General features: G+C 48.1%; 5 protein-coding genes and 1 long non-coding RNA gene across 20 annotated transcripts in view; 3 read left to right on the top strand and 3 right to left on the bottom strand.

Moving 5' to 3' along the window:
• Window positions 1-1,345, top strand: part of FITM2 (fat storage inducing transmembrane protein 2) — a 6,557-nt gene extending 5,212 nt beyond the window's left edge. For both annotated transcript variants that reach the window (XR_012018621.1, XM_072801118.1), the window contains one exon: window positions 1-1,345. This exon is cut by the window's left edge. The gene's annotated coding sequence lies outside the window, so the exon portion shown is untranslated.
• Window positions 1,346-12,587: 11,242 nt separating this feature from the next.
• On the bottom strand, window positions 12,588-38,467 carry GDAP1L1 (ganglioside induced differentiation associated protein 1 like 1). Its single transcript, XM_072801112.1, has 6 exons — window positions 38,162-38,467; window positions 29,754-29,946; window positions 28,584-28,757; window positions 23,524-23,621; window positions 22,652-22,766; window positions 12,588-12,957 (listed from the first exon to the last, which is right to left on the bottom strand). The coding sequence occupies exons 1-6, from the start codon at window positions 38,339-38,341 to the stop codon at window positions 12,614-12,616; spliced, it is 1,104 nt and encodes a 367-aa protein (XP_072657213.1). The 5' UTR covers window positions 38,342-38,467; the 3' UTR covers window positions 12,588-12,613.
• A 10,229-nt stretch (window positions 38,468-48,696) lies between these two features.
• On the bottom strand, window positions 48,697-60,934 carry LOC140618499 (uncharacterized). 4 transcript variants are annotated; one of them, XR_012018623.1, is made up of 6 exons: window positions 60,787-60,932; window positions 60,278-60,371; window positions 51,839-52,020; window positions 51,543-51,672; window positions 51,161-51,297; window positions 48,697-49,901 (listed from the first exon to the last, which is right to left on the bottom strand). It is a non-coding gene; the product is annotated as an uncharacterized lncRNA (long non-coding RNA). The 4 variants fall into 4 exon arrangements; XR_012018625.1 differs by having other exon boundaries at window positions 48,697-49,671; XR_012018624.1 differs by having other exon boundaries at window positions 48,697-51,297; window positions 51,985-52,020; window positions 60,787-60,934.
• A 4-nt stretch (window positions 60,935-60,938) lies between these two features.
• On the top strand, window positions 60,939-74,059 carry OSER1 (oxidative stress responsive serine rich 1). Of its 4 annotated transcripts, none has more exons than XM_072801113.1 (4): window positions 60,939-61,164; window positions 65,132-65,248; window positions 68,599-68,712; window positions 72,826-74,059. In XM_072801113.1, exons 2-4 carry the CDS (start codon window positions 65,172-65,174, stop codon window positions 73,511-73,513), a joined length of 879 nt encoding a protein of 292 aa, XP_072657214.1. In that variant the 5' UTR covers window positions 60,939-61,164; window positions 65,132-65,171; the 3' UTR covers window positions 73,514-74,059. The 4 variants fall into 4 exon arrangements, with proteins under 4 accessions (XP_072657214.1, XP_072657216.1, XP_072657218.1 ...); XM_072801115.1 differs by lacking the exon at window positions 60,939-61,164 and adding an exon at window positions 61,415-63,645; XM_072801117.1 differs by lacking the exon at window positions 60,939-61,164 and adding an exon at window positions 63,900-63,919.
• Window positions 74,060-80,695: 6,636 nt separating this feature from the next.
• JPH2 (junctophilin 2) lies at window positions 80,696-145,417 on the top strand. Of its 2 annotated transcripts, XR_012018619.1 has the most exons (7): window positions 80,696-81,855; window positions 101,202-102,006; window positions 138,605-138,723; window positions 141,050-141,711; window positions 142,430-142,524; window positions 142,641-142,750; window positions 143,722-145,417. XR_012018619.1 is itself a non-coding variant. In XM_072801102.1 (6 exons), the coding sequence occupies exons 1-5, from the start codon at window positions 81,477-81,479 to the stop codon at window positions 142,508-142,510; spliced, it is 2,046 nt and encodes a 681-aa protein (XP_072657203.1). In that variant the 5' UTR covers window positions 80,698-81,476; the 3' UTR covers window positions 142,511-142,524; window positions 143,722-145,417. The 2 variants fall into 2 exon arrangements, 1 of the variants encoding a protein (XP_072657203.1); XM_072801102.1 differs by lacking the exon at window positions 142,641-142,750 and having other exon boundaries at window positions 80,698-81,855.
• A 7,748-nt stretch (window positions 145,418-153,165) lies between these two features.
• Window positions 153,166-285,791, bottom strand: TOX2 (TOX high mobility group box family member 2). 7 transcript variants are annotated; one of them, XM_072801103.1, is made up of 10 exons: window positions 257,573-257,794; window positions 257,300-257,416; window positions 233,940-234,005; window positions 202,136-202,381; window positions 161,645-161,884; window positions 159,215-159,442; window positions 158,698-158,778; window positions 157,653-158,048; window positions 156,820-156,950; window positions 153,166-154,167 (listed from the first exon to the last, which is right to left on the bottom strand). In XM_072801103.1, exons 1-10 carry the CDS (start codon window positions 257,777-257,779, stop codon window positions 154,131-154,133), a joined length of 1,749 nt encoding a protein of 582 aa, XP_072657204.1. In that variant the 5' UTR covers window positions 257,780-257,794; the 3' UTR covers window positions 153,166-154,130. The 7 variants fall into 7 exon arrangements, with proteins under 7 accessions (XP_072657204.1, XP_072657206.1, XP_072657211.1 ...); XM_072801105.1 differs by lacking the exons at window positions 257,300-257,416; window positions 257,573-257,794 and adding an exon at window positions 285,642-285,791; XM_072801110.1 differs by lacking the exons at window positions 257,300-257,416; window positions 257,573-257,794 and adding an exon at window positions 284,003-284,145.
• Between the last annotated feature and the right edge of the window lie 1,330 nt (window positions 285,792-287,121).

The raw sequence follows: 287,121 nt of genomic DNA, 5'->3' as shown, positions 1-287,121 counted from the left end.
CTTGCACTTTGGGTAATCATCCTGGAAGCTTCCTTGATGTTCCTCCTCTCCCCACACCAAGTTAAGCCTGATAATAGCATTAACTGACAAGCACTATACTTGACTGCCTTAACTCAAGCTTAGATTGTTAGGAGCTTGAGGCCTGGAAAATCTTCAGGGTAAATTGTATTTCATACAAAGATGTATTTAAAATATGTAGTTGGTATTCCATCAGGTTGCATGTTAATTCATATCCATCAAAACGTGAGCTGGGATACATTGTACCCAAAAGTGGCAGAAATTCTGGCACTGAGATTTCAGAGGTGTCACCAGAGTGCTTTGGGAGCATTGGCCAGATGTCATGGGCCCCCTGAAAATCTTTTTGCCCTCTAGAATTTCTGTGTGTAAACAGGGAATGAAAGCGGGGGTGAAGTAGGTGGCAGGGGCTGGTTGAAGGGGTTGAGGGCTCTCCTGAGTTTCATGTTCAGCACCAACAGGCAACAGGCACAAGATGACTGCACACGTTCATTTGTCGCAGCTAAATCCCCAGCCATTTCTCTCTGGCAGATCTGGTTCAGGCTCAGCATTGAGTTAACTCTGTGACAAGTGTCTGTGACTGACCTCCGTGTGTTGAGTGGTCTTCCACCATTTCCTGTTCAGTGTTAGCACCCTTGCCTTTCTCCTGGGAACATGCTCTGTACCCCTGTGTAAGATGGCATGCTGAAGCTGAAAGAGTTTGGGCTTAGGTAAACCCAAGATGTGGGTTCCAGTGTTGGTACCAGCACTGAGGGTCGTCTGACCATGGGCAAGCTTCGTGTCCACATCTGGACAATGGAGACGATACCATTAGGATTAAGGGTAATGATGTATGTAAACTGCCCAGCACCTGTGCTCAGCAGACGCTAATCTCCTGTCTCCTTTTTCTCGACAAGCCTTTAGAACTTCTTGGCTCCTTAGGAAGGCAGGGAAACAAGCCTCTACTTTCTAGCACTCAGCTAGAAGTCGGGCTACCTGGCTTTGAGCTGGATCCTGCTGCTCCGTGTTTCGAGCACCATTTGGGGTTTGGGTCTTCCATTGAAAGAGCATTGCATCATCTTCTGGAAAGTGTCTGTTGTCCCAGGTGCTAAACAAGAAGCTTTTTTTTTTTTTTTGAACAAGAAGCTTTTAAGGGCATCTGTGGTCCCAGAATGCTATGCTTGTTTTGCCTCTCCATGCTGAGGTTCAGTGACGCCTCATTCTCATGTGCATCTGTCATAGTCTGAGTACCAGATTGTATTTAGAGAATGGCTCTTGCCGCTGTTATGCACACAGAGATAGTGTGTGTAAACAAGCAAATTTAGTAAACTGGAGATAATGAAATCCCACATTCCATGTCTCATGTGGTCTTTTCTAAAATCCTTGAGAAAGCCCGGAACCTGGAAAGCTCAGCCTACTTGATGACAATGATGAAGCTCTTACTTGAGCTACTTGCTACATAGGGTGTTTCATGACTGTACTCACTCTTTCTGTGTCCTCCTAAATCCTACAAACTAAGTACATGCTTGGTCATACATCCCTTAGCTTGATTGACTTCTTCCCTCATATCCATATCTGAGGGTCCTGAGGTTTGGGTCAACGGGATTTGAGAGTTTTCCTGGCAGAAGGAGAAGAGTTGAGTTTCATGGAAGTAACACTGAAGAGGAGTTACAAAGTTTGTTCGCATGAGGTCGGCTGTGAAAGTGCCCTGTGCCCTGGAGGCCTAGACACATGTGACGGCTTTCTCTGCCTTTTAGTGCCCACTCATTTGTCAGCCTGACCTGCTTGGCACCGCGAGGTAGTGTCTGTTGAAAACTCCATGGCTCCAGGATTAGAAAAGCTCCTTACACTGCACAACTTCCCCATGCGGATTCCTTCAGTGGCGCCAAACTTCTGAGTTCATATATGAGCCGGGGGCTGATAGGGTAGGATACACCCCCTCTCTGCTGCAGTTTGTGGTCCAAAGTCCATGCCACAGGAGCTTCAGGTGTGTGCCAGGGTTTCAGAGGAGAATTTGACACATCTGTGCAGTTGAGGAATTTCCAGGCTTATGGAGAAGACACAGCAGGAGCCAGCAACCACCATCAAGTGTTCTGAGTGCTGGGGCAAGGTCAGGGCCTGGGACCATAGAGCAGGGAACAACCAGCTGCCCTGGGGAATCGGAATATTTTCACGGAACGTAACTGCTCTTGTGGGTCTTGAAGGATGGGGAGGAGTTCAGGCACTTAGGCAGAGAAGGGAATTCCAGGAAGTGAGAATAGGATGCACAAAGGCACGAAGATAGACATACTGTGGTGATTTTTACCCAGACAACACTTCTCAAGAAAACTGATAGTCCCCTCATTTTCAAGAGCAAGAGAACACATAGAAAGGACAGTCAGTGGAGGTGATGGATGGGCCCTGCTGTGATCTGAAGAGCACTCAGCTAGAAGTTGGGCTACCTGGCTTTGAGCTGGATCCTGCTACTCCTTGTTTTGAACTTTCCTGTGTAACTGGGAATTCATCACTCCCCATCTCTGGCTCTCAGTTTCCTTATCTGATAAACAGCAGAAGTAGACTGAGTAATCTCACAACTCTTCTGGTCTATTCTGTTTCTCTATTCTGTTTGGCAAAGCTTCTTAAGCTGGTTATGACTCCTATTTCAGGAAACAACATGAAAAGAAACTCAGAGCTGAGGTGGCAGCTGGTTTTCCAATGAGTGATGGAGGAGCCTACCTCTGGTTACTCTTTATCCCCGCCCCCCGCAACAGTCTGCTTCCATAGACTAACACAGCTCAGACCTGATTGCATGTGTTCATCTGGACTTACTGGACACTGGGGGGCTCAGCTTCATTCCCAGAGGGATGAACTGCAGAAGCCTTAAAAAAAAAAAAAAAAAAAAAAAAAAAAGCCTCTATACTCAAGCCATGTTTGACAGCCATAGGGGGAAGGGAGATTCTGTTAGGAGAAATCCTGTGCATTGTGGTCACCTTCTGAACTTGTCCCAGAAACCCCTCATCCAGTCTCTTGACAAGTTTTAAAATTGAACACACACAGCACAGAAAACAGGTGCTCTCATTCCCCGGGGAGAACAGGAGATGGCAAATTGGGACCACGTGTTTAGAAGGTAACATAGTCGTGTCCAAACTTAGAATGTCCAGCAATCTCCGTCTAGGGCTGGAGGACTGTGGAAATGCTTGTGGAAGTGGGCAAACAGAAGTCAAAAGACTTCATCACAGCTCTTTGTGATAGTGAAAAGATGTCAATGTTTGTTTAACTGATGCCAATCAGTCTAAACGAATTATGGTAACTGTATTAGGAACGTAATGCACTCCCTACAAAGAATCAAGGCTGTTGTATTTCTTGTGGAATCTGGAGGCAGGAAGACTTGGATCCCCACGAACTATAACTTACAGCCATGCGCCCTCAATCACATCAGTGTGTCTGAACCTCTGTTCCTGAAGCGTAAGGTGGGGATGCTGCTGCTTCATCTTCAACATTCTCGGCTTCGGTATTCCAGGAACGACGAGGGAACCAGGCACCATGGGAGGCGCAATGGTCATTCACAGAGACATGGTGCCTTCGGGGGGTTCATCCAGCTGGGTGCAGGCGATGACCTGAGCAAGTCCAAACTGTGCTGGACATCTCAAGCAGGGTGTGCCCCCAACCTGCCCTGACCTGCCACCGCTCAAGCAGAGGTGGTCTGCATAAAGCACTTAGAAGAGCAAAGGAGGAGGGTGATTAACAGGGACTGCAGCCAGACTGCCTAGGTTCAAATCCTGGCTTGGCCACACACACACATTGGCGTTGTGACTTTGAACAAGTTCCTTAACATTTGGCCTCAATTTCCTCACCTGTAAAATGGGGATAATAAAAGTACCCACCTCGTAGGGTTGCTGGGAGGATGACATGAATTGATCCTTGTGAAGTGCTTAGAATGGGACCTACTATGTGGGAAGTACGTACAGATGTCTTCAAGTGCACAGTGAGTCTCTCATGCGCCATCAACACTGTGACATATTAAAATCAGGAGAAAGAAACACCGTACACATCAGTGTCTTAATTTTGATCAACTCAGAAGTAATGAAAATGTACAGTTAATGAATGTAGAAGGCTGTGTCCCAGTGACCTGGTGTGGGAATGGAGTCCTGGAGAGTCTGCAGTCTGCTCTCAAGGCTAACTCGGGGTTGAAGGACAGAGAGAGGTGTTACCCAGGAGAGCTGAGGGAAAGGGCCATCTATTTATCTATGGGGTTTTGGGGCGCAAGGTGAAGTAGGTCTCCCCATTTGAGGAGATGTCCACTCACAGGCAAGCTCAAGACTGACTGGCTAGGGTCTCCAGGCTGCTTATTTTGGGGACCTGGGCTAGGTGCCTTATCACTGGAGCTCTGCCACTTCCCTGGTCTTCTCTGCCAGGGTGTGGCTGTCTGGGTATGTGTCTGGGGTGTCTGAGCGCTTAGGAGGTAAGTGGGTGGAGAAGCCTGGGAGCCACCCCTGATTAGCACTTAACTTCTGGAGCAAAGTTGTTCGGGCTCTGCCCAAACAGGCTGCTATTGTCCATGCCCGCTGCCCCCTCATCCCATCCTTCTGGACTTCTGCTTGTATTTCCTGAGTGTTCTGTGTCTGCCAGTTACCCCCATGCTCCTGGGGACTAATGCAGGGGCGAATGGGTGACTCTCATATGGAGGTATTAGAAGCTGCCTGTCCACACCTCAGCTTGTGATCTTAGGCAAGTCACTTAGCCCCTCTGGGCTTCTTACTCATTTATGAAATGGTGATAATATGTTTTTTTCTACCTCACTAGTCTTTGGCTTAATGAAATCATGGATGGGAAAATATTTTGTAAGTTTTTTTTAAAGATTTTATTTATTTATTCATGAGAGACATAGAGAGAGAGAGAGAGAGAGGCAGAGATACAGGCAGAGGGAGAAGCAGGCTCCATGCAGGGAGCCCGACGTGGGATTTGATCCCGGGTCTCCAGGATCCCACCGGGGTAAACCTGAGCCACCAGGGCTGCCCCATATTTTGTAAATTTTAAAATGTCAGTCACCTATGAAGGCTGCTTATTACTGAAAAGAGTTGCCTTTGCCTAGTGAATGTCTCTCTCAGAAGCCTGGGCACTGTAACCCCTTTATGTCCCCAATAACCCTGAAACGACTTGTGTCATCAATGTGCTCTTTAAAAGGCAACACTGAGTAAAATTAATAACAACTAGCATTTGTTCTGAATCTTTTAATCTGGTGCCTGACTTTTTTTTTTTTAAGATTTTATTTATTTATTCATGAGAGACACAGAAAGAGAGGCAGAGACAAGAGACTTAGGCAGAGGGATACAATACTCTATCCCAGGACCCAGGGCCCATGCCTTGAGCTGAAGGCAGACACTCAACCACTGAGCCACCCAGGTGTTCCCAGTGCCTTATATTTTTGTGATATTATCTCAACTGTAATTGCTAACAACCTAGGCCATAGAGAAAACAGAAAGATTTCTGGCTTCTCACACATTTGGCTTTATATCCCAGCTCTGCTACTATATTAGTCAGCTGTTGCCGCAATAATGCTTTATAACAAACCTCCTCCTACATGGTGGCTTATGACCACAGATGCTCACAGCTCACTGCAACTTACTGACCTGGACTGGCCTTAACTAGTAGGTTCTGCTCCAGGCCACATTCTGGAGTCCAGGCTAAAATGACAGCAAGTACCTGTGATGTGTTCTTCTTGTGACAATCACTGGGGCATGAAAGCCTAATACAAACTGAACAGCATGTTAAAGCCTCTGCTTATATCCCGTCCTTCCACTCACCTTCCACTGGCCCGAGGTGGCCACATGGGCAAGCCTGGCATTCACAGGACAGGAAACAAATTCCACCCATACTGGGACATGCTACAAACTTGCTTGGAAAAAGATCATCCTGTTAGGGAACCCAGGAGCCCCATCTACCCCTTGTGTCTTGGGCCCTTAACTCTCTGAGCCTCTCTTTCTTTATTGGTGAAACATAAATATTGATGTTTTGCAGAGTTAGAAATGATTTATGTGAGTTTCCTAGGGCATAGTGTTCACTGGATGGCAGCTATCAGTATTGTCAGCTCCATTCTATTTTATTTTATTTTTTTAAGATTTTATTTATTTGTTTGGGAGAGAGAGAATGCAAGTGGGGAGGGGCAGAGGGAGAGGGAGACAGAGAATCTGAAATACACTCCACACTGAACACAAAGCCAGACATGGGGTGAGATTGTGACCTGAGCCGAAACCAAGAGTCAGATGTCCAACAGCCTGAGCACCTATCAGTTCCATTTTATAAATGAGAAAACTGAGGCCTTGAGCCAACGTGGGAACAGGTCTCTGGGGATATGTCAGAGTGACCTGGACAAGTGATTCTGTGACTTTGGTAATGAAGAGGCTGTGTGCTGAGGAAAATACGACCTTACAGTCCTCCCCACCACAGAGCTTTCTGTGAACAGTGGAGAGACCTTTCATGATAGTGGAAACTTTGGGGGTGCCCATTACCACAGTCCAGGTGGTGGTAGTAGCAACCTAACTCTGACAGCCACACATCCCCTTCATCTCTGCATCCCTCCACGGCCCCTCATAGAAGGCCCAGCAGCTGGTGGATTCTGAGCAAATGTTTGTGTATTGACTCTTCTCATCCTCCACCCTAGGTTCTTTCTCTTCATCACATTCCCTGAGACAGACTGGGTCCAGGGAAAGGACTCTTGGCTCTAGCTCACTCATAGTAGGATCCTGACCAAACCAGACACCGCCCACCTAGGGACTCAGTTTCCCTCTTCCCCACCCGAAGCAGGTGGGTAGAGCTTCACAGTGTCTTCCAACCTGGACTTTGAGCCTGTGATTTTTTTCCAGCCATCTGCCTGGGGCTCTTCTTATTTGGTCATTCCTTGTGTTAGAGGCTGCGAGCTGTCCACCAAGATCTGTTCTCTCCTTCCTTAGCAACAGGCTGCCCAACCAGATGACATTGCCTGGTCCCTTTGCAGCTGGCAAGGCCCAACCATTGCATTCTTACCCATGGAATGTGAGTGGAAATGACGTGACTCTCTTCCAAGTGTAGGCCTTAAAATGCTGGACACATGCTCTTCCATCCTCTCTTTCCCTCCTCACCACCTGACACCTGGGCCTCACATGCCCTGCGGATGAGGACAGTGTGCTGGAGGAAGGGTGGGGCAACAGCATGGCAGGAGCCCGAGTCCCTGAGCGAAGGCAGGAAACAGATTCCAGGCCAGTCTCTACCACTTACCTCGTGAATGGGAGAACACTGAACGTCCACTCTCCTACGTCCTTGTCCTTGATGTGTTCCCCCCCTTGTTGAATACCATGTGGCAGGCACCGTAGCGATTCTGCATTCCCTGCCTGCTGTACTCCGTCTTGTCTCCTTTATTCCCACGTCTCCAGGCCTGACTTCCTTGCTCTCCAGGCAGATGCCCTGGGAAACGCGGGAGTGTGTTAGGCGTTTGGTGGAGACAAAGTCCGGCAGGGTGTCAGTCTCTGCAGGTTCTAAGAGTTGCCAGTTCTTCTAATACCTGAAGACCCTCCCAGTCACCGAACTGAGGTCGGGGCTTCTCTGTCTTTGCCATGGGCAAAGACCTCAGAGTCTCAGCAGGATCGACAGATTTCCATCTCTTCCTGCTGGTCAGCCACCCTCTTCTACCGTCCCCAGTGACCCAGGCCAAGCCTCCATTATCACTTGGGCCAAAGTTATGTGTTAAGCCCATCCCCATATTTCTGTCGTCCTATTTAGGTAGAAGGGCTATCTGGGTAGAGGAGGGGAAGCTCCTGGAACTCGCCACCACCCCCACACACTAGACTAGTTTCAACGCTGTACAATGGAGGGGTTTTGGAGAATGTTTTATTGTGAACTCTACCGGGTGGTGACCCCAACTGCTGTTTTTCCAGATGTGGTTTCTTTGCTAAAGCAAATCAACACAGTGTCTGGCACTTTGAATTCAGTCTCTGGTCCAGAAAATGTTCTCGGGCAGCCCAGGTGGCTTAGCGGTTTAGCACCGCCTTTGGCCCAGGGTGTGATCCTGGAGACCAGGGATTGAGTCCCACGTCGGGCTCCCTGCATGGAGCCTGCTTCTCCCTCTGCCTGTGTCTCTGTCTCTCTGTCTCTGAAGAATAAATAAAATCTTAAAAAAAAAAAAAAAAGAAAATGTTGTTCTCTGTATCATTTAGTAAGGACCACCAAAAGCCATTTCCCTTTACTTGGCAGGGCAGCAGTACATCTTTGCTTTCTTAACGTCAGGCAATGTCAGCTTTTTTGTTCTCTGTCGCAATCTGGAGAGAACTTGATTATCCTGATGTCCCCATAACAAAACATTGATCCACTACATTGATGACATCAGACTGAACCCAGTGAACAGGAAATAGCAAGTACACCAGATGCCTTAGTAAGACCTACGCCTGCCTGCCAGAGGGTGGTATCTTAACCCCGAGAACATTCAGGGGCCTGTAACCTTGGTGAAATTTCTAGGGACTGAGGAGTTAAGAAATGTCAGGCAATCCCCTCCAAATGAAAGACAAGTTGCTACGCCTATGCTGAGATAAAAAAGCATTGCAGTTGGCCCTCTCTGGATGTGAGAAGCAATGTACACCCATTTTTGTGTGCTGCTTCAAGTCATTTACTGAGTAATCCATAAGACTGCTGGTTTTGGATGGATCCCAAAGCAGAGTCAGGCTGCAGTGCAAGGTGCTCTACCAGCCAAGCCTTATGTTCCAGAAGATCCAATGGTGCTTAAATTGACTATGATTTAGACATGTTGTGTGGAGCCTCTAGCCAGCCCTAATAGGAAAATCTCAGTGCACATCCCTAACAGTTGGAACAAAGTCATGTCTTCTTCTGCAAATAACAATTGTCCTTTTGAAAATTAGTTTCTGGCCTGCTACTGAGCCCTGGTAGAGACTGAACACCTAACCATGAGACCGCAACCTGAGCTGCCTGTCCTGAACCAAATGTCATCCAATCCATCAAGCCATAAAGCTAAATATGTAAAGCAGCATTCTCCCAAGTGGAACTGAAACAGCTCAGACTATGTCAACTATTCCTGACACATTGCCACCTCTTCCTCACCCAACACCTAAGGCCTTGTGATGAACTCCCTATGATCAAATGATGGAAGAAGAAAAACCTCAGTTGGTACCACCTGGAAGTGGATGGTCACAGCACCATGGGAATGCCCTCAAAGACATAGGAGAAGGAAAATCCTTTCAGCAAACAGCACTTCAAGCAGTACCTGTGGCTGTCCACTGTATCTAGGTGGAGACAGAAGTCCAGAAATGTGGATCTACAGATATTCAGGGAGATGGGTCGTTTGGATGATCAAGAACAGGAATGGAAGATTGGTAACAGGGAGATCGGTAAGAGAAAGACTGTGGATGGACCTATAACAAGGGGCACAGAAAGAGAGGATATTTGTATTCTATGTGATATCCCCCACCCAGAAGTACTCACCACAGAGGAGACTTTCAACAAATAGATGGACAGCATGACTTGTTCTTTAGCTGGCATTCCCTTCCCCCAGCCACCTTAGTGCTTGCTCAATAGGCTCATATACAAAATGGCCATGGTAATGGACCTAGAGATTCTAGGTGGACACTTCAACATGGACTTCCTCTCAGCAAGACTGATTTAGCTAATACCAGTATCAAGTCCCCAGCTTGCACAGAATTCCTGATATGGGACCATTCCCCATAGGAACTAGTACACTGACCCCTTCCATCATGGAGGGAGCAGCAATTCGTATATTCCATTTATGAATTTGCATTCTTTGACCACAATGCCCATGGACACCTTGGTTCCAGTCTTGGTATTCCATACAACATTGCCTCTAACCAAGGAGTTGATATCACAGTAAGAGAAATGCAGCAGTGTAATTGTACTTATGGAACTTTCTGGTCTTACCAAGTGCTCTATTATCTAGAAGCAGCTAGGCTTATAGAACATTGAAATGGCCCATTGAAGACTCCATTATAGCACCAGCCAGGAGATACTGCTATGTTGGGGTGATGTCCTACAGGATGCAATATATACTTTGTATGAACCACAGTGCTACTTCTCCCACATCCAGAAAACAGATCCAGCTGTGCTGAGGTGGAAATGGGAGACTAGCTCTCACTATTGCACATAATAACCCATTCATGAAGATATTGTTTCCCATTCCTGAATCTTTGGACTTTGATGGTTTAGAGGTCTATAGTTCCCAAGGAAGGAATGCTTCTGTTGGGGAATACATCAATGGTAAAACTGAATGAGCAGAAGTTGGGATTGCCATCTGGCCTTTTTGATTTCCTCATACCATTGAAACTAGAAGCAAAAAGTGCACTCTACAGACTACAATGATTAATGCCGATCACTGAGGGTAAATGGGCTTCCTGCTGCAATGGTGGCGTGGGACACTGTAATAAGAAGTAGAGGATTCTCTGGGGTGCTCCATAGCATTTCCATGGCTAATAGTAAAAGATTAATGGAAGACCACAGCAGCCCAAGGACCACCAAAGTCTGAGTTCTTTCACAGGGTAAAATATCCCAACTGTGAGGTGCTGGTTGAGGAAAAAGAGAATATAGAATAGCTAGTAGGAAAAAGAGAAATTATAAATATCAACAATGGCCTTGGGATCGGTTACAGAAATGAGGACTCCGGCAGCTATGTGGATTTCCCTCCTTGCTTGTTATGTGTGTGTATACATTGCACAAAAAGAATGCCAGTGATGTAAGTTAAACTGACATTTTACTGTAAATTACAGCATATTGAGGAGTGCCTGTGACCTCTAGAAGTAGAGGAATGAGAAGAAAATCTGACATCATCCAGAGTGATGTTACTGATGAAGCTTTGTGAGAGAGGGAGTGAGGGTGAGAGCAGGAGACCAGTCAACCCCACCGGGATGAAGCATGATGTTATTGTTCTTGAATGGAGTTTAATTATGAGTGGAGAGTCAGTGTGGATGTTTGAGTAGCCTAAGGAGGGAACAGTGCCAGATAGTGACTCTGCTCTCTTATGTTTCATGCTTGCCCTGTCTGGGCCCTAGTTATATTTTTTCTTTTCATCTTGATGAACAAAAACAAAAAAAAATGGGCAAATTATTATACATTTTTGCAAAATCAGTAAACTATGCTTTATATTCTATGAGTTATATCCTTGGTTTAATGTTCTTTAGACTTTTACCCATTTTTCCCTCTGGGAGACTATGGGGCATGTTCCCTGGGTATACCCCAAAAGGCCACATCCAGGTTAGCATGAGTAGATGGTTGTGAGCAAGCTCCTTAAACTGGGAAGCCCTGTGTCCAAGTGAGGTGGGTTTAGGCATCACAGGTCAGATGGATCACAAAGGTCAGAGCATCCCAAAGTCCATGCAGAATCCATCCCCACAACCAGCAACCCAAGACCTGGACTCAACTCTTGCTTGCTCTTGCAAAGCACTGAATCTGAAATTTATGTCTTTGTATCTCTGGCCCCAAACTTTGGAAATGAGAGATGGATGGACAACATAGTTTTAGAAATGAAAAGCAACTGTTCCTCCTGAATGTTTTATTGGGGACTTTCAGTGGTTTCTAAGCATGAGCGGCAGTGACACCCAGACCCTCTCCCAACATGCAAAAGGCACAGGAAGAGTGAGACACAACCAGGGGAGGCAGCAGGGATGCAGGTACCACCCGCCCCCTCCATGTGGCGTGATGGGGCACAGGGGCAGCCCCATGAGTGATGGGCAAGGTGGGAATTAAAGGAGGTGGCTTTGGCATTAGGCAGAGAGAAAGACCCTAGTCCATCCACCTCCAGACCCACCCCTGCACTCAGGCCAGGACTGACCTTCTGAGAGAAGGCCAACATAGATCTTACTAGAAGTCGCCCTCCCATAGTGGGAAAAGTCACCCCCAGGTGGGAAGAGGATGATGGCTGCTGCCTCCAGGGGCTTCTGGGAAAGTGTCAAATAAAATACACTGGCCAAATCGGGGCGGGGGAGGGGGGAACAAGAGGGTGTGCTCATGCTGTCAGTCCCAGGCATGACCTGGTGGTTGGCCGCCACTGCCTTGGCTTGAGCCAGTGCTATCTCCATCCATGTGCAGGAGAAGAGTGGGGCCCCTTGGGGTCTTCAGGGCACCCCCACCCCCCCAAGGTCTGTGGTCCCCAGCCCCACCCAGAGGCACCACTTAGAAGAGTCAGTGTTGATGTTGGCTTTGTCCTGTGGAAGAGTTCCCTGGGCAAGAGGGAAGGTGAGGCGAGGGGTCAGGCCCTCCGAGCCCCCAGCACCTCCCAGCATCTGGGCCCTGGTGGATGAAACAGCCTGGGACTCACCTCAGATCCTAACAAGTCCCCACAGTTCCATCTTGAGACCTTGAATCAAAAGAAAAGGCATTCGTGTTTTGTTTCTGTTCTCTCTCTCTCCCTCTCTCTCTTTCTCTCTCTCTCTCACACTCACTCTTTCTCTCCTTTAGTAGAGCCGTGGCCTCAACTCACGGCATTGGCAACGTCTACTTCTAAACTATGGAATGTTTTCACATTGACGACAGAATTACTCCAAACGGGGCGGGGAGTGGCTGTCCAAGTGTTCATGAGACAGTGCATTACTGAGAGCTTGCTGGGAGTCACACAGTACAGACACACCGACAGGCAACAAGCCCGGGCCTGGCTCTAGATGTATTTTTTCTTGAGGTACCAGTAGGCAAAGTAGCCCATCCCACCCAGGGAGCCCATGAGGAAGGACGCCCCAAAGAAAGATGGGGGTTTCCGCTTGACCAGCCGGAACGCATTGGGGATGACAGCCGACAGCAGGGTGGTGTGGATGTCGCCGAGGACTTTCCGGAAGGCCAAGCGCCTCTGGACCCTCTCGAAGAAGGACTGCAGGTTGGGCCGGCTGCCATCTTCCCAATACTTCTTGGACAGTCCCAGGAACTTGAGGCGGTGCAGGGTGGCTCCCAGGAGGACGTCGGCGAGGGTGAAGGCACAGCCGCAGAGCCACAGCTCACACTTCTGCCCTGGAGCGGAAGGGAGAAGAGATGGGAGTGGAGGGGCCAGCCTCTGCTCCCTGACTCGCTTCTCTGCCACTGACCCCTCGGGCTTTGGCCTACCTACACGCCCACCTGCCACCGCACTGCTGCTGGGGCTCCTCACTCTTTACAGCTTTAATCACTTTTGCTCTAGGCTTATACCACTTCTGTTGGTATTTTTTCTTCAAATCAGCTGACTTTTTTAAAAAAATTGTTTTATCAGCTGACTTTTAAGTGTAAATACATGTATCTGAACTCCAGACACTTACGTCTAACTGCCCTTTTGACAGTTCCACTTGGCTGTTCACCATGCATTTCAAACTTGGTATGTCCAAAATCGAATTCCTGATTGTCACCCCCAAACCCACCACTCTCATCCGCACGTCAGCGACCGCATGCCCACTCTTTCAGTTTGCTCGGGTGAAAACTCCATGCTGCATCGAGTCCTCTTTCTTTCATTCCCCATGTATAGTGTGTCAGCAATTCCCATCAACTTCTCTTCAAAATATATAGAGTATGCGGCTACCTCCGTTGTTACCAGTCCCGTCCAAACAACCATCCTCTCCTACCTGAATGTCAGAATGTCCTCTTGATAGATCTCGCTGCCTCTCCCCTTGACTTCCTTTTTTTTTTTTTTTATTTATTTATGATAGTTACAGAGAGAGAGAGAGAGGCAGAGACACAGGCAGAGGGAGAAGCAGGCTCCATGCACCGGGAGCCCGATGTGGGATTCGATCCCGGGTCTCCAGGATCGCGCCCTGGGCCAAAGGCAGGCGCCAAACTGCTGCGCCACCCAGGGATCCCTCCCCTTGACTTCCTAGAGTCTGTTCTCAACACAGCAGCCAGAGGGACTGGAAATGGGTATGGCTTGCCTGGGAGGCCCAGTGAACAGGGAGTGGTTCACAAGAAGTCAAGATTAGAGAAGTAGATGGAAGATAAACTAATGAAAAAGCTTAGAAGCCCCACAAAGGAGTTTGGATATGAACACGGTCAGTGGGGAGAATTGCAGGGTTTTGAGCAAAGACGTGATTTAAGAGACCAAAGGAGCTCCGTGTCCACCTCCATGTCCACCTTGGCCCCTGCTGGGCTTCATGCCTGGAATGCTTTCCCCTCTGCCTCCACTTCCTACAAGGTCTGCTGTCTTGGGAAGCTCATTTCTGCATCTTTGAGCAGATGTTCCTTTCAGCTCAGAAATGTCCTGAATCTGATGCCTTCCCCCATCAAAGCCTGAGCCCCTCCATCCCTCCCACTCTGTGTCTTCTTGTTCCTCCATTTATTCATTCACCCAATGAATGTTTATCTAGTAGTATGTGTTGGGCATAAAGACCTGACATGACATGACACATAACAAGACACCATGTCCTGAGAGGCTCGTGGTTTCACAAGAGGAGGAGGTAAAGTGTAATGAAGGCTCTAATCCAAAGTTTGTCCTTGTTACATAACCTTCAAGATGTCTGTTGGATATCCAAGGGGAGATGATGAATCAGCGTTAGAGGTATGCGTACCTAGTATAAGTGTGCATCATCAGCATGGAGGTGGGAGGACATTGGCAAGGTAGTGACTGTAGACAGATCTGAGAATAGGGCCAAGGACTGAGCTTTGGGGCTTCAAGATTCAGAAGCAAGATGAAAATCAGCGGAGGAGCATGAGCAGGGGCACTTGTGAGGTGAGAGATGAACCAGGAGAGGGTGTTATCCTGGAAGCCAAGATATGAAAGTGTTCCAAGGAGAAGGGGGGTGTTCAAACCCCGCAGAGAGGTCAAATAGGAGGCCGAGACTGGTGACTTTGACAAGAGCAGTAGGAGAGGATGCTGACACTGAAAGCCTGGTTGGAGGGAGTCCAAGAGAGAAAGGGAGGAGAGGAACTGGAGACCGTGCGCAAGGATCACTCTCTCTAGAGTTTTGCTATAATGGGAAAGACATGCCAATAATGCGAGACAGGTCAAGAGTGTCTTTGCAAGCGGGGAGGGAATACCCAGCATGTTGATGGGAATGTTGGAGCAGAGAGGCAGAAATGATGCTACAGAAGACAGTGGAAGGGATTACCAGCGTGAACGCGGGAGCAGATGGACATCAAGATGCAAGGGGAGGGGTCGCTAGTTCAAGGACAGCTCAGTCCAGGTAATTGGAGGGAGTGCGTGGTGCTATATCTCATCAAATTTAAGTTGCTATGGAATGTAAGACAGCCACCCCGGAGAGAACAAGTGGTGCCAATTAAACTTTGTGAGAAATTTCAGAGATGTTAAGATGCGATGCCACAAACGTGCCTCTTAAGGCTGATAAAAACGCGGTGATGTATGAGCACTGCTGCTGGCAGCAGAGTAGCCGTGTGGGTCTCTTCCTAAGACTTCTGTTTTCTCAGTGGAGGCAGGGGCTGCAAGGTCGAGGAAGACAGAGAAGGTATTAAGCAGTCACCTGAAGAGGGGACGGGGGGAGGCCTAGGGCAGCCGGAGAGCCATCAAAGGCTCATGGTCATGAATTCAAAGTGAGACCAGCCGGCACAGGTGTGTTTCTCCAGCCACACTTGGCCGCAGGTGCTGACCAGGTAGAGACTTGGGTGTAACCATCTGAGGTTTTGCAAAGCATGATAAAGCCAGAAGAGGGCAAGGAAGCTGATGGTGCAGGCAAAGGAGGGTTCTTGCTGGTGGCCAAGGGAGTTACTGCCAGGTACGGAGCGTGGTGAGATCAGGATGGGGGTGAGGGGCAGTGGAAGGAGGCAGGGCCAGGGGCCCGCAGTCCCCAGTGACAGACCAGAGGAGACCGATTTGAGAACAGGACCAAGGACTGACCCCGGGGCACTCCAAGATTTAGGGAATGGACAAGGAGAAACCAGCAAGGGTGCATGAGAAGGAACGGCCTATGAAGTGGGAGATGCACCAGAGAATGCAGTGTCACCTCCCCAAGCCTCACAGCAACCCATCTGATAGGTCCTATTATTATCCCCACTTTACACTTGAGGACACTGAGGCACAGAGAGGTCAAGTAACTTGGCCAACGCCACACAGCGATGACATGGAAGAGCAGAGCCTGGATTTGAACTCAGGCCGTGTGGTTCTAGAGTCTGTGCTTGGAACCACCGCAGAACACTGCCTCTTTCCATGTGCAGATGAGCACGCGCAGAGGCTTGCGTCTCTACATGCCCCTTTCAATAGGTGCGCTCCTTGTTGGGTCTGTGTGCAGATCTGTGTGTCCGGGTCATGCGTGGTGTGTCTATCCGTCCATGTGTGCACCTGCTCCAGTCCATGCAGCCGACTGTGTTTATACATGTGGGTATCTGCACACGTGGGCATCTGCGTCCATGCGGTGTGGAACCCCCACACGTGTAAGTGAAGTGATGCCCACGTCCATTTGGCTGTTTGCCTGCACACAGATGTATGTGTGTGTCATTATCGAAGTGTGTCCATGACTGTGTTTATGTGTATGGGCAAATGCTGAGAGCCACCACCACCATGTAGGTGGACATGTGTCCCTACCTGGCATGTCACCCTTCGGTTTGCCCCCTCCTCTAGCTGTGCATCCCTTCAAAAAGCCCCCAGCCCTGGATAAATCCTATCCTGAGCCTGCCAGCTGAGTGTGCTAGAGACTGTTACACTGATCAGATCTGCTTCAAATTCATGAGCACAAAGCCCAAGAGAGAGGGCACTTGGCCGTGCTGGGACCTCTGCTAGCTCTGGAGTAGACTGGCTTCCCCACGCCCTGCGGAGACAGCCATACAGCTTCCTTCTCTCCTCACACCCTGTCCCTAGTCCTCACTCAGCCCATGATGTCACCACATGCTGCATTCAGAAAAGAGGAACCTTCATCCAGGAAAGCCCTCACACCAACCATGAACCCTACAAAGCCAGGCACGTGCACACTGCCTTCGGCCACCCCCTCTTAAGGCCAGGCCCTCTGGGTTCTCTGCACCCATCTGAGGCTGCACATCCTCCCTTTGCCTTCCAGATCCGCCCTCCTCCCTTCTCCATGTTGCTCTGTGCCCCAGGAGGACGACTTGACGGATACCCCAGTGGGGCTCCATGCCCTCTGGCTCCAGTCAGGTTCAGCTACTGGGAAGCAGAAGCAGGAAGTAGGAGGGTGGGTGAGAGTGAGGTGGGAGCCACAGACTGAAAGGTATAGCTCCTATCAGACAGTCCCCCTCTCCACACAGCCTCTTTGTCCAGGGCCCTGAAGCTACTCCCACCCCTCACAACCTCAGGCCCTGGGCACCCCATTTTTCCTTGTGCTCTGCCTGTATCCTGCCCACATATTTGTAAACAGTCCCTTGATGAAATTCTCTTCAACTTACCCAATTGAAGGTGCCTTGCTTCCCACAGGGCCTCTGTCTGACGCACGCCCCTCGTGTCCTTTCCTGGACTTGGTGCCATCCATCCTACAGCACTGATTTCTCCTTTCCATGGGTTCTTTTCTACCGGCCTGAAAACACGCTCTTATATCTCCTCTCTTCACCCCACTTCCTTCTTCAGGCACCATTCCATCTCTCTAGTCCCTTCCACTGCTAAATGTCTCAAAACAGGTGCCGACATCTGCTGTCTTCATTCCTCACCTTGCATTCACTCTTCGGCCTTCAACCCTCATAGTCCAATGAAATCCGCCCTTGTCAAGGTCACCACCAACAGCCATGAGACAAAATCCAGGGGATGCTTTCCCACACTTGCTTCACTTAGACTCCCAGCAGCATTTGACACTATTCTCTCCTTAAAACACAATCCCTTCTGGGTTCTATTGACATAAGGCTCATCCTGCCTCGCTGGCTACTCTCTCAGTCAGCTTTGCTGGCTTCTCTGCCTCTACCTCTCCCCTGATGCGGGGAGACCTCAGGGCAGGTGTGGTAGTTTTAAAATGCGCTCGCAAGCCACTCAGTACTTCTCTGGTGGAGCCCAATCTCCTTCCCCTTGAATATGGACAGTATTTTGTCGCTTGCCTCTAGAGAATAGAATGTGGCAGAAGAGACAATGACTCCCAACGATAGGTCATATGGCCACCCCTCTCTCTCTGCACTCACCCATTCCAGGCACAGCCAGCAGCCATGTTGTGAGGACACTCAAGTGGCCCCATTGAGGAGGGCAGGTATTGAGGAACCGGGGAACTGAGATGTCTAGATGGGAACCATGTGAATGAGCCATCTTGGCTATGGATTCTCTAGCTCAAAGGACTGCAGCTCCAGCCAACATCTTGAGTGCAACCTGCATCATGCAGCCCTAAATTACAACCACCCAGCCACCCTGCTCCAAAACTCATGAGCCACAGGAAGTGTGTGATGTAATAAATGTGGTTTTTGTCGCTGCTTCAGCCTCTAATTCACGGGCAATTTACTGTGGAGCAAAAGGACACATCAGCCCTGACTCTTCTGTTTTGTCTCTCTCCGCTCTCTCCCTAGATAAATCACCCAGTTCTGCGGCTTAAATACCACATACATGCTGGAGACTCACAAATCTCTCTCCAAATTCTGACCTCTCCTTTACAAGGCAGACCAGAATACCGAATGGACCGTGACAGCCCCTCCTGGGTGTCGGAAGGCCTCTTGAACTCACTGTGTTCCAAATCGAGCACTCGGCTCCCCTTACCTATATCAGGAAACAGCAGCACTCGGTAGCTCAGACCAAAACCCAGCAGTCATCTTGGATTATTTTCCCTTACTCTCCCCTCCTCACTTGACCACTCAGCAAATTCCAATCCATTCTGTCTCCAAAATGCCTCTCGAGTCCATCCACGCCTCCCCATCTCCCTTGTCTTCTCCTTGGTCCAAGCCAACATCATCCCTCCTGGGCTGCTACAACAGCCTCCATTCTGTCTCCCTTGAAATCCACTCTCATAGTAACCAGAATGCTCTTTAAAATCAGAACATCTCACCCTGGGTGGATTTCGAAAATGGCCACCATTTCCTCCCATTCCTGTATGCATGTGGCTTTGCTGCCACTAATCCATTCTTGCTTTACCTAATGAGACTCTAGTAAATTCCACATAAATAGAAGCTTGACAAGTGTTTATACACTGAATCTTTGCTCCCTTGCTGCTGAGTAAGACTGGGTTAGCCTGCTGGGTGATGAGCAATGTGTGGCCCACTGGCCCTGCTGACAGCGAGTCAGCCACTAGCCATGCCAGGGAGGTCACTGACTGCTAGCTGACTACAAATACGTGAGTGATGCCACCACCAGCATGCGGGACAGAGATAAGCATCCCAGCCGAGCCCAGCCCAAATTGCCAAGCCACAAATCATGAACAAATAAAAGGTTTTTTTAAGTGACTCAGATTTAGTGTTTATTCCTTATGCAGCAAAAGTTAGCTAATACAATCCCCTTCTCAAAGCCTTCCAAGGATTTGCCATCAGATGTGTACAATCGTACATAGTACAAAAATCGAAATTCTAAATATAGACTAAGTTCTAAATATAAATTAAATATAAATATGAGTATATTCTAAATTCAAATACAGCCCCATGATCTTGCATCTCTCTGACTCTGCCCAGCCTCACTTATGCCACTCTCCCCAATACTTACCACACAGTAGCCAGTTACTGGGGAGTTCCCAGCTATCCCCACCCTCCTCCATGGTGTCCCCTCAGTCTGGGACACACCTGTCCTGGTTCTTCACTAGGCTGGCTCCTCCATAACCTTCAGGTCTCATTTGAAACACCTTCTCTTCAGAGAAGCTTCATCAAATTTGCCTGGCTCTTTTTACTATCAATCTTAACACTTCTCCACAAGATTGTAAACTCCATGAGAGCAAGAGCGACATCTTGTTTTTTACTTGCAATTTTATCATCAGGACCTGGCACATAGTCGGTGTCTAAGAAATATTTCAATAAATGAATGAAAAAGAATGGTAATAGTAATTATTTTTGAGATTCTATTTCTAGAACATTTTACCTTTAGCCAGGTACTGTGGAGAATGATCAACACCTGTTATCTTTATGAACCCTCACAACCTTCCTGTAACCTAGATCTTATTATTACCAACATTTCATAGATGAGCTAAGAGAGGTGAAGTGACTTCTGTAAGGCCACAGAACTAGGAGGTAGCTGATCCAGAATCCATATCAGAGTCATCTGGCTCCATGCCAGGGGTCTTAACTGTGACATCATAACACTTCCCAATCCTGCTCTCTGCCCCACAAGGGGACAAGTGGAGGGCATAAGCATTATCCCCAGGGAATTTTGGGGGGTACTACAGTGAGTGAATGAGACTATGTGGGCCCAACCACCACCCACACCTCTGCTGCCTCCCCTAGCTATGGAGGGACACCAAGTCTGTCCAACATCTCCATCTGGAACAACCCCAGTCATCTTGCCATGGGGCAGTACAATGCTGCCTCCTCTTGGAAGAGCTCAGGACCAAAACAAAGACTGAGGTCAGAAGCTCCCAACCTAGGAATCACACGAGGAATGAGCTCCCACAGCTATTCTCCAGGACCATCAACTCTGCCCTCCATCTAGGTCATACTCCATGTCTCCCTTGATCGATCATTTCATTTTATGTTCTTGGAGAACAGAAGAAGCAGCAGAGCTAGTGCTTAAAAACTCAAGACTCTGGGAGCCAGGGTTTGAATCTAGGCTCCACCATTTCTATCTGTGTGACATTGGGAAGGTTACTGAACCTCTCTGTGTCTTAGTTTCCTCATCTGTTAAATAGGGTTGCTCATATTACTTACCTTCTAGAGTTCCTATGGGCCTTAAATGCGTTGAACTATGTGAAACACTTAGCAGTGTCTGGCTCACAGTAAGTGATGTTAAAGATACATTGTATGGGCTGAATTGTGTCCTTTCAAAATTCGTATGTGGAAGCCCTAATCCCCAGTCTCTCAGAATGTGACTATATTTAGAGAAAGGGCTTTTAAAGAGTTAAGTATGTTGAAATGTGGTCATCAGGGTGGGCCCTAATTAATCTGACTGGTGTCCTTATAAGGAAAGAACATGTTGCCACACAGACACCAGGGGCACGTACCCGGAGCAAAGCCCACGTGAAGACACAGCAAGAATGTAGCCTCTGCAAGCCCAAGAGAGGCCTCAGAAGAACCAAACCTCCCAATACCTTGACCTTAGACTCCAGACTCCAGAGCTGTGAGAAAGTAAATCTCTGCAGGTTAAGCCATCTAGTCTGTGGTATTTTGTTATTAGGGCACCCGAGCAAATTAACCCTTAAATATGTAAGACGTGCCTGAGAATGAAGGTCAATCAATGAGAGAAGGGTAGAGCTGGGACTCTGAGCCCAGAGACAGTCTTGGAAACACCACGCCTTCTGGCCTCTGAGCACTCTTCTGTGGTGGCTTCCCCTAAGAACCTTCTCTGACAGAAGGAGAAAGTTCCTGCCTGAGGTGTGTACTATTTTAATTACTAAGCCTTGCCATGCTTTTTTTCTACAGAGGACTTAGGGCCCTGGCTTTAGATCTCATGACAATGTCCTATTCAGGACTTTAGCTATCTATGCGTACCTTATGCTTGCCTCTGCTGTGAGATGCTGGAAGAGCACTGCACCTGTCAGGAAGGAATCTGTTCTTGCCCTGACCATGCCACTAATGAGCTGCACAACCTTGAGTAAGTCCCTGTATCTCTCTGACCCTCTGTTTTCTCAAATAGAGAATATGCATGACTTTAGTTATCGTATGTTTAAACTAGCATGTTCTAGGCAATGTTCAGAGTGCTTTTACTTTTCATAAGAGTCCAACAAGATGGTATTAAGTTGTATTATTACCAGCCCATTCTACAGATGAAGAAACTGAGGTTCCAATAGCAAAGCAACTTATTCAAGTCACAGTACAGACAGCAAAGCCAGAACTCTAACTCAAACCTTTCTGATTCTAAAACCATCTTTTTAAAAAAGATTTTAAGTAATCTCTACACCCCAGCATGGGGCTTGAACTTACAATCCCAAGATCAAGAGCTGCATGCACTACCAACTGAGCCACCCAGGTGCCCCAAAACCAATCTTTTTGAACACTGCTCCACAGCTTTCCCATACAGATGGTGTGTGCATGTGTGAAGCTGTGAGGGCAGCAGTGCATGTCACATAGCTTTGTAAATTAGCATAACTGAGGAGACAAGACTAATAGGCCACCAGAGCAAGATGAGAAGGTCCAGAATCTAACTTGAAGAGGAGTGGTGGCAAAGACAGCACATAGAAGGAAAAAGGAGCAGAGGGGCATGAAGAGGGTACTCCCAGCTGGAATTGCTACAAGAACAAAAGGAGTGGAGATGGGAACTTGGCAGGGTCAGGGTTCAGAGAGTCACTCAAGAACAGAAAGAATCAAGGTCAGAAAGAACCGTAATACATACTTGAGTGGGGGAAAGGTGAGATGATGTGGTGGGTCCTGGTCATCACCACCACCACCTTCATCATCTTCACCAACCTTTATTAAATATCTACTGGATGCTAAGCACTGACCTAATACCTACATGTATTATTTCATACAACATCTCAACACCTTTCTGGGATAGTCTTATTATTATTATTCCTATTTTATAGATGAGAAACTGAGTTCCAGGAAGGTGAAGCACTTGACCCATGGTCACTTAACTAATAAGTGGTCAAGCTAGGACTTAAACCTAAGTCTGTCTGCCTCCATGGCCCATGACCCTAACCACCTGGGAGGTCCTCTGAGATCTTCAGGATAAAGGGGGTTGGAATTGGGCAGGGGTGGGTGGGCTGAAGAGGCTCCAGCACCCACCTACCCCAGAGCTGGCACCCACCCTCATTCTCCAGCTTCCTCTTCTCCAGCTCCGCCTCGATCTGGTCCAGCACCATGGCCAACTCCCCAAGGATCTTCTTTAGGTAGCTCACATCATCGTGCTCCAGGATCTTGGCCTGGGGACAAGATAGGCAGGAACCAGGGGAGTTGAGTTGGCTTCCACTGAGCCTGGATAACCAGAGATGGAAGGAGCTGGACCCCAACCCCCTTTGGCAAACCCAGCCTCCAAATACCCCGTCAGTGTAGAGGGTGTCCCACTGTGAGCTTGGCTGTCCTGACCAGACCTGGCACTTTCATACACCAGCTGCTGTGAGGATCAGTTGATAGCAGCTCATTGCTGCCCCTTCTCAAGAGAATTGCTCTCAGGCAACAAGTCTGCCTGGAAATATTTGGGAGGTTATCTCCCACCCCTTATAACCCCACCAGACAATCTGTAGCCAATGACTGACTAACACAGGAGTATAAAAGGCTTGCCCTTTGCCTCAATGTGGATTGAGTTTGTGGTGACACTTATGCTGCAGAGCTTCCTGTGGGATCAGGAGAACTTGGCGCCCACTTCTTTCCTATCCCCCCCACCCCTACTGGGTTCTCCTCAGAACACTCCTTCAATGCCACTCTTACCCAAGAACCTCTGTCCAGTGTTCTGCTCTTAGGGTCACAACCTAAGATGTGAGGAGACCCACCAGGGCCAGTGGCTCACCCAAGTTCAAATAGCCAATAAATGACAGAGGAGACAGGATTGGAAAAGCAAGCCATGTTGTTTCCATTTCATGTCATCAGCTGATCCTCCATTTAGAACCAGCTTCTTCCATTTGTTCTGTTCCATGAGAGAGATGGTCGGGAAGGGAACTGGGCAAGTCTGGAAGCACTTACCATGAGCTTCTTCTGTTTGGAAAGGTAGGGCTCAGAGAGCTGGGGTTCCTCTTCATGGTCCAATTTCATGAGGTCTGTGGTGGCGTTGGCTAAGTGTCCTGGGGAGAGAATAAGGAAGTCTCCATCTTTCTGATACCCAGGGCTACCCATAACCCTTCTTCCACAAGTTTGCCAGTAGGTCCCACTCAAACATTGGCCTGGGAAATAACAATATCAACAACCAACACCTAGGAAGCACAACAGGCTGCAAGGTAGGGATGGATGGTATGCCATCCTGCCCTAGGCTTGGGCTAGTGGGAGAGACAGACACATAAATCTTTCTGATACAGCATGATCAATCTGTAATGAAGAGTGAACAGAATGCTGTGGGACACACAGGGCCACCAGCCTGGGCCACCAGGCAAGAAACCTCACTGAGGGAGGAGACTACTAGGGGATGAAGAGGAATTTGCCAGAAATGGATAGGTTATAAACCTGGACAAACACGTATTTCAGAGCATGTCTCCCCCCACCCTTTCCTGTGGTAAGGAAACAGGTTCAGAGAGGCTAAATAATAGCCCACACTAGTAAATGATAAACAGGTTTCAAGCTTGGGTCCATCTGCTAATTCGTCTAGTGCTCACTCACTATAGATCACAAGGAAAAACTTGTTTAATGTGAGAAAAACCATAAAAGACTTTTGGTGTTGAAACTTCTTCTGGTGAGGCAATTTTCCTGAAGATTTGGGGATATGCTAACCCCATACTTCCTGGAAAAACTGGCCTTTTAAGAAGCCAAAAAGGGAAGTGTGATGGAACAGTGGGTCAGTGATGGAACTCAAACCATAACCCTGAGAATTATTCTTTTTTTTTTTTTAAGAGTTATTTATTATTTGAGAGAGAGCAAGAGTGAGAGAGAGCACAGGAGCAGGAGGGAGGGGCAGCGGGAGAAGGAGAAGTAGACTTCCTGCTGAGCCGGGATCCTTTTTTTTTGGGGGGGGGGATCTTTTTTTTTTAATTTTTATTTATTTATGATAGTCACACACAGAGAGAGAGGCAGAGACACAGGCAGAGACACAGGCAGAGGGAGAAGCAGGCTCCATGCACCGGGAGCCCGACGTGGGATTCGATCCCGGGTCTCCAGGATCGCGCCCTGGGCCAAAGGCAGGCGCTAAACCACTGCGCCACCCAGGGATCCCTGGGGATCCTTTTTTTAAAAAAGATTTTTATTTATTTACTCATGAGACACACACACAGAGAGAGAGAGAGGGAGAGGGAGAGAGAGAGGCAGAGACACAGGCAGAGGGAGAAGCAGGCTCCATGCAGGGAGCCTGACGGGTCTCCAGGATCACACCCTGGGCTGAAGAGTCCAGGGCACTAAACTGAGCCACCGGGGCTGCCCTGAGCCAGGAGCCTAATTAGGGATGGAGGGTCTTGATCCCAGGACCCCGAGATTATGACCTGAGCTGAAGGCAGACACTTAACCGACCGAGTCACCCAGAAGTCCGAAAACTATTCTTAATGAGAGAGAAGTGCCCTATAATCTAACTTTGAGAATCTAACTGTAAACTCTGGAGACTTATAAGAGGAGGTGAAAGCATCACGCAGGATAAGATCCTGGAGTTTGTTCCATGATCGGGGTGGAGTCTCTCCAAAATTCTTGGCCAGTAAGTTTAGGATGTGGCAGGTCAGGTGGACAGTGGTGCCCCAATCCTGCCCTCCCCTTTCCCTTGTGTCCCAACTCCACTTAGAGATCACTTAGGTGCCCTGAACTCATCCTGGCCCACCCGGCCTCATCATCTTCCCTGCTTCACCTGCTCCTCACCTGCAGTCTCCCCCAACTGCAGCACCCTTGCCCCACACTGAGCCAAGCCAGGTGCCTGGGGGGTGCCTTCAATCCTCCTTCACCTCATCCCTGCACCAAATCAGTCCCAGGTCCTGTTGATTCCTCTTTCTTATTCTTTCTCATACTTAACTTCTCCCTGTCAATCCTGACTCCCTTAGTTCAGATCCCCTCACTGATGTCTCTGGATGATGCTGACCCAGCCAGAGGCACCAGCACTCTCTCCATTCTGTGCCCTTCTCCCCACTTACATCAAAGAGGTCTTCCTCAAACACACACTTGACCATGCCACTCCCTACTTAAAACCCATCCCTGGCTCCTCGCTGCCCTCATATAACATCCAAGTTCTTCAATTTGCCTTTAAAAAACAGCAGGATCCATCTCCTCTCTTCTTACCAACTCCATCTTTCATTGACTTGTCCCACCTGTCCCTGTCCCCAGACTCCAAATGCTTGGCATTCCCTGAATGTACCAGGCCATTCCAAACCTCTGGGCCTCTACTCACTCTACTTCTACCTCCTGGGATAGCTTTCTCTGTGTTCCTCCCAAAAATCCGCTTCTAGCCCTAATTCAAGATCACCTCCTCCACGAGGTCTGTCCTGAATCTGACCACTCAATGCCTTTGTCCTCCAGATTTCTGCCAGAAAGTGCAAATACAGTAATCAGAGCCGCCATTGCACAAATCCATTCACATTGCAATCTATGTGAAAAGTGCCCCCTGGACTTGTGCAGTGCACAACCTGTACAACTAAACATGGAGATTTTGTTGTACTTATTTCTGGATGTATGTGTCTTCTACTAGAATTTGAGTTTCTGGAAACCAGTGGCTCTATCATACTTGTCTCTGTTTCCTTAAAACCCAGCACAGACCTGGCACAGAACAAGAGCTTAGTGAGAGTTAAATGAATGAATGAATGAATGAATGAATGAATGAATGAATAGGATGAGTGAATGAATGACTGCAGGTATTCAGCTTCCGCCTTCTGATATCTCACCATCTACCACCCCATCTCCTGGACTGATACAAAACCCAGTTAAACACACTTCCAGACCTTTTAGCTTTCAGGCTATATTAAGTCTCATCGATATTTTATGAACGTGAAGGTCAAGTATGGCATTTTCTTTCTTGCCAGTCACCCAGGGCTGCACATGTGGCTGTCTTTAGACTCCAGGAGGGCAAATCAGCAAAGTCCAGGAAAGACCTTAGGCTGATTGGAGGGGTCACTGCAGGATGATTTCTGTATCCTCTGAGATCCCCTTCCCTCCCCCAGTGGGGCTGGAGCCCTGAGATCTTTCTCCTCAAAAGAGGAACAGGCTGGACCCCTCACTGCCTCCTAGACTTCTTCAAATGACTCATGGCAGAATGAAGAAGGGCCTCCAGCCCCCAGAAGCATTTAGGGACTGTCTTTGCCTCGTCCAGGTCACCACCACTGCTCACCTAGATGACAGCCAGGACCTCCTAACTGCCCACCCATTCTTTTCTCGGTTGAGGGAACTTTGTAAAACGCACATCGGATCATGTCACTTCCCATCCCTGTTTCTCCACTGCTCTTTGGACAAAATTCCCATTCTGCCAGACTTACTCCCCAGGCTCGCACCACAGCCACTCCTACTTCCCTTGGGCTACACTTCATCCACATTGAACTTCCTTCAGTTCCCCAAACATACCACAGTCTCTCCTACCCCTGACACTGAAAGGATTCTCTAGCTCTCCTTCCCCTGTGCCTCCTGGTCACCCTTGGATGCTGCTGCATTTCAGAAGCTCTGCATGCTCCCAAGGCTGAGATGGTGACCTTCCCTGGTCCCGTAGCCTTCCTGCTTCCTTATCATAACACTGAGAGGCTCTAGGGTGACATATCTTTAATCAACTAGTGTTTGAACAGGTTATATGTACACACTTGTTTAAAAATCCAAACAATATTCAATAATGTACAGTGAAAAGTAAATCTCTCTCCTCTGAATCTGTGGTCTCTTAGTTGTGCTCCCCAAAAGCAAACACCTTCTCATATATCCCCCAGGAATCCTCTGTGTTTGCAAGCACCTGTGTGTCCATTTAACCCCCTTTTAAATATGTTAATGATACCACACTAGGTGCATTTTTTGCCCTTCATTCCTACTTACTAATATATCTTAGTAAGTATCCCATATGCTTTTTTTAAAAATTTTTTTTATTTATTTATGATAGTTACAGAGAGAGAGAGAGGCAGAGACACAGGCAGAGGGAGAAGCAGGCTCCATGCACCGGGAGCCCGATGTGGGATTCGATCCCGGGTCTCCAGGATCGCGCCCTGGGCCAAAGGCAGGCGCCAAACCGCTGCGCCATCCAGGGATCCCCCATATGCTTATTTTTTAAAGATATTTAAATTCAAGTTAGTTAACATATAGTGTATTATTAGTTTCAGTGGTATAATTTAGTGATTCATCAGTTGCATGTAACACCCAGTGTCATATGCTTATTTTTTTTTTTTTAATAGCTGTACGGTGTTCCATCATATGGGAAGACTAGAAGTGTTCCAGTGTACGGGAAGACTAGAATTTATTTACCCAGTTCCCAACTCATGCACAGCTGGGTTGTTTCCAGCTTCTTGCTGTTACCATCTATGCTGCAATGAATGCCCTTGTACATGATTCGTGGTGCACAAAGCCAGGTATAATTGCAGGATCATCTCCAAGGTGTGGGTCTTTCTGTGTTCCATCTAGAGTGCCAGACTGCCCTCCCGAGAGGTTGTTCAAACATATTTAGTCCCACGCTGCAATCACCTGGTCACTTGTCAGGATGGAACTGTGACCCCGGGATGGTAGAGGCTGTGGCTGTCCCCATCTGTCCCCAGCCCCCTGCCCAGGGCCTGGGCCATAGTAGACCACATAAATGTTGTTGACTGAATGGAGATAGGATGATACTGCTAAATTCCGAGTCTTGTTTGAGGGTAGTACTCCAAAGGGACGGGATCAAGTTCCACAACCTGCCCCTTCCCACTTTTAAACATTGGCGTCAAGAGGAAGAAAGTGACCATTTACTGACACCTAGTATCTACTTAGAACACCCAGAGGGATGCCAGAGAGATTAATAGAGACAGAGAGAGCAGGGTGGAGAGAGAGGCAGAGAGGGATGGGGGCGATCAGGAGGGAGAGGAGGAAGACAGCTGGTAAGAGACACACAGTGGGAGGAAGAGGTGGAGGAGGAGAACTCCTGTTGAAAGCAGAAAGGTGGGCAAACAAGGGTAACCCGTGGCACTCACTGCGGATCTCGGCCGTGGCGTACTTGGGGATCATGGAGTCAGTGGTGAGCTCGGGGTGCAGGATGCAGCCGTGTGTGTAGGCGTCCATGGGCAGCGCGTCCAGCAGCTCACGGTACTGCAGCACCCTCGCGTGCTGTGGGCTGCCCGCCTCAGGCATCAGGGTCACCACGTGATCTGCGGGGCGCAGCCAGGGTTGGGCTGGGGTTAGCGGGGCCTGCCCTGGCCACCTACCCCATCCCTTAATCCCAGCACCCTGGAACCCTGAAATGTCGAGGCCCACAGGGTCTACCCCTTTCCCCAGGCTGACACGGGATCCTAGCGGTCCTGCCTGCCCACCGGGAGTCCTGCCAGCCTGTCTCCTGGGGGGCAGCTCCTCGTCACTCCAGGCTTGTTGACTGGTGGGGGTCTAGGCCCAGTGTTGCCAGGCTTCAAGAGAAGCCAGAAACCTGGATGTTTAAAACTGAACTTTCTTTGATTTTTAATTGCTGGCAACTAATTTTTCTCTACAGTTTATGTCTGGGCCCTGCCCCTCGCTCAGCTGTGGTTTGCGGCATCTGCCGTAGGCAGGGGGCTTTTGAATCCGAAGAGGGCTGGAGGAAGAGAGGGAGACATAGGGTCCTGTGGGTTTCTGTGGTGTCTGGGCCCTCCTCACATCTGCAATGTTCTAGGGTACTTGGGTCCCATATCTATGGGGTTCCCGGGGCTCCATGGCCCTGACTATGCTTATAGGGATTCAGTGGGCTGGGCCCTGTCCATGCCCTGGAGTGGCTGGAAGATCTGGGTCCTGCCTGTGGTGACTAGGAGGGCCTGGGTCCTGCTCCTGCCTGGGGGTTCTGAGGACCTGTGGCCATGCCTCTGACTCCAGGGCTCCTGGGGAAGGAGGCTGTAGCCCCAGTGCTCCTAGGGGCGTGTCTGGGCTAGCCCTCTTCCTGGAGTATCCGGGAAAGGGTTTGTGGCATCCCAAGCATCGTGGCCATGCCTGTAGCTCTGTGATTCCTGCAGGGCATCCAAGCCCTGTTTGCAGTCCCATTATTCCTTTTTCGGGAAGACTAGGCCATGTCCACTGCCCCAGTGGGCTTCCTCAGGCTCCCCAAGGTTCTGGGAGCCCGTCTGAGCCTGTGGGGTCCCCGGGGTCTGTGGCTGAGCCCCTGGTGGGTACGGCAGCCGTACCTCCTGTGAAGGTTCGCTCCACGTAGTCGATGATCTGGTCATAGTCGCTGATGATATTGTCTCGGTGGATAATGACGGGCACCTCCTCCCCCAGGTTGAGCCGCATGAACCAGGGCTCCTTGTGCTCACTCTGTGGCAGGCTCACGTCCCGCTCCTCACACGCCAGGCCCTTCTCGGCGATCACCAGCCGCACCTGCAGGCGCCAGGGTCAGAGCGGGGAAGGTGGGCAGACACAAGGGGACACTCTGCCCAGGCGGGGCGGGGCATGCAGGGAGGGAGGTCAGAGGTCACACACAGGAGGTGACACTGTTGCTTCCAGCTCATTCTTGGGCTCCTGGAGGTAGGGAGTGGTTTGGGGGGGGGGGAACTCTCCCACGGGCCCAGAGCCTCTTGGTGGGAGGGACACAGCCCTACTCTGGGGCAAAGAGGCAGTGCTCCCTGATGGTTATAGGACTGGGTTTCACAGCGGGACATACCTGGGGTAGGATTCTGGGCTCTGCTATGTGTGCTTGGGCAGATTTCTTAAATTTTCTGAGCCTCAGTTTTCTTATTTGGAAGTATTAATAGTACCACCCCAGGGTCTGGTACATGGCATTCAACTCATGATTTCATTACTCACGATTAGACACTCAGCCTGGCTCCTAGGGGTAGATCAGGCCAGGAAATTCATAGAAATTCTTATCAGCATAATCAATAGCTAAATTTCTCAAATTATTTGGGAAATAAAACAAGGTGCAAAATAATTTGCCAACACCAACTGAGTCTTTTGGTGCCCCCACACACTTCCCATCTGTTGTTGGATGCTCACAAAAGCCTCTCAGAAGAGAGTAGAATAGGAACTATCCCCTTTGTCTTTTTTTTTTTTTTTGTAGTATCCCCTTTGTCTTGATGAGAAAACCAAAGCCCAGAGACAGCAAGTAATTTCCCCAAAGGCACACAGCAAGTTAGCAGCAGACCTGAAACTGGAAGCAATGGGTCCTGACTCCTAGACCAGTATTCAAATGCCCTGTGGGCACCTTCAAGGAGTCTTGGGCCTGTCCCTCCTTCATCTTTCCTATGTCTTTAAGGGGTCCCAGACAAACATTTGAGCTACTAGAAGCTAATGGAGAGCCTTGAGGCTGGGGTCTGCTCCTGACCCAGCCCAACATTTCTGAGCCGGAAGATAATCAGAAGTCACCTGGTCCAGCTGCCCCCTGCCAGTGGACTGAGGCTCAGAAAGAAGACGACTCGTCCAAGGTCCCCCAGAAGAAAGATGGCAAGTGACTCCACCCCTCCCCACTAATGGCTCCAGTCCAGGGGGAAGGGAAGCAGTTGCCACTGGAGACTGGAGACTGAGGCCAGCAAAAGTGGTTCTCCTGGAGTGTACATGTCCCCACACAGCCAGTTGGTAGCTCTTGGAACTAGGCATCCCCAGTCTCCCTCCCAGGTGCCAGGAGTTATGCACAGAGGGGCAGCATGGTATCCTGGGTCAGACCTTGGACTGGGTGCCAGACTGTCAGTTCAAATCCCAGCTCTAGCACCTTAAATCTTAAATCTTCTGGCTTTACATCTGTGTACCTCAGTTTCCTCACCTGTCCAATGAGAGTCCCACTAGCAATTTCCAAAGAGGGCTGCTGTGGGGACGAGATACTCCAGTCCCTGTGAACAGTGCCTGGCACACTGTAGGCATAATGTGTCTTAGCCACTTGTATGAGATCAGGTCTTGGAAGGAGACAGATTTGGATTTGAAGCCTTGCTCTGCTGCTTATTTGCTTTGTGATCTTGGACAAGTCACTTGACTTCTCTCATGATAGGTTCTATGAAATGAGGAATGTAATCCACTCTTTCAAGCATGGCAGGAGGTTTGGATGGGATGACATGGATAATGTCCCAGCACAGGAGACAGGAGGTTAATACATGGGTTCTATCATCACACACACACACACACACACACACACACACACACTACCTCACACTCATGGTTGATGTCATAAAGTAGTACTTCATGCCGCCCTCATGGCTAACACAAACACTCTTTTCCTTGTGGGGAGGGAGAGGTAATTAGTCCCTGAACCCCCAACACTCATTCACAGATTCATTTGCTCCATTAGCCAAAAGCAGGTCCTGCAGATGGGGCTGGGAGGTCCTCACCCTGGCTCTGCCACAACGATGTTATGTGACCTTAGAGCTATCATGCCCTTTTGTGAGCCTCCTTTTAATCATTAGTAGATTGAGGGCTGGACTCCGTGTTAAAGGAGCGTCCTGCAGCCTTGCTGCAAGCTGACACTACATTCGGACCTTGCAGGAGACAGTGGGAGGGTACTGCTGGTTCTAAGAGAGGAACTGTGGCAAAGAATGAGCCCTGGGGTGGCATCTATTTGGTCTGGTATGTGAGTGTATGAGTGCAAGAGCCTGAACAGGAGTCGCAACTGCGTGAATGAGCAAATGCGTGTAGATGCGTGTCTGCATGAGTGGATGTGTATGGATGAGTGTGTGCATATCTGTGCACGAGTATGGGTCTGGATGGATGAGTGTCTGCGTAACTGTATTACAGTACTGTGTGAGTCTGTGTACATCAGTGTGGATATGAGTGTGCATATGCACATGTGTGTCTTTGTGTGTATGTATAAGGGAGTGTGCATGAGCAAGAGAGTACGTGGATGTGTATACTTGAGCTCCTGGGTGGTGCTGGTGCCCTGGAGATGCCCCAGAACAATCAAGGCTGGAGTTTGGCTGGAGCAGAACTGCCCACTCCCTACCTCCTGCCCATCCTGGCATCCTCCACCCTGGGCAGTCAGGCTCCACCCAGCCATTCAGCCTCCAGGCCAAGCTGGGACCGCGGAATGGATGGAGACGGAAACCGAACCAGGCCTCTGCCCTTGGCAGGTCCAGACATGTGGCCTTGCCTCCTGGCAGGGCACTTGCCCCTAGGGATCACTCCCAGGCCCTGCCCTGGGACTCTAGTAAGGGCACTAGGTGCAACTAAGTGCCTGGTGAGGGGACTATCTTTAGAGATGTAACAGTTTTGCTTGGAGCGGCCTCAGGGTCATGCCGGCAGGCGGCCAAGGAGACTTTCTCCTTTAGCTGAGCTGTAGGCCAGAGCCATGTGCCATCCTGCAGGGGAGGGGAGTGTGGGAGGAAGCCAGGCCCAGGGGAAGGGCATGCAGTCACCAAGGCCATCTGCCATCTCTTTATCCTGGAGACTGGACCAGACTTGGGTGGTCACCACTCTGTGTGACTGAACATCAACCACCCCTGGGCAAACTATCTTCCCTGGGGGGGGATGGAATTAGCTCACTGGTGCTTCATTATCATAGATGGGCACTGTCCCTCCTCACCCAGGCCCTTGTTTATTAGGCAACTGCAATGTGCTGGGTTGGCATCTCTGCTCAAACACTTAGTTGCTGTGCGACTTTGTAAAAGACACTTAGAGTCTCTGAACCTTAGTGTATTTATCTCAAATATTTTCTTTTTTTAAAATTAATAAAGGTGAGGGAGTGGCCCATACAGGGATCTGAGGAAAAGAGTTCCAGGCAGAGGGAATAGCCAGCACAAAAGCTCTGAGGCAGAAGCATGGCTGGTGTGTTTGAAACACAGCGAGGAGGCCAGTGTGGCTGGAACAGGGTGGACAGGGAGACAAGAGGAGAGGAGGTCATGCACAGGGCCTTTTTTTTTTTAATAGTGGGTTTAAAAAATTTTTTTATTCATTTGTTTATGAGAGACACACAGAGAGAAGCAGAGACAAGGCAGAGGGAGAAGCAGACTCCTTGTGGGGAGCCCAATGCAGGACTTGAGCCCAGGACCCCAGGATCATGACCTGAGCCAAAAGCAGACGCTCAGCCACTGAGCCACCCAGGTATCCCTGCACAGGGCCTTTTATTTTATTTTTTATTTTTTTAATTATTTATTTATTTATTTATTTATTTATTTATTTATGATAGTCACAGAGAGAGGGAGAGAAAGAGAGACAGGCAGAGGGAGAAGCAGGCTCCATGCCGGGAGCCCGATGTGGGATTCGATCCCGGGTCTCCAGGATCGCGCCCTGGGCCAAAGGCAGGCGCCAAACCGCTGCGCCACCCAGGGATCCCTGCACAGGGCCTTTTAAATGAGATTCCCAGATTCAGGGGTCCATGAATCAATCCAGGGACTCCTTGATCTAGGATGGGAAAATTAGATGTTTATTTTCAGTAATCTCAGCCTGACAGCATTTTCTGCAATTATGTGTGTAGGCGACAAAGCATGGTAGTGTTAGCAGTGGCTGATACATTGTCACCACAAGAAATCAGATACTTTCATCACTGCACATTCCTACAGTTACACTCATCATGACTTTGACATTACAGTGATCAGTCCTGTCACTAGGTCAGGTTATATAACAGGTTCATACAGAAACACATACTATTATACAATGAATTTGTTTTAAAAATATGTCAATAGCTATACTTTGATTGGCTTCCCTTCTAGTAATGCTGTGTATTTTGCTTTATCCATTAAAAGGCATTATTGTGAGAAAGATCCACAGGCTTCCCCCCATTGATGAGGGGTCCATGACCCAGGCAAAGTTAGCATCCTGTAGTAGAGCCTAAGGCCATTATGAGGATGGCCTGTCTCTTTCTTGGAAGGACCCGGTGAGCAACTACAGGCTTCTGAGAAGAGTAGTGAGATCTGCAGCTGTCACCTGTGAGCTTCTGGGGGTGGAGGAAATGGTCAAGGGCAGCGTGGACAGCGCTGGGGGCCAGTGCCCAAGAGCATGAAAGGCAAGGCCAGGGTGGGAGGGAGAGATCACCTTGGTGTCTTGGGTGTTGGGACTATCTTCTGACAGGACTCAGATCTGGGCCTCCTACTCTTGGGGACAGAAGGCTCCACCCACAGGTACATCCAAGACAAAGGCAGACCCTGAGAGGATGGGATGAGGGGATCTTGAACAGGCTTGTTGCAGGAAGCCAAGGATGGCTCTCAGAGACTCACCTTGGTGGAAATCACAGGAAGAATAGCTAACCCTCAAATAGCACTTTCTCTGTGCCAGGAACTGCTCTAAGACATTTATACGTGTTACAAAAACCTAATGAGGTAGGTACTAGTATCATGAACCTTTTGCAAAAGAGGAAATAGGCACAGAGACAACACTAAGTTGGCAAAAGTTACACAGCCAGTAAATAGCAATCTTAGTTTGTTTTTGTTTTTTTTTTTTAAACTGGCCAGCATGAGGACAGAAGAATGCTCAAAAGGCTGGGAACACACAGAAACAGAGCGATTCTTCCTGCTTGGGGAGGGAGGGATGCAGGTTGTGTCAAACATCTAGTCCATTTTCATGCTGAAAAGCTGAGGACCACAGAGGGTCAGGACCTACCTGAGGTCACAAGCTAGTGAGTTGGAATGCCAGCAATCAGAATGCTGGTGTCTTGACTGTCTGCGTGTTTGCCCCTCCTAGCCTCACCCCTTGGCCCTCACCTCCGGCCAAGGAGAAGCAGGCTGGGGGCAGAACAGCCTCAGAAACAAACTAATATCTACATTTTGCATTTAGAACCTCCTCTGAACCCTGTGGCCCCAGATGATCACTTATGATGGTGCATGAAAGTTCACTGTTAGCATGCAATCTTTAAGGCATTGTGCTAAGTGTGTGGCCACGCATGATATCATTCAATCCTCACAACTCTCTGAGATAGGTTACTGTTCCTCCTGCACAGAGGAGGAAGCAGAGACTTACAAAAGTGAAGACACGTGCACAAAGGCATACAGAGGGAAGTGGCACAGTCAGGATTTGATCTCCTGTCTGGTAAATATAAGTGAGCTTACTTGGCACTTTCTATATGCTAGGTGCTGCTCTAGGTGATTTAATGGATACATTTGCTGAATCTTCACAACGACCTTATCCTGGAGGTGCTGTTATTATTCTTACTTTATAGCCGTGATGTGTGAGGCATGAGAGGCTAAGCAACCTGCCCAGAATTACCCAGCTGGTCAGTGGCAGAGTTAAGATTGAATCCTGGGCACTCTGGCCTCAGAGATGGAGCTCGGGACCCCCCTCACTGTCTTGCTGCCCTCTGGCTCTGGGATAGTCCTCAGATGTCCCATGAAGCCACCACCACTCTTGAGGGTAGGCTATTTTCTGCTATTCATGTACCATTTAAGACAGGCTTCTCAGATGCTAAAAAAGGGGAATTGCTCCCTGAATGCAGGCAGGGCCCTTAAGGACTGAAAAGAAGGAAGCTTACCTGCTAAATTCCTACTATGTGCCAGACACTTAACATATGTCCATGCCCTTTTAATCCCCCTGGAATTCTGCAGGGTTGGATGCAAAAGTCTCGTTGAGGAAATTGAGGCATGGAGAGGTTGACTTGTCCAAGGTCACACATCCAGTAAGCATTTAAGATGAGAATGGAATCCAAGACCATCTGACTACAGAGCCCATGCCCTTTCCACCAGGCTACACTGCCCCTAGAACCTACCATGGGCACCCAGACAAGGGGAAGGCCCTGAAAGGGAGGCAAGAGGATGCCCAGGCTGGCCTGGTCACAAATGGGGTTGTAGTGGAGAGTTCCATCCCAAAATAAAGGGCCACCTCAGCTCTGAGTGCAGATTGAATAGGATATATTCCTTGGGGGCACGGGGAAGAGCAGGAAGCTCCCTTGGGGAATGGTGATGGCAGGTGCCATCCCTCTGCCACCTGTCCAGTCCCAATCACTGGGACCTGGCTCCTGAGGTTCTGGGAAAGAAGGGATTCTAAAGTCTGGAGGTCAGTCTGATTCATCTTCAAACCCCCAGCAACTTGCATAGAGCTTGGCATGCAGTAGGTGCTCAGCGTGCACGTGTAGAATTTATGGATGAGTCCCAGAGTGGCTCTGGTTAAGCAGACCCCTCCTTCACCCAGCACTTTAGTGATATCATAACACCTATAATTATCAGAGCCTTGACCCTTTGCCAGGCACTGCTATCAGCATTTTTTGTGTATCACCTCATTTCACCCTCAAAATAACCCTTTGAGAAAGGTACTGCCATTAGCTCCATTTTACAGATTATAAAACCTTGGAGAGGCAAGGTGACCTGTCCAAAGCTTTACGGTGAATTATTGGGGAAGATGATTCTTCTACTGGGGACTGTCTGGCCTCAGGGTCTATACTCTAAACTGGAGCTGCTCAAAAAAGGATCAGTGGACCAGCTTTATCAGCATCACTGGTAGCTAGTTGGAAATGCAGCCTCTTGAGCCCCACTCCAGACCTGCTGAATCAGAATATCTGGGGTGGGACCCAGCAGTCTGTGTTTAAACCAGGATCATGCAGTGACTAATGTATGCTCAAGTTTGAGAAGCGCCAGTCTAGAACACTAAGTTATACCGCCTCTTCAACAACCCTCTCAGCAACTCTGAGAAGGGGTGGGAATTACAAGTAGGTATTACTATTATTATTATTTTCATCATCATCTAGTTTTCCAGATGATGAACTGAGCCTGGACCAAGACTCAAATCTAAGTCTTTTGGTTCCAAGGCCCTTTCTCTTTAGGAATCTGTTTCTCCATCTGAAAAAATGAGTGAATGTAACAAAAGGATCTCCCAGGAAGAAGAGGAATTCCAAGGTCTGACTACCGGAATCCCTTAGAAACCATCAACGCTCGCTGTTGGGCCCTGGCCGTGGTGCTGAATTCGTGCCCCACTGACGGACAGCCGCCCGGGGTGGGAGATTGCGCCCCTAGAGGCGCCCCTGTCTCACAGGCGCAGTGCTTGGCCCTCACCCCCCGGAAGCGGGAACCCCGAAAACTCAGCACCAGGCTGGATTCCTAGCTGCCCTCCCAGCTCGTCTGGGTCTGAGAAGGGGCAGAGGGGCTGTCTGTGTCTTTAAGAGCAAAACATAGATTTTAGGGGCCGAACCCAAGCTAGTCTAAGGAGATGGGTTAACTCCTTCCTTCTCAAGGTCCAGGTAAGTGTGGATGCGGGAGAGGGCTGGGGACAGACCCTCCAAGCCCCAGCCAGAGGAGGGCTCCCAGCCAGGCAGGAGCTGCGACCTGGAGGGCCTGTAGTATCCAGGACAGCAGCGCGGAGGGAGGCCCACCACCGACTACTGGGGCTGGAGGCTGGATCCCAGAAAGCACTCCTCCTTCCTCCCCGCAGTAGCCGCCCCCTCCAACAGGCCGCCTTCCCAGCAGTGCCCATTCCTTTCCCCTTGCCTTTGTCTCTCTTCTCAGCCCTCCAACAGACCAGGTCTTTCTGGGAGGGAAAGAGGCATAATAGATGTTCCCACAATTGGGAACGGTGCTCTTGGGGCCCAAGACAGGGCCAGTCACCTCCCGGCATCCTCCACCCTCCAGCCCCGAAATCCCACATTCCACCCTCCAGCCTCTCCCCCGTCCTCGGACCCCCTGGGCCCTCCTGGATCCCCTCCCCCAAGCCTCCTCGCCAGCGGGTGCATCCTGCTCCCCAGCTCCCTGGGCTCTACCTTCTGTGAGCTGAAAGACTGGGTCCAGTGGTACAGAACCAGGCTCTCCTTGGGCCAATGGGCGGGGCTGGCCGCCTCGGGAGCGTCGGGGGCCTCCACGGGCTTGGCCACATCGCTCTCCAGCGCCGAGATGGGCCACCAGCTGCAGTTGGTGGGGGTCAGGTTGTTGGGGGTCGCCATGACAGCCCGGAATCAGAGGGAGGAAAGAAGGAGGCTCCGCGGCAGCGGCTCTCTCTCGCCCAGCATCACATGGCCTCGCCGAGCCTGCCCCTCTTTCGCTCCCTCCCTCCCCTCTCCGTGAATGTCATTACTCGCTGGGCGCTGGGGGAGGGGCGAGGGGATCCCGGGAGCTCCTTCCCTCCTCCTCCCCTTGGCACGCCCCTGGCCCCTGCCAGGAACCACCCGTCCTCTAGGTCAGGCTCCCTGGAAGGGCTCGAGGAGCCACAGGGGAGTGGGCCTTGCCCCCCAAATGGCTCATATCTGGCCAGGCTTCTGCCAAGACTCCACCATTGTTAACGGGTTCCGACTCTCTATCTTCCAAGAAGCAAATACCTTTTAGGACAATTGTGTTATAGAGACCCATTCCTCTTATAAATCAGTCTCTGGAAATAGCTTGTCTCTCTTTGGAGCTGTCATTTTCTAGCATTTCTCATCAAGGACCTCTAAGGGCAGAAGGGCACAGACTATGAAGTACAGAGCAAATGCTTACATAGCACTTGCCACCTGCCCAGGCTTTACAACCATCAGCTCACTGAGCCTTCCACAATAACCGCATGAGCCTCATTTTACAGAGGAGGAAAATGAGGCACAGAGAGGTTAAGTGACCTTGGCCAAGGTCCCCTAGCTAGTAAGTGCTGGAGCAGAGATTCGAACCCAATCTGTCTGGCTCCAGACTCTATCCTCTTAGTGATGTAGACATGATGATGATATAGACAACAGCACAGCAAGCGGTTATCAACCCAAGCACTTTACATGCATCATCTCATTTATCTGCACAATAATCATTTTTACTAGAGGAGGAAGGTGAGTCTTGGAGATGTCAAGTCCTTGATCCAAGGTCACATCTTCACCCAGGAGACTGAGGCACAATCAGAGGAGCTCAAGAAAGCCTATAATGCCCTGCTATCACTTAGTTTATCCTAAATATTCATGGGAGCTTTACATAAAATTCCTTAATATGCCCTTGCTTCCATTGCTATAAATATTGTTTTAATTTTAAAAAAATTTAAAGATTTTTATTTATTCATGAGAGACACACACACACACACACACACACACAGAGGCAGAGACATAGGCAGAGGGGAGCCTGATACGGGACTCGATCCCAGGACCCTGGGATCACGACCTGAGCCAAATGCAGCCACTCATCCCATGAACTACCCCAGTGTCCCAAATACTGTTTTAATTTATTTACCATTGAGCAAACAGATGCACCAGGAAGATAAGCTTCTGTATTTGTCCTTCCTCCCCCATGTGATGCTATCAAGGACTCCTGAGCACATCACCCTTTCAGATAGATAAGCCTGGCTCTTGAGGAATCAGTGTCCTTTCTTCTACCAGATAATAAAAGTTCTGTGGCCCAGGGGCTTCCCTTTTGGCTTTTGGAACTATGTTTTCTACCAAGTCTCAGTTGCCATATTAGCCTCCCTGATCACCCTTCCATGAATTCATTTTAAAAAGATTTTATCTATGTATTTGACAAAGAATGAGAGAGAGAGCGAGCACAAGCAAGCAAAATGGCAGGCAGAGGGAGAGGGAGAAGCAGGCTGCCTGCTGAGCAGAGACCCCAACTTGGGACTCAATCCCAGGATTAGGCCTGAGCGGAAGGCAGACACTTAACTGACTGAGCCAACCAGGCACTTTGAAATTTTTTTTTTTAAGATTTTATTCATTCATTTGAGAGACAGAGAGAAAGAGGGAGGGAAGGACAAAGGGAGAGAGGAAGAGAGGGAGATGGAGAGAGGGAGAGAGGGAGAGAGAGAATCTGAGTTGGGGAGGAGGGGCAAAGGGAGAGGGAGAAACAGACTCCCCATTGAACAGGGAACTCGACTCTGGGGGAGGCTGAATCCCAGGACCCCGATATCACGACTTGAGCCAAAGGCAGATGCTTAACTGACTGAACCACCCAGGCACCCCTCCATGAAATTTTTATTCCTTCTTTTTCCTCAAAGTGTGTTCTTGTTCACTATTTTTTACAAAAATCAAAGCAGGATATGATGTGTCTTCAGGGAAAACTCAAATGTCTGAATTCAGGGAAGTAAGGCCTTAGAAATTTGATCAAGAAATTTGGAAAATCTTGTCCCTGTAGAGGCTGCTTTTAGGCAACAGGCTTGAGCAACAGAAACTTGAGCAAGGCAAAATGGCCCACAGTGACCACTGACCTGACAAAAACAGGCTCATTAACAGACCCAACTTGAAGTAGTCACCATCCCTAACTGACCAATTACAACCAAGCACAGTTCCTAAGATTACTCCCCAAAAAGTACAATTTTGTCCATCCCCATACTCCACCCTATAACTATAGCTACTCACCATTGTCTTGTGGCAGATAATTTCTCCTTATGGCAGCCCTGTCACTGCTCTCTTACAATGTATTCAATAAATTTCTATCAACTTTTTCTGCCTTGGGTGAATTCTTTCACCCCAGGCACTGGCACTGTCAGCCCCCACCCATTTGGATGCCCCATAGGCCCTCTCTGTGTCTTCAACCTAAATGCATCTCAGAAGCCCATGTCACAGCAGTTGCACTCAAACGTGTATTCATTTTCTCAACAAATATTAATTGTGCACCCACAGTGTGTTAGGCACTTTAAGTGGCATCAGAAATACAGTGATAAATAAGATAGACATTGGCCTGCTCTTTGCATTTTCCACCTAACAATACATCTGGGAAAGAGTTTCCTATCAACGCAGGTCTAACCCGTACTGTTTAACAGTCTACATTGTATGAATGTGCTGTAATAAGTTTAACTCCTATTAACAAATATGCCGTTTCTAATATTTTGTTATAAAAACAATGCTGCAGGGATCCCTGGGTGGCGCAGTGGTTTGGCGCCTGCCTTTGGCCCAGGGCGCGATCCTGGAGACCCGGGATCGAATCCCACATCGGGCTCCCGGTGCATGGAGCCTGCTTCTCCCTCTGCCTGTGTCTCTGCCTCTCTCTCTCTCTCTGTGACTATCATAAATAAATAAAAATTAAAAAAAATAAAAAAAAAATAAAAACAATGCTGCAGCAAAAATCCTTATTCATACAGATTTGTGCATGTTTGAGTATAGTATGTATGATAAATTCCTAGAAGTGGAATTGCTAGATCAAAGACTATGTCTCTGACCAAGTTCCCTCAGAAGAAACTGTTCCAATTTACACTCCTCACTAACGATCTACAAAAGGGCCCATTTCCCTATACCCTTGCCAACTCAGCATATTTTTAAACATTTTTTTTTCCTTTTTGAATCTTTGGGTGAAAAATGATATATTGTAGTTTTTATTTGCTTCTCTCTTTTGAGTTATTATAAAAAATTTTTTCAAACATATGATATAGCAAAAAAATAGCTCAATCAACACCCATCTATCCATCACTTAAATACAATCATTGGTTAAAACTTGCCATGTTTAATTTGGGAAGGAAATTGAAGGGGCTTGAAGTATTTTGTAACAAATTATAGGCATCATGATATTTCATCCATGAAATACTTCAGTATTAGATACTTTAGACCTAACATAAATCATTTTCTTACATAAACAATACACTCTTCAGATTTAAAAATTAAATTTCTTTGTAAATCTTTTCTCCCACAATGTCAACTCATGGAGACACTGGGCCAGTTGTCTTGTACAATGTTCCACTTGGGGAGTCTGCTTGGTCATTGTGGCACCTCTTACCTTGTCGTACTCTCCTCTGTTTCCTATAAATTAGTACTTAGGTCCAAAGGATAGACTAGATTCAGATGAACTATTTGGGGGCAAAATGTAACTAATCCTTCATGGGTGATGCTACCTACTTAGTTTCGTCTTGCATCCAGAAATCCACAATATCTTGATGTCCCACTACTAATGATGCCATGTTTAAGTGGTGACCACCACTCTCCATGTTAAATGCCCATTTTTCCTCTTCCCACCAGACCCTTATGGGTATCTGGTTTCTCATTCACTGATGGTCCTTGGGTGAACCAAGTTATCAGGTGCTGTCAAATGATTTTCTAATTCTGTCCTTTTGTATGCCTTTATCAGCTGGCATTCTTTGAGTTTCATCTTTTCAAATGTTTCAAGTCCATTTTAATTTCTTTCCCAGTGAATTGTCTGTTTCTGTGGGGACCTGGGCAATTATACCACAATGTGATGAGTGCTGTGCCAGGGTAAGAGCCTGGAAGGGGCACCACCTGGGCGCTGGACATGCCAGGAAAGGCTCTCAGGAGCTGGTGGCTCTCAGGAGCTGGTATAGTTTCCTCTGAAGCAGATCCTGAGGCAAGAATTCAAAGACAAGCAGTTAATTTGGGAGAAGGAAATTCTGGGAAGCAAGTGGGGGAAAAATACAGACAAGAAAGGCAGCAAAAAAAAAAAAAAAAAAAAAAAAAAAAAAAAAACAAGAAAGGCAGCAAGGGGGGATGGGATCCCTGGGTGGCGCAGCAGTTTAGTGCCTGCCTTTGGCCCAGGGCGCGATCCTGGAGACGCAGGATCGAATCCCACGTTGGGCTCCCGGTGCATGGAGCCTGCTTCTCCCTCTGCCTGTGTCTCTGCCCCCCTCTCTCTCTCTGTGTGACTATCATAAATAAATAAAAATTAAAAAAAAAAAAAAAGAAAAGAAAGACAGCAAGGAAGGTGTATTGTCAAGCAAGTTAGCACCATGGGTATCTGGAGCTTAATCCCTCAGGGAAATTCTGAGGCTGGTGTAAAGTGCCTCCGGAGGAGGAAGAAAGCCAGGGTATTTACACACCAACTCCTGTCAGTCATTGTTGGAAGGCTGCTCCTTGCAGGGAGCAGGCAGTGTTAATTTCCCAGCACTTCAGGCCTGCCCTGAGGTTGGCAGAGCTGCTTCCAGTGGTTACAAAAAAGCCCTCAGGCCATAAATGCGGGTGCTGCCAACTGGGGGTCAGCGATGGGCACAGAAATGGTAAAAGTAGGGGACACAGGGAGGGCATTACCAGCATCTGCTCAGGGACCTCTAAGCAGAGACTTTAAGAATGAGAAGGAATTAGCCAGATGGAGAGATGGAGAAAGGGACACATGCTCCAGGCAGAGGGCAGGTGTAAAGGCCAGAGGTGACAGTGAGGGTGGAGAGTTTCAGGGACCCATGGATTTTTATCTAGCTGGAGACAGAGGTGAGAGATGAGGCTTGGTGGTCATACCAGGCCTGCTAAACCACCTTTAGGAGTTATCACATCATGCTGAGGGTACCGGAGAGTCACTGGAGGGTTTTAATCAAGGAAATAGCGTCCAGTTTGTGTGCTAGAAATTTCAAAACGCCTGAAATACATATACTGAAATTCCAATGTGTTAATTCACACTGGAGTCTAGCTGTTCCTTGCCAGTGATGGGATTACTCCTGCCCTTCCTTCCATAAGAACTAGGGATAGACTCAGCCACCAAGAGGTTGCCTTGAATGTGAACTCCGTGCACAGTGAGATGGGGAGCCTCTTAGGGAACTTCTCACTTGGGCCTACTACTGCTAGATTATAATACACGTTATAACAACATCTATGAGGGTTTCGCATGTGCCAAACACTGTGCTCAGCATTTTTTATTTTTTTTAAAGATTTTATTTATTCATGAGAGACACACAGAGAGAGGCAGAGACGTAGGCAGAGGGAGAAGCAAGCTCCCCGTGAGGAGCCTGATGAGGGACTCGATCCCAGGACCCCGGAATCAGGACCTGAGCCAAAGGCAGATGCTCAACCACTGAGCCACCCAGGCATCCCTGCTCAGCACTTTTTAGTCATTAACTCAGTTGAACTGATACTGTTACTATCCTGATACTGCCAATGGGGAAACTGATGCTCAGGTGAATGAGGTTGTTAGCCCCAAATCAAGTGCTAACATCCAAGTCCATAGAAAATGGAGTTGTTTTTTTTAAAGATCTTATTTATTTATTCATCACACACACACACACACACACACACACACACACACACACAGAAGCAGAGGGAGAAGCAGGCTCCATACAGGGAGCCCGATGTGGGACTCGATCCCAGAACCCCGGGATCTCACTCTGAGCCAAAGGCAGATGCTCAACCACTGAGCAACCCAGGTATCCCAGAAAAGGGAGTTCTAAGAGCCACACAATAGGGGATTAGATAAAATACATCGTTATCATAGAATAATTTATATCCACTAAATGTGTAAGGGTATAATGTAAAGGTAACAATTATATGAGCTACTCTAAAACTTCTACTTAGCGAGGATACTATAATATTTAAAATATAAACATTAAAAAATACAGGTTACCAAAAAAGTATGTACCATTCAATTTTTAAAATATAAAAGTTATAGAAGAATAGTCAGTAAAAGTGGTTACATGGTAGGGTGCCTAGGTGGCTCAGTCAGTTAAGCACCTGACTCTTGATTTCAGCTCAGGTCATGATCTCGGGGTCATGAGATTAGGCCCTGCATCAGGCTCTGCACAGAGTCTCCTTGAGATTCTCTTTTTCCTTTTCCCTCAGCCCCTCCCTCAGCCCCTGCTCGAGTGCTCACTCTCTCTCTAATAAATAAATAAAATATTTTTAAAAAGTGGTTATGTGGTTATATTACGCTGAGTGGACACAGATAAGGGGGGATCACAAATGCCTTTTTCTCTCTCAGTTGGATTTTCCAGTTTTCCTTCTATTATGGACTGAATTGTGTCCCCACAAAATTCCTCTGTCAAAGCCCTAAATCCCAATGTGACTGTATTTGGAGATAAAGGAGGTCACAAGGGTGGGGTCCTAATCCTTTTTAAGAAGACAGTCTCCTCAAGCAAGCACCAAGGGAAAGCCATGTGAGGACATGGTGGGAAGGCAGCCGTCTACAAGCCAGAAGAGAGGCAGAAACCAACCCTTCTGGGACCTTGATCTTAGACTTCCAGCTTTCAGAACCATGAGAAAGTACAATTCTGCTAAGCCAGCCCAATTTGTGGCAGCCTGAGCAGATGAATACACCTACAATGGAACTACATGATTTACATCTTTTAAAAAGGATCCGAGCTTGGTTTTATGTTTTTTTTTGGTTTTAAAAAGATACTGCTTGACTTCTTGTTCCCCACTGGGGGCAAGCCAGGCCTGGGAAAGGAGAAGGAATGAACAGGGTCTAAGTGTCCTTTAGCATACTGCTTTACAGAAATCCTGCGACAAGTGTCCTAATGTCCACACTGACAGATGGGAACATGGAGGCTCAGGAAACATGAACTGTCTGACCCGCAATCACCAGCAGGGAAGCAGCAGAGCTGGGGTTGGGATCAAGGTATATCTGATCCCCAGATACACCTGAGCCCTTTTCTCTGCAGACGACTGCCTCCATATAGAGCAGATGCTGAACGGGGTACAGCCATGGGTAGGCTGGGGTGGGAGTGGAGGACATCCTTCAGTTTGTAAGGATCACTCAGGAGATTCTGTTTCCAAGTTTTGGGCAGGATGAATGGTTCTCCCAGAAGTTAGAAGTCACCTTAAGAAATTCACTGTGAAAACTCCTAACAGTGAATGCATCTAATGTCTACATCCATTACAACAGGGCCTACTGGCTTAGGAAGCTACAGGGACCCCCAAAATGCCATAAGGGTGTGGTGGAGACCACGGCAGATTGGTAGAGCATGTGTACCACCTAACATACAGTTGCCTGCTCCTTGTTCCGGCCAATTACTCCTGGAATGGATTGCAAGCATGGCCACCACTATTCCAGGTTTTAAAGAACCTGGAGATCCAGATGTTCACATGAAATCTATTTTAAAATATGTTAAGAAAAAAAAAAACTGGCTGGTACAGAAATAACAAAACATATTTGTGGGTTGGATCTAAGCCCTCATATTGTCAGTCTGCAGCCTCTACATGAGATAATTTTTGCCAGTCCTAGGGGCAATATGTTAGTTAGCATAGCAGTAGCTACTGTAAGAGATAAACCACCAAATCACAGTGTCTTTACACAGTTTTTCACTCACATAGTCTAATTAGCAGGTGGGGGGGTAGGGCAGGGAGTTCTCTGCCAACTTTATTATGTGGCTTCCAAGATCACCCAGGCATTGCTATCCAATGGGCATTGCCATCCAAGCAGAGGACCTCATGGGAGGTTTTTATGGGTAGCAGTCCTCCTTACTTATGCCCTCGTTTCATTGGCCAGAATTTAGTCCTGTGGCCACTTCACCAAAATGCAAAAGGGAGCTGGGAAATGTAATCTCTGGCCAGTTCCAACAAAAACTGTCCTATAGATTGGCTGTCCAGACCTGTGGGGCAGTTATCTATCTCTGCCCCATGCAGTTACCGTCCTCTCCATTTTACAGATGAAGAAATGAATCTCAGAGACGCTAAGTGACCTGTGGGAAGTCTTGCAGCCAGGAGCACTGTCTTTCTGACTCCAATCCAGGGACCTTTCCTCTACCTCAGTGTTTTCCCAAACTTTCCATTTCGTAAGAATCACCCATGGCACTTGTTAAACATACAAGTTCCTGAATATTCAGGGGAGAGTGTGGTATCCTGTAGTTTCATCAAAAATCCCAGATGATTCCTCTATCAGACTCTGCACCCAGGGCTGCACCTCAGAATCATCTGGGAAGCTTTGTGAAATGTTAATCTCTTGGCCCTAACCTCTAGAAATTCTGATTCAGTGGGTCTGCAGGGAGGGGCCCTGACAGTGACATTTTATAATATTCCCAGGTGACAGTGATGTACAATTTGGGCTGGGAACCTCTGCTCCCATACCAAATTAGGCTGGTAAGTTTTTCAAACTAAAGCAACAAGAGAGAAAGAGAGAGAGAGAGATTATTGAGCCAGCATCTTAGGAACTCTTTAAATGATTCTAATATGTTGTCTAGGTTGAGACCTTCTCAATAAATGGATCAAAAGCCTGAATCAGTAGCTTTGGGGTAAGCCAAACTTTGTATTTCTAAAGCTCTTCCAGGGTATTACGATACCACTGCTCTAGGGCTCTGCTCCTCAAAGTATCCTCTGAAGTATCAGCATATCTCTGCAAGCTTGTACGCAGAATCTTGGGTTCTACACCAGACCTGATGAATGAAAATCCCCAGGAAATAAGCACATGCTCTAGGCACATCGGCTCTTTTTTTTTGGGAAGACAGCATATTAGGGCCTCCAATCAGGGCTGGCTCATTTTCTCTCCATCCCCATACACCCTCCTGAAGCTGCAAGAGGTTTTCTAGTGTCACTAGCATAGTCTGTCCTCAAAGGTCTGGGCCTTGATGCCCCGGTGCCACGGCCATCTGTTCATGGATACTTTGTTTGGTCTGGGCATGCGCATGCTTTGATCAATCAACAGGGGACTTGCAGGACCTTTCTGCCAGGGAAGGACATCACAGGTGCTGGGTACTGTCTTGGGGACAGACTGTGGGATTGGGTGCTTCACCTGAAGACCTAAAGCTCTTTAGATCTGCAGGTTGGAGAAGAAGGAAGACTTGTTTTGTGAGGTTCTGGGACCAATCAGAGGAAGTTACAGGGAGGGAGGTTGAAGTTCAACATAGGGAAAAGTTGCAAACAAGCAGGGGCAAAACTGATGGTAGTAAGCTTCCTGTTCCCCAAAGAGGACAAGCAAAAGTTGAGTGGCTTTCATGCAGGGGCACTCAGAGGCAACATCTGGACAGCATGCAAGCTGGAAAGAGAACTCCCTTCAAGGCTAAGACATGTAGACCCCTCAGAGGCTGTGAGGCTGGGGCAAGGAGAACTCGGGGAATGAGATGATTCCAGGTTCTAATGTGCCAATCATGTGTAAAGGAAGTTTGCTTAAACACAAACATGACTGCTTGTGCATGAAACAATTTCTGTGCTGGTCTCCACTAGTTTGATAGCTGCGAGGTCAGTGGTTGGGCTGCCTGCGGAGTCCACAGCATCTGACACAGATACAACAGCATCTGTCCAGTAAATATTTGTTAACTTAAATGCAAGTGGCTGAACATGATCGTTAATCTGTCTTTCAGTGGTAATTTTTGTATGCTGTGGGACAATTTGGCATCCTTTTGTGCCCTTTAAAGCATCTTTGTCAGGTATTCAAATTGTCCATTTTTCTGCTTGCTTTCTTAATAAGTGCTAATTCTTTTTCACCCAGTTCGTATCTGCATGGCATTCTTTGTCATGGCAAAACAACTCAAAACATTCTAAGCCGCCCATGAAGAGGGGTTGTTAAATCATTCAGGGGCTCTCCTCCACAAAGCCCACCCACCAATCCAAGTCAAGGACCTCTTTTCTGCAAGGATCCCAACAAGATGCCAAAAGCATGGTTTCTGGTGAGTGTTCTCTATGAACTACTTTGTACTTGGTTGTATCTTGTTTTTATTTGTTTTTTTTTTTCCTGTTCTGAACATCTATTGCTTTTGAATAAGAAAAAGTAACCAGCAGGAACTAGACAGGTTTTAAACTCTATTTTAGATCTCTAATTTATTTTAGCCAGTTTTATCTAGTTAGCAATGTTATTATTTGAGAAAATTGCACACTGAAAAACAGAGCAAATGCTTCTAATAACTACTTAACAAGGAAGCTGAGGCCCAGAGAAATAAAGTGATTTATCTGTCCCAGGACACATGAGGCAAGAGCAGAACTCAGGCCCTGACTTGCAGACAGGTGTTCTTTCTTATACATCATTTTCTTCCCTTCCCACTGTGAACCTCTTACTGTTTTCCCTCACTAAATCAGCAAGGCAGGGGTGCCTCGGGCATTTACCTCCTCACAGGTTCGATATTTCATTTCACTGACTGGATTTGTGTAGATTTCAGAGCCAAGAGAGCCATCAGACAAGGCAGCCTCCACATATGCCTTTGCTTACTGGAAAACCACAACAGGCTACAGATCCAATGCAAAGAACTTCTGGAAGAAGCCCTGTTCTTGGCACCAGGACCAGGAGCTGTCTCCCCATTTTGAAGTCTGCTATTGGGCGATCTGCGAAGGCTGCGGGCAAGTCTGTGCCATTTCTGCCACATGGGATATTTTCTTGGGAGTTTCCAGGATTACTGAGAAGTTCTCCATGGACGTGTCCTCCAGTCTGGCCCTGGCTTCTCTGAGCCAAGTGAAAGGTGCACAGAACTTTTCCAGGAGTCTTGCCATGATGAGCAGGGCTTAGGACAGGGCTCCATAGCTTTTCCATTTGATAAGGATTCAGCTGAGAGAATGTGAAAAGCATTCATGCTGCACCAGAACCTATGCCAGCAGATTCAGGCTCTGCAGGAGCACCAGGGGCTTGGTTCAGCTGTGACAGGCTGGAAAATTCACAGGGTGAATGGATCTCAGGTTTCACAGCTGAGAAATGAGCATAAGTTTTTGTTTTTTTTTTCTTGGCATCTGGGCAGATGAGTCCATGGTGGATGTTCTGGGTGTCCTAAGGTTAGCTGCAGAATACATTTTATTTTGGTGTCCTGGTCTGTGATAAAGAGTATCTCTGGGCTAAGATGATTCTCCGAGGTGGAGAATCTAGGTCTAGAATTCTAGGTCTGGGTGTCCACTAGGAAAAGGTGCTTTTGAAGTGCAGTAGAGAAATTCTGAAGGCCAGAGGATGAGAGACTTGAACCTGAAGCACTGACAGGTTCTCAAGGCCCACACTAAAGAATTCTTTTTACTCCTTATCAAGAAAAGACAAACAGGCACTTACATGACTAAATTTTAAGAAAAGATTGCATAGTAATAATCAAAGAGGTATGGATTAAAAAAAAATCTGTGGCTTTTCAAGAAAATTATAAAAATAACACATATTCATCATAACAATTTCAAATAATACATAATCTAAGAAGTAACTATAACTCCATTCTCCTGGAGAGGTACAACATAAAATAAGGTATCGTTTTTCAAACTATCAGATAAGCAAGCTTAAAAAAATGGTAATCTAAATTGAACACCAATAAAAAATAAATTAATAAATAAAAAATAAATTTAAAAAATGGTAATCTCCAGCATCAGCAAGGGTGGAAGCCAGGGTTTTTTGACCTCAGCACTACTGACATAATTTTTTGTGGTGGGGGCTCTCCTGTTTATCATAGGATTCTCAGCAGCACCCCAGGCCTCTACCCGCTAGGTACCAGTAGCATCTCCAGCACTAGCTCCCAGGCTACGACAACCAAGAATGTCTCCAAATACTGTCAAATGTTCCCGGTGGGTGGGGTGCAAAATGACCCCCTGCTAAGAGCCCTTGTAGGCAAATGGACAACTCAAACACCTTTGGTGGGAGGGGTATCTGGCAGTATAACATACTTAACAGATACTAAAATTTGTGTCCTGGGGCACCTGGGTGGCTCAGTTGGTTATGCATCTGCCTCCAGCTCAGGTCATGATCTCAGGGTCGTGGGTTGAGCCCCACGTGGGTAGAGCCTCATGTTGTCCATGTTCTGCTCCCTGCTCAGCAGGGAGTCTGCTTCTCCCTCTTCCTCTTCCCTCCCCCTACTTGTTTTCTCTCATTCTCTCTCTTTTCTCAAATAGATAAATCTTTTTTATTTTTATTTTTTTAAAAGATTTTATTTATTTATTCATGAGAGAGAGAGAGAGAAAGGCAGAGACACAGGCAGAGGGAGAAACATGCTCCATGCAGGAAGCCCAACGTGGGACTTGATCCCGGGTCTCCAGGATCAGGCCCCGGGTTGAAGGCAGCACTAAACTGCTGAGCCACCCGGGCTGCCCAAATAAATCTTTTTAAAAAAATCTTGTGTCATAAAGAACTTCAGTTCAAAATACACTTACAGGGGTACAGACTTGTTGGACAAGCACTAATGACAATAATGGTTAATGGTGCTAGTGGTTAATGCAGCATTATTGGTAACAGTCTAAAAACTGGTAATGATCTAAATAACATTGGCAGGAAATTGGTCAAATATCTGTCTACCTACTTACCTATCTATCTGCAAAACACCCAGACGTAAAACTGAATTAGGCAGCTTTGACATAAAGATGTCTTCAGGGCAGCCCGGGTGGCTCAGTGGTATATATATATACACACACACATATCAAAGTCTGTATGTTTCTAAACTCTGGAAGAAAAAAAAAAAAAAACTCTGGAAGAAAGTGCACTAAACCACAAACTGTGGCTATCTTTCTGTAGAGTAGGATGGAAGGGTACAGGGGGAACATCTGGGATTTTCCATCTCTATATTTCAGAATCATATCATTTTACAACAAGGACACTGCAAAATAATAAAGATAAAGATGAGAAGTAGAAAAGAAAAAAAAAAGAGAAAAAGAAAGGAACACTGGTTGGAGTCCTGACTGCTCTTACCTGAAGTAAGAAAACCTGGCTTAAATGCTTGCCCTGCACTTCAAAGGTCCCAGGCAGCATCAGAGGCACCCCGGCACCAGATCTTCAAAGCAATTCTTCTAATTGGCAGAGCGGGGTAATTATTTCCATCCTGCAAATGGGGAAACTGAGACTTAGGGGGTGCCAGGATTCACCCAAGGGCCTATCTCTCCAGAGTTCCAGGGACTACCCCCACAAAGTCACAGGAGCAGGTCCAGCCACAGGCTCCCATAAGCATGGATCTAAGAAGCCTGCCCTGTTCAAGTGCTCCTACTTACGGCCTCTACTTCTTCGACTCTTACTCCTTCAAGCAAAGCTGGTATTATTCCTCCCCCAAGATTATGTTCCTCCTTCTGGCTCTCCTTCACTGAAGGCATCATTCTTTAGGAAGAGGAGGGATTCGAGATCTTACTCTGGCACTCACCAGCTCAACTAGTGGCTTCTCCTCTCTGGGCCTCACCTGTAAAATGGAGACAAATGTACCTAACTCCCAGAGTTGTTTTTAGGCTCAAAGGAATCATGTTTGTGAATGCATTTTGTAAAACAGAAGGCACTTGAAAATATTACTTTTATTTTAGCAAAAGAAAACTCTAGCTCTCTTCCTATGGGGGTATTTCAAACCTGAAATATTGTACAAAGATTTGCAATACATTGCAGTATGTTGAGAGGGTCACAGAGAGTTCTGAAAATGGGTCAGTCCATCTAAGCTAGTACCTTACCTGAGCCAGGTTCCCCTAGGACCTTTTACTGGGCTTGGGGACCTGTGCTGTCACCAGAGAGAGGTGCCAAAATGCTAAACATCTTAGGGCAGAGGAGCAGGGAAATAAGAAAACCCAATGGAGTGTATTGTCAGTACCATGGAGTAGATTTCTACTCACAGGAAAACGGACTGGGCGAGAAGCAAGTTAGTATGTCTGTCTAGGGCTTATGGGAGTGCTCAGTTAATTTATTACCATTATGAAGAGTAATGTATACAGAAGCACCTGGGGCAAGGTTTCATCTCCTCCTACCCCAGTGAATTGTGGTAAAATTGACCTTGTCAAGAACAGCAGCAACAGTGGGCAGACTTAAAACAAGCTCATCTCACAGCTGGAGACGGTGTAGTGAGGTGGGCCCTGGGAGTATGTGATTGATAACCTTGCCTTTATGCAATTTCTCAGGACATTACTGGAGACTTTAAACAGCTCATCCCTTCTTTAGGCGTAAAATTCTATTCTATGAAAATAATCAGACTCATAGTCAGATGTAGATACAGACACACAGAGACACTTTTATTTTTTTATTTTTTTTTTAATATTTTTTTCTTTATTTATTTATGATAGTCACACAGAGAGAGAGAGAGAGGCAGAGACACAGGCAGAGGGAGAAGCAGGCTCCATGCACCGGGAGCCCGACGTGGGATTCGATCCCGGGTCTCCAGGATCGCGCCCTGGGCCAAAGGCAGGCGCCAAACCACTGCGCCACCCAGGGATCCCCCAGAGACACTTTTATATGTACATATACACATAAACATTTTCAGCTCAGAGTTATTAGAGCAAACATACATACCCCAACTGCCCAAAAATAGAGGAATAGTCAACTACAGAAGAAATTATGAATATATTTAAATGACAAACTATTACACAGTCATTAAGATCATGTTTTTGAGGACTACTTTGTGACTTGGAAAATGCTTACAATAATTAATGAAAAATAGTAGAATATTAAACTGTATACGCTGTTTATTAGCAATTAACACACATACATTTATAATAACATTAGCAGCAAGGATGTACTGGATGCTATAAGCCAGGCAGTGTCCTATCCCATTATTCACACAGCCCTCTCCAAGTCCTCTGAGGCGGGTACTATCATTACCCCCATTTCTCAGAGAATACATGAAGGCACAGGGGCTTGGGCAGCACGTCCAGGGTCACACAGAGGAGTGGGGATGGTGGGGCCAGACTGTTAACAGAGCCAGTATGGCTCTTAGGCACTCTGTGGCACTGCAACAAAACGCTCACAGCGGTCATCCCCAAGTGCTGGGGCTGAAGAATGCATACTTTTCTTCTTTGTATTTCCCACATTTTCTATAGAGGTATTTTCTTTCATTAAAATTAGCTTTTACTTAAAAAATAATATATTAACACATTAAAAATATTTCCGAAGTACAAGGGGTATGAAATCGGGGATCCCTGGGTGGCGCAGCGGTTTAGCGCCTGCCTTTGGCCCAGGGCGCGATCCTGGAGATCCGGGATCGAGTCCCACGTCGGGCTCCCGGGGCATGGAGCCTGCTTCTCCCTCTGCCTATGTCTCTGCCTCTCTCTCTCTCTCTGTGTGACTATCATAAATAAATAAAAAAAATTAAAAACAAAACAAAAAAAAAAACAAGGGGTATGAAATCACCTAGGAGCCAGATAGATGGGAGGTGGTGAATCAGATCCGATTTGATCCAATACAATAGGATGGGAAAGGCCTGAAGACTAGATTGAGGGGCAAAGATACCCATTGATTTCTGAACACATCTCATTTTTCCAGGTGTTGTGGGACATCCATGGAGACAGCAAGCAGGACATGAGACACAGGTGTGGTGACAGGGGCAGAGGCATGAGCACCTGATGGTCAAGATGGTCATTTTGACATGAAGATGATTGTGAGCTGAAGGCCACTAAGACTCTGCGGGCTCAAAAGAAACTTCTGCCCCTCCCTTAACCATGCAGAAGAATCTAGACTGGGGCTTTCCCAGAATGAAAGTTACCAGCAGAGATCAACTTTATGTGAGTGACCCATCTGTATGGCAGGACAAACATCTAATTACCAACATTTGTTTTTCTTGTCACCATGAAGTACACTCCTTTCCTCTGAAGTTCCAGGTTCCTGTCCCCTTCTCTTTAGTTCAGGATGACATTTGCCTGTATAGATTTCCTGCAATGTACACTATTAAATTTGACTTTTTCCTCTTAATATGTCCCAGGTCAATTTGATCTGTCCCAGGTCAATCTTAGTCCAGCTAGAAGGACTCTTGAAGGGGATAGGAATTCTTGCTCCCTGACAGGGGACATACGGGCTGAAGATCTAGATGTGGTGTCAACAGCACGCAGATATATCACCAAAGCTGTGGAAGACATTTACTGTTTCTGCCTGCCTGTTCCCTCTATCCCTTTCTTTGGGTAATAGCGACCTATCTTTTCCTTTGGAGAAACACCCTACCAGACCTCTGTAGTCTTGGTGAGAAGGGCAAAATGCCTGGCTCTCCAAGAGGTGGGCACATCCATCAGGCTAAAGAACATTTCTTGAGGTCAAGAACCTATACTGCTGTTGCAGGTAATTCATGATGCCTAGTAAGCCTGCAGTGCCCCAGCCATTTAGCAAATGGCCTTTGCTGCTTGGGAGCCATTGCTCAGCTCTGAATCTGAAATTCAGAAGCTGCCTGGGAATTCCTGGCAATTGGTAGAGGCTCTGGTCTCCAGTCTGAGAAGGTCTGGTTGTTCAGCGTTGCTGTCTGTTGAGGGATCTTTCTGATATCCTTTCCAAGAGAAGCACAGATTTCTCTCATGTCAGACACAGCATCATCCTGGAAGAGCATGTAAGACAAGAGGAGTGGGAGAGGTGAGGTCCTTGAGGACCAGCAACTGGGCAGAGGAGGAGCAGCTGAGATCATGACCCTGGGTGCAGGGCTACAGAAGCCAGAAGGGGACTGGAGTTAAGGAGGTCATGTCCAGTGTCAGACAGTGCTCAGAACTCAAGCAACAGAAGACTGAGAAAGAAGTCACTGGATTCAGCAACAAAGAAGTTACTTGTGACCTTGGCAAGAAGTGTTTCAGTGGGGATGGAAGTCAGACTGTGGTGGGCTGAAGAGAGAGAGAATTGAAGTAGTAGAGATACCATGGTTCTAACGGGGAGGAAAGGACAGGAGCTTTAGAGGGGATCTGGGGAGAAGAGGGCTTTTTGGGTTTGGGTTTTTTTCCCATTGCTTTTATTTTCTAAAAGATGTGAAAAGATATAGTATGTGTCTGCATGTATGGAAAAATGGAGTGAGTACGAGAACAAGGGCAAGATGAGAACCAAAGTGTTATCAGAGTAAGGACTGGTCTCAGAGAGAAGGGGCAGGAATGGCTGTGGAGATGGGCCAAGAGTAAAGGACCCGTAATAAGACCTTATTTCCAAAGCCTTCCAGGAACACTGGTGTACCTTTCTCGTGAAACCTTTACTTTTTCCCTCAGGCAGAATCAGACACTCATGAATGTGTAAGCAGAGAATGAAGAAATACTTTAACAAATTAGAGCTAAATGTCAACGCTCAAGAGGGAAGATGGGTTAAGAGACCATGCAGGGCAAGGAAAGAATTCTTGGAGTTAGGCTGAGCCAGGAAACTATAATACAACACTTCCAATGTAGAATAAGTTGAAGATTTATCAAGACTTAACACAAATTTAAAAACTCAAAGCAGGCATTGTGAACTGGCAGATAAAGTATGAATGCCTGAGGCTTACCTCCACAGCCTTGGAGCAGGGCCTCTTTACATTTCTGGTCGTTGTTTTACATGGGTAATACACTATAGATTTCAATGGGCAGAACAGGAGGTCCAGGCTGCCCCCACCGAACCCCGCAGATACCCCAATGGGGCTGCCCCACAGATCTCTCATTTAGAGGAACCTCCCTGCAGGCAGGCAGTGAGAGCAGCCTTCAGCTGCACTGCCTTGGTCCAAATTCCGGTTGCACCAGTTACTAGCTGTGTGACCTCAGGCAAGTTACTGTGCTTGTCAGTTTTCTCATCTGGAAAATGAAGATGATAATGGTATGCTCAGGAGACCATAGAGAGGATTAGACGGAGTTTGTTGACACACAGTAAGGGCTATAAAAGTATGAGCTTCTATTATTATCCTCCATTTAAATGTTCTCCATTTGTTCCCTGCCAACTGGATTCAGTGGGGTGACATTAGAAATAGGCAATAATACCTAATCAGTGACTCAAATCAGAAAGCAGATTTTCACTGTCCACTTTCACTCACTGCTCATCCTGTTCGCATTTAATCTTTCCTTGAAGCCTGATGTCTTCCACTTTCAGTCTGCTACCTTGCTCTCCAGTCCTACGGGCCACTTGCTCTTTAGATCACTGCCTACTCAGGCTGGGATCACTGTGCTATCCAGGTTCTAACCCAGATAATTGTTCTCTAAAATAAAATGGTCATTTCTCTTCTCCTCCATAGTCCCCACGATTCTGAAAATACTACCGCCCCCCTCCTCCAGCCTCTAGGATGAAGACCCTTCATGATGGGATTCCTGCTATCACCTGCACTTCAAGCTCCTTATGCCCAAAACTAAACTCCCCCCATTCCCCAAACTTACTGGCTTCCTGGGTTTCCCTCCCTAGTGAATGGTGCCACCTACTGGCCACTCACTCATTCAGGCCAGGCAGCTCTCTGACTAGCAAGCTCAGTCGAATCCCGCTGAACTGAGATGCTGTGGATGCCTTAGATGCCTCTCTCCACTTCAGCCACTGTTTCAGTTCCAGCCTTCATTTACATTCATTCAAATGTCTTCAAACTAGACTCTCTTACATTCTCCTCCCTCCTCATCTACTTTCTAAGGGGCTGCCAGAGTGGTATAAATGGTCTCCTGGCACATTACTATTTTGCTTAAGAACAAAATGCAAGCTATTTAACAAGATTCTCTCCTTGATTTCCCTTGGATTCTTTCCAGTCTCATCCTCGTCCCTTCCCACTTCCCACGTCAATGTCTGACTTTCAAAACCCAGTTTAGACAGAACCTCCTCCAGGAAGCCTTGTCTGAGACATCCCCCTGAGCCTCCAGACCAGACTAGGCAACACTTCTGGGTGCCCACATGACATCCTGTGCCTCTGCTTATACATAGCACTGGGAAATTCGCTAAATTTCTGTGGAAGGAAGAGTGGGGGTTGAGGACAAGCAAGGCAACCTGACACACTGCAGTCCCACAGCACAGGTCAGGATGCAGCTCTTTTCCCTATCCCAGATCTCTACAAGGACACCATGCATTTTCTCCCCACTACTGCACTGTAGGTATAATCAAGACAAAAAAAAAATGCTACTAGGACACAGCTGTCAATTATAAGACACAATGATTTTCTCACGGTGCTAAACTGTGGGAAATACTATCTAGGAGTCAATGAGAAAAGTAGTGATAAACAAAAGGGACAGTCTCTGCTCTCCTGTCACTTCTATCCTAGTGAAGGGCGTGGCAACGGAAAGATATTGTCAGGTAGTGGTAAGTGCTATAATGAAAAAGCCAGTTCAAGGGACACAGATGAAGAGGGCTTTTGGGGTAGCCAGAAAAGGCCCTGGTGGGGAACCAATATGAGCAGAGACATGAATGAAGAGAGTTGTGCATAAACAACGTTCCCAGCAGAGGGAACATCACATACAAAAGACCAAAGAGTCAAATCTGCCTGATAAGTTCAAGAACAGGCAAGTGCAGAACACAGTCCCACACCGTAGGCAGCAAATTTCCTCAAGCCCAGTGTATTTCCCAGGCGAAAGCAAGTATGCCTGATTTAGTTAGGGTGTGAAAAGGGAAGACAGGGATCCCTGGGTGGCTCAGCAGTTTAGTGCTTGCCTTCAGCCCAGGGCGTAATCCTGGGGTCCTGGGATGGAGCCTACCCCTCTCTCTCTCACTCTGTCTCTCTCATGAATAAATAAATAAAATCTTAAAAAAAAAAAAAAAAAAAGGGAAGACAAGTTGAGGCTGAGAGAAGTGGCCTAACTCAGTGACCAGGAAGGTGGGTGTGGAGTCAGATGGCCTAGATTTGAATCCCAATTCTGCCACTTACAAGCTGTGTAACCTTGGGTGAGTTATCTAACTTCTGATCCTTAGTTTACTAAGCTATAAAATGGACAAAATAAAAGCAACTGCTTTGCAAGTTGGTTACAAAAATTCAATGAGTCGGTCCTTGTAAATCAAGATACAAATGATCATTATCATCACCATCTTTTACTCCAGTCATTTTTATACTTGTAATCAAGGTAAGGAATAACATATTTGAGACCTAGGAACATTTAAGACTACTATTCCAGATTACCAGCTGGTAGGATGGCAGCCACATTATTGGGAAAATAAAATTTTTTTTTAAGGTTTTGAACTTGCCTTCTCCAAAGTTATTTTTGAAAATTTATTTATTTGAGAAAGAGGGAGAGGGAGAAGCAGACTCCTCACTGAGGGGCTTGATTCCAGGACCCTGGGAACATGACCTGAGCCAAAGGCAGATGCTTAACTGAATGAGCCACCAAGGCGCCCCCAAAGTTATTTTTTTAAATAAGTTATCTTCCTATGTATATTGTGTTTGTAGTATAATTTTATGAAATTAAGTCTCCTCTATTCAGTTATGATACATGAAATAGGAAGTACTGAAGGAATTTTGTATACAGCTACCATAGCTGATTAAATATTACAACATGCAGTAAATTAATACCAAGTTAATTTCCTAAATATACAAATTCTGCATATAAGCTCGGGGCTTTTTTCCATGGTTGGAAAGACCCCATGTTGCTAATACAGGAGGCATATCTAGCTTTTTATTCCCTCAGATGAAATGTTTTGCAGCTTTTCTATCTCATTCTGTCACGAGGTATCACACAATGAGCCAGGCCTGTGTGTAATGACTTGAAATTTCAGGCCACAGCAAGTGGTATGAGTTAACAGACTTGGTAGGTATTCCCCAGAGGTTCTCACTTTCCAAATACTCCCTGAGTAATGAGCCATTCTCAGAAAGCAGCTGACTTTATGATGGAGATGTGCTTACTTGAAGCACTTAAAATTTTTTTGGTTAGTATTTAATGCCTTAATGGATGGAAATAAGATAGAATGAAGAATTCACCAAAACTGTGTTTAGTACCTACTAACCTCCAGGAACTGTTAGGATTTGGGGATTCGTTACTGATCTAGATATAGGCCTTGCCGTCAAGTATGTGGGAGTCTTATCTGAAGGCGTATTTTTTTTTTGAAGGAGTATTTTCACATGACAGCTTAAATACACATATTTAGTCATGATGCAACACACTTTGCAACTTCTGAGAAAAATAAAAGCACCATATTTTCCTCTTTTTTATTCTTTTCTAAAAGATGTTGGGAAATGGGCAGCAGTAGATGGACAGGCTTTTGAGACAGATTAAATCCTGACTCAGTCACTTACTAGCATTGAGTGACAGGCCAGGGACAAGGAAGCTAGAACAAGTGATCTGGAATCCCAGGCTTCCTCATTTGTAAAATGTATGAAGTCACAGGAATATCAGGCTGCCCTACCTGCTTTATTTTTAACAAGCTTATACTAGGACATGTAGATTCCATTCCCAGGGATGGGTCAGGTATCCCAAGGTCTGGCTATAATTAAGTTAGATTAAACTATTCCCAGCAGCCTATCCAGTTAGATGACTACACCTGAGTATCAAGGAGTGGGAGTGGGAAGACCCAGTTTTGGCTCAGGTAACAACCCTCACCCTACCTAGTGTTGGGCCAGAACCAACTCTAGCCAATTCTATCGAAGGAAGCTATCTTCCTTTTGATGTCCTTCCCTGGCAGAAAGGTCCTGCAAGTCCCCTGCTGATTGATCAAACCATGCGCATGTGTCTTATCTCTCTTTCTCAAATAAATAAATAACCAGTCCCGGGGACGGAGGGAGGCTGCAACTGTGGCACCCATCACCCCTTCTCTCTCATCTGAACAACTGAGTCCTACAAATGCAAAGATCCCTTAAAATAACCTACTTAGGTGAACGGCTCTATAAACCTTGTTGCAAGATTTAGTGCGCACGTGCATTTCTCTGTCGAGTTCTCACTAGATTTTCCAAGGAGTCCATGCCTGAAAAAAAAAACAAAAACAGATTCGCTGATGAAGTCCAAGTTCCTCACTTAACAGTCGCAGAAACCGTGGCCCAGACAGGTGAAGAGCAGTCGTCTCGGATCAAACAGGGGCATTACAGCCGTTCCGATTCCGGCCTCACGGTGATGGCCCTGGCCGTGTCTCCTACCTCTCCGCTCCTCTGCAAGGCCAGGACACGAGGGCCTGCGCCCGAGCCGGTCGCCGGTCGCCCGGTTCCTTGGCACCAAGGAGGGTCGGGCCACGAGCTCAGCGGGGCTGCAGCCTCGCCGAGGTCCTCCCACTCCGGCCGCGGAATTTCCGTTGCCATAGCGACTCCAGGACCAGCACCAGGCCCCGGAGACCCTGGGAAGCGCGGCGGCTGGACCACGGCGAAGAACAGCGCCTACTCACTCACCTGACACAGAGGAAGCGGGCACGCCCCAAACCCCGGTCCCGAGCGAACCCACGGAGGACCGAAGACCCAGCGAGGAGAATAACAGGAAATGACGTGAGCGCACGTGCTTCCGAGAGGGGCGGGCACAAGGCGTCGGAGAGGCACGGCCGGCGCCCCGCGCCTGCGCAGCCACCGCCTGCCGCGCTGCCGAGTCACGGGGGGGGAGGAGCGTGAGCGGGGGGCGGGGCGCGTGCTGAGTGACGCAGGCGCAGTGCGACCCCGGAGGCGCGCGCTGGCCCCCTCCGCGGGTTTGGATCCGGGTCAGTCAGGCGCCGCGATCCGGGAGAGACGATCTGAGCCGACGGGACTGGATCCCCGGGGCGCCCCAGCAGCGAGGAGGTGAGTGCCTTGACGTTACGGGGAGGGGTTCCGGCCTGGCGGCGGCGGCTTCCCGTGCTCCCGCCCGCCTCTCGTCGCGTAGTCCCGCGGCGCTGACTGCCTGGGCCGGGCCGGGCCGGGCCTGGGCCTCTCCGCACCCCCTGGGCAGCCGCGGCCCGGCTCGGCTCGGCCCGGCCCGGGCTCGGCTCTGTCTCCCCTTCCCGCGGCCCGCCCCTCCGCCCGCTCCCGCCCGCTCCCGCCCGCCTGTAGCTTCCCCTTTTCGCCTTCCTTGGCCGCCCTTTGCCCCTTCCCGCCCTTTCCCGCTGTTGCCGAGCCCCAGCCTCGTTGGCTGCCTCTTGGGCTCCGCTCCCGCCTCCTCCTGCATCCAGCCTCTCCTCCCGGCGGAGGGAGCATCCAGCAGGGGCACCTTTCCAGTCGGAGACCCCGGGCTAGGAGAGCTGGAGCCTTAGCTCTCCACTCCCCGACCCGCCCCCGACCCCCCAGATCCTGACCTTTCCCCCCTCATCTCGTTGAATCGCGACCGCTCCAGATTCTGGGTTGGGCGGGGCCGGGGGGGGGCACGGAATTAACATTGCGCTTTAGCTATGCCCGGGAGAGGGTGGGGGGGGGAGAGAGTGTGCAGAGAGACAGGAGTGTGTTTTTGTCCTGCGGGGGGGCCGATAGTTTTCACCTTAGACTTGTTTGTGCCTTGGCGGGTGGGGGTGTGTTGCAGGACAGGGTTTTCTTTCCCGCACTCCGCGCTTCCTGCGAGGCCGGGAAAGTTTCTAGAGCTTTAACGTTGCGATGACACGCTTACCGCGGGGATCCTTTACTGATCGATCTCACGTCTTTTCGGGTTCCTGGAAATTTAGCCTTAGATTTGAGGTTAAAAGAGGTCGTGATTAAAACTACCGAGATATGTGTATGAGGTTGTGACGCATTGCTATTCGCTGAAAGTCCGAGAAAACCAGGAATTTGCCCTTTTTGATGGAGGAACTTAGAATTTTACTTGTCATTTTTGAAAGGTTAGGAAAATCTTTGCAAAGTTAAAATTGCCCCCTTGTGATTTAACTTTTTTTTTTAAAAAAGTATCTTACAGTAGGCCTTTAAACTTCGATCTCTTTGGGGACTGCTCCATTTTCAAGAAGTTAGTGCAGTGAAATGGCAAGAGATGTCTCCACTAATTTAGTATTAATGAAAAAGACAAACCACTTGTATGTTCCCGGAGTTAGTTATACAGCTCTCGATTTGAGTGAATGGGAAGGTAGGAATACGGAGGAGCATAATAATAATAAGCCTTTTATAATTACAGACATGCTCTGATTTAGCTCTTAAGGTTACACCTGAGACTTGCCTTTGCTCTGGGTTATTATAACAGGGAAAAGGTGAATATTGGAAGTCTGAAAATAGTTTAGACAGAACTTCATTCCTGAAGTTTTAATCTGTAGCCAGTTTTTATTTTGATCTTTTTTTTTTTTAAGATTTTATTTATTTATTCATGAGAGAGAGAGAGAGAGGCAGAGACAGGCAGAAGGAGAAGCAGGCTCCATGCAGGGAGCCCGATGTGGGACTCGATCCTGGGACTCCAGGATCATGCTCTGGGTTGAAGGCAGTGCTAAACCGCTGAGCCACCCAGGCTGCCCTGGTCTATTTTGGTTTTCAAATAATAGATCTTTTAGTATGTCAACAAGAATGCTAAGTTTGTATTAACATCTAGAGGTCACCTGCAGTGCAATTAAGTTAGCACTATATAATTAAAAATTACATATCTGGGTGCAAAGCTTTTTTAGCTCAATGTTAGGGCAGGAATGAGATTCTAATCCTTACAGGAATAGGGTTCACAGCTCTGGACTCTGTCAGGTTTATCCTTCTATCCCTAACATCCAGTCTAGTGCTAAAGCACATGGTAGGAATTCTGTAAATATTTGTGGATTGAATAAATTTCTGCCGATAGAATTCAGCACTGTATATTTAGATGTGATGTGTACTGATTTCCAGAGTCCTGGAAGAGGGTTTGTTTGGGGTCTTCAGGGATGGGAAGACTGTCTTCAGATTGTTTAACTCTGTAAAGGCCAATAGTTTGAGTATTTGACTGACTGGTCATAAAGTAATTGAGGAAAACTGTAAGCCAAACTTTAATTTAGTTCTACCAGCGGGAAGAATTTGTTTACAATCTCCAGTAGTGCTCTTTTAGTACTGTGGAGCTTCAAAAATATTAGGATATGTCATTTTTGCCCACCTCTCTCCCCAGATACATAGAACATGAATGTGTATCTGGGGGAGAATCCTCCTCTAAATCCAAAAGAATTAGAAACCAGTGAAATATGGCATTGATAATGTTTCCTCAAGTTCATGTACTGATTAAATAAACCAGCAAAATATATGTGGGGAATGTGTTCAAATTTTTTGATTTAAGAAGTTGCAGTAAAAGCTAGCTGAATTCTTTGGAGACTGTTTTCAATCTTCACCAGAGAGATCTGCGTAAAATACCTACTTCTATATGTAAGTAAATAAATGAATGAAACAGTCTTTTAATTCCTTGCTGCTTTATTCTGCCATTGGTACTATATGATTATATCAAACATATTATGACACCCTGACCTTTGGAATATTAGAGGTCTCACAATAACCTCAGACTCTCTCCTGAGAAATGAGCAGGTGAGGAATCAGAAGTTACAAGGGTCCACCCAGAGGCACTGCTCCTTCTGAGAGTGCCTTTGGTGGGGGGTGGGGGGAGGGGGTTGCATGGGGTTAGCAAGTTAGAAATAAGGAAGAGGTAAAGTTAATAATCCTTTACTTCACAAATCCATCAACCTCTATTTTTTGTTTTACCTTTTTTCTTTCTGATTCCCTGTGGTATGTTCATAGATACTAATTTGTTTATTTTTTGTTCAGATTTGATGTTAATTAATTTATTACCTTAGTGAAAAAAATCAGGAAACTAGATTTCAAAGGATTAATTAACATATTTTTCTGTTGTGTCTTTTATTGCTTTGATTGGCTCCGTTCCCCTTTTGTTTAAATGTAAAAATCAAGGTGGAAGAATGGAGAACTTTTCATTAAACTGGTTGACTAAGTGGAGATCATTTAAAGGTGCATCTACAGAAAAATAATTTATATATATTTTTTACTTTCCACCTTTTTCTTTTGGCAAAGTTCTGTATATCTTTTTCAGCTGCAAGCATAGTTCATTTATTTTCTATCTTTCTTATGTAATAATTAAAATAATTCAAAGCTTAAAAAATGAAGGTATTAATCTTATTGGTAAAAGTGTGGAATAAACTAATCATTGAAACATATTTGTAATCCTGCTCTAACAATGATAACATTGATATTTGAGTATGAATATTTATGTAAATATGAATATTGAGATCTAGGTCAGAATTGCTTTGGAGAAATGCTACCCTGTGTCATAAAGTTATACTTAACGGGACTTGTTAGGGTTAGACCAATAGTTAGTATCATTTTAAAGGATCAGAGTGCTGTAGGTTGAGCTTTTTCTTTTATTTCTGGTGCACAGATCATTTGTCTGTAGATTTCTAGACCTCTGCAACTGGACATTTTTACCCCTGTGTTAAAAAGTATACTTAAACATGGATTTCAGGTGATCTCGTTTTTAAAGTTGTGTAAAGGATATTGGCATTAAATATTTGGACAGTTTAAATTCTATCATAATTGAGTAAGATGCAGAATTGTTGAATCATTATGTTGTACATTTGAAACTAATATAACATGTCAACTCTACTTCAATAAAAAAAAATCTGTTATAATAAATACATGTTTCTGTATCATTTCATTTGTCTTTTCTTAAGAAGTAAAATCTACAGTTCCCAACTGTCAACACTGAAACTTCCTTTTAGAAATAGAAACTTACTTTTTCCGGCCTAATAAGTAGTACTAGTATCAGGAATATAGATTTTAACAAAAGGAATACTTTTGAACCTACCTGTTTTCACTTTGCTCATTTTATTTTTATTTTATTTTTTAGTATTAACGGCAACATCCATAGTAGTGTAAAAACTTTCATAATGAAATCCGAAGCCAAGGATGGAGAGGAGGAGAGTCTACAAACTGCTTTCAAGAAATTAAGAGTGGATGCATCAGGGTAATTAAATATGTAATATATTATTTGCAAATTGTTTAGTAGACCTAAATAGCCATTTCATTGAGGAAAGTCTCATTTTCTTCTAAGATTTCTCATTATTTGTGGAAGATAAAAATGTTAGTAGTGTGACATTCTACCAAATTTTGCACAGCATTATTTTATTTATAAAAGAAACTCTTAATTGTAAATTTTGAAAAGTAGCAGCTCCTTTGTACTTTAAGTTGGGTGTTTTGGTTTCCCTTGGTTTTGAGGAGGGTTCCCCACCTAGCTCTTCAATCAAAATTATCAAGCAGTGTCCCATCAGGAATTTCCTCATACATCTCTAGGGAATCACAGTGTTTTTTCCTAAAAGTGAATTGGCTCCACAGAAATCAGCAGACATTCTCGATTTCATATGCTCTGATTGCTGAGTCTATCACTATGGAAACCTCTATTCATTAGGGTTCTGTCACTGAGATCAATAATCTTGAACCCTTTAGCCAAACTAATTAGAGCACCTGCAGACCAGCTGCTGTCTGAATGTTAATATTTTGCCCTTTGCAAAATGTTCTGTGCAGGACTCTTTTCATTCCCATTCTTCACCCCAGGACAGAAGAAATCTCAAATCTTTGTAGATATAGGAATATTTCTTTTCATGAATGGAAACTAAACCCTAGAAGCTCAGAGTAGAACACTTCACAGCAACTTATAATCACTGAGGTTTATTATTCACTTACTATGCCCTAAACACTGGCTTAAGTACCTGTACACATTATTTAATCCTCACTACCAACTGGGAAGATAGATACTATTGTTATTGTGGTTTATAGATGAGCTACACATGAATTAAGTCATTTGCTAAGGGTCACATTGGTGAGAAGTGGTAGAGTCAGTATTTGAACCTGGACAATTTTTCTCCAGAACTTGTGCTCTTAACCATTCCTTTATATGATAACTTGATGACAACATCAGTTGTACACAGTACCTGGCACATAGTAAAAATTAAATAGTTGTTATAGCAGTTTGCTTATTGCTAGTACTATTTTAATTTTTTTGGCCTACCAGATGAGAAGATTTATACTAATGGATTTGCATAAGAACTGTTAATGGTGCGGGCAGCCCTGGTGGCGCAGCGGTTTAGCACCACGTGCAGCCAGGGGTGTGATTCTGGAGACCCCCGGATCAAGTCCCACATCGGGCTCACGGCATGGAGCCTGCTTCTCCCTCTGCCTGTGTCTCTGCCTCTCTCTCTCTCTCTCTCTCTCTCTCTCTCTCTCTCTCTCTCTCTCTCTCCCCCCCCCCCCCGTGTCTCAATACATAAATAAAATCTTAAAAAAAAAAAAAACTGTTAATGGTGCTCACATTTGCTTCCATGATTTCAAATAAGTATCTTTCTCCTCCCAGTGGCTTCTGTTATGGTCATCTTGCCATTTAAATTGATTATTACTTTTTAAGGCATTTTAGGAAATAAAAACAAAGAAGAAAAATAGATAGTTCTAGATTATGGTCATGTTCCATTTTGAGTTCTAGTAGAGAAATGATTTTCTTTTTTTAATCAGGAAAATGCTAGGAATGTGTATACATACACACATATACATTTAAATCTCTTAATATATAAATTCACATGAGTAACTCTTCATACACAGATTTCTTTCCTGGTGTTTTAAGAAGTTGGAACATAAAATTAAGCTAGCTATTCCGGTACCTCTAAAAAGTACCTGGAACATTAAAAACAACAACCAATCCCTCTCCCCCCTTTTTTTTAAAAGATTTTTATTTGATTGAGAGAGAGAACAAGTGGGAGGAGGGGCAGAGGGAGAAGCCAGCTCCCTGAAGAGCAGGGAGCCCCATGTGGGACTGGATCCCAGGACCCTGGGATCGTGACCTGAGCTGAAGGCAGCCTTTTAACTGACTGAGCCACCCAGGCACCACCACCCCCCCCAAAAAACAAACAAACAAACCTCTGAAGATACTTGTACAACCTATGATCAGATATTGCATTTTTGTAGTATGTGATCTGCCTAGAGTAAAATTATAGAAAGGAAAGGAACAGTGGAGAACATTTGAGAAAACCAAATACTAGTAGAAGTGAGTCATTACCATGACTAAGCAGAATTAAGACTTGTGTAATGTATCATATGTTTCTAGTTGTTGCATATTGTTGCTGATTTACAAAGGGACATCTGAGGTACTGACTCATAAACTAACTAAGCCTTGCCAGGAATTTAGCATGATCCTGTTCAACAGGTTTTGATTCCCAGTGGTATTTGTCTTATCAGGATAAATTTCTATGTATTTATTAGAAAACAATATAATCCTTTTTATCTGATTATAAAATAATAATGCTTCTTAAAGAAAAATTCACAGAAAAAAGAAGTAAAAAATCACAATTTACCATAACTGCTGTTAACATCTAGACCATCTGTACATAACACCATACAATTTTTTTTTTACATGGTTGAGATCATGATATATATATGGTTGTTATATATCTCCTACTGTTTTAATGTTATATGCATTCTCTCTTGTGTCAACAAAGTTCTTTATATACTTAATTAAAAAAAAATTCCTAGTATTCCATTGAACAGATGTGTCATTTATATAATGTAGTATTTTCTATTTTCTACTGGGCATTTAGGTTATTCTTATTACTTTTTATTTTAAATTATATTTCAGTGAGCATCTTTTTACTTCATAGATTGTTTCTGTCTAAAGGATTGTTAATACCGCAGCATGTGTAGTATAAGAGGAACCCAGTGTGTGTGTGTGTATATGTGTGTATATTGAAAAGGTCTGGAAGGATTTATACCAAAATGTTACTGTTGTAAATCTCTGGGTTGTGAGACTATATTCTTTTTTCTCAATTATTTTCTTCTTCTTTACTGGGAACCCATATTACTTCTGTAATTTTAAATTGCAAAGATTTAACTCTCACTAATATTTTCAGTTTATTGTCAAAAATACTTATTTTCAAGAAGTTAGAGTGAATCTCCTGAAGTTTTTGCTCCTCAACTTAATTCTCATTGCTCTGATTTGCCCACATAAAATATACTTATTTTATAAGTGTCATTAGTGTTCTCTGTGGGCATAAGACCTTATCTGCCCTAGATAAACAGCCTAAAAGTCTATTTATATCCTGCTGCTGGTCATACTTAAGAATTACTCTTTGGCTTATGATTCTGCAACCATGGGCTTTTAGGGATTCCCCTAAATTTGGTTTCAGAGGAAAATATAGTCTAAAAGGTGAGAAATTTTTTGAGAAACCCAAACAACAAAGAAAGGCATTAATACAAGTTGTATTTGAGTTGGTGAGAGCAGTAAGTCCTCCTCCTTTCAGTTTTCTTTAAGCAGTACGCTGTTGTTTTCTTCAGGTCCATAGCATCTCTGTCTGTTGGAGAAGGCACAAATGTCAGAGCATCAGTCAGAACGGCAGCAGATGATACCAAACCGAAAACCACATGTGCATCTAAAGACAGTTGGCATGGGTAAGAGCTTTCTTACTGCGGGTGGTTTTTATCCCAATACTCTATAAATTACTATTGGACTTTCCTGAGTATCCAGAAAAGAGTTTGTTAGGTATGGAACCCAAAATCCAGTGATTAGAGATGAACCATTCTTCTCAATTGAGAATTAGCCGAGACTTGCTATATGGCTTGGTTTGTAGTCAATTTTTATAAATATCCTAGGTGTGTTTGAGAAGCATGGTCTTCTGTAATCATTCTTGGGTTTCTTTCATGTCCATTAAATCAAACTTTTAAAAGTATTATTTAAATCTTTTTTCAATCTATCAATAATTGAGAGATGTATGTTGAAATCTTCCCCATGGTAGTGAATTTGTTTTCCCCTTAAGTTCTGTATTTTTGTTTTATGTATTTGAACCCATTTTGTTAGGTTTATACAATCTAGGTTCATACCAGTTTAGAACATTTTCTTCCTGATGAATGGAGATTTTTAATGACATAAGTGACATTCTTAATTCCTCATAAAATAGCTGTTGTCTGAAAGTCTTATTTTTTCCAGAATTAATATAGTTAATCCAGTCATCTTTGGGTTGGTATTTGCCTGTTATATCATTTTTTGTCTTTTATTTTCAACCATTGTGTGTGTTTTAAAATTTTAGATGTCTCATAAATATATATGGCTTATTTTGTTTTATTCATTCCGATAACCTTTTTTTAAAAAAAAAAAAAGGTTCAGTGCATTTCAGTGCTGAAATTCATGTTCAGTGCTGAGTTCAGTGCATTTACATTTATTTTGATTATTGGTTGATATATTTAGACTTGTTTCTGCCATTTTACTTTATGCTGTTTGTCCTGCTTCTTTGTTTTTTATTCTTTGACCTTCCCTCTTCTCTCCTCCTTGTAAAAACTTGTTTGAGATGGGTGTGTTTTTTTCCCCTTACCTCTTCCTTCTTCTGGTTTGGAAATAATATGCTGTGTTTCTATTCTTTTAGTAGTTAGCCTTGAAATTCCACGGTACATGCTTATTAACAAAGACAAAAGTTATTGCAGTGGCCCTTGAACAACAGAATGGTTAGGGGTGTCAGTGTCTGTGTAGGTCAAAAATCCATGTATAACTTTTTACTTCTCAAATTTTACCACTAGCAGCCCACTTTTGACCAGAAGTCTTACAGATAACATAAAGAGTCAACACATATTTTGTATGTTTTATGTATCATACAGTGTATTCTTACAATAAGATAGAGAAGAGAAAATTTTGTTAAGAAAATTATGAGGAAGAAAAAATACATTTACAGGGATACCTGGGTGGCTCAGCGGTTGAGTGTCTGCCTTTGGCTTAGGGTGTGATCCCAAGGTTCTGGGATCAAGTCCCGCGTCGGGCTCCCTGCACGGAGCCTGCTTGCTTCTCCCTTTGCCTGTGTCTCTGCCTCTCTTTCTCTGTGTCTCTCATGATAAAATAAAATCTTTAAAAGAAAAAAAGAAAAAAAATACATTTACAAATACTATAGAAAATCCACTTGTAAGCAGACCCACATAGTTCAAAACTGTTTTGTTCAAGCATCAGCTATATTTTAACCATCCTCCTTATAGTCTTTTTAACTCTGACCTAACTTTCATGTGTAGCTGCATCTCAGATCTTCCATATAGAATGCCTTGCCTCAAAAAAAAAAAAAAAAAAAAAAAAGAATGCCTTGCCTCTCTTTCTAAAGTGCTTTCTTCAGAAATTCCTTTAGCAAAGATCTGTTGTTAGTAAATAGGGCCTCCTGTTAGATGCCTCATGGAATAAATTTAAACGTTGCCCCTTTCTTGTATAACATCATGTTCTATTGGTAAATATTCTTTAATTTATCTGAAAATGTCTTTGTTTCATCCTTGTTCTTGAAAGATTTGATATGCCTGAAGTCATAGTTCTAGATTGGGTTATTTTCTCATAGGCCTGGAAGCTTTTCGTTGTCTTCTGGCTTCATTATCAATGTTGAAAAGTCCACCTTCAACATTACTGTTCTTGTTCTTGGGAATAATCTGTCGGTCTCTGGCTGCTTCTGGATGTTCCAGTTTGGGAGAATCTACAGTTTTGCTACAATGGGTCTAGATGTGGATTGCTCTTTATTTGTTCTGTTTCAGAGTGCTGCCTATATCTGTGGATCACTTTCATCAATTCAGAAAATTTCTCAGCCATTATCTCTTCAAAAATCACCTGTTTTCATGCTCTACAGTCTCTATATTCTTTCCTTTGGGAACTCCAGATTTCTTATTGTCTTACATCTCTCTTTAACTTCTTTTATATTTTTCCAGTTCTCCTCCAAGTTTTCTGTACTACCTTTTAGGTCAGGGATAGGCAAACTTTTTTTTGTCAAGGGCCAGATAGTAAATTTATTTTATTTTATTTTATTTTATTTTATTTTATTTTATTTTATTTATTTTATTTTTTTAAAGATTTTATTTATTTATTCATGAGAGAGAGAGGCAGAGACACAGGCAGAGGGAGAAGCAGGCTCCATGCAGGGAGCCCCATGTGGGACTTGATCCCTGGGCGGAAGGCAGGAGCTAAACCGCTGAGCCACCCAGGGATCCCCTAAATATTTTAGGCTCTGGAGGCCAAGAGGTGAGATTCAAGGATATTATATAGTTATGTATGTATGTAAGTGAGAAAGTTCCTGCCCTGCCCCATTTCCTGATGCATATCACCTGGCTGCTGGATACACTCTGTGTTCAATTGCTTAGTTTCAGGATGAAATGAGTAGCCTGGTGGGATGTGGGGAAGGGTGCTAGTACCAGAATTGGTTTTACCCTGTGCCCCAGTGGCACCCAGATTCTAGCATGCCCTTCTTTCTTCAGAGAGCCCAGCACAAGCCAGACTCTTGAACTGAGATTCCACTTCTCAGGTGCCAGCAGTTGCTGACAGCGAACCCCAATATGTAGATAGTAGCCAGCGTGGGACCTTGGCAGTGGTGTGACCCATGTGCTGGCCAGAAAAAAGGCAGGTGCAGGAAGTAGGGAACAGGGTAAAGGGAGATACCCCACCTGGTCTCTGGCTCACAGTGCCAGCCCACAGGAGCAGAGTCTGCAGGCTGTATAAAAAAAACAGCTAGGGGGCCAGTTTAGACCCACGGACTACAGTTGGCTGAACTTTATTGCAAATAATTCAGATTTATTTTCCAGTTCAGTAGTCTGTGTATTGTGCTGCTTGGCCCATCCATTTAATTTAAGTTCAAATACAGTTTTTTTATTTTTTATTTTTTTTATTTTTATTATTTATTTATTTATTTATTTATTTTTTAAGATTTTATTTATTTATTCATGATAGTCACACAGAGAGAGACAGAGAGGCAGAGACACAGGCAGAGGGAGAAGCAGGCTCCATGCACCGGGAGCCCGACGTGGGATTCGATCCCGGGTCTCCAGGATCGCGCCCCAGGCCAAAGGCAGGCGCCAAACCGCTGCGCCACCCAGGGATCCCAGTTTTTTTATTTTTTAAAGTTCTTTTGGGTTCTGTTTTCAGTTTTGCTTGGCAGTTTTGATTCTCTATTGTTTTTCCTTTGCTCCACTCTTTTATTTATTTAAATATTTCATTAAAAGTTATGTAGAATGTCTGGTAACTCCCAGTATCTGAAAACTTGAGGGAGTTGAAATCTATTCGTCAACTGCAACCAGTGATAGAAATGAATCCTAAATCTGTTGCTCTGTGTGGTAATCATGATATAGTGGCCATTCGCATCATCAGCCTCACACAATGGTATGGAAGCTGCTATGTTCAGAGGGTAGAGCACAACAGTTGGGTTTTACAGCGTCAAGTGCTTTGTGGCGGGTGGCGGGAGTGGGGGTGGTTTCCAGACTCAGTGGCCAAAGGTTCCCAGGCCAAGGTTTGCAGAAGTGTTCTGCACACATGTTTGGCCCGAGAAATGCAATTAAAAACAACCCTTTACCTCTCCCATTCTTTAGCTTGCTAATAAGGAGATGTTGAAGTTTTTGAGAAGTAGATTTAGGCAGCTTGAAAACAGAGGTAGGCACATCTCTTTGGGGGAAACTTACTTAGGACCTCAGACTTGAGAGGAAGTAAATCTCCAGCTATCATAAAGAATCTGTTTAGGAGACCTGCGTGTCCCAACATCTTTTTGTGCACTGTTTTCCTTTTAGGTCTACAAGGAAGTCTTCACGAGGAGCAGCGAGAACCCAGCGTCGTCGACGTTCTAAGTCTCCTGTCCTTCATCCTCCAAAGTTTATACATTGCAGTACAATAGCTGCTTCTTCCAGCAGCCAGCTCAAGCACAAAAGCCAGACTGACTCCCCTGATGGCAGCAGTGGGCTGGGAATTTCCACCCCTAAAGAGTTCAATTCAGGAGAATGCTCTACTTCTCTCGATACTAATCACACAGGGGCAGTTGTTGAGCCTTTGAGAACTTCGGTTCCCAGGCTCCCATCAGAGAGTAAGAAGGAAGACTCCTCTGTTGCTACTCAAGTCTCCCAAGCAAGTCTCAAGGCCAATGATCTCTCTGACTTTCAAGCGGTTTCCAGGCTAAACCAGGGCAAGCCATGTGCATGCATAGGCAAGGAGTGCCAGTGTAAGAGATGGCATGATATGGAAGTGTATTCCTTTTCAGGCCTGCAGAGTGTCCCTCCCTTGGCCCCAGAACGAAGATCCATGCTTGAGGACTACTCTCAGTCACTGCACACCAGAACTCTCTCTGGCTCCCCCCGCTCCTGTTCTGAGCAAGCTCGAGTCTATGTGGATGATGTGACCATTGAGGACCTGTCAGGCTACATGGAATATTACTTGTATATTCCCAAGAAAATGTCCCACATGGCAGAAATGATGTACACCTGATAGTAAGAAGCTAATTAATATGCTTTAAACCAATGAAAGGTTGTCAGAGAGATTTAGTTAATGGCAGACCTTGCGGCCACGTTGTGTGAGAAGACATCTCCTTCTGCTCACTGTGCTTGCAATAAAAACTTTTCTTGGCATCTCCGTTCATCTTCTTCCTTTAAACTTACTCCCTGCTCTTACTCCCTGTTCTTACATACGCACCAAGGCGAGCAGATCAAAGGAAAATCCCTATCATTTAGAAAAGTTTCTGGGAGATGAAGAAACCATAATAACTTGACTGGTAGCAGTGGGTTATATGGTAAAAGCCTTTGTAACGCAGTGCATTTTTCACATCTGTTTAAGAATTTGTTGGCCAAGGAAAAGGAAACGTTTTGTAACTGGACTGAACACTTGTCATGCTGTAGTTGCCGGCCCAGGATCTTAGAAGTTATAGGACTGATTTAACACAACTTTATTGTGTCTTTCAGGGTTTCTTATGTTATTGTTAAGCCAGAGATCTAAGGTTTAGATTCAATATGAATAAACTAGCTGGCCTGCCCTCTATTGTTTGAGAGAATCATTAATTATCCCCAAATAAACCCCTGCTGGGGCTTGGTATGTGAAGGCGTGTTACATGAAGTTTCTCAGGTAAGAAGCAGCTTGGAGCAGACTGCTTCAGTTGGAAGGAGGGGTGTAATATTTGAAACAAGCACGCATCTTCTCCATCTCCAGTATTATATGTGGTATGTTTCAGTTAGTTGTAGATCTTGTATCTCCGTTTCCAATGTTCCTTATGGATGTTATCTCCTTGCACTCCCCTCCTGCCCCGGGAAACCCAGAACAGAATTTTATACCTGCTATATCCTGTATTTCTAGTTGGCCATCCCAAAATTCCCTCCAAAGTTTGGTTAAAAAAAAAGAAAAACAACTCAGTTTCAACTAGAGGATGAATCCCTGTCTTCTTTTAGGTGGCTCCAAAGTGATTTTTACATATACCACATAATGTTTTATTTCAGACCATCCTATCAAATCCAGTGAAAATTTGTCCAGCCATTTTAACACCATGTTAACAGAAAGTTTATTTAACTTAGATTACAAAATAAGTTTTATTCTTTACTAAAACATCCACTAACTGGAGTTGGTTCATGACAGTGGGGTCTGGGCTTCACACCTAACGTGATTTGTACTTGGGAGAGGTGGGGAGGGTATTCTCTGGAAAAGCCCTAAACCTCTGCATGTTACTAGTTTAGAATGGCTTTAGTGACATGTGAAGGCTGTGGTTTGAGCAAGGGAGCATAATCCTTGCCATCACAGCACTGGAAGTTGAGAGATTTCTTGATGCTAACAGAAGGAATGCTATTGCATATACCTAAGGCAACAATTGTGAAACCTTTTGGTCTCATGACACATTTACAAATTAAGGGTGCCAAAGAGCTTTTGTTTTTTGTGGGTTATACTTATATTTACCATATCAGAAATTAAAACAAAGAAATTTAAAAAATATGTATTGATTTAAAAATAATGGTCTTCTTACATGTGAACATTTCTAATTGAAAAATTAACAAAAAAGATTTGGTGAAAAGAGTGGCTTGTCTTACATTTTTGCAAATTTAATGTGTGGCTTAATAGAAGACAAATAGGTCTCATATCTGCCTCTGCATTCAGCCTCTTGTGAATATGGGGTGTCGTGTGACCGCTAGAAAACTACACTTGTGGGGGGGTGAGCATGAAAAAGGCAGCTAATGTGTTAATATCACGAAGGTAGTTTCAACCTCACAGATCTCCTGAAACAGTAGACTTCCAGACTACACTTTAAGAACCACTAATTAGGGGGCAGCTGGGGTGGCTCAGCGGTTTAGCGCCACTTTGGCCCAGGTTGTGATCCTGGAGATCCGGGATCAAGTCCCACATCGGGCTCCCTGCATGGAGCCTGCTTCTTCCTCTGCCTGTGTCTGCCTCTCTCTCTCTCTCTCTCTGTGTCTTTCATGAATAAATAAAATCTTAAAAAAAAAGAACCACTAATTAGGCCATTAGAGTTTCTACTGTAAAGGCACCTACCACCCACACCCACTCCTCCACAACTAGTATCTTGCTTCACCTTTTATACTGGTGAGAGTGGAGCAGTTGGGCTTTAGTGTGTTACCTAAAGTTCCTCAATCTTTAAAGTCCTTTTTAGCTTTTCAGTCCAGTGGTCTGGTTATTTACTTAATTCTGTATGCTAACAGAACAGTCTCCAGAGAATGAAGAAAGATACGCCTTCCTTTCAAACAAAATTATTTTAAGGAGAGGTGTTGGGACAAAGTTGAGAAGAACAGAGTTCCAGTGACTGAGTAACCTGTTGAAGAAATCCAAACTTGGATGAAAGCTAAGCATTCCAGATTCATGGGAATAAGTTTTAAGTATTTACATTTCAGTCAAAATCTCAAAACATGAATCTTGAAGCTAAAAATTACTCTGCTCAGACCAAGTTGGGCCAACTTTTATGTGTGTGTCCCTCACTCAAACATGTGACCTTTTGTGTGATTTATTGAACCAATCTCTTGAATGCACCATGGGAGATGGATTCAGATTATGGATTGAGAAATTTTACTCTGATGTTTTGAAAAGTAGCATCCTGACATGTGCCTTTATCACCTATTCATGAAACATTTATTCATCCATTTACTCAGCAAATAACTCCTGGAGTGCCCACACCACCAGGCAGAGCATACTAGGTGCTAGGAAAAGAGCAGCAAGCAGAAAGCAGAATGACATCCTTGTACTCAGTGGAGAGAGGAGGATTCCAAGATCCTACGGGCTGGGGCTGGGGGCAGAGAAGTTTCTGTGATGAGGTCAGTGACATTTGAGCTGAGACCCGAAGAAAGTGAGGGAGTGAGCCTGGTGGCTACTGGGGGGAAGAGCATTCCTGACAGATGGAATAGCACAGATGTCAACGAGGCTTGAAGCAGGTGAGCTCAGAGAAGCATGGGGCAAGGGCAAGGGCAGATCATGGAGGGCTTCTCAGGCCATTTTAAAGGCTGTGACTCCTGAATAAGGTAAGGGGCATTTAGGTATTTGGGGGAGAGGCAAGACATATCAGAATGACCTTTATAAAAAAGCACTGGCTGCTCTGTGTGGATTGAGGAGAGCAGGAGAAGGGGAGGTAAGGAGGCAGTAAGTCAGGCAGTGGGTTCCCGGGGCTTGGACACTTAGCAGTGCAGAGAAAAAGTATTCTCGAATGATTTTGGAAGTACAGCTGAGGGGAGTTGCTGATGGATTAGATACAGAGTGTGAGAGAAAAACTGCAATTAAGGACTCCAAAGGTTTTCAGAAGCTGCGAATTGGCTGGAGGAGCAGACATGGGAGGAGAATCCCGGAGTCTGGTTTTGCTTTTGGCAAGTCTGAGGTGCTTCTGAGACCCCTGTGGTGACATTGAGTTGGTGGTAGACCTGTACTGAAGATCAGTAGGGAGGTATGGGTTGGAGACACAAATGAAGGAGCCGTCAGTATATGGATGATGTTTAAAGGTCAGACTGGAGGAGACCACCTGGGAAGTGAATGTAGGTAAAGACCCAGACAGAGGATCAAGCTCTGGAACATTCCCACAGTAAAAAGGTCCCCGGAATGAAGACCAACCAGCCAAAGCCTAGGTAGGAGCAGCCAGTGAGGCAGGAGCAGAATCAAGATAGCAGTCCTGTCAAGGTAAAAAGCATTTAATTAAGAAAGGAGCTGTAAGCTGCCAAATGGTGCAGAGAAGGAAAGGTGAACACCCACTATGTGCACACACTGGGCATACAAGGGGGAGTGGGGCGCGCCAGGCACTTAGACTGCATTTATGCGTATTTTTTAGAATGACGATAATCCTTGCTTCAAACAACTCAGTTCGGAGGAAGAGCTGGCATGTGGGAAGGCACCTAACTCAGGAAACTTGTCCGAAGGAGGTGGGGCTTCTTCAGCTGCGTCTTCAGTGGCGGAAAAGTTGACTCAAGTGGGTTTCTGTGTGCAGGCCTTCTCTCTTGTTCTGTTTTGGATTTTGTTTTTTTTTTTAAGATTTTACTTATTTGCCACAGAGAGGGAGAGATCGTGCCCGAGAGAGAGCACAAGCAGGGGGAGCAGCAGGCAGAAGGAGAAACAGGCTCCATGCAGGGCTCAATCCCAGGACCCTGGGATCATGACCTAAGCCAAAGGCAGATGCTCAACCACTGAGCCATCCAGATGCCCCTCTGTTCTGGATTTTTCAGGTCCCTCCCTTCCAGGCTCCCTAGGAAATGATCACACTTGAGCAATGAGAAACAGAGGAAGCAAATGACTTCCTTCTCTGATCAAATAACAGAACCACAGACGAAGAAAAGACCTGGGAAAGAGCAAGAATGGAATAGCTAGCTAACTTTAAAAGTGATTTAGAATTAATTCCAAGTTTATTAAATTCCCTCTGTCTGAGGGAGTGGGTTTTCCTAAGGAAAAGCTGCTGTAATGCCCAAATGGCCTCAAGAGGACTCCCTTTCCCGGGAATTGGTTTAACGGGAGAGGCAAAAAAGTGAGCTCCTCTAAAATCTCGGCACTGGTCGCCTACAGCCAGTACCAAATTTGGCAAAAAATTTACTTAAACTAAATTTTGATTTTAAGAAATCAAAGTGTCCGTTTACCAATAACAGAGTCTGTCAATTTAAAAAGTGATAAAACCACAGGGCAATGTTGAGTAACCATGTATTGTGAAGAGAAAGACTGCTTCCGTGTCAAGGTATTTAGCATTTGGGAGGTGATTCTGACTTAACTCTTTGGTAACTATCTTATTATGCGTTCTAGTTTGAAGAGCAACTTATCATGTGAGGATAATATTAATAATAGTTAATATTTATTAGGTGTTTAGTGTGTTCTAAGCCTTTGTACAGTATTAAGTTACCCAACCATATAAGGAAGATAATTTATCCTGAATACTAATAATCCTTTGAGGTAAGTACTTTCAGTTGAGGAAATTGTGGCTCATGGAAATTAAGTATTGGCCCAAGGTCATACCTTGGATGTGAACACATAGCTAACTCCACAACTACCTATCCTACATAGCCTATGGTAAATAGATTCATGAACATGTAAATGTTATTATGAAATAGTTTTGGCTTTTTTAAAGATTTTATTTTTTCATGAGAGAGAGAGAGAGAGGCAGAGACATAGGCAGAGGGAGAAGCAGGCCCCCTGCAGGGATCCCGCCCGATGTGGGACTTGATCCCAGGATCCCGGGATCACGCCCTGAGCCAAAGGCAGACGCTCAACCACTGAGTCACCCAGGTGCCCCCAAGAAACAGTTTCTTATTTTGAAAACATATAGGGGGTCCTTAACCAGGAATGAGATTCATCTGAGGAGCTTTTAAAAAGAATACAACTGTCTAAGCCGTTTCAGGGAACACTCTTAGTCATTGGCTGGGGGCAGAGTGCTCTGGAATCTGGAATCTGTTTATGTTTTTAAGTTCAACAGGTGTTGAATTTAAATCTTAAGAGCACCCACCCTTGGTAAAGAACCACCGTAGGGAGCTGCACAGATAAACAGTGGCTAAAATTATCAGGTGGAACAGCTCAGGAAGACACAGCAGCCACCCAGCCCTAGAATAGGATTATGGTGATTTACCCAACATTTAATGGCAAAGAGTATAGAACTTGGGTAATTCAAACCCCTCTTAACTTCCATTTAGAGATGTTCTTTCCTTCCCCCTTGAGAGCAGAGCTGGAAAGAAACATGTGATTCTCCAGAGGCCTTGGTGAGAAAGTGGCAAACCCAGAGCTCTCTGGGGTCGGCAGCCAAGCATTCCTAGAAGTGAATTTGTGTAAGCAGTTCAGTCCGCTTGGCTAGATGGTGAACCAAAACCTAGACGATGCAGTCTTCATCCGCTGCTACTTGCTGCCTGTCCACTCGGCAAACAGCCAGTGACAGTGAGCTCAGAGGCTGGGTGTTTCTGCCTGGGAGTGAAGCAAGGACCCAGGAGGGGTGCCTTGACGACGAAGGAACCAGTAAGAACTGGGAGTCCACTGGGATGAAGGGAGAGAACATTTTCTGTCCATTTCTGAAACAAGAACAAATCTGCAGTGACTTCAAGGAGCCTGAGTCATTGTGGGATTTGGAGTATGTCAGATGAAGTCTGAAGTCGAATAACACAGCCCAATAGTCCTCAAGTGCCTTCCGTGCTTGCTTTTTTAGTGATTTCTATCTTATCCTCCCCCTCCAAAGTATCCCTCCGTCTCTGCCCCCCCCAGCCCCAGCAGCTTCCTGTTCTTTTTTTTTTTTTTTAAGATTTTATTTATTTGAGAGAGAAAGAAAGTGCAAGCAGGGGGAGCAATGGGGGAGGGGAGAAGCAGGCTCCCCACTGAGCAGAGAGCCCGATGTGGGGCTCAATGTGGGGCTCGATTCCAGCACCCCGGGATCACTACCCAAGCCAAAGGCAGACACTCAACTGACTGAGCCACTCAGGCGCCCCAACAGCTTCCTGTTCTTGCTGGCTCCTACCTTTCCCAGAATTACTCTATGCTACTATTAACCCTGGGCTCAGCTGGGATTTCCAATCCTTAGTCCTGGCCACAGCCTCAAGTCACAGAGATTTATTTGTCCCTTTCACTGAAGTTTGGTGGGAACCTGAGTGCTGGGAATCCACCCAGGGCCTTCACTCCTGATCCTGCCCCAAGAGCTTTCTCAAGTCTGGTCTCACAGGCTCCGAGGACACCAGAGAAAAAGAGAAACTTGGAAAAGGGATATTTTTTAAAAATCATGATCCTTGAGTATGGCTGAGACAGCCTCATTCCAAATAACCAGCAACCCTGTGTCTCAGAGGAGAGCAAGGGAGCCATCAGTGCCTTCTGTGGGATCTTTCCAGGGTTTTCGCAGGGGTGTGGAGAGGGATCAGGGGTTGTGCTTGAGCGATGGACTCAGGTTCACTCTATCTTCCAGACTCTGTTTCCAGAACCTGACTTCTCTTCCTGAGTTCCTCCTCTACTTTCAAAAGCATATGTGAAAGCATGCCCGTTCCTTTCTTTTTAGGTCACCGGATTCCTTTATGGGGCTGGCAGCGGGTATAGCCCCAGGTCCTGTTAGGGCATGTGAGTGGTGGTGGGGCTGAGATTTGCCAACCTCTACACTCTGGGGGATTTTGAGTGTTCCAGGACTGGGTGTTCCGCTAGTCCTCCTCCCCACTCCCTTCCCTGGCCCCTCTGCCCCTTCTCCTCCTGCAGACTCAGGACACCCTGAACGTGGAAGGGAGCTCCTACCCAGGGGAAGAAAAGCCACCCAATTGCCCCGGCTACCTCCACTTAGTTCTCAGCTGCCCTCCTTCGCCCCTCCGGCTGCTCCCTGGGTCTGAAGCACCAGCCCAATTTGAAACACCCCTCCCGCTTTGAAGGAGGCTGGGCTGGCTGGGGGGTTATTTTGGGAGCAGCTTCTGAGATCCAATGGCCTTGTTAGGGCAACACTGACCTTTCCGTCCCAGGAGGAGGGCAGGATTGAGAGGGGCGGGGCAGCAGCCCGGAGACCGACAGCCCTGCACACCCACTGGGTGGAGAAGGGGGCCAGCCGGCTGCAGGAATTCAGCCTTAGGCTGGGGGCTGTCACCAAGGAGGAATTTCCCCTCTTTGAAACAGGCTGGGGACCCCTCCACCCCACCCCTTCCACTGTGCTTCTTAAAGGGATCACACCGTGTTTTCCTTTGACTCCGGGGAAGCCAGACTTGGGACGCTCTATGGAGACTTTGAATCTTTCCCTCCTGCTTCCTTCCCAACTGGCAGCCTTCCTCTGGCTGGTTGAGTGGGGGCCTCCTGGGCATGGCACTGACCAGCCGACCCAGTGCTGACTTGGCTCCCGGGCTCATTCAGCCTCTGGGGGCATCTTGCTTTCTCCCTCCCGGGGCACAGTGGTGAGTCAGGGGCGCCCAGCCCTGAGTGTGCGTGGAGTGTCGCTGGCAGCCCCCATCGCCCTCTCTCCCCCAAGCTGGAGGACGGTGAGGCTGTCAGGGGCTACGATGAGATGAGTGGGGGCCGCTTTGACTTTGATGATGGTGGGGCATACTGCGGGGGCTGGGAAGGGGGGAAGGCCCACGGACATGGGCTGTGCACGGGCCCGAAGGGCCAGGGTGAGTACTCCGGCTCCTGGAACTTTGGCTTTGAAGTGGCGGGCGTCTACACCTGGCCCAGTGGGAACACCTTCGAGGGATACTGGAGCCAGGGCAAACGGCATGGGCTGGGCATAGAGACCAAGGGACGCTGGCTCTACAAGGGCGAGTGGACACACGGCTTCAAGGGACGCTACGGAACCCGGCAGAGCAGCAGCAGCGGTGCCAAGTATGAGGGCACTTGGAACAATGGCCTGCAGGACGGCTATGGCACCGAGACCTATGCAGATGGAGGTGAGCCCAGCCCGGGGCCCGCAGAGCTAGTAGGAGCCAGATGAGTGAGGAAGACTGGTGGAGGGTGGGAAGAGGGAGGGGCAATGTGACACAGAATCAGAAGAGCCAGGATGTTCCTTGCTGTGTGGCATTGGGCTAGCTGCCCTACGTCTCTCAGCATCTATTTCCTTGTTAGTAAAGGTGGGGCCCATAACAGGGCCATTAAGCAATGTTTAGGACAAGACCTGCTATATAAATACACATTCAACACACATTCAGTAAAACCTAACTACTACTGTTTGCATGCTAGGATTACAACCAGCCATGGAATATACTCTGGCTTGTGCTCTAGAGGAGCTTGGGTCTAATCTCAATTTGACCATGAAAATTATTTTCAAGCAATAGATCATGAAGTATTCGTTCATTCACCCATCCATCTACCCTCTCATCTACCAATTCACCCATGCACCTACCCTTCCATCCACCCACTCATCCATCCACCCACCTATCCATCCATCCATCCATCATTTTGGATGTACCATCGTTCCGTGGTACCTCCTATTTACCAGGTATTATAAAAGAGTTAGATATAAAGAAGAATAAGGTACAGCCCAGTGCTTCAAAGATAGGCCTGTAGACAATTATACATGAGTCGGTACAGAGAGCTGTGGCAGAGAAGTTAGATTTGAGGAGGTCAGGGACTGCTTTAGAAGAGGTAACATCTAGCTGGATCTTTTGGGGAAAATTGCTTCGGAGAGGAATGAGTAAGAAGCTCAAAAGCATGAGTGTGCCTGGTGGGTTAAGGAGATGGAAAGGAATTTTCTGTGGTGAAACAGGCATGGGAAGTGACAGAGAAAATATTGTCACCTCATCCACTGGGCACAACTTTGCACATATCACTTAGTCAGGCCTCAGTTTCCTCATCCACAGAATGGGTTTTAGAATGTTAGTGCTGTGCAAAATATAGTCACTAGACAGGCGGTATCAACACCACCTGCCCACCAGTTAAAAATGCAAATTCAGGGGCCCCAACTAGACCTGAATCTGAATTAGAATCTCTAAGAGTAGACTTAGGTATTTGTTTTAAACAAGTCCCCCTGGAAATTTTTATATACATAAAGTTTAAGAAGCATTGCTTTAAATCAGGCACTTGCAAAGTATTGATAGCCTGCTAAACTGGCCTGCTGCCTATTTTTGTACAGCTTGTGAGCTGAGAGTGGTTTTGCATTTTGAAACATTTGAAAAAGACCAAAAGTAGAACTTGACTTTGTGACATGTGGAAATTATATGAAAATCCCCACATAACATCCTTTTGGCCCACAAAGCCTATAATATTTGCTATTCAGCTATTTACAGGAAAGTTGGCTGACTCCTGCGTTAAATGGTCATTCGGTTTCCTTCCAGCTCAGGATAATTCTGTGAAGTCTCCTTAACATGCCCCATTGGGAAGAGGAGCTGACACAGATATCAAAATGATAGCTACTTAAAAAATATTTTAGCATCTGTCAGAAGGCATTCATAGTTTATTATTTGTCACTAGTCTCCCCTTTTTCTGACAGAGGGCAGGAAGTGGGCAGTCTGGGAGTGGGTTTGGGATGGAGCAGGAAGGAGCACGAGCCAGCCTAGGGTGGAAATTGTGCTCAAGCTGAGGCCCCTGGGCATATACAGAGAGGCCTCTGATGTAGGACGGGCTCCTGCCTGGGCTGCCTGTTGGTGCGTGTCTGGTGCGGGCCCACCCTCAGATGTGTCTGGATGTTAATGAGGCTGTGTCCCTGGAGTTTCTATGGGTACAGTGGCAGCTACACAGCACTGGCTACAATTGGACAGCGCTGAGGACAAATTCTGGCTGCATGCTTCCTAATTCGGTGTAATTCCATTCACTGGATGTTTATGTAGGACACTGCGCTGATATTGGTGATGAGTAGGGAGCAGGCCCTGGTTTCTCTGGCTATAACATGGAGATGATCCTCGAATGCTTGTTGGGTGTCAGTTACCTACCTACCTACTGGTACACAGTATGCAAATGTTCCTTCCTTCCCTCTTTCCTCTCTCCAAATCAAGAGGTGTGTGTTGGGGGCCTGGGTGCGAGTCCTAGAGAAACACATTTCTGGGAAACTATGGACTGATTTCCCACATGTCTTAAAGGGGGAAAACCTATTCATTCACTCATTCATTCATGCAACCAATATTATGGAGTACCAACTATGTGTCAGGTACCATCCTACAGCAAGTTCCAGTAGCCAGGGCCATGAGCAAGCAAAGGTATAAAAAAAATGGAGAAGGAAGAGGTTGGTGGTTTTTTTTTTTTAATTTTATTTATTTATTCATGAGACACACACACACACACACACACACACACAGAGAGAGAGAGAGAGAGAGAGAGGCACAGACACAGGCAGAGGGAGAAGCAGGCTCCATTCCATGCAGGGAGCCTGACGTGGGACTTGATCCCGGGTCTCTAGGACCACACCCCGGACTGAAGGTGGCACTAAGCCACTGAGCCACCTGGGCTGCCCGAGGTTGATGTTTTGGATAGCATGGTCTACGAAGCAGGATGGGAAGAGTCAGGAGGGAGTGATGATTTCCAGGCAGAGGGAATGGCAGTCATAAAGGTCCTGAGGCAGAACTGGACATGGCATGTTTGAGGAGCAGCAGGAATCCCAAGGTGGCAGGAATAGAGTGGATGAAGGGAAGAGGAAGGGGCTGACAATGGAGCTGTGGGTGTGAGCCAGATCACGTAGGTTTTGTAGAGCTCTGGGTTTGATTCTGGGTGCGTGCAGGAGTTCTTCAGGCCAGGTAACTGAAAGACCTGCTCCTCTGGTTTGTCAGAGGCCCAGACTCTTCTTCCGAATGAGACAGTCCCACATCCAGGGGCCCTGGAAACCTCACAGATCTCTCCCAAGCCACATATGAGATGCAACTCTCCAAAATTAGATGTGGCCACTGCTTCGGAAAATATCTTTAATCAACCTGTCATCAGTTCCCTGAGGGTTTGTTAAGGACCTGCCCTTTGCCCCATCCTGAGTAGTGCTGAAGAGAATGTAGACAAATAAGATCCTGTGATTAGAGACGGCTGGGAGTCTGGTAGCCCTGGGTTATTACCTTGGCCTATCCTATTATTTAATATCACGGAGCCTTAGTTTCCTCACCAATAAAATGGACTTCTGCTAATCTCTCCTAAGATTTCTCATGGGAAAAACGGGTACTCAGTAAGTGATAGTGGCTATCATTACTATTAACTTTCATTAATTTGCTCAATAAATATGTACTAAGTGATTATTATGAAGCCAGTAGTATAGCACTGGGCGGGAAGAGCGTAGAAATGAACAGAATGGAAAAGATCCCTACCTTCCATAGACTCTAACAAGAAATCATACTCTAGAGTGTTGGGTGCTAGGCAGGAAAGTCCTGGGGACTGAGGAAGGAAGAGGCAGGCAACTAACCAGACTTGGGCATTCAGGGAGGCTTCATGGAGAAAGTGGCAAGCCCAGCTCTGAAGTATGGAGCGAGCCAGGTGACAAGGGTAGAGGATGCGTGCTCCAGGTTGAGAGAATGGAGTGCACAAAAGCCAGGAGGTCTTGAACTTGCTGCCAGCCAAGAGATAAAGCTGAAACTTGCATCTTAGCCCCAGTTTAAGGAAGTACTGACTAAAGGGACAATATGTCCCATTTCCTCCACGCCCCACCTCACCTTGCAGCCAAATGTCCCAGGTGATGGCCTCCTCTAAACCAAAGGAAACAGCAGTTTTCTAAACTGGAGGACTTGTCCCATTAATAGGTGGTAAAATCAGTTCAGTGGGTCGTGACCTGCATTTTTAAAAATGAAAGAACAGAATAGGAAAATCAGAGTGTTTCACAGAGCATAAGAAAATATTGCTTCCTGAAACTTTCATTCAGCTGAAGATGTAGGTACATGTGAAATGTGTGTGCATATCAAAACTCCTGTGTTTACATACACTGTGTATTTCTTACACAATGTGTGCATAAATGTATTTCTTACTGCAGTTCGTGATCAAAAAAGTTTGAAAATCACTGTTCTAAAGTGACTTGATGTGACATCTTCATCAAAGCTGTGGCCACCCCCACCTCCACAAACTCTCCCTCTCCTCCACGCCTGTCACTTCGCCTGTCACTTCGGCGGCGGGAGGTTCATTAAACTCTCCAGCTCTCTTCTAGGGCCTGGGGAGGAGAGGAAGGTATTGAGACAAGGAGCTCTGGCTCCCAAACCCTGCTATAAGTCTCCTGGTACCCCTTCCCCCTCCCCACCCTGTAGCCCTCTTCCTCCCTGGCCATATATAGCAAAACTAAAAATAGCTGCTGGCTTAAAGTGCCAAAGCAAGCATATACCCCAGCCTTAAGCAGTAATGCTCCTTTGGCTGCCTAGCTATTCCCACCCCAGAGACCCACAGACTCCAGGAAGGGCCACGAGCAATCTTTGCTTTCCGAGGTCCTTGACCTGCACCACCACCCCCTTGGCCTCAGAGGCCCATCAGCACGCAGGCAATATGTGTGCATATGTACATGGACTGTCTGTGTTTTTCCTCAGATAACCATCAGATTCTCAAAGTAATCTGGTGCTAAGTTCCAGAAGCACTCTTCTAGTCAGTAATTCCTTCCCTCAAATCTGCAATGGAAAAACCAGGCCCAGGGGGTGCTTGGGTGGCTCAGTCGTTTAAGCGTCTGACTCTTGATTTCAGCTCAGGTCATGATCCTGGGATGGTGAGACCAAGACACGAGTCAGGTTCCGTGCTGGGAATTAGCCTGCTTAAGATTCTCTCTCTCTCCCTCTGCCCACCCCCTGCTCTCTTATTCTCTCTCAAAACAAAAACAAAAACAAAAACAAAAACAAAAACAAAAACAAAACAACACCTCCCAAAAAAAAACCACAACCACAAAACCAGGCCCAAAGTTAACTTTGTTCATAAAGTTGATAATAATAATAATAGTTAATTTTTCATGTATATACTATGTGCCAGGTGCTGCTCTTGACATGGAACATGTTGTATTATTTAAACCTTCACAATAAGCTTATGAGGAAATACTGTTATTACTCCTATTTTTATAGACAAGGCAAAGGAGTCAGATGATTTATATGCTGTATTCTTTCTCACAGTCCTCTGACTAGTAAGAGGCAGAGACAGAATTTGATGGTAATAAATGATAATTAAATAGTTCATAGTATATAGGGTGCCTGGGTGGCTCAGTTGGTTAAACATCTGACTCTTGGTTTCAGCTCAGGTCATGATCTCACAATTGTGGGATCAAGCTTTGCATTGGGCTCTGTGCTCAGTGTGGAGTTGGCTTTAGATTCTCTCTCCCTCTCCCTCTCATCCACTCTGTCCCTCTCTCTCAAATAAATAAATAAAAATATTAAAAAAATAGTTCATAGTGTAATATTTTAATAAGTAATAAACATCTATACAAAATACGACTGGCTACATAATTTGTGAAACTCAGTACAAAATGAAGATGTAGGACCCCCTCTTCCAAATCATTAAGAATTTCAAGTTAATGACAGCAGAGCATTAAATCAAGTGCAGAGCCCTGAGCAATGACACAGGTTGATGCTCATGAGGCAGACCTTGACAATGGTCACAACTGCCTCTACCACTCATCATGTCTTTACACCAGGCTTTGTGCTAAGAATCTTACATGCATTACATTCAGGCTTCTTACTTGTGGCGTTCAAATCTTTGTGGTTGCAACCCGCTGTAAATTAGATATTTCACATTGTAATTCTGTACATACACACAGAAATGTAAAAGTGAAATAAATTATCACAAAATAATATTTTCTTTCTAAATGTGCGGTACTTACTATTTTTCTTTTATTCTATATTGTTGAGAGAATTAAATGATGCCCTGATACAGTAAAGCACTTAGAACAAAATTTAACATGTGGTTAGTGCTATTATTATTATTACATGCTGAAAAGATGGCATTTTTATCTTTATGACAATTGAGTCAAAAACCCAAACTTCTCCTCTTTGGATCCAATTTTCTCTTACCCAAAGTTGATAACTTAAGCTCATTTTAGCCCAACAGATCTGAACATGGGAGCAAAATGAATTTGCCACCCAGGGGCCTGGGCAATACCTAGTGTCACATTATCTGACCCTGGGACATGTATTCCTTGAAGCAACTTTATTCATTCTTGCATTCATTCATTTGTTAACTCATTCATTCGTTCTCCAAAGGAATATCTTTTCTATTGATCTGTTTGCCCACCTTTATGCTAATATCACACTGCATTTGTCATTAGAGCTTTATAGTAAATTTTAAAATCAGAGAAAGTCCTCCAACTTTGCTCTTCTTGTTTAAGACTGGGTTCTTTTGGTCATTTCCATTTCCATATACATTATAAAATCAGCTTATTGATTTCTACTAAAATGCCTGATGGGAATTTGATTAATAATGTATTAGACCCATTTATCAATTTTCAGAGAATGGACAACTTAATAACAATGAACCTTCCAGTCCATGGACATGGTATATATATATATATCCCTATTTTAGGTTCTTTAATTTCACTTAGAAATGCTTTGGAGTTTTCAGTATTTTGCACATTTTTTGTTGAATAAAATTCACAAGTTTTTAAAATGATACTGTAAATGGAATTTTAAATTTCATTTTTCCAATTGTTCATTGCTAGGTTATAGAAATGCAATTATTTTGTACATTGATTTTGGATCTTTTTACACTGCTAAATTAATTTCTTAGTTCTAGTGGGATTTTTCTGGTTCTCTTTTGGATTTAAAAGGAACATCTTTTAATTTAAAATTTCTTAATTGCTATTAAAAATCAAGTGTGGAAATCCTAAAAGAGTCTCACAGTATGAAAAGAGGCACGTGGTACTTAGCACTTACGGCTTACAGCAGCCAGATCTGGGTTCAAATTCCAGCTGTGCCACTTCTTAATTCTATGAATGTGGGTACACATGTAACCCCTCTGAGCTCCTGTTTCCTTTTTTCCATTAGAGATGTCAAAATCTCCTTCAAAATATGGTTGATGCAATGAAATGAGATAATACATAAAAAGCACTCAGCATAATGCCTGGCACATAGAAAGTGCTGAAGCGGTTCTCCTTTCTGCATTTCCTTCACAGTCAGAGGGTGAACTAATTCAGGATGGCCTGAAACAAAGCTGTTTTGGGGAGACCATTTCAGCACAGAAACTACCTTTTGACTTTGGAGCAGTTAATAAGCTAAGACTTTGATTTGATTAGTCCTGCCTTGAGTCCTGCCAGTGTAGATGGAACTCACGCCAGGCACGATTCCCTTTCGAATGTAGAATCAGCATAATTTAACCTCATCTTGAAAATCTCATGTCCTAGTTCACAGCCAGGGGGCCAGCATGACAGCCAGCTGAGTTGCTGTCATGGCAGCTTCCTGACTTTATCTGGGACCCCAGGGGAGCAGAGCAGACCCTCAGCAAGACAGGGAAGTGGACACAGTCTTCCTTCTCTGCAGCCTTGCTTTTTGTGATACATGTGTCCAGTTGGCCAAATCTCTGCACACATGCTCCTGTCCAAGGCCAGGCACTTGGGATTCATCAAGCTTGCTTATTTCCAGAGACTGCTAATTCTGTGTCCCCAGCAGCTGTTCCCTGGATCAGCCCTTGCTGCCACACCCTTGTGAGGAATGTTAAGCCTCATTTTCTGAGGGCTCTGGTTGAAGCTGGGGTGCAGGCTGAGCAGGACGATGTTGCTTCTTGCCATAGACCAGAGGGCTGTCCTTGTTCTCACCTATCTCTTCTGAAGCCAGAGCCACAGAGTAGGTAGACAGTAAGGTCTGGTCACAAGTGAAGCATCCAGGACCCCTACTCATTCCTCTGTAACTGAGAGTTGACAGGCCCAGACCCACCTGGCAAAATTCATAGAATGATCCAGGGGCTGTAGGAACTCCAGAACCCCCTTCCCTCTAGGCAAGTAGAGGGGATCCCTGGGTGGCGCAGCGGTTTGGCGCCTGCCTTTGGCCCAGGGCGCGATCCTGGAGACCCGGGATCGAATCCCACATCGGGCTCCCGGTGCATGGAGCCTGCTTCTCCCTCTGCCTGTGTCTCTGCCTCTCTCTCTCTCTCTCTGTGTGTGTGTGTGTGTGACTATCATAAATAAATAAAAAATTAAAAAAAATAAATAACCCTCTAGGCAAGTAGAGAGCACCTGTGTGTGGAAGCATTCAAGCACATGCTGCCGACCGTCATATGGACAGTGTAAAGTGGGAGCCATACCAAGGCTTATGGGCTGCATACAGCCTGCAGGAAATGCTCTGTTTGGCATGTACAATGTTTTTATTACTTTTATTTTTTAAAAGATTTATCTATTTATTTTAGAGAGAGAAAGTGAGCAAGCAGGAGCAGGGGGAGGGGCAGAGGGAGAGGAAGAACCCTCATGCAGACTCCCTGCTGAGTGCAGAGCCTGACATGGGGCTCAGTCCCAGGACCCCAAGATCATGACCTGAGCCAAAGTCAAGAGTCAGATGCTCAACTGACTGAGCAACTAGGTGCTCCTCTGACTTTTTATTTTATTATTGTATTTTTTAAAAAATATTTATTTATTTATTTCAGAGAGAGGCAGGAGGGGCAGAAGGGAAGGGAGAGAGTCCCAAGCAGATCTACGCTGAGCACCATAGCCTGATGCAGGGCTAGAACTCACAACCCTGAGATCACGACCTGAGCTGAAACCAAGAGTCGGATTCTCAACCAACTGAGCTACCCAAATGTCCCTGTGATTTTTTTTAATTTAAATTTGAATCCTTTATGGCTACCATCTTAACAAGGTGATCAAATTTCATATTGTTGATGACAGGACAACCTTACAATACAGGCGCTTGATAGAGACATGCAGAGAAGGGCACAATATCACCTATACTCTGTTCCTACCAGGAAGGTGTGAAGAGCAGGCAGTTGATGCAGGTTCTTGTATATCATTTTAAGACTCTGGCTTTTATTCCGAAAAGAGTAAGGCCTATCAGAGTGACGTGATCTGACCTTGATAAAAGGGATTCCTTTTGCAACTGTGTTGAGAGACTGTTGGGGAGAGAAGAGGTGGTAGAGAAAGAGTAGAAGCAGGGAAACAAATTAGTGAGTTTATTGCAATGTTATGGGTGAGAATATAGGCTTGGGCCACCATCTTGTAGCAGAGGGTGGAGAGAAGTAATTAAATCCTGGATCTATTTTGAAGGGTAGAGTCATTAGATTTTGCTGATAGATTGGATAGGGAGAGAGAAATAAAGAGGAATCAAGGTTTTGGCCTAAGCCACAGAAGGATGGTATTGTCCTGACCTGAGATGGGCCAAGCATTCAAAGAGGGAAAGTCAGGAGCTTGGTGTTGGACATTGTGGGTGAGAGACGCCTGTTGCACATGCCACGTGGGCATGAGGGTTGTGGGGAGGCCTGAGCATAGAAAGGGGGCCCGGATGACCAAGGTGGGGCCTCCTTTGAACCCAGACTCTCCCCTTGATTTCTTTTGCCTTCTCTACACCCAATTATTTGTGGTTTCCGGGGCCCTCAGGGTTACTGAGCTGACTCAGAGCCTGGCAAAGGGACTTTCACCCAGGCCACAGGTCCCCAGGGCTGGCAGCAACCAGGGTGATGTTGCTTGGCTAATCCTCTGCTTCTTGTGTGAGCTATGGGGTGTCATTTGGGGTAGCAGCCTCTGAATGTGGGGAAGGTGGAGCGCTGCAGGCTTTGGGGACTTGTCATACACCTGCTGTAACCCGACCCTGCTCCTAGGAGCTGGTCATAAACATGCTGCTAGCTCCTCTGCTTTGGGTTGCCTCTCAGCGATCCTGGGAAACCAGGGACAGTGGAGTTTTGGTAGGTGGTAGCATTCGGGAGCTCTGGGAAGGGACTTTGGTGCTATCTTTCAGGCAAGCCAGAGAGCAAGGCTTTAGGATTCAGCATCATGATTGATTGGCAATGTCTGTTGTGGACACAGGGTGGGTAAGAGAGGGCCCGTATGACAGATTACTTGTTGCTTTGAACTAGATGGTCTTGGAGGGCCATTCCACCTGTGACCTCCTTGGGATTGAGATAGTCTCACTTACCCTCACCCAAGTTGAGGTTGTCTAGGAACGTGTTACACGTTTGCAGATATCCAGAATGAATACGACAGTCTGTATTACATGTGGGGTGCTGGCACCAGCTGCTACCATCTCATGAGAGCCCATGGCTAAATTTTCAGGAATTTTTTAAGCTGGCTATTTGACTGTGGCCTGTCTAACCATTTATATGATGAAAATTGTCTAGCACTACCAATTAGGGTTTGTTTATTTTTCCAAAGAACTATTCTACCAACATACCACTGAACACTGTGCTAATACGAAATGTTCATTTTTCTTTCTCGTCCAGATTGAGGGTAACCACCATCCTGTTTTGCCTGGGGAACTGTCCTGGTTTTAGTAGTGAAAGTCCTATGTCTTGGGAAGCCCCTCAGTCTGAGGCAAACTGGGATGACTGGTCATCTGGCAATCTTTCCCCATGAAGTGAAGGGAGCCAACATTTGCTGAGAGTCTGAGATCTCTGCTAGAGAACCCACGTAAACCCTCCAGGCACTCTGCAAAGTAAACTTGCTATGCTTACTTTATTGACCAGAGATAGACTCAAAGGGAACTTGCCCAAGGCCATGAACTTGTTCACTCATCTGACATACCTGATGAAAGCCTTCTATGTGGCCGTCATTGCCTTGAGTGCTGGAGATGCTGTGGTGATTAAAGCAGCCTTGATCCCTGCCCTCAGGAGTTTGTGTTCTAACAGCAGAGACCAGCATTGGACAGCTAGTTAATTACAAGTGGGATAAGCAATTTGAAGGGAAAGTAGAAGAGTGTATGGGGTAATGGGAACCTGACCTGGTCTGGTAATCATGGAAGTGGTGTCTAGGCTAAGATCTGAAGGATGAACAAGGGTTAGTTGGGTAACAGGAGTCACGCTGTGCCAGGGAAAAGGAACGAGTACAAAGGCTTGGAGGTGGACACAAGAAAAGCCTGTTGTGTTCAAGAAAAGGCAGGAGTACAGAGATTGAGAAAGAGTGGAGTTGTGAGGCTGGAGGGTTGGCATGGGCCCAGATCATGAGGACTTTGTGGGTCACAGTGCAGAGTTTGACTTCATCCTTATGGATGCTGCCAGACACCCTCAGATACTGCTCGGGAGCAGGGTTTCTCCACCCCCTGCCTACCGCTGCCAGGGGCTCCAGTTGCTGATGGCTTGTCAAAAGGAGTTGCCTGACTCTGTGGGGTAGCTAATGACTGTTTGATACAGGAATTCAAAGACCCAGCCTCCTTGGACAACTCTGAAGGGCTGCACCAGCTCCAGAGACCCCCATAGGATCAGTGGAAGCCTCGGATACAACAGTTGAACAATTTCTACTGTTGAATCCTACTTCCTTCCTTAGAGATGTTCATCCCAAGAGCATCCCTCCCCCCCAGTATCTCACATACAATGTTGGCTTCCTAGGGACCCAAGACAATCTGCAAGGTACTTGGAAGCCACGGCAAGGTTTTAGGTGGGGTCACCTGGTCAGATCTACATCTAATTAAGGAGATGACTCTGGCAGCAGTGAAAGGTGGACTGAAGTACTAGGGGAGGTGAGAGACCAGGGAAGATGCTGTTGTAGTAAACTAGAGAGAACTGGTACACACTAGACCAGATGGATGGGGTGGGGATCTGAGAAGTGGGGAAAATTATAGCAGTATTCAGAGTCAGGTCTGTTTCCAAAGCCCAAACAATTTCCATTACTCTGCTGTCCCCAAAGATGTGTCAGGTTTGACTCGCTTTCTCAGGGACACTGGGTCCATGCTCTTTATCAAGGTGGGTTAGAGCCAAGGTGGGATACATCCCCTATACTCAGGAGCATCTGTACAGTTATCTGTGGCATATGGCCATTCACCACGTGCGTTGGTTTATCTGGTCCAGTTCTGATGTGCCTGGACAAGAGCCACTGACCCTGGACTCTCTGTGCTCAGTCTCCTACCTGCCATTCTCCATCTTAAACCCTGTGTGAAATCTGCCGATGACACTTCGATGGTCCCATCCAAAGATCTTGTGCTAACATCTAACGCTACATGACAGGACTTAGAGAAGGACTGGGGATGCCTCTTAGCCCAAATAGAAGAGATAGAGACAAGATAGCTGTCATAGGAGGTAAGAAGTGACAAACATCTCAAGCAATGAGAGTATGGAGGAAGGAAGATAGCCTGGGAAGTTTTCCTGTAGGAGGTGGCTTTGAAGCTGGGCTTTGGGTGGACTTGGAAAGACAAAACCAGGAGGGTGAATTGGGACCAGGTCATGAAAACACTGACTGTCAGGTCAGGATTTCCATAGGCAGCAGGGATCCTGGAAAGGAGCTAGCCATGATTCTTTCCTCTCCATCTCTATTCAGTCCTCCAGGGACACCGATGTTCAGATCTCAAGAGAGTCTCCTAGAAATAGGCAGGTGTCACCGGCCAGAGGGGGTGGTGTTTTCAATGTCCCTTATGTATTTGGAGGCAGAATTTCTGCCTGTATTTGGAGGCAGAATTTCTGCCAGAATTTCATGTTCTGGCCCACATGTCTCTTCTCTGTTTCAAAATGGACTCTGGATCTCCTAGACTTCCTGTGGGTTTCTGAAATGGTGGGCATCCTTCAAAGCTGAGGTTTGGGTAAGGGCTTTCAAAGGGATGTGCTTGTAAGGAATGTGCTCAGATTTCTAGGGGTGCAAAGGAGAAAGCACTGGTCAGGACACTTGGTTGTGACCACCGACAGCTACTATACTTGCGTGATCTTGAGCAAGTCATTTAAATTCTTAGTTTCAATTGTTCCAACTATGAAATCAGAATGATGATACCTATACTTTTTAGGATATATTTTTTTATCTGCAGGTAATAGAAAACCCTACCTCCAAGTGAATTAAATGAGCACTTTCTATATAAATATAATGTGGGCTACATATACAATCTAAAATTTGCTAGTAGCCACATTTAAACAGATGAAATTAATTTTAATAATATATTTTATTAATTTATATTTTATTATCCAAAATATTATCTTTCCAGTTAATCTCCTCTGGGCCACCTTTTCTGAGCAAAGATTCTGGCCTGGCAAAAAGCTAGTTTTTATTGAGCGCTTACTGTGTGCTAGTGTCCTCACGTATGATTCACTTAGTTTTTGATCAACCAATTCTCTCCCACCACCCAAGGCACTCTGACCACTTGCTATGGCTGCCTCACATTTATTTCTGGTGGTTGATTAAATCTAGTCTATTTGGCACTCGATTCCAAGCCCCTTGAGGGCAAAGATCATGCCTGTTTATTTACCACTGTGTCCCCAGCATCTAACACCAAGCATGCAGGATCTACAGCAAATGCTTATTGAATTTGTAAATGAATGAACAATAATCTGAAGTAGGTATTACTACCTCCATTATAAGAAGAACAAACGGAAGCTTAGCAAGCTTAAATAGTTCATGCGTATTCTAGAACTATTTGGTGTCAGAGTGAAGGTTAAAACCCAGGTTATTCTATACTAAACCAGAAGGGCAACTGCAGGGAGAAGGTGATATTCAGGTTTCATAAAATTCAGGAGCCTGGTCTGAGGGACAGAACTGTATTTACCATGGTTATGGCTTTCACTAGCCTTTTACACATACCCTGATAATTTCCAGGGTTTGGGCTGCTAAATCTAGACACGAACACGTTGACAGCCATTGCCAGTCCCTACTGAGCACTTACCACGTGCTGAATCATGAGGGATGAAAGAGAATGTGGTTCCTGCTCCTGGAAGAACAGAAGGGTATCACTGAGGAGAAGATACAGATTCATCAGATGTATATGTGGGCTTCCTTGGGCCTGGGAACTGTGCTAGATGCTGGGATCACAGCAGGAATAAGCTGGACATGGCTCTCTCCCTCTTGGAAGCCAAAGTCCAGTGGGAAAGGCTTATAGTGAACAAATGATCTTAGTAATTATTTAACTACAACTGGGAGAAGTGCCAAGAAGAAATTTGGGGCAACATGACATCATGTAGCAGTACTCAGGGAGTAGCACTCAAGGAATCCTCAAGGACTCCTCCCGGATGAAGTCACATTTAAGCTGAAGATTGGAATACCAATAGAAATTTGCTAGGGGAAAAGAGGAGAAGATGCTGAGAAGGAGTGGGCGTGGAGGAGCATGTGCAAAGGTCCTGAGGTAGAAAGGCAAGTATGCCTGGAGAGTTGTTCAAAATAAATCAGGAGAGGTGGTCAGGGGCAGCCACCCCAGGCCTTGTATTCTGTGGAGAATCTTGCCCCTTATCCCAAGGGCAGCGGGAAGTCCTGCAGAGTCTATTGGGCCAAGTGAGGGGGCCAGCCTGAAGGTTATCAGGAGGCACTTCCTTCCACAGAAAGCTCCTCTCAGCCAGATGGCTGTGGGTGGGGTCCTCCTCCCCCCTTCTCTTCCGATGCAGATGCATTCTTCCAGTCCCCAGGGAGAGCTGCCCTGTCTTAGAGAGAGTCAGGCTGGGGATGGCCCCAGCACTTGGCTTTTCCCCCTTCCCAGGGCCCCATCACTCCCAACCTCCCTTGGGTGTCTGTGCCTCTTGCCACTTGCTTGTAAGTTTCCTAATATAGCCTGGCCGTTTCCTCCCCAACTGGTGGCCAAGAACCCTCTCCTGTCGCAATCTCAGTTTTTCTTGGGCTTAAAGGGACCACGTCAGCCCATCTCATGCCAACTTTAAGCTAAAGGTAGATTGGCTGATTTAATTTCACAAACTCATCCAACCCAGAGATTAGATGTCATCTGTCTTTCTCCCAGTTTTCCATCTTCTCTGCTCTATTCTTGTTCACTTTCCACTTTCATATACATATTTTTTTTCTTCTTTCTTCTGAGTACAGTGGAGTGAGCACAGCTAAACATGGATGTGAGTCTTGGTATAGTTATTAGCCCTGTTGCCTTGAGTGAGTCTTATAGGAACCATTAAATACCTCTCTGGGAGTGAGCTATGCAGATTTCTGGGGGAAGAACATTCCAGGTAGAGGGAGCACCAAACAGAAAGGCCCCGAACAGGACCATGGCTAACGTGTGGGAGGAACAGCAAGGAGGCCTTTTTGGCTAAAGTGGGGTGAAGGAAAGGGGAGAACCGAGGGAGGTGAGGACAGAGGAGTGACAGAGATGAGATCAGGGAGGGTCCCTGGATCACTAAGGACTTCAGCTTTTCCTCTGAATGAGAAGAGGCAGAGCAGTGTTGCGATTCTGACTTTATTACATTTGAACAGAATCCCTGGGATGGGTGCGTTAGGAACGGAGAGAGGAGCACAGGGCCGAAACAGACCAGCGTGGCAGCCGTTATGAAAATCCCGGCGAAACAAGGATGGTTCGGGCTACCATGTAGTAGCAGCAAGGGTGGTGAGAAGTAGCCGGATCTCAGACTCACTTGGAAACGACAGTTGACAGAATTTTCTGATGGGTATTTGCAGAATGCTGTGCTGCAGTGTTTTTTGTTTTCCTTCTTAAAAGTTATTCATTAATTAAATCAAGGTATAGTTTCTATGCAATAAAATGCACTTCAGGCGTACAGTCTTGACAAATGTATGCACCAGCACCATCACGGCATAGGAGGTTTCTATAAATTGATAAAGCTCTAGGGGATCCCTCCTACCCACAGCCCTGGTAACCACAGATCTGCTCTCTGTCATTCTATGTCAGTTTTTTCCAGGCTTTGATGTAACTGGAATCACACGGTTTGTATTTTTTCATCTTTGGCTTTCTTCACTCAACATGCATTTGAGATCCATGCTGCATAATCAGTAGCTTATTCCTTTTTAATGCTGACCAGTAATTCCACTGTGTGGTTGATTACCTGTCCATCCATTTACCAGCTGATGGACATTTGGGTTGTTTTCATTTTTTTGTTGTCTCCTTTTTAATCTTCCCCCAAACCCTAGAAAGTGGGTATTATATATCCATTTTCCAGATAAGCACATTGAGAATCAGAAGTAACTTGTTCAAGGCTCTCCAGATTAGATGATATCTGAGCTCAGTTTGTCTCCAACATCACATCTATTTGTCCCTCTATCTCCCATACAATGTGACCATATGTGAATGAGCTTAGAAATGGGAACACATTAGTTTCCCATCTATCCACCTCCCCATTTTATCATTCTCTGCACCATGCTCTCATTTCTCTGTTCTCTGCACCTGCTACACACGCCCATTTGAACTGGGTTCAAATCCAGAGCTGCCTCTTCCTTACTGGGTGACTTTGGGCAAGTCATATAACCTCTCTGAACCATTCCACCTGTGAAATGGAGATCATGTTTGTATATTCCTCTACAAGATCATGCCCACTGATATTTCCTTTTTTTTTTTTTGTCTCTTTCCACTTTTCTTTGGCCCTTTTATAGTTCATGTACTGTGGTCATTGGTTTTTTATGGCTGCTCACTGAAGGGAGGAGAACTCTGATGTCCCTCTCACTGCTGGCTGCGCCTGCCTCCTGTATGTAGAGAGAGACTGCACAAACTGGGGACCCTCTCCAACAAATTACACGAGATTTTCTAGTGGTGAGGCCTGGAAGTTGGTATTTTTTAGAGCTTCTGAAGGGCAGCCAGGATAAACTCTGGGCTCAGAGCATGAGCTTTGGGCATTAGCTAGACTTGGGTTTAGATTCTGCTTCCTTGGTCCAGTCACTTAACCTCTCAGACCACCCACTTCCTCTCCTGTAAATGAGCATCATCATGGGACCCACCTGATAGGACCTTTGAGAGGTTTAAATGAGCCCTGGGCACTGTATTTGACTCTTAATGGGGTCTCTTCATGCAGAAAGGGCTGAGGGCGGGGCAGGGACTGGGGGTTTGAGCTGGAGCAGCCTGTGCTGGGAGGGACCGGGCAGTGTGGAGTCAGGTGGACACGCTGTCCTTCACCTGCAGAGTCATAGTGCCCAATTCCTAGAAGGCCAGCAACTCAAAGGTAGGCCAAACTTTAGAGAGCTTCATATCTAAAACGTCATTGACAAGTAGGGTCACTAAGGTCTTAAGAAGGGAAGAGAGTTGCCCAAGGTCACACAATGAGATGGAGTTTCTGGACAGGTCCAGCTAATCAATCAATAAATATTTATGGAGCACCCCTATTTATGGAGCTACCCCTATTCCAAGTGTTGGGGCTACCGTGGAGACCGAAACAGGAAAGATCCCTGCCATAATGGAGCTTCCATTCTAGTGGGGAAAGAAAAGCAATACATATAATTGTTAAGTCATACAATACGTTAGAAAAGGAAACATTCTATAGAAAACAGAAGTAGATCAAGGATGCCCAGGTGCTTGTGGGGGTGCAGGGAGATCTGGAGGAAGAGAGTTCCAAGCAGAGGGAACAGCCAGCGCAAAGGCCCAAAAGGGAGCATCCCTGTTGTGAGGAGCTTAAGAATCCCTTACCTAGTTGGTTGTTTCAGTTCCCAACTCATCCTGGGCTTTTGCTGGGAAGAAGGCCATTTGGGATTTTTGTTTGTTTTGTTTTGTTTTTGGTTAACCAGGGTAAAGTAGGAGCCTGTGTTTAAAGCAAAGGCTCTGAATTTCCCACCCTCGACTTAGTGAAGATTATGGCAGGGGCTAGTCTACAGACCGAAGGCATGAAGATGAAGGCAGGGAACTGACTTTCAGTGGACGCACTTACATGGGCTCTTGTTCCCAGGAGCTCACGTGCCCACACTGATGGACACACAAGGCCTCCACTGTGGCCAACTCCTTGTACATACTGCTGTCCTGCACACACACGGTTTTACACCGTCTCAGTTTCCCTAAGGCCCACAACCTCATACACTCAGACTCAAGTGCTTATTACTCTGTGCTTTAACACTCAGACAGCTTTGTACACCCAGAACCTCTCACACACCCATAACGTCACCTCCAGGAACTTGGGTACTTACCCCACAGTGTACACACTGCATTGCACACTCATGATCTCATACAGTCAAAAGACACTGACATGTGTGTTCATAAAAGTCTTCTATACACCTGGCCTTACACAGATACACACACTCCCATGCTTTCCAACAGAACCGCACGCTCTCCAGCATTCATACTACTCTGCGAACTCACTGTCTTATCCATTCGTGAGCTTGAACACACACATCACCTTGCAAAATAGGATGACTAGGCACATGCATTTAACTTCACGTACCAACAGATGTGCCTGCTCACACAACACTGCACTCTTTGAACCTCTAATGGTTTTGCACCCTCACTCCACTTTGCCTTTCCTTACATACTCAAGACCTCAAATACTCTCATGACCTTACGTTATATCCTGTTATGTCACACTCATGTGATCTCAGGGCACACACTGCCTTGTACACTCCCAGAAACACAAATATTCATGTTACCACACAAACTCGCTGTCTTGCCCACTCACAGTCTTGCATGGTCAGTCTCTCTTGGGTGTTTCAAAATCTGTGCAGTCATTCAAATTCACACTCACCAGACCTCATCTGCTTGGACAACTTCACACTTTAAAACTGACTTGCCCTATTCTGCACACTTGTGACCCTGCTGTGTTCCTACCAATAGAAAGATTCACACCATCGTGCAAACAACTCCTGGCCATCCATGAGCGTCCTCGAATACTCATTTAACCCCACACACTCCCGGGGCCTCCCTGGCTCACAGAGCTCCACGCACTGATGCTCTGACTCAGGCGACCTCACTGTCTCGCCCAGTGTGACCTTGTCGTGTGGCCGCCACTGGAAATATTCACACCATCATGCAAACTCCTGGCCATCCATGAGCGACCTCGAATACTCGTTTAACCCCACACACTCCCGGGGCCTCTCTGGCTCACACGGCTCCACACACTGATGCTCTGACTCACGCGACCTCATTGTCTCGCCCAGCGTGACCTCGTTGTGGGGCTGCCACTGGAAATATTCACACCATCATGAAACTCCTGGCCGTCCACTTGTGAACTCAAACACTGGTCTAACCGCACACACTCCGGGTCCCTACCTGCTCATACAGCTTCACACACTGACACTGACTCGCACAACCTCACTCTGCCTCACCCACTGTGACCCTGCGTGTGAAGATTCACACCACTGCGTGAATGTCTCCCGGCTTGCCCACTCATGTCCTGGCACGCTCACGGATGCCCCCACCCCCCACCCCACCCCCATCTCCCCTCCACCCTCCCACCCTCTCCTCCATCCCCACCCCCGCCTCCACCCCTCCACCCCTCCACCCCACCCCTCCACCCGCATCCCCCACCCCTGCCCTACCTCCACCCCCACCCCTCCATCCCCCAACCCCTCCCTTACCTCCACCCCCACCCCCCCACCCGTCCCCTACCTCCACCCCCACCCCTCCATCCCCACCCCCCAGTCTCGCCCGCCCCCCGCCCCCAGCCGCCCACTGACGCGCGCTCTCCTCGCCCGCAGGGACCTACCAGGGCCAGTTCACCAACGGCATGCGCCACGGCTACGGCGTGCGCCAGAGCGTGCCCTACGGGATGGCCGTGGTGGTGCGCTCGCCGCTGCGCACGTCGCTCTCGTCCCTGCGCAGCGAGCACAGCAACGGCGCGGCGGCCCCGGACTCGCCCGCCTCCCCGGCCCCCGACGGCCCCGCGCCGCCCGCCGCCGCCATCCCGCGCGGCGGCTTCGCGCTCAGCCTGCTGGCCAACGCCGAGGCGGCGCGGGCGCCCAAGGGCGGCGGCCTCTTCCCGCGCGGCGCGCTGCTGGGCCGCCTGCGGCGCGCCGAGTCCCGCACGTCCCTGGGCAGCCAGCGCAGCCGCGTCAGCTTCCTCAAGAGCGAGCTCAGCTCGGGCGCCAGCGACGCCGCGTCCACCGCCAGCCTGGGCGAGGGCGCCGAGGGCGCGGAGGGCGCGGAGGGCGCCGACGAGGCCGCGCCCTTCGAGGCCGACATCGACGCCACCACCACCGAGACCTACATGGGCGAGTGGAAGAGCGACAAGCGCTCGGGCTTCGGCGTGAGCGAGCGCTCCAGCGGCCTCCGCTACGAGGGCGAGTGGCTGGACAACCTGCGCCACGGCTACGGCTGCACCACGCTGCCCGACGGCCGCCGCGAGGAGGGCAAGTACCGCCACAACGTGCTGGTCAAGGGCGCCAAGCGCCGCGTGCTGCCGCTCCGGAGCAGCAAGGTCCGCCAGAAGGTGGAGCACAGCGTGGAGGGCGCCCAGCGCGCCGCCGCCATCGCGCGCCAGAAGGCCGAGATCGCCGCCTCCAGGTAGGCTCCGCGCCGCGCCCCCAGCCGCCCTGGCTCCTCGTGTTCATGAGACACACACGCACACACACACACGCACACGCACACACACGCACGCACGCAGAGACCCAGGCAGAGGGAGAAGCAGGCTCCGCTGCGCCCCCCGGGGATCCCCACCCCTGACCTTTAAACAGTTAAACTCGAGGCGCTTCTGGTCCCCTGTCCGTCCATCCATCCGTCCGTCCATCCGTCCACTCACCCAACTACTGCCGTCCACCCGTTCACTGAACCCTTCCGTTCATCCAGCCTTTCCGATAGCCACCGAACACCCATCTCTTCACCCCACCTACCCCCGCCACTGTCTGGTTACCCATCAGCCCCCAGACACCCGTCCAACCACGCAGGCATCCATTCATTCATCCAGCTCCTCCTTCACCGAACTTTTCCATTGCCCATCTGAATAACCCACGAGACCAACTACCTCCCGTCACTCTGCCTCTCTGAAATCTACCTGGACAGCCACTCATCCGTCCAGCCCCTTTCAACTCCTATCCTTTTACCCACCCAACCCTATCTACCCAGCCACCTGGACACCCATTCAGACAGGCATTCAACTCTCCATCCATCCCCTGACTGTCACCAGTCAGCCACATTCACTCAACTACTTCTTACATCTACCAGGCTATCCATCTTAACATCCATCCATACTTTATTCACCTGACTACCTCCATTCACCCAATCTCTTCCATTTATCCAATCACCCCCATCACGCAACCATGCTTTCATCTGCGGAAACAACATCCACTCCCACCCACCTACCCAGTCATGCAAGCACCTATCTGTCATCCATCCATCCAACCACCGTAACTCCCATTCAACAATCCAACTTCACTTCCAGTCACTCAGCTACCGTCACCTATCATCTACTAGCCCTGTGTCCATCCACCCTCCTATCCACTCAGCACCCACCCTTATTCCATATTCAGATCCATATTCAGATCCCTCCATGTCTTCTCATTATACTTGAGAAAAAGCTCTAATGTTGTCTTCAAACATTTATAGTTCTTGCTATGTGCATGGCACTATTTTGGCAGTTTACAAATATTGACTCATTTCATCTCCTTACGGGCCTTATAAGATCAGTTCTGGTTTTACTTCTGTTTTACACATGGATTAAATGAGGCTTAGAGAGAGAAAGTGACTGGTCCCAAATCACCCAGGTAGTGAGTGGCTCTTCATAATCTGGTTCCTGCACTCCCATTCAGCCTCATTTTTACCACTCTTGTCCCGGACCTGGATTTTATTCTCTGTGATAGTCACGCTAGCCTTTTATCCTTCCTTCGTTCCTTCTGCCAAAGAGCTTTTGTTCCTGCTGGTTTCCCGCCTGGACTGCTCTTCCTCCCTTTTGCTGCCCATTTAACTCCTACCCCTCCTTCAGAGCCCAGGTCAAGCCTGACTCCCTTAGGGAGCTTATGAAGCCCAGCCCCCTGTCACAGGCTGACCTCACTTGACGACGTGGCCATTTTCTTAGAACGTCTCACATTTGAAAGTTTATGCTGCTTCTGTGATTTGTTTTTAACTGGCTGTTTATGAAGGGCTCTTTACATGCCAGTCACTGTTTTGAGGCCTTTATGTAAATTAACTCAATCATTACAACATATCAGAAAAGGTAGGCACTATTATTATTCCCATCTTGCAAATGTGGAGTCAGCTGCAGGGAGGGCAGTGGGTGTGGCAGGACTCCTCTGTCCTGGTGCCCATAGTGGTCCTGCTGGCGGCTGAGTGGTCTGGGCTGAAGGCTGTGGTGCTGTAGTCTTCAGAGTGAAGCAGACAGAGGACCAAATCTTGGTCCTCTCATCTGTTAGCTCAGAGACCCACGTGGATCATTTTGCCTGTCCAAGCTTGAATTTGCCCATCTGTGGTACCACCATTTCTTAGTTATATGTTCTTGGCCAAATGTGTTTTCTTCTGCAACCTCAGTATATCTTTTATAAAAACAGGGTTAGTCTGAGGGTTAAGAAAGGAAGTGGAGGTCCCATGGTCAACACTCCTGTCATGGGACGATTTTATGCGGAGCATTCAGGATCAACATTTGTGTTGGGAAGGGAAGGAAGGAAGGTGGGTTGGGCAGAGGGAGGTGCTGGGCTGCCGTGCAGTCTCCACAAAGGCCTCAGCCTACCATAAGGGGTGTGCTGCAGTGGAGATGACCTTCAATGTTGTCCCTAGTTGAGAGGAGGGAGCTGGATCTTTACACCCTCTGCACTGACTATAGCTACCCTCCAGGAAGGGGCATGACCTCGGGCTGGATGGTTCCCTTCTGCCAAGGGCAATACCTGGACCGGGCTGATTGCCGCTGGCACCCCTTTGAGTGGCTGGGGGAGGAGGAGAGGAAAGATGAGTCCTTCAGTCCTGAAGGGGACACTGGGTGGCACATCACAGTACCCTCTACAGTGCTAGACACCTAGCAAAGGCTCAGTAAGCATTACTAGTCATTGTTGTCATTCAGTGAATTCATTATATGGGTGTGGAAACTGAGGCCCAGGGAAGGAACGTAATATCCCCTGAGACCACCTGGCAAGCAAATGAGAGAACCAAGGCTTCCACTTGGTTCCACTCCTAAATTTCTGATTCTAAAGCTTTAACCAGCACCTCTTGCTATCTTATAACTTTGTAAACTTTAAATTGCTGTGTATGTGTGAGCAGTTAGTATCATTAAGATGGAAAGAGGGTATTTTTAAATTTTTAGAAAATTATCCCCTACTCTCTGCCCCTTTTCCCCTAGTGTTAAGTTCTTACATTTTCATAATGGTCACAGCCAACAGTGGTCATTACTGTTTATTAAACTCCAGACTTCATTTGATTTGCACTAGTTTTTCTGCTACTCCCCACTTCCTGTTCTGGATTCCATCTGGTATCCCACATTGCATGCAGGTGTCATGTCTCTTCAGTCCTCTCTGGTCTGAGAGAGAGTTTTTCAGCTTTCCCTTGTTTTTCATCACCTTGACAGTTTTGAGAACTACTGGCCCGACATTTTGTGGAAGATCCCTTAGTTTCTCTGATGTTTGTCTCATCATTAGCCTGAGGTTATAGGGAGTGCCTGGGTGGCTCAGTCCGTTGAGTGTCTGCCTTTGGCTCAGGTCATTGATTTAGGGTCCTGGATGGAGCCCTGAGGCGGGCTTCCTGCTCAGCGGGGAGTCTGCTTCTCCCTCTTTCTCTGCTCCCCCTACTTGTATTCTCTCTCTCTCTCTGTCAAATGAATGAATGAATGAATGAGTGAATGAATGAATGAATGAATGAATAAAATCTTTTAAAAAAAGACTGAGGTTATAGGTTTGGGGGAAAAAGACCACAGGAGGTAAGGTGCCCTTACCGTAGCACATCAGGGGCATGTGGTCTTAACATGACTCGTTACAGATGATGTTAACCTTGATCACCTGGTATCTGCCAGGTTTCTCTGCTGTAGAGTTACTATTTCCCCCTTCCCATACTCTTGTTCTTTGGAATGCAAACACCAAGTTCAGTCCACACTTGAGAGGGAGAAGGGTCTGGAATTAACCTCCAGAGAGAGGAGCATCAACATACATTAGCTGGAATTCTTCTGGAAGGAAGACTTGTCCATTCTTCCAAATCGAACATTTTTCATTATTAGGCCAAGTGTATGTCACTGGGACAGGCATAAGCCTGGACTATCCTGGGCTACCCTGGGACTTGGCAGAGCTTACAATAGGTAAGAGCTTAGGCTCTTGATTCAGAAGATCATGAGTTAGAGTTCTTGCTTCTCTACTGAAGAGCTGTATGACCTTGACCAAGTGGTTCACTACTCTGAACCCTGGATCTTCTTTCCAGCTAGGGTTGTTTTGAGGGGTAGACGAGCTAATGTCTGTAAAATGCCTGTCACAGAGCAGCTAGCAGCAAAAGCAGTCATTGCCATCATCTAACATGTTTGATTTTAAAGGTGAGAAATGGAAGCCTGGGAAGGAGGGATTTCCCCAAGCTCCCACCTGCTGGGGGGCAAAATCTTTCCTCTTCCTGCCCCCTTGAACGTGATGATGTTGAGCTCTTTTAGAGAAGCCCACCAGGCCGATAGCTGGGAACTGAATCTCTGGAGTGAGAAGGTGTTGTCTAGCTTCCTCCACATGTTTTGCCAGGAAGGGTGTGCAGGGGAGATTTGAATTCCTCATGTGTCTAGGAAACACGTCCTATATGCCTGCAGGGCTCTTACCATGTGGGGGACAGCTCCCTGGCTCAGTTTTAAGCTCAGACTGAATTTCCAATTAAGGCAATCTTCGGGTTAGGAGGGAAAGCAGGATTGTCTCCCTTGCAGAAGTTTTGGTGAGTAATCGAGCTGCACAGGAGCAGGGAGCATTCCTAGCAGCCACCAGCCTCCTTGACCCAGGCAGACCTGAGGTTTCTCTCTGTTGTGGCCTCAACTGCTGGTCCTGGGCTTCGACGGAACTTGTTGGCTCAGGGTCTAGGATCAGGATGGCTTTCCCAGGGAAGAGAGAAAAATGAGACATTGTGTCCCCCCTAAAATGGGCTGTGGACTGAAAAAGATTGTAGACCTACAGTGTCCAATGTGGTAGCCGCTTGGTGGCTGCCAAACTCTTGAAGTGGGGCTGATCTGAACGGAGATGTGCTGTTAAGTGTGAAACACACATACTGGATTTTGGAGACTTAGCAGTGGAAAGGAACCTGTGAATTTTATATTGATGATATGTTGAAATGATTATGTTTTAGATATATTAAGCTGGATAAAACGTATCATTATATTATTGATAAATTGATAGCATTAATAACATAAATTAATTTCATCTGTGTCATTTTAGTCTTCTGAATGTGGCCATTAAAAAAATTAAAAAATTGCAAACGTGACTCACATTGTATTTTTATGGCACAGTGTTACTCTAGACCCATCAGGGGTTCCAGGAGATAGTCTGATTCCTTCCCTGACCAGATGGGGAAATGGAAGTACAGAAAGAATAAAGAGATACAGAGCCACTGAATGCTCAAGGGGGAGCTAGCCTTAGGTCTTCTGATTTTGTGCCTAAAAACTCTTTTCGTGATGCCTTTTAAGGCCATGGATCCTGGTGGAGGGAAGCTGGGTGTTTGGGGAGTGGCTGAATGTTTCTGGTTGTCATGCCAACCCTGTGATGATAAATGGCTCCCTTCCATAGGGAGCACAGGGAGTGGTTAAGAGTACTGCTTTGGCCTTGCCCTTTGCTTGCCATATCTTGTCTTACCTCCAGACTTCAGTTCTCTCATCTCTGAAAACAAAATAATGATATCTACCCTGGTATCACAAGGGTTAAATCAGAAACTGCATGTGAAGCACTCAGCACAGGGCTAGGAGCAGCAAGTGTTCAGTAAATGTTAGCTGTTGTCACTGTAGTATTTTTCTTGTTCTTGAGTCCGGAGTCCCCACAGCAGAAGCAGGGGCTGGCCCGCGGGAGTTCTCAGCTGCCCCAGGCCTTGAGGTTTGGAACATTTCAGGTTTTGTGCCAGCATGGCATCCTGTGGCTCTCAAGGCAGGACTCTCTGAATTGGTCTGTCTTCTGCTCCTCTACCTTCCCACCCGTCCTTTCCTCCTTAGACTGGCCTTGGAAATTCCTAACTTGAGTGAGTGTAGGGTTAGAGGTGGCTTTTACAGGTTACTGGGAGATATTTCTCAGGTGGGCAGGAGCGTGTGTGTTATATTAGCTAAGAGCTTGGGCTGTGGTGTTGGGTGAACCTAGGTTTGACTCTGGGTTCAGCTCTCTATAAGTTGTGTGACCCTAGGCAACTTACTTCACCATGCTGAACCTCACATTCCTCTTCAGTCAAATGAGAATTAAATTAAATCCTTCTTCAAAGTGTTGAAGAGAGTAAGAAAAAAAAAAGAAAGAAAGAAAAGAAAAAAGAAATAGCCCATGTAGAGGGCCTATGTGTTGAAGGTATGCAAGGCAGTAAAGCTGTTACTATGATTCCTATATCTGTAAGGATCTAACAGTCTTCTCTGAGAATGAAATTGCCCCGAGGGAAGACCTGTTTTCTATCACAGCCCTTACAACTGTTTCCCAAATTTATCTCTTCTGCACACCATCATCCCAGTTCTTGCTATAACGCACACCCCCTCTACCTACTTTCTTAATCGCTACCTTTCAATCAACTTATTTAAAAGTACTTATGTACATTTATTGAAAAGGAAGCCTTTCCCACTTGAAAGAGGGAAACCCATATCATGTTCTGAAACAGAAGTCAGACTTAATACCAAAGGTGCTAAACCAGGAGCCTGTGCTCTTTATGTTAAAAAGAGACATTGGCAAGAGATTGCCGGGTATGAAAGACCTGTATGCACCTGGCCAAGGTTTGTCCTAGACCAACAAGATGGATGGGTTTGGCACTGTTTTAAGCTGGGGCTTTGCACTGCCAGTGGTCATTTCCAGCACCACTAGAGTATGAGATCACCCAGGAGAAAGAGGGCCTGGCCTTGGACTAGGTGTAAGGGTTGATCTTGGCAGTTGCCCATGTTTGAACTGTTTATTTTATTTTCATTTGACAAACATCTATACAGTCCATATTTCTGGAAGCCAGGAGGATTCTAAGTCCCTTACATGTATGAACTTAGTTAATCCTCAAAACAATTGAATGAAGAAGGTACAATTATTACTACTTTACAGATGAGGAAACCAAGGCACAGCCAGATTAAGTATCTCAAATAAGATCATTCAGCTGAGTAATGGCAGAGTTGGGAGGCCTGGTTCTAGAATGCTCTTAACCATTATCTGACCTTTAGCAGGTTTTCTGTCACAAACTGATTAGCACTTACCTGTGCCAGGCTTGTGCTGAGGCATAGGGCACCCAGTGCATCAGTGTGGTCAACATCCTCTGAGGACTCATAGCTTAGTGGCAAAGACAGACAGGGCTTCCACACAGCCCCTAGGGGGTTAGAGGGAAGCGCAAGGAAGGAACAACTAAGTGCCCCAGAGGTGGTCTGGGAAAGCTCCCTGCAGTGGTGGGTGATGCTAGTTGGGAGTTTGCCAGATGGACAAGAGGGCGAGAAAGGTCATTTCAGGTAGAGGCACGGAGGTAGGAATGTGTGTGGTGTATTTTGGGAGCAGTGAGTCATGGGGAGCTGGAATGGGTGGGGAAGAGACTGGAGATAAGGCTGGGAAGGCAGCCGAGGGCCAGGGTAGGATGGGCTCTGAATGCCAGCTGAAGGAGTGTCAGGTGTACTGTGTGTGGGCACCATTCTAGGTGCCTGGCCGCATTCACTCATCTCCTTTTAATGGTGGCACATAGAAATTTCTTTAAAGTGCTCCAAGTCACACAGCTAGTCTGTGCTGGGGCAGAGATTCTGGCCCTGGGGTCTATGTTCTCAGCTACTACACTGTCTGCCACTCACATACAGGGAGCTTCTCCCTCTTTCTCTCTCTCTTTTTTTCTTCCTTTCCTCTTTTTACATTGTTTGGAGCAACATACTTGTTAAATTAAATGAAATTCAGAATAATCAAAGATAAAAAGTAATGAAACTCCTCTCCTACTCCTGTCTCAGCCACAGCTCTGGTGTAACCACTATTAAGAGCTCACCTACAGCCATCTTCCACTTACCCATTCTGGGGTTTTGTTTTTGTTTTTCTTTTGCAGCTAGGATTACCTATGTAATGTTCGCTGGCTTGCTCTTTTGACTTCATATGTTTTGAGGTTTTTTTTTTTTTATCTTATACACATAAATCTGCCCTGTTCTTAACAGTTGCATACTATTCCATAGTTTGGAAGTATCCTGATTTATTTAGACAGATCTCTCTTGATGGAGATTAAAACCATTTTATGCTTTCATGATTACAAAAAAGGCTGCAGTGAACATCCTTGGACATGTACTCTTGCTCACGGAGGAGTATGCTGGTGAAAGGAGTGGCTCAGCCAGGCGCCTTATTCCATCAGTGACATCTGATTGTCCTCGGAATGCATTGGAAAAATGATGCCAATTCACCTGGGTCTTTGCAGGGGTCTAACTCTTGGCATTCACTGTTGAAAGGTAAATTGGTGGTCTCTCTCCTCCAGCACTCAAATACTCAAGTACCTTTGACTAGATTAACATAGACAAGCAGAAATCCAAACCAGCCGTGTCTAATGCCCACCCTCCCCCCATGGTTCAATAGATAATTTAAGAATAATTGTTTTGAGGGGTGCCGGATTCTTAGCCTACTGGCATGGCCCCACATCTCTGCCTGTCCTTCTTCACACAGATGTACATTTTTGGGTTTAATTCCTAGAAGTGTAATTGCCAAGTCAAAAAGAATGTGCGTTTTCATTATTACCAGAACCCTACCTAGTTAACCTCCTAAAGGGTTGCACCAAATTTATACCCTCCCTCACCACCAGTAGTGCCAAGGGTAGCTTTCCTCACATTCACCAATACCATGTATTATTAGCCTTTTGCATCTTTACCAAATTATTTGAGGACAATCAGGTATTCCATAAACGCAATGACCCATAAACGCAATGACAAATGTCAACTGCCCATGCTCCATCGAGACAGAAGCTTGTCCTCGGCTCGCTTCCTGGTTCTTTCTGGATATGGGGTTCCATTGAGGGGGATTAAACTCCCTAGGGATGGCCTTGAAATGTTGGAGAGGCCCCTGACACTCGACTCCTGCTCTCCATCACATCCCTCCTTGGAGAATGGCCAGTGGACAAAATCCCTTTGCTCCCTGAAGACTGGGGTGAATGGAATGTCCTGAGTTGTCAGAGCTGGACTCTTGTGACATACACAAGGCAGCTGTGACTCCAAAGCCGGCCTCTGAGCTGAGTGGTCTGGGGAGAGAGAAGACCTTTCCTGGGTCCGTGGCAGCAAGAAGATGTTCAAACTATGGGGCAGTGCTTGTGGGAACCAGGCTTTCCAAGCTTGGAGAGTGGGAAACCAGAGAAAAGCCCCAGGGAGCTCCTATCACTCCTCAGAAAAAGCTGGTCAGAGCTGGAAGGATCTTAGGGAGGACACAGCCCACCGTGCTCATTTCACAGATGGGGAAAATGGAGGTCCCCATGTAGAAAGGGACAGCCACCCAGCCAGGGCCATGCAGAGAGAGGGGCATGGCTGGAGGGCTCTGGTGAAACTTCAGCTGACTTCTGGGTCACACACATCTAATAAATCAGCTTGAAAGAGGACAGAGCTCGGGAGAATGGAAAGGAATGTTTTTCTCTCCCCAGGCCTTAGCCCTATAAACTGGGCTTATGGTCCCACTCCGAAACCTTTCTAGCTTGATTTTTTAGCCTCAGTAGCAGAGTCAGAGAACAGAGAGCCTGCTAGCCTACATGTAAGGGGAAAAAATGCTGCTGTCAATGCAAGTGTTTCCCCTTATCCCAGTGGAAGGTCCGACCGCGTGAAACCAGTGCTTGGCCCCTGACCCTGGCACTCGAGCTGAGCTCCAGCAGCACAAGGGACTCAGAGGTCTGCGCCAGAAGAGCCAGGGCACAGGGTATTAGAATAACAGTGACAGAATGAGAATGACAGGGGCCTTCACAAGTTGAGTGCTCCAGGACTCAGCTCCAGCATGGGCTGCCTGTGTGCTAGGCTTGCACACTAGCTGGCCACATGGGTGGGTACCTTCCCTTGAAGCTTCCTGTACCTTCCTTTCTGCATCTCTAAGATGGGGTCATGGGAGCACCTGCCTCGTGGGGTGTGTGAGAGGACAGTGCCCGTTCTCACCGCTGTGTGCCAGACTCTGTATAGATGTCCTTTATGTTCATCATCTCATTTAATCCTCATGAGTGAGGCGCTATTTATATGTAATAAATAACCTATTTTGTAGGCAAGGAAACTAACTCACTCAAAGGCCCAATGTTACTCATACAACCCAGGCTTTGAATTCTGAGATCCAAACCTGGTCCCCTTAACCTCAGTTGGAAGAGAAAGTCCTTCAGCTCAAACATTTCAAGTCATTGTCCTGCCAATCTGATGTTCTGAGCCTGGACCCTGGCACCTGGCCATTCCTTTTGTATGGCAGGGCAGTTGAGAGCAAAAGCTGGGGAGACAGAGAAATTGAGGTTCGAATCCTACATTATTACTTGGCTGTGTGTCCTTGGTCCTCTGAGCCTCATGTTCCTCATCTGTAGGTTGGGGACGGCATCAGCCTTGCCTCCCGGGTTACAGTGAGGATTCCCTGAGGTGATGTGCAGAGGGGGCTTGCATGGTCTTGGTGCTCAGCAGGTGCTTGGTGAGCAGAGGTTGTGGCCTATTTTACCACCAGAAACTCAGGTGGGTGGAACATGGAGAGGCCAGCAGGCTCTTCTTCCTCCAAGCTCATCCTTCCCCAAGTACAAGCCACCTTGCTCCCCTGGGTTTCCAAAGCCCGGTCCAACTTCCACTTGACTTCCTAAGTCCACACCAGTGAGTCCCCGCCATGGGGAGAGGAGTTAAAAATAAAGCCCAGTCTTTAAATCCTTCAAGTAAACACCTAGCTCTCTAAAAATAGCGCCTTTGCAACTGGGCTCCAGAGCCAGCCTGGCCTTGAGGGATGGAACTTGGCGGGCCTCGTTCTCATAGCCAGGCAGGCGCGGGCCAAACCTCCACATCACCCACATTGCCACAGAGCCTCTGGTCCTGAGGGGGATGCAAGTGTCTCCAGCCCCCTCTCTCTGTCTCCATTGCCACCAGCCTAGTGCTGGCCACCTGCCCCTCTCACTGCCCCACTGTAGGGGCCCCTCAGCAGCAGCTCCTTACTCCTCTTGCTGCCCTGCACTCTCGTCCATACAATAGCTGGAGTGGGTTTTTATCACTGTAAGCCAGAGGATGCCACTCTGGTGAGCAAGACTTTCCTGGGGCTCTTAGTTTGGGTTCCCCTGGAAACAGAGCCTGAGGCAAGGATTTGGGTGTAGGTAGCTGATTTGGGATGTGATGCAGGAAGGAGAAGGTGAGAGGGGTGAGTGGGTAGAGTAGAAACAGGTAAGAAGGCAAAGCCAGTCTAAGTACGTGTTATGGAGGCATCACTGCAGGTCACAGGGACTGGATTGGGCTGGGACCTTGGTACAGAAGACCCCCCTGCCCCGCCCAGATTGTGCACCTGGAGAATGGAGGGTTGGGTGGACAAAGCACTGTCCCCCTCACTCCAGTCCTCCCTTCACTGAAGATTTCCCATGGAGGTATAAATCTTCCTCTGCTTCCTGGTGTGCTTGCATTTGGGGTGGGGCCAAAGGGGCCTCCTGGAGCATCAGAACAGGCTCTGGGCAGAAAGCAGAAAACTGGGCATGGGCGAGACACCAGCAGCGCCCAAGGGGGTGTTATCATAAGCAGAGCTTCCCTCCATAGCAGTGGGTGAGATCACGAGAAGAGTGGGGAGCTGTGACATGAGATCAGGGATGTCTGCTTCTAGGAGAAATTTCAGATTTCTGACTTAGGCCCCTAAGACACTTCCTGTCTGGCTCCAGCTTACCCCACCAGCCCCATCTCACACTGCTTGCCCCATCGCTCACCTTCAGCCACCATTCCTCCAAAGGGCTGCTCTCTTTTCTGCCTGTGTTTTATGTTCCTTCGTACATACTGTTGCATTTGCCTGACTCTTTAGCTTGCTTACACCTTGTTGTTCACGAGGCCTCACTCAGCTCAAATATTTCTTCCTCAGAGCTCCCTTCTAGTTTGGGTTCCCCGTGTTGGGTGCCTCTGGCACCCTGTGTGCCCCTGCCTCAGCTGCCACCCCCACCTCCACCTTTGTCCACACTCATCCCATCTTCCCTGCTAGGTTGTATACTCCTTGAGGGTAGCGACCTTGTATGCCATGTTCACTGCCAGATACCAGCACCTGGCATAGCACCCAGCATGGAGTGAGGCTCAGGAAGCAACATTAATTCTCAAAGATGTCATGATGGGAAGCACCCTCCACTTGACTCCCTTAAGCCTTCACACACATTCAACAAATATTTATTGAATCCTTCAGTGTGCCAGGTAGTGTTCTAGGCTTTTGGGAAGAAATGCTAAAGCTCCTGGTCTTCGCGGAGTTGAAATTCTAGTTGAGGAGACAGACAACACAGCCAACAGAATAAATAAATTATAGAGCATGTGGTAGGGGGCAAGCTGCCTTTTTCCATAAGTGGTCAGGGTAGGCATCACTGAGAAGGTGACACAAAGGCGTTGAAAGAGTCAGCCAATGGGATATCTAGGGGGAAGAGCAGCCCAGCAGAGGGCAGAGCCAGGAGAAAGCTCCAAGGTGGGCATGTGCCTGGCGTGCTCTGGGAGCCACAGGAAGACCAGCGAGGCTGATGGGAGCGCTAGAGGAGGACAGTAGCCGAGGAGGCCAGAAACCATGTGGCGTTGGGGGGCAGGGATAGATCACTGTGTCCATATGGGAGCCACTGGCCACATGTGGAGATTTAAGTTTAAATTAGTTGAAATTAAATAAAGTGAAAGTCCTGTTCTTCGGTTGTAGTAGGCACGTGTGAAGTGCTTGATAGCTGCCGACTTGGACAGTGCAAATAGAGTCCTTTTCCTCCACTGAAAGCCCTATTGCACAGTGCCTTGGGAGGGCCTTGCAGGTCATTGTAGGGCAGCAACCTTGCCCATACATAACTGGGCACACATCCTGGGGTCCTTTCCTCACCTCCCAAAGTGGTTATGATTAAAGCAGGCAAGGCCGTTTGGTCCAACCCCAGCCAGTGTCAGAATGCCTTTCCTGTCATTCTCGCCAGGCGGTCCTGCAGTCACGGCTGCTGTATCTCTGGGCATTGGAGACACCTTTCCTGAGAAGATCCAGGCCAACTTTGACATTTGGGTTTGCTAAAACAGAAGAGTGTTCTGCATCTGTAGCTTCTGAGCATGGGTCCCAGTTAGCTCAGTTAGCTCCAGGACTGTATCAGTTAGAACGGTGACACATTGTGCCTCTGGTGTCTTAACCACTGGGCTGACCTCACATAAGATCAGGGATCCAGTGCCAGGCTGTGCCCACAGGGACCTATCTCCAGCTGTCTTTCCCTCCTGCTCTCCTAAGAGTGTGGCCTCTCTCCTCCTCCAAGACGGCCATCGCACCCCTTCCATCACCTCTGCATTCCACGGCAGAGGCCACAAAGCAGCAGCCTCTCTTCGTGGGGAAGTGAAACCCACTCCGGGGATTTACATTTCATTCTCCAGAATGGATTGCATGGCCTTCCCTGCATGTAAGGAATCTGGAAAGATGAATATTTTTAGCCAGACACGTTGTTTTCCCAAACAAGATTAGCCTTCCGTTAGTGGGGAAGATGGAGAAAATGGATATTTGGTGAGCAGCTAGCTGTATCTGCCCGCCCCCCCCCAAGTCACTACAGAGATGTAAAAACTGTCTTAACCACCCAAGATTCTTCTCTGACCTAAGCTTATGTAGTCCCTTCCTCTGGCCTCTGCTTTTGTGAGTCTGCTCTGCTTTTCCATCTGCTGGGATCACCAAGGTGTTTCCATAGTCCCAGCAGTCACTGGGAGACATCTCAAGAAGGGGTGTGGAGAGGTACCCACAGGTGGGAAGGAGGGGCTGCAGTGGGATCCATCTCCAGAGCCACCTTTGGCCAAGCCACATCCCTTGTGGGGGCTATCACATTACTGCTGAGCACTGTTCCCATCAGCCCTGGCTCATGCAACCCTCTCTGGAAGGGGAGTTAGTTACCCCAAGGTCATGGAAGCCTGCAGCCTAAACTGTACCCCACAGGACTTTCTGCAGCCTTACCAGAAGCCTGGCCAAAGGTGGGGGGCCCTGAGCTCTGATCCACCTGGTAGAGGGTCAGAAATGCCATAGATCATGTCCTCCAAAAAGGGATTTGTTAGAGGCCAGCCTAGGGCAGCCCTATTGGGCTCCAGGCCTGCACAGTTCTTCTCTGATCACCCCAATTGGGGTGGATGTAGAGACAGTCTTTATGCAGCAGAAAAATCATCATGGAGCCTGAATTATTTCTTCCTTTATTTGTTTAAATAGGGGACACATTCCTATCGTTCAGAACCCCACAGTTATAAAAATGTAGAGTCCACCTCCTCTCTCTATCTGCTGTGTATAACACCTCTGCACCCCATGGTCAACTGTTGTTTGCAGTTTCTTTCCTTTTCTTCCAGTTACTTTGTGCATATATGAAGGCAGGTCCCATGAAATCAACATGTCAGACCTACAAAATGGCAATTTCATAGAGTTCCACCTAACACGAGCAAATACATACTTGGATTCCTATTTTTCTCTTTCTTACACAAAAAAGGTACCATATTACATATGCTGTTCTGAACTGTGTTTTCTTCTCTGCTGTGTATATATTGGAGATCTTTCCATATCTTCCCAAATAAAGGCCTTTATCAGTTTTTTAATACTTGCATTGTATTCCATTATATAGCTCGATCATAATTTATTGAATCAGGCCCCTCTTGCCTGAACATGGTCATTTGGGTAGTTTCCAGAATTTTGCTGTGTTAAATAAAGCTGGACACCTATCATGTCATCCATGGGTTAGTATATCTTTAGGATAAGCTCCCCAAAGGGCAATGACTACATGAAGTCTGTCTGTGGGGGTTGTCCCATTTTATCTTCTAATCCATGTTAAATGAGGATGAGAATGCCTCTGCCACTGATGTGCTGAATGACTTTGGGCAAGTCCCTGCCCTCTGTGGGTCTCTGTTTCCTGCAGCACTGAGCTCTCCTTTACTTGTCCTTGGGAAAAACAGCTGACCCAGATTTGTCTCCTTGCATGGCCTTTCCCACGCCCCAGCCATGTGCAGCTATTGTTGCCACAGCTTCTTTGGGAGATGATTTCAGCCCCACCCGAGGCCACGGCAGCCCAGTGAAGTCAGCATGGAAGTGCAGGCAGAGGGACCACCACGGTCAAAGGCACAGAGGTGTGGGAGCATGGGATGAGGCAGGGTTTCACAAATGCCAGTCACCGATATACCTTCCCTAAGCCATGCCATATTCACACACCATCTGGGTTATTATCTCTTTACTATTTTAAAAATATTTTTAACTTTCTTAAACCTACATTTATTTTTATAAAGGCATTTTTTACATCATTACCATAAATAGAAATCCAGTGTTAGATAAAAAGTTAGCACCAAAAAAAAAAAAAAAAAAAAAAAAAAGGCACCACAAGAAAAAGAAAAATACAGCGAAGCAAAACATCGTTAAACTGTACCTCAGACCAAGGCTGCTTGCTGCTGTGCTTTCTGTCTGCTAAGAAATGGAATATGCGAGACTGTTAAAGACATAGAAGCACCAGAGGAGACTTTCTCATTGAAATCAGGATGGTTGAATTTGAATTTTATTTTTTTAAAAAGATTTATTTATTCATGAGAGACACACAAACAGAGAGAGAGAGAGAGAGAGGCAGAGACACAGGCAGAGGGAGAAGCAGGCTCCACGCAAGTAGCCTGACATGGGAATCGATCCCAGGTCTCCAGGATCAGGCCCTGGGCCAAAGGCAGGCACTAAACCACTGAGCTACCAGGGCTGCCCTAAATTTGAATTTTAAAAGAACAGTGTGACCTGATAAATGTCCTGGTACCACCTATCATTTTTGGTGCTACCAGTGCTAAGCATTCCACACTTACAGACATTGGTATAAAGAGACAGATTTCTCTGCTCCCTCTTCCCAGAGCTTCCACTGAGAGAGGGGGGAGGGGGGAAGCTAATTTTGAAGACTGTGCTCTATGAACTAGATTCTATGGAGTTCTGGGTGAGAGGCACCTAAGCTTAGACAGCCTTGCACACAGTAGGCACTCACTAAATGCTTATCAGTGACTGACTTCTTAGTGGGCCCAAGGGGCTCTTATGAAAGGATGGGCATTTAGACTAACAGGTGCCTCCTGGAATCTTGTCCAAGAGCAGATGCCTTCCTCTCACTCTGTCCTCATGTGGCAAATGATTTACCTCACAGCTGAGGCTTGCTGGGGAAGCACTGGATTAGGAGCCACCCAGGTGGATGGGAGGAGCACAGGATCAGCCTCAACTTCTGCCATCCCTTCATATCTCTGTAGGATACGAACACAAATACAGCCGTCAAAGAGATCAAGCCTAAATTTATTTCCCACTCGTAGAAAGTTCAAAATCAGTGCCCTCGTTGATGGGCAGCACTCTTTCAAGCGATTTGGAGGCTCAGCCTCCTTCCATCCTGTGGTTCTGCAATCTTCAACACTTGGCTTCCAAGGCTCTTTCTGCTCTAGCCAGTGAGAAGAGAAAACACCCAGAAAAATGCAAGTGATGGTTTTTATTAGTCAGGCCAGGCTCATCATGTCCTCTCAATTTCCATTGGCCAGAATCCAGTCACAGGGCCATGCCTTCCTGCAAGGGAGGCTGGGGAACAGTCCAGGCAGGCATGTACCCAGGAAGAAGAGGAAACTGGTTTGATGAACTGCTAACTGGTCTTGGCCATGCTTCGTGAACATGGCATTTGAGGGCCTTTATCATTTGCCTCCATCCTAGGTCATCATTTACTCATGACATTGACATTCTCAGGCTGAACTTTTCTCAGTTTCTTAAACTGTGTGTGTGTCTCTGTCTGTCTATTAACACCTCCTATGCCTTGGCTCTTGCAGTTCCCTCTATTCAGAACAGCCTTTTCTGACTTGTTTCCTGCCTTCTCTGATGGCCCAGCTCCCGGGAATATGGAGAATAGGACCACAGCCTCAGAGTTGAAAATAAGACTTTGTCATTTTCCAAGGACTACACTCAGGGAGAAGAGGGGACACCTGTCCACAGCCTGAACAGGTCCCCCTCCGCTCCCCCACCTCCTTCATAGAGCAGATTGCAGGTTTCCATTCATACACAAGCACTACTCCTTGAATTGTCCTGTGATGGGTAGGGGGATCTGTAGCCAGAGATGACAAAGCTCAAGGGCTTTTTGCCAAGAAAACTAGTAACCTGTTTGTCAAAGGAGGTTGCAGAAATTGCCCAGGAAGAAGGTGAAATGCAAGGGGCTGAATCTGCTCAGTTAACTTTTTTATACTTTCTGTCAATTCCAGGAAGTCGTGTGCTGATAAAGTAGCTGCTGGAGGGAAGGGTGGTGGGAGGAAGTGGAGAAACCCTCTTCCTTGAGTTTGCCTGGCTCCATGGTGTAAATACTGCCACTGTGGCCCATTTCACACCACCAAAGTGCTGTTGCCGAATGCAGAGCCAGAAAGAGAGGTGACAAGATTGACTCTCTTGAGCAGGAGCTTGGACGAGTGGCTCCCATGCACAGCTAACCTAGAGCTTGATTCCTCGATCTTGTTCTGCTTGTAGCTATAGCCCAGCTCCTTATTTCTTTGGGGCTCCCGACTCTAGAAGCCCGAACATTCCAAAGTGGATTGTTTTCCTCTCGGTCATCTCTACTAGTCTGCAAGCTTCTGATGTCCAGGACTCTGCTCTTTGCATCCCTGTGGTGTTGCTGGATGCCTGCACTTAGGAGGCACCCAGGAAATGCTTACAGAAGGTGGGCAGGAAGAAGGCTGGAAGAGATAGGGTTGATGAGCCCATGCAGGGAGGCAGTTCCTGCTCCGTGACTTGCTGGCAGTGTGACATCAGGCGGATCCCTTCCCCTGGCCTGTTTCCCCATCTGTACACAAGGCTCCTTTATTTTCCTCTGCCCCAGCTGGGCCAGGCTTAGCACTGCATAGTAATTATAATGATAACGATAGTAATGGCTGCTGTTTATTCGTTCGGTAAAGTTCTGTTAAGCACCTACTCTGGGACTGGCCCTGTTCTAGGTGCCAAGGATTCAGCAATGATCAAAACAGACAAAAATCCCTTCCTCATGGAGCTTGCATCCCATATTTGCAACGTGCCACCAATTGAGTGGAATCTCCCAGGCACCATCTCATTCGGTCTCCAGCAAGCTTGAAAGGTGAAGGTGTAGTTAGCTCCCTTTTACTGCTGCAGGAGTCGCCAGAAGTCAGTCAGTGTGTAGGGGGCAAAGATGGCACTTGGACCTTGGCATCTGGTCCCAGGACCTGGTTCTTGGCCATCACAATATGCCCTTCCTTCCCCACAGGCCCCCTTCTTGACCACCTCTCTGCCTTTACTCAAGCAGATCCCAATGCCCTTCCCAGTGTGCCCTCTCCACATTTGATCTGTTCCTGTGAACACATCTCTCAGGCCACCTGCAACCTGACTCCTCCCTAACAGTGTCTTTTCTGTGTCTCTGGCCTTGTCTCCAAATCCTTTCTCGTTGTCTGGCTGACTGTGCTTGGCCACCAGGAATGGAATCATTTGCTTCTTTATTTTGCTCCCTTTGAGACACCTGTTTCCCCTCCTCCTTCAATCCACCACCCCAAGACCCGGGCTCAGACTCACATGAAGAGCTCAATACACAACTCTTAATTAATGCATCGAAATCCTTGATTTTTCCTTGGATTCTGGACCAAGTCTCAGTTGTATGGGTTATTTTTTTCTTCCTGGAAAATCTGAAGGTCAAATCTATTAAACCGTAGCAGCCCCTGTGTGCACCTACTGTGTGCTGGGTATGATGCTCAGTACTGCAGGGCTTACAGAATGAAGATACAGTTGCCAATCTTCAGCCTCAGTTGGCACCTTGGTGTGGTCAAGGCTGGGATGATCGCACAGCCTCGAGTGCCTGGGACAGTCCTGGTTCATGCTAGGTAGCAGCCTCCCCTTCACCTTCAGCTTCCCTGGCTTTATAAGCTCTCCAGTCACCTGAGGACATGACTTCTCTGACTGGTCTAAGGACTTTGTACATACCAGCACATGTGATTCTCCCAACCCTATGAGGTTGGTGTTATTATTCACCCTTTCCACAGATGGGGAAACTGAGACAGAGCAATAAAGTCACTTGCTCAAGGTCACACAGCTTGGAAGAAGTAGGGCTAGGTTTTGAACCCAGGTCATCTGTGGCCACTCAATCACTGCCTTCACATAAACTTTTCTAAGAGATCTTCCCTGATCCCGTGCTCTGGGTAGACTTATCCTGGTCAGGACTGTTGTGACACAGTTTTGTGACAGGAGGACAGCAACAGGGTCAGATTCTCTGCTGGAGCCTGGCACAGTGCCTGGGCCAAGTAGAATCTCTGGAAATGCTTTTTGAACCAAGCGATGTGATTCTCTGGCCCCTCCCTGTGGTTTTTCCTCCCCGTCCTGTGGTGGCAGAGATGCCAGGCCTCAGGAACAGTTGTAGCTGCCTGGAATTCCTTCCCAGGGCTCCTTATCAGTTTTCAGAGCAGGCTGGAGTGGGATGAAGGGGGGTGTTAGGGACACTGGGGATTGCTCTGGAAAAAGCTGGAATGCCATAGCCTGAACCCCACCTGGGGAGGGGCCGGAGGTGGGGGAGGGTGCCGGGCAGGGAGGCCTCAGCTGTCACATTCCTCCCGCTCACAGAAAGCTCTCCTGGGCGCCTTGTCCTTATTTAGACAGGAGATGTCTGCTGACTCGGGCCTGTGGGATGCTATTGCTGGCTGGCTCACCAGGCAGGGGAGGGTGGGGGGGCGGTGTGCAGAGCACTCCTGGGGCCAAGTCAGTGGGCTCTTGGGCAGTTGGTCCTGGTGGGAAGTCCAACCCTTGGGGAGAAAAATCACTCTCTAAATAATAATCACAAAAATAGCAGTTACCATTCATGGGTACCTGCTACGCACAGAGCACTAGGCTAGGCCCGTCTGTAAGCTCCAGGTGGTGAATTTCTCCTATTCCTGGCTGTGCTCCCAGATTTAACCCAGGACCTGGCACACAGTCGGTACTTTGTAAATACTTCTCACAATTGAGTGAATATAGACTTCACATGCCACAGTTCATGTAATTCTAATGGCAGCTAAGTGCTATTATTAACCCATTTTGTAAGTGGTAAGACTGAGATTTACAGAGGTCCTGTGATTTGGCAGAGGTCATGAAATTTGGAAGAGGGCATGCAAGAGTTCGAAACCAGGTTCTCTGATTTCAACACTAACTAATGTTCCCATCTTCTCATCTTGGTACCGGCCACACTGCGATTCCTGGCTTTCCCCCTTTATTGGCTGAGCAAGTTGGATCCATGATACAACCTTTCCATCTTCAGTTTTCTCACCAGTAAAATGGGAATCGATAGTAATATCTACCTTAGAGAATATTGTGAGGCTCACGTGGAGTGACATGCAGATGTCTTAGCATCTTACTCAGCACACAGTAGGTACTCAACATGTATTGTCTGTTAGTATTGTGGTGATGATGGTGATGATGATGATGATGATGATAATGATGATGATGATGGGTCTCAGGGGATTCAGCATCCTCCTGGCTGGATTGGACCCAAGCAGCCGAGTGAACAAAAGGTGGCGCCGTTTACCAGCAGACGCTGTCCCCTCCTGGAGCACAGTGACAATCCTGGCCATCTGGAGAGAGCCATTCCCAGCCTGTCTGAAGCCTTTCAGAATCCCAGAGTAAGGGACGGGAAGGGTCTGGGTTCTCCCCTGTTAATACCTGCTACACAATCATGCCCTTCTGTTGGCTTGATTGCCCAGGGTTTCCACAAGCACCTACTATGTGCCAGTCTCCATAGAGCAGATGGAAGTTGGGCCGGCTGCCGTCCCTTACACGGAAGCCTGTGGCCACACTATGGAGTGGCAGCAGAGTGTAGTGCTGGAGAAATACAGATTCTGGAGCCAGACTGTCAGGATTCCCATTCTTACTGGCTGTGTGGCCCTGAAATGGGGCAGAGTCCCCAGAGTTACTGAAGTTACTGAAATGTCCAGAGTCCCAGTTTTCTCATCTGTACCTGGAGGATAATAATAGTAGTATTTCCCATCTAGTTGTTGATGTTTAATGGTGTCATATGTATGAGCACTTGGACCAGAGCCTGTCACATAGTAAATGACCCTTCTAACATATCTATAACAGAGGTAATAGTTACCATGATTAATTTTCAATTATGGGAAAGGATCACACAGGCCTCTCCAGGCCTGTTTCTCCATCTTCTTATGGTATTGTTGTTGTTGTTGTTTTTTTAAGATTTTATTTATTTATTTATTCATGAGAGACACAGAGAGAAAGAGAGGCAGAGACACAGGCAGAGGGAGGAGCAGGCTCCATGTAGGGAGCCTGACGTGGGACTCAATCCTGGGTCTCCAGGATCATGCCCTGGGCTGAAGGCGGCGCTAAACCACTGAGCCACCCAGGCTGCCCATTACGGTATTGTTATTAAATGAGAAGAGATACTTTCTGAGGTCCTACCAGCAGTGTCAGTCTCACAGTCAATTATGTAATCCATATAACACATTTACCTGATGCATATTTACTGAGCGACCGCTGCAGGCCTGCTTCTGTTGTGGTAGACACAAGAGTGATGCTTCTGCCCTTTTGGGGGCCTCACGGGACAATTGGAGGAAGATAAAGTGACCTGTCAGCTAAGTGCAGGGGACTGCAAGAGCAGAGAGCTGGCAGTCAGTGTATGCTTTCCTGAGGAAATGTCCTGAAGGATGAGTAGGAGTTTGCCAGATGAAGAGAAGATGAAGAGGGGAATAGGTGTTCCCAGGAATGGAAGCAGCCTGTGTAAAAGCCACAGAGGTGGAAATAGTAGGGTACAAGCGGGGACCTGGAAATCTCTGGCTCTCTGGAGGGCTGGTTTGCATTAAGACCTGAGAGTTGGTAGGGGCTAGGTCATGAGGTCATGTGAATAGCATAATAATGCCTTTCTATATTATCCTCCAGGTGCTGGGAAAGGTGCTAAGCAGGCTTCAGCAGAGGGTAAAGGTTACATTTACTGGGGGGTGGCCTCTGGGGAAGACTTTCTGAACCAGGTGGGGCATAAGAAGGAAAGCTTACCTCTGGGGTTAGTATCTAGCTGGACATGCCAGTAACATCGCACCAGTAGTTAGTTTTGAAATATTCTGGTTTATACCAGTTTGTAACCAGAAGGTATCCTGAAATCCCTAAGTGCTCCCCACCTCCTGTTACTGTCCTGTATACCTGGCCTCTTGCCCAGGAGATGGACTCCTCCAGGACCCAGCAACTACATGGTTAACCACCTGAGACATCACTCTCGCTGGTTGGTGCCCACGTCCCACAGCAGTTGCTCAGTATTTTTAATACCACACTGCCATGTATGTCTTATCAAGTCTTCCAGTTCCAAGAAAGTATTGGAGAACATCAGATAGAGCAGGACCAGCTCAGGAAACTTGAGTCTCACCCCAGTCCTTGCCCTCATCCTGCAGGGAGGGCAGGTGAGACTGGAAAACCCACGAAGGCCCATCTTGCATGGCTGACGTGGGCTTAGGAATTGGGCCAGCCTGGAGCCTAGAACACTTCCTGGCCATGTGTCTCTCCCTATTTAGTGGACATAGTAATACTACCCCTTAGGATTGTTTTCAGGAATAAAAGTCCTAGCACTCATAGGATGTTAGGTTTTTAAAAATGTATTCATTTACTTATCTCGGGATAGGCATACTATATGCACGTTGGAAAGACCTAAAAGGGTTGTATCAGAGTCCTGGCATGAAGGAACATAGTCAAATAATTCAATTGCAGACAGTTTCAAGAAACTACTGGGGTTTTTTCCCCCCAACTTTATTGAGCTGTAATTGACGTATAACACTCTCTACAAATGTGTTGATTTGACTCACTTAAATATTGCAAAATGATTACCACCCTAGAATTAGCTAACACTTCTTTTGTGTCATGTAATTACTGGTTCTTCTTGGCAGTGTTAATAGTTCAGATCTATTCTCTTAGCAACTTTCAAGTATATATTACAGTATTCTTAACTATAATCACCACTATTAGGTCCCAGAACTCACGCATCTTATAACTGGAAATATGTACCCTGTGGGCAGCAAATTAACAAGGGAGGTTGGGTTACCCAGGACCGTGACTATGGGAAGCCATTAGTGTCCTAGGCCTGAGAGGTCAGGGGAGAAAATGGTATAACACTATAGTCAGAGGGTGCAAGCTGTGGAGGGGAGAGCCCTCTGGAAGAGGGGCAGGGAATAAATACCCTGACCGTTCAGTCCTCCAGTCCTTGGCTGGGACACCCTATTGGCCAACCCAGCTGGGAGCCAGAGAGCAGGGGCACTGTGGATGCAGACCAGAGGGGCCTGTCTCCCAGGGCACACAGCAGGGTGGAGAATGATGTGGTGGGGTGAGGGGAGGAGATGGGGCAGAAAGAAAGTCTCCAGCTCAGAGTGTGTGTGTGTGTGTGTGTGTGTGTGTGTGTGTGTGGTCCTCCCTCCCACCACCTCCCTGGCCATCTAGTTTCCATCCCAGTAGGCACCTACCAATTTCTTACCTATCCTTCCAGAAATACTCCATATATAGAGGAGCAAACACACTTGTTTGTCTGCACAAGTGTTACATACAATATACATTAATTTACACCTTGCTCTTTAACTTGACATACCAGGACTCACTCTGTGCTAAAGATCTATCTTGTTCTGGGTACTGGCTGTGTAAAGTCCTTCAAATGGCCATACCATGACTTAGTTACCCAGTTCCCCACTGCTAGCTTTGGGTTTGTTTCCAGTCTTTTTGCTTTTACAAACCATGTTGCCATAAATGCCTTTGAACACGTGTCATTTTGAGCATATCTGTTGGCCAGATTCCCAGAAGAGGAATCACTGGCATAGAAAAAAAGGTAGATGCCAAATTTCTAAAGGAAAAAGCTGAGCAATTTGAAATGATAAATACGAACATACAAAAACACAAAATTATTTAAGTGAAAAATCTGTGGTAGTGGTAGCTAGCACTCCTGTAGTGCTCACTCTGTGAGCCACTGCTCTGTATATTAACTCCTTTAATTATCATAGCAACCCTAGGAGATAGTAAGGGGTCTCCTCACACAATTTCAACATGTGGCAGGGGAGAGGGGTTGTGGTTCTCCCCCAAGGACCCAAGCAATTAACCAATACCAGCAGGGGGTTCTGAGAATTCAACTCAATTCTGACATCATCTACCTGGAGATAGCATGGGATCCCACAAGTTAGGGGTTCAGTCCTACAAGATTGTCCCACCCCCATGCCATCTGCAAGTCCAGGGTGTCACCTGGGCTCCTGACTGACCAGCTGTAGAGAGGTGGTTCCAGCAACCCACTTTGAGTTCAATTAATTTGCTAATGTAGCTCACAGAAATCAGAGAAACAATTTACTTACTACTAGATTATGGGCTTATTATAAAAGTATATAACTCAGAAACAGCCAGGTGGAAGAGCCAGGTGGCTGTGTAGGGCATGATCTGGTGAAGGGCACACAGCTTCTGAGCCTCTCGAAGTGTGAGGCTTTTCCTGTACCCTCACGTATTCACCAACCTGGAAGCTCTCCAACACCATCCTTTTGGGTTTTTAATTTTTTTATTTTAAAAGGTTTTATTTATTTATGCAGAGACATAGGCAGAGGGAGAAGCAGGCTCCCTGTGAGGAGCCTAGTGTGGGACTCCATCCCAGGACCCTGGAATCACGACCTGAGCCAAAGGCAGATGCTCAACCACTGAGCCACCCAAGTGTCCCTCCTTTTGGGTTTTTATGGAGGCTTCATTCCATTGGCATGATTGATTAAATTATTGACCGTTGGTGATTGATTCAACCTCCAGCCCCTCTACTTTCCCCCCCAAAATCACAAGGTGGGACTGGAAGTTCCAGCCTTCCATTCTTGGTTGGTTCCCCTGGCAACCAGCCCCCATCCTTGGGTGCTTTCTGAAAGTCACCTCGTTGTCATAGACTAAGGTGTGGTGGAAGGGGTTTGTTAGGAATATCAAGACACCCATTTTGTTTTTATGGCTCTGAAGTGGTTACAGGAACTGGAGACAAGAGACCAAAGATGACAAAAGATGCTCCCATTGCTCTTATCACTCAGGAAATTCCAAGAGTTTTGGAAATTGAGACAGGAACCCGGGAATGAAGACTAAGTATATGAGAACTATATTCTGGTCATCTGAATGATTAAATATATACACTTGACCCTTGACTAACATGTGTTTGAACTGCATGGGTCCACTTAAATACACAGATTTTTTTTTCAGTAGTTACAGTACAGTAAATATATTTTCTCTTCTTTATGATTTTAATAACCTTTTCTTTTCTGTAGCTTACTGTATTATAAGAATACAATGCATGGTGCATGTAACACAAAAAATAGGTGTTAATATTATGTTATCAGTAAGGCTGATGATGTTTATGTTATCAGTAAGGCTTCCAGTCAACACAGGCTATTTGTAGTTAAGTTTGTAGGGAATCAGAGTTATTCTTGGACCTTTGTGTGTGGGGGGGGCGGGGGGGGGTTGGTGCACCTAACTTCTGCCTTGCTCAAGGGTCAGGTGTATTTCTTATAAATCACAATAATGCAGATAGACATATTTTTGCAGGCCTTTGAACTGAGAGTCTCAGTTTCTTACTGCTGTTGGCCCGAGGCTGGCCTTCGTTGCTTGTCATGTGGACCTCCCCATCAAAGCCAGCAAGAAAAACTGCCAGCAAGAGAGAAGGCACTGTCTTCTGAAAATAATATGCCATCACCTTTCCCATGTTCTTTTATTTAGAAATAAATAAATCTAAGTCTAGCCCACACACGAGGGGAGGGGATTATGTAAGGACGTGGTTACCAGGAGTTGCCCAAGAAATCTGCCTCCCACCCTCCTTTAAAAAAAAAAAAATATTTATTCATGAGAGAGTGACACGCACACAGACATAGGCAGAGAGGGAAGCAGGCTCCACTCAGGGAGCCTGATGTGGGACTTGATCCCCAGACCCAGAATCACGTCCTGAGCCAAAGGCAGATGCTCAATTGCTGAGCCACCCAGGCATCCCCACCCTTGTCTTCAGGAGAGCAGATGGCTGCGCAGAGAAGTGAAGCACTTTTCTCAGGGCCACACAGCCTAGTGGATGACTCAGGGATTCAAATGCAGGTCGTGTGGCTTTAGGTTGCATGCTCTTGAGCACTGTACCTCAACACTGAATTTTTGTATTCAGAGCCCTGTTGAAAATGGGTTGTACACATAGAAGCTCAGTGGATTCACAGTGCTATTGCTTTAATATGATTGTTTTTGTAGGTTCTAAAATGTGACTTTCAAACCTGATATAAACTTTTTAAAACGGAAGTTTCTCTATGCTGCTCTGAGGATCTCAGCCAACTCAAGCAGAAGAGGCCTCCCTGCTGGCAACTGGGTTCCTGGTTGGACTGCAGGACCCAGTCCTGTGTGGGGAAGGGGTGCAAGGCCTGAGGTCCCTGCCCTGTCATTTCACTGGTCACCCAAGTGCAGCCAGACCTCAGTCCTATACAGTCAGCCAGGCAGCTCCCAGACCTCATGGACTAGCCCTTTTTTGGGGGAGTAAGGTTATCACTGCTGGTAACCATTAGCCCTGGGTCTTTTCAGAGGGCAGGGCTCACCCTGCCCTGTGGGAAAAGGCTGGCTGATGGCCGCTGGAGCCTTCTGGAGACTGGGCTTAAGCTGAGGCGGCACAGGGGATGCATAGGGCACAAAGGCTTTGCTGCTGGAAGGCCTTGGATGCCCGTTCCAGCTGGCTCTGGCATTCACAGGCTCTGAGCCTCTGGCGAATGATTTTCTGAGCCTGTGTTTCTTCCCCTGTAAAGTGAGTTGTCTTGAGGATGACATGAGATCACACAAGTTGTTTTAGTTTCCAGTTGCTGCCATAACAAACTTCCACAAACGTGGGGCCTTAAGACAACACGGATTTATTCTTTTATGCTTCTGGAGGTGGGAAGTCTGAAATCAGCCTCCACACTGCAGCCAGGGTCAGCAGGGCTGGTTCCTTCTGGAGGCTCCAGGGGCGAATCCCATTTCTTGACTTTTCAGCCTTTCGTGGCCGCCCCCCACCCCTCAGCTTGCAGCCCCTCCTCTGTTTTCACATCACATGTGGCCAGTCTCTGCTTTTGTCATCACCTCACCTTCCCTCCTGCCATCCCATCTCCCTCTGCCTCCTCTTATAAGGACATGCGTGATCACATTTAGGGCCTCCCTGGATAATCCAGGATAATCCCCGCATCTCAAGATCCTTAATCATATCTGCAAAACTCCTTTTGCCATATAAGGTCACATTCACAGGTTCCAGGGATTAGGACAGGGATATCTTTGGGGCCATTATTCAGCTGACCACATAGGTCAAGTGTCTGGCACATAATTAGCCCTCAGTAAACAGCACCTTTTATTACTTTGCCTCTGCCTTCTAGGCTGGGGGCGGGGGTCGCACACTTGCTCACACATGGATGAGACTTCCCAGCAGGGCTGGGGGCTCTCCTTTGAGAAGGGAAGAAGGGACCCTAGAGAATGTGATTTGGAAAGGTCACCTCCATGGCCTGGGGATTTCAGGCTGGGTTTCCAAGGTTCTCTAGGGCCTGAGGAGGTGGCACAGCCCCTACTTCAACTAGAACAAAACCCCTTTATTGAAATTTTTCAGACTCTTCCATAGAGCCTACTATCTGCCGTGCCCTGTTCAAAGGCTTTACTATATTAATTCACTCTATAATCCCAACAACCCAGTGAGGTTGGGGCTATTCATATCCCCATTTGACAGATAGAAAAATCAAGCACAGAGAACTTGCTTATTGTGGCTTATTAAGTCATCCACAGTCATACAGCTGTGCTCCTAACCACCTCAAAACACCAAACTGTGAATAGCAATTTTTTTCTTTTTAAAAAAGGAAACCTGCTTAATTTCAAAACTTTTCTACAATGAAGCCATGCCATTTTATACTCTATATTTTATAATATATAATATAAAATAACAGAAGACAAATTATGGACGTGTAACACACCAGATGGGCTTACTCCTACTGTGTAGCCTTCTGTTTGTTCTGTTCTCAGGCCCTTTCATCTAGTCTCATCTCTCTTACCAGATTCTACTTCCTTCCATGTCTTGCCCAGCATTCGTTATAATAATAATGGACACACCATGTAAGCTCTTTGTGACTCAGTTTTCTCATTTGTACAATGATGGTAGTGCCTACTTCACAGGACAGCATAACCCTTAGGTTATTTCTCATTTTTTCCTTATTAGAAGCAATGCTTATGGATTTACACGTAAGTACTCAAACTAGAAAACTCTTAGAGGAAAATACTTTGCGACCACAGGTTAGGCAAAGCCTTCTTGGACCTGACACCAAAAACATAAGCAATGAAAGAAAAACACCAGGTACACTGGACTTCTTAAACTTAAAGACGCTTATGCTTCAAAGGACACTATCAAGAAAGTGAAAAGACAACCCACAGGAGAGAAAAATATTTGCAACATGGGATTGGCACTATCTGATAAGGGACTTATATCTAGACTATATAAAGAACTTTTACAGCTCAACACTAAAAAGACAAAAACCCAATTACAAAAAGGCAAAGGATCCAAATAGACATTTCCCTTCAAAAGATATACTAATGGCCATGAAGCCCATGAATAGGTGCTCAACATCATTAGCCATCCAGGAAATGCAAATCAAGACCATGTTGAGATGGCACCTCACAAACCACCAGTATTAATAAAATTTAAAAGATGGATCTAATAACAAGTGTTAGCGAGGATGTGGAGAAACAGGAGCCTTCCTATGTTACAGGGACAATCTAAAATGGTGCAGCCACTTTGGAACCAGCCTGGCAGCTCCTTGCCTGGAATATGGAGTTACCATATGACCAAGAAATTCTATGCCCAGGTGTGCATCCAAGAGAAATGAAAACATAGAACCACATAAAAACTTGTACACAAATGTCCATAGCAACCAAAAGGTGGAAACGGCCCAAATGTCCACCTACTGAGATGCAGGTGAGCTCAGTCTGGTTTATGGAGTATGTCTGGCAGTAGGAAAGAATGAAGGATGGATCCACCTGCAAATGGGTGAACCTTAAAACAGGTTTCAGATGACATATCCTTCTACAAGAATGCATGTTTATGTCCCAATTGTGGGCAGTCCATAGGATTCTTTTTTTTTTTTAATTGGAGTTCAATTTGCCAACATACATCACCCAGTGCTTATCCCGTCAAGTGCCCCCCTCAGTGCCCGTCACCCAGTCACTCAGTCCATAGGATTCTGAAAGGAATTGCTGGTCAGCATTGTTACAATAGTAACAAAAACCAAGAAAATGAAAGCTAATATTCGTTATGTGCTCATTCCACACTCTCAGGATTTAATGAAGTATTATTATCCCTATTTTACAGTTGACGAGACTGAGACCAGTGAGCAAAGCTCAGATACCTCAAATGTTGTGGGGCTCTTGATTTGGACTTGAGCGTCTGCCCTTAACCGCTCTAGGGAGGGGCTTCCCAGCAGGGGTTTAGCCCCATTTGCCAAATGAAGTCTGGGAGTGGGGTGAGGTGGAAAGGATATTCCCCCATCAGTCAGGACTCCCTGACTGTGCTCTTGGCTTATCCTTGGGGAAGGGAGAGGACTTTCTTCCAGGGAGCTCTCTGAGCGTGTGTCTGAACACCCCAGCTGTAGTTCCTTCTGGTGATTACTCGGACCATGATTGTTCTGTAGGAAATAGCCATGGCCAGCCAGAGCTGTGGGCGAGGGGCTATTTTGGGAGAGGACAGGGCAGTGGCATCTGAAGCATCCCTCACTGCAGGAAGACATTTGGCAGCATTATCCCTGTCAACTGCCTCTGCAGCCTCCAGACAGGCAGGCAGAGGTTTGAGCTGGGGCCTTTCATTACCCACTTCTGTCCTCCAAACATACCATGGGTTCCTTATTCTGAAGATTGTTTTTTCATTTTAAAAATGAAAACATTGGTCTAATTTTTATTTAACAAATAAGTGGCATGTGTACATTCAGGATTTTTAGTCTCCTCCCAAAAATTATGCTTTTTTATTTTATTAACAAGCACTATATGCACTTCCTGTGGCCTGGCTACTGCTCTAAGAGCCAAATGACTGTTCATTCATTACATCATTTATCCACTAGGTGCTGTTATTATCCTCATTTTACAGAGGAGGAGACTGGGATTCAGGGAGCTCAGACTTGCCAAAAGGTGTAAGGGGCAGAGTTCGGACCTTATACCCAAGCAACCTAGCTGGAGTTTCCCCCTCTTAGCCACTCTACCAAGCAGTTTAGAGGCTTTGCTCTATGCCCCTGTTCATTCATTGGTTTTCAGGGATGTTGTGTGGTTGTCTTGGCAGGGCGACATTAGGCTGTGAGTTCTTCACGTGGCTTCTGGGTCCTGTTCATCCCCATCCCTGGTCCCAGCACATGGAGGACTTGGCCCAGAGTCGGTGGGAAGAGGGTAGCAGCTTGGTGTAATGGGTAAGAGCACTTTGCTAGCTGTGACCTTGAAAAAGGGACTCCCTCTCTCTGAGGTCATTTGCGACCACAGTACAGAGCAGGGCACAAACAACAAGGAACAGGTTAATATTGTTTTTTTTTGTTTGTTTTTAATTTTCTTTCTTTATTTATTTATTCATGAGAGACAGAGAGAGGCAGAGACACAGGCAGAGGGAGAAGCAGGCTCCATGCAGGGAGCCCGACATGAGACTCGATCTGGGGTCTCCAGGATCACGTCCTGGGCTGAAGGCAGGAGCTAAACCGCTGAGCCACCCGGGCTGCCCAGTATTGTTAATAGTAGTAGTAGAAGAGACAGTTGTTGAGTGAATGCATTAAAACAGGGATCAGAAAAAAAACCAAGAAACAAAAAAAACAGGGATCAGCAATCATTTTCTGTAAAAGACCAAACAGTAAATATTTTTGGCCTTGCAGGTCACAGTCTATGTGGCAACTACTTAACTCTAGGCAATGTGTCAACAAATGGGTGTGGCTGGATTTGAGTAAAACTTTATTTATATGGACACTGAAACCTGAATTTCATGTAATTTTCACGTGTCAGAAAATATTACTCTTGGTTTTTTTTTTCTTTTTTTTATTTTTTTATTTTTTTTTATTTATTTATGATAGTCACAGAGAGACAGAGAGAGAGAGAGGCAGAGACATAGGCAGAGGGAGAAGCAGGCTCCATGCACCGGGAGCCTGATGTGGGATTCGATCCCGGGTCTCCAGGATCGCGCCCTGGGCCAAAGGCAGGCGCCAAACCGCTGCGCCACCCAGGGATCCCCTGGTTTTTTTTTTCATTCAACCATTCAAAAGTATATAAACCAGTCTCAGCCTCCAGGCAGTAGAGCAGCAAGCAGTGGGCTAGATTTGGGCTAGATTTGGCCTGCTGACACAGTTTGCCAACCCCCTGCACTAGAATATGAGCTCTGCAAGGGGTTTTGGATGTTTGCTTTGCTGTTGTGTCCGCAGTACTCAGAACAGTGTCTTGCACACAGTAGGCACTCCAGAAAGTTGTATTAAATGAGTGAATCAATATGCAGAAGTGAGTCTTGAGCTGGCTCTTTAAGACTGGGAGGGTGGACGGAGGTGAGGAGTGTTCTAGGTGGGGGAACAGCCTGAGTAAAGACTTGGAGTCAGGGGTGAGTCCAGCAGGTATCCCCCTTAGGCCCTGAAACCATCCATGCGGGGGGGGGGGGGGGGGGCTGCAGCCCGGACCTAGGGCTGGGGGAAGGGAATGCTCTCAGAAGTGGTTCTGTTGGGTTATCGCCCTGCCCCTATCCCAGAACCACCAGCCTTATTTTTAACCCTGCTGACGAACGATAATCCGAATGAAATCAAGAAGACTGACTGATCCTTGCCCTTCCCCCTGCCCCAGTTTCTGCTGGTTCCTTTCCCCCTGTGGGTCAGAGCCACACTCGGAGACCCTCCCCCTGCGGCCTCAGCCCAGGCACAGGGAGGGGTCAGAGGAGAAGTGGGTCCAGCGTTTCCCTAGCAGGACCTGGACTCTGAGAGGGATCCTGGTGTTTGAGGAGAGACACTCGAAGCCCCTCTGGCAGTTGGACAGGCGGGGAGCTGCCCAGCTGGTTTCCCTCTGCCAGGACACCTTCTCAAACTTCAGTGAGCCGAGGAAGCCTCCGGAGGGCTGATAACACAGACTCCTGGGCTCCTCCCCCTGCCGCTCTGACTCAGGTCTGGGTGGAGCCTGAGAACCTGCATTTCTGACAAGCTCCCAGGTGATGAAGGGCCCGGGAGGGTGATGGGGCCACACTGTGAGTGGCCGCGGCCTACAAGGGCCTCTGGGCAGCAGCAGGCCCTCCGCCCTCACCCTCTGGCCGGCCTCGGGCTGCGCTGTGGAGGCAGCTGGCGATAGACCCGTCAGAACTGCCTGGCGGAGGACGGAGGATCGAGGATCGGGAGCACCTGCCCCGAGGCTGTGTTAAGTGCCCTGGGCTTTATGTTGAGCGTGGTAGGAAGCCTTGCAAAGATTTTAAGCAAGAGTTGAGGCCGCTGGACAACTGGATTAAGCCAGCCCACGGTGCCACTGCAGTCAGTTGTAGGGAGCACGTCGGGGGCTTTGAGGAGCAGTGACGAAGGAGGGAGAGGCTGCAGATGCTGGAGCCCTAGCAGGAGTAGGAGAGGGGACCTGGTGAGTCATGGCCTTGGCTGCGGCAGCGGCAAGGAGAGGAGGAGGAGGGAGCGGGAGAACACTGGCGTGCCTGGCTCGAAGGCTGGGAGCCACTCCTGAGACCAGAGGCGTGGGGTGGGGCTGATAAGGGGTTCAGTCAGCCAGACTGACAGACACAGGGAAGGGGAGGTGTGCTTCCTTTGAACACGGCAGCCCTCATTGCCCCTTTCTCCACCCCTGTTCTGGCTGTTCTGGGCGGGGTCCACGCTTGATCCCCCAGTGCTTCTGGGGCTCTGTGTGCAAGCCGTCATGCTGGCCTTAGGAAGAGTCCTGCAACACAGCTTCCCCGGGCACCAGGAAACAAGCAAGCACCATCCAGCTTGTGTTACCAAAAAAGGACATTTTCTCTGTTTGAAGGTTTGCCCAGCCCTTTCCCTCCTCCCCGCCTGACCTGGGGTTTCAGGTTTCCAGGGAAGTGTTTCTGGAAAGTGTAGGACTTTGAATCACATGCATCTGTGTACAGGCGAATATGAACCTGGGGATATGCACGTACCACATTCAGTTCTGTTGTCATAAACCTTATCTTTTCCTCCTCCTCCTCTTCCTTCATCACCACCTCTACCACCACTGCTTTCTCTACCACCATCACCTCCACCTCCTTTACCATCACCATCACTCCACCTCCATCGTGTCTTCCACCACTACCTTCTCCATCATCACCTCTACCTCCAACACTACCTCCTTCACCACTACCACCACCACCTCCTCCCCTCCACCATCACCATCACTTCCACCTCCTCCACCACCACCACCATCACCTCCACCTCCATCATGTCCTCCACCACATCCTCCATCATCACCTCTACTTCCAATACCACCTTCTCCACCACCACCATCTCCTCCACCACTGTCACCACTGTCACTACCACCATCACTGACTCCACCACTGCTTCTACCACCATCACTTCCGTCACCACCACCACCACCACCACCTCACCTCCTCCATCACCACCACTGTCACCACCACCTTTCCCACCATTACACCACCACCACCACTACCTCATGAATCACCACTGCCTCCACCTCCATCACCACCTCCACCACCATCACCACCCTCTCCACTCAGACCCATCCTGACCTAAACACTTTCATATGCTGCCTCTTAAATCGTTAGTTTTCATAGCAATTCCAAGAGGGTAGAATTACGATCTCCATCATACAGATGAAGAAACTGGGGCACAGAGAGGCAGAGCTACGCACTCACAGTACTGGAGTCTCAATGGGGTTGGGACTCGGGTGACATGAGCAAGGTCATGCAGAAGTATAGGGTCTGATCTAGTTTTTATTTAAATTTTGATCATAACTTGTTCATTAAGGATTTTTGGCATTATTTCTGACTTTTAAAAATATTGCTTTAAAGTATCGTTTTATCTTGCTTCCTGAGTTTTTCACATCTTCCTAAATTTTGAGCCTGCAGTAAATGCCTCACTTGTCTCACCTTAGTGCCAGCCTTGGCAGAGCCAAAATTGGAATCGAAAATTGTGCTCTGGGCTATTCCTTGTGGTGCCCCTTTGCTCAGACTTGTGCACGTGCATGAGCTCATTTATGTACTCCTTTTTTTTTAGAGTAAACTCTATATCCAATGTGGGCTTCAAATTCATGACCCCGAGATCAAGAGATCAAGAGCCACTAAGCCAGCCAGGCACCCCACCTTTGTGTATTCTTTCCTTTAGTAACCATTACTGTGGCAGTGTGGCATAGCAGAGGGCAGGACTTGGAAGTCAGTTCTAGGTCTGACTGCCACCACTCATTATCAACTGTATAGCCTGTGGTCAAAGGCACAGACTCTAGAGCCCAGAAGGCCTTGGTTTGAAGTCTTCCTCTGCCAGTTGCATTAGTTCCTTAAAACCTCGTGCCCTGCATTTCTCCTCTGTGAAGAGGAATGGTGGTCGTACCATCTGCCATCCAGCGTGATTGGGGATCAGATGAGTTCATTTCTGTAAACCCCATGGCAAATAGTAAATGCTTTGGGTTAACCATCAGTGTGCTTTCTTGAGAAGATAACCTCTCTGAGCCTCAGTTTCCCCATGTGTGAAGTACGAACAGTAAGAACCACCTCAGGCAGTTTTTGAGGATTGAGGGGGATAGCATAGGTAAAGGGCCTTTCCTGTGGAAGGAGCTTCATAAAAGCTATATCCCTTATTCCAGGCCCAATTCTGTAGACACTGGAGACTGAGATACAAAGACAAACACACATCAGCTCCCCAAACTCATCAGCAGTGTGGACACTGAGTTGACCTTTCAGTTGCCCAAAGGCACTGAGCTCTTGCTGTCTCTCTCAGGTGCTCTTTCCTCTACCTGCCTTGCTGTCCCCACCTGTCCTGTTATTACGGCTCTAACTTTTGTTTCTTCTAACTTTATCTCAACTTAAATGTCCCATTCTCAAAGAAACCTTCCCTGACTCCACCCCTGCCACCAGTCTATACCATCTTCCTGTCCATGTTCACTGCCTTCTATACTCTTCCTTCATAACACTTCTCACAGTTGCAGTTGAGGATTTTTCACTTAATCACATTTTATTAGAGATGTTTTGTTGTTTGTTTACCACCTTCCTCCCTCACTTGACAGTGAGGACAGGGACAGGGTTTGTCTTCCCCACGGAGTCTCTGCCCTTGGCTCCTGGCCAAGCATGGCACATGTTCCAGAGTAGTGTTCAAGCACATAGTCACTGGAGTCATCTTGCCTGGGTTCAAAATCCTAACTCCTGCACTTCATGACCCTGAGGCCCAGGACAAATTATTTCACTTGTCTGTACTTCCACTTTCTTTTCTGTAAAATCTGGAAAATAACAACGGCACCGGCTTTCCTAAGGTATGATGATGATTACACAAGATAATCTTCATAATTCCTTTAGAATGGTACCTGGCCCATTCATAATGAAGCTATTATTATTTCAGTAAGTGCTCCTGGCTAGACTAGCAGCTGAAACAAACAAACATCCCTGAAATCTCAGGTGGTTAACACAGCAAACATGTAAGGCCTGCTTTAATGTTCCATATTGAATGTTTAATACCTAAATGTGCCATGTTCCAGTGTGGGACTGTGGCAAGGGAACTTTGCACTGTGCAAGAATCATTTCTGGACCTGCGTTCCTTCCACTATGTTTCTTAACGTGGGGCCCACAGGGGGTTTCAGGGAGTCTGTGAACTTGGATGCTGTCTTAGTTAGATGGCCTAGAAGCTGAGCCTGAGGTGGGGCTTCTCGAGCAGATTATTTTTTTGAGGGGACACTCTCAGGACAGAGGGGTAGTGACAGAAGCAGAGTAGAGTTGAGAAGTGACCAAGGAAGGATGTGCTCTCACCTGCAGTCCTGCTTCAGTCTGACCCCATGGTGGGGGTTCTGGAGCCTGGCTTGTACCACAGAGTTGGTTCCTCCTGGAGCAGGAAGGGGACTGGTGGGTGTCGTAGGTCATTAGTTGTGAGCTGCCACCCAACGTGGCTTCTCTTGGGTGCAGTTCCCTGGGACAGCAGTGAGCCATTAGCAGCCAGTACAGGAGCTAGGGCTGGGTGCATTTCCCCAGAGAAGGGATCTGGGCAGGGCACCACAAGTGTCTACAACAGATGGGAAAACTATCTTTTTTACTGACCTCTTACTGAAATGTAGCATTTGCTTCAATGATGGAGGTAGGCAATAAACCATCGTAATAGTAGAAATATCTGTGACTTTGTCACCAGTGGAAATCACATTATTATTGTTTCAGATATCTTTCTTATAAAGATTTTATTTTTTTAAGTAATCTTCATACCCCATGTGGGCTTCAGACTCCCAAGATCAAAAGCCACATGGTCCCCCCCACTGAGCTACCCAGGTGCCCCTTTTGCAGATATCTTTCAAAAGTCCTTTATACTGATCTGTACTTTAAACATTGTAGTAAGTACACTTAGACATTTTGATGTGTTAATAAAGAAGGACATGCATTATATTACAGATTTGTTCCTTTAAATATTTTGGTAACAGTGTGTCAATATAATTGCATCCCTTTGTAATCCTATGTATTTTATGTATTTTAAAATATTATTCTGTGAAAGGGTTCCTAAGAGTCACCAGATGCCAAAGGGGCCTGTGACACAAAAGAGGTTAAATTCCCCATTCGGGGTGTTGGCCTTCCCTCCTTTCACCCGGCAACAGGGGGAAAGGAGACAATGTAGAAGACTGTAGAGGAGGTTTTATGGGCCAGGCCTGGAAACAGGTCTAGGGGATGCACAGTAGTCTGGGCCACATGGTTCAATACATATCCATTGAATGAATGCTCTGTTCATGTATCTTTTGTGGGCAGAGATCTGGTTTTCTGGAGGGATCCTGAGTCTCTACTATGTATGTTGTCTCCTTAGGACGAGCCACGCCAAGGCCAAAGCTGAAGCAGCAGAACAGGCCGCCCTCGCTGCCAACCAGGAGTCCAACATTGCTCGCACTTTGGCCAGGGAGCTGGCTCCAGACTTCTACCAGCCAGGTAGGGCCAGCCAGGGTGGAGACGGGCAGGACAGGGTGAGGGGAGGTCCCCCAGGGTTGGACCATTTTTCTTTTTGTTTGTTGGGAAGCTGGGATGCCCAAGTGGGTCCACAAATGTCCATGAGTTCAAGAAATGGGGGGTGGGGGGTGGTATGGTGAAAGCATAGGATGGAGTAACACTAGGGACTCATGCTGAGATGGGGGAATCAGAGATCCTCAGTTGTGGACTGGACCCTCTCTAGGCTGCTTCCTCGCTCTCCTGCAGGCAGGGCTGACAGTTGAGCTGATGAAGCTTAGTAAAGAGAGGAGTCTCTGTGGATGAGGAGGCAAAAAGCCTTCGTGCTCTTGCTCATCCCTTTCAGTTTGGCATTGAGTGCTGCCCATGTGTCAGGCACTGTGCTGGGCTCTGGGGTACAAAACTGGGATTCCGGGATCCAGAATCTAGAGGAGCAGAGAATCATCAAGGCAGCATATCAGGGAGTGAGGCCTGTATTTGCCTCCTGACTCCGCTGCTGACCAGCTCAGCGACCTTGTTAAGTTCTTTAACCTCTGTAAACCTCAATTTTCTGATCTTTAAAATAGAAGTAAGAATAATACTTACTTTTTAAAAAAATGATTTATTTATTCATGAGAGACACAGAGAGAGAACGCAGAGACACAGGCAGAGAGAGAAGCAGGCTCCCTGCAGGGAGCCCAGTGCAGGACTCGATCCGGGATCCCAGGATCACGCCCTGAGCGAAAGGCAGACACTCAACCACTGAGCCACCCAGGCGTCCCTAATACTTACTCTTGGAGGGTAGTGGATCAAATGCATGTCAGGTGGGGAGCACAGGGCTCAGTCCATAGCGAGCTCTCATGTCACCGTTAGGATTAAATTCCACACAGCATAAATTCTGTATGACTAGACCAGGGGCTTTGGGAGCTCACAGGGAGCCCTTAGCCCAGTCAGGCAGGGAGATGCTAGAGGCCACCCTCAGGAGAGGCCCTTTGAGCTGAATCTTGAAGGCTGAATGAGCGTTCACCAGGTCAGTGGGTCTCAAACATGACGCAGCATGCTGGGCCAACCCTTAGTTTCTGATTTAGTAGGTCTGGGGTGGAGCCCACAACTGTGCTTTTCCTTCTTTCTTTTTTTTTTTTTTTTAAGATTTTATTTATTTATTTTAGAGAGAGAGAGATGGAGTGGGGTGGGGTGGAGGGTGAGCAGAGGGAGAGGGACAGGCAGCCACTGCACTGAGCACAGAGCCCAACGCAGGGCTCAATCCCAGGACCCTGAGATCATGACCTGATCCACACAGGGACCCCTGAATGTGCTTTTCTAACAAGGATCAGGCAATGCCCATGCTGCTGGATGCTGCTGGTTTGGGACCGTTCATTGAGAATCATGGCACCACGTAGTGCTGTGTGGGCCGGGCAAACAAAGAGGAAGGGACTGCGGGTGCAAAGGCACAGAAGGTTGGAGTAGAGTGGCAGGCTGGGAGGCTAGATAGTAAGCCAGGCAGGAGCTGGTGGGAAGACACTGCGGAGTAAGAAGAACCCAGCAGCCCTGAGTCTGTAGAGACTTGGCATGTGGGAGCCCAGTGGGTAGGAGATTGCTGTTCTCCTCATTGAAGGGTTTTGTGGTGAATGGCATGGTTAGACTTTATTTTAGAAATGTTATTCTGGCTGTGGCAGGGAGACCACAGGGGACCAGTTGGAGGACCTTGCAGTGCAGATGCATACCTGGAAGGCTGGATTGCCTCCCTGCACAGCACTCCCCTTGCTGGTCCCAGGAAGAGCGACACCTCCTGGCATTGCCTCCACCTTGGGTGCTCATAGCTACATCTGTCGCCATGTGCCAAGCCGGGAGTTTTGCATTTTTCATGCATTTTTCCCCCATTAACTCGTCCATTCGTATTTATGAAATAGGCGTGATTAGGCCATTTTTCAGATAAAGGAATGGAAAGAAACCAGTGTCACGGTGAAAAGCATAAACACTGGAGCCAGTCGGACTGGATGCTGGTGCTGGCTCTGCCCCTTGTCAGCTGGGTGACTTTGGCAAGTGGTGTTACCTCTCGGAGCCTCCCTTTCTTCATCTGTAAACAAGAGGCCAATAACAGCATGGACCTCTCAGGGTTGTTAAAAGGCGGCAATGAGCTACCCTTTGGAAATTGCTTGGCACGGTGTTGGGCCCACCCTGGACGGTAGGCAGGTGCTGGCTGGGCGGCGAGGTTACGCGGCTTGCGCAGGGTCGCAGGGTCACGGGCGGTGGGACCCGGTTCGGGTTCGGGTTCGGGTGCGGGGTCCGGGGTCCGGGGCCAGCCTCGCTGACCCCACCCCCTCCCCCGCAGGACCGGAGTATCAGAAGCGCCGGCTGCTGCAGGAGATCCTGGAGAACTCGGAGAGCCTGCTCGAGCCCCCGGAGCGGGGCCCAGGGCCCGCGGGGGCCCCGCCGCCCGCCCGCGAGAGCCCGCAGCTGCACGAGCACGAGCCCCCCGCGCCCGAGGGCGGCCCCCCGTCGCCGGCAGGGACGCCCCCGCAGCCCAAGCGGCCCCGCCCGGGGGCGGCCAGGGAGCGCCCCGCGAGCCCGCGCGCCTGGAACGGGGAGCCGGCCGCCGAGCGCATGGCCATCGAGGCGCTGCAGCCGCCGCCCGCGCCGCCGCCCGAGCCCGAGGTCGCGCTGTACCGGGGCTACCACAGCTACGCCGTGCGCACCGCCCCGCCCGCGCCGCCGCCCTTCGAGGACGAGCCCGAGCCCGCGCCCGAGCCCCAGCCCCAGCCCCAGCCCCAGCCCCGGGCCGCGGGGCCCGACTCCGCGCCGCCGTCGCCGGCCGCCGCCCCCGAGCCCGCGCCCGAGCCCCCCGCCAAGCTGGAGCCCAAGCCCATCGTGCCCAAAGCCGAGCCCAGGGCCAAGGCCCGCAAGACTGAGGCCCGGGGGCTGAGCAAGGCGGGGGCCAAGAAGAGGGCTCGGAAGGAGGCGGCCTCCGCGGAGGCCGAGGCCGAGGTGGAGGAGGTGAGGCCGGGGGCGGAGGATTTGGGAGTGGGACAGCGATGGCGCAGGACGGCGGGGAAGCCCCAGCAGGGATGTGGGCTGAGGCCAGTGCGCCTAAGCCGGAGGACTCGGTGGCATAAAGTACACTGCGGAGTCGCCCCACCTTGGGGCAGGGGGCAGGCCTTTGTGCCTGCTGGCGGGTGAGCAGGGGGCAGCTGTGGAGAAGGGAGGGCTGGGAGCCCTAAGCAGCTCAGGGGCGGGGAGTGCACCTGGGAGCCCAGGGCCGACCTGAGCAGGGCATCTGCTGCAAGGTGTAGCAGGAAGGGCTTCCTGGTAGTGGAGGAAGGACCCAGGAGGGCCTATTAGAGGGGCCTGGGAGCTAGAAGCTCAGGGATCACGAGCAAGGCAAGATTCAGTGAGACCAGTGAATATGGTCCCAGGAGGGTTAGCAGGAAGGAAGGCATGTTCTGGCTTCCAGGCCCACTGCTGCCCACTGTGTGCTTTGGGACACATCCGTTCTCCTCTCAACCCTAAATGGTTTGGTTAATCATTTCCCAGAATCCTTCCAGCTCCGAGGGCTTGCTGTCCAGGTGCTGGACACAGCAGGGAGCAAAGCAAGGGGTGCTCTCAGGAGGGTTCTTTCAGAAGTTCCTGCTCCTCTGTCTAGCCTTGCTGGGTCTTGGGTACGGGTATTTCGGAGGCCATAAGGACTCAGGCGGCTTCTCTCCACTGCTCCCAGGTCCCCAACACCGTCCTTATCTGCATGGTGATCCTGCTTAACATCGGCCTGGCCATCCTCTTCGTTCACCTCCTGACCTGACCCTTGTCTACCAGGTGTGTCTCCCAGGGGGTGGGAGCCTGTAGAGAGCTCCGGGCACCAGGGTAATGGAGGAAGGATGTTGCCTACTGGGCATCAGTCCTGTGGCTAATTGAGGCCTATCCCCCAACAGGGGCAGGAACAGATTGGTGATTTGAAAGATCACGTGTTCCCCAACACGCACACACATACACAGCCATAGCTCGTTAGCTCAACATGTGCAGGGCACCTGCTTCCTGTCAGGTGAGCACTGGGGGCTTCACTCATTCATTCAACCACCACTTACTAAGCAGCTACTCTGCTGGGATCCAGGGATACAGCAGGGACCCACTCCCACCCGAAGAGACGGGGCAAAGATAGAGTAAACCCTTAACTTACAGCTCCTTATGCCAAAGTCAGACATCACATGCGGCACAGCAGCTTCTCCCCAGACTCCCACAGTCTCAGCTGAGCCTGCCTGAGATGGGCAGACCCTCTTCTCTCTGCCCTCCGTTTCTCTCTTGCCTGCTTCAGTCTGTAATCCCTCTGACTTTGTCCTCCCCATCCCCCAGTCCTCTCTTCCAGAAACTCCCGGTGTTAGTTGTCCCTCCCCCCGCCAAGGCTCAGTAAGGTCCTGTGAAAGAGGTGGACTGGTCTGCGCTGACAAAAGTGGCTCTTGTGGGTCTCAGGGTGAAAAAGCTACAAGACAAAGTCTTTTCTCTGCTAGGACCAGTCTTCACACCCTAAATCCTGTGCTTGGTGATGCTGACAGTTTCTGCCTCTTGCCCTGCCCCCAACCAAAGACCCCTCCCTCAGTCCTAGCTGTAGTGTGGTCTGGAGGCCCCTCCTTGGTCCCAGGAGAAAAGAAATCTCTGTCCAGTCACCCGGTAAATAGCGACAATATTAGCCTGGTAGGTGGTGCCCTGGGGGTGAGTACTGAGCTCTGCGGGGGGCCCCTGTGTCGGGGCATCTGGGCATGATGGCTGCAGGGACAGCTTAATGACCGGAAGGCTGGGGTAAGCCAGGTGTCAGTGGGGAGGTGGAGGGCAGGGGACCAGCAAAGCCAGGACAGGCCTCAGGGTCTTGTCTTACAAGGGGTGGGGGCACGGATGCCCTGGGGGCTGGGAGAGGTGGCTCCTTGCCCCAGAGAACATCAAGCCTGAGGCTGGAACCTGGCTCAAGGGCTTCCTCCTTCCCTCCCTCTCTCACCCCAGCCTCTTGTGGTCTCTTTGCAGAGCCAGAGGTTCCTGCTGAGGATGTGAGGACCCGTCTGCCAGCATTACCAGGCCAGGTGGCCAAGGAGGACTGAACTCTAGACCTGGAGCCCTGGGGTCCAGCTCACATCCACACCACATCCGTTTAAGGAGGCCTCCCGTGGCACCTACGCTGGGTGGCAGTGATGCCCAGAGCAATAGAATGTGCTGGGGGTCCTCCGGGAGCTCTGTGCCCTGTGGCAGGGAAGCCTCGAAGGAAGCGCCCTGGTCTCTTGAGCGCACCTGTCCCTCATCCTCATCTATTCCCTCGCCTTGCTGCTAGGGTCCCCCTTCCCTGAGCTTTTGTGTGTTTTGGGAGAAGTCACTAGACCAGGATCATCAGACTAACTCCCAGACCCTTTCCTTCCCCCCCTGCCCTGCTTTATTTTAATCTGGGTGCCGAGGGAGTGACAGATCCCCGTGGCGGGTGAGCAAGGGAGCCACCCTCAGTGTGGAGGCCCTGCCTTTCATGGGCTCCATGCAGCACACATGCTCTCCCTTGCTGACAGATGTTCAGGACGCCAATAGAGGAAATGGACATGCTCAGTTTGAACACCCCCCGACACGGTGCTCCGGTCTCCACCCCCTTGTCCAGTTAGCCCCCTTCTGGGCCAAGAGAAGGGGGGAAACTCAGGCACTGGAACCTGTGGCTGGGAAGCCACTGACCAGGTGGCCAGGGTGGGAGCGGGAAGAAGGGCTAAGGGGCATTCAGGATGGCCCCTGTGATCGAGTGCGCCGGAGCCTGAGGCTGCCATCGCATCTGGGGCTGCCGGTGTGCCCGGGACGCCAAAGGGCCGCCCTGCCGGAGTCCTGGGGCTGCCAGCATAGAGTTAGCCCGCTGCCCACGCCGGGGCCCACCGCGGCCCCGAGGGAGCAGGAGCGTGGAAGCCCAGGCGGATTTCCCTGGGGTAGACTCTCAGGCAGGTGCTCAAGACAAGCTGTTTGTGAACCAGCATTTCGCAGGGAGAGAAGAGCAAGTCTGGAGGCCCCCGTGGGTGCAGTCTGATGGACAATAAGCGCCTCGGCTCGCTTGGCGGAAGATGGTGTTTGCATGTAGCTCATTACAGATGTTTTGTACCACACTGGGTCTCGGGTCCCTTGTGCTTGCCGGGGCGGGGTGGAGGCCGAGGGCTCCGGGCCCCTGCGCCCCGGGGGGACAGAGGGAAAGGGCTTCTAGGCCCCTCCAAACCCAGGGAAGGTTGTGGCCGTGGCATCCAAGCGGAGCCACAGGGATGTGGACCTTGGGGGCTTTGGCGGTGTGGTCTAGCCTCCCCAGCGCAGCTCTGCAAGCTGGAGTCTGCTTCTGATGAGACTGGCCGTGCCTTTCCCGCACGGTGCTTGGGAGCCGTCCTCCAGCTCCCACGTGGGGCCTCACGGCGAGGTTGGCATCTCGGACTGCGTTTCTTAGAGAGGAGCCTGCGGTTCTCCCGTCCCCAGCCAGCCCGTGGCTCTGCATCCGTGTCTGGGCTTTTCTGGACTCTGAGGGAATCCACTGCTCAGGGCCGCTGGGTCCCGGGCCTTGGCTCTGAGAGCCTTGTCCACACTTGGGGCTGGCTCAGTGCTGGGGATAAGCCTCTGGGTAGCAGAGCTCCCGGGCCTAGGGTTCGGGCTGGTGTTTGAGGTGAGGGTTCAGGGTGCTGCAGTCTGTACAATAATAAACCTGCATCTGCTCGCGGGCTGTGGCGGGGCTGCGGTGTCTGCTTGTGGGCGGTTGAGGGACTGGCTAAAGGGGCAAGAGAGGCTGGGAGCCCTGTCTTTTTCTTACAGTTCCCATACTACCTCTTGAGAGGAGGCCTAAGGGCTTCAGTTCTGCTGGGGCAGATCAAAGACTTGGGGCAAACCCTGAATTTCTAAAGCAGACTTCCAGAACCTTCCATGAGCAACATATGGCAGTCCTCAGCCACTCCTGTGACCCTCAGTTTCACCATCTCTAAAACAGGGAAAGTAGTACCTGCCTCCCTCAGGCTGTGGTGGGATTCCACGAAGTGTCCATGCTCGTGGAGTAAAAGGCCAGAGAGGACGCAGTGGAGAAGTGGAGACTTGTATCACCAGCACCAAACACCGCAGGACTGTCACCGCCCTCTCAAAAGCCCTCTGGCATTTTGATTGAGGACCCCAGAAGCCCCAAGGGCATGGAGCCGATCCAGGCCCCAGTTACAGTCACAGAAAGTCTCACGGGGGCACCTAGAGGCCACATCCCCTCTCTACAGAGGCCCAGAGAGGAGGGGTCTGCCAGAGGTCGCACAGCAAGTCAACAGCAGCAAAGTAGGTGTCCCGACTCGTCTGTGAAGAAGCACCACCCGTGAAGATTGTCCCGCCAGCTGGCTGCCCCTTATGTCCCTCACGCCCCCCACAGGCAGCTCCCAGAGTGAGGGGGTGACCAGGCCTCCCATTTCTCTCCCCGGTGCCACCACCCACTCGCTCTGTGTCTGTCAGTGTCTTCTCCTGTGCCTCAGTTTCCTCTTCTGCCAAAGAGACGAGAGTCCCTGCCCGTGGCTTTCCTCTCGGGATTACGGATGGTAAAGAGGGTTCAAACCTGGAACGATCCAGGGATCCCAGGGGGGAGAGAGGGGCTTGGAGGGACCGCTGCAGGGGTGGTGAGGATAGGAACGCGGGGGGAGCTGCTTAAATCTGCAGAGGTTCCAGCAAAGGCCACCGAGGGAAGGAGGGTCTGTGGACCGTGTGTGGAATGGGAGTGAGGGGTGCGGGCGAGGGAGCCATGACGGCATCAGAACCACCTTGGGTGGCTTGAAGAGAGGGCGGAGGGAATGGGCGCGGTGGGGGTGGGGGAGAAAACAGAAGGCTCATTCCTGAGCCCCGACGGCAGCCTGCGGGTCAGGGAAGGTTGGCCAGAGTCGGGCGCCCCCTGGTGGCTCAGGTGCGCTCAGAGAGCGCCTCAGTCTTGGCCCGCGCCACCTCTGGGAGCTTTGGCCTGTGCCCCGCCACGTCCAGCATTCATGGCAGGTGTCTTGTGCCATAGAAGAACCTGAAACCACCCCATGGGCATTGCCGGGGCCTGTGGCCAGTGACCACTACCTTGGGGTCTTGGCAGGAATCTTCTGGGGCAGCGGGAGAGGATACTCAGGGGGGCAAGCAGGGGTCCCTCTGTCGGGGTATCCGGAACCTCATTTTGCTGGATAAAGAGCCCAGGAAGTTGTCAGGAGGCGAGTGAGCAGGGTGGTGGAGGAGGAGCAGGGCTGGTGTGGGGCTTGCTGCTCCAGACGGAACTGGTAGGGGGCCCTGCGACCCGGCCACGCCTGCCCTCGGCCTCCCGCTCCTGGGGACCGCTCAGCAGCTGGAGGGCAGGTCTCCCCGCCCAGGGAGGCCTCCCCCACTGGGCCCCTCATCCCCTGCTGGCCCCTCTCTGGGCAGAAAGCAGGTGGGGTGAAGGGTGCGTGTGGAGTGGGGTCCACCTGGAGATGATGACAGCACGAAGGGTCGGCACCCCAGGTATCCCCGGGCGCCCCCGTCTGGGAAGGAAGCTGATGCACTCCCCCTCCCCCGGGTGTTTGGAAGTTCCAGGGGATTTTCACTGTGCAAGAGAAGTCTGGAGAGAGCGATGCACAAGCAAAGGAATACGCGGCTCCAGTGAGATTTCAGGTAGCCATAGGGGGTCTATGTTTTTGGTGAGGGGGGGGAGCTCCGAGGCAGAGTAACCCCTCCTCGGCTCCACTTCTCAGCTCAGAAAAGTCAGTAGCAGCGGGGCGTGCATCTGCTCCTCCTCCGCACAAGGCGAGGGCGTAGGCAGCGCGGGGCCCCGGGGTTCCGAGTGCTATAGGGTCGCGCTAGGATCGCACTGGGGGCGCAGCCGGCACTTACGGCTTTAGGATCACTTGCATGCTGGGCGACAGAGCGCACAGGGTCTCCCGAAGTCGTCGGAGCCGCTCCCCCCAAGGCGGGTGCTGACTGTTGGCGGAGAGATGGAGGGTGAGCCCGCCAGGGTGGCGGAGAAGGGCCGGTCGCCCCTGGCGTGCGGCCCACCTGGATTCACGCGCGCTGTGGGTCTAACGGCGTTCGCGGGCCGCGCCACCCTGCCCCGCATCACCGCGTGCGGCCACCGGGGGGCGCCACCGCCCCACACGCGGGGCTCCGCTCGGCCCGGCCCCGGCCTCGGTGACTCGGTGAGGGCGGCGCTGCGGCCGCAGCACCTACTACGCGCAGGCCCCGCACCGGGCGCTTCCCGGGCCTTAGGTCACGGTCGTCCGCCGGCCCCAGGATTTGAGACCCCCTGGGTTTTGCAGATACGAGGCTAAAAGTCAAAGCCGGGGCCGTCTGTCTGTCTTCAAAGCCCACGCGTCAGCCGCATCCTCCGTGGGAGACACACGTCAGATGCCCGGAGGCTGCGTTTGGCCGGACGCTGGGGTGGCTGGTGTTAAACAGGCTGGATGCCAACGCTGCCCCCGCCCCGCGCCTGTTACCGGTTACCTGCCGCCTTCTTCCCGCCACCTGCCACCTGCCCGGCTCCCAGGCCCTTGGAACTCGCCGCTCCCGTGCGCCAATGACCTTTCAGGGCCTGAGTCCCAAGCTCTGGAGGCAGGAAGCCGGGGCGGAGCGTGGGTGTTTAGGAGGGAGCCCGGGAGGGGCGCGGCGCTGGTGCCCCGTGTCCCGGTGTCCGGGTGTCCAGGTGTCCCGGTGCCGTGGGTGTCCCGGTGTCCCCGTGTCCCGGTGTCCGGGTGTCCCGGTGCCGTGGGTGTCCCGGTGTCCCCGTGTCCCGGTGTCCGGGTGTCCCGGTGCGGGGAGGCGGGCCTGGCTCTCCCCCACCTCGTGAGCCTTCCCCAGCAGCCCCTGCCCGGCCGTGGCCCTGCGCCAGGTGTGCGGGTCTCCCGAGGCGGGTGGGGCACGTTTCCACTTCGCAGCCTCCTCCCAGCAGAGGGATCTGGCCACTTACACACCCACACGGAATCTTCCAGAACCGTGTCTCTCACAGTCACCTTTTGCGTGGCCCGGGACCAGCGGTGGGACGTGCCCATCGGCCCCAGCCCGTGTCCCCTAGGGCTGAACTGTGGGCCCCTGGAGTCCACGCGGCGGGGCCCTAACCCCCGCGCCTAAGAGGCCGCTGCCTTAGAGACGGGGCCTTTAGGGAGGCGACCAGGGCAAAAGGAGCCATTGGGGTGGGCCCTCATCCAGTTGGACCCGTGTCCTTGGAAGAAGAGGAAATGTGGTCGCAGGAGGGGGGCGCTAGACACCCTTGGGCGCAGAGGAGCGGCCACGCGAGGACACGAGATGAGGCAGAGAGAGGAGCCTCCGGACACCAACCCGGCCGCCGCTGGGTCTTCCCTCCCGGGCCCTGAGCCATGGGAGAAGCAGGGCCTGCAGGTGAAGCCCCCGCCCCCTCCCCCCGCCCGCCTCTGTGGTGGCTCCTTAGGGGCCCAGACGCCCGCCCGCCGGCTGTCAGCGTGGAGGGAGGCTGGCTGAGCGGGGCTGCTGCTGTGGCCGAGGCCCGCCCCGCCCCCCATGTGCCAGACACCGCTGCAGGACCCCGGGGGCTTAGGTCCCCACAGTCCCCTCCTATCAGGGACCACAGGCCACCCTTTCTGCATGGACAAGAGCACCAGGAGGCCAAGCTCCTGCCTTCTGATACCAACACTGCGGCCTGGGAGTGAGCGCAAGGCAGAGGGGAGGCAATCTGGCAGGCTGCGGGGCGGGAGGACCGGCCCACCCAAAGGTGCCCCGGATGTCCCTGTGCCACCTCGGGAACATAGAGGCACAGGGAACATCTAAAAGCTGCCAGGGAAGGGGGCACTTGCAAGTGGCCGAGGGGAAGCGGTAACAGTAGAACCAGAGAGAGGACTGGATGGAACCCCACAAAGGGAGCACCCTCCGCGGAGAAGAGCAAAGGGAGCACCTTACTCTCCGTAGAGAAGAGCAAAGGGAGCATTCAGTGGAGAAGAGCAAAGGGAGCACCGTCCGTGGAAAAGAGCAAAGGGAGCATCTTCGCTGGAGAAGAGCAAAGGGAGCACTCTTTGTGGAGAAGAACAAAGGGAGCACCCTACACAGGAAGAGCAAAAGGAGCGGCTGAACCACAACCCAAGGGAGCTTCAGGATGAGGCCACCTCCAGAAAGAGAGGACAGCCCGGCACCAGCATCTGAGCACCTGCACAGTGACTTGAGTCACGGAGCTGTCAGGTCCCAGAGGTTCATGTGACAGGGACAGGGCAAGTAAACACCCAAAGAACAAAAAGCAAAAACAAAAACTCATTTGAGGAAAACAAATACAGTTAAAGCACACAACTTGGCCCAGCAATAAACATTAGCTTACAACACGGCGCTACGGAAGCAGGGGACGCTACCCCACAGTTACTACCGGCCCCTGGGAGGGCAGGGGAAGTGGGGGTGGCACATAGCCAGCAGACAGCCAAGCCACACGGGCACATTGCACACACCCACACCGCACAAGCACACGTGTGCACATGCACACACACACATTCACCTCCAGGCAGGCTGTGCCCTGTGCCCCATCTCCCTCCCCACCACCGTGCCCCACTGCTTCTTCTGAGTGACTGCCCTTCCACATCCATGGGTTTGGGGTTATTCATTTGGGGCCATTTAGGGAGCAGAGCTGCATAATAACTGATGTGTTGGGCAATTTTTTAAAAGCCCCAGAACCTATAATTGCACTTCAGATTTTTTGCATGTGAATTCTTTCAGACTTTCAAGAACATTTGATTCCTACATTAACTGATGCAGGGATATGCATTTGTGTGAATGAGTGTGGGCAGTTTTGGTTCTGCGTGTGTATGCACGTGATGGTCATGTGTATGCAAGTTGCATTTCTGTGTCTAGTGGGTGCGTGAAAGGGGGATGTCTGTGTGCATGTGCGCTGTGGTCTTGTGTATATGAATGTAGTGTGCATATGTTTGTGTGTGTGTGGTATATCATTGCATGGTATGTGTGCACACACAGCACACATGTAGGCACGGGCATTGCATGCATGTGGTATGTGATGTGTATGGTATGCATGCCCCTGGGCTATGCACTGAATATGTGTGTGCATGTGCACACGTGTGCTTGTGTGGTGTGGGTGTGTGCAATGTGCCCGTGTGAGTTTGCTGTGTGTGAGCATGTCTGTGTGATGGGTGTGCATGCATCTGTATGTGTTTTGGGCACAGTGCACGTGTGTACTCCCCTACATGCACACCAGCTAACGCACATAACATTTATCTTGTACTCACCAAGCACACCATGCACAGACATGCACACTGCAGATTCAGAGATGCACAGCACACATACGCACCCCTCGCCGACCCTACACACAAAGCACACATGGGTACGTTACCCACTCTCATACCACCTCCTCGTGCAGAGTACACAGTACACCCAGACAGCACACTCAGACACACAGCACCCCCAAGCAGCCCCACCACACAGGGGGCCCAGGCTGGCCCAGACCCAGGACGTGGCTGCAGAGGTCAGGGGCTTGAGAACATGAACTGTGCACGCGGGTCACCTTGAAACTGAGGACAACTGTCCCTGTTCCTGACTCAGAGATCCCCACGCAGCCGTGTGGACTCAGCCTCAGCATCTTCCAGAGAAGGAATTCTCCAAAATTCTTGATGAGACGATCACAGAACCCCTGGGGGCCCTGGATCAGGAAAGCACAGCTCTCTAGAGCGATGTGTCAGTCCTCCGGCGCAGTCCTGGTCACTGGACGGGGCAAGACCAAACATCGCCTCCCCCCCCAGAAGGCTCTGCAGACCCCAGTTAGGTGGGGGGCCCCTCCTCTGCATTCCCCTGGCCCCCTCGCCCTTTGCGGACTTGTCACATAGTATAGTTTTATATTTTCATGATTTATAATATAAACTTCTAATTTTATAAGTAAATATTGTTTTCCTTCTCTGCCTGCCCAACTAGACAGTAAGCTCCTGGGGGTGTAAGATTCTCCTAGCACCCCCGGGGCCCAGCTGGGGCAGGGAGTAACTGCTCCCCTGATTGTATTCTTGCCAATGAACACTGGGGTTTCAGCAGCGTGGACTCCTAAGAGTAACTGAAAGGCCCCTCCGGGTCGTGTTGCCCATCTTCCAAGCTACTGGGGAGCCTCCTATGAGCCCTCCAGGGAGTGAAGAGCGTTGGACAATCTTGGGGCCAGCCGGCTCTTCCTTCTGGGGTCCAGGCCGGGCCTCCGCCGGGATTCCAGTGTGTCTGTGGGAGGAGGTGCGAGGCGGAGGAGTCGGAGCGGGTGCGTGGCCCTGGGAAGGGTCAGCTCCATGGACAGCGGGCTGGGCTGCAGCGGCTGCAGATCCCTACAGGGCCAGGGGCACCGCTCTAGGGGCCAGGCAATGACAGGAGGCCTCCAAGTGTGGCAGGTCCAGACCACAGACCGGCCTTGGCAGATTGGGGGTGCCACCTGACAACCCCTGACACCTGCAGGCAGGGCATTTAGACTCTACTTGGACATCTGTAAGTGGCCCTTGCAGTGGAGAAGCAGCCTTGGCCTGTGGGCACCTCCAAGGGGTGGTGCCGCGGTTCTCTGCTCAGGGGCGAGAACCTGCCAGGCTGGCACTCATTATTTTGGGTTGTCTGCATAGATCCCAAGGATGCCGCTTTCTCAAATGCAGAAACAAGAGTCGAATATTAAACTAAGTCATCACCATGTTACTGACAAGCTCCACACAGGAAAGGAAATTGTAACCACATGAAATATTTATGCTTCACACTGCAATGATGCTACCGGCAGGGCAGCGTGGTGTTTTGTTGTTGGTCTGGTTTTCTTTTTCCAAAGTGGATTACAAAATGCCCTCCAGTGAGGAAAGTGCTCATAGAGAGATTGCGCCCCAGCCCTGGGGCTGTTGTCTGGGAGAGGGGAGATTTGGCATCACAGGGGGAGAGGCTCTGAGAGCAGCCGGAGGGGGGCAGGGGGGAGCTCCTCCGTCGGGGGGGGGGTCGCAGGCCCTCACCTCAAAACAGCCATGTCACGAGGCCCAACAGGGGCAGCTCCCCAATGCTCCTCCATACCAAGAAAGTGTTATTTTTCCAGAAACAGGTAAAATAGTCACATTATTATTATTATTATTATTATTATTATTATTAAAGTATTACCACCTCACATCTGTTAGGAAATGTGGGTTAGAGTCCCTTGTCTGGGCTGCCCCTTACACGCAGGTTTGGAGAAGCACCCGGCCCCCCAGGGCTCCCCGAACCCACCTCTCGCCTCCACCAGACGGGGAGCCTGCCCCCTGCACAGCCGCCGCTCTATGCCCATAACCCCTGCGCATCTCCAGGACAGCACGTGTTGTCGCCATCGTCGCCCTGCTTCTGGAGACGGCCACGCTGAGGCCAGGGCGGCCCGGAGGTCCAGGCACCAGGCAGGGTCCTCTAGGAGGGTAACCCGAATCCCAAGGACACTAAAGGCTCTGACTGGGCAGAGCTGCCACCAAACGCCACATCGGAAGGCCTGGGTCTGGCTTGCCAAGCACACAAAGAGGCAAATTTTCAACTTTTCAGGATTTTATTATAAAGAAACTGAGAGAAGCACTGGGCACCGGGATGGATACCTGCCAGGGCCAGGAAACAGCTGCAAACAACTTTAAGGACCAAAACCCAAACCAAACCCCAAAACCACACACACTTTATGATGAACTGCATTTCTGTTCTCAGCTTTTCTTCATAAATAGACAAAAGTCGTTGTTGGCAATTTTAAATAGACGGACACAGGGTTTGATTTAAAAAAAAAAAAAAGTGCAACGTTTCCAAGTGTGGCTCGACGTTGTCCGGCTCTCGCTGTACAGGGGAGGAAACAGTTTGGCGGCTGCTTTTGTGCACATCTCCCTCAAGAGAAAACTTAAAAAAAAATGTGCTAATAAGGGGTCATATAAAATTCTTTCACCTTAAAGGAAACTACGCCCCTCCCCCACAAAATCATCTTACAGATGCCGCAGCACGGTTCTAAAACACTTAGTCAACTACTTACATGGAGCCAACAGTTTAGAGGTTTCATAATCTTTGTTCACACTGTAAAACCGCATTTGCACATCGTTGGCCGGGGGCCCGGGCCCATGCATCTGGAGGGGGGGTTCTGTTGGAAGGCGCCCCACCCCGCCGGGGACAGCCCACGAGAGCGGGGCCAGGCCTGAAGTCCAGACGCAGAGTACGGTGTGCAGGGCGGGGAGCAGGGTCCGTGGGCCCTGGAGCAAGCAGGTCAGGGGGCAGAAGGTTCCCGCAGGTTCTTTGGGCTGGCGGCGTGGCGGGCGGTGGACTGCCTCTGCGGGGTCTGGCGGGAGGCTGAGCAAGAGACTCGGCCCTGGGGCGGTGTCGTCGGGGCGGCGTGCCACTGGGTGTGCCACTGCGCTCTCCTCCCGGTGGTCCTGCTGCCTGCCCACTCCCCTCCTGCTGCGAGCCCCCAGGCTCTCAGCAGTGCCCCTCCAGCAAGCCTCGGGGAGGAGAGGGAGGCGGGATTAGGTGAGGTAGAGCGATTTATCCCTGGGGAGCAGGCTGGGGAGAGAGGAGGAGGGGTCAGAGCCACGGAGCCCAGCCAGGCGCCCTCGGCCCTCAGGGGCCTGGACACACGGGCTGGGGGGTGGGGTGGGCACCAGGCCACCTGCTCACTCGCTGTCACCCCCAACCTGGATGTGCTGGCTGCCCCTCTGAGGACGAGTGAGGGCACCCTGGTCCCTCCCCAGAGGGGCACCAGGCCGATCCCTACTCCCCTCCTGGAATCCCCGCTGGGGAAGGTGGCTGCAGAGAAGCCCATCCCAACCCCACGAGGGCCCTCAGGGCGTTCTTAGTCAGTGGTTCATTTGTAAACTTGACCCAGAAACGGAGCAGGGCAGGTGCCTTGCGTGTTTTATAATAGGGTGCTCCGGACGCCTGGGTGGCTCAGTGGTTGAGCACCTGCCTTTGGCTCAGGTCGTGATCCTGGGGTCCTGGGATCGAGTCCTGCATGGGTGGGGCTCCCCACAGGGAGCCTGTTTTTCCCTCTGCCTATGTCTCTCTCTCTGTGTGTGTCTCTCATGAATAAATAAATAAGATCTTAAAAAAATAAAAATAAAACAGGGAGCTCATCGAGAGCCAGGGGGACCCTGAGGGTGTTCTGCAAGTGAAGTAAGTCCAAGAATGACGAGTATGTGTCAGATGGTCTCACTTACATATAGAATTTTTTAAAAGATTTTATTTATTTATTGAGGAGAGACAAAGAGAGAGGCAGAGACACAGGCAGAGGGAGAAGCAGGCTCCCCACGGAAAGCTTGATGCCAAGACCCCAGGATCACGACCTGAGCCAAAGGCAGATGCTCAGCCACGGAGCCACCCAGGTGTCCCTACGTGTGGAACCTAAGCAAACCCCAAATCAAGCTGACAGATACAGAGAACAGAATGATGGTTGCGGGAGGCGGGCGATGGGTAAGATGGGCAAAGGGTCAAAAGGTATAAACTTCCAGTTACAAGATGAGTAAGTCTTGGGGATCCCATGGGCAGCATGGGGACTGCAGTTAATAATACTAAATTTTAAAGTTTCTGTATTTGAAAGTTGCTGAGAGAGTAGATCTTAAAAGTTCTTCTGCGACAAGAAAAATTTGGTGAGTGGCCACGATGTTAACTAGACTCACCGTGGTGATCACCCCCCAACACACACGACCCTCCCGCAGGGCGTTTGTACACCTGCCACAAATATACCAGTTATAGCTCCATTTAAAAAACCAAGTTAAATAGGGCACTGCTGTGGTCTGCCCTCTATGTTGGGAGAAGCCGGGACACACTCCTCAATAGCCATTAAGGAGCCCCCCAGCCCCACACTCTGACCCTGTTAAGGGAGCCTGAGGCAGGGGGCCGGGTGGGAGGGCCTGCACCTGCCCCAGGGTGGGGAAGGGAGCTGCAGCGAGTGGAGTTGGCCTGCCCAGGTGGACTCTGTCCCGGGCAGGACCGTCAGCTGTGGGGCATGTGCCCTGTCTGCCCTCTCACTGGGGGGCTTGGCGGGGTGAGGAGCAGAAAGGCCAAGAGCCAGGACTCGGGACAGCTGGAGCCCGCAGCCACCTGCCACCTGTCCACCACACATCACGGTCCCCCCTTCCTGGGTATGGAGTGCTGCTGGGACCACCTACCCTGGGGGTGGCCATGGGGCTGGTTCTGGCCAGGGGAATGGGAGTCAGGGTTGGCGGGTAAAGGAATAGGGTACCCTCTCCACCCCATTTCCCTCTCCACCAGCTGAAATAAGAGGTCACCATCTCTTGAGCAGAAAGACCTTCTAGAGAAGGGGCAGTTGGCGTGGCATTGAAAGGCTAACAGGCTAAGGGCACAGATGGGAGTGGACGTCCGCAGCATGAGGTCCACATATGAACCAGGGAGGAGCCAAGTGGTCCCGAGGGTTTGTGTGTCAGAGGGGGTGCTGGGCTGCAGCGGGGGCTGGGGGTACCAGTGAGGCCTGTGACTCCTGGTGTTGGCTAGTTGGCCCCTCCTCCTAGGGTGCGGTGGACACCGCAGGGGCCTCCCCCACACCCCCTGTCCTGCCCTGCCAGCTGCCTCTGCTCCAGGGAGCTGCCCAGGCTGGAGGGGAGCTGCTGTGCCCAGGGGCCATGCTGCCTGGAGCAGCCCACAGCCAGTGGCTGACTGCCACGGGGTACACAGAGCCCTAACCCCAAGGTGGGACCGAGTCTGTGGTTGATTTGTGCCCCAGAGCTCCGGCTGGGGTCAGGCTGACGTGAATCTCGGGTCACAGCACACCGTCGCCTGCCTCCTTTCCTGGCCTGTCCTGCCTTCCTCCCTTCTGCAAGCTCTCTCTCAGCATCATCAGGGGCACCCAAATCCTGCTGCCCAGGCCCTGCTTCTAGGGGAGCCTGAGCGAAGACCAATGACCCATCGTGAGTGTCCCACGGGAGCCATGGGGAGAAAACCCCCGGATGGAAGGAGATAAGCAAGCCTAAAGCTGAGCCCATTTCCCAAGTGGGCACCGGGCCTTGGCGTCAGACCAGCTGAGTCCTTCTGGAGTCCTGCTCTGCTCTGCATCTTCTCATGAAGACCACCAGCAGCACCCACCAGGCGCTCTCGCCGGCCGGCCTTTCCCTATCCCTTGGCAGCCCTTGCCCCTCTTCCACGGGAGGCCTGGGGGGGGGTGCCCGGGGGGTCAGGGGCCGGGGCCATGGGAGGACGCACCTGCATGTGCTGACGCCACACTCCGCGCTGGGGTAACTGCTGTCCCAGTCTCCGCCGCCGCTTGGGGGGTTGGATGGGCCGGGTGAGCGGGATCCGGAACCGCTGGGGAACTCGGAGATGTGAGGGAAGTCCTGGGGGTGGGGGGCGGTGATAAGCAAAGGCAGGATGAGGGGGTGCACAGCTTGGGCAGTGAGTGGGGGGCGGGAACTCTGTGCCCAAGGGAGTCATGGAGACACTTCCTCTGGCTTCTGCCTCTCTGCCTGCCATGCTTCCTCCTCCCTAGCAGAGAACCTTTTAGAAAATCCAACCCTCCTCCTAGCTGTGTCCGGTGGGGGGGGTTGGGCAGTGGCGGGGCGGTGAAGGGCTCTGCTTTCGGGGCCTTTCCTTTTCTGGCCTCAGGTTCCCAGTCTGTAAAATGGAGTTACTGAGCTGAGTCACGCGAGTCTCGTAACAGTGTCTGTGGAACAATCAGTGGGGTCAGGCCTGGAAGGCTTTGGGGAGAGCCAGGTGCCAGATGATCTCAGAGGCTGCACCGCCTCAGCCCCTCGGGCCAGAGAGCAGAGATGGACAGAGGATAAGAGAGGGAAGGCCTGAGATACCCTAAGACTCTGAAGACCCTGGGAGCTTGTCACCTGTTCACTGCAGCCCGTACATCTCATGGAAGGTGTACTCTACCCATTACATAGATGTGGTGACTGAGGCTGAGAGAGGCGAGGTGCCGAGGCTGCGGTGACACTGCTGGCGAGGGACAGGGCTGGTATCTGCAGTCCCAAGCCTCCTCCCTTCCCCACTGGGGGGTCCTGAAGGGCACGTTCTTCCTGGGCCCCGCTTACCTGTGGCCCTGGAGGTGAGGGGCTCATGGCCAGCTGCACCTGCAGTGCCATGGGAGTGGGCAGGACCGGAGCCTGGGGGGCTGGAGACATGCTGAGAGGCGGGCTGAGGAGGGCGCCCTGGGCGTGGGGTGGCAGTGGCAGCTGCTGGTGCAGTGGGGGGCTGAGCGGGAAGGAGGGTGGCGGCGGAGGGGACGCGCTGAGGCCTGGCAGCAGTGACTTGGAGCCCAGCGTCCGGGCCAGGCTGGCGGGAGAAGCCCCGCTGCGGAAGGCCTGCAGGTCCGACGGCGTCAGGAACGAGGCCAGGCCTGGCATGGCGTACATGGGCTGCTTGGGCGGCAGCATTTTGGCGGGGGGGTTCGCCTGAGTGCCCTTGGTCTCACCCTGCTCTGGGGAGCTCTGCAAGGACACAGATACCAATCACTCTGGGAAAGACGGATAAGCCAGGACTTGGGCGGTGAGACCAGCTGGGTCTGCAACCCACTGACCTGGCCCCTGGCTGATTCTCTGGCCCCTTGGCAGGGAGCTCCGGGCTACCCAGAGGTAATCCCGGGTCCTCCATGCACTTGGCTCTGACCATCCAACCACCTCCTGCGCTAACTCCTGGAAGCCCACGCTCCTCAGCCTGGCCCTGCGGCCGGCGTCATCCATCCATCCAGCCTCTATGCTCCTCTCCAGCATCTATGCTTTTGCACGTCCCGTTCCCTCAACTTGGAATGCCCTCCTGCTTGGCCCTTTGTGGTCTGACCCACATGCCAGGTCCTCTGTGACAGCTTCCAAATCATGCCCCTACCCTCACCATTTCAGGCAAGTTACTTAACCCCTCTGAATGCTGGGTTCTTGTTGGAAGAATTAAATGAGATGGAATGCACATAAAGTGCCCAGCATGAGCGTGGCACACAGTAGGTTCCCGGGGGCAGTGACCACACTGGTCTTATCCGTCCTTTCCAGGAACTACGGCATTGACCATTCCTGTGGCTTCGGTTCTTGCTCTATCCCTCGAGCGGCGCCCCCTTTATCAGGGTGGGCCTATGGACCAGGGTGTTACCTTGGAGACGAGGCTAGCCCTGTAGGCCGCCAGAGCCTTCAGATATTCCTTCTTTGCCGCTTCCGTCTTTCTCTTGTAGGCCTGAAAGACCCAAGACATGGGCCACGTTGGGGAGAGGTCAGGTGATCGGCCCGAGGTCCCAATAGCTGGCATTTGCCTCTGAGCTGGTTCTGCTCCCTGTTCTCCCTGGACGCCCTTGAGAGGGGCTGTGGGCACATGGTCGGCGGGAGAGGAAGCTCTGGCCTGGACTCCAGGCTTGCACAGTGAGAGGGCCGAGACGGGCAGAGATGCTTATTCTCACTTAATAGATAAACCTGGAACAGTTAAGCCACTAGCGAATGCAGCTGGCAAACAGCAGAACTGGAAGGGACCCAGCCTCCCAGCTTACAGGTGGGCAAACTGAGTCCAGGAAAGAGCTCTGCAGGAGGCTTTTCCTGATTTCAGACATTCCAAGTCTGTCACGGGCACCAGGGCCTCACAGCCCTGGTGTGTGGCCCTTAAAGGGACAAGGACTCACCTGCTTCTGCTCCTCCCCTAAACTGTCCCACATGGAGGCCACGATTTTGGACACATCCCCAAAGGTGGCACTGGGGTTCTGTCCTTTGATGGCAGCCTGAGTGTCTCTGAAGAAGAGCGCATAGGCTGACACAGGCTTCTGCGGCTCATTGGGGTCCTTCTTCTTCTTCTTCTTTGGGTTCTTGGTCTTTTTCCCTGGATCAGTTGAGGGTCTCTTCTCTCCCGACATCTGCGTGGGTGAGAAGGGTCAGGAGAGCAGGGGCCCAGGCTCCCCACCCCAGCGTGAGGCAGAGGGGACCCTCCTCAGCAGCACCACCACCTCCCGTCTGGCTCTTTGCACATGCAGGTAACACCAGACTGATGCCATCTGGGGCCCGAGCCCAATGCGGGACTTGATTCCAGGACCCCAGGATCATGACCTGAGCTGAAGGCTCAACCATGGAGCCACGCAGGTGCCCCACCTTTGAGGCTTTTAATCTTCCCTAGTGGGTAGAAGTCATTTGCGTCTCTATAGGGAAAAATTAATTGGCTTTATAATCAGACAAAAATCGTTTACATCTCTACTACTTCTTTCCCAAAGTAACATCTACCTTTACAGAGTGGAAAATCCTCTGATCGATTGCGAGTAATGAGTCACAACAGTGGTCCATGCTCCCAGAGAAGCTGGTGATTCTGGTGTGAGCCTGTACACAATGCTGCAGTATATGCCACCGAAAGGATGTGCAGCCCTGGTTCTGTGCCCTATTTCCAAGTCTGGGGTATACAAATTTTTCTTAACAATTCTTTCTGGTGATCACAAATAATCCCCAAAGATGATCATCACAAAAGATCAGTGTCTTCTACCGATTTCCAGGTGTGCAACATGGGGCAAGGGGCTTAGTGCCCGGGGCCCTGTGAGATGGCTGGAAGGGAAAGAGGTTATGTGGCTCTGTGGGTGTGGCCTCGCTCTGGACCCCTGGCCTCAGGAGCATGCAGAATCCAGGACTGCAATCCTGTGAGTGTGCCACTCAGGGACTATGGGATGGGAACAGTGTACCTCACAGTGGGTCACTGACAGGACCCTAGGCCACACGGGCACCAGGAACTGAGGTCAAAGTGACAGTGAGGACTGTCCCTCTCTGCACCAAGCAGACGAAGCTTGACACCAGGAATCAACAGGGAAGCCGCAGGCCACTGGGTAAGATTCAGGGGTCCGTGTCTGGGGGACAGTGTGGGGAAGCCTGTAGTGATGCTGGAGCTGTTCCTGACTCTCACTGCAGCCAGCATGCCATAACCTCTCTGGGCCTTGGGTTTCCCACCAGCCAATTGGAGATGACAGTGGCACTGACCACACAGGGCTGTCATGAGGATCCCATGGATTAATACTGGTCATGTGCTCAGAACAGTATTTGGCCCCAACGGTGTCTGTTAAATAAAAAATTAAGTAAAAACTGCTCCTGCCTGGCCTACTATAGAGACCAAGGTATCCCAAGGACGAAGTGAGACTAGATCCAGAGGCACCCACCCAGCCTAGGCAGGTAGTCAGGGATCTCTGCTAGGTGGCCTGGCACCACAGTCACTGCCCCCCGTGTCTACAGGGCCACCACGTGGGAAAGGGTGAGAGCCCTTAGGGAGAAGAAAGGGAGGTGGGGGGAGTGGGGGGATCAGGTTTAGACTCTGGAAGATTCCCAGTGGGCGCTTCCATCCCCGGGCCTCTCAGGGCCTCTATTCTTTGTCCCCGTGAAGTAAGATGCTTTCCAACATCCAGGGAGACTTGTCAGTGCAAAGAAAGGACAAGCCTGGATGGCTGGCGACTTCTCACCCCTGACATGTTCTGAAGAAGCAGGACCACCCTCGACTCCAGGGATGCTGGCGGGGGGTTGGGGGGGGGCATGTCCCCAGAGGCAGGGAGAAGGGTTCAGTTTTAGAGCCTTATCCTGTGGTCAGTACTGCCTAGGGATGTCCTCTGCTGAGCCACACATCTTTGTCAGAACACCTTCTCCTAAGAGGCTGAAGCAGCCATAAGGTGTCACCATGAGGATCTTGCCAATGCCGTCAACGTCCCAGAAATGACCCACTGGCCATTCAGGAATAAGACTTCACCACGTCTTCGCTGAATTCTCTCATCAGCCCCCTCGCCGCTAGTTAGCATTGTCTCTGCTTTCCACATGAGGCCACAGGAGCAGAGGGGCATGTCCGGGCAAGGACACTCGGCACACTTAGCAGCCGAGGCCAGACGCCCCAGATTCCACGCAGTGCCACCTCCAGTGACCAGGGGTGCCAGCCAGCGGCCCCTGTCCTATCTGCTGACTTTCTTCCTCCACGTCTTCCAGCAAAGGACACAGCTGAACTCTTGCAGCCTGGTCTCGAGGTGGGTGATGCCCATTTCCACGCGGGGCCCACCCACCTGCTGAGGAGGCATCGTAGGGCCCTGCGTGTTCGCCCCACCTACCTTGAAGTGCGCTTCTGATTCCTCCTCCTGAGTCGAACTGGAGGGGGAGGGTGTCGCTGACTTGCTCCCCGGGGGTGACGGGGAGCTGTGGGGGATGCCGCTCCGGATGCCCATTTGAGAGATGAGCTGGGATTGGCTGAGGGCACTCATGTGGCTGGCCAGCATCGCAGGGCGGCCCAGCAGGGGCCCCGGCCGGCCCGAGTCGTAGGCAGCAACCTCCGAGTGGACCATCTCCTGGATCTAAGGGAGGAGGACGGGGCGCCAGGAGTGAGTTCGAAAGGGCCTGCGGGCCACCAGCACATCTGCACTGAGGGACTCAGAGGAGGCCCATGCAGATGAGAGGGGGTGACCAGCCCTCCCCAGGCCCCGCAGAGGTGAGTGCCGCCCTTCCACTCTGACCCCTGAGAGATTCCTGCGACCTGGGGCCTGCCCACGGCTCCTGGAGTTTGCCTTCTGCGACACTCCCCCCTGGACGGACAATCAGCAGTTCAGCCCCTGCCAGGGAGCTCCCGCCAGCAGTGCATGGACCATTTTATGACCTTGAATCTTCCCTCTTCGAAGCTGCCTGCATTTTGAATCCTGGTTCAGCCACTTTTAGAAGTGTCTGGGTGACTCTGGCTAAAGTTACTTAACCTCTCTGTGCCTCAGTTTCTTCATCTGAAGAAGGCAGATAATAACTAAACCTGCTTTTGAGGATTGGTTAGGATGAAATGTGCCTGGCACCTGGTAAGCCATATATTGGGTTTGTTAAAAGCGTAGTATAAATAAATCCCTTAATAAAGCTATGTACTTGTCCCCTAAGTAATTTTCTTATTAAATCTTCCCTGTGATATTTCTAACTGGTTATTTTTGGAATATCAGAAAGCTATTGTTTTTTATATACAGGCATTGCTCACAGGAAACACATATGTGGAACAGTGTGTCCTTTCCATTTAAATATTTTAAATACATACACACACACACTGTGGAGTGAGGCATACCAGTTTGCATACTCTTATAATTATTTTTATTGCCTTTGCATCTGTGCTTATTTCCCCTTTGTAATTTCCGATGCCAAGTTACTGTGTTTTCCTCCCACGTTTTCTTCATTAGGCAAGCTCATGGATTTTCCCATTTATTCTGTGGGAGTTTTTTTTTTTCTCCTCAAAAGAATCAAATTTCAAATTCATCATTTCCTGTTTTCTAATTCCTTAATATCTAATCATCTGTATCTTTATTAATTACTTACTTCCTCCGATTTTAAAGATATGTGACTGTTGCTCCCCCTCCCCATTTTGGTCACATTTCTAATTCATTATTTCCATTCTCAATGTTTAGAAATATGCTTAATGCCATGAAGTAGCCTTGGGGCACGACTTCGACATTCTCATAGATTCACCATATACGATTTTCCTGAATGTTCTTTTCTTTGTGTTTATTTTTTATTTCAGTTTTATTTTTTTAAGATTTATTTATTTATTTATTTATTTATTTGTTATTCATGAGAGACACACACAGAGAGAGAGAGAGAGGCAGAGACATAGGCAGAGGGAGAAGCAGGCTCCATGCAGGGAACCCATAGGACTCAATCCCGGGTCTCCAGGATCACGACCCGGGCTGAAGGCGGCGCCAAACCGCTGATCCACCCGGGGCTGCCCTCTATTTCAGTTTTAATTCCTTTTTTCTAAATCTAAGAGTTGTTTTAAAAAAGTTTTGGAAAAAAAATTTTGAAATTTCTAAGAGGTTCATGTTTTTTTTTTTTTTTTTTTATGTGTGTAACTAATTTCTAGTAACACAAGTGAATCAAAGGACAGGGTCTGTACTATTTGCACTTTTGAGACTTTGGTAAGGTTCCCTTTGGAAGGAAATATGTTTATACTTCGTATCTGTTCCATAGCGCTCAGGCACAGGGTGAGCTTGTGTACAGATTAACCTGCTCCATTAGTGGTGACCCCCATATAATTTTGATTCCTTCCTTATTTTTTTGCTACTTTTAAGTTGCCTACAACTTTTCTGCATCCATCACAACCCTCCTTTGACACTTAAAGTGTTTTGCTTGGGGAATTTGATGTTGGTTTTTATTGCAAAAAGAAAACTGCCAATTATGTCTTCACCATGGATTGAATGTTAATATTATTATAAAGCACCTCCCTTTTGCCTTCAATTAGTGAAGTCTGATCGGATTATCGCCATCTTTACCTCGATTTGTATTTGTGTGAATTTGTCTGGTGTGTCCTCAGTTCTGAGGAACTTTCTTTTTTAGGTTTTCTCTTCACTTCCTTTTTTGGGGGGTTATCTTTGGCAAATGCTGGCATTTGTGTTATGTGCTTCTTGAAAGACTTATTTTCACAATACTTTCCATGGCTATTTTGGTTTCCATACTCTCTTGAGTTACATATATATACATATACCTTTTAAACTGCCTACTTCATCCAAATGTTAAAACTAATAGCATATATCTAGGATAATATTATATTTTTAACCTGCTCTATGCTTTTTCATAAATTGCCAATTGCAATATTGTGAATGCCTGTTGCTAAAATTTTCCCTCTCAAAGGTTTATATGTTTTAACTATCTACCCAAAGAACCAGTTCTTACATTAAGAAAAAATCAGGGGCGCCTGGGTGGCTCAGTCGGTTAAGCCTTTGGATCAGATCATGATCTCAGGGGTCCTGGATCGAGTCCCTTGTGTTGGGCTCCCTACTTCTCCCTCTCCCTCTGCCACTCCTCCTACTTGTGCTCACTTTTTGTCAAATAAATAAATGAATAAAATCTTTTAAAAAATCAGTTTGACAAGTGTTCTGATAATTAAATTTTGCTTTTTCTAGTCTATAAATGTTGACCTCAGGTATCATAAGTGGCTTTTTCCAAATTAAATAATTTATTTATACTTTCACATTTTCTATTCTAATAGTATTACTATTGAGGGCAGGGGTTCAAACATTTCTCCCATTTGCTGAGAAATCTGGCAATGCCTAGAGACATTTCTGGCTTGCACAACTGGTGTGTGTGTGGAGGTGGTGCTATTAGCATCTAGTGGATAGAAGTCAGGGATGCTGCTAAATGTCCTACAATGTATAGAATGTCCCTATACACACACACACACACACACATCACCCCCCCCCCACATCCACATACTACACATACCACCCCACACACGCTCACAGACCACACACACCCTCCACATACCACACACACCAACACAAACATACCACACACACACCACACACATACACACATACCACACACACACCACACACCACACACACAATACACCCACAACAAAGAATTATGGATTCCAAAATGTCAATTGTGCTGAAGTTGAGGATCCCTGCTCCATATCTGATTTTCTCCTCATAAGGAGCATTTTTTTTCATAAGGAGCATTTTAACTGTATCATACAAATATTTTTAAAAATATTCTACAACTGAAGGTTTTATTTTCATTTTTACCTAGAGTTTATTTGGAGAAGAGTCTTTATTTAATGTATCCTTTTGTTATGGGGTTTTCATTATGGCTTAGGGTATGATCATTTTTTGTAAAATGTTCATGTGCATCTGAAATTGTGTTTATGCTGTGATAGCATAACCTGTTTTGACTACTTTAGCTGTGAGACCTCAAGAAAAATGAGTTAAAGCAGCTCCTACTATTCTGTTTCCTTCAGTTTCTCTATAGAATTTAAACAGGTTTTCTCATATATATTAATGTAACATTATTCATTCCTATAAATGTTCCAGAATGCCATATTTTCATGATGGCTTTTCCTTCTTAATAAAAAAAATCAGCATCTTTTGCCTCAATTAAGGTTTTTATCTTAGATATGACTTCACCTGTGATCAATATCTCTCTTTATTTTTCCATTTTATTATCATTCTGCATCACTTTCAGTGTGCATCTTGTAAATAGCATTTAGGTAGATTTTTGTTCTGAGCTCTTAAGGCAATATATTGTGAAATGTGTATTTTATTATTATACTAATCATAAAGAAACCCAAGAAACAGACTTCAAGTGCACTGTTTCAAGAGTAAAAGATTTTACAAAGAATTCGATTAAAAAATGGACAAAGAACTTGAATAGGTATTTTGAAGACATACAAATGGCCAACAGGTTCATGAAAAGGTGTTCAACAGCACTCATCACCAAGGAAATGCAAATCACAACCACAATGAGATACCTTCTCTCATTTGTTAGAATGGCTATTATCAAAAAGATAAGAGATACAGGTTGTGAGTTTGGCTCCATGGTTGTGCTCGTGCTGGGAGTGGAGCCTACTTAAAAAAAAATAAGATAAGAGATCAAAGTGCTGGCAAGGCTGTGAAAAAGGGGGACCCTTGTGTGCTGTTGGTGGGAATATAAATTGGAGCAGCCACTATCAAAAACAGTCTGGAGGTTCCTCAAAAAATTAAAAATAGAACTCCCACATGATCCAGCCATCCCACTTCTGGGTATTGATCCAAAAGAAATGAAATCACTACCTTGAAGAGATATCTGCATCCTGTGTTCACTGCAGCATTATTTACCAAAGCCAAGACATGGAAACAGCCTCGCGTCTTTGAACGGATGAATGAATAGAGAAAATGTAGCACATATACACAGTTGTTATTCGACCATGAAAAAAGAAGGAAACTGCCTTTTGCAACAGTATGGGTGGATCTTGGGGGCATTATACCAAATGACACAAGTCAGACAGAGATTCTTCCAAGAATCTTAAACAAGACCCTGACATTATTTCCTCAAGGGCGAGATGGCTTTGGGGTTCTGTGTTAGGACTTGTTTGGTTTTTTCCTTCCCAGCAGGGTGTTTAGAATTCTTCAACCAGATATTCCTGACTCCGTAATTTAATATATAGCCAACATGTGATAATGGCAGACTTTTGAAATTCTGCAAATCTGCAAAGTGTGAAATGCTCTCAGAGTTGTTCTAATTTGCACTGTCCTGATTACTAGAGAGGCTGAACACCTTCACATAAGTTTACTGGCCATTTGGGTTTCTATTTATGCTGCTGCTGAATGTAAGCTAGGAAGTAAGGTAAACGCTTCTGGAAACAATCTGATACTATCCAGGTATGTTGAAGATGTGCAATCTTGTAACCTAGCAATTCTACTCCAAGGCATTTATTAGAAAGAACTTTCTCAGATGCACAAGAAGACATATATTCTGCAGGATAAAATTTAAAGACATTAGGATGGGCAAATGATTGTTCTTTGGATAGAATGCTGAGCATTGGCTCATGGACTTCTGGGGTTATCTGTTTCTATAGGGATGTGTGCCTTTGTCTTTGACTAGGCTATTGTACAACTCTGTAAGCTGTAGAAAACTGAAATTAGTGCATCTTATTTATTATCATTAAATTTTTTCATCTAGGGGTGCTTGGGTGGCTCAGTTGGTTAAGTGTCCGACTCTTAATTTTGGCTTAGGTCTCAGTCTCAGGGTCGTGAGTTCAGGCCCTAAGTTGGGCTCCATGCTGGGGTGGCTTACTTAAATTTTTTTTTTTTTACTTAAAAGTTTTTTAAATTTCTTTTACTTAAAAATTTTTTAATTTTTTTTTACTTATTTTTTTTCATTGTAAAATATACATAATATAAAATTTACCTGGCAGCCCAGGTGGCTCAGCGGTTTAGCGCCACCTTCAGGCCCAGGGCCTGATCCTGGAGACCGGGGATCTAGTCCCACATTGGGCTCTCTGCATGGAGCCTGCTTCTCCCTCTGCCTGTGTCTCTGCCTCTCTCTCTCTCTGTATCCCTCATGAATAAATAAATAAAATATTTTTAAAAAAAACATAAAATTTACCATCTAAACCATTTTAAAAAAGATCTAAAAAAAGATTTATTTAGAGAGTGAGCAAGTGATGGGGTGGGTGCAGAGAGAATCCTCAGACTCCCCACTGAGTGGACAGCCAGACAGGCGGCTCTATCCCATCACCCACTGAGGTCCCTACCTGAGCCAAAGCAACTTAACTGACTGAGCCACCCAGGCGCCCCCAATCTTAACCATTATTAAGTGTACCATTCACATTCACATTGTTGCACAAATCAACCATCCATCTCCAGAGCTCTTTCCATCTTGAAAAACTGCAACTGTACCTAATAAACAGTAACTTCCTATTCTCTCCTTTTTGTGGCCCCTGGCAAACACCATTTTACTACTGTGAAATTTGACTACTATTCTACAAATTTGACTACCCTAGGAATCATATGCTTAATTCACTCAGCATAATGTCCTCAATGTTCACCCATGTTATAGTCTGGGTCAGACTTTCTTTCCTTCAAAGGCTAAATAAAATTCCATTCTAGTGTATGCTGCATTCTGCTTATCCATTCATCTATTGATGGACATTTGTGTTGCTTCCACATTTTGGCTGTTGTGAATAATGCTGCTACAAACTTGGGTGTTCAAGTATTTCTTCAAGTCCCTGCTTTCAATTCTTTGGGGTACTCACTCAGAAACAGAATTGCTAGCTAGATCACACAGTAATTCTATTTTTCAATTTTTGAGGAACTACCACATTGTTTTCTATAACGGCTGCACCATTTTACGTTCCCACCAATAATGCACAAGCGTTCCAATTTCTCCACATCCTGGCCAAAACTTGAACATTTTTTTTAGAAGCCATCCTAGTGGGTGTGAGGTAAGATGCAATGGATTCTTGTCCATAAAGATGCAAAAAAAAAATGTTGTCTGGTAGAGGTACAATTGGTCCACCTTGTAGAAAAGAAGATTCCAAACACTATATTTTCTGGCTTTATAGATATCAGCCAGTTTTGCATTTATTAGAGAATTTATGCCAATATTCTTGGTTACCAATACATAGGTCTATTCATCAGATTCTCCTTTGAGCCAACTGTAATATATCACTGGCTCTCTCATTAACTAACGAGTTAAGTAAACTGATGTATCTTCATTTTATATTTGCAACAGAGTCACGACGTTACCTTTCTAAAAATATACATTATAACAAAGATGATCATTACAGTATTTTCTAAATTCCAGAAAAACTGGAAATAATGTAAATGTTCACCAGTTAGTGAAATGCTGAAATCTGTGATGTGGTCACAATAATAGAATTCTGTACAGAGTTGAAGGGAATGACCTGGAGCTACAAGTGCCAAAGTGGATGGACTCCGAAACGACAATGAAAGAAGAAGTTTCAGAAGGACACATGTAGTATAATGCCTTTATGTAGATGTTTAAAACATAAACCATTACTGTGAAGTGTTTAAGGATGTATAAGAATGTAGTGAAAGCATTTAAAAAAATCCCAGGAAAAGAAAGACAGATACAAAGGATGCTTAATTTGTATCTGTAATATTTTATTTTTTCAAAAATAGATCCAAACAGATAATAATTAATAATTATAAACAGAGGCTCCTCAAAGCATCAGTTGAGCCTGACTGTGCTGGCTTCTGGGAAGTCCAGGAAGGCGGCTGGCATGTGCCCACTTAGCTGGCTATGTAATGGATCCTGAAATAAGGTGTGATCGCTCTCCTGAGCTCCAGCTTGGGCCCCAAAGCCTCCGTTCCCTTGCCTAGCTGCATCTTCACCGGATGCCCACCAAGCACATCAAGCTTCACATGTTGAAAACAGAACTCCATTCTCCTTCCACCTGTTTCACCAAAACACTAAATGGGCCTACCAGCCTTGCGGTTGCCCCAGCCCCACACCGGGGCACCGACCTTGATCCGTGCTCCTTGCACCCCCTGTCCTGGCCCAGACACACCTCTGTTGGCTCTCTCTTTACGGCGAACTCTAAGTCCCTGCTCTGTTTCCTAGTCTGTTCCCCCCACCTCCTGCCAGCCTGTTTCCCATACACTCACAGGAGGGATCTCTAAAATATATGAACAGGACCACACTACTCCCTTCCTTAAAATTTTTCCTCAGCATCCTGATCCTCTTAGAAAAAAACCCACTCCACTTTCCACGGTTTTCAAGGCTGTGCGTGAGGGACCCCCATGTGATGCTCCAGCCCCTTCTGGCACACTGTCCCCACAACCTACTGCATCTCTAGCTTGCCTTGGCATCCTTTGCTCAGATCTTTAAACACAGGAGGCCAGCCCAGCCTCAGGTTTCCGTGCCCGAGCGCTCCTCCCCTTGCTCTGTGTGTGTGGCTCCTCTTCTACGTCTTAACTTGAATCTCACCTCCTCAGAGAAGCCTTCCCTGACCACTTGGTCTAAAACCCTAACCCACAACCGTTATTTTGCATCATCATAATTACCTGTTTCCTTCATGATGGTTATTTCAAGCTATTATTATTTTGTTCCTTGATCTGTTTATTGTCTTCTGTGAGCATCCTCTGCCCAGGGCAGAATGGAAGTGCCGAGCCCGTGAGGGCCCAGAAATACCCTTTGACCGTGAGGGGCAGGAGGATGTGGAAGAGCCTGGGCTCCCTCTCCCCTTGGTGGGGCAACTTTGAGTTGTGTGCCAGGGTCTCCTCAGGGAGAACGTAGTGGGGCTGCATTCCAGTGGCCACAGGGCCACCACTCACCAGCCCGCCCCTCCCAGTATCAGTTCCCTTCTTCCTTTGCAGGGCCTCCTGGGGTCACCCCCAAACAAAATACCTGCACACGAACCTTTGTGTCAGAGTCTGATTTTAGGGGGATCCCAAATTAAGACACCAGCCCACTCTCAGGTGCTATGATGGCCATCAGAGCCACCTCTCTGGAGGAAAAAGGGCCTCTTCCCTGCTCAGAATCTTTCAGAAGCTCCTCCAGGGCCTGCTAGCACTGTCCTAGTCTGTGAAACAAAGAGCTGCACCACCTCTGTCTTCCTGGCCTCTCCAGATCCTCCCCAGACCTCCCCAGGGGCCTATGGGCTTCCCTCTAAGTGGAGGCCTTCCCCTTGTGGCTTACTGGTCCTTCCCTCCACATCATCATCCTGAGGCTGACCTGAAACATCACCCCCTCAGCGAAGCCTTCCTTGATTTCCCTCCCCACCCCCCTCCTCTGGCCACCCCCCCCCCCCCAGCTTTCCCAGAGCTCAGCATGGTGGGCCATGAGCATCTGCTCTTGGGCAGAGACACAGAATGTGCCTCTCCAGCCCTGGGCAGGCAGCCCAGCACGCAGCTGGCACTTAGGAGGTATCTGGCTACCAAAGGAACCAAGCCTCCTGCCTCTCTCCTGGAAACATATGGGCACATCAGAAGCCACATCTGTAGCCTCTCTAGGAAGGAGGAGCAGAGGAAACAGTAAGGAGGCATCGCGAACGTAATTAGATTCGCCTGGCTTAATAGATTCTTGGAGGGGCAGGAACACAGAGGTGTTTTTCACAAATTCCCCATTTGCAGTCTCTTGGGGCAAGGAGCCCCAGGTGCTGCGGTGCCCCCACCCAGAGGAGGGGAGAGGATAAGAAATCACACCTATTCCTTCCCTCCTTCTGCTGATTCTGCAGAGCTAACACCCCGCCTGTTTCAACCCAGGCAGGGACGCGGTGTCATTAAACACAGCCTCACAACTCTGCCTGGGGAATTGGGACTTTTTTTCTGGAGGCGGCAGCGGCTCAGCTCAATTGTGTTCTCTCACTGAAGCCTCTGCCTCAGCTCCAGCGGGGGCCAGAAACTTCTCCTTAATTTCTAGTCGGACCCCAAAGGAAAATTAACAAGCCACTGGCCAGCATTTTACACTTCTTGCCACAGCCCCAGAGCGGCTCTTTCCAACAGATACTAATTTCCCTGTTCTATAGAGAACAGTAACAGTTGTGATAATGATAACGATACTTACTATTTTCCTAAGTACTCACTATATGCCAGGCTCTCCGCCAGGGGCTGCATGAACAACACAAACACTCCTATCACCCCCCCTTTTAAGAATAAAGACACTGAAACTCAGGTCAAGTGACTCTCCCAAGGTCACACAGCTAGGAAGTGGGAAAGTCAGAATTTGGGTTGTCTTCTGAGACTGAGATCTTTTCACAGCACCCACACAGATCTGAATGGCTCTAATATGGGTGCAGGGTAATGAACCTGTTCTCATAGAGCAGCTTCGAGGATCCAATGAAAAGATAACTTCGTACAGAGCCTGGCACATGGTAGGTGTTCCTTTCCTTCATTCCCTTATGAGCTTGAAGGTATCAGCTTGAGGCATTAACCAGATCTCAACGGGGCTAAGAAGTGGTCAGAAAAATGGAAGTTTCTGGAATATGAGAGAGCCAGGAAGGAGGTTCCAATGAAAATAAAAATAACAGCACAAGGCCTGGCACGGGGGTAGTGGTTCCCAAATATCTGTTGATATTTGTTAGGTCAGAAGTTGGCAAACTTCTATAAAAGGCTAGATATGAAATATGTAGGCTTTTGGGGCCAGATGGCCTCAGTTGCAACTATTTAGTTCTGCCCCATTGCTGTACACAAGCAGCCCTGGACAATATGTAAATGTGCGGGCATGGCTATGTTCCAATAAAACTTTATTTACACAAACAAGTGAAGGGCCAGAATTGGCCTATGGCCATAGATTGCCAATCTCTGTTTTAGTTGAATGTTAAGTAAACAAAAATAGTGGTAGAAGCATCCCCTTCAGGTGGCAGTCAACATCCGGCAGGCACTGGCCTTCTCACCATATTTAACTCTCACCCAGTCATGGGAGGAGGGTATGTTTATCATTAGCATCCTGCAGACATGAATGCTGAAGCTCAGAAAAGGAAGTAATGTGCCCAAGAATTCAGTGTAACTGGTAGAGCTGGGATTCAACTCAAGGTCTGACTAGATGCCACGTCCATGTCCTCAGGGACTATATCACCAGCCCATCCTCCTGTCCAGCCCCTGCCCAGAAAACAAGGACTCGGTGCTGTCCCTCAGCTGAACCCTGCCCTGGCTACCATCTGGGCCCTTGCTCTGACTGCACTACAGCCTCTCTTTAAAGTCAGAAAGACCCAGACTGTCCACAGAGACCTGGTAGTCAGCCCTGATCCTGACACTGACTTTCCATCACTGCCTTGAGCCTCTTTCTTAGGTTCTCGACTGGGCCTCTGCCTTGAGCTGCCCTCATCAGAAGCACCTCTGTGTCATTTTACTTCTCTAGTCAGAAGGGGCCCAAGCCTGCTCCTGTCACTCATTCATTCAATAAACATTCCCTGAAGGCTGCTGTGTCTGGGACCCTGGGATAGATGCAAAAGACAAAGAGCAGACTAAAAGAGCACCCTATCCGGAGTGCACAGTCTGATGGGTGAGACAGAGATACACCCACACAGTTTTAGCCAGAGCAGCAGAAGGGATCGGGGTGGGGTCAGAGAAGGGGCCCCTCCAATGCCTGGAGAACCAGAAGGCAGAAAGCATCTCTACCAGGGAAGACTCTGAGCTGACTCTGGAAGGGGAGGTTTGCAGATGAATAGACTGTGGAGGACATTCCCAGGAGCAGGAACAGCCTATGCAAGGCCACAGAGGTATGGAGTGATGTGATGGTTGATTTAACTGTCACTTTGACTGGGCCACAGGGTGCCCAGACATTTGGTCCGACATTATTCTAGATGTGCCTCTGAGAATGTTTCTGGATGAGATTAACATCTGACTCCTGACTCTAGGAAACGAACAAGGGCTGCAGAAGGAGAGGTGGGCTGGGGGTTAGGGTAACCGGGTGACAGGCACTGACGAGGGCACTTGATGGGATGAGCAGTGGGTGTTATGCTATATGTTGGAAAATTGAACTTCAGTAAAAACAAATTTTTAAAAAACCATCTGAATCTGTAGCCTGAGTCAAGCAGATTGCCCTCCCTAAGGTGGCTGGGCCTCATCCAATCAACTGAAAACCTGAACAGAACAAAAAGGCTGAGTGAGAGGGAACCTCAGCAGCCTGAGTGCTAGGACATTCTCTTTCTCCAGAGACCCCTAGCACACGGGGTGCGATGGGCTCTGCAAGCTGCCCACATGCTGGCAAAGCTGGAGAGTTGTGGGGAGTGGGAACTGAGGATAAAGGAGCATCAGAGGCTAAGCACTGGGGGACCGAGGTGCATGGGCTGTGCCTGCAGGTGCTACGGGGATGGCCACAGGCTTTAAGCAGGAGGTCGGAACCCAGGCCTAAACGGAGTCCCGCGATCTGTGGCAGAACTGCCAGCCTGGGACAGGGGTCTGGGGGGAATGCTAACAAGAGTTTCAGGAGTCTGAGAAGCAGCAGTCTGTCTTCTCTCTCAGACAACCTGAGTGGTTGTCTCCTATTACTGCTCTAACAAACCACCTCAAACTTGGTGGCTTCAAATAACACACACTCGGGGTGCCTGGCTGGCTCAGCCGGTGGAGTGTGTGACTCTTGATCTCAGAGTTGTGGGTTCGAGCTCCACAGTGGGTGTAGTGATTATTTAAAAATAAAATATGGGCAGCCCGGGTGGCTCAGCGGTTTAGCACCTGCCTTCAGCCCGGGGCGTGATCCTGGAGTGTCGGGATCGAATCCCACGTTGGGCTCCCTGCATGGAGCTTGCTTCTCCTTCTGCCTGTGTCTCTCTGTCTCTGTCTCTCTCTCTCTGTGTCTATCATGAATAAATAAATAAAATCTTAAAAAAAATAAAAATAAAATCTAAAAAAAAAAAAAAAAAAAAAAAGAACACAAACTCATCCCCTTATGGTTCTGGAGTCCTAAAGTCCAGAATCACCCATCAGGCCATAGTCAAAGTGTTGGCAAGGCTGGGTCCCCCTGGAGACTTCAGGGGAGAATCTGTCTCTTTGCTTTTTTGTTTTTATTCCCCCAGGATGGATGCTGTCCTTATTCTTTGGCTTTAGGTCACACCTCATATGAGTGGCCTTTCCTTCCTCTGCTTCCATGGTCAACCACCTTTCCAGGTGTTGGACTCTCCTGTCCTGCTCTCCCCCTTATAAGGATTCATGATTTACATCATTGGGCCCACCCAAATAATCTAGGATAATCTCCCCATCTCACGATTTTTAACTTAATCACATCTGCAAAATCTCTTTTGCTATATAAGGTAACGTATTCATAGGCTCTGGAGAATAGAATGTGGTCAGCTCAGGGCAGGGCATTATTTTGTCTACCACACTCTGGAATCAATGATGTGGGAAGTCACAATTGAAGCTCCTCCCTGGCCAACCAAATCAGCTCTCTGAGGTTTCCTTGGGCTTTAAGAGTCAATTACTTGAAAATTATTTCCTTTTAGGAAAAAAAAAAATTCCAGCACAAAAGAGAGGAAAAGAAAGCCAATGGGAAACCTTCCCCCGTGCCTGCCTCTCCCCCGAAGCCTTATCAGTAAGTATTTCTAATAAACTTTCATGCTTGGTGGGAGATCCCTCGCATGCTGACAAATTTCTCCTGAAATTTGAGATGTCTTGTTCAGAGTAATAGCTATAGTGCACAGGTGCCCAGCTGCTATTGTAAAATCAGTAAGCATTTAATTGAAACAAACGACTATAATAATAGTACATTATCCCTGCAGGCCGAGCGCCATCACAGTTTTAATTATTGAGTTAAGAGTCAGACTAATTTATCCTTTTAAAGCAACAGCCCCATTCATGGTTACACTGATCATCCTGTTATGAATATGAAGGCACCAGCAGGGAAGGATGTGAGTGGAAAGCAATTTGTCCCCTTCAGGGCTGGTTTTGTCTTTGTAGAAAGGTTTGCAAACAGGATCGCTGAGCCACTGGGTCTGGGCCCACCCTCCTGGGGGTATGAGATTTCTGCTGGGGTTGGGGGGGTGGGCGCCGTGGTCCTTGCACTTCCCATCTCTGAGATGCACGCCCTCACACCCCACCCAGAGCCTGTGCTAGTTCTCCACCTCACTCCAGGAAAACCCCACGTCCTTTCTAAGCCACAAGCTCCTACACCAACCCCACCAGCAGCACCAGCAGCACCTGGTACCTCTCTGGCCTCCTCCCCACCCCACCACATTCACTCCACTCCAGCATGCTCAGGGTCCTTCTCAAGCTCATTGTGATTCTGCACCCCGGGGGACATTTGGCACTATTTGGAGACATCTTCAGACTGGGAGATGCTATTGCCCTCTACTGGATACAAGGCCAGGGGTGCTGCTAAACATCCTACTATGTGCAGGACAGCCTCCCAGCATGAAGAATGGCCCAGCCCAAAATGTCAGTAGTGCCAAAGGTGGGAAATGCTGTAAATTAGCTGTTGCTTTTGCAGGGGATGGTCTTCCCCAGCAGAGGGGATACCTACCCTAAGTAGTCCCTCACCTCCTGTGCATCTTGTTCAGATCTCCCTTCTCCTAGGAAGCCTTCCCTGACCATCCTCCCTAAACTGCCCTCTGCCCCCTGCCCCTCCTCCATCTTCCCAACCCCCTTCACACTGCTCTTTTCTTCCTTTCAGTGCACCGATCACCTGTGAATACATGATGTGATTTATTCGTTACTTTACCATTTCTTATCTTATTCCCCCTGCCAGGGTGTAAGTTCCACATGGGCTCACATCTTTGTTGTCGTCACCCATGTGCTGCCAACACCAGAAGAGCGCCTGACAGAGCAGGGGTTCAATGAAAGTTTGTTGAATGGATTACCTGCTCAGACTCCTTCCTCTTGCCCCAGTCTCAAATGCACTTGCCCTCTAGGTCCAGCAATACCAGCTCCTCGTGATCTCCCAGGGCCACCCCTTCTTGCTCAGGTTCGGAGCTAGTGACCGTGAACTGTATGCGTCAACTTGGTTGGGCTAAAGGAGCGTTGCCCAGAAGCAGTAAAACGTTATTTTTGGGTGCATCTGGAAGGGTGCTTCCAGAAGAGATTAGCATTTGACTCAGCTGATGAGTAAAGAAGATTCCCCTCACCAACGCAGGTGGGCATCAGCCAATCCATTGAGGACCCTCACATAGAACAAAAGAGAACAAAATGGCAGAGGAAGGGCAAATTCTCTCTCTTTTTGAGCTGGGCCATCCATCTTGTCCTGCCCTGGACACTGGAGTCCCAGGCTCTCAGGCCTTTTGGACTTGGACTAAATCATCCTACCAGCTTTCCTGGCTCTTCAGCTTGTAGATGGCACATTATACGGGGCTTCTCAGCCTCCATTACCACAGGAGTCAGTTCCTATAATAAATTTCCCCTTATATGTAGTTTACATACGCTATTCTGTTTCTCTGCAGATCCCTCACTACCACAGAGCCCATTTCTTTTTCCTGAACAATGGAAAGCCTCTTAATGGGCTACTTAGGCATCTTTCCAGCAAATGTTTTGGGGTGACTCCCCTGTGGCATGTGGCTCATTCTTGGTTCCTCAAGGGCAGAAGCGGGAGCCTAGTGATCTGTCACAGCCCAGGACCCTCATGGTGACTGCCCACAAAGAAGGCAGGCATAGCCCCTGCCACTCAAGAACGGCCACCAAGTCCAGCGAGACAGACAGATGAGTGATCCGACCATGTCATACAGTGCGACACGTGTGATCAATGCACCCACCATTAATACACCATGGATGCACTCACCCACACAACAAATGCAGTGTGTTCCCTGTGGCTTGTGTGCCTGGGACACAAACTCTCTCATCCCTGTGAACAGGAGAAGGCTGTGCCATGCAGAAGTCCTATTCAGGCCTCCAAGACTCTTCCACACATTAATATTTTGTGCCACCAAGGAAACACCTCTGACACAGGGGACACCAATCCAGCTGAGCCCAGCAGGCAGTGGACGGGCCAGCACTCTCCCCATGTCTGTATGCTCCCCCACCTCCCTGCCCTTTCCCTCCTTTCATCCTGGCTGGCTACAAGTTGTGGTGTGAAAGCACTTTCTACATGTTTCCCTCCAGTCTATGTGCATTTTATCTTTTCCCTATAACCCAGCAGCAAAAAAGCATCCTTCCCTACTTTCCATGAAGCTACCTTTCCAGTTCTTACTGAGAGTTTATTTAGAGAATTTAACACAAATTTTCTAATTGTGCAGGTAGAAGCATTAGGACTATTAAGGTTTTCTGTTAATGCTGTGGTTACAAAGTTGCATAGACCTTGGGAGGTTTGCCCCGGTCGTATTTTTCCCATAAGCCCCATTTTTAGGATTTTGCAGGTTTTGTAGAACTGCGTCTCCCATTACATAACAGAAACATCTGCTGTCTGCTATGTGCCGGGCACTGCAGAACACAGATTTCATGATGAGTCATATGAGTGTGGTCCCTGCCCCACAGAGCTGATGGTCTTGTGGGGAAGACAGGCATCAACCAATTCCACACTCGAGTCAATACGCAGTCACAATAGTGGTGAGCGCTGGAAAGAAAGCCATGGGTCACTGTGAGCTTGTCAGAGGCAGCCTGGTGCTCTGGAATGGCCTCAGTGAGAAGGTCGGGGAGGGTGGGCGGGGAGGAGAGCGGAAAGGATGAGCTTAGAGAGCCAGTAAGGGGCCAGGTGATGTTCAGACTTCATCCTGAGGATCACCAGGAACTCAGAAAGATTTTAGACAGATCAGTGATTTCAATTTTAGAAAAGCCAGCTTGGCAGCTATGTGGCAGGTGGCAGGTACCAGGTGAGAAGTGACATAATCACTGATAAAGATTTCGATCATGGAAAGTAAGAGATGGCCAGGAGAGATGCCAAAGGAAGGGAGAGAGGCAGGATTTGGGACTGGTCATGGCAGGTGGTCCAGAACGGCACCAGACCACTAACGATATTCACAGGCTGTTCACGCGGGGGGAAGAGATATGCGTGGCTGGGTGGGGAGGGGTCGGGGTGGGCACGCTGAATGTGGGCAGAGCACCCATGTGGGGTCTCCAGGTGGGGATGGTCAACTACATAGTCTGCTCTTTAGAAGTAGGGACTGAACAATGGCAACTGTCCTGGGGTCCCCAGAGGTACCCAGCCACCATGGGGGAGAATCAGGCTGAGAGGGAGGGAGGAGTGAAGGTGTGGGAGGCGACTGTGCAAAGGTCTGAGCAGTGGAGGACGCCAGGGGCAGCAGAGTCACATCAAGGAAGCAGAGAAGGAGGGCATTTCAGGAGGAAGGGAGTGGCCCCTCAATGTCAAGTGTGATAGAGGCAGCATATGCCCCATGGATTTGGCAGTGCGGAGCCCACTGGGGAACCCTAAGTGGAACAGCTCTGTAGTTGGGGAAAGGCAGAGGCCAGAGTGAATGAGAGGAAGGAAATACAGACAACTAGGGCTGATGACTCCCTACCCCCTGCCAGTAGCCCCACTGGGACCATTAGAGAGAAACCGGACAGTAGGCAAGTGTCCGAGGATGACCTGTGTAGATGCTAATAGGAAAGGCACAGTTGTGGAGGGCCGGTGTTCCTGTTCCAGAATGCCCCCATGGGGACCTGAACTGTAGGACTGAGAGATCACAACACCACTATGCCTCTTGCCAGTCACGTTCTCATCTTCTGTCTCAAGCAATCCTGTTAACAAGCCTTGTGAGGCAGATCCTGCTGTGCCCACTTTACAGATGAGCACATGGAGTCCCAGAGCGGTAGCATCAATTGCTCCTTGATCCCAACCCAGGTCCACAGGACTCCACAATCTGAGCTCCTCCTCCTACTGAGGATGGAGGGGTGCATCACGGGCAGGCTGGGCCACAGTCACAGAACACCCGAGAGGGAACAGTTCTGCTTTGCATGCGGGGGAGTCGGCACTGCATAGCTGTCTTGTGACTACAGTTGAATTCTTCTGTATCTTTGGGAAGAACGGGGGCTTGAGGACTGTAGGACAAAAGCAATGAAAACCACCTGGAAACTGCTGTGATTAAAAAGAACTGAAGGCTTGAGGTCCAGAGTCAGCATGATGGTCACCCGGAGTGTCGGGGGGGGGGTGCTGCTAGGACTTGGGGTGCACCAGGGCCCAGGGAGTGATGACGCTGGGGAAACTCAGAGAGTAGATCACAGAGGGTGAGAGCTTGGGCTTGCAAGCTCTGGGGAGCCCTGATGGCCCACCAGGTTTCCTGTGATCAGGGCAAGAGTCCAGAGGCAGAGGGAGCGCACTGAGGAGGTGGAGTCAGTGCCCTTGGTCACAGGGGGCTAAGAACCAAAAAAACCTGTCCAGGCTATGAATCCTCTGTCTTCTTGAATTCCATCTTCAGTTCCAGTTCTGAAGGGGGCCTGATGTCCCTGCAGCAGCACTAGCACCAAGCCACATTCTGCAAAGATGCACCTGCTCATTTGGCAGCCAGCCTTTGCTTCCCCATCTGAGCAGCGGGAAGGGTGTATTTTACTCTTTTCGTGTTGTTTGTCTACCACACTGGAACGTAAGCTCCACGGATCATGACTGTCATCTATCTGGCTCAGGGCTTGAGAGAGCGCTTGGTACCCAGTAGGGCTCAATAAAAGTTTACAAAATGAATAAAAAGTGCAGGAGTGAGTCCCATGAAACAAAACTGAGAAATCCCACATGTCTTGCTCAAGGTCCTTACAGCTTTAGGCACTGGAGCCAGGGTTTGGGACCAGAAAAGGGATTCCTTCCTTCCAGCAATAGCTCTCCATGGACACATGCCCTTTCCCATTGCCCCAGCCCCCAGCGCCACGCCAGGCCACTGCCGGGACTCTGCTAGACCCCTGTCCTCAGCACCTCCCTCTGGGCAGTTCCCTTCATGCCTGCAACCCTGTTTGCCTCCCTAGCCCCCACTCACTTCTCAGGATTCAGCTCAAATGTATGCCTTCAGGAGCTTTTCACGGGCTCTCCTTCCTAAACCAGGGTCCCCCAGTAACTGTCTTTCATGGCACCGTTATTTTTTTTAATTGGCCTTGTGGCCTTGGGGTTACACATTCACTGCTGGTGTGTGTGATTCTGGCCGTGTGCTCCAGCCATGAACATGGGGACCACGGTTGCTTTGCTCGGGGATACTTCCCCAATGTCTAGCTCCATGCATGGCACACAGCAAGCACTCAGGGAATGTGAGGGGAATGAGCCAGATAGGCCTGCATGCTCTGGGCCCCAGATGGCAGCCTTCCCAACCTCCAGGCCAGACCAGTGGATACCAAGCCCCTGATTGGGAGGTACCTCCAACTCTTCCTTCTCCCAACACTGGAGACGCGCCCACCTGGGCTCCTGCTTCCTTCAAGTCTCATCTGCTCCCCACTGGCTGTCCCGCCTCTTTGCCTTTGCTTATGCTGTTCCTTACTATTCCTCCAAGTCTAGAGACTGGCTGAAGTCAGATGGTCCTGGTGTGCTCAGGGTGAGAAGACCTTACCCTGAATGACCTCAATGACCTTGACCAGCAACTTCACCTTCTGGGCTTCCCCAATGGAGGGGCTCTACACGGGGCAGAGTGAAATCAGATTTGCATTTTGGGAAGCCACATGCCAGCTGCCCCAGTAGAAGTGAACCAGCTCATGAATGAACCAGCAGGGAAGAGACAGAGGCAGGGAGACTGGCTCACAGGCTTCTGAGCCAGCCCAGGCCATGACAGGGGAGGCCTCAGCTGGGCTGGGGCAGCGGGGAGGGCAGTGAAGGTGAAATGGAAGCCACCCAGGAGGTAGGCTCGGCATGGCTCAGAGATTCCAGGTGGCTAGGACCCACAGGAGAGGGAACCACAAGGAGAGTGAAGGGTTACTCACCCCTCCTCAAGATCCAACATTCTACATTCTGAATTAGCACATGTGCTAATTAAAACCATCTTTCCAAAGAATTTATTATAGGATATTCCAAGCTAATTATAAATTCTCTGTAGCTGATCCTGAGCAGTGTGCTAATGCAGTGTTGAAATCTCTTTGGCCACCCTCATTTAAATTATTCATCAGGCCCTGCAACAGTTGTGAACTGTAATTTAAACAGTCAGCTCATGAATATTCAATTAACACAACAAACACTGGCGTGTTTTACTGCCTTGCCGCTCAATATTTTGTATCCTCATCCGTGTTTACATGTTTTTATGAACTCTCGAGAAAAGCGTTGCTTGTTGAAGTCCCTGGTTAAGCCAAGATTGAAATGCCTGGGAGGGGCTGGAGGCTGCCAGCAAAGCTTCTGATACCCTTTCTCAGAAGAGTTGCAGGTCAAGCTGGAAGGGCCCAGGGAGGGGAGGCCCAGAGAGAGTAAGGACTGGTCCTCCAGTAACACAGTGCATTCAAGGCACAGACAGGACTCAAGAGTTCTGGGGCGGTTCCCACTGCCTAACTTGCCATAAAGTAATAGGTGAAGGGGGAGTGGGGACATCTGGCTTGGAGATAATGTTAGGAACATAGAGGAAGCCAGACATTCCTTCTGCCCAGCCTCTTCAAGATAATGGCCAAGTGTTGCCAAACTGGTTCAAGTCCACAGGCTGTTCCACCATCTAGGCTGGCTCCATCTTTAAAACTCAGAGTCCCTGCCCCTCCATGGCCAAATCAGAGGACTATGTGTCCCCTCTTCTGGGGTGAGTTTCAGGGCCCCTATAACCTGTAAGTAGTTTTGAAGCCTCCATAATGGCCTCTCATCTATTCTCACTTCCTTCCTCTGAGGTGGGCACCATGATGACTCCCATTTTTACAGATAAGACGGAGGTTCAGAGGACGAAGAAGTAGGCCTAGGGTAGAGTTCTCTTTTTCTCCTTGAGACCAATCCCTCAAAAAAACCACTTCCACAATGCTAAAGGCACCCATCTCAAGAGGGTTTTATGCTTTAGAAGAGTCAGAAACAGCCTAAATGCCAACAGAACATTGCTTACTTTATGTTCACAGTGAAACATCCACACAGTGGAATGTTAGGCAGCCACTAAAAATAAGGGTGCAACTGTGACCTACAATAATGGACATGGAAATATGTCCCTTAGCTATTGTTAGAAAATCGTCAGGCCACAGAACAGCTCCAACAGAACAAACTATAAAGTACAGGGAAAGGCCCCATATCATGTCTTATTTATGTACATTTTATATGTATGATGTGCAAAGATATGATTGAAAAGATACCTAACCATCAAATGGTTAGGTTAATAATAGTTATTTGTGGATGGCGCAGTTTAGTGATCTTTTAGCTCTTCTTTGTATCTATGTTTGTTTGTTTACTTATTTATTACAATGAACCATGTACCATTTTTATAAAAATCAAGAAAGCTATGTCTCTGGAAGAAGTAGAAGATGTAAGAATACCTCATTTCAAAATTTATAGGATATGGCAAAAGCCATACTCAGAAAAAATATACAGCCATAAACTTCTTAGTCATTAAATGATAATCAATAAAATTAAATTGACTAAAGAATCTACAATGAAAAACTGAAACATCTACAGAAAGAGAGGTAGGAATTAATAGATATAAAAGGGGAAATGAATAAATTAAGAAAACAGAAAAGTAATAGAATTGAAACATAACTCTGATGGTTGGTTCTCTGACTAAAATGAATGAAACAAAGTTGAGATACCAATAACATGAATGAGTCTCCCATAAAGGTGAGCATGAATAAAAGAGAAAAACCACAATATACAACTTTAAGAATATGAATGGGATGCAATTACAGGTACAAAGGCTATAAAAATTATAAGATAATACTACAGGTAATTCAGTGGTAATAATTGTACAGATCTCCATGTAATGAACTACTCATTTTATGAAAATGGTATAACCTCTATAATGGTTATATGGCTTATAGGATAATCTGTATTTCATTTCAGAAATATGAGAAAGCTATCTTATATAAAGAAAACTACAGATCACTCACTATAAAAATGTAAAAGATGGGGGTGCCTGGGTGGCTCAGTCAGTTAAGTGTCTGCCTCTTGATCTCGGTTCAGGTCATGATCTCATAGTCGTGAGTTTGAGCCCTGCATTGGGCTCCACACTGGGCATGGAGCCTACTTAAAAAAAAAGTAAAAGAAAACCTTAAGCAAAATAATAGTAATTTAGATCCAAACTCATATTTAAAAAATACATATATATGTGTATGTTTATGCATATCATAACCAAGTAGAATATATTAATATTGAGGAATCTTTTAATAAAATTCATCACCCCAACATACTAAGGAGGGAGAATTATATGATCATCTCAATATATACTTAGTAGGCATTTGATAAACGTAAGAGGTCTTGAACAACCAGCTGAAATAAGGAAAGGCCCAAGTACAATTTACGGATGGGTCAGTTCCCCTATGTGGGTGCCAGCCAAAAAAGTGGTTGGTGACTCCACTGTAGCAACACAGATTGGTGGGGGTAAGGGGGCTTGAAAGAGAACAGAGCAGAGGCACATGGGTGGCTCAGCAGGTTGGGAATCTGATTCTTGACTTTGGCTCAGATCATGACCTCAGAGTTGTGAGACTGAGCCCTGCGTCAGGCCCTGTACGGGGTGTGGAGCCTACTTGGGATTCTCTCTCCCTCTCCCCCTGCCCCTCCCCACACCATGCACACATTCTCTCTCTCTCTCTCTCTCTCTCTCTCTCCCCCTCTCTCAAAAAAAAAAAAAAAAAAGGAAAAAAGAGATCAGAATGATGTTCTTGGAGGGGGGGGCGGTGGAGGGCGCTGTGAGCCCTGCATCTGACCACCCACTTTGTGAGGAAGAAGGTGAGACTACAGTCAATTCTTATCCTCCATAGTGGTTAGGTTCTGATTAGTGAATGTGAAATCACTGCTCCTAGGGGAAATACCGGGTTAGGTTCCTGGGAGCCTCCGGTCACAATATTTCCACCTATCAGTCAATACATAATCTGGTTTTATGTGTATTTTTGTTTAAAAATGCCTTATTTGATATATAGTTGACTAATGAACATTGAATTCAAAGCACTGTAACTCACGCCTGAATACAACTATTTTCTCTGTGAGGCATTTCTTGAGTTTACAGGCACCAGGCACGTCAGCACTATGCTTGGGGATGACTTTACACAGTGAAATAAGACACAGAATGCAAAAAAAAAAAAAAAAAAGGAAAAGAAAAAGAAAAAAAAGTGGCACTTCACAAACTGAAAACAGGTCCTTGTTTACAGAATGAGAGCTGAAATAAGAAGGCAGAGCATTGCCTTGTTTGACCCCAGCTGGGAATGTGCATGTGCAGTGACGTGAAATTTTTTGCTGTTTTGTGTGTGTCCGCAGATGACCGTGAACACACCACATAAGTATTGACTTCAGGGTTATAAATAAATTTTAGCTAGTAGATGAAGTGGCAAATAGAGAAATCCTCCAATAATGAGGATGGATCATATACAGATTCACAGTGGTGGCCAAGGGCCTGGCTATCGGTCAAGGACATAAAAGGAAGAGATATGTGAGCTTGCAGGCAAGCTGATCCGGGGGAGAGGTATATGGATGGAGATATGAGAGTGAGCATAAAGTGGGATTTCTGAATCCTGTTTTTTGAGCCAGAGGCATTCATCATAGGAGAGGCACTAAACAATCAAGTGGACAAAACGACTTGGCCTGTGGCCATTAGTCAGCCATTATGATCAACTACCCCCAAATGGCACTGAGCACATGGACACAGTAGCCAACATGACAAAGATGGAGGCCCAGTGATATGAACTCCCCCTTGTCAAGGCCAATTTAGCTGCTACTGTCTCTGGATGTCCACCCTGTCAACAACAGAGATCAATACTGAGACCCAGCATGGGAAGACCAACTAGCCCCCGGATAGTAAGTTTACTACACTGGGCCCCTTCCATCATGGCTAAGCCAGCAGTTCATCCCCTCAAGGATAGACAGAGGCATGGTTTGCCTCTCCTATCTGCAGAATTTCAGCCAGCACTGCTCTCTGGGGGCAGCAAGGAAGCCTGGTCCACAGGCATGGAATCCTGCACAGCATAGTATGCAACCGGGGAGCCCACTTCACAGAGACAGGTATGGGAATGACCCTCATCGGGAGGGTCTACTGGCCATATCACGTGTCACACCAGCCAGAAGTCAGCTCCTCACAGAATGCTGGAAGGGCCTTCTAAAGGTGCAAAGCTCTCGCTTGGAAATACTGAAAGGATGTGGTATGGTCCTTGTGATGTGGTATGTGCATCAAATTGGAGACCTCCGTGTGGTTCTGTGAAGAATACAGGGGCCCAGGAGCCAAGGGGTGGAAGCAGAAGCAGCCCTGCACATTATCACTCCCAGAGCACCACTGGGGGATCTTGTGCTTCCTGACTCCGCGATTCTGGGCTTTGCTGGGTTGGAGGATCTTGCCCCCTACAGGGGCATGCTCTTGCCAGAGGACACAATAGGTATGGCTGCTGCCAGGAGCCTTAGGGCTTATTTTTAAAAATTTTTATTTAGGGATCCCTGGGTGGCTCAGTGGTTGAGCGTCTGCCTTCAGCCCAGGGCGTGATCCTGGAGTCCCAGGATCGAGTCCCACATCGGGCTCCCAGCATGGAGCCTGCTTCTCCCTCTGCCTGTGTTTCTGCCTCTCTCTCTCTCAGTGTTTCTCATGAATAAATAAATAAAATCTTTAAAAATTTTTTAAATTTAAATTCAATAAATTAACATATAGTATATTATTAGTTTCAGAGATGGAGTCAGTGATTCATCAGTTTTATAGAACACCCAGTGCTCATTACATCATGTGCCCTCCTTCATGTCCATCACCCAGTTACCCTATCCTCCCATCCTTCTCCTCTCCAGCAGCCTTGGGGCTTCTAAGGTCTAAGGACCAGCAGGTGAGGAGAGGACTCACTGTCACGGCAGGGGAATCAACCCTGATCAGCAGGAGGAGAGAGGGTGGCTGTGACTCTGTGGGGGCAGACAGTGTAATACACCTGTAACCAGGTGACCCACCTGGGCACTTTCTGCCATTCCCTTCCCCCTGCCACTGTGAATGCACAGGTGCAGCAACCTTGAACAAATGTGAAGGACTCAGACCTTTTCAGGACAGGTAAGATATAGAAGCCAGCAGATCCATTGAGATGATAGCTGCTGGTGAGGGAAGCTCTCATTTGTGCCACTAGGGTTTCCTTCAGGAATAGGGGCCCAGGGAACCATGGAGAATGTGCCACCTTGTATGTGGCACAAGGGTCGTGGAAATGCACTGGTCAGCCCTCCTGCTTGGGGAACCCCAGTGCTGAGAGCCCCAGCCACTGCTCCCCTACTTCTTGAACATGCTCTCACTGAGGCCACCCCCAGCCAGCAACTGAGCACACAGGGGATACTGAGGCAGCAACATCTGGTGAGATAAGCAGCTCTTCCAGTGGGTGACTTTGGTCTGAGGACTCCCCAAACTTTTCTAGGAGCTGTTCACTGTCCAAGATTCTTCATACCCAATCCCACTCTTTCCTCCCCTCCTTCTACAGGTGTCAGACCTGCATCATGGTAGAAATTTTCCCCACCTCCCACCTTCTCTTTCTCCCTCTCAACAAATCGCCTACCTGCCTAATCCTGTTCAGTGCTGCTTCTTGGTGGATTCAAACTAATGCAACCAGAATCCCTCTTTGGGAGAAAACTGTATGTAACTTGTGTTGAGAAATACACTATGTCCTGCTCAGGGTGGAGGGTGACCCCAACGACACTCAATTCAAACCAAAGGGACCCTAACCTAACCTCTAAGGAAGTCAGGTGATGTTAATGCAGGAGCCTTTGTTCAGCTGATCTCAGTAAGGCATCTGGATCTGCAGGCCTGGCGGGAGATGCAGAGGCTGAGGGGAACGCGTGGCGGCAGACAGAACGGAGGGGAGCCCAACACTGAACCTGCCACATGGGCAGGGATGGGAGAGAGAGGTCTCAGAGTATCAGCATGGCCAAAAAGGGACTCAGCAACACAGACATGTGTAGCTGTCTGCGGTCAGTGTCTCCCGATGGACCCCCAGGGAGCCAACTTTGTCTGCCAATACTTGGGCAGGTGGATTATTTTTTCTTGGGAGATCCAGAAAGGAGACAGAGCCCTCCACGTGGGTGGGCGGGGAAGAAAAACAGAGGCAGCTCATACACGAAGTGCTTAGAGACTAATAGCATTGTTACGGCTACCACGCTGAGCATTTTATAAGCATTATAGCATTTAATTATCAAAACAACTCCATACGGTAAGAATTATTAACATATCCATTTTACACATAAGAAAACTAAAATTCAGAAGGGGTGGGTAGCTTGCTCAAGCAAGCAGCAGGAGGAACTCAGATTTAAATCCATTTCTCTCGAGGTCCAAAGCCAGTGATACTAATTCTGGTCCAAGTGCTGACCCCCTTTTAGCAGGGCAGTGGGCAGTGGGCACAGAGACACAGTGTGAGTGTTTAGGGTAAGGGGCCACAGCAGAGGCTAAACTCACATTCCCAGAAGACAGATTTGTCTCCAGTGTCACTGGCTGGCTGCTGGTCACTTGCCCTGAGAACACCTTCTTGGGTGGCAGGCTTCTGCCATAGGCTGGGGCTCAGTGAGCCAGCTCCCTACCACATGTAGGGCTATGGGAAGATACAGTTCCAACTGGATATGACCAAAGTCATGGTGATGAACATATGCAGAGAAGGGTGCTGCCAATTTGCTGGCTGGATCTCTGCTTCTCCTTAGCAGGGACACAGCAAGTAAGAATCTGTCAAGTTCACAAGGCAGGTGAAAGGGAGCGGGGAGGAGGGCTCTTATGGGCAAAGGCATAAGGGCCCAAGGTCTGGGGTGGTTCACAAGGGAGAGGAGGAGGCCCGTGGGATGGGAGGGTGGCCATCTCAGGCTGAGATGAGGCTGATGATGACCCCTTTGGGGCCTAGATCGAGTGCAGGGGTGGGGAGGGGGTATGCTTTGCTGTCACATTGGCCCAGGCCCCATTCTTCTCATCCAGCGGTTTGCCAATGCTACTGGAGTCTAGCTTGGGCATGTCTGTCTGACCGCTCACACTTGGTCTTCTCATGGTCTCCGAGAACACGCTTCACTGATTGCCCCATACCTGGCGCACAGGTACAGTCTCCCATGAGCAGCTTACAGAAGCCTACCTCCCAGTCACACAGAGGTCCTGGTGATCTCCCCCACTCTGGGCTCCCCTTCTTTTCTGTGACTGCATTTTGTTTCTACTTCTGTGTGGGCCCCTGGTACACCATTTCCCTTGGACCTCACAAGGACGAGGCGTTCTACAATCTAAGGAGATCTAGCCTGGAGTCCTTCAGATCCCAGGCTGGGGGCAGTCCTAATGCTAAATTTAGGGTCTGCTTCAAGGCCTGAGCCAATGGGAGGTGTAAGGGGCTGAGAAGAGTCTGGTACCACCTGCAGAGGTGTGGATTACTCAGGAGGAAAAGGTTTGCAACTGTCACAGGTGGGATACAATCCTTAGGGCAAACTGACACATAAGAAACAGTTCTGTGTTCCCTAAAAACAATGGAGAACCTGGCCCCCTACTGAGAATGATGCAGCCCAGGGGAGCCCAGCAGGATCAGAATCCCCTGGAGGGCTGGTTAATCATAGGGTGAGGGTCTAGGGCGGGGCCTGAGAATCTGCACCTCTAACAGGCTCCCAGGTGATGCTGATCACACTGGGAACTCATTTTAGACTCAGATGCTGCCTGAGGCCCAGGCAGATGGACTCCTGGGTGTACTGGCTGCCAAAGGTTCGCACGCAGCTGCCCTCTAAGCACTGCTCCCTTAGGAAGCTGTGCACAAGCCCCACCCCCATCCAGCCTGCGACCAATGACTGACTCACACCTCACCCAGGGGCACCAAGGCCTGCGACTCTGCGGTCTGATTCACACTCGAGAGCTCCCTGTGGGACCAGGCCGACCTCCCTCCAGCACAGATCTGGATACCATCCACCATTCATTCCTTACAACAACCCCATCAGGAAACTGTGGCACAGAGAGGTTAAGTGGCCTGACTGAGGTCACACAGCTGGTTACACATGCAGCTGAACGACCCCTAGGCTCCCTGACCTGTGGCTCTGACCTGTAACCCCAGTGACACCCTTGCAGCACCCATTCATGAGACGCTTCAGAGATGCTCCCTCCCTACATCCTCTCCTCGACTCCCTGGGTAATCTGAGGTTTGTCCACTCAACATACGAAGAACGTGAGGCCAGGAAGAAAGTGTCTTGCTTGCCGTAATCCATTAGCAGTGCAGAGGCAGGATGGGAGCCCAGACTCCAGGTCTCTCGGTCAATTTCTAGGGTGACAGGAAAAACTTGCACTGGCTTATTCGGAAGAGACTCATCAAGGCTCCAGCATCACAGGCCCGTGGCTCCACAGGACAGACCCAGCCTAATGACAGGGTGTAAATACTCACTCCAAAGTACCTTTCCTTTGGCCTCGCTATCAAGAGTTGGGGGAAATAGCCCCCAAGGCCATTTTTGCCCTGCCCACTGCTCTATCCCAGGTGAGAGCTCTGACCACCCCTCCCTGGCTGGACTGGCAGCAGGGACAGTCCCACCTGCAGCTCAGAGGCCGGGGGCTTGGGGCCAGGGGCTGGGGCAAGGGATGCTTCTGTACAACACTGAGAGCACAAGATATTGGGGTCAAAGGAACGAGGTTCTTGTCTTATCTCCACCACTTCTTGACTGTGTGTTTTCAGACCAGCCACTCGCCTTCTGAGTCTCAGGGACCCATCGGTAAAATGAGGGTCATTCCGTCTCCCTCCAAGGTTGACAGGAGGGTTAGATGAGAGAAGGTGGATTGCACCGTTAGACAGAATAAGTCGGGGGGCCCCACCTGGCTTACTTGCCGACAGCAACAGAGGCAGCGCTCCACAGTCTGTGGTGTTCGTTTACACAGGCAACATTTGTCATCCAGTCAGTCCACCAGTCATTTGACAAACCCACGTCAGACACTGCTCCATCCCACACATAAAGCTAAGCCCCGGGAGTATTTTATTAGCACATTTGACTCTACCCACCACCCTAGGGGGTAAATAGCATCATCTCCAAGCACTGGGAAAGGGAGAGTAATACCCCAGACTGCCCAGCAGGGCAGAACAGGGGACCCCAGGATTCCAGGCTCCCCGTAAGCACTACCACTTGGACCCCAGCCCAACCCCCTGGTGTGCTGAAATCTCCCGTGGCCTCTCCTCCTCCAGATGCTCTTGGCTCCGCAGCTTCAATGGCACACTGACGCTCTCCTCGGGAGCCTTAATATTTAGATGAGTTTTATTTGTCTTGCTGCCTTTTCTAAAGACTCCGAGTTCTAAATGGACAAAGCCACAAGATGAGAGAAAGAGCGCAGGAGACGGACTTTTTATTATCCAGCCAGAGCAGGGGGAAAATGACTCCAATAGATCTCAAGTTTTATGTGCTCCAGACATTCTGCGGAGCCAGAGATGGTTTCTCAGCAATGCCGACGGTACATTAAAAGCTCATTTTCCCAAACATGGTACTGAATATGCACTCGGAGGAAAGGGCCATTATGCCGGGTAATGTCGAAGCTGCAGCTGACGGATGCCGCTGTGATTCTCCCTGAAGTCTCCCCCGTGACTCAGGAGCAGGTCTCAGAGGGAGAGGTAGTCTGCTCAGGCTTGGCTTCTCGCCCAGAATGGAAGTTAAATGCCTGCCCCTTGCACCGTCCGCGGCCACCCTGCCCCTTGCACCGTCCGCGGCCACAGGGTCATGGCTCGGATTAGGAGCCTGGCAGGGGGTGGAGAGGATGGCCACCAGAGGGCACCTACGTGATCATAAAACATCACAAACTGTTGTTGCAAATCCTAGCCGAAGGAATGGCCTGCGATGGGGTCTGAACAAGGAAGTCTGAACAGGTGTAACGTTTCCTCTTTTCAGGCTTCTGCGGCTATTCTCTGGCCCCTAAGGCCCACCCCCAAGGCCACCTCCTCCAGGAAGCCTTCTCCACTACTACTGTCCTTGGAACTCCTCAGTATTCATCTGTTCCTTGTTCCAAGCTAATATTTCATACTTCCTGCTGTGCTTACTTATGAACATGAATGGCTTGACTTGGAGTCGAATAGAAAAAGTGGGTGTCAATCCTGGTTGGCCCACTCCCTTGCTCACTCCTTTATTCACTCACTCACTCACTCACTCACTCACTCATTTGAAGGCTGTACAGGTTAGATATCGGAATACCTGGGGGTCAGCCTGCCAGGGTTCAAATTTTGGCACCACATTGACAGCTGTGTAGCCAAGTGATTTGCTTCTCTGTGCCCCTGTTTTTTCATCTGTAAAATGGCAATAATACACTTTCATCTGTAAAATGGTGTTGCCATTTTACAGATGAGATAAATATAAAGGGCTTAAGGGGGTGCCGAGCAACATAATAAGTGCTAAATAAACGTTAGCGGACTACGGTGAGAGATAATTCAGCCCTCATTTAGGAGAAAAGTTTGCCGAGAGGATATAAAGTCAAACAAGATGTGATCCTTGACCTCCAAAGGCCAAGATAAGGAATCTGTGGGCACAGTGAGCATGAACAGCGCTCCAAGGGGCTGGTCATCGTGGTTCTGTTCTTGGAGATACTCTGCATCAGAAGGCTGACAACTCCTGTCTGCCAAAGGGGTGGTAAGGCTGAAATGAGAGCCATGGGGAAAGCCAAGTGGATGCCATGCTAAAATCATAGCTGCTGTGACCTGGCTCCTTCCCAGGTTGTAAGCCTCCAGGGCATCTCTGAATCCTCTGTGGCTTGGGTTCTTTTCTCTCTCTCTCTCTCTTTAAGATTTTATTTATTTATTCATGAGAGACACACACACACACACACACAGAGAGAGAGAGAGAGAGAGAGAGAGAGAGAGAGAGGCAAAGACACAGGCAGAGGGAGAAGCAGGCTCCATGCAAGGAGCCCGATGTGGGACTCAATCCTCAGTCTCCAGGATCACACCCTGGGCTGCAGGCGGCGCTAAACTGCTGCGCCACTGGGGCTGCCCTCTCTCTTTTTAGAGAATAGTTTTTTTATTTTTTTATTTTTTTTTAAGATTTTATTTATTTATTTGACACAGAGAGAGACTGTGTGTACAAGGAGGGGGAGCAGCAGACGGAGAGGGAGAAGCAGATTCCCATTGAGCAAGGAGTCTGATGAGGAGCTCAATCTCAGGACCCCGGGATCATGATCTGAGCTGAAAGCAGATGCTTCGCCGCCTGAGCACCCCAGGCGCCCCCGCCCCCATGGTTCCAATCTTCAGGCAATGTCCATTCACCTGTGCACAGCCTGAAGGCTGCAGAGAGCACTGAGCTCAGAGTTAGGAGCTCTGAACTCAGGTTTAAGTTCCAGCTCTGCCCTCCTGCTTGGATAAGGAATCTCTCTTCTCCTATTCATTTGGTCAATAAACAAGCATTGCGGGTTATCTGCTAAGGCAGGCCCTCTGCCAGATGCTGGTGCCAGAGGAAGACATAAGCACAGACTCAGCCCTTAGGCTGTTCCAGGCTGGAAGCACAGAGAGACATTTGAAATGGACAGCCACCTGCCTCCACGAACTCAGACTGATCCTCTCTTTATTTAAACGTTTCACATACTGTTTGTCATGGTTCTTTGGTGGTAATTTTGATTTTAAAAAATACTACAGTAAGATACTGTTTATCTTGATTACTGAGTTTTTTGGTGCTCCCTCAAATTTTTATTTTATTTTTATTTTTTTATTAAAGATTTTATTTATTTATTCATGAGAGACACAGAGAGAGAGAGGCAGAGACACAGGCAGAGGGATAAGCAGGCTCCACACAGGGAGCCCGACGCAGGACTTGATCTGGGGACTCCAGGATCACACCGTGGGCCGAAGGCAGGAGCCAAACCGCTGAGCCACCCAGGGATCCCCTTCCCTCAAATTTTTAGATCGCAAGTGCCTCACTTGTCCAGCTCAGAGGATCCAGACAGCCTCAAAGACAAGATGACTTCTAAACTGAGTCCTAACACAAGAAAAGGAGTCAGCAGGGAAGACAAGGGGGAAGAGCCTTCCAAACAGAAGGAACAGCAGGCAGTAGTTCTCAACCAGGGCTGATTTTGTCCCCCAGGGAACATTTGGCACTGACCGGAGACATTTTTTATTGTGATTTTGACTGAAGGAGTGTTATCAGAGGCTAGGAATCGCGGGTGGAGGTCAGCGGCACCGCTAGACATCCTACAATGTCCAGGGCAGTGCCCACGCCCCCCTCAACAGAGAACTTTCCCACCCCAAATGTCAGTAGTGCTGGGTTGAGAAACCCTATGCTAGAGCACAGAAGTGTGAGACATCGTGACATCAGGCTACCTTGGGCTGGTTGCTTGGCCTCTGTAAGTCTCAGTTTCTGTATCTGAAAAACGGAGACACCAGCAGGTTGCTGGGAGGAGGCAATGGGACCCAGTCTGTATACAGCAGGTACTCAATAAATGCCTATGCCGGCTTCATTCCCCCTTTGAACACGCCTCAAACTTTAGAGCAAACAGTTCTCAGAAGAGACAGCGTCCTCAGGTTCCAAAGAAAACTGGGACACGGAAAAGAACACATTCTGTTCTTTTCCGACCTTTCTCTTATGAAAACCACGAGTCTTATCTCTCAACAAATGGGAGCCTGCTCGCAGAGAACTAGCCTGCGTGTTGGCTTATCACTGGCCTGAGTTTTAACAGGGAGTGAATTTTTATGACCGAGTTATAAACCTTTGCAAAAGCCATTTTTAAACTAAAAAACGCTGACAGGTTCTTAAGTACTATAGCTGCTAAATTAAGCATGAGGGATGGGGTGGGTGGGGGTGGGAGGGTGGAGGAAAACAAAAGTGCCCTAAAAGAGTTAGTGGAGGTAAAATAATGTTCATTAAAAATAGAAAAACAAACACACACAAAAATCTTTTGTGTTCAACTTCACACTCGTACATCATAATGTTCCAGTAAAAGGCCATTTCCCCCTGAGATAATAAAAGAATTGAATTTTTCCTTATCGGTCATCTATTTTTCTAGCTGAAGCTATTACTCCAGCTCTGGGGTTGCTAGGCAACAAGAAATATTAATAGCGGCTTTTATTAGCTTAGCTTTTGCAGCCGAGTACCAGAATGAGAAAATGGGAAACATAAATGTGTTACATAAATCTTTCAACCTTTCAGAGCTGGTGTTAGTCTCTGTTTTCATAATGATTTATTGAAGTGATGGTTCATTTATGAGAAAAAGGAGTGCAGGATAAGAAAACGGAGCAGTCCCCTGCAGGAGTGTTTGAAAATAAATAATTATAGCAGGAGAGCAAAAGCTGTTTAAAGCCATTTTTCTGAGTTTTATAAAATGTAAAAAGACATATTTCTTTCGCTTAGTGCCTCTGAAAAAACAGGGGGCGGGAGTTTCATCTGGACTCTGCTGAATATAAAGAAACCTCTGGGCTTCTGGTTACCCCCACTTAAGGATCCTCAGGGGCCTGTTGTGAGATCAGCACCTCCGTTCCCACCCCAGAGAGGAATTAGACAAAAACATGGCACCCAGGAAAAGCCCAAGCTGGAGTATCCTTGTGAACCTTTTGCTTTTAACTGAAATGGATCCTGCCCCTGGTCAAACAGCCCAGAGAAGTTGGGTTTGGGGCCGTTGACTTCTTGGCAGGCAGTGGGACTGTCACTTTGTGGTTGCTTTCAAGCTCTGGGCCTCGAGTGAGGTCCTGGTGGAGGTAATACACTTTCCTCCAGCCCACTCTCCAGCTGGGGCCCTCTCCCTACCCCCTCCATCTCAGCCTCTGAGCCTGTCTGACTACTTACTGCCCCAACAAAGCCAACCCTCCAGCAGGTCTGGCTGGATGTAGGTATGAGGCTGAGGCCACCCAAACCCCATCAGCAAAATAAATAATTGGTACAGTAGCTTACATTTAGTATGAGTGCCTACTGTGTGCCAGACACCAGGCTGAGCACTTTTCCTACATCTGATCATTGAATCTTCACAAGTTCCTATGAGGCTAGTAACATTACCTCTGTTTTACAGATGAGGAAACTAAGGCTCATGGAGAATTAATGCCTTGGTCTGAGTGAGTCACAGGGTAGAAGGTAACAAATGGTGGAGCTGGGTTTTGAACTTGGGTTAGCTTAACTCCAGAGCCCATGCTCCTAAATAGTAGGTGATATTAAATGTCAAGAAAGCAAAAGCACATAAGCAAAACAAAACACTATCACAATAGATTATGAAAATGGCCACAGATTCCTGCCCTTCTGCAACATGATGCTGACATTTCTCCCTTCAAGAAGCGGGGTATTTCTCCACTCCTTGAATCTAGGCATGGCCATGTGCCTTGCTTTGGCCGAGGGGGGACATCAGCAAACGTGATGCAAGCAGAGGTTTGAAGAGCGGTTGCACCCTGGGGCCTGTCCTTCCTTGATGCTGTTGGGAATCCTGTGGCCATTGCCGTGTAAACGGGCCCAGGCCATCATGGGATGAAAAACCACTGGCCCCAGCCAATGTTGGGTCAACCGCCAAGATATGCACAAAGTTGTCCCAAACCAGGTAGTCCCAGCCAAGCTGCAAGCTGACCCTAGGAATTAGCCAAGTCGGGCCAGATCAAAAGACCTACTGACCCACAGAATCACAAGAAATAGTAAAAGTTCACTGTTTGCAGGATGCTTGGGTGACTCAGTAATTGAGCACTTGCCTTCAGCTCAGGTCGTGATCCCGGGGTCCTAGGATGGAGTCCCGCATCAGGTGTCCTGCAGGGAGCCTGCTTCTCCCTCTGCCTATGTGTCTGCCTCTCTCTCTGTGTCTCTCATGAATAAATAAATAAAATCTTTAAAAAAGAAAAGTTTACTGTTTGCATTAAGCTATTAAGTGTTGAGGTGGCTTGTTACACAACAAAAACTGATAATAATCATAAACCAAAACAAAAAACAGACTTAATGCATTAAGGACAATAAAATGAATAGATTGGTTTGGGTCTCCGCTGCCCCCTGTGGCTCATTCGTCCAGACAAGGGTTGTGTATATGTGGGGGTGTTTCTGGTCCCCTTTTCTCAGGCTCAGGAGCGGAATCCCAAGCATCTGTGAGAATATTGTAGAGGTAGACCAATTTCCTAGGGGGAGGAGGGATAAGGCAAGGAAGGGAGGAGGAGGAGAAAGAGAAGATTGGGAAGGAAGAGTGGAGAACTGAAAGATAGGGGGGTAGGCATTAGGAGGTCAAGGATCCCCCAGAGTCAATCTGCAGGGAACTACCTCTAAAGCAAAGGGGTGAAGTGGCAACCAAGGTTTGCCCAGCCTCCTCCCCAGCAGCCTGCCCCAGGATACTAGCCTGGAAAGACTTTTCACTTGGCATGGGATCCCCGGGCCATGGCTTCTAGTTCACCCTGTGTGGGAGAAGGATGAGTCTGAGCAAGATGCTTTGGGACAGGGACCTAGAACACAAAAGATCTCAAACTAGGATTTCTTTAAGATTTTATTTATTTATTTATTTATTTATTTATTTATTTATTTATTTATTCATTCATTCATTCATGAGAGACACACAGAGAGAGGCAGAGACATAAGCAGAGAGAAAAGCAGGCTCTCTGTGAGGAGCCCGATGTGGGGCTCGATCCCAGAACCCCGGGATCACGACCAGAGCTGGAGGCAGATGCTCAACCACTGAGCCTCCCAGGCGCCCGCCCCACCAGTCTAGGATTCCGATCCGAGTTAGTAAGACTTGAGCCCCTGGGCCAGTGGCATGTGTGGTGGTGGCAGTGGAGGGTCTATCCAACCTCAAACCCACATACTTGTCCAGCGTGTCAGAGTTGACAGAGCGATTATTCCCATTTTCCCATTTGTGAGTTTGTCAGAGCTGGCATCCGAATCCCCATCCCCTAGATAGGCGAATTGAGGCTGGGAAAGAAGGGACTTGTCCCAGGCCCCAGAGAAAGCAAACGATAGTCAACTCTGGAAGAGAATGCTTGAATGGCAGGTGCATGCCACACCTGTGCTAACCGGTGGACTGGACCGCACAGCTCCAGCGACCCACAGGGCTCAGCTTGGGGAAATCCCAGAACTGATGGCAGCTCTTGGGGACAGCTCTGCCAGATTCATTTCCCGCTGGGCCCACCTGCACCTACTCAAAGCTCTCCCAGGACTCTCTCTGATCTCACAGAAGGGGCAGGTTCCCCGGGACTTGTCTGGCAGCAGCCAGCATTGCCCCTTCCCAGGATAATTCCTCTCCTGGGTACGCCGGGACCATAAGCTCGAATATTTCCCAAGGACAACTCCAAAATAAATTATTTCAGATTTAACAGAGGCTGCTTAATAAATTCCACTCTTCTAGTTTCTTTGGGTATTTTAGAAACTGATTTATACATACAATATCTCTCTCAAAATGAGACAATCAACACAGGATAAAATTATTGAGTTATGAAAATAGGGGTCAGATGGAGGTGCAGTGCTTTAAATTAAACTGGCAAAATGTATCTTTCATACTAAATTGACTCTTTTTGTCTTGGAAATGAATGTTTAATCAGTTAAGACGCTGAAGTCGAGGGAGAAGCTTTAAGCATATTTAATTTTGTAAAAGGGGCCCAATTCCAATACTGCACAGCATTCCTACCAGCAGCCATACCTTAAAAGCAGAAAAGCCAACTGCCATGCATGTGAGGAGGCCGCCCGGCAAGGGCAGGGGACCAGAAGGAATCAGTGGCCTCTGGGACCAGAGCCAAAAGGGCTTGGCATAAATGAGATGGTTGTCAGACACCCTGGCCTCAACCACCTCTCCAGGGACGACATCCCTGACGCACCTCGATTTGTGCAAACAGCATCTGTGACCTCCTGGCCGTCGGGGCACCTTCTGTGCCACCTGCGGCCTTGCAGCCCAGCTGCTCCATCTCTTGGGCACCTGCTAAAACTGAGAATCACATGGTAGTGGACAGAGCTGGGCTGGAATTCTGCTTTTGTTTCTTAATAACTGGGCAACGTTCATTCCTTCATTTATTCATCAAGTGTTTATAGAATCTGCTATGTGTCAGGTCATCACTTCCTAAAGGCACTTCTTCTGGGCACACACAGCAATGTGTGCTGATTCTATAAGACCATGTATTACGTCTCCAGAAATGGAGTCTTCACCTGCCTCTCCACCTGCACCAGGAGTTCCTCAAGGGTGTCTTGCAGAGCCAGGGCTCAGAACAATGCCTGGAACTTAGGAGGCTCTCAGTAAAGGCTGCTGCACAGCTGATCACCACGGTAGGTTGAAAACAACCCTCCAAAATGTCAGGTCCTAATCCCTGGAACCTGTACTTGGGAAGAAAGAGTCTTTGTAGGTGTGAGTAAGTGAAGGCTCTTGAGATGGCAGGATTATCCTGGATTATCCCTAAACACATCTGTCCTTATGAGAAAGGCAGAGGAGACTGCCCTGGCAGAGGGCCATGCTAGGTCGGAGTGACGTGGCCACAAGCCAAGGATAGCTGGCAACCCCTAGATGCTAGAAGCAGCAAGGGAGGGATTCTCCCCAAAGCTCCCAGAGGAAACTCACCCCTCCTGACACCTTGATGTGCGCCCGGTGATACTGATTCCAACCCCTAACCTCCAGAGCCGGAAGGGAACGAATTTATGGTTGTCTTAAGCTACCACATTTGAGGCAAATTGTTAGAGCAGCTTCGGGAAGCCCATACAATTACCTGGGTGCTCCAAACCTGTTTCCTTATGCCTCACTCGGTTCTTGGGAGCAGTGTGTAAAAGTTTGCAATGCTCTCTGCACTACCTAATAGCTTGAGACCTATTAGGTGACAAAAATTCCAGCACCATCCTCAGGTTGCACGTCCATACATGCACACACCTGTCTCCTACTGCTCAAACTTTAAACACTTGTCTCCAAGGGCACCTTGCGCCTCTTCCTCAGACAGTCCCAGTGGATAGACATGTGATTATCTGGCTTCCCATTAGGCCCAGGAGCCCTCCCCTGCATAAAATGGTTTGGCTTCTCTTTCATTATGTAACAAGGGAATATAAAACACAGAGAGCCCTTGACAACTGATTAATGGAAGAATTAAAGCTATCTGAATTTGTGAAGCATCTTTAACATGAGCTAGCTTTAAAGAAATCTGGAAAATGACTGCAAAGTGCCTATTTGGACCAAGCCCAGCCAAAACATATCCTAGGAGGAGTGATCAGAAGGTCACTTTTGACATACAGACAGCATTCCTTGTAATTATCAGAGCTATTGTCACCAGGTGGCCCTACAAAGGTACCTGAGAGTGTCTGCAATCTGTTCCTTTAGGTAAATGAGACTCACAAGAAACCATTGCTATTTGGTTAAGTGGGAATTTGCTTTTATTACTAATAAAGATTATTATTAATAGTACAATAATAAATATTCCCTGATTTTTTATACTCTCTGCGAGGCATTTTTCTTTCTTTTTTTAAAAATTTTTTAAAATGTTTATTTATTTATGATAGTCACAGAGAGAGAGAGAGAGAGAGAGAGAGAGAGGCAGAGACATAGGCAGAGGGAGAAGCAGGCTCCATGCACCGGGAGCCCAATGTGGGACTCGATCCCGGGTCTCCAGGATCGCGCCCTGGGCCAAAGGCAGGCGCCAAACCGCTGTGCCACCCAGGGATCCCGCGAGGCATTTTTCTAAGACTTTGCACACATGACCTCAGATACATTTCACTGCAGTCTTGAGGTGGGTACTGTTAGGATTCCCATACGAGGACACAAGAGAATGAAGCCTGAGATGGGAATCAGGATCGGAGGCAGGTCTGTGGGACTCCAGAGCCCACACACTAACCACTGCCCCACACTGTCTCTCCTGCCCACCGGCACCAAAGACCAACAACCCCAGGGCTCAGGACCACAGCCACACTGACCCTTGCAGTCACAGCCCTCCCCAGGGCACACACCAGAGGTGTCTGCTGGCCCTGCCCTTGCTTGTGCTACCAGAACTCCCCAACAGGGACAGCCTGGAGTAATGATGTTTCGTGAGCAATTAGCTGAGCAGGCAGCTAAAGTACATCATTCTAACAAAGTGGAATTAAAACCACATGACTCTGGAATCTTCAGGTCTCTTAGAGATGAGGAAGCTGAGAGCCTGCATTATTGATGGGCCCCAAAGAAAAGTATTCCTCGAGAAATGGAGTATCAAATTCCACTGAGCACTTTAGTCCGAGCGGAAACACTATAAAAAGTGGAGCTTGAGCTAGCAGTCTCCCTCTCCCCTCTGTCCCTCCCTCCTTTTATTTCTCACCTAGATTCAAAGAAGAAAAAAATGTGGTGTATCTTACAAAAATACATATAGGATACCAGCTTCGTTTTAAGCAAGAAGATTTGGTGGTAGTAAGAGTAAACAATAAAGAAAACACTGTAAGATTGTTACAATATACACTGTATGCCCCAGAGTCCCAGGCATCTGCTAGAATTGGGCCACATGCGTGGCTGTGGCCTCTGAGCATCCTCAGCAGAGATAAACATGATCCACCCAACACCATGTGATTCTGATAAGAAATCAGCTACGCGGTCCCTTGTCCCCTGACACAGGTGAGTTTGTCACCCAAGCTGACAAAAATCAAAGATTGCTTCCTCATGGACACAATGGTTGTTGGTCCAGCTGTGCTCCTGGAAGACCCAAACTGTCACTTGCCAGAAATGTCAGGGAAGATCTCGGCTGCCAGGAGCCATCATGCCTGCTGTGTAGAAATGGGCATGGGATATAGGGCCCTAATGACACTACTGGGGTTTCTGGATCCAGCTATACCTGAAATTCCTTGTCCACCCCTGGATATTTCAGTCTTTTGTTTTAACTAGTTTGAGTTTGGTTCCTGTCACTTAGGAATGAATTTAAGAGTTGTAACTAGTATATAATACTAACTGTGAAGGAAAGAGCAAAAATAAACAGTTATTCAGGAGAAGTACTATGATTCCCTTAAGGGGCTTTTTCTATTATAAAAAAAATATGCTCTACTAGTTTTCTATAGTTCTTGATTGTTCAAATCAGCCATATGCTAAGAAATCATATATCTCCTTAGCATGGGATTCAGGACCCTTATGATCAGGTGTTGCTAGTTCTTTTACCTCCTTTCTCCCTCTCTGCCTCCAGGTCCTTTTATAAAGAGAATGAACCACATGTTGTCCCCAAGAAGGACATGAACTCTCCTGCCTCCTGCTTTTCATACATGCCATTCCCCTAACCTGGAAGATCCTTTCCTGCCCTAGTCTGCCTACTGATTTTCTTTTTCTTCTTCTTCTTTTAAAGATTTTACTTATTTATTAGACAGAGAAAGAGAGAGAGAGAGAGAGAGAGAGAGAGAGCAAGCACAAGCAGGGGAAGTGGCAGGGAGAGGGAGAAGCAAGCTCTCCACTGAGCAGAAAGCCCAACATGGGGCTTAAACCCAGGACTCCAGGATCATGACCTGAGCTGAAGGCGGACACTCAACCTACTGAACCACCCAGGTGCCCCTGCCTGCTGATTTTCTACTTATCCTCCAGCTTTAACTCAGTAATCACCCTTCTCTCTGGCAGCTTAAACAAAAAACAAGATGGAGTATTTTTTAAATATTATGATTCTATTTATATGAAATGTCCAGAATAGGCAAATATCTGGAGACAGAAAGTGGATTAGCGATTTCGTAGGGCTAGGGGCTGGGGGAGGGGGGGTTTGAAAATGAGGACTAAGGGGTGTAGGGTTTCTTTTCGGGATGATCAAAATGTTCCAAAATGAACTGTGTTGACAGTCATATAACCCTGTGTAAAATCTATTGATTTGTACACTTTAAATGGGGGAACTGTATGATGTGTGAATTATATCTCAATAAAGTCATTATAAAATAAAAATAAATATGATATTATTAGAAATAACAATAAAGCAAATAATACCAGGATATTATAAACAGGGCTCCAGAAGTTACCCACATGAAGACATAAATGACCCTCCACACCCATCCCTCATATTCTGCAGACCCCACGCAAACATCCGAGCCCACATCCTGCATACAAGCAGAGGGTCCTCATCAAAACACTGGCATCCTGCTTCCCTCCCAGCCCTCTTCCCTGCTGTATCCAGCAGGAATCATGGTGGGTGACAGAGACTCACCGTGGGCAGCTGGCCCGACAGTAGGTGGCTGTCCTGGGCCAGCATGTTGGACACCATGATGGCTGGAAGGTCCATGGCCTGGTAGGAGTAGGCAGGGAGCAGTCCGTTGGGTGCAAGGCCGTGGCACAGCGAGTGGTAGCCAGCTTCGTGGTCCCCCAGATGCAGGAGGGATGGCTCAGGGAGGTTGGGAGGTGTTATCGGGGGAATCTCATAGTCTTCGTTGCTTTCACTCTGGCTGTTGTAGGTCTAAAACATCAAAAGGGCATGTTGTTGGGGGGGTCAGTGTCTTACAACTACAGAATATGCTTAATAGCACCAATAATAACAACAAAATGGTAACAGCTTCTCGACAAAGGAAAGAAAGGATGACTCCCTCTGGAAGGCAGACAGTCAAGATGGCCCTAGGACTTGGTCAGATTCCTGCCCCATCTCCAAATGGGTGCTCCCTCCCACTAGGGGTTGGTATACAAAAACCTGCTCCCCTGGAGAGTGAGACCAGCTTTTATTCCCATCTTCTTCATTTTCCCGTCAGATCTAAACACTGCAGCCTACCACGAGTCTATCTTCTCACATCCACCCATTTTACAGATGGGAGAATCCAGGTCCAAGAAGAAAGTGGTCCATTCAAGGTTAGTCAGAGTTGGGAACAGAGCTGAAGTATCCTGATTTCCTGCCTGGTCGTCTTCCATGGCAGTTGGACACCTGAGAAAGGTGTTCAATTCCCTTGAGTGCCCTGAACACCCAGCCCAACTGGATCCTCTCCTGGTCTTTCCTGTCTTAGTAAATGGTACAAAGACTCCCCCAGAAGCCAGGAGCCATTCTGGACTCCCTCTCCAATCCTTGTTTGTTCATTTCCCCCTTCCCCTCACTGCACAATGAGGAAACTCCAGTACAATGCTGAATAAAAATGGTGAGAGTGGGCAGCCTTGTTTTCTTCCTTATCTTAAATATCTCGATGTTTTACCACTAAGTACAACATCTGCCATGGGTTCTTACAGGTGTTCTGTAACAGCGTGAAGGCATTGCTAGTTCATCAAGAAGGTGTTTATTTTTCTTTCAATTGTGTGTAGTTTGTTGTTGTTTTACTTTTATTGGATTCCTTTCCCCACATCTACTGAAAGCTCTAGTGACTTTGCTCCTTTAGTTAATACATGGTAAATTACTTCACTTGGTTTTTCTAATGTTAAAACAACCTTGCATTTCTGGAATAAACCCTACTTGGTCATGATGTATTATGCCTTGCTGGATTTTTACTGCTGATGTTTTGTCCAGGATTTTTGCATCTAGCTTATGAGTAGACTGGCCTATAATTTCCCTCTTTCTTTCTGCCTTTGCTGGGTTTTAGTATAGAGATGATGTCAGCCTGGGGGATCACTCCCCTTTTCTTTACTCTGAAAGAGATCAGGCCGCAGACAAGAAACTCATGTAGATTTGTAGATGGATATAAGAAAACAGCAAAGAGAAGTTAGGAGACAGAGGACAAAGTGAAAGTGTCTAAGTGATAACTGTTTGATCAGCATTCTGGAAGGAGAAGAGGGAGGGAATGGCGCAGAGGTGTAACTGAAGGGATAAAGGTTGGGAATATTCCAGAACTGAAGAAAGACTCCAAAGGTACTAATGAATATAATGGTAAATCTTAGAACAATCATAATACATATTGTGTAAAGGGGGAGGGGGAACCTCACAAAACCATGATAGCATATGGGAAATAACATCTTGTTCTCTTTGATAAGTTAAGTGTGTATGCTAGAAAAGGTAGGGTAATTGAAGCCTAACACAGTACCTGGTTCCAGTAAATATTTGTTGGATGAGGCCACTGAGTGGTAATAAATACATCCTGAATATTTCATGCTTAAAAACTAGTACATCTCTACTGGAAATCTTGGGCAAGGGGTAGACGGAGAGAGAATAAGAGAGGGAGAGAACCTTCCAAACATCTTAACATGGGCACCCTGCGGGGGATGAAAATGATTTTTCAGGTTATATTTTGATGCACTTTGGTGCATATATATGGGTATTAATGTACTTTTGCCTTTAAGTGCATATTTTCCAAGACAGATGCTGATAGGTCAATTGGTATAATTTTATGGTTAAGGCTTTGAGTAATCCAGGGCTTGGTGAAAGAGATAGCTATAGGGGGGTAGAATGGAGAAGGGGGCAGAGCACCCCCAAGTAATCAGAAATAGGTGGAAGAGAGAAAGCACTCTGTGCCTCTCTCTGCTCCTCTATGCCTGGCACCTGGCTAGTAAAACCCCTACCATGACATGAACCCAACCACCCAACCCTTCTCACCCTCACTAAGAGAGCTGAGCAAAGCTCTGGCCAAATTGCACCAGAAATCAGGGTCACCAGCTGTGTGATGTCTTCATGCCTCTGGGATCCACTCCCTCCCAGCTTGTTCATTCCCATGGCAGTTCTCCCCAGCCTGTCTTCCATCCTCATCCTCCAGCACTCTCTTCCCCTTTACCCAGTACAGATGACCGGTCACCTTCTACTCCTCAGGGAAAATAGAAAATAACTCTAACAGCATCCTGTTATCAGAAACACAAACTTGCCTATTTGGTACCAACTTGCCTCCTGTTTTGATGCCGGAAGAGCCATCCCTCCTTCCTAAAGCCAATCTCCCTGCCTGTGTAGAGAATGATCCTTCCCTCTCCCCTCCCCCTCTGTCCAAGGACTTTGGGCATCCCATGAACTCTTCCTGCTCCTGGCTCTTCAGCCTTCCCCTCTGCTGGACCACTCTCATCGGCACTGAAACATGCTCATCTCTCTTCGGACTTGCACACTCCCCTGTCCCTCTCCAGCTGCCACCACCTCCTCCCAAGTCCACATCTGTCTTCCTGAAAGGGTTGTCAGCTCCTCTTCTTCATCTCCCACTCACTACACAGCCCACTGAAACCTGCTCCCCACCACCCTCCAAAACTCCACCTCCCAGAGGCCTCCATGGTGCCAGATCCAATCAGTTTTCAAACCACATTTCATTGTCTCCTCAGCGATGTTGGTCCAATGGATCCCTTCCCTTCATCTTGAGAACATCCCTCCATTAGCATCCAGGACCTCTTGCTACTCACCCTCTTGCTCCCACTTCATCTTCTCCAATGCCCACTCATCTTTTTCTACTTAACCATGCTGTATTCTCTCAGCCTGAGTCTTGACTCTTCTCCCTTCCTTCCCTACAACCTCTCCCCAGTTGGATCTCAGGCTCGGTTTTCATTCCCATCTAGGTGCCACATTTCCATCTCCAGTCTTGGCACCCATCTGAGCTCCAGATGTGAGCATCTAAACACTTGCCCCCTCCCAATATTCACACCTGGCATATCACAAGTATCTCAGAGTTAATATGTGCAAAGCTGCCCTCACATTGCCCTTCCTCAACCCTGCAGCTGTAGCTCCCTCATCCTGTCCTCCATGCAGTTAATAAAGCCACCAACTTGGGGCTTACCCTCAGTCATTTCAAATCCACTGAAACTCCTCTGAACTATCTTTTATACCCACCAACATCTCTCCATTCCCACTACCCCTGCCCTGCTCCAGGCCACACCATCTGTTTCCTGGACAACTGCAACAGCCTCTGTCCTGGTATCCCATTCCTTCCCCCACCAATCCATCCCCTTCATGTAGCCAGAGTAGTCTCTAGAAAGATGATCACCTTGCCACTCCCATGCTTACAATGCTTTGATGGCTCCCCACTGCCCTGAGGATAAAGTCCATAGTCTCAAACATGGCCCTGTCATCCTCACATGCCTGCTCCCCATCACCCCTCCAGCCACAGAGACCTTGCCTGCCTCCAGGCCCTCACATAGGCTGTTCCCTCTGCGGGAATGCTGTGCCCACCACATGCTCTCCCTTCACCTGCTTATTTCTACTCAACCCTCAGCAATCGGTTGGTTTAGATGGCTTCCCTGATACTCTCTAGAGCGGGTCAGAGCGCATTATATACCCCCAAGTGGCTCTGCATTCCCCTTGGAAGCACTCATTGAATGTGTAGTCAACTAACTGCTTGCATAGTTATTTAATGTTTAACGTGAGTTCTGCTGGGATAGCCCTTGTTGGTCCTGCTTCCCAGAACCTGGCACAAAGTAAGAACTAAAAAATAATTAGTTGAATGGATGAACAAGCCAGATCCCAGGGCAGAGACCATGGGATCACATCTCACTCAACCCTCATGACTGCCCTGGACATCCTTGTTGCACAGGAGTGTAGTGTGTGGTCAAGTGCTGGAGGGCCTGGGTTTGAATCCTGACTCTGCCACATACTAGGTATGTGACTTCGGGCACACTACTTAACTGCTCTGTGTCTCAGTTTCCTTTTCTGTAAAAAGAGGGTAATAATAGCAAGTGCTACAAGGTGGCTGTGAAAAGGAACTGGATCAATCATGTGAACTGCTCAGGCCATTGCCTGGCACTGGGTCAGTGTTCTGAACTCCTCACACCCCAAGCCTGCATGCCGTGGGGTGATAGGTCTGTCTTGAGCCTGACTACTGGGATGGGCTGGGGGCTGACTGGCTTTTTGTGGGACTCAGCCACAGGCATCACATCATCCCAGGAAGCCTCCCCCAGCTCCCCTGCCCATCCAGCAACAAGACTCTACTCCTCACATTCCTCTTCTGCAGCCCCTTTTGTGTGCTCCCCAGAATATCACATACACCTGCAATTATTTTTGATTCTTTATTTACCTTTTACTTATGCCCACATCCCCCAATCTCAGACTCCACGGGGCAGGGGTAAGACTGTCTCATCGCCAACACCTAGCACAGTGCCTGGCACATAGTAGGTACTCAGTTAGAATGTGAATGAGGACTGTGCCAGACTTTAGGTTTAGAGCTCACTTAGGTCAATCTGTATCTGTCCCTCTTGACAGACTGGGAGTCCGTCAGTCATCTGTAGCTCATGTCTCTCCACACAGCCCCCCTGCCCGCCCCCCTCCACCCCAGTTCCCAGAGGAGGTGCTGGCACATGATGCTAAATGAGCACACAAGTCCATTCCTTTCATTTAAAAACCAAAACCTCAACACACTGGAGCCAGCCCAACCAACCAGAAGCCTTTTGCAAAAATAAGCATATGTTGTATCAAAATATTGGAATAACACAATTATGACAATTCATTTAAAGAGGCGATTAGCACACTTAAAAATAACTAAGCATGCAACATGCCTCCCTCAAACGCAATCAAATCCTAAATGCATGACACCTGAATACTGCCTCATTCTGCTACTGCTTCTTACTGAGCACCTACTGTGTGCCAGCCACTAGAGCCAGCTTTTCCACATGCATTCTCCATCAAACCCACATCAGTTCTGCAAATAATTCATATGACTATTCTCTCCATTTTGCAGGTAAAGACGATGAAGCTGAGAAAGTGGGGGTGTCACATAGCTAGGAAGTCTTGGATGGGATGCAAACCCAGGTCTTGCGACTCTGAATCCAGCATTTTCCTACACTGGATCAGAGGCTTCTTCAAGATCCATTTCTCACTCCCCCTAAGAGATGGGTTTCCCTGTCCCCACTCTTGCTATGGTCTCTTCTCCTTCAGGGCCAGGATTATCCTGTTAAAATATCAGATCGTGCACTCCTCTGCTCACCACCCTCCAGTGGTCCCCTTGTCACTCAGAGTAAGAACAAGGCCCTTACAATGGCCTCCTACCCCCATGCTATATGGTCCAGTGCCCCCACTCCCACCTCCATCTCCCTTACCTCCCCGGTATCTCCCACCATTCTCCCAGTTCATGCCACTCTGGTCATACTAGGCATGGTTCTACCTCGGAGCCTTTGCACTGGCTGTTTCCACTCTCTGGAACACTCTTCTCTCAGATACTCACACAGCTCATTCCTTTGTCACTCATGTCTACTCAAATATCCCCTTCTCAATGAGTTCTACCCTCACTGCTTGATTTAAAATTACAAACCACTGGCCACGCTCCCTTTTCTGTTTGTTTTTATCCCTTTCAGGTTTGTCACCTTCTAACGTCCTTCAAATTTTATTGATTCATTGGAATCAATAGATTCCATTGAATGTCAGCTCCATGAAGGGGGAGGTTTTCATCTGTTTTGCTCACTGCTGTATCCTAAGCATCATCAGTAATGGGTGCTCAAATAGTGAACGGATGAAGAGATGAACTTCTTACCACATGCCAGAAGTAAGAGTAGGAAGAAAATGAACAGACTGGCAGACCATGAAATCCCCCTTCTGAGAGGGCTTGTCTTGGCGGTGACCCAAGGGCAGGACAGGCAGTTTGAATCAATCCAGCGTTCCTCCCTCCCCAGAAGTGGTGCATGAAAAACCTTAACTGATGGTCCTTTTGGGGCAGAAAGTGGAGGGAGGGAGCACTGAGGCAGATGGCAGGGCCAGGATGTGGAGTTGACCAACATGCAAGAAGGTAGAGCTCCCCAACCACACAGAAGTGGGTTTTGAGGCTGCTAAAATCACCTTGTTCCTCAATTCCTCCATTTGTGCTTTTCTTTCCAAATAACTAAGGAATGGAAATTCAGAGCAAAGCAATGTGGCTGGGGTAGAAGGGATATGCAGGACAGACTGCTGTGCTCTCCTTGCACCAGGAAAGGAAGAATGCTAGGCTGTTCCGACATGTGGCTTGCCCTTTGGGTTAGGGAAGCATACATCTTCTCCTGGAGCTTCTAGGAGGAGGGGTCTTCATTAAGCACCTAAGGCAATGACTCCTGGAGGCAGGAGGAGTAGACAGGGGCAAAGGGTTAATCTCTGGGCTTTGAGGAGGGGACACAGAGGAAGGAATCTAAGAATATCCAAAGAGCCAGAAGCCTGTTGCAGTGATAAGTTTATGTCCTTTTTTTTTTTTTTTAAGATTTTATTTGTTTATTTGAGAGAGAGAGAGAGAGAACAAGCAGTGGGGAGGGGCAGAGGGAAAGAGAGAAAGAAGCAGACTCCCTGCTGAGCAGGAAGCCTAATGCTGGGGCTCTCTCTGGAGATCATGACCTGAGACAAAGGCAGACACTTAACTGACTGAGCCACCCAGGTGCCCCATAAGCTTATGTTCTATGAAATCATCAGAATATACTCTTTCATTTACTAAAACAAAATGACAACGAATAAAAAAATTCATCCATAGTAATACATACATACATACATACATACATACATACATATTGTTTTAAATGATATTTTCTGAGACAAATACTCAAAGCTCAAAACTAGAGAATGGTTTGAGAAGGGAGTGCCTGGGTGTCTCAGTGGGGTTAAGCATATGTCTTCAGCTCAGGTCATGATCTCAGGGTCCTGGATCGAGCCCCACATGGGGCTCCCTGCTCAGCGGGGAGCCTGCTTCTCTCTCCCTCTGCCTGCTGCTTCCCTGCTTGTGCTTGCTCTCTCTCTGTCAAATCAATAAATAAAATCTTAAAAAAAACATTTTATTTATTTATTCATGATAGACATAGAGAAAGAGAGAGAGGCAGAGACACAGGAAGAGGGAGAAGCAGGCTCCACGCAGGGAGCCTGACGCGGGACTCGATCCCGGGGCTCCAGGATCGCACCCTGGGCCAAAGGCAGGTGCCAAACCACTGAGCCACCCAGGGATTCCCAATAAATAAAATCTTAAAAAAAAAAAAAAAGGAAACCCAAGAAAGGGATTCTAGAAAGAGTAGTGAGCTCAGAAACCACTAGAGTTTATATCAATTCAAAATAGCTGCCCTCCAATAAGGTGATAAGGTGACTGCAGGGTTTAATGTGACTATTTTATAAGGACTCCTACAATAGAAGAGAGATAGCATAGGATTATAAAATTAATGATGACCACAAACTAAAAATCTAGAGGATTTTGGATAGAAGCTGTGTCTTCTGTAAAGAAGGAAATTACAGATATTGATAGTTATTTACACTCTAAGGAAAATTTAAATACATGTTACAATTTTTAAGTCTGAGATGAAGTTCATATAACATAAACTGTTTAAAAATTTATATTTCGATGGCTTTTAGTACATTCACAATGTTCTACAACCACCCCTTCTATCTAGTTCAATATTTTCTTCACCCCAAAGGGAAACCTCATACCCATTAAACAGTTTGTACTCTGGTCCCTGAACCCCCAGTTACCACCAATCTGCATTCTGTCTCTGTGGATTTACCTAGTCTGGATAGTTTTTATATAAATGGAACCATATAATATGTGACATTTTGTGTCTGGCTTCTCTCACTTAGCATGATGTTTTTAAGGTTCATCCGTATTGTAGTGTGCATTAGTACTTTATTCCTTATGGCTCAATAATATTCCACTGTATGTAAATACCACATTTTGTTTATCCATTCATCCATTGGCAGACAGTTGGGCAGTTTCCACCTTTTAGCTATTGTAAAAAGTGCTGCTTTGTGTACATATATTTATTAGAGTCCCTGTTTTCAGTTCTTTTGCATATATAGCAAGGAGTGGAACTGCTGGGCTTATGGTAATTCTATGTCTAACTTTGAGAAACCATCAAACAATTTTTCACAATGGTTGCACATTTTACATTCCTATCAGCAACATATGAAGGTTTCAAACTCTCCACATCCTCACCACCATTTATGTTCCATTACTTTTTTTTATAGCCATCCTAGGGAATCTGAAATGGTATCTTATTGCAGTTTTGATTTGTATCAAACTAACAACTAATGATGGTGAGCATCTTTTCATGTGTTTCTTGGCCACTTGCATATCTTCTTTGAAGAAATGTCTGTTCAAGTCTTTTGCCCATCTTTAAATCGAGTTGTCTTGTGCTCACTTCGGCAGCACATATGCTAAATTGGGTTGTCTTTTTGTTGTTGTATTAAAGAGTTCTTTACGTATTCTAGATATAGACCCTTATAAGATATATGACTTGCAAATATTTTTCTTCTAACCTGTAGGTTGTCTTTTCACTTTTCTCATAATGTCCTTTGATACACAGAAGTGCGTAATGTCATGAAGTCCAATTCATCTATTTTTTTCTTTTGTTGCTTTTGTTGTTGTCATACCTAAGGATCCACAGCCAAATCCAATGTCATGAAGGGTTACCCCTATGTTTTCTTCTAAAATGTTTATAGATTTACCTCTCAGACTTAAGTCATGGGTCCATTTTGACTTCACTTTTGCATATGGCAGGAGGTGGAGTCCAACTTCATTATTTTGCACATGGCTATCCAGTTGTCTCAGTACTATTTGGTAAAGAGACTATTCTGTCCCCACTGAATGATCCTGATTTTTGATCTTGTCAAAAATCAATGTGCTATAGGTGTAGAGGTTTATTCCTAGATTTTAAAAATTTTAAAAATTCTATTACATTGGTCTGTATATCTATCCTTAGGCCAGTACCACACTGTTCTATTGCAGCTTTTGTAGAAATTGGGAAATGTATGTTGTACAACTTTGTTATTCTTTTTTAAGATTTGTGTGGCTACTCAGGGCCCCCTGCAACTTTTATGTATTTGAGGATCAGCTATTAACACATCTGCCCAAAAAGGCTGGTAGAAATTTGATAGAGAGATTGCACTCAATCTGTAGCTTGCTTGCATGATATTGCAATCTTACCAATATCATGATTTCCAATCCATGAACATAGGATGTCTTTCCCATTTATTTATATCTTTTCATTTATGTTTTAATTATTTCTTATAGTAATCTTTTATAGTAAGTGTTCAAGTCTTTCACTAGCTTGGATAAATTTATTCCTACATATTTTCTTCTTTTGGACACTATTATATATGGAATTGTTCTCTTGGTTTCCTTTTGGGATTGTTCATTGCATTGTATATAGAAACACAACTGATTTTTATGTGTTGATCTTATGCTCTGAAACTTGACTAAATTCATTTCTTAGCATTTTTGTTTATAATTTTAAGGGAAAACAGGAATTCCACATTGGTGGAGGAACTAAAACAAAGGAAAAGAAAATATAATCTGACCAACCTAACAATAATTAGAAAAGAAAGAAAGAACACAGGAATGAACTATGAAACAAGATAATAAAACCTTCATAAAATGACAGTACTAAGATTAAATTTAACCACAATAAATATGAATGATTTAAATCCCTTTATTTGGTTAAAATAAATAAATACAGCATATGACATTTATAATAGGCATGCCCAAAATAAAATGACACAGAAGATTACAAATAGAGCAAACAAGTAAAAAACAGAAGTGGCAAAATTAACAAGACATTAGGCATAATTCAGAGCAAAAGCACTGAAAGAAGTAAGGGAAATACTTAAGTTGACAAATGATACAATCCATTAAGAAAAAATGACGAACATAAACTTTTATGGTGACTGATAAACCAGAGGAATATAAAATGTAAAAAGACTGTTTAGTAGTACAAAAAAGATTCAACAAAACCATAAACATAATGACACACTAACACCTCTCTTCAAAAATTGACAAATCAATCAGTAAGGATAGAAGAGTTGAACAACACAATGCACCCTCTTGATCTCTTCCACTATTTAAAGAACACCCGTTCTTTTCAAATGTCTGTGAGACAGTTAAAAAATATGTCCATGTACTAGCTACATAGAAAATCTCAAATTTTTCAAAAGGAAGAAATGACACAGACCACACTCTACCATCTAAATGCACTAACCTAGTTTTTAACAAAAAACAAAGAACGTAGAGAAAGAAGGAGCAGGAAAAAATAGAGGGAGGCAGAGGCTCCTAAATCCTTGGACACTTTAAGAGCAATCTTCTCAAGAACTTTTGAGTTAAAGAGGCAATTGTAACTGAAATCACAGAAAATGAGAACACTATCTGACAAAACTTGTGAGAGTGAACAATGGAAAATTCGTAACTTTTTTTACCTAAGTGAATTTTATAGAAGAGAAGAAAAACAAAAAAATTAAACTCAACACTCAAGAAGCTAAACACAGAAACAAAATAAACCAGGAGAAGAAAGAGTAAAAAACAGATAATGAATTTTAGACAAATTTAAGGAATAGTTGGGTATTTTTAAAAGGCTAATAAATGAGAAAACCACTGAGTAGGAAAAAAAGAATACCCAAAATGAAAATATACATACTCAGAATAAAAATATATTGATTCTTTGAAAGTCAATGAAAAGTCCTTTGTTATATAGTATAAAGCTAATTTTCATTCATGTTTATCATTTCTAGCTTAATTATGTCGTTTAAATCTTCTATTAACATTGGTTTTCTGTTTCTGGCTGATCCTTGGTTTATGAGAGAGGTAAAAATGTCTGCCATGATTGTGATTTGGATCAATTTCTTCTTGAATTTGTTTGTTTTTGCTTCATCTGTTTCAGAGCTATGTCATTGAGTATTTACAAATTAATGATATCTTTGTGGGGAAATATACATTTTGCAATTCAATGGTTTCCTACTTTATCCAATTAATGCTTCCAGAAGGTTCTCGGGCTGGCATTTGGACTCCACCTTCATCACCCACCTCAACGTTCTATAAGAGAAAGGTGGAAGGTTTCCCTGAGGGGGAATCTATAGGAGAGTAGCACCACCTTTGAGCCCTGGTAGCACAGCTTGTTGGGACTTGGGTGCAGCACATAACAGGATGTGACACTACCTGGGTTTCACTACCCAGTGAAACCTGGTGAGAAAATGCCCTCAGGAGGACCCAGCTTGTGTTCCCAGAGTTGAGAGGCTCAGGAGGCCACCAGCATTGTTAGGTTCTGGGGAGATGGAGCTGCCTGAAATGGAAGGGCTGGGAGAGACTGAGAGAATAAAAGAGAGAGACAGAGAGGATGAGAGAGAGAAAGAGACAGAGACAGAGAACAATCTGCGTGGACGTGGTTTGGCAAGGCAAGGATGCGTGAACAGTCCTAGGGAGCAAGTGAAAGCTAAGGAAGGCAGCTGGCTGAAGGCATCTAAAAGGGTCCCACCCAAGACAGTGGCCTACTAATAGGGCAGGGAGGCCTCAGCAGCAGGAGTTACACCAGCAGGTATACTAGCTGCGAAGCTGGCCATACGAGGGGAGCCACGGCCAGAATTCCAGCTCCAAGTGCCTCATGGAAAAGAAGCAGTATGTGATAATCTACTAGAACAGTGGGCACAGGATGGTAGGACATCAGTCAGCAAGATGCTCTGACCCTTGCTCCCTTAACTGCACCTCACCCTGCCTGACCCTAGGGTCTCCAGCAGCAGCAGAGGAAATGAGACCACCCTCTCCCCACTGCTGCTCCCCATGGGAAGAATGAACAAGGGATGGACCTCTGCCTTCTTGCAGAAGCCCAGGCTGCTAAATAAATAACCCGAGTGACAGGAACAGTACCTTATGTTGACACAGGACTTTGAGGTTTCAGATGCTTTTATGTATTTCAAATATTTTTCCCAAAAAAGGCTTCAAGTTTCTTGGAATACAAAATCAGTGAATACTGGGGTTTTTTTTTTTTTTTTTATCTGCAGACAGAATGTTGGCCTTGGAGTTAGCCTAACCTGGGGAATTCCAGTCCCACCATGTACAGCTCAGAGACCTCTGGCAGTTTGTCCAAACTGTCTACTCCTGAGTGTCCTTATCTATGAAACCCCACCTAACAGCTGAAAGAATCATACAAGGAAACAGATGTGAAAATACGTGAACAGAAAGTGAACATAATCTCCACCCCACCACCATACCCAGGGAGGGGAAAAAAGATGTCAGGTGGCAGAGCAGAACAAGCATTAAATGTCTTTTACACCATACAGATGAAGAAACTGAGGCCCAAAAAGGCAAAATGACTTCTCCAAAGTCACACAGGTAGCATTTTCGGGAACAATGACAAGACGCCCTGTCCGGAGCCAACATATGCCGTGCCACTATTGGCGCTCTCCCAGCACACACACTGATCCTGACTAGCCAGGGACAGTCCTGCCTTATGCCTCTTGTCCCAGGGTAATTTTTAATACTCTCTTTTACTCTAAAATCATCCTGGTCTGGACAGTAAATGATACAGCCACCTTACCACCCTACTATTTTCACAAGGAGAGTCCACACCCTATGAGAACATCTCAGCGAAAAGATTGTCATACAATTCAGTGTTTCTTGGCTCTGTTTTCAAAACAAGGAAAATGGTACCTTGTCCAGATCTGAAATCCCTGATCCGCTGGAGCAGGGCACCCATCGCTATAACTTATTATGTGTACAGTGATTTTATGAATTCAGTGGGGAATGAAATGCAATTTTGTCAGGCTTGTCTGTGTCCATAATGACCAAGTCAAATTAATCATGTTGGATGATACCCCTGTGTCGCCCGTCCCAGAGATGTGTAATAGAATCTTTCTGATTCATGTCTCGCAGTCCATCAGAGCTGGAGTATTGCCGCACTTCGGAAAATCAGTACAATTATGCCTTCTTGTTGGGCTATCATTTTCCCAACTCAAAATGCTTCTTAAAAATAAACAAACAAATAAAAGCTTGTATCATATAGAAACAAAATGGAAATGAAAAAGCCATATTGTTAAAGTTAAATGTGGATTCTGGAGGAATGGAAGGAATCCAAGATTGTTTTAAGCCTTTATTTACAGGCAGATCTCCCAAGCCCTGGCAACCGGGGCGCAGGAGGGAGTATAACAACCTCCTGTTGGTGGTCTTGACCCTGAAAAGCGTAGATCAGAGCAGAAAGAGGCCATCACCAGTCACATTAGCCATGAGTTTTGTTTACTAAAACTCTATCTGGGAACAAACATGGGAATCCTTGGAAAATTATCTGTCACTCTAAGGTTCAGGTAGTTTTCTGGACTGATACACCTGGGGGGTTGGGCGGTGTTTCTAGAAACATGAGCCATGAGTGGTGGAGTACCCTTCTTTAGGAGACAACAATCCCAGCAAGTAGCAAAGCTGAGGCTCACTTTGAACCACAGCATTCCAGGGAGATGGGGCAGCCCGAGCACCGGGCACCACCCCATTTTACAGATAAGGATGTTCACTTTTCCAATAAGTGTCAGAGTTTTATTTTAATGACATATTTTTTTGTAATCACACATCAACTGCCTCTTTGACACCTTCCCTTGGATATCCTAGAGGCGAGGTCAGCAAACTTTTTCTGCAAAGGTAAAGATAATAAATCTTTTTGGCTTGTAGGTCATACAGTTTCTGTCACTATTCAACTCTGTTGCTGTAGCATGGAAGTAGCCATAGACAGTATTTAAACTAACAAATACAGCTATGAACCAATGAAACTTTATCTATAAACAACAAGTGGAGGACCAGCTTTGGCCTATGGGCCATAATTTGTTGAGCCCTGTCCTAGAGGTGGTTTTTCTTCCTCATCAAACTTCTCCCATCTAACATATACTATCCAAAACCTTTAAAAAATATGTATTGCCTATTCCCTTCCCCAGAACATAAATTCTGCTGTTTGGTCACTGATTATCCCAAGACCAAGAAGAGCGCCTTGTGCCTACTAGGCCCTCAAACATTTGCTGAATGAAACAATACATGAATGAATGAGAATCAGGAGAATGGACTGCTGTGTTCATGCTTGTATCTCTAGCACCTAGAACATTGCCTGACACAAGGTAGCTACTCAGTAAATATTGTTTTGAATGAATGCATGCATGAATGAGTTTACTGATGGCCTGCTGTCATACAGGCTGGGCTCTTCACCGTTTTCCCCGTAAGCTCTAAGAAGTCAGCAAACGTCTCGAGTAGCCTTCCGCTTAAAAATGCTTCTCAGAATGAAATAATTCTTACCTCACCTATGAGGGTCTCCTGGTTCCCTGTTCTCATCTTAGAAACCATCTCCTATGAAGATGCTAGAGCCCCATCTCTGCCCCAGATAGATTATATGACCTTGGGAAAGTCATTGCCCCATTTTAGCCCTGAGGTACACCACATGTGAAAAGAGGGAGTTGGACCAAGGGATTTTTTAAACCCAAGTTTATTCCATGTATGTGCCACTGGTTTGCAGGTACACAGGCAGATATGAGGCAGCACTAATTTTAAAAGCATTTTAAAATGATGAGTAGGCTCTCCAGTTGTTTCCGTGTTAAAATAGCTTCTGGGGAAAAAAAATTCTATTTGCAGTCTTTTTTCTTTTCTATCTCTACCTTTTGAAAACTATAGAAGTGGCATCATCTAAAAATGTGCCAAGCCAGCAGCATGGGTATGAAGGCACCCAAGTTCTCAGACACTGGCCTTTGTGAGTGCTCTGAGTCCTCTGACATACAGCTAAGTAGGTAAGTCCCCCAGTCCATGCTGCTCCAAGGACGCTACCCTGCTCAGACTGTTCCAAGGCTCCTCATATCTGTCTGGCACATGACACCTCCTGGGCTAGACCTTGCAACATCACCTGACACCAGGCACAGTGAGCCCACTGCAACTCCCACCCCAGACAACACATACTCTAATAAATCACCAGGCCCCTGGATGTGCTAGACCCTCTGCATGGGCCACTATGACACCTGCTCATGCTTAGGATCACCGCAACACCCTTGTGCCTTCCCAGGTGGCAATACCAAGGACTAGGCCCAGCACTCTAAGTCTGCTCTGAGCAGAATGGAGCAAAGCCTCCTCTGACAGCCTGGACCCCATGCTCCTGTTAATATGTCCCAAAGCCCCAACAGGAAACTGCAAACCAGAGTTCATCCACTCCCTAAGGCTTAGTGAGTACCCTCTGGGAGCCAAGCTTGTGCAGTCCTGCTTCTGCACTTTTGTTCAAATAATAAGAACAGCAAGAATTCATATAGTACTTAAAATGTGCTAAACACCTCCCTGTTCTGTGGACTTTTTTTGTACATGAATTTAGGTGCTATTATTATATCCATCCCACAGAGGAAGAACCAGAAGCACCGAGATGTGAAATTTGATGGAAGTCATGCAGCTAAGAAGGGATAGAGCCAGATTCCAACTCAGAAGTCAAGCTCAAGAGATCTGAAACCCAATAACCACCCATGAGCTTGGGAGCAAATCTCCCTCCAGTTGAGCCTTCAGATGAGGCTGCAGTGCTGATCACCACACGGACTGCAGCCTTGTGAGAGGTCTTGAGCCAAACCCAGTGAAGCCAAACCTAGGTTTCTGACCCACAGGAACCACAAGATGATTAACATGTGTTTTTTTCATATTTAAAAGTTTAGCTTATGAATTGGTATCCTAACGACTGTGTGATTCTGTATATAAATAGCAGGGACTGGACACGAGTCCCTCATGAGCAATGCTGAGCCTCTGTGCATAGGCAGCTCCTGGCTGCCCTCTTCCCATTCTCTGATTGCTCCTCTCTGGTGGTCCTCAGGATGGACATGCGCCTGTGCTCCACCCACCTTATGAACCCCAATTCCTCTTAATCTTAGGGAAGACAGTGTACCTCAGGCCATGCTTCTCAATAAGTAATGCGCACACAAATCACCTGCAGAACTTGTTAAAATGAGCGTTCTGATTGAGGAGGTTGGGGTAGGATTTGAGATGCTGCATTTCCAACAAGCTCCAGGTGAGGCTACTGGTCTGTGGGTCACCCTGTGGACAGCAAAGCCTTAGGTATTAAAAGCATAGACTTGGACCCAGACAGACCATGGTTCAAATTTCAATTGTTACATCCCAGCTAGGAGTAACTCTGAGAGGTGGAAAGTTCTACCCAAGGTCACATAATAAATGACAGTTACCTGGAGCCCCAAACAGAGCCCTGTGTTCTGATTTCCACCTCAAAGTCTTAAAACTGCAGCTAAATCCACCTTCCTGAGCTCTGTACCTGGATATATCTATCTGTGTGTATGTGTGTGTGTGTGTCTACACATGTGAATGGATGCGTCTCCAGACATGCACCAATGTGTGTGCCAATGTGTCTAAACATCAGTACATATGCCAGTGGATTTGTAAGAGCTGTCCATTCATTCATTCACTCCCTCAGCTCCTACTCTGAGCCAAGTCCCTGCTCCCATGACATCAACAGTCTGGGAGGGAGGCAGCCAGCCATCAAACAAACACAAATAAAAATATAATTTATGTATATGTGTGTGTTGTTCATAACAGCCGTAAGGACTGAGTATTATCTTTAGCTCCATTTCACTGAGGAAACTGAGGCACTAGGAGGTTAAATGGCTTGCTCAGCATCACAAAGTGATACTTAGTGCATAAAAAGGTGTATATCAGCAAGAGTGCCTATGTGAGTGTGACATGCACACGTTTGTATTTGTGTGTGAATGTGTCTGTGTACGAGCATGTATGTATCTGTGCACGTGCCCAGATATCTTCAAATATTCCATAAACAATATTTCCTGGCACCACAACAGAGTATCATAAAAACACACATATGCACATACACATTCTTTTTTCTCAGGTGTTCATATTTTCAATCATTTCCTAAAGCTCTGTCCACAGAGAAATAGGAGTGAAGATCGGGACCCGCAGAGCTGAGCCGATCCAGGACAGCCCATACCACCTGTTTCCCCTGGGGTGAGCCACTGCTAGAGCAATTTCACAGTTCATCATCCATGATGAGGTTAAAATAGTCCTTCCCCTCCCAGCAGGTTAAATAAATTGCCCAGGCTGTGAAGGGCTAGTCCGCCCACACCTCTACTGGGAACCTACTACACAAGTTATCTAGCTAGGTCCCCTTCCCCTTCTTGCCATGTCTCTAAAAATGGAGACATCTGTGCAAATACCTTGAATTTTTTTTTTTTTTACTCTTTACTGTAGCACAGGATACCAACCAAAAGTGCACAAGCGCTCAAGGATGAATCTTTACAAAGCAAACAAACATAGAAACCGCAACCCAAATAAAGAGAGAAAACCATACCAGCACCTCGGAAGCCCCTCAAGACTCCTCACAACCCAAGCCCCTCCTCCCCCCAACCAGGGCAACCACAATCCAGATTTTTTATCACCATAGATTAGTTTTGCCTGTTCATATGCTTTAAGTAAATGGAATCATCCAGAATGTTCTGTCTCAGTGTCTGGCTTCTTCCCTTCACCCTGGGGTCTGTGAGATTGCTCTGTATTATCACGTGTGGTGATAAATCGCTGGTCCTGGTTGCTGTGTAGTATTCCATGGTATCAGAATATCCTGTCATCGTTCATTGGTCTACTGTGGAAGTGCATTCAGATTACTTCCCATCTTGTGCTTTTATGAAAAGTGCCACTATGAACATTCCCACACGTGTCTTTTGGTGAACAGGTGCATGCGTTTCTCTTGAATGACTACCAAGGAGCTGGATTACTGGGTCATGGTGCTTAGAATGCCGAGAAATCGTTTTCCAAAGTGGCTACGCCAGTTTATACAACAACGTACAAGGGTACCACCAGGTCCTCCCCATCCTATCTAATTTGGTATTTTCTGTCTTTCCCATTTTCTACATTTGGTGGCATTGGGGAGAGTATTTAATAAATTTCAAGATGCCTCCTCATGCCCTCTGCTGTCCAGCTCATGTTGCTGTCTCCGGCAACTCTGGCCTTATGAAGGCCAGCAGTGAGTTTAAAACTGCCCCACATTTATGTATCACACAGGCACCACCTCTAGCCATGACCCAACTGTCCCTGAGGGCCACCCCAGCATGGTAAACAGCCCAAAGTATTCCCGATCAACTTTCAAGGCCTGCTGTTAGAGAGAACTTTAAGGTTTTCTCAAGGGGACTCCAAAGAGATGACTCCACTTCACAAAGCCAAGCCAGACCTCTGCAAGGCTTTCCTTTCCCATCTCCAAAGTCAATAGTCATTCACACAGCCCACCTTCCTGTCCTCGTCCAGCCTGGCATGCACTTCCCCTTGAGGCCATGCACCGCAGCTCCCCTAGGCTCCTGTGAGTCCCCCTCCCAACAGCTCAGTGCCCCTGGGTGGTTTTTCAGACTGTGGTACTGGGTAAACAGGTGCATCTCTGGGGCCTGCGGTGCTGGCCTGAGTGAGATTTCTGCCTATCTGAGGCACAAACCCCATCTTATTCCACCCCAGTCCTACATGACAAATATTCACAGAAAATTAGAGCTATGGAACATTTTCCTAGATCCTTCACTGTTTTTGCTTTTCTTCTCCACATTGTAAATTCCAAAAACAACAACAAAAACTTTACCAAGCTCCTATTATAACTAGCACTGGCCAAGCTGCTTACCTTCTATCCATTTAACCAGTCTTAACTAGCCTACCACCGCTGAACTAATCTAACTACACTAAACTATTAACTTAGCTTTACCCACTTCTGGCTTTCTTAACCTGCCATGATGGTAATAATACTCCCATTTGACAGAAAAGTAGAAAGTGTGGCCAAGAGAGGGTAAGTAGTATGGTCAAGGTCATACAGTGAGAACAAGGCAGAAGTAGGAGTCCCAAGGACCACAGACCTGCTGCTCACTCTCCGGGTCCCTTGTGCTCCACACTTTCCTGGGAGCTAGCAGGATGAAGGATGCCAGGCCCAGAAGCAGTGACCACCTCATTCCCAGACTTTCATTCCCCACCAGAGCTATGGGCTTTGAGTATATTCAACAGAGAAATCAACTGTCTGGACCCCATGATGGCCTTTTAATGATAATGTGAATCAAGGAGGCCTGATAGTGCTGGCTGTTCCCTGGAGCACTGTGCTGGAGGTCAGTCTAATGGAGGGAGCTGGGAAGGGGTCGCATATCTTCAGCAAGTTGGCAATTAGTAGGAGGCAGTTTCTATTATTTTTGCTATTTCAGGGGGAACATTTCTTGGCATATTTTAAAAGCAAGATAGTTCCAATATCATCTTTTCAATTTCAACCCTTAACATAATTTGATTTGCATCAGATAAAATAGCTGACTGGTGGGGTGCTTGGTGGCTCAGTATGTTAAGCATCAGACTCTTGGTTTTGGCTCAGGTCATGATCTTATGGTTCTAAGATGGAGCCCATGTCAGGCTCCACATTCAACAAGGGGTCCGCTTCAGAGGAGTCTCCCTCTGCCTCTCTCTCTCTCTCTCTCTCTCCCTCTCTCAAAATCTTTTTTAAGAAAATAGCTGAGGGGCAGCCCGGGTGGCTCAGCGGTTTGGCGCCGACTTCAGCCCAGGGCCTGATCCTGGGAACCCGGGATCGAGTCCCACGTCGGGCTCCCTGCATGGATGGAGCCTGCTTCTCCCTCTGCCTGTGTCTCTGACTCTCTCTCTTTCTCTGTCTCTCATGAATAAATAAATCTTAAAAAAAAAAAGTTAAAAAAAAAGAAATAGCTGACTAGCTCCCCTTTACTGTTATTTCTGAAGCCTCACTGACTCCTGTGCCCACCATATACTGGGTGGATGACCTTAAGCAAGTTGTTTTATCTTCCTGAAAATCAGTTTTTTCCTCTGTAAAATGGATACTTTAATAGCACCTCATGTAACTTTGCCATTTGCCATGTACCAAGTACCATAATAAAAACTTAGGATATAAATGCATCTTATCTACTTCTCCCTGCATCACTTTGAGGAGCTTTTTAAAAAATTATATATATATTTTATTGGAGTTCAATTTGCCAACATATAGCATAACACCCAGTGCTCATCCTGCCAAGTGCCCCCCTCAGTGCCCATCACCCAGTCACCCCAACCCCCCGCCCACCTCCCTTTCCACTACCCCTTGTTCATTTCCCAGAGTTAGGTGTCTCTCATATTTTGTCACTTGAGGAGCTTTTAAAGACAAAATTGAGGTTTAGGAAAACTGACTGATATGTCCAAGGTCACCCAATCATGGAACACAAAGACCATAATTTGAAGAGCACCTCAGTGGCACACAGTCGGTTAAGCATCCAACTCTTGGTTTCAGCTTGGGTCGTGATCTCAGGGTCATGAGATCAAGCCCCTTGTCAGGCTCCATGCTCAGCAGCAAGTCTGCTTAAGACTCTCTTTCCTGGCGCAGCGGTTTGGCGCCTGCCTTTGGCCCAGGGCGCGATCCTGGAGACCCGGGATCGAATCCCACGTCAGGCTCCCGGTGCATGGAGCCTGCTTCTCCCTCTGCCTGTGTCTCTGCCTCTCTCTCTCTCTCTCTCTCTCTGTGACTATCATAAATAAAATTAAAAAAAAAAAAAAAAAAGACTCTCTTTCCTTCTCCCTATGCCCCTCCCTACCCTGGAGCACATGTGCACTCACTCTCTCTCAAATAAACAACAAATCTTAAAAAACAAAGCAAAACAAAACCCAATAACCATAATTTGAGCCCAGGTCTGCCTGTCTTCTCATATCTTTACCCTTATAAGCCATGTGATCACTGGAATCTCTTTATTGTTGCCAGTGGTGGGCTGGACCCTCACTCAGAGCCACTGATCTCCGTCTCCAAGGTCCCCTTAGCACTGGGGCAACTCAGCTCTGTGGAGGAGAGGTGAGCCTCTGGCATGTTGGACAGACCACTGTCTCTCCTAGAGACTCGGGCAGGGGGTGGAGGAAACCAATCCTTTGGCCACAGATTATAACCTCGAAGATCTCTCAGAGATACCAATTCAGCCCCCATTTACAGACACAAAAACCAAAACCAAAAACCAAACCAAAACAAAACAAAAGAACCACATGGGGCTCAGAGAGGGCAAATGACCTCCCCAAGGGTACATGGTCAAAGAGGCCAGACTCAGGCTCTCAGTCCTCCAGAAACTAAGGAGGGCTTGGTAAGTACTTAATAAGGCTTACTTATTGGAAAGGTACTTAATAAGGCTTTGTTTCTACTTCTTGATGCTCATTTTCATGCAGCAATGAACCAATGTGCTAAAGCAGATGGTTCTCCCACACTCCCCAGCAAAGACCCAGGCCTAGTCGAAGATGCTGAGTTCAAGGTGTCTGAGAGTGGGAGACGGGTGCTGTTTTAGAGAAAATCCTTGCAATTACATTTCCAACCCGCTGCTGTTCCCTCCCCCAACCCATAAACTTCCTGCATCATCTTCATTGTTTCCATCCCATTTAGAGAGAGGGAACGTTTCCAGGGATTCAATTTCTCTCATAATAGTTGGAAGGAAACAAAACTATATGCTGTAAACATTCACTGCATTGTATGAAAAATATCTTTACTACAGGGGAGGCGGAGTAAACGCAGACCAGAATTCCCCACCCCCAAATCTGTCCCCTAACGCTTCCACGCCTGCACCCTCGAACATTTAAACATGTCACAGCCAGGAATGCAGAGCTTTAAACTGCATATATTTTTAGCCGCTGGAATGCAAAATGAAGATCTGTGAGGTGTAAGTACCGACTCCTTCTCAGCAGTTTTCTCTCAATGAAAACAAGAGAGCCTCGTCCATTTTTCTGAGCACGTGTGTAGGACTGATGAGGGAAAGCTCATTAGTTCAGTCTGACATATACTCAATTCTCTCCATACACATAGGATGGGTTTTTTTTTCCCCCTCCTTGCATTTTATTCTCCAGCTGTGAAATGATATTAAATTTCATCAGATTTGAACAAAATCTATGGTCTTGAAACAGTTTCCTTCAAGGCCCCCTCATATTTATTCAGAATTCATGAATCATGTTCGGATAACACAACCATAATTATTTTTAAAGTGTGATGTTTGTGGCTTTAATAGGAAATGCTTGCAAAAGGCCTTTTCTCTTTGATTGTTTGTAATCTTAGCAGTAATCACTGCCATTCCCTTTTCGGCACCACGGCCAGCGAAACACAATTTCATTTTAATATGAATCGCGAGCTCTTCACCCAGGTTTTAATTAAAGCAATAAAAGCCGTGTCGTCTCTGCCCTTTACGTTGTACACACAGACTCAGAAGCTGGAGTTACCAAGCCCAGAATCTTAGATTGCAACAAGGACAGGAGGGCCTCCTGCCTGCCAGTGCATTTACTGTTGGTGCATTTATTCCCAGGGCATCATTTGATTTTTGTTTGTTTCAAAAAGACTCCACCACCTCTCTGTCTCTCTGGCCTGTAGTTTTCTCGTCTGTAAGATGGGATAGCAACAGTACTTACCTGATAGAGTGCAATAGAAAACACTTAGCTCCGGTGCCTGAGCCCAAGGAAGTGTGCTGTGAATGTTCATTATCGTCAGCATCATCGGTATTTGGGCTGGGAAAATCCAACAGACCATCTACCCTCATCATTCACATGGGGAATAATAGGCTGGGAAAGATACCAACGCAGGTGAAGGAAAATGAAGCAGATGGAATCTGGAACTCAGAGCTCTGGGTTTCTTCCCCATCCCAGGCATCTTACATCATCATCCCTTACTGAAGGAGGCTGTAGCTTCAAGCCACGAGTACAGTGCCGGGGAACTACAGGTGTGACTCTGACCAGCTCTGGTCTTCTGGGCTCCTGGTTATACCATCCACACACCCTAGGGCTATGCTTGATCCAATGGTAAGAAAAATAGACCAGGCATCTCTGGGATCTATGAAGGAGGGTCACCACACACAGTGGTGTGCAGACCCCACAGCAAGAATCTGCTTAGCTCAAAGTCCTTGCATGCCTGTTGTGTGCCAGGTGTGGTGGGAGGAACTGCGAGGCCTCCTTTTGTAGCATGAGAAGCTTGGCCTTTATGACATAACTCTAGTCTAGCACATGTTCCGCAGATAGGTTAGCAAGGGACACAAAGGGAGCAATGGATGGGCAGGGTCCACACTGGACCTTGCTTCACACCTGGCTCATAGTTGGTGGTGCTGATGACAGTCTCCAGGCCCTAGGCTTCCCCAAGGAGCACCTCAAATATGAGCCACCTGAACCTCTCTCCTTGCAAATAGCCCCTGGACCCACTGGGATTCCTACTCCAAGAACAAAAATTTCCCTATTTCCCCAAAGCTTCTTAGAACATACCTTCCATTGACTTCCTGTCTCCTCTACGGATGAGCTGCCCATCCCCCCACTGTTCACGTATCTCAGGTTGGAAGGCAAGCTTGACATCCTCCTCCCTCTCTGCTGTCCCATCTGGACCGCTGTCTATCTTCCCTACAAATTCCACCCCACCCTCCTCAGCTCCATCAGCATCTGAGCGCAAGTGCTGTCCACACACCTCCTGTTTATCCCCCTACCCCATTATGCTCCCAGGCTCTGGTTCCGGGCTCTGACTTCCCATCTCCCTCACCTTGGCACCATTCTGGGTCTCTAGAATTCAGCCACCATGCTATGCTGGGCTCTGCACCACTCTGTGTCAGCCACCCACCCCCCGGATGCACCTAGGACCCCATGAATGCCCACAACTCCTTCTTTCAGAATCACCACCCTCTTCCCACTCCATGACTAAGGTGTCCTCACTGTCCAGCACCCCACTTGGAGACCTTCGAAGCCTGGTCCCTCTCACTTTTCTCCTCATCTAGCTTAGATGACTGGATTCTTCATTTATCTTTATTTCAGTCTCTCTTTTGCACAGAAAAGCTTAAGCATCCTTCTGGTATACCTGCCTCGCAAATCCTTACCATGGATTCAACCAACTGTCTGCCCTCATATCACCTATACCAAGAGCTCAGTCTCCCACAGGCCACACAAATATCCCAGACCTTCTCCACCCCCTCAGACTTTGGTGCCCTGACTCAGCAGGTAACCTGCCCCCCAACCTCTCCAGGAGGATGCTGTCAGATGCAGATGCCCTCTGCTCCCGTGAACAGTCTACAGGGACACACTCCTTTCCCCCTTTGTCCTTGCTCCTGGCTAAGGCCAGAGCTTCCACCTCTGGGCAGGACCCAGCCTCTCCCACCTTCTCCCAAAATTTAAACCATCAATTAACCCTTATATCTCCTGAAACCCAAGCTTTACCCTCTCTCGGATACCTTCCATTGACAACTAAACATTCTAAACATTTAAAAAATTTTCCTTCCTTTGGTGTCCTCATCTCATTGAGCTATGGTGCTGGCCCCTGTGTGTCGTAGACTTCACCCACACAAGTTGTCTACATTCACTGTTTACATCCTTGCCCCATGCTCCCCTCTCAATCCACCCCAGGACCTGCATGAAGTCCACTACCCGTCAAAACCGCCTTTTCTGAGATCCAGGATGACTTCCTTTTTCTTAAAACAATTGGACACATTTCAACACTTATACCAACCAATCCCTCAGGAGCATTTGATCCCCTCCTTCTTGTTTATACTTTATTCATCTTTCTGAAATTATAGTAAATCCCTATAGTTTAAAATCCCTAAAATATAAAAAAGTGAAGTCTTTTTCCACACCTGTCCATGTGCCCAGTTTCCATAACACACACACACACACACACACACCACAGATACATATACACACTCATACAAACGTGCACACACAAACGTGCACACACAGATACACGTATACACACACAATGTACAAAGTCATTGTTACTAGTTCCCACATATTCTTCCACAGTTGCTTTAATCAAATACAAACATTCTCACTACCTTTTTTCACAAATGGTAACATGGGGTACTTACTGTTAGCCAGCCACCTTACTTTTTTCAGTAAACTGTATCTAAAGAACTTTAATATCTTTCCAATTCCTTCATTCTTTCTTTACAGCCACACAGTATCCCACTTGATAAATGTACATAATTTATGTAACTAGTCCCATACTGTTTCATATTTGGGTTGTTGCCAATCCTTTGCCTATATACCAATACTAAAATGAGTAGTCTTGAGGACATCATTTCTCATGTGAGCAAATATATCTTTAGGACGTGTTTCTAAGAGGAAACTTGCTGGGTTAAGGGTCAATGGGTTTGTAATTTTGATAGATGTTGCCAATTTGCTCTCCATAGGGGTTATACCAATTTACTCTTCCTTTAAGCAATGTTCAAGAGTGCCTGTTTCCCCACAAGGGCTCCAAAAAAGTGTTTTATCAAACTTGGATTTTTGTCAATCTAAAAGATGAAAAATGATAATTTTGTTTCTCTTATGAACTGATTCTGGTGTCTTCTCACAAACTTAAGATGCACTTGCATTTCCTGTGCTGGAAACTATTGGTTCGTATCTCCCACATGATTTTCTACCAGAGTTTTGAATTGATTTCTGGGGACTCTTTATATATTTGGGAGATTAATCCTTTGACTGTATTGTGAGTTGAAAATAATTTTGCCCAATTTTTCACTTGTCTTTTGACTTATGCTGTTTTAGCCACACAAAAGTTCTGTTTCTTTTCTTTTTTCTTTGTCATCAAATTTTTAAGTCTTTTCTTTTAAGACTCTGAGTCATAGAAATATCTTTCCCACTCTAAAGTTGTAAAGCATACCTTAAGGGCTTTTTTTTCCTGGTGCCTTTATGATTTACATTGAGTACATAAATCTTTGATTTATTTAAAAGTTATCCTTTGATAGGAAAGAAGCTGTCAATCCAACATCATATTGCCCTAAATTCCTTACCTCCATCTTGGAACACTCTGCACTTGGCTTCTAAGACTCCATGTTCTCCTCCTACCTCTCTGGTAACTGCTTCTCAACCTATTTCACAATCTTCTCCTCTTCCACTTTGCTTTCAAATATTGGAGCTCAACATTTAAGACTCCTTGATCTTCTATTCTTCTCACTCTTTCTCTCTCTCTCTCTGTCTTTGCAAATTTCATCTTCACACGGTTTTAACACCATGGGCTAAGAACTTCCAAGTTTACTTCCCCAGTGAGTTCCAGACTTGTACAGCCATCTACCTACCTGGACATCTCCACTTGGATGAGTATCTCGAATGCAACATGTCCAAGTCTGACCTTATCAAACCTGTACTGCCCCAGGCCTTCCCCAACTCAGAAAAATGATACCACCATGCTGGAGAAAATTTTATGCTGGAAGCCTGGGAATCATCCCTTATTGCTTCATTTCTCTCTCCCTCTAGATCCATCCATGTCAAGACCTACCAACTTTATTTCCAAAACTTATCTCAGATCCATCCACGTCTTTCCATATCCTCTGCCTCAACCACAATAGAGGACAACATCATCATTCACTTACCCTCCTGTGTCGTCTCTCTGTATCTGTTCTTGCCACTGACAGCTTTTAAAACTGCATCAGTTGATGTTATCCAATCTCAATCTCTTTCTCACTAACAAAGCCCAGTGACTTGCTTTGCCTAATAGAATGTGCTAGAAATCATGTGCCAGTTCTCTCCCCACCCTCCAAACACATCCTTTCAATAATTCTTAGAACAAAGTCAGAAATCTTTAGCAGAAATCATATTTACAGCCATGAGAGTGGAACATTCTACCTACAGCCAGGAAGAGTAGACTAAGGAGGTGATATCTGCAGTGCCCCTAAAAGAACAAATAGGCACCTGTTGGGTGAAAATGGCTGGGGGATCCTATCAGAGGAAATAGTGCATATAAAGGCACAGACCTATAAATGGGCATAAGAGGTGACCAGAAGTCATCTGTGTAACCAAAGCATTACTTATGATAAGAAAAACATGGAAGTAAGTCCCAGCTAGTTTTATGGAACACTGGTAGTTTATATAGTATCTTAGGTTAGATTTCCTTGAAGTAGAGCCTGAAATAGGGATTCCTAGCACATTGACATTCCTTTTGAGAAGTGACTGGGAAGGGAAGGGAAGCAGGACAGGGCAGGGAAAGGAGCTGTGTTAGCTGGAGCTCCATTGGGAGTTGCAGAATTGCTCCCCCCTTGAGACAGGGAGCCCACTTGGCCTTCTAGACCATTCCCCACACCCCTCCCCATTTATGGTTCTCATTTGGCAGAGGCCAATTCTCCAGAGAAGGGGCAGCTGTGAATAGTTAGCAGTCAGCACTCACAACAGCTGGATGACAGGTGCCCTGGCCTGGTGACAGGAATCCATAACACTTGCCTCAAGTACTTATAATATTCTGGGAGGCAGATGTTACTCCGCCCATTTGACAGAAAGCTGACACAACTTGCAGAGGGTTATAGTGGACATCTGGCTGAGATGTGCAAGAGCTGGATTTGAACCCAAGTCTGCTGAACCCACAGCCTCGTTCCTTTCCTCTTCAGCCTTATCCTAGCAAGAAGGAGACTTCCCAGGGTGGCATAATCAGGAAATATTTTCCTTGTAACTCCTGGCCAGGGTCTGTTCTCAACAGGGGGAAGAGCTGATCTCTACAGGGCCCTCCCCTCCCAGAAGCTGCTGATGGGCCAGAAGCCATGCCTGAGGACTGCATCTTGGTCTCGGACCACCCCATAAGTCTGGTAAAAAAGAAACACAAGGTCCAGGGAAGAGGGAAAGGGGATACTGTATGAAAGCTAAGGCAGCCAGGCAGGTATTTTGTGGAAACTTGCAAAAACCAAACAACAAAGCATGCATTTGCAAAAGAAACTTTAAGCCCATAACAGCTGGTTTGAAAGTTTTTAACAGGGAGCACCATTGGCTGATATATACCCAAAAGAACCTGTGTTCTACTGAAGTTTCTAAATAAAGAAGATGATGTTTCCAGAGAAGGTAACATTAAAGAGCAGGTTTTTAACATGATGAAATCCTATGTTCTGGAAGAAAACGTCTTCCAGAAAAGGCTTCCTGCTTACATTGAGAGCTTTGCATGTAATAGGTGCCCAACGGACATTTGTTGAACAAGTGAACCTTATATTTAACCGTATTTATAAAATGCATTTATGCCATGTAGGGCGTTTGTACTCTGGAGGCACCTGGGTGGCTCAGGCAGTTAAGCGTCTAACTTTTGATTTCAGCTCAGGTCTTGATCTCAGAGTTGTGAGTTCAAGCCCCACGCTGGGCTCCATGCTGGGCATGGAGCCTACATTACAAAAACAAAACAAAAACCCCCCACCAAACATAGAGTGTTTGTACTCTGAATCCTCTATCAGCAAGGAGGCCCTCATTTTGCCCAGGTGTTTCTGTCCAGTTCCCCAAGAACTGGGACAACACAATCCCTGCAGTTGGTGAGGCAGGACACCATGACAGGATGTTCATGAGCGTGTGTGTGTGTGTGTGTGTTCAAGCAAGCACTTCAGAGAAAAGACTGGAAGAAAACATTAAGAAGTAAGGATCCTGGAGCCCCATCCAGCCACTGGAGGCTGCACATCCAGGATAAGTCTGTTATTCTTCAGTAAAATCAGTATGAGCACTATTTTTCGTTCCCATGTGTGGCAGTTGAAGTTTATTAAAAGACCACGATACTTTGCAGCTCTTCCCATCGACAGGTGGGGTCTACTTCCCCATTCCTTGAATTTAGACTGGCTCTCTGACTTGCTTTGAGGACAGAATGTGCTGCAAGTACTCATATGCCAGTTCAAAGCCTAGACCTCAACAGGTCTTGCAGCTTCTGTTCTGACTACTCTGGGAACCCTTCTCCCACCACATGAACGATCTCAAGTTAGCCTGAGAGACATGAGAGACCATCTGGAAGAGAAGCAGGTCCCGACACCAACCAGCCCACAGCTGACCTGGCAGCTTACAGATGTCACTTACACAGGTGCTAGCCATGAGCAGAAGAGCCCCCCCACCCACCTGAACTCAACCAAACTGCCAACCCAAGGAATTATGAACTACATAAATATTTGTTGTTTTAAGATACTAAGTTGAGTACTTGGGGTTTTTAAAAGATACTTATTTATTTACTTATTTATTTGAGAGAGAGAGAAAAAATGGGGGTGCAGAGGGAGAGAATCTCAAGCAGACTCTTTTCTGAACACAGAGCCCAATGTGGGGCTCAATTCCACAACTCTGAGATCATGACCTGAGCCCAAATCAAGAGCCCAACAACCAGATACAACATATCGTCCAACCAACTGATCCATCCCAGTTCCCCTTGACATGCTTCTTATGCAGCAAAAGCCAACTGGGACCTTGTAAGAAGTCTAGATTGTAATTGCTAAATCTGTTCCCATCAAGGCTGGCTCACGCCCCCAGGTATACTTAGCTGCAGGGAATCCTGATGTTTTCTTTATAAAGTGCTAAGTTAGAGAGACTCTTGAGTGACAGCACAAGAGAGTTGAAGGGACCCTTGGGGAATCCAATTGCCTCATTTCACTGCCAGGGAAACTGAAGTCCAGAGAAGAGAAGGGGCCATATGACCCATTATGCAAATCTTTCCTAAGCACCTTTTACGTGCCAGGCTTTGTAACATACTGGAGGACACAGCAGTGAACAAGAGACCAGATCCTGCTCTCATGGAGGTCACAGTCTAGTGTGGAAATTAGATACTAACCAAGTTGTCACACAGATATAAGCAGGCCACTTCAAACAGTGACAAATGCCATGAATCAAAAGGACACGGTGCCATGAAAGAGAATCACGGGGAAGGGACCTAATTTGGATCTCAAGGTTACCAAAGCTCTCTGAGAAATGGACATTTAGCTGAAGCAAGTCGGTGGCAGGCTTGGGTGGGAATGGAGTGCTCCACATACAGCAAGGTAATGTGTGGAGCTCTGAGCCCCAGCTGTCCCCCTCCCTGGATGAGCCACTCAACATCCTCCAGACTCAGTTTCCCCATCTACAAAATGGGATCGATGGTAACCTACTACTTCTCAAGACTGGTGAAGATCAGCTGAAACAAGCACTGAGGAAAAGGCTTTGCAACTGTGAGGAGCCAGGCAGCAGGTGAGGGCGCTGCTGTGAACAGCTCATAGGGACCCTTACTTGCCCTGCGTCTCTCCAAAGGACTATGCTCCCCTGCCCAAGCCTGGAGCATACACAGAGCCCTGTGAGCTCCACTTCCCCTTCTCATGGGAGTATTGTGCCAACAGGCCCCATTCGTGTTTGAGCCATACTGACTCCACTGCGCCATGGTTCTGAGAGCCAAGGCTCGGCATGTTAACAAAATGCACTTTAAACATTGTGAAAGGGCTCAGATGAGATGCTCAGGAGGAAACTCTGGTCTTTTGAGACAACCACATTTCCAAGCTGATTATGGACAATTAAATGATTTCAGTGGTCTCTTCCAAAATGAGCATTTCCAGGACCTGGAGTCTTGCCCACCAGAGTGTCTCTCAGGCTGGCATGAGTCAGAGCCATGCAAAGGCAGCTTGGCAGCAACATCATGATACTCACATGGTCACAGGCCAGAGAAGGGGCATGGACGGCATGGTGGCCCCAACATGAGCACCCCTGTAGTGGCAAAGGACGGGGGTGCAGTGCCCTGCAGCGGGCCTTGTGCACTGTACTGTGAACACAGTATCTTCCCTCACTGGCAGTGCGCCCCAGGGGCCACAGGCCCACGCCTTACTCATCTATGTCCACCACAGGACCTGTCACATAGGAGGGCACATAAATGTGTGTGAATGAACAGGGTTGTGATTCCCCAACTGGAAAATGTGGGTGCAGCCACCCAACTTGGGCTGCCACAACCTTCATGATGCACAGAGGATGGAGGTCAGCTCCGGGGCTTATCTTCCAGCTTCCCTCCAGTTCCCCAAGTCCCTGTGCACCCTGAACCACTGCCATCCTGCAGGCACCAACTTCTTACAGAACCATTCTCCAGGTTGCCAGAGCCTATGGTGAAGACCCTCCCCAGCATCCTGCCCTGCAGTGGAGGCTACTCCTGGCTGAAAGAAAGCTTAGCTTTTGGAGACCAGGCTCTCAGTGGAAATTCAGATTCCAGTTGGCTCCCAGAGGGCTAGGGAACAGGATAGCCTTGCCCAGGATGACTCAGTCTCTTTCACCACCTGGAAGGAGCACGCAGGAAGCCACTGCTCTCTTCCCTGTATGCCACATCCACAATCCCCACCCCACCCCCACTGGTACTAGACAGCTCTAGGTGGGCAGAACTCTGCATGCCTTTGCATGGATGTGTGTACCTCCCTGTCAGTGTATATCCTATGGGTGCTATGTGGTGGCAAGAGGCACACAGGAGAGCATGTGACATCTCTCCTTGCTGCTGCTGAAAATTTCTCCTCTTGTGCATGGGGAATGGGGGCAACATATTTGGAGTTTTACCAAATTTTCAATGGTGCCCATTTTAAGTCAACCGTAGCCAGGTAGGTGATTTACAGAAAACACTATAGTCCCATTTGGATGTCTTTTTTAAAGGAGATACTTGATATTCTTGATCACCGTGAGAGAGGAGAGTCGTGGGCTGTGCCCCACTGCTCTGCACCATCCCAGGCCCGCCTTGAAGCACCTTAGCTCCAGCCAGCTCCAGGCTGGACCCCCACACAGGGAGGATGGAGCACCCACCTGGCTGGTCGATAGCAGCTCTGGGTTCCCGTCACTCATCCCCACGTAGGCACTGTCACCATCAAACTAGAACAGAGAAAGAGAGAGAAGCAGGTCTGAGTAAGATGTTTTCAAGAAGGCCCCAGGAGAAGCCTGAGGAGGTCAGAGTGCTGAATACACTGAGGAGAAAGGTCTGGGGGTGGCCTGGGAAGCAAAGCATGAGCCCAAGATGCCCAAATTGCATTTCAGCAGGATTCCCTCTAGGGTGAAAGGAGCAGCCCCTGTTCTGTGGCCCCCGTGGGCCTGGATTAGCACCATTAATCACAAGATGAAGAGAGGAAAAACCTTTCTGCCCTTTATGCTTTGTCCACAGATGTGGCAGGTGATCCTTGTCAGATAGTGAGCTCCCCATTCCTGGAAGTATGCAAATATCTCTCTGGCCAAAATGATAGACTATCAGCTACAGCTGGAATTTCACATGATGGAGGGAGGCGGAGATCTTCAGACCCCTCAGGTCATGACACCTGCCCCAGACATGCCCTCCAGGTCTTAACCATCCTAAGAATCTTTGCTTCCGCACATTTGCCCCCTAGGCCATCCCTGGCCACAGGCAGTGAGGACTGTGGTAGAAACCATGCATAGAAACTACAATCCTGTGTTCTGACAAGCTGCCAACTCTGGATTCAGGAAGATCTCCCTGCAGGAGGAAGCAGGTGCCATAGGAGAAGTGTGGGCTTGGGGGCCACTGGCTTTTTCCCATGATGTGTATTATTGAGCTGGTGTCTGAACTTCTGAGGTTCCTCATCTGTTGAATGAGGATAATGACAGTGGTCCCCTCTCCATGAGGTATTGTACCAAACCATGTAAAGCATTTAGCTCATTTACAGTAAGTTCTCTTTCCTTGAAACAGGTGTCTTGGATCGGGTTCCTTAAATGCAGAGCCTGAGACCAGGACTCAAAGGCATGTGATTTTTCAGAAGTGCTCTTTAGGAAAATCTGTAAGGGAGAGAAGGAAGCAGGACAGGGCAGTGGAAGTAGCTAAGCAAAGACGTGGTCTCAGCTGGAGAGCCACTGCAGCCCGATTCCACGAGGAGCTGTGGGGCATGAACCACCCCGTGGAGTTCAGTCAGTCCCTGACTGTGGGCTCCCCTCAGGGGACAAGGGGAGGCATAACCTCTGAGCAGGGTGGCCCCCATCTGGCCAGGGACAGTTCCCCAGAGAACTGCATCAGCTGTGAGCCATTTGCAGCCAGTGCTCCTAGCAGATGGGAGATGGCTGTGTAGGCAAGGGATCTGGGAGGGGCCCCAATGGCAGTTGGCCATTTCATTTTAATTGAAATTTTAATTTTTTTATTAGGTTATATTCACATGGTCCAAAATTTCCAGAGCACAGAAAGCAACAGAGTGAGAAGTCTGTCCCACCTCACCTCCCAGCCAGCCATAGCTCCTCTCCGGAGGCTACCGCTGAGTCGACCAGCTTTATATCCTTTCAGAGATGGTCACATATATACATTTTTATAGTCGTTTCTTTCACATAAATGACAACATACTATACACCCTGTTTTGCACCTCATTTTTCTCCCAGCAACACATCTTGGGAAGTGTTTTATATCAGAATGTAATTCTGTCTTCCGGTACCTAGTATTCCACAGTATGGATGTAATAGATATATTTAACTAGTTGAGCTCACGGGCAATTGAGTTGTTTCTAGTCTTTCCCTATTTCAGCACTGTGTTAATGAATATGTTTGTACATCCATCATTCCGCATGGGTGTGAGTTTATCTGTGGGATTAGTTTATATAATCGCTGGTCCAGACATGTGTGCATTTGTAGTTTTGCTAGGCATCGCCAAGCACCTTCATGGAGGTTGTAAAAATCCCCCCTCCCCATGATCATGCACGAGATGTCAGCTCATCCAGACCCTCTTCACTCAAAGAGGCTTTCCTCAACAACCAGCTCAGATGCCAGCCTCCTACCTCTGCGGGCCCACCACTACCATCCTTCCTGATTCCCCTGCCCAGCTCTACCTTGCTCTTTGTTCCATAAACCCTTTTACCTGCTAACATTGTATATCACTTACTTATTTTACCATGCTCACTGCTTATAGAGGATTTCCCTTGAGGCTCCTGGAGGACAGAGATCTCAATCTCTCTGCCTCCCAAACACCTAGAATAGTGCCTGGCACAAAGCAGATAATCAATAATTGCTTTTTGAATGAATGAATGAATGAATGAATGAATGAAGCAAGCACGACACCATTCACATTATCTTTTACTAGGCCAGTCTTCCCATCAAGGCAATAATAGGATTAATGGCTATATCCAAATGCCTTGCCAGCAGAGGGATGGGATGAGTCCTTCAGTGACTGCTGGATTAACGAAAGAAAAGGTAGCACCATGCCTAGAGTCTGGGCACTGGCCCCGAAGGCAGGGGTCCATCCACCACATTGCACCTGAAGCTCATGTTTCAAGGCCCTGCTCAGAAACCACCTCCTCCAGGAGGCCTGCCATGCTCTTCACCTCCTCTGCCTATCCCTCTTACAACACAGACTGTCTCCACATCTGTCTCCTGCCCCAGAGCAACATGGAGGCTAGAACTGTGTCTTGGCCATCTCCAAACCTCCCACCACCTGGAAGAGGCTAGAATCAGAAGTGAGACTAGGAATGGGACAGGGTGGGGAGCTTAAACAAGAGCTCCTGGTTACTATCTGATGTGGCCATTTAATACTATGATAAAAATAAAACCTTTTTAAAAACCACACATAATTTATAAGTATGTTCTATAAGGAAGAATGACTAGAAATGGAGGAGGACTTAGTTTAACCAGGTATCTGAAGCATTTTATAAGGCAATAGTAATCAAATAGTATGGTATAGGTTAAAAATATAGGAACATGTATCAAAGAAGCAGAGGAAAGATGTTCCCCCAAAACCCATGTAACAGACCATTTATTAACTGCTGGCTAGAAGGGAAGCACCACAAAAGGAAGGACCCCTATCAGCTCTCCCCGCTGCACAGAGCAGGTACTCAACAAATATCTGGTGAATGAATGAATATGCCTGGCACTGAGTAAAATGCTTGCCATAAAAGATCTCATTTCATCCTCAAAACAACCCAGTGAAGCAGGTGTTATTTTCCCTGTTTAAAAGCAAGGAAACAGGTTGAGAGGATTAGCTGCTGCCCAAAATTGCACACATAGAGACAAGGCTGGGCTTCAGAGTGGGCTGCCTACTCCTTTGGTTTGGTCTCTCCCACTAGGCTGGAAGCTCCTTAAGAGTGGGGATCAAGGCTCTGCTGCACCCCACCCCACTACAGAACCAATCATTAGCCTGGGGCTGGCACATAATAGGTGTGTGGTAAATATGTGTTAGTGTTTCAGGGAGGGAGGCATTATCTGCGGTAAGCAGTGGGGGATGGCTCTGGGGATATGAGAGAAGAAAACTCTGGGTTGTTTTTTTTTTTAAGATTTTATTTATTTATTAGAGACACAGAGAGAGAGAGATTGAGAGAGAGAGAGGCAGAAACACAAGCAAAAGGAGAAGCAGGCTCCATGCAGGGAGCCTGATGTGGGACTCGATCCCAGGTCTCCAGGATCACACCCTGAGCTGAAGGCTGGAGCCAAACCGCTGAGCCACCGGGGCTGCCCAAACTCTGGGTTTTGATGTGTATACGCTGGGGGACACAAGGGAGTCGGTCAGTGGGACTCCCTGAGGTCACCAGAGCCTGCCTCTAGTGGGCTTATTCATTTATTCAAACAAGAAAAGCTGCCACATACTAGAATAAAGCTTGCTTTTTACTTTCAACGAAGACCTGAGAAGTTGGCAGAGGTTCCCAAGGCCAGGCCGGATCAGCCTCTGACTGGTTACTCCCAGGTGTCTTGCACGGTGCCCTGGGAGCACACTGGGCTCGGGACCTGGCCCCTCAGTGGCCATGAACCCGAGGTGGTAGTGGGGGTCTGCTCTCTGCCCTATCTCTGCCCAGGGTTCCACCATATGAGAGCCCTTGGGGGAAAGGAGGAGAAAGGATGACCCCAAGGGTCCCAGGCTTCTCCTGGTTTGGCCCCCAGGGTCCTAATGCCTGGGCTTACCTCCTCAGCTCTTTTGGGGAGGTTGCTTTCCAGTGGAAAGAACTTGTAAGGCAAAAGGAGAAGTCACAATGCAAAGCAGGGCCACCTCCACCTCCGTGTGCACAACCAAGATCACAAATCCCCACGTCTATACCCACCACACAGCGAATGCTGACTGTATACATGGACACACATGTATATGACAGATGCAATGTGCCCAAGCATGGTGACCATATATACACCACAAACCAGTGGGGGACCGTGTCATACACAACACAGCATTCAACGACAGCACTTAGTCACACATGTACCACAACACAAAGGCATCCACAGCACAAACATGAGTGTGCATGTGTCATAGACCCTTCACATGACTACTATGCAATGTCTACAGCACGCACACATGGAAAGGAAGGGATGGACAGATGTGTATAAAAATATACCCCTCATCTGCAACTACATGAATAGAACTCACCTAAATGTGCCCACAATTGTGAATGGCCTGAGCATGTAGAGACATACACAAGAACTTAAATTCTGTGCATATTTCACATCATATTTGGATCAGTTCCTCAGCCCAAACTATTTTTTTTCACACCACACAACCTTCTGCATGCTTTAAAATCAGGGGGTAAAATGCAGGGGAGACAACAGCCTAAGAATTTCCACGAAATGCCAGGAGAACATCCTCTTACCACTGACTGGAATAGATTAATTTTCCCCATTTCATATTCTAATTATAATTCCTTTTCCCATCGCCATCTTCAGTCCTCATTACAGCTGGAAGATTGTTCTGCAAAAGCCAGACCTTCATCTTCTCTTCCCAAGAGTTTTGTCATGGAAATGAGTTTTGGAATCTGAAAGAACCCACATTTTTTGCAAATATCGAACGTGTGGGGATAACCCTTTCATGACGGCCACCGGGACTCTGCTCACAGAGGCTTCAGAAGGGTCTGTCTCTCCCTCGGTGCTGTGTAGTCCCCTTGGCAAGAGGGGCGACTGGGCCCCTATTCCAACAACCCTCTCAACTTAGGTCTTATCTTAATCTTTAAGGAAACTTAGCAAATAGGCAGCCAAGGTGAAAGGTGAGATGCCAGCTCCATCGGCATGTGTCTTAGCTGATCTACACCTTGGTTTCCTCATTTCTACGACCCACAGAGTCACTGATCCATCACAGGTGTAAATTAAATATCCGTGGGAAGGTGAGTGAATAGATGGGTGGATGAGTCATAGATGGTATAGCTCAGCGCAGTCTCATGGAAATATAAATCAAGTCACAAATGCAAGCTATGTATGTCATTTTAAATTTTCTAGTGGCCACAGTTGAAAAAGCAGATATAAACAAGTCAAGTTAATTTTAATGACATATTTTATTTAACCCAATATTTTTAGCATATTATGATTGCAACATGTAATCAACAGAAAAATTGTGAATGAGATGGTTTACAGTCCTTTTTTTTTTTGATACTGTCTTTGAAATCTGGTGTGTATTTCACATTACAGCACATCTCTTACTTTAGACTTAGCCACATTTCAAGTGTTCAAAAGTCACACGTGGGTGGTGGTTGACATAGTGAATAGAAAAGGAAATCACTGTAATGGGTAATATGAGTGGATGCATGGTGGGTAGGTGCATGGGTGGGATGGATGGATGGATGGATGACTGGATGCATGGATGATAAATACGTGGGTAGGGAAGATAAGTAGTTTGGAGGAATGAATGGGATAGGTGGGCCAGTATATAGATAAACAGATGATGACTCAGTGATTAGATAGCAGATTTAGAAGATGGGTGGGTGGGATGGATAGGATGGCTGGGTGCGAATGAAGAGATAGGTGGATGAGAAGATGACTGCAATGGTGGGTGAGATAAACAGATGAGTGGGATCCCTGGGTTGATAGAGTGTGTTACATGGGTGAGTGGGATGGATAGGTGGGTGGATAATTATATCTGGTATTTCTTTCTCACTCTATTCACACTTTCCCTGGATAATGTCATGCCTTCTTAGGGTTATAACATGTCACTGACTCTCCAATGCTCATCTTCAACTAAGTTATGTCCAAATTCCAATGTATAGCTTCTCCCTGGATATCTGTTCCATGAGCATCCCAAATTCCACACATCCACACTGAACTCATGACATGTGCATGGACCTCTTCTTCCTCCAGTGGTCTACCATCATGGTAGAAGATGTCACCTTCTACACAGGACACAGGTAATACCTCCAGGATGACTCTGGATCCCGTTGCCCCTACATCCCCCTAATCCAAACACCCACAGAGGCTTTGTCCTCAGCTCCCCTTCCCCCAAGTCCATCCTCTAGTGTGGCTATCACTAGTGATTCCTCAGTGCTCAGATCAAAACCCTGCAATGACACTACATCATTAGCCTTGGCATCCAGGACCCTCCATGACAACTAGCCCTGAGTCTCAGCTCCCATGTCATCCCTCAAGGTTGCAGGAGCCTCCAGTGCCCCTGCCTTTACACACACTGTCCCATCATCAGCCTGGAGGACCCTCTTTCCCCACTTTTCTACCCACTGAAATAGAACTGTCCCTGGGTCTTTTGTTCCTGGCTACGCAGTGCCCCCGTAGCAGTCTTGCCTGCTTCTGTACACCTGTATTCTTGGACCCAACCTTAAAACTTCCATCCCAAGTCGACCCTGGATTCAATTTAACTTCGTGTACTGTGATATACTGGGCTACAGTATGGATTCATGAATTAGAGTATTGATTCCACCAGTAACTAGTTGATTTGACCTTGGATTTAACCTATTATTGTTATTATGAACTAAACTCTTATCACCACATCAGCCACAACCCTCTCCATCAGAACCATAGGAAACATGGTCCTGATGGAGACAGTCACTGAGGCTGTCAGCTACCCCTTCAAATCTCTCCTCTCCCCCACATTGTTGACAGTATACCCATCCTGACCACTTTCCTTCTTCTGAAAAGGTGAAATATCTCAGTTCTGTCCATTCATCTTGACCCCACTCTTCTCATGTCTTCCCCTCATTCACTCTTACTCTCTGTCCTTAGGATCGAATTTCAATATGCAGAAGCAAAATAAACCAGTCCATTCCCTGGTATACCATGTACTAAACACTTACAATGCACCAAGGAATGCACCCCCAACCATTGGGAACTTATAATAAATAAAACTTGTCACAAGGCACAGAAACATAAAAGCAAAGGGATTCTGAGGTTACAGAGGGGGCAACAGTTGCTTACTGAACAATATCTAGAGAGTGTATACTATGTGCCCAACATCGTACTGACACAAGGTACACCATAATGATTATGACACAGTCCCTGCCCTCAAGGAGTGCCCAGTTCTATGGAGAAGCTTCAAGGAATAAAATGTTCCTATTCTCCACACCTGAGAGAGAAAGGCAGTTCACTGGCCATAGTCCTGAGATGGGAACAAGTAACTACAAAACCTGTTTGCAGCCCATCCCAATTGGTCAGTGACAGCTTTGCATTCACCCAGCCTAAGTGATCAATAACAGTCTAACTCCAATAGCCACATGTCCAGTCCCAGAACCTCCTGCTTCTCAAAGTCCCTCTACCCTAAGGGTCCATGCTTCCCCCCAAACCCACAAAGCTCAGCTCATGCTTGATTTGGAGAGACTAGCTTTGCAAAGTATAGCAATGAATTCAGCATTTCAGATATCAAATAATGGCTGCTTCTTTGACAAATGTGACAATGGCAGGAAAAATTATCACAGGGGAGTGGATGCAAAGAGGAGGGCCTCTTAAGAAAGGCTCCTGAAAAGGTAACTCGGGAGTCCCAGGATGGAGAACACAGGAGTTGGCCAGGCAAAGAGCAGGGAACATGGTATCCAAGACTGCTACAAGCTCAGACCAGTGAGCACCTTCTGTATACCAGACCTCAGCCAAGAGCTGTGCCTGGACATCTCACTGGGACCCTCCCAGAAATCCCAACGTTACATGACTAGCCCCATTATAGAGATGAGCAAGGCAAGGCTCAGGGAGGCTGGAGGGCTTGCCCAAATCCATCCAGCCAGTTCTGAACCTGGCCTTGACTCCTGGTACCAAAGCAACAGTTGTTCTGTAGAATCTGCTTCCCTCTTCTCCTCCCTTGCCCAGAGACAAGATCAAAGACCAAGGATGCACAGCCCCCAGCACAGTCAGTGGCAGACACTGAGAACTGTACCTCACATACATCTAAAGAGGAAACAATCAAAGCAGCATACACTGCGCCTGCCTACCCCCACGTCGGGCCGTGAGAACACTCCTTCTGCACAGATAAAACACGGCTCAAAAGCTAGAAGCAGCGAATGTGGCAGCTACGCGCTGGGCCCTGCCGAGAGTGCGGTTTTCTGTGGCGGTGTCACAGAGAGATGCACATCAGGACCAGGGAGAGGCGGAGGAGGGGCAGAGAGGCACTGCGCAGATGGAAGGGGGCCAGGGACAGAGCTGTCAGGCACAAACGCACCTACAAGAGGACGGTGGTACGGTGGTCACCAACACTGGCTCTGATGCCAGGCTCCCTAGGTCCAAATCTCAGCCTTGCTTTTCAAGTGGTGTGACGTTCTAAGTTCCTATTTCTCAGTTTCCTCACCTGGAAAATGGAGAGGACTATCACTTAGTCACTTAGATTGAATAAGTTAATATTCAGAAAGTACTCAGAACATCTGGTACACAGCATGCACTCGATAATTGTTAGCTATTACTTATGTTATTATTGAATCCTCACAACAACCCTGAGAGGTCACTAGGTCACTGTAACTACCTCTCTTCCATAGGTGAGGAAACCGAGTGGGCCTGCATGCAAACCTCTGAGATCTTACACATGGGAAAGACCCCTGATGAGGTCTACCTGCCCCAATCTACCTGCCATCTATAATTTGAAATAAAATGGTAAATTAAAATCTTCATAAGAGTCCAAGTGAGAAAGGATTTTTCCCATGATGATGACTTTCGTGCTTTGTTCCTAAATATCCAATATCAATTTCTCTCCAAAAAGAGTTTTTCTCTTTATTGGTGCACCTGCTTTACTGGGCATAATGCACATTTTTCTTCTACTCGCTGAGAAATCCAACAGTATGATTGGCCCAGAGAGGTTAGGGGATCTGCCCAAGGTCATACAGCAAGGATGTGGCCAAGCTGAGTCTGCAGCCCAGGCTGCTGATCCCCCAAAGGCCTATACTGACCTCCCATCCCCACCATTTCCAAACTTTGTAAACCAGAGCAGGTGACCTCACAACTCTGCACCCAGAGCCTCATCTAGCAGTCAGAGGGAACAATGCCAGCCAGTGGGGCTGGGAGTAGGTCTTGTGAGTAAGCCCAGTGTTGTGGCTACTGCAGGACCCTCCTCCCCACTGCTGACAAGTGGGTGTGGATAGTACTGCCTGGTTTAGCCATAAAATACTTTGAGACGTAGAGTGATCACTACAGCACCTATGGTGAAGTGCCAGCAGGCACCTGCCTCCTCTAGGAGATAGGAGTCAGTGTCCCCATTTTACAGATGGGGAAGCAGAATCGTCTCAACTGGCTCCAACCATTCTCCTTCTAGACCTGTGCTGTCCAACATGGTAGCCATCAGCCACATTAGGCCACGGAGCACTGGAACACAGCTAGTCCAAATTAAGATGTGTATAAGTGTAAAATACACACTAGGTCTCAAAGACTTAGAATAACAGCAAAAGAATGTAAAATGCTTCATCAATATATTTATATTGATTACATGCCAAAGTGATACCATTTTGGATGTAGATATACATATATATAAATTTAACTAAAATATATTAGCAAAATTAATTTGACCTGTTTCTTTTTACTTTTTTAGATGTGGCTGCTAGAGAACTTAAAATTACATATGTGGTTTGCATTCCATTTCTACTGGACAGCACTGGTTGAGATGCAGTCCCGGGAAATAGAAGAATTCTCTGATAGATATGGGGAAACTGAGGCCCACAGAGGGGGAGTGACTTGTTTAAGGCAAGAGGCTGGTAAGGAGGCTCACCACTCATTCAATGAATGTTACTTGAGTTCTAGGTATTGGGATGAACAGAGAACAAAATGTGGAGGCATTTCCCAACCCAGGGGTGACATGGTGAGGATACGGTTGGTTCCTTACCGGCCAGGCCCCCATGGACCAGGGCAGCTGGACTCAGCACCAACCCTCATCTCCCCGCAGTGAGCTCTGATTACAGAGCTCAGGGAGTACAGAAAGGAAGACACACACTCCAGCCCAGAGCTCCCACTCCAGCCCAGAGCAGAACCACCTCAAAGACCCCTGGTGAATCCCACACAGGCCATTAGCCAGCTGCAGCGGCCAAGAGAGGCTGACGGGCAGGGTAGCCCAGTGCACACAGCATGGCCTGGCAGGCCCGTGGCAGCTTACATACCGTCCGCACTACCACAGATTTATGGCAAAAATTATCCTCTCTCTCAGCTCCATTTAAAGCCATTTGGAGCTCGCTCCCATCCCCGATTATAAATCTAATTGCACATTCCAAACAGACAAGCGCTCATTAAGCTTTAATTATGCACATGTTGTTTTCAACAAACATTTTCATTTGGCCGCTGTGAGGGGGAATGTTTCCAAAGGGGCTGCAGACGCTGCCTGCGGCTGGAGGGAGCAGGCTGGGAAGTGGGTCAGGGTGTGGTCCAACGAGGCTGTCCAAGAGCAGGGCAAGGACCCCCGCAGGTCTGGATCGGACTCTGGTGGCCTTCCGCCGGGCTCCTGCGGCAGGAGATGTCAGCGTGAGTGCTCTCAGCTGGTCCCACCTGCACCCCTACTGTACCCACAGTGTCATCTCAGCTGGCACCAATGGGCCTCACCAGGGTGGGAGGAGGGAGGATAGGGACCTACATTCTCAGCTCAGAGCATAAGTCCTCCCCCACCAGGAGCTGGTGTCTTTAAAGCCTCCTGCTTGTCCCTGCTCCTACCCACCCCCCAAACTGCAGTGGAGTCGGCTTTCTCCAGCAGTGTTCCCTTCTCTCATCCGTTCACTCATTTACTCCACAACTATTTCCTGTGCAGAGGAAGGGGCCAGAGTGGGTCAGGAAAGATGAGGCACTTGTCTGGTTCTGCCCAGGACCCTGTCCCTAGAGCCACATTCTGCCCACTGGGGAAAAGTCTTGGAAAGCATTTGTGAACCTGTCCCCAGCCAATCCAACTATCTTGGTGGCCTCCTGTCCCTCACTTGGGCTCCTCCCCTGCTCTGCCTTTCCAAGAGGTCTCAAACACCCATCCAGGTCTCAGCAGCTCTGCACTCCCCCCTCCTGCACCTCCGTCTCTTCCCTCTCTTTTTGTTTTTAATTTCTTTTTTTCTTCCCTCTCTTTGCAGTTACTTCCCACTCGCTCCATGCTGCCTCCTCCAGGAAGCCCCCAATAGGACTAGCTGCCCCTCTGCTTGGGAGTACCATGAAAGCATTTATTGTACCATAACATCATACCCAACTGCTGCATGTCTGACTCCTAAGACCAGCCTGTCCTACTATTTCCCCAAAGCACCATCTCTTCTGGGAGTGGGGGGAGGCCTCTGTGTACTGTGTGGCCTTCAACAACACCTTCCCCTCCCTGGGTCTCACTTTCCTCTTTTGTACATGAAGGGGTTTGAATGAGTGAGGCTCTCTGGGTCCTTTAGTCATTTGGTCAGGTGTTTGTTTGTTTGTTTGTTTGTTTGTTTTTTAAAGATTATTTATTTATTTATTTATTTAAAAAGAGAGAAAAAGCAGGGGGAGGGGAAAAGGGAGAGTGAGAGAGACACTCAAGCAGACTCTGGTGAGACTGGAGCCTGATGGGGAGCTCAATCCCACAACCCTGAGATCAAAACCTGAGTGAAACCAAGAGTCAGACTGGTTTCTGACTCTTAACTGACTGGGCCACCTAGGTGGCCCTGGTTGGTCAGTTTTAAGTTTTATGGTCTGTCTCAAAACTATACCTTCCTCTTCCTACCAGAGGAGGGTCCTGAAATCACCAACCCTCCCCCAAATGTTCCGCCAGGACCCTACAGAGCAGGGGAAGTTTGCCAACATCTGTGGTGCACAAATGGTACACACCCAGAGATGGGGGGACAGGGATGGTGCAGAAACCCCAAGGCTGCTCCTCAAAAAGCTTCTGGAAACGCAAGCAAGTGAAATAAACGTGTTTTAAAATGGATGTCAAGATCCATTCAGCCCCTGGTGGCTACCTGTGGGTTTAGGGCAGGGTCCTGGGAACAGGCTCTGAGAATGAAGGTTGGAGGTTCGCTGGGGGGCACCACAGGAAAGGCGGGAGGCAGGAGGGGCAGAGGGACAAGTTGAGCTGTGATGCTGTCACATCAGAGGCAGCAGCCTGTCCACAGGACAGCTCTGGAGCGATGTCCCAGACTGAGGCAAGGAGCCACCGCATTCTCAAGTAGACCCAGGCTGGACCCACTGGACCCGGGCTGCCCCGGGGGAGGGTGATAACCTCGGGAAAGGCCACCTCCCTCCACCAAAGGCAACCCCCAGAGAGGGCAACGGCAGCTAACGTTCTCAATAGCTGCCAGAATGAGTGTATCCGTTGAGGAGGGCTCTGGGTGACTCACGAGAGCATCCACTACCACTATCATCATTTATTCATTTTAGCTGATTTGTGCAACATTTACGCAGTGCTTGCACAAGCCAGGGACTCCTTTAATTGTAAAGTTTAGCTCGTATCATCTTCTCAACAACCCCGAGGTAAGTCACTACTACTCAGGCTCCCATTTTACAGATGAGGAAACTGAGGTTAAGTCAGGTTAAGCAGCTTGCCCAAGGCCACAGAGCTGGTAGGGGGCAGAGTCAGGACTCAAACACCCAGGAAGTGCCCCTAGGGGGTCGCGGCTCTGACGCCCAGGCTTCTCCGAGTCTGGCTTGGCCCTGCTACCCCGCGAAGGCACGGAGCTGTCCAATCCCAGCCGCTGCGGTCGGCCGTCCAGAGCCTCAGGGCGCCAGTACTGCCAGGATTCGTGCTTGACAATTATCTATCCTCCGCGGTTGGGAATGAGTCCCAAAACCGATCCTTGCCAAAGACAATTAACCAAAGGCCACATGAGCGTGCGTTGGGTGAGACTGTGGCACGGGGCGGGGGGCGGGGTGAGCGAGTGCCTGAGACAATGAGCAGCAGATGATTTGGGAGATATTTTCTCCCAGCGCTACAAAACAAGCCCTCAATCATGCCACAAAGGGCTTGCATTGTTGGAAGGGAAATATGTCAACGACAGCGTTCAATCGTGGGACGGTTAAAAAGAAAGTGGGGGGGGGGGGTGAGAAAAAAATCGTTTGAAATAGTAATTTGACCTAGAAAGATTTTCTAGGTCACCTGAACCTGGCATTTAGGCATCTAACCCCAAAACCTAACACAGACGAAGTACCAAATTCACTTCCTTCTGTCAGTACCAGATAACACAGGAAATGATATTTGTAAACACTGCTGCTATATTTTCAAGTGCTGTCTTAAAACCAGCCTTTGGACTGGGAAGCAGAGAGAAACCTGGCTCGGCGCAGCCCTGGAAGCCCGCAGACCGGGACTCGCTCATGCCCAGTGTGGCCCTTGGCCAAGACAAGGACAGGGCCGGTCAGATCCTCGGGCTCCTCCCCGTAAAACAGGAACGGGATGGACAGTCTGGGAGCGTCGCAGCGTGAGGGCACACCAAGCTGCTGCGCTAGGAAGGCTGGATTTCTACCCATCCTCACCCTTCTGCTCTTGACAATCAACCCCTATGCCCCAAGTCTGGGCTATCCCTGAGGACCCCGCAGGCACAGGGGCCAGGAAGGCAAAGAGGAACCTCTGTCCCAACAGACCTTAGCTCCCCAGAAATCAGAGAGAGAGAGAGAGAGAGAGAGAGAGAGAGAGAGAGAGAGAGAGCAGCCTGCACTGAGGCACAGCACAGGCCAGTGAGTTCTTCTACTTCATCTTCATTTTAGAGCCACCCAGGTTAAGATAAGTCAGGGACCTCAAAGACCCTATCATTATCCCACGGAGGAAACTGAGGCCTGGGCTGGTAGATGACCCATAGCTGCTAACAACAGCATGCTGGGGGTGACGACCACCATTGGGTCCCCTGAGCCTGTGCCTCAAAAAGAAGCCAGACTTAGCCTGCTTGCCATCAAAGCTGAAGGTCACAGGGAGCATCCTGCCCTCCCCAATCCCTGACCCAAGTACCTACAATGTACCCAGCCATGTGCCAGACCCTGAGGACTGGACACACAAACAATCCCCAGGGAACCTTGGGATCCAGAGGGAATCCAGGTGCCAGCACCGATGACACCAGGGGTGACAAGGCAATGAGGTAGAAATAAACCAAGTGAGAGCAACTGATGCACACCTGTTAGGTAGAAGGACTAGAGTGAGCAAAGGCCAGGCAGCTGGGAGGGTTAAAAACCCCAGGGTGTGTGTGCATGAGTGGTCGGGGCGCATGTATGAATCAGTGCATTTATGGGGCTGTGCTGAGTGGGCACGAGGAATCAACATTCATCGAACAAAACAGGGAGGGTTTGCAGCAATATTCCTAAAAGAAGAGTAACTAATGGAGGGGTGCCTAGTTTGGCCAGAGACTAAAACTTTCTGTGAAGCCAGCAACCAAAGGAGTATGATAGTGATGTCAAGGGAGAACTTAATTTTTTATTTTTTAAGAAGAACTTATTAAAAAATTTAAAAAGTAAAAAGAACTTATTTATTTATTCATGAGAGACACAGAGAGAGGCAGAGACATAGGCAGAGGGAGAAGCAGGCTCCTTGCGGGGAGCCCGATGTGAGACTCGATCCCAGGACCCTGGGATCATGACCTGAGTCAAAGGCAGACACTCAACTACTGAGCCACCCAGGCGTCCCTCAAGGGAGAACTTTAAATCAGTGCAGAGAAAGTGCAGAATTAGAGCCAACTCTGCATGAAAACATACGGTGAAGGAGGGCATTCACTATATGCCAGGTACCATGTCACATGATTTACACGGTATTTCCCTCAAGCTTTTGACGGAGATATGATCCTACTTTACACAGGAGAAAATTAATGGTACAATTCAAGCAACTGTTCAAAGGTCACACAGCTAGAAAGTGGCAAAGCCAAAATCTTAGCTCTGCCAAGGTTCACCCTGATAACAACTATTCTGTCTCTCCTTTTTGAAACAAAGAGACAAAAGTACAATTATTTAAAACCAGAATGGGGATAATAGGGTTATCCTGTTCCTATTTAGGAACACTTAACTAGATACTCACTGCAAGCCACCCACCAAAATGTACTCTAAACAGATTAAAGAGTTAAGTATAAAAAATCATGTTATAGGGAAATATCAGAAAAACAGAACAGAATGTTTATCAGATCTATGGCAGCAGGATAACTTCCTCAGCCCTTGAAGCAATCACAGAGGAAGGGAGATTGACAGATTCAAATATATATGCATTAATATCTTCTGTAGAAGGAAGCATAATAAAACCAAAATGAAAAGGACATCAGACTAAGAAAATATCAGCACCAACTATGAGACAGTTAATATATACGGTGTAGAAACATTTCAGTCAAATTAAAGAGACAGCAAGATACCGATAGACAAAAGGACACAGGACACAAACAGGAAAGTCACGCAAGAGGCAATCTACCAAGAAACAAATATACAGGCAAAATGTACACTTGAGTTGATGACGGGAGGAATGCACGTGAACCACACCTACTGTAAGGAAAGGGGTATTTCACGCCACTGCTGACAAGGAAAACCGTTTCCAGCCTACTGGAAAGCAATATGGCAGCCACTCCCAAGGCAGCCAGCCAGCTTGAAGCAGAGTAGATGGAAAACCCAAGACCTTGTCTCCTGCCTCAGGAGTCACCCCCTCACCACACTGCCCAACCTGTCGCAAGTGCACCCCGTCTTGCTTAAAATGGTCTTCTGTTCTGAGTGCTGGCAATGGTGCCAGCAATGGGTGGGACATGGTCTTCATCCTCCTGAGCTTGTGGTGTAGTGAGGGGGGCAGGACCAGGAATTATAACATGGGTGATGAGCGTACTGGGAGCCAGAGTTCGTGGGAGCCTACAGAAGGGCCACTGTAAAAAGACTTCACAGAGGAGAAGGCTTCTAAATAGACCTACCAGCAGGATGAGCATAATAGGCCAAGGATGAGAGAAGGCACCAGATGGAAGGGAGAGAGCATAAGAACAGCACTCTCCAAGACTGGGGGTGCTGGAGACGGGGCGCATTCACTGAGCAGGGAGGTAGCCAGAGCTGGAATGCAAGGCAAACAGGACCTTATCATGTGATGGGTTTCCAGGGCTATACTAGGGAGCTGAAGCCCAGAGTGCGAGCTGCATTTTAGAAGCTGGCCTCTGGCTTCGGGACAGGGAATGGGTTGGAAAAGGTAAGTATGAAGCCTGTCCAGGAAGCCAGGCAGATGCCACTGTGATGATTGGCAGGGGGGACCAGGAAGCAGGACTCTGAGCAGAGCCTGGGGAGAGAAGAAACATTTGATAAGGTAATAATAAGTAAGCCAATGTGGCAGTGATTCAAAAAGAGACATTTTATGTTGATGGCTAGAAAGGGAAGCGGGGCTCGAGCCAGAATAAAATCCCAGTGTGTTTTCCATACAGAACCAAGAGTCTCAGAGATGAATGAAAACTGCCAAGAGCAAGGGATCACCCAGGAGTCAGAAAGGGGGTGACTCACCCAGTTCACAAACCCTAATTTCCTCTCCTTGGTCACACACTTCCTTCTGATTTCTTTTTCTGATGATTCATAAGAAAAAAATTTCCCCTTTTAAATTCAAACCAGAAATGCTTGAGCACCTGAGTTCACCCTGCCCAAACCATAACCTCTGCCCCGAGCAAACAAAACCCAACCTAACCCCAGGCAGCCAGAGACACTGGCTGCCAAGAAACCGAGAGGAAACAAGAGGTTTCTGGCTCTGTGAGAGCTGTCAGAGGCCCCCCCCAACCCTCCCATGCCCCAAGAGGGCTTTAGTGCCAGCTCACATACACAGGGGCAATCCTCTTAGCCAGAACTCATGAGATTTCAGAATTCAGAATCTGTTTGGATCTCTGTGTGAGAATCCCACAAATTACATTGTGCCTTTGGTAGGGGGTCCAGAGCAACCCCTGCAGTAAAACATATTCATATTTCTTCATTGAATCCTATGAATATTCACACAAGTGGGTTAAGTAAAAATTACGAAGAGCTTCGTGTCAGTTCAGATCAGGTTCTGTGGCCAAATGAGTTTGTGGCATATTCACAAACCGACATTTGGTGACGAGCTTTTTGGATTTCAGATAAGGGAGTTTAGAGCTGAATCAAGCACTGAGCACAAGGTGGTAGGCCCCTGCTGAGAGACCATCCCTCTGTGTGCCCATTTTACAGAGGAGCAAAGTGAGAAAGGTAAAGGAAACTGTTCTGGGTCTCACAGCTATTAGGTGGCTGAGCTGGGACTTAAGCCCAACCCTGACATCTCTCCACGTGTATTTAGATTCTCTAGGCAGCTGAAATGCCAGACAGAGCATTTAGCATTATGGGGAATGTGGGTGGCACTGGGAGTGGGGTCAAGACCAGGTGGGGCAGGAATCATGATGCTCTTCCTCAGGGCAAGGGAGGCTGGTGTTTGTCTCCTCACACAGGCCCAGGAACATGCAGCCATCCAAGGCCACAGAGGCCCAGAGCTCTCCGCATCCTCTGCAGACACAGTCCCAGGCCCAGAGACCTCAGAGCCCACTGGGGGAGGCAGGCACCAAACATGCAAACACACAAACATGGCTACAGTTGTGATAAACGCTGTGAAGTACACAAGGGAACTACAGAGGTAAAAGGTGGAGAGGAAGGACTCAAAAAGATCTCTCTCTAGAGGTGATAGTTAAATTGGGGGAGCCCTGCAGGGGAGAAGGAGCCTGCCACAAAGAAAGCCCTATGGGCAGAGGGATTACCAAGCGCAAAGTCCCTGGGGTCAGCAAGCAGAAAACTGCCACATGGGAGAGAAATAATGTGGCTAGAACACAGAGTAGGGACAAGGTTGAGACCAGAGTGGTCGGCAGGGGCCCAAGCATGTGAAACCCTGGGACCATAGTAGACATACGGATTTTATCCCAGATGGGAAGCTGTTGGCAAGTTCTTGCAAAGGAGTAACAGGTTCTGATTTACATTTTAGAAGATGACTCAGGCTTTCACATGGAGGATGGATTCTGTGGGACTCCTGTCCATGACTTTCAATTTTCTCATCTACATAATGGGTTCATGAGAAGCCTTATAAAAAGGACAAGCAAGGGTGAATGGCATATGGCTGACTTAGAACAAAGACTAGATTTTCCCACCTAATCACAAAGCAGGAGAAGCCAGTCCTAAATCATCCCGATTAAAATCCTTCAAAGGCTCCTAACCTCTTTCTCTTGGTTCCCTGGTCCTGTATGACCTGATTCCTGCCACTCTGTCCAGCCCCATCCCTCGTCATCTCCCACTGGACCTCTCCTCTCCTGCCAGCTGAACCACTCCCAGAATGTGCCAAGGCCCTTTCCCCAGAGCACTAGTCTTGCTAGTCCTGCTAGCACTAGTCCCACTGGTCCTGCTTCATCTCCCCTTCCTTTCTACAAACATTTGATGAGCACCTACCCTGGGCCAGTCCTGTTTTGAACACTGAGAGCCTCAAAAAAGTGGCTGAGGACCCCTGTGTGAGCACACGTGTGTGTTCATGCATGTGTGTGCGCATGTAAAACAAGAATCCAAACACATCCAGCCTGACCCTCTTCTAATTGCTGGACTGGTTCTTATCCCCTCATGCATGCATTCATTTCCTGAAAGGATATTTATTAATTACCTAATAAATTAATTAGTTTATTAGGGGAAGAGACTAAGCCAGGCAAGTATGGGGAAGGGGGGGGGAAGGTGGAGAAACTTCCCGTGTAAAGGCCCTAAGGTGGGGCTAGGAGGGTGAAGACCAGTAGGGTGGGCAGAGCGAGCAAGGAGGTAGGGGGGTGGAAGAGAAACCAGAGAAGCAACAGAGGATGGAGTATCCCCCACAGATGGCACTGAGATTACTCTTCCCCAGAGAGGAAGCCAGCACTTTTTCCACAGCCTTATCTGATAGTTGTGGTCAGAGGAGCCAGTAAGGGCAGGCGTGAGGGCTGCAACAGCTCAACACATCCGAGGAGCCTCAGTGGGGCCTCAGAGCAGCTGACATCCGCTCGGCCTGCGGCTTCTTCCTGTGGCTTCTGCAACTCAGGTTGCCCCAATGGGTGCTATTTTTGCTTCCGTTTGAGGTTCTGTGCGCAGTACTGGGGGCCGCTGGGTCTGGCCCCTCTTTGGGTTTGCTCTGCTCAGAGTAAAGTAGAGGAGCCACTGAAATGTTCCAAGTGTCTTTGGGGACATTTACTGTCCAGCAGGTGTGAAAGAAGGGGAGATGGGTTTTATGTGTCCTCTTGTCCGTCCTCGTGACCCTCAAAGATCAGAGAGGTTAGATGGTTTATCCAGGGTAACACAGCCAAACCAAACCACAGGCTGAGGATTCTAATCCAGTCTGTCTGAAGGCCCTTAAATTTGCAAGGAGTTATTTGCATCTGCACGTAAATTACTGTTTTTCAAGCAGCTACTCTGTGTTATATGTCCTTCCAGAGAGCATGAGGATAAAGGTGCATCAGACCCTGCATCAGTCCCGCAGAGCATCACAGCACTGATGGGCTGGGTACAGGGAAGGGTCCCTGGCCCACACTGTTGGGGGTGGGAGGAGTGCAGGATCAGAGCAGGCTTCTGGAAAGCAGTGATGTCACAACTCTGTCTGCAAGAATGAGCAGGAGTTCAAGGGGGAAAGGAAACATTCTGGACAAAAAGGTCTGCATGTATAAAATCCAGAAGCACCACAGCTTGGTTAGTGGGGGAGGGGGCTTCAGGAAGCTGCTCAGCCGTGATGATTCCGCCTGGGAGGAAGGAGGCAGAAGCTAGCTTGCTGAATGCAAAAAATGAGATCAGACAGGTGCCCCAGCCCCCCAAGTGGCCACATTAAGGGTATCAGAACAGATCCAACAGGCTACAAGCAACCATCCAACAAAAGGCTTTCAGCAGGGGAGTGGCTCACAGAGAACTTGCCAGCTGTGTGTGGAGAGCAAACTCTACAAGGAAGGTGGAGACAAGGAGGCCTGAGCAGAGGCTCCTGTATCACCCAGGCGATCACCCAGGTACTAGTGAAGTGGGGAGGTGGGGTTGTACCCTGCAGGTGCAACCGTCAGGGAGTGAGGCAGAGAGAAGAGCCAGGGATGATATAAGCCAAGGAGTGGATAGTCACTGTGTTTACCAAGATGGGCATGACTAGGGAGGGTGTGTCTCGGGGTGGGGGCGGATGAGTCAAGACAAGGACCATTTAGAGCCACTGTCTCCTTGAGATGAAGCTTCTGGGGCAAAGATGTGCAAACCAAAGTGGCTTTTCTATACCACTGCCCCATTCATAAAAGGCTGCTGTTCCCATGGCCTCAATTGTTTCACACAGCAAGGTAGACCCAGAGAAGGTGAGTACATTGCCTAATGTCTCAGCCAAAAATCAAGAGAGGGAAGCCTGCAAATCCAGGCCCACCTGATTCCTGTATCAATGCCCATTTTGACAGATACTCAAAAGCAGGAGGTCCCCACCCCCACCCCCGCCACCCCATCCCAGGGCTGGGGGAAGCTGGAGAAATTACTTCCCATCTATGATATTTCAGGGCTTCAGCTGTGATCCACACATGTGAACACTTGCCAGGCCTCGTGGCTGGACCGAGACAGAGACTCCTGGACAGCCCTTGGGCCTCCTGCAATCACAGCAGGTGCCACAGAGGGAGGCCCAGCTATGCCCGAGATGCCTCCTCAGGAAACCTTGCATCCCTGCCTCTGCTCCCAATTTCATTAATTACTGGCTTGAGAATGCAGGAGGCAGCAGGAGGGAGAGAGTCATCACGGGTGCCACTAATCACAGAAAGGAAATTAATTTCAAACATGAAGCTCATCCTTCACTGGAAGTTCCACATACGGCTCCAATTTCCAACATGGAATAGAACAGTAGGAGTTGGTAGGACCAGCCTGAACTATTTTTCTAAGGGAATCAGAGACCAAAAGAAGGCAAAGAACTTATCAATGATCGCAAAGTGATTACACAGGAGGATATAAACATATAACTCTGACTTCCCACTCCCTGGGCACCTTCATCCTCTCCATAAATATTCATCAGGCATCTGCTGTGTTTCAAACTCTATGTGCCAGCAGATACACTGGGCTCCAGTCAAAGGCTTCCACGGTCCTTCCCCAAGAGGGGTATTTTTATTTACTGAGCACCAACACAGTGCTTTATAGATCTAGTCCCATTTAATTCCAATAATCTGCCATTTTATAGATAAGGAAACTGGCTCAGAGAGGTAAAGCAACCTGCCAGAGACCACACAGCAAACACAAAGCAGAGCCAGGGCTCAAAGCCAAGTCTTAAATCTGGGCTCAGCTCCTGTTCCCCAGGTCCAGAGAGTGTTCAGAGGTAGTGATATTTCAGCCACACTCTCCCTTCTAAAACCATTCCCACCTCCCTTCCAAAGCCTTTCTTTCACCCTGGGCTCTCAGCTGGCACTGGTTTACTGGGCGGCTATTATCCCAAGACCCCACCAATACAATGCTAGTATTTAGAAAGCTGTTCAGGAAGCATAAAAAATAAGAGTCGGTTCTGTTTCAAGACAGCCAGTAAGTCCCTGTAATTAATTCCTCTCCCAGTCAAGAGACCATGGACATAACCAGAGACATAGAGAAATTGGTACTAGACAGGGCTATGAAGTAGAATGTGGCTCTGAATCCAAGCTCCCTAAGAAGAGAACCAGAATATAAGAGTCTCTGGTCATAAGCACAAGGGGGAGAGGTCCCCAGGTCACATGCACGGGCATATCCGTGCACACACACACACAGTGTTAGCCATGAAGTTCTCTAAAGCAGAACCAAGGGTTTGGGTCATTTGTTCATTCACTTGCTCAACATTTGTGGAGGTCCTACCACATATAAGGCAAAGTGCTAGACAGTATGTGTATGCACGCACACACACAATCATCACAATACAGGGGAGGTATCAGTGTTCCCATTTTATGGATAAGGACACTGAGACTTGCAAGGCTCAAGAAGCTTGCCCTATGTCACAGATTGTATTTGTGGCAGAGTGAGATCTGAAACCAGAATCTAACCCAGACCCTGGCACACAGGAGCCAGTCCCTGGCTACCTTCTCAGTGCCTGGCTGGCTCCAAAGCATTCCCCAGCAGACCGAAGGCCTGTGGCCTCTTGCCTTTGACCCAGCATGCAGAAAGTGGTGATCATGTAGGGGGCACAGAAGCTCCTGTTTCTTGGTCTCTCTCAGTTTGCCTGGGACATTCCAAGCAAGGGAAAGCAGGCATGAGAGGGTGGTTTCTGTTTCTGGGACACATGTGCACAAAGCTAATTTTTCAACAAGCACTGTGATAAATCAGAGCACCAGAAGAGGTCAGGCCTCCTGCTCAGCTGGGTGCAGCCCTGTCACCTGCAACAAGCCCCACCCCCAAATCAGCCAACACCCTCCACAAAGACCATCTCCCCAGCAACAGCTGGAAAATGCCATCAATGTTAGGTTTCTGCATTCAAAATCTCTGTCACCTAGTACATGGGTATGTATTTGCCCTTAAATCTGTGACAATGTCCTTCCTCATCTTTTGCTGTCCTTGCTTTTACAATGGAATGGCAATTGGAGAGCCCAACTGGTTATTTTTCAATATCCTTAATGGACAAAAGGAAAAGGTGATACTTGAAAATTTGGGGTAAAGTTTTATTGATTCCACAAACTCCAAAATTCAATGAAAGAAGGCAGCTCAAACTTTATTCATAGTGACAGCCCCAGCTACTCCTTATCCCTCCTGCCTTGAAAAGCCCTTCTCACTCCTCACTCTAGATATCTTCTGGGCTCCTACCATACCATGTGCTATCCTCATCCTTTGTTTCTGGTCTGAGTTGGCCAACCCCCCCACTCACACCTGGCCAGGCCCACTGCAAGGTGTGCTGGATGGATGGATGGATGGATGGATGGATGGATATAGATGGATGGATGGATGGATGGATGGATGGATGGATGAACAGATGCTTCCTGAGCATGCTGGGCACCTCACCTCTGATGCTCAGGGTGCCAAGACCTGCCCCTCCAGGGGCCAATCCCAGCCACTTTCAAAATTCCTTTTCAAGAAGGAGCTGCCAACTGCAGGCCTCCTGGACCCTCCAAAGCATTGTCACTCCATAAGGTGACAAGCACCAGTCCAAGCCCCTGCCTGCCCCCACCCAGGCACCGTCTCTCTTCACCCTACAGCAACGGCCTGACCACCTCCACCGCAGGAGGCAGCGGGCACCCGCTGCTTACCTTCTGCTGAAACACACCTGCAATGCACCAGCGTCTTGCAAGTAGAAGGAGCCCGAGTCTCATTCCACAGAAGCCCTGGCAGCGAGAGAACGCGCCCGCGACAGCCTCTGTGCGATTCTGCTGCATAATCAGCAGAGAAAGAGAAAAAATGCCAGAAATAGCAAGCTTTATAAGCCCTCCTGACAAGTCTTGGTCCTCTATTGGCTGGAGGCCCGGCACCCCCGCCCCCCATCCCATTCCTATAAGGTGAAATGGAAAAACCTGTTATTTAACCTCTTTTATCAAAATCCATCTCCTATCCCAATCTGGGCCTGAGTGTTCCGAGCTCCTGGCAGCGGTCTCCACACCAGGTCTCAGGGAGCGGAAGGGGAGGCAGCCTTCCCCACTCACGCACACTGCCTCGGGAGCAGGTATTGAGCTGGAAAGGCTTCTGGAAGGCAGCCTAGCAGCACCTGTCAACATGTGAAAGTTGCATGCCATCTCATTTGGCAATCAGACTTCTGAGCGTCTGTCCTGCAGACATACTTGCGCTGGTGTGCACAATGCATGCCCACAGATGTTGCTTGTTACAGACAAGAATGAGGGGCATGCAAAACGTCTAAAACCAGGCTCAGGTTGAACAGAGTAAAATATATCCATTCTATGGAATGTGAGGGAATGAGGAAGGTCTGCAGGTGCTGACTTGGGACCCTTTGGAAGAAAAAGTCAAAGACATGATCCCATCTTTACAAAAACAGTAACTGTGTGTGTGTGATATGCCCTGTCAGAGATGCCAAACAGAACAGCGGTCATCTGCAGAGTAGGAGAAGGAGGTATTTTTCATCTGCTACTTTTCTCTTTTTTGTCTAATTTTTTTTCTTTTTTTCTTTTCCACAAGCATGCACGGCATTTGTGTGTTTTGTTTTGTTTTGTTTGTTTTGTTTTGTTTGACATTTGTAATTTAAAACAAAAAAAATGGGGCAGCCCGGGTGGCTCAGCGGTTTAGCGCTGCCTTCGGCTCAGAGCCTGCTCCTGGAGACCCGGGATCGAGTCCTGCATGGAGCTTTTCCCTCTGCCTGTGTCTCTGCCTCCCTCTCTCTCTCTCTCTCTCTCTCTGTGTGTGTGTCTCTCATGAATGGATAAATAAATTCTTAAAAAAATAAAATAAAAAATTAACCAAAAATATAAGAGCCGCCCTAGTTCCTTCCCACTCCTCTGATGCCAGCAGGCCGAGGGCCGAGGCTGGATCAGGCCTGGGACAGCGCTGGCCTGAGGAACTATGGATTCCCCTGTAACGGCCTTAGTTTTCACACAGGTGCAGTTAATTCAGGGCTCCATGAGGTATGTGGACTCGAGTAAGACAGAACTGGGTTTAAATCCTAGCTGTGCTAGCTTCCCTGAGCCTCAGTTTCTTCATTTGTAAAATGGGGATGACAGTACCTATTAAGTGCCATGTACTGTGCCAGGTGCTGTTAAACCAGTTTTAATTTTTGGACATTTCAGAAACACCATAGGCTGCGGAGGAAGCCTCACATAGCTGAGGGCATCCAGGACTCAGTGAGAGGAGTTCTAGAAGTATCCCACTACCGAACACTTATACCAATAATAAACTAAGTGATAAGGAGAAGGACCCAGGTAACAAATGGTGACAAAGAGGACCAGTGCTCAGGCCTCTGCATGAGGAGGGGGTGGAGGGATCAGAAAGGGCTCCAGAGAGGAAGAGTCCTGTGTTCATGCCTCTGCACCTTTCTCATGCTGTTCTCTCTGCCTGGATCGTGCTCGCCCAGATGCTCCCTCACACGATCGACTTCTCATCCTTCATTCACATTCTGCTTGGAGATCTCCTTCCTCCCCAGAGAGGGCTCCTCTGACCCACCCACACTGAGTTCCTTTCTTCCTAGCACATCACTCCAATGGCTTCTGCTTATTTGTTTTGATGGCTTTCACTTCTGTTTATTGCTCACCTTTCCTCACTAGGCTGTGAGCTCCATGATGACCAGGACTCTGTAGAGCCTTGCTCATCTCTGGGTCTCGGCTCCTAGCAGAGGCCCTGACACACAGCAGATGCTCAACAAACAGAAAGTACACACAATCTGTAGATCCAAGGCCCAGATCCCAGTGCATGGATCCTTGTGTGAAGGAAAGGGAAAGAGAGATTTTGTACTATGACATAAAGATGGAAATTTCAGATATATCAAAGAGCTGGAAACACACACACAAAGCTGGGAGGGTACTATAAAAGCTCATCCATGAATGCTTCTATAGGCTTAAGATGGGAAAGGACTTCCTAGGCCCCATGCATTTGCACACAGATATTTATTCTTTGTTGTAACATTATTTATAAGAAAATGGAAATAAGAATAATACAACTGAGGGCCACCTGGGTGGCTGTTACTTGAGCATCTGACTCTTGATTTTGGCTCAAGTCCTGATCTCAAGCTCCATGTCAGGCTCCATGCTCAGTGTGGAGTCAGCTTGTCCCTCTCTCTCCCCTCTGCCCCTCTTGTCACTTTCTCTCTATCTCTCAAATATATAAATAAAAGATCTTTAAATATCACACTGTTGCTGTTTTAAAAAAAGAATAAAATCCATTGATAGGGTATTGGTTAAATAAATCACAACTCTGTACAATGGAATACTATGCAGCCATGAAAAATGATCTGCATTCACTGATAATGAAAAAAGCCCATATTAGTGTTGGATATTGAACTTTCTAACTGGAGACCAGAGACTCCAACAAGCAAAAGGTATAACTGATGGTTACAGAGAAAGTGTGAAGGTAAAAAGCCTTCAATTATCATTTACTAACTCATTCACTCAACAGCAGTTACTGTTCCCTTTGGCTAGTCCCCACTCCATGCAGGGCATGTTCCAGACACAAGGGCAGTGTGTGATCAGGACACTGTCCTTGCCCCCAAAGACATCTGAGCTCAGGCACGAAGGGGAGAAATTAGTACATAAGGGAGACAGTGCTCATGGCTAAGAGCCTCAGGGTTATCGGCTAAGGGAGGGCTTCACAGAAAAGGTGTCATCTGAGCTGGGGATTGCAGGAGGGGCAGTGTTGGGTATACTGAAGGGAGGAAGCATGTTAAGAGGCAGAGGTGGGGTGACACAGGACAGATGCAGAAAGTCCCTGCATTCTCCATCAAATGCTGGTCTCCACCACATGCAGGAAAGGGAATCTGAGAGCTGAGCCTGGGAATAGAAGATTCTGGACTTGACTCTGCCACTCATGACCTAGAAAGAGGAATTCTGGGGTTGTGACCATGCTGTCCCCCAGGTATGTGGTTACAGAATGGCTTCCCAACCTGGACTCACCCTGAGAGTGAGTCCCCATTAAACATCTGGGCCACGGTACCCAGTTGAGGGGGTCTGAGCTCTACAGACCCTCTGCTTAGCTCCTTCTGGGGTGGAGCCAGGGAGGCTCTGTACCTTAACAGAGCTCAGCATTTTTTATTTTATTTATTTTTTTTATTTGGGGGCATTTGGGGGCAGCTCGATGGTTATGGTTCAAAACAAGGAGAGATGACTCAGCTTCATGTGAAGGAGCAGAAGCCTTTTGGAAAAGATATTTCTGTTTTAATGCTTCTCTCTTCTCAGCCACAGAGGCCGCTAATCCAGGCTGCCTTGTTCTTGACATTCAACCGTTCCCAGAGTAGGGGCAGGACAAGGGCCAGGCTCCAGGAACCAGACTGCCCAAATCTGAATCCTGGCACTACCCCCTTACGAACTAAGAAGATCTGGACAAAGTTATCCCCTCTGAGCCTGTGTTTACTTAAGACTGCTTTGAGGGGTCTTTGTGCAAAGCCACTATCACTCATAGAAAGGGCCTGGTCCCATGCCTGGCACAAAGTGAGTGGGTGATAAATATCACTATTAGTAGCAACAGGGACCTGTGCTGAGCTCCTACTGTGCCTGGATTATCTCAATCCTTACACACCGCCAAGCACAAGTTCCCGTATTACTGATGAATCGGCCTGGGTTCAAAGCAAGTTGCTGACTTGAGTTTCCATCTTCCCATTCAAGACGGTCAGTGCACACACCCTGGGACAACTTAGAAGTGAATCGGTACAAGCCCTTTCTTTCTGTCTGACTCTGCACAGCAGTGAAACGCACATCAGCTCCTCACTGCCTTTATCTGCAAAATGGGCACAATATTCTGAAGTTGTTGTAATATCCTAGTCACAGCTTAATAAAAATAATTCCATGAAGGTGCTTCGAAATCTTCTATGTTGGAATGCCTGGCTGGCTCTGTTGGTTGGGCTCTTGCCTTTGGCTTGTCATAATCCTGGGGTCCTAGGATCGAGCCCTGCATGGAGCCTGCTTCTCCCTCTGCCTGCTGCTCCCCCTGCTTGTGCTCTCTCTCTGTCAAATAAACAAAATCTTAAAAAACAAAAATAAATACAACTTCCATGTTATGACATCATTCCTCTGGAACAAGGAGTCAACAAAAAGCTGAGCTCTTCATGTACAATATCCCAAGGGGAGTCATGAAGCTGTTTGGAAAAGCACCTTCATGAGTCTGGAGAAAATGAGAACGATGTATGAGGGCATGCAAATAAAATAAAAGGACTTTAAAATGACCCACCATTCAAATGGCCACCCTGCACCGTGATATTAACACAGGGTCTCTCAAACTTTTGTCCTGGAACCAATTTCAAAAAAAGAAAAAAAAAAATACCCCAATGCAGGTGAACACATGGAAACCAAGACAGTCAAAACCTTTTCCGTCCTCTTCCCCTGCATTGCCCTGAAGTACATGCTGACAGGGCAACCTTAATAGTAACTGACTAATTGTAAACCCTATGATTACCAGGGTTGATTTCCATGGAACTTCCTTTTACAGCACGGAGAACCTCTCTGGAGCGTAATTGCCAAGTTCAATTTTAGCTCCGTCACATCCAACCATCGCTGCTAACTAAAGCGGCTGCTTCCTTGCCAGGTAAGCCGTAATGAAGTCGGCTCCCTGCTTAATTTCACAATATTGTGATGCCCCCGTCAGCACCTGTAAGTGCTGAGAAGCTTTGAGCTGCTGTTAAATAAATCTCGCCCAAGGGAAGTGATTAAAGCCACTTTGTGCCTCTGATGCCTTCTGGATCCTGCCCCCCTTCCCCCGGGGCATTGTGGTTGCTCCAGTCCTGCATGCCTCCTGCCCCAAAACACGTGCCACCCTGGGGCCACACTGCATACCTGAGGCTGCACTGGGCCTTGCCTCCCTTCATCCTCTGTAGATGCCCCCCACTCCCCTGCCACAGCCCTGTCAGCATTCGAACTCATGTCGGACTGCACGGAGGGAGTCTCACTTGAATGGCCCTCACACAACCTCCCACTGCACCACCTGTACTCGTTTGTGGGGCTTATGCACAACACCACATTCCAACCTCATTTCATCACAGTGCCCCAATGGCCTTGGCGTCTGTCCTGTTAGGAAGCAGCTTCCACCCCTTGCACACAGAACTCCCCTCAACTGAGTTCCAACAGTACAACTGTACCCCGGGCACTGCCAGGTATATTTGGCCTGACTTTGTGCAGACTTCAGCTTTTGTCCAGAAACTGATAGGAGCAAGCTATGACCGGGCAGAGGGGTGAGAGCTGTGCCCTCTGAGCACCCACTACTCACTGGGAATGTACCAGGTACTTTCTACCCATGTAATAATCCCCACAATCAGCCAGAGCAGCAAGGGAGCAAGGTCTCAACCCCTCGCTTTATATTTGGGGAAACTGAGGTCTGAGAACTTCCATGGGGCTGGTGAGAGGAATTTCTTTCAGCTCCAAACGCCAGTTAAGGCTCTGTTTCTCGTGAGGACCTGCTAAGCCTCTTCCCCTTGGTCAAAAAAATCATGGAGTAAATCTATTTCCCTTTTCACTCATCTGCCAGGAAGCCCAGAGCCAGATTTACAGGCCAATTTCCATAAGACCCCAGGGCCAACAAATCTGCTTTCATTTTCCAAATTCAATAGAATTTGTTCTATTTTATATTTTCCTTGGCTCTAGTTTTGTAATGTATCATATATGCCTCTATATCTTCCTATGTGTTCTTGTTACTGAAAAACCAAAAATAAACAAGCAACCACCAAAAATGAGACTCTGAGAGGTTAGGTAGTGTCCCAAGGTCCCACAGTGGGCCCAGCAGAGGTCTTCCTACTACTATCTGACCCCATCTTCTTCCCCTACCCAACCAAAAGCAGTTTCTGCACATCTGCTTCCTGCCAAGCACAACAGGTCCTGCTACATCAATACTAATTTCCCAACATGAAGTAACAGTAATAATAGCACATACTCTGTCCTGGGTACTGTTCCTGCATTTACATATGTTGGTTCTCAAGACAACCTTGTTAGGTAGATGCGATTATTATCCCCATTTTACAGAGAAGGAAACTAAGGCATGGAGAAGGTAAGTAACTTGCTGGAAATACACAGCTAATAAGTGTCATAAGCAGGATTGGAAGTAAACTTCTGCTCACTATGGTGCTGTCAACGGAGTCACCAAATCCGTCATTTTACAGGTAAGGAGACAAGGTTACAATAGACAACAGGTTCACCCAAGCCTGGGCTTTGACTATCAGGTATGGATGGCTGCAGATGTAGAGGGAGAAGCCAGGGTCTCCAGGAAGTTCCCCTCTCAATATCCAGCCAAGGCAAAGCCATGCTTCTAGAAGGGAGGGTATAAGCCTGCTCCTGCCAGATGTGCACAAGGAGGCTTCCAGACAGAAACACAGGGACTAGAAACCTTTGGGGTTTCCGAGGCCACCTCGGTCCCCTCCACTATGAACACCCTGGACCTCTGCGGGGTGGGATGGGCATTGCAAGCCAGCTGCCTCCACGTGGCAAGCTGACAAACACACTCCTCCCGGCCACACCAGTGTCTGGGCCCCAGTTCAGCCAAAGGCAATATGGAAATGAGTTCTGAAACAAGAAGACACCAGGTTCAAATCCCAGCTCTGCCCCTTACTAGCTGTGAACCCTGGGTAAGGGTAAGCCTCTCTGCATTAATGTCACCACCTTGCTAGATGTCACCACCTTGCTGGCCCACTGGCCCTTGCCCTCCCTCCTAGGGTAGACGCCTTGCTGTTTCAGCTCTCTGCCTCCAGAAGGGTCATGGCAACTTCTTCTAGGGCATCAGTCAGGAGATGCCAGAGGGAAGGAGACAGCAGGGGGGTTTGCTCCAAATTATCCCACTCAGGACATGCTTTCTGGGACAAGACTGAAAAAATAAAATTAAATAATGAAATGTGAGATTGAACAGAAACCCAAAGTGAGGACTGATTTTGCTAGAACCACTCAGTCCTACCTCAGGCAGGCAGGGAAGGAGGGCTAATAGAGTCCCCATGGCTTGCGCCATCACTAGAGGCCATCTACAGCAGGACAGGGCTGCCCGCCCATGTGATGCCTCCTGGTTACCATGGTTTCTGTTTATTCTGGGGCCTGGTAAAGAGGAGTGTTTGCTATACTCTGACTTGCAGTCACCGAGCTCCCGGCACTGTCCTCGGCTGCACACAGGCAAGAGCCTGCATGCACAGAGGAGAAGCACTATGATTAACCTGGCCCCACAGGCCCCTCCCCACCCAACCTGAGGTGGATGGAACCAGGCCCCATTTTCAGATGAGAAAACCAAGGCCTGAGGCTAGTGGCACTTGCCCAGAATTTCAGGGCAATACCACAAGGAGCAAGGATTCAAACTCGAATTTGTCTGACTTATCCCATTTCTCCATTTCTGTGCTGCTCACTTATGATCATTATTCTGGCTCCCAGCAACCTCAGACTTTTTCTGGAACTGCACCCCCTGATATGCCTTGAGAGAACCTGCTGAAGGCTCAAGGACAGTAAAGGCAGTAAGCAGGTGGTTCCCCAGGGGGCTGGATACTCAGGTCCCCACACCAGATCTGACATTCTCCATTCAGGGTCCAAAGATCACTGGCCAACAGAACTAAATCCAAACCCTGTACTTCACCCAGCATCCCAGACCCACCCCTCGATCCTACACATCTGACCTCTCCCTCACTGCCCCCTCGCCCTTTCCAATGCTCAAATCTCTCCTCTTGTATAAGGATTTGCTGGGTGACCGTGTGAGCATCAATCTCTCCCTTGTCCCAAAGCCCACCAAGCCCAGCCACCCTGTGTATAAGCTGCTGATGGAAAGGTCTCTCCCTACCTCCCTCCTAAGGCTGTGTCATGTGGGGGCTGGTCAGAGGACATCTATGAACCAGAAGTTCCTTTCTCAGACCAAGCATGCTGACACTTATAGGGAACTGGCACTTCAAGGAGTGCTCAAATGTGCCAAGTCTCTCCTTCCACAGGGCCTTCGCACATGCTGCCCTCTCTATCTAGAATGCTGCTCTTGCCCCATGTGGCAACCTGTCTACCTACAATTCCTGAAGTTCCCTCTGACTCCCCCCCCATTACCCGGCCTCGTAGCACACGTGTAGCTCTCCTAATTGACCCTGCCATGCTCACATTTTGTGTTTCATTGTGTCATTATACATCTTTAGTTCACCCTGGAGTTCCCACCCCAGTGCCTAGTACACAGCAGAGGCTTCATAAAAATGTTTGTTGTCAGCCACAGTAGATTACAAAGATGACCACAGGTCCTCCCATTTCTACATGCCTGCCCTCTGCACAGTGATGTCACTGCTCTTCTTACCAAAAGATGGGAGTCTTTTTCTTCCCATCTTGAAGCCAGGCTTAGCCATGTGACTTTATTTGGCCACTGAGACAGCAACAAATGTGCCACAAGGAAAAGCCTGAAAAGCATGTGTGCACTGGAACGTCTCACTCTTGCAGCCTCAGGAGCCCCGGAGCACCTAGTGAGTGAAGGAGCCTGAGCTAGCCTGCTGGAAGAAGAGGTCTGGAGGAAAGCCGAGCCAACCATCAGCCAGCTCCCAGCCAGCAGTCTGCCAACTGCCAAACAGGTGAGTGAGGCCATCCTAGATCACCCAGCTGCCAGGTAACCAGCCAAGTGATCACAGATGCAGGAGGGAGCCCTGCAGAGACCAGCCAGCCAGACAGTCCTCCAGCCAACCCACAGATTGTGAGCTAAATAAAACAGCGGTTGCTTTAAACAACTAATTTTGGGTGGCTTGTTAGGCAGCAACTAATAGGAGCTAACAGTAGAGCACTGGCCATGATATTCTCACAGCCAAAGAACAAGTGTCTGGTCTATAGAGTATCAAGTTGAGAACAATACAAGCCTCTTGGGAGGTGGAAAGCAGCTAGGGGGGATGAGGCTCAGGCTTCTGGGTTTGAGTCTGGACAAGGTGAGCATTCACCTCTGTCTGCAATGAGAATAATATACTCTATGCCAAGTCTAGGTTGGGATGGTTTGACTCTAAGCAGGGAATCCCTTTCCCCCAGGGAAGCTAAAGATCTGCATATGTTACAGAATAAAGATCATGACTTTGGGGCTGGACAGGTTCTGGTTCATGATCCACTCTCCTACCTGCAGGCTGTGTGACCTTAGACAATTTTCTCGACCCCTCTAAGCCTGTGGTGTCACCTATCCACTGTTTGTGACATGGTAATAACAACATGTAACTTGCAGGACTATTGTGAGGGTTAAAGAACACAGTATACATAAGACACCTGGCACACAGTAGGTATTCAATAAACAGTAGCTCCTCCTCTGTCACCACCCCAGCCTAGTGGGTACCTCTCCCACTACCATCTTAGCCCTGCCACCCCACTTGGCAGTAACAGTTTCTATGGTTGTTATCAGCATCTTATGCCAGGTGCCAAGTTGTGACTGTAGCTTACATAACATCCTGAAAAAAGAGAAAGAGATAGAGAGAGAGAGAGGTTTATGTGAAGAATGAGAAAGAGCTGGATGTTGCCAGCTTTGACTGGGGGAGAAAACTTAGGCCACGGATAAGAGAGTAAGGAAGGCTGAAGATGATTCAGACCCGAATCCTCAACCTCAAAGTCTTGACACACCCAAGTCCACGTCTATGTCCATCTAGGATGACGGTCTGTGGTCTTTCCTCCCTTCACCTCCCAGGTGCCAGCATGCGCTTGGGGCTGGCTGCACAGGAGGAGAGAGGCAGGAAGGTGGGCTTATCCAAGCAGCAAGGCAACCAGCTCTTACCTACCCTGAGATCACTGGATAGCACTGGGATTCCAGGGCCCCTGTACCACAAAGCACCTACAGCAAATGTGGAAGTCCCTCTGCCCCAAGGACCCCAAGCACTAAGAAAGTGGTCTACAGAAAGGGTCCAGGAAGGACTCCAGGCCCCGACCCCAGCATGTACATGTACACACACACACACACACGCACACACATACTGATGAATCAGGGAAGACAGATATGTGGGGAAGGTGGCCCAGTGGGGGTTGGGAAGGGCCCCCAAGCAAAGGGTGCAACACTGGCTTACTTCCTTTGCACACATCACACCTGCCCCAAAGCCCTCCGTGGCTCCCCACTGTAGGACCCAAACTCCAAGGCCTGGCATTGAGTGCCCTTCCCAAGCTGCAGGTTTTGTCTCCTCTTCCACACTAGCCTGTACCATCCAGACAGCTGTGCCACAGTTCCCCAAGCCACCCGTCCCCTTGGCCTTGGCCACACCCTCTCCCTGCTTGTTGATGTCATGGAGGTCAAGAATGGGGGTCTTAGCAAATAGGTTCAGGTTCCAGTCCCAGTGTGACAATGGCCCAGTCACCTGACTTCCAGTGCCTTCGTTTATCTGCACAGTAGGATCAGCTTCTACTCCCAAATGTGGTTATGAAGAATAAATAAATAAGTAAAACACCTATCCCATGGTACACATGAAATTAGTGGCTCTTCTGTTCTCCCTTCCTCTATACGTCCCCATCTTACCGTTCTTGGAGGTCCTGCCTAAATACCTCTGCCAGGAAGCACTCCCTGAGCACTGCAGGTCTCAGGGATTCTCTCCTCGACCCTGTTGTCTCTCCCTCCCCCTCCCTCCCCATCTCTTTCAATCTCCCTCTCCCCGTGTGGGGGGGGGGGGCGTGCCCTTCCCCTCCCCCCCATCCTTCTCTCTCTGCTCCCTTTCTCTTCCCCCTCCTTGGGCTCTGAAGCAAGAGTTGTCTACCCTGTGCAGACCCTCACCTATCCACCCATCCCTACCTGCAGGCTCTATCACAACCTAAGGACAAGGACCAAGGACCAATCACAACCAAACCATGTGAGGCTGTAGCACAAACAGTGCCCAGAGAGCAGAGGTGGCTTACCCAAGGTCACACAGCAGAGTTCAAACAAAAGCCAACAGTCCTGGCTCCCCTTCCACACTCCCAAAGCTATTCTCAGATGATGATACAGTGTGTGGATGCTGATGGATCCCACCAAGATCCCTCTTTTCAGGCTGTGCATCTATCCTCCAGTGGCTGTGAATGCTAATGCCCCCTCCTTTGCAGAAGTACCCTTGGCTGACAGGAGAAAAGCATAGGAAGTATGACACCTCTCCCCCAGCCCTCCCTGAGGAAGCCCATGGCCAGGAACCCACTGACAAGGGTGTGCAAAAGACCACCACCAGGATTCCCCATGGAATCGGGCTGAAGCAGATCTCCAGCTGAGACCACCTCCTTGCTCACCTCCTCCCCCAGGGCTTCCTGGGTCCCTCAAGCCCTTTCTAGGGAGAGTACTCTTTCACCAACATCCTTGTCTCGGGCTCTGCTTCTAGAGAGCTCAGTCTGACACAGAGGCCTTGGTTCTCAAATTGTGGTCCACTGACCAGCAACTCAGCATCTCCTGGACCTTGTTAGGCCCTCAAAATCTCTGGCCCCACTCCAGGTCTACTGAATCAGAATCTGCATTTTAATAAGACCCTGTGTGATTTCCATGCCTGTTAAAGGTTGGGAAGCTCTGGCCTAAGGTAGGTAGTTACCAACCAACTGTGGGGGCCATTCCGCGAACATGGTCTGAACAAAACGTGCCTATCTGTTGCAGCAGTTATACAGCTAAGGTGGTGTTATCCAACCCTGATGACTGACTGTGGAAGTGAGCCAGGTAGTATGGACATAATCACCCCAACCACCAGTGTGTCATCTCCGTGGCCCATGCTCCAGTAAGTGTGAGTTTCAACGGTTCCACAGTGCAAGTTCCATGTCCTTCTGGCTTGAGCTCCAGCCACACATGCCTCACTCTGTCCCCAGAATTCTGTTTCTCTTTGCAACTAGTCCAGTGTCTGCATTAGTCAATTAAAGACTTTGCATCTACCCCTTCTTGGGGAGACCCCCGCCTCCAACACCAGACAACCATGAAAGGCTCCCCAAGGGCATCCCTAGAGAAGAGGCTAGAAAGAGGAGTGGTTAAGATTCTCCAGGGTCCTGGGGGATGCAGGGAGGGGGAACGTGGACACAGATGTCTCTGCCTTGGAAAGAGGAACTGCTGGCCTGCCCGGAGTCAGAAACCCCTCTTCTGAGGCCCCACTCCAGACACCCTAGGGCATGAGCCCCTCATCCCCGTGTGAGCCCCTCAGAGTCCCTCTAAGGGGATGTCCGTGACCTTTGCAAAACTGAAGGCAATAACCAAGTCCTATGTGCTGAACAGACCCCAGGGCCGGCCCCGGAGGCTGCGATAATCCACACGCGTGTTTGGACAGGAGCACCCTGCAAAGCTCAGTCAACGCTGCCTGTTGCCTGAGGAGGGAAGCGGTTCACCTTTTGCTAATCGTTCTAATTCATTTTTTATTACTAACTTTCCTATTTTCTGTTTGCCATCTGATTGAAGATATTACCAAAGGCATTTAAACAGCATCAGACTGTACCACAATGGCAAACATAACTCTTTTTATTGAAATCTGCATTAATATACATATAATTCCCTGATCACAAAGACCTCATGGTCCACATGTTAGACCCTCCGTGAAGGCAGATTTGACAAGAGGCACACGCACAACTGAAGGTTCTTCAGAAGACAACAGGACACGCCAGGAGGGTGCGACAAAATGGGTGCTTCCTTGTGCGGCTAGGGAACGTAGATGACTGTTCTGGAAAATGGCATGACAGCTGAATCAAGAGCCCTAAAAGTGCTCACTCCTTCTGACCCAGGGGTTCTACTCTGGCCCAGAACCAACAGCCTGGGTCTTTCTGCAATGATGGGAATGTTCTGCACAGGCCGGTGGTTACAGAGCACTTAAAATATGGGTAGCGTGACTGAGGAATTAGGTTGGATTTGATCTGGTTTGATGTTAAACCAAAACAGCCTCATGTGGCTAGTGGCTCTCCTGTTAGTGCGGCGAGCCAGCATCAATTCTCTCCTAAACCACAGCAATCACCTCCCTCTGTCCTCCTGCATCCACTCTTGCCCTCCCCCATCCAATGTGTTAACAGTCACCAAGGTCCTTCTAACTGCTCCCACTGCTCTTGAGACACAGTCCAAGCTCCCAGACATGGCCTCCAAGGGGACAGAGAGCACCCCAGCTCTCAGGGAACCCAAAGTGTTCCATGTGCTGCAAGGGCAATGACAGCAGCAGAAGGGAAGGCAGGGAAGGCCTCCTTCCTGTGGGAAGGCACTTGAGAAGAAACTTAAAAGATATGGGTGCAGAAGTCAGCCAGGTAGGTGGGCAATGCCCCACACGGAGGCAGAGCAGTTAGAGTTGCTCTGATGGATCCCCACCATCACGAAGCTGAAGTTCTAGGGGCAGATGCGGGACATAAACAATAAACATAACGAACAGGCAAATTATACACCATGAAAAGAGAAAAGACAAAACAGGTAAGGGCAGGTCAGGGGCTTCTGGGGGGAGCCAGCTGGGGCAGAACAGTTTGTGGCTCTGAATCTTCAGGACGAGACACACCCAAATCAACACTGCTCTTGAGTCTGCATGGTGCGACAGTGGCAGGGGACCTTCTCACATTCCCTAAACTTTCTGGCAGGTAACATAATCTTCATGATTTACAGTTTAATAAAAAGAGAAGGGGCAATAACTTCAGGAGAGAAGGCACCAAAAAATTCCTGCTTGCTCAACAGAAATGTTCCCACGAGCTGGGGATCTTGTTATCTCTGAAGGCCAGACTGACTGTGCCCCAGATACCCAACACAGGCGAGTGGGAGCTACATCTCCCTCCCGAATGCACCAAGGTCACCACCAGCAGGGACACGGGAAGGGGACAAAACAAGGGCCTGAGGTCGGCCAGTCCTTGCCCCAGAAGTCAAGCATTGATTAAAATATGTGAGGATTTTCAATATCAGCCCTCTTGACTCTACTTCAACTCTCTTCCTTGGGCTCAGCAGCAGGTGAGGGTGGCATGTCATTACAATGGGAATTCATATTTATTAACAGTTGCAGGCCCCAGGGCCCCTGGCTGGCTCAGTCCGCAGAGCGTGCAACTCTTGATCTCAGAGTTGTAAGTTCGAGCCCCATGTTTGGAGTAGAGATTACTTACATGAATAAATAAAAACATAAAACCAAAATAAAATACTTGCCGGCACCAGACACTGCCTCTCACATGTATATGTTTAATCGTCCTGACAACAATGCACAAATAAGACAAGTAAGGCCCAGAGACAATGAGTGATTTATTCTTGGAAACACAGCCTAGGATATGTTATAGTGGCCATCTTCTGGAACGTATAGCCTCCACTCTGATTCATTCATTTTTTTCAACAACTTTTTATTGAGCACCTACTACACAGACACCATACTAAGGTACTGGGGACTCATTGGTAAAGAAAACAAACATACCCCCCCCCCAGTGGTCTAGAAGATGGAACAGACACTCAAGTAATCTCATAGAAACATCATGCAATGGGGAAAAATACACTAGAAGCTGTGATGGAGAATAATGGGATAAGCAGAGTGATGAGGAGGTCAGAGTCTTTGAGAAGGCAAAGAAAAATGAACAGGAGCCAGCCATGTGAAGAATGAAGGCAAAAAACATTCCAGGCAAAGGGAACAGCATGTGCAAAGCCCCTCAGCCTAAAAAGAGCACCGCGGGGGAGACAGGGAGGGGAGAGGAGTAAGAAGACCAGGATGGCTAGAATGGAGTCAAGGAGGGGGAGGCTGGCTTTGCTCACTACCATATCCCCAGCATGAAGCCTGGTGCCTCAGACAGAGCAGCTGGTAATAAGGCTGGAAAAGCAGGCAGGGGCTAGATTGCACCAGGATTTATGGACCCAAAAAGGCATTTGATGTTATCTACACACCAGGGAAAGCCATTGGAAGGTCTGAAGCAGAGGCCTGATTTAGGCAAGTAAGACTTCACCAAGGCATAACAGAGAGCCATTGTGTGGTTTTGCCCAGAGAAATGACAGGATTCAATTTACACATCAGAAAGATCTTGATCGTGGCCTGGGTAGCTCCTCAGCTCATCCTGATGTGTGACTTGTGGTCACTGAATAGTAAATGTCTCCCAAAACCAAGTATCCCCAGCTGGCATGTGGGAGGTAGCCGCCTTTCAGAAAAGCAAGACAAAGCAGCAAATGACAGGATGTGTTGATGGAGCATCAGATGGGCACAGGGCTGTCAGCAGATGGAAAATTGTCCCAGAGAACGCCTCAACAGGGTCGTGGCTTATTGTTAATGTCGAGCCATTAGGAAAACACAATTATGTGCTTCACTGATACTGTAAGACATAATCTGAGACACAGTGCAAACATTTATCGCTTTCCAAAAAAAAAAAGAGGTAAGACAACTAACACAAGAGCCACTGGAGGAAATGCTTGCATCGTACAGGTGGCTGGACAAACCCTCCAGCTTGTTGGTTTTTTTCTCCTTTTCATTTAAAGTCAAATGTTTGGCTCTTGGGCATCCATGGATAGATTTGGAAAGGTAATTAAAATGAACTATCCCAGGTGCTTAAACATACATTATTATCTCATTTAATTTCATAAGCAGGTAGGCACTAATAACCCCATTTTATAGATGAGGAAACTGAGGCCCAGAGGTATTAAGTAACTTTCCAAATGCCCCTGCTTCCCTCACCAGCTTTATCTCTTGATAGTCTGGTCCTCTCCTATGCCTTTGTACATGCTGTCCCTTCTACTTGGAATGCTTTTCTCTACCTTCTCCACCTGGCCAATTCATCTTCAAGCACCAACTGGGTGTACCCTCCTCTGGGAAGACTTCTCTACTACCCTGGCCTGGCCTGGTAATACCACACCCATTTGGAATTGCTTATTTTTTGCCTATCTCGCTAATAAGACTGTGGCTCCTCAAGGGCAAGGACCAGGTCTTAAACACTTATTCTCACCTGGCATCTACCATAAAGCCCTGCATACAGCAGGTAGTGAATGTTCTTTGCAAGGCTGAATGAAGGAATGCACTCTCAATAAGTTGCAAAGCCTGGATTTGATCCCAAGCCAATATGACTCCACAGTGTATCTCTTGGCCAGAGTTTATGTCTACATCTTATACAGATCAATTAGAAAACATAAACAAGCATGGATTATATTATAGCCATACTGAGAACATCATTCATCCTCCCAAAAGAGATCCCAAAAAGCACCACTTCTCTGGGGGAAACAGGATGGTGTATACCGGGTAAAGGGTTAAACAAATCCTTTTCCCTTTTGCAAGAGAATTTCACCTTTGTTAATTGTCTAGCGTAAGTGGAAACCTGATGAAGGTAAGATGTTAACGATGTCACTAGGCACCCCTGCTTATGGTAAAAATGACCCCTGACTGGTAAACTGCATCTGGACTGGAGATAACTATAAATAAATTCTAAATATCTGATAATGAAACCAAACTTTTCCTGAGTGAAGGGACTCTTACAACTGTAGGTTTCTTGCAAGAAACCCCTGAAGTGAAGACTATGAAATTGTTACAGGAGCTATGGGTCCTTTGGGGAATAAGGCTTCTGAGCCAGGGTGACTTCCAAACCCACCCCTTGTGGGTCTCATTACCTTGCACTTACACTAAAACCTGGGAGAGTGGGGGTGGGGGGGCAGGCCAAGAGAAGAGCTGGAGGCCACCTCCATGGATTAAGGCAAAGGCCATGGCTAGAACTACTCCTGCAGAAGAGGAAGAGATCCTGTGCCCTGCTGGCAGGTGCTGGGTCCTGCCCACCTCTTTCAAGGAGATGGGGACCAAGTGTCACCCATGTGTATCTTGTGAGTCTGAATGTTTAACTGAACCTCATAGAGTCCCTGTGGGAAAAACAACGAGAAATAAGGGAAATGATACAGAGAGAAAGGAAACCATACCAACCAAAACCACCATTATACCTATTCTGAACAGGAAAGTTCCTGAGACTCTACCATTTATACCATTTATAAAAGACAAAAAATATGGGATGGAGACTATGTTTGCTGTCCTACAAAAGGCCCAGGTGACCTGAATGGTAGCTGGCAGCAGGAGTGAGGGAGGGCATGACTTACATGATCTCCCAGAGGCCTCACCACAAACCTGAGAGGCAATTACGGTTATGTGAGAACACTGGAGATCAGAGAAGTTAAGTGATAGGTCCTAAGTCATACAGCTTGTAAGTGACAAGATATGAAACCAGGCACTGCCATTGAACTCAAAATCACATATGAATCCACCACCTGATTTTACAAAACAATTACCTTACAGCTCAGGTGAATGTATAGAATAGAAACAAGCATGGGGGTTGGGGTGAAAGGACCTCTGTAAATAATGTAGGTAGCACCCTCTAGGCATTCAGTAAATATTTGCAAAATAAATGAGCAACAAAAGGCCCAGGGTCCATATTCCACATTATCAAGTTCAGTTCGAGTCAAAACAGCAAAATGGAACAATAAAATTTATGCATGAGATTGACCCTGGGTTATACTACTGAGTTGGATTCATTTCCAACAAGTTTCTAAATCATTCCTGCAAATTAGGCCCAACTTCAAGATAAGCACGTTTTAATTAGCTGTAATGTGAAGGCATTCTATTACCAAGTGATGTTTGAAGTTGAAAACCAAGGCAGAAGGCTCAGCTGGGAATCCTCAGGCCCAGAAGAGCCAATGCATTAACAGTAAAACCAAGGGACAAGCTGATCCACTCCTGCATCCCAGCAGAGAGTATGAACTCCACCTGGCACGGTAGAGGCTGCCCAAGATAGGAACAGAGACAGCACACTCTGAACTCCAGCTCAGCCAACCAGCAACTCTGCTGCCTTTTGTAATGTGACCTACTTAGACCCCAGTTTTCTCACCTGCAAAATGGGGACATATGTGCCTGGCATAGTTCTTATGAAGGCTCAATGAGATGATACAAGAATGAGCCTGAAATGGGTAAATGTTCAGTGAATAAATTTGTGCTTATTTCTGCCCTACTTTTCTCCATAAGGTGGCACAAAATTTAAAAATAAAAATCAGTGAGAGGGGATGTTTTGTTCAAGATGTCAGACAGACACACACTTTTTGCTTCTCCTCTCTTCTAAACAACACTAGAATGGGAAAAAAAGATATATACACACAACAAAACATATACATACATTTATATTCATGATTCATACATACACACATATATTCATAATTCAGATAGATGGGTGGGTTAAAATGAAATAACTCCAAAAAGCCCCCATGAGAACAAAAGAAAGGGCTGGGGATCAAAAACACTAAGAGTGACAGGAAGTAAGAAGTGAGACAAAGAAGCCTATCAGCTCCAAGGGCACCAGCACACCAACATAAGACCTCTGGAAAAGCTATCATCCTAACTGAACCCCAGAAATCCCCGAAGAGAGGCAGCAGGGACTGGAAGCCCTGGGCCAGGGATGTGCCTAGACCTTTGGGTTAGCCTACAGACCTCAAAGAAGCTAACTGTTGGATCTGCCTTCAGTGCCTTCAGGCTAAAGCCCAGGAGAAGGACTCAAATTAAATGAGGGATCTGCCTCAGGGATTCCTCCCTGTGGATAGGCATGAGGCTGGAAAAACAGAGGCACCAGAGCCCTTGAGTAACTGCTGGTCTATATGAGAAACAGATTCCCCCAACCTCAAGGGAGCTTGTCCCATGCACTAAAAGAAGTCCTCAGCTTTGAGTGTCCACCCACAAACCACACCAGGGCACCTAAAATCAACATTCATATTACTTACCCACATAATCATGGTTCTCACAGGCATTGAGGGAAGTCACAACTACAGAATAGATCAGTCTAGATCTCTGTTTACAATTAAATGTCAACCAAGCATTACCAGGCATATGTAGAAAATATCAGCATAAAAAGAGGCCTAATATGGACAGAAGAACTAACTACCAAGAAAACAGAGTTAACACAAAAAACAGAAGATAACTTTTTCACTGTATTATAATCTTCAAAAAGACTCAAAATATTCACATATCCATTAGAAAAAAGGAATGAGATGCTCCGATACAAGATCAATCCAGAAACAATACAAAATTCTGGGAAATGAAAAAAGTGACAATAAACTTATTAGTTTAACTGAAGAAAGGTTATGACTAGAAGTAATCCCACCCAACTTCCCTTGGGGGTTAGCCCTGAGGAATGGGGCTAAGAGGGCAGTGGGGAGAGGAAATGGGAATGGGTGGGCCCCCCCATGTTTTCTTTTACACCCTACTATATTTCTGTGTATCTTACAAAGAATAAAAACAAATTTCCAAAAAAGATGGCAGGACTCAAGATAAAGTAGGAAAATGACAGAAGAGGGAAATGAAATTGGGAAGTTAACAAGCAAAAGATATGTGTGATATCCCACACCTCCAAGCCTCCTGGGAGCTCAGAGAAGGTAGAAACAATAGGGATAGGATAGCCATGGACAATGGCCAACACTGAGGCAGGGACCAGGTGCAGAGCCTCTTGTTGAAGCTGTGATAGGACTCCAGCCCAAGGAGAAAGCCAGGTCCCCTGCCCAGACCTGACTCCCCCAGGCACAGCCCAGAAGCTTCTCTGAAATCAGTGTGGAGTCCTCTCCTCCACACAAGAGAGCGCATGACATCTCAGTAAGAGAAATTCATTCAGCCCCAGAAACTTCCATTAATAATGATTCTTCTTCACCCAGACCTAAGAAGCAATTATCCCACAGTTCTCATTCACATCATGAGATGAGAAAGAATCCTCAGCAAGTGACTCAAACACTCTAAAAATCGTCAACATCCTGGTCCTTGACTTCCTGGGAAGTCTTTTTTTTTTTTTTTAAAGATTTTATTTATTTCTTCATAGACAGAGACAGAGACACAGGCAGAGGGAGAAGCAGGCTCCATGCAGGGAGCCCAACGTGGGACTCCATCCGAGATCACACTCCAGGCTGCAGGCGGCGCCAAACCGCTGCGCCACCTGGGCTGCCCCCTGGGAAGTCTTTCAAAAGGAAGGGGAGTTTTTTCCCTAAGAGGCATCTCCCTGAAATAGGCACTTTGGTACTTCCCCTTCTATGCATTCATCCCCAGCGGCTGGGAATGTCACAGTTGTACCCCTCACTGGGAATCTCTTTGTCACAGGGAGCTACCTGGGACAAGGAGAGATGCCTTGATGCCAATGACTGGATGTAGTGAGAAACAAAAAGGCATGATCAGCTCTCTTGTCCCAGTTTGGCACAACTCTGAAGAGCTACCCCAGATCAGTGACCATGTTCCAGGCCAATGGAACATGCTTCTCCCTCTGCCCAATACTGCTTCCCTTACTCCCTTACAGCTACACTTCCTGGGAACTTCCCCCAAAATATATCTTCCATAGGCAACTCTCCATCTCAGAGTCGGTGTCCAAGGAAGCCAATGTACAACTCTCTCCACGGTGAAGGAGTCTGTCCCCATAACCTCTGGAGGGCCTGAAGAACTCAAGGGTCTCTGGGATACCTGACTGTGTCTTAGCCAAGGCTACATGGCCCAGGCCAACAACATGTCCCCAGTGTCCTAAGCCAAGGTGGGAAAACCTACTCACATCCCAGTCTAGAGCCATGTTCTCCTATGTATACTCCCCAGGCCAGCAACATCAGCATTACTTGTTAGCACTGCACCTTTTCAGCTCTTCCCTAGACCTACTGAGTCAGAACTTCTGAAAGGGGCACCCAGCGATCTGTGTTTCAACTGCCCCCCAGGTGATTCTGCTGCACTAAAGTTTGAGAAGAGCTTACTACTGGATGCAATCAAACACAAGTCATTAAGCTTTTCCATCAGCAGAAGACCAAGAGACAGCTTGGCAGCAATCTGATCCAGCAACATGAAACATTCCATACTCTGCTCCACACCTCTGGCTCCAAGGCACTCCTCTACTTAAAACCCAACCACCTATTTACCCCAAAGATATTAATGTAGTAAAACGCCAGGACACCTGCACCCCAATGTTCATAGCAGGAATGTCCACAATAGCCAAACTGTGCAAGGAGCCACAATGTCCTTTGGCAGATGAATGGATAAAGAAGATGTGATACACACACACACACACACACACACACACACAATGGAACATTACTGAGCCATCAGAAAGGATGGATACCTACCATTTGTGTCGATGTGGGTGGAACTGGAAGGTATTATGCTGAGTGAAATAAATCAATCGGAGAAGGATAATCATCATATGGTTTCACTCATATGCAGAATATGAGAAATAGTGAAAGGGACTATAAGGGAAAGGAGGGAAACTGAGTGGGGAAAAATTAGAGAGGAAGACAAACCATGAGAAACTCCTAACTGGGAAACAAAGGGTTGCAGAAGGAGAGGAGAGTGGGGGGATGGGGTGACTGGGTGACAGGCACTAAGGAGGGAACTTGATGGGATGATCACTGGGTGTTATATGTTAGCAAATTGAATTTAAATAAAATTTTTTTTAAAAAGGAAAAACTTTTTTAATTTAAAAAATAAAATAAAGCCCAACCAGCTGGGATGTGACACTCTTTATGACAATCTCTGCTGGTGTCCCAGCTCCCCTGTAGGCAGGCCTCCTTGCCTTAGGCTGAGAGTACCCCCAAACCACCCTTCAGGCCCCCTTGCAGTGGCTCTTCCCTCTGCCTAGAGCACCCTTCCATGAATTCTACATGCCTCCACATAGCCCACCTGGCGTTTCCTTTAAGACTCTGCCCTGTGAGGCTTTCTTACACCCCTGGCACTTCCCCAATTACATATTTAATTAAAACTCTGCATTTTGAGGCATGTTACAAATCCACACAGCCTTTCATCTAGTAAATACAAGTTTCCCATTGAGTTGCTGAGCCTTCAGGATAAGGCTGGATCCCCTGGCACACAGTAGGGACTCAATAAAAACCTGCTGAACATCTGAGAAGCCCAGCAGTAAATGAGTAATTACATATTGAAAAACCACAGTCTTGTTGCTCATTCTAGCAGGCACCAGAAGTTTGCTGTTATACAGTAGCAAGTTTGAGCATCAGGATAATTGATCAAAATTTATTATCCCATGTTATACAGCATGTTTTCACTAAGAAATAAAATTGCAATTTACCACGACTCATTAAGTTAATAATTACTTACCATATGTTTTTATTGCTGCTCCCAAACCACACTGGAAAATCACTATGCAGGTTTTTGGTCCATGTACATAGGATGACTGCCAACCACGTGGATACAGAATTCACTGACAGTGAGAAGCAGGACTAAAATACTGAACAGAAAGCACACGCTCTTAAGCTCTACCACTCTCATCCCCATGACATTTTAGTTTACCTGCACCACATTTTCCAGTTCAGTGGTTCTCAAACAGGGGCACTTTTGCTCCACAGGGAATACTTGGCAAAGCCTGGAGACTTTTTTTGGCTATTGTGGGAGGAGGTGCTACTGGCACCTAATCAGTAGAGGCCAGGGATGCAACTATGCATCTTATAATGTTATAATGCACAAAACATCCCCCCCCCCCAAACAAGGAATTACCAGGTCTAAAGTGTTCACAGTGCTGATGCTGGAAAACACTGTTCTAGATCAAAGGAACTTCCATTTCTGTTTCTTCAACCTGAACCTCATAGCAACCGTATGAAGAAGGTATTACTGCCCCCTTGTATGGATGAGAAAACTGAGACCTGGAGCGGTTAAGTGAGGTACACAAGGTCACCAGCCCACTCCAACAAATGGTGCAGCTGCAAAGTGAACCAGTCTCCTCTGCCCAACAAACCCAACTCCCCTCCCACACAGATTCAAGAAGGAAACAGACGCCAAGGAAATGAGCAGGTCCTTGTTTATTCATTAGGCTGAAGGGTCCACCCCGAGACTGTTTCAAACCAGATACAGGAAAAATATCAGACCCAGAGACCGAGGCATGGAAACATCTGATGTTAGGAGGACCCCTCCCCTGCAGCAGCTGGGACGGTTGGTCCTCCAGCATCCAGCACTGAAACAGGTTCCTCCAGCATTTTAATTTTCAATTGTGCAGCTCTTTATGAATAGAAATGAAAGCGTTTCCTGCTGGGGCCACAGGCTGTGTATGCATGATCTCCAACCTCAAGGCAACCCCATGGGGGAGGTGCTGCTATGCCCATTTTGCAGATGAGGAAACTGAAGCATGGGGAAGTTAAAAAACTTGCCTGTGCTGATGATGGCAGCATTCAAACCCAGTTCTGCGAGGTTCCAGGACTTAGACTGCCTTCATATCTTGAGACTAGTTCTAGAAAATCAGAGAGGCAAAATAGCTGGCCCTATGGAATCATATGGGGCTGGCAGTCCTGCAGGGGGATTCCTGGGATAAGGGTGAGGTGTGGAGTCTTGTTCTGGATGCATAGACACTCAGCTGCTCTTCCAGGTTTCCTGGCTGCTCTCTGTGCTGGGCTCTGTCCTCTGGGCCTACTTGGGTAAGCTCCTCTAGGAATGGCAGGTCAGCCAAAAGATTCTTGGCCCTGGCTATGCCCTAGATTTGATGCGCTCAGTAAAATCTTCTAAGAGCCAAAGAGATGCCAAGTTCCAAACTACAGAGGAAAACTGGTGAGCCTTGAATTCATTCATGCATGCATTCATTCAGCAAATATTTATTGAACCCCCTAAGTGTCAGGCCAGCTCTGGGTATGAATACAAAAGTGAAGGTAGACACAGTGGTTCCTGCTCTCTGAAGCATATCAGGGTGCATCTCCTCTAAAAGTATCATCTTCATCCTTCCTGGGTGTACTATGCTTTACTACAAAGGACATGCCCAGGCTCCATTCATTATATCTCCATACCACAGCTCCCTATCCCATTAGACTGATGTTCACTGATTTGCCTTCCCTTTGCCAAGAGGGAAACAGAGGTCCAGAGAAGAGCACTGTCATGCTCAAGGTCACCTTGCAGAATGGGGGGTGGGGGGGGCGGGGTGGAGCAGCAGTGCTGGGCCTGAGCTGTGGCTCCTGACATTCATAAGGTACAGAAGTTTCGTGGTAAGGACACTTCAGGACAGACTAGGGGAGGGGGCTACAGTAAACACATTTAGATGGAAAGTAAAGAAGAGCTTCTTAACATCCTGCAGAGTCCCCAGGACCAGCCATCTCAGCTCAGAGCTCACCTGGCCCAGGTCCACCCACAACCACCTGTGCCCCTACAGAAACCAGCAGTGGGGACCTCACCTACCAGAAACGCTGAGCAGGCCTCACAAATCTTAAGTACAGGTGAGGTGGAGACAGCATCTCCCATTTCTTGTATTTTCATCCCAAGGAGATTCCAATAATTCACTAGCTGAGCTTGTGTTGATCCCCGACAAGATACAAGATGCTGTGCCCAGAGCTGTGTGGGTGGGGAGTTCCATCACTTACCCACGCATATAGTTCCTGAGTAGTTCTGGGTCAGGCACTGTGCCAGGTGCTGGGAGCCCACAGAAACCCGTTCACAAACAACCAAACCACTGCTACACAAAGTGTGGTTGCTGGACCACCAGCAGCAGCATCTGAGAGTTCATCACACATGCAAATTCCCACAAGAAGACTTGTAAAATGTTCACAGAGGCTTTATTCATATATTCATAGTAGCCCCAACCTGGAAACAAACCTGAACATCCACTGGCAGGTGAACAGATAAACCAATTGAGCTACATTCATACAACATAATATTACTTAGCAGTAAAACAGAATTACGGATATACACAACATGGATAAATCTTAACACTATGTTGAGCAAAATGAAAACAGATGCAAAGATGTGTATGTTGCATATGAAATTCTAGAAATTAAATACACTTAGTACACTGAAACTGAACTTAAATAAAAGCACTGATAATAGAAATCAGATAAGTCGTTTCCTGCAGAGGTGGGGATAGAGACTGTGGGCTGGAAAGGGGCATGAGGGAACTTTCTGGGGTATGGAAAATGAGCAAAATGTGAATTGGGATGGTGGTTACACAGGTGTTTGTATTTGTGAAAACTCATGGAACTATACACTTAAAATGTGCATTTTATTTTATGTCAATCATATCTCAGTAAAAAAAATAAGCAACAAATCATTTGCCCTAGATCACAAAGCCACAACTGGAGATTCGAACCCAGGTTTGCCAAATTCCAATGGTCTGTTTACACTAGTCTGCCATAGTTGATGAGGGGCCCCAGGGATTGCCCTCAGCCTGGTAAAGAGCCTTGTCAAAAGTCAGAATAAAGGGACTTCACAGATCCCCAAGGAAGAGTGTCATAGTCTCCCCTCAACTCCTAGAGACTTGAGGGGAGAGCACCTAAGTGTCAAGCTCAGAGTCAAGAAATTTGGGATCAGGCCTAAATTCTGCTCTTCACACACAGAGTAGTATACTCTGTGACTCTGTTTCCCCTCTATGAAGCAAGGTAGAAAGAGAGGATTAGTGGTTCCCAGCATGGGTCTACAGATCCTGGGAGCCACAGGGCCACAAGCTCCTACGCTTACTAGGCACTGTTATTACAGGAAATGACTAATGTGCCTGCCTCATACCTGGTAAGCTATTTTTCAAATGTATGTTAATATTATTGTGATTAATAAAATAACATCTATCTCAGAGCAAAAATGAAACCATAGCAGCTTTTGCCATTACGTATTTTCTCAAACAAAAGATGGCAAAAGAACAGCCACTGCTCATGACTTGGTTTAAAGTGGCTGGAATCTCTGTGTAGAGTATCACTAAGGGGACAGTCACCAAGGGAACAGTCACCAAGGGCCCTTCCGGGTCAACTGCCCCACAGTTATCCGGCATCACTTGGGCAAATGCTTGCCCTTATGTTTCTCAGGCCTAGGCCCCTGTGGGGACAAGCCTCTTGTATGGACTGGAAGGACCAAGCCCCCAGTATGCATGCTGTGTCATGGTTCTGCGGCCCAACCTACAGGCCCCAAGTGTGGTCATGGCTGCATCTTGGGCCTCAGTTTCCCCTCCATGTTCTGATAGTGATCAGCTGTGAGAATGGAGCCTGGGCATTTCCCTCCCCAGGCCCTCACCATCAGACCCTGGTCACAATGTGCCCCACATGCCAACCACCAGCAGTAAAGATGACTGCCCCCTTGGGATCTCCTACCAGCAGGCATCGGTTCACCGGGAGCTGAGCCCAGTGACTTCCCCTGCCTCATCCTGCCACAAGCCTGAAGACTGAGAAGCAGGTCTCACATCCAGGTGCGAGGTCACACCCTTCTCCCCGCCTACCTTGGTGGCCCAGCTGCCACCTCTTCCACCTGGACACACCCTCGGCTCTGGGCCAGAAGTCCGAGATTACAAACAGAAACCAGAATCACGGGCTTCTCATTCCCTGAGTGGCTCCTTCCCCGGCCGGGTTTCACACTGGTTCTTGGTGCCGAGTCAGGGCTTCATAGGGCAGCAGAATAAAGCAGGGACACAGCTGGGCGCAGAAGGCCCGCATGGGGACCGCCGCACTCTGGCGGGGTTCACAGAAACCTCACTCTCAAAAGGCGCACTCCAGGCTCAAGGCCACGCACCCGCCAACCCAGACTTCGAGGCACAAATTCCCCGATCCCCACGCGCGCCCCCAAACCAGGGCCTGGAACCTTGCCCACTTACTGTGTTAAAAAGTAAAGCCAAGGGCAGAAGACAGTCCAGCTGCCCCCGCAGCCAGCGGTGTCCTCCTCTCTCAAGACTCCACTTGCTACTTTTAATCAATTTTCCCTCCACCAGACTGGAAACAGCCGAGAACCGGCCTTCCCTTCAGGACACCATCCCCCACTTCTAACCACCATCCCCGCTTCTAACTTGGCCGGCACCGGACAAAGATGATCCCACCCACCCGCTGTGAGACCTCGCGGGCCGCCCAGCTCGTCCTCGCCGGGCTCTCCTGGCCCCGGAGCCCAGGCCCCATCGCGGGGACTGCGGGGGCTTTGCCCTGCGACCCTCAAGGCTGCTCCCCGCGGGCCTGGCTCGGCGATCCCGGCCCCCGGCCCCCGGGCCCCCGTTCCGCGCGGGGCCGCCCCCTGCCCGCAGCCGCCACCGGCCAGGGGCTCCGCCGAGGCCCGAGGGCCGCCCACCCCGCCGCCGACGCGCACTCGCCGCGCCTCGGAGCCCGCGCCGCTCGCCGGGGCCGCGGGGAAACCCACGCGCGCGGTTCAGTCCGGGCTCCGAGGGGCCGGGCCGGGCTTCGCGCCCGCCGCGGGACGCGCCGACGGTCGGCCTCGCTAACCAAGTCTGAAAGTTCCCTCCGCAGCGAGGGGAGCGGTGCGGCGGCGCAGCTGCATCGCGGAGAGCGAGCGGATCCGACGTCCCGGTTCGGGGAGCCGCGCACGCGAGCTTCCGTGGGGGGCGGGGGGCCGGCGGGGCGCGGGGCGCGGGCGTCGTCACCGCAGCCCCAGCCCAGCGGGGAGGGCCGCCCGCCCGCGCTCCGTGCCCGGGAGGGGCCAGGCCTCGGTGGGCCGTAGCGCCCCGGGAACCCCAGGCCCCGCCGGGCGGGGACGGCCAGTGAGCGCGCCGCCGCCGCCGCCGCCAAGTGAAAGCCCCGACGCGCGAGTTAGAGCCCGGGGGGCGCGGGGCGCGGGGGCGCGGTGGCGCGGGGCGTAGGGGCTCGGGGGTGCGGGGCGCGGGGTGCAGGGGTGCGGGGCACGGGGGCGCGGGGACGCAGGGGTGCGGGGCGCGGGGTGCAGGGGCGCAGGGGTGCGGGGCACGGGGGCGCGGGGCGCAGGGGCGCGGGGCGCGGGGCTGTGCGAGGCGGTGTGCGGCCGGCGGGGCCCCGCGAGCGGGACGCGACTGTCGGACCAACTTCTTTGTGTGAGTGTCCGCGGCCGCGCCTGGGCGTGACGGCGACGGGGCGCGGAAGGCGGTGTGCCGCGCGAACGGGTGCCTCGTGGGCGGCGACGCGACGGCGGGCGTGGGCGAGTGGGCCCGACCGTCAGGGAGGCTTGCGGCGGGGCGCGGCGGGGCGGCGGGGCGGCGGGGCGGCGGGGCCGCGGGCAGCCGGTGCGCGAGAGCGGCTGTCAGGGCCGGGCCGCGGGGCCCCGTGGTGACTGTCGAGGTGACTGGTGCCCGCGGGCCGGAGAACTCCGGGAGGACTCCTGCGGGCGGCAGTGCCCGTCGGCGGGCGGACGCGTGCGGGTCCCCGCGGCCGGCACCAGGCGCCGGGGTCTCCGAGTCTCCCCGTCCACCCACCGACGCTCCAGCGGGGACGCCCGGGCCGCCGCCGCGCCCGCCTCGGCGCCCCCCCGCCCCCGCCTACCTTGCCGCAGTGGTAATAGTCCAGGTGCGCCAGGCCGGCCGGCTCGGCCCCGGGGCGCGCGCCCACCGCGGGCGCCGAGGGGTACAGGCGGACGTCCATGGCGGGCGCGGCGGCGGCGGCGGCGGCGGCGGCTCCCGCGGGCAGTGCCTGGGCGGGCGGCGGGTGGGAGCCAGTGTGCGAGCGGGTGTGCGAGCGCGGGGGGCGGGCCGGGGGCGGGGCCCGGAGGAGCGTCCCGCCCCCGCCCCCGCCCCGCCCGCCCCGCCCCGCCCGCGCGCGCTATTGTTCCGGCCGCGGGCGCCGCGGAGCGCGGGGGCCTGGGCCCAGGGGAGGGGGCGCGCCCGGGGGTCCCCGAGCGCTGCGCGCCGGTGCGGACCGCCGTTTCCCATCCCGCCTTCCCCACCCACGGTGAGGGAAGGAAGAGACCCATCTGACACCCCTCCCCTGAAGTGGGACACTGCCCGCCCTAGACATTCAGGGAGTAGGGGGCGGGGGAGGCAGGCGGCGACAGGAGCACTTGTGTGGATGGGTGCCGCCGTGCCCGGGGGACCAACAGCCCAGCGCCTGCTGCTGCGGCTGTTAGAAGGTCCTCCGCGCTTGTCCCACTGATCCGAGTCACTGCGAGAGGGGCTCTGGGACTTACTGAGCATAAATTCTCACTTTACCTATGAGGAAACTGAGGCAAGGACAGTCGCTTCAGTAATGAAGCGCCAAGTGAATGGGCTCACTGCCTCCAGAGGATCCAGGTCTGAGACAACTGGGAGAAGACAGTGTAATGATAGGGAGTCAAAAGGCCATAGAAATGGCTTAGAAACTGAAGTTCTGAGGAAGGGTCCAGAATCTACCCGCCCCCCCCCATCCCTAGCCCCTACCCCAAGTTCTGGAGAACCGAAATGGGATGGCTTCCATAGTGGAGCAGAAAGGTAATGGAAGCAATCTCCTTCTCCCACATTAAAAAGTTCCCTAATTCCTTACATCACCTGCCAAGCAACTGGCCTGTTGCTCCTCCCCTTCTCATCCAAGAATTGTCTACACTAGCAGCCTCCACTCCCTCACCCTACTGACTGCTACCCCACTGCCTTATGGTTCCTGGCTCTGGCACACTGGGATGCCAGGCTGGAAAGTGCCAGGAGACCAGGAGGTCAGGAGGCAGAAGTGGGTCAGAGTGGGATTTTTGGATGGCAGCGGGACATGTGATGCTATTTGGAGAAAAGGGAGTGAGCCTGTCTGTTGCCCACTCAGGAGCCAGCTTGGAACTCAGCTCCCAACTGCTACTTGAGCTTTGTAGGTCCTGACGGTGAGCTATGACCACTATTTGTGATCATAAAGATCCACTAATACAAGATTGCTGTGGGAAACAGGCTTTCACTAAAGGTTTGGGAACAACAGAGGAAAATTACTGCTCAGAAAGGAAAACTTCCAAATAAATTTCAGCAGCCATTGTTTCTAGAAATACATTGCCATATCTCATCCGAAGGAATTT

This window comes from Canis lupus, chromosome 26 (genome assembly GCF_048164855.1).
Source record: "Canis lupus baileyi chromosome 26, mCanLup2.hap1, whole genome shotgun sequence".
NCBI classification, from domain to species: domain Eukaryota; kingdom Metazoa; phylum Chordata; class Mammalia; order Carnivora; family Canidae; genus Canis; species Canis lupus.
Note: the sequence above shows the minus strand (reverse complement) of the source record. Positions and strands in the feature narration are given on the sequence as shown.

What these genes read in the sequence shown, in the direction of transcription:
- GDAP1L1 (XM_072801112.1), bottom strand. Translation starts at nt 38,341, where the DNA reads ATGGCGACCCCCAACAACCTGACCCCCACCAACTGCAGCTGGTGGCCC. An exon ending in AGTCTTTCAGCTCACAGAAG is followed by an intron (nt 29,947 to 38,161) that starts GTAGAGCCCAGG and finishes TGGCGCCTGCAG; the next exon opens with GTGCGGCTGGTGATCGCCGA. An exon ending in GAGGAAGCTGGAGAATGAGG is followed by an intron (nt 12,958 to 22,651) that starts GTGGGTGCCAGC and finishes CTTCCGCTCCAG; the next exon opens with GGCAGAAGTGTGAGCTGTGG.
- OSER1 (XM_072801113.1), top strand. Translation starts at nt 65,172, where the DNA reads ATGAAATCCGAAGCCAAGGATGGAGAGGAGGAGAGTCTACAAACTGCT. An exon ending in TTAAGAGTGGATGCATCAGG is followed by an intron (nt 65,249 to 68,598) that starts GTAATTAAATAT and finishes TGTTTTCTTCAG; the next exon opens with GTCCATAGCATCTCTGTCTG. An exon ending in TCTAAAGACAGTTGGCATGG is followed by an intron (nt 68,713 to 72,825) that starts GTAAGAGCTTTC and finishes TTTTCCTTTTAG; the next exon opens with GTCTACAAGGAAGTCTTCAC.
- JPH2 (XM_072801102.1), top strand. Translation starts at nt 81,477, where the DNA reads ATGAGTGGGGGCCGCTTTGACTTTGATGATGGTGGGGCATACTGCGGG. An exon ending in CGAGACCTATGCAGATGGAG is followed by an intron (nt 81,856 to 101,201) that starts GTGAGCCCAGCC and finishes CCTCGCCCGCAG; the next exon opens with GGACCTACCAGGGCCAGTTC. An exon ending in TCCAGACTTCTACCAGCCAG is followed by an intron (nt 138,724 to 141,049) that starts GTAGGGCCAGCC and finishes CCTCCCCCGCAG; the next exon opens with GACCGGAGTATCAGAAGCGC.
- TOX2 (XM_072801103.1), bottom strand. Translation starts at nt 257,779, where the DNA reads ATGGCATGCAACTTTCACATGTTGACAGGTGCTGCTAGGCTGCCTTCC. An exon ending in TGTCGGGCCAGCTGCCCACG is followed by an intron (nt 161,885 to 202,135) that starts GTGAGTCTCTGT and finishes CTCCTCCCTTAG; the next exon opens with ATCCAGGAGATGGTCCACTC. An exon ending in GGGCTAGCCTCGTCTCCAAG is followed by an intron (nt 158,049 to 158,697) that starts GTAACACCCTGG and finishes GTGTCCTTGCAG; the next exon opens with AGCTCCCCAGAGCAGGGTGA.